Source organism: Elephas maximus, chromosome 10 (genome assembly GCF_024166365.1).
Source record: "Elephas maximus indicus isolate mEleMax1 chromosome 10, mEleMax1 primary haplotype, whole genome shotgun sequence".
Taxonomy (NCBI): domain Eukaryota; kingdom Metazoa; phylum Chordata; class Mammalia; order Proboscidea; family Elephantidae; genus Elephas; species Elephas maximus.
In genome coordinates, this window is record NC_064828.1 from 66866972 (window position 1) to 67155329 (window position 288358).

Below are 288358 nucleotides of genomic sequence, written 5' to 3' on the forward strand. Positions count from 1 at the left end.
CAGGTCAAAAATTGCTTAAATCATGGTCTTTTCCTAAGTCGAAGGCTGCTGTAAGGACATACTCTTCCAGTAGATGGCAGTATTTTCTTTCTCCAGCGTAAGTAGAGTTCTTGAGTATCTGCCCAAGAACGTCTTTTCTTTTTGTTTTACTATTCCTTTAGCAAGTTGCAGGTGACAATAAGTGAGTTAATGAAACTGATGGTCCTTCACTTTCCTGTAAATCACTCTTGGGGGGCTTCCAAAAGCACCAGATGGTGAGGAAGGAACATCTGCTTTGCTTGCAGTTTCTAGCAAGATATATACCGAGGAGTACTGATCCTACTACTCAGTTCCTGATAAAAGTTATAGTAAGGACTAAGGTAGATAGTAGTGATGTCTTGGAGAAAATGGTATGTCATACTTGTCTGCTTCTCTAGTAATAAAACAAAAGAAGAAAACTTAGAACTCTGGTTCTAAACACAGCAAAAATATTTATTAAATATTTTCTGTAGATACCATTCCTGTCTGGATAATAATGTACATTAAAAAAAAAATCCACACACTATTTTAATGGTAACACCAAATTTTTGCAGCTCCACAAAACCTGTCAGTATCCTAACAGATGGTTAGGTGCGGTCGCTGTCTGACACGACCTAAACGCTGCAGAAACTAGACTTGAGGAGGTAGGCAAGAAGGGACTGAAATTCCAGGAACACATGCTGGAGTAGAAAGACGACACTGTTAATTAGTGGAATAATATTTCAGATACCTTATCTTCACAATACTAAATTAGCGAGAGTAGCAGTGATCTCTCAGGAGTATTCCTTTAGAAACAAACCTTTAAGTTGCTGGAGAAAATGTTCGAGGGCTCTGCGTTTTCCCTGAAAACACGGAGATAACCCGGATTTGGTCATCCAGTCCGCCTGTGAATATTCAACTCATTTAAAGGTATAGTAGTTTTTAAGTTTTAGGGTATTTTTAACCAGTCCTCCAAGTGGGACTAGTTAGGCGCCCGTTTCCAGCCCACCTGCTGCCACTCGGACCTCTGAAGCCCCCTGCCGGGCCTCTGCATCGCGCAGGTCCAGGTAAAGGCTACCCAGGCCGGTAACTCAGACGTGCTGACAGGTGGCTTCCTCCAGTTCCGCCTCCGTGTTCCCCACGGCGACGCTCGTTTCGGCTGCAGGCCCAAAGCGGCGGCCCCAGAGCCTGGGCTCGCTCCGGGGTTGGCCCCAGAAGTCGGGGCGGTTCCCCGGGGAAGAGCAAGGCCCCGGACGGCTGCGGAGTCGGAGCAAACAGCAGCCAGGACCCGAGCCGAGCCAAGGGGTGATTGGGCCAGGGCTGGGCTGGGCATTTCTCACGCTCGTCGGACAAGGGCGGCATGGAATCCCGCGCCCAGGCACGTCCAGCCTAGCTCAAGAACCCTAGCCCTTCTCGGCCATAAACGCCCAAGATCCCGGACGCCGTCCCCGCCCCCAGTGGCTGTGACACCGGGTCTCCGCCGTCCGGAGGCCACGCCGCTGTGCTATCCCCGGGCTCCAACAGGGCCGAAGGGTCACTGAGTCAGCGAACCACATTCCCAAGGACGCGCAGCCGGTGGCTGCACCGCCCCCACTCGAACGCCCTAGGTGTCCCCTCCCGCCCGGGCTCCGGCTGCCCCAGCGTCCCGACCCCTCCAGAACGCGCTGGCTGGAGCAAGGAGGAATTCCCCCAGACCCCTCCCCTTCCCCAAACTTCTTCCCTCCGCCCCGCGGTTCCTCCAACCCGACTCCTCTGCGCCATCCGACTCCTCCCTCTCCGCTCCCCTCCCCCCTTCTGGTCCCCACTTAGGAATCCGCCCCCCACCCGCCGGTCCGGGGATCCTCCCCCTGACTCCCCCTCGTGCCGCCGCCGCCTCCCGGGTTCCTCTCCCCCCGCTCGGGCGCTCCCTGCCAAGCCCATGATGTAATGGTGTATGTTAATCAGTAGCATGTGGGGAGCTCCGGCTCGGGCGGCTCAGTTCTCCGCGAGCCGACACTGGAGGCAGCAGCAGCGGCGGCCCCTGCGGCCCCGACCCGAAGCGCCGCACTCCCCCAGCGCCGCCCGCCCCGACGGCATGGCCCGCGGCCCGCGCCCCGGGCACCCCCAACCCCGCTGAGAGCCACCGCGGCCCCGGACCAGCGCGTGGGGCCCCGAGCCGCCGGGATGAGCCGCGCCGAGGTGAGCGCCCCCTTCCTTTCGCTCCCGGAGGGGACCGCTGGGGACTGGGTTCTGTTCCCAGGGGGCTTCTCCTCTGCCAGAGAAGTTCTAGTAGCCACGAAGCGGAAAGCTAGAGCGAGCGGCCCTTCGAGGGCTGAGCCGCTAGGCTCTCCTCCACAGCCGGCGGCCGCGGGGACTGGGGTAGGACTGGGGGAAGCCCCCGAAGCCGAACTTTCTTTTTTGCGGTCTTTTGGGGGGCGTGTGCCGGTTGTGCGGAGCCGGATTCCTGGCGGAGCCGCCCTGCCGGCCGGGGGAGCAGCGCCGCGGTTTCGGGCAGCCCCAGCGCGCTGCGGGCGCCCGGGGGCCGTGCTGCCTTCGGCCTGGGACGAGCCGGCGAGGCGTTGGCCAGGACAGAACAGCCCGTAGGCGGTGGCGGCGGCGGCGGCGGTGGGGGCCGGATACTTCACACACACGCGCGCGTACACACGCACACATCTGACGCTCTAGGCGAAGCAGGCCCGCGGAGACCTCCCTGGTGGGCTGGAACGGCGCGGCGCGGCGCGGCGCAAGGGAGCCGGGGCTCCGGGCTGCGCCGCCGCCCGCTGGGCTTGGAGCTTTGGGTGGGGAGAGTTTATTTTTGTCTCGAGCCGCTGCCACGGCTGCTCACGGCCTAAATCCAGAGGGGCGCCTGGCGGTTGAGATGCTGGCTGTTGCTGTAGATGGAGCTGCAGCCGTTCGGCTGCTTCTCCGAGAGGAGGAGGAGGAGGAGGAGGAAGGAACTCGGGCTGCTGCTGCCTCCGCCTCTGCTTTGCATTAGCGCCCCCCCCCCCCCACTCCCGCACCCCTTCGCAGCCGCATTGCAAGTTTTCTGCGCGGGGAAGATCTGTTGCTGGGCTGGCGTTCGCAGGCACAGCCCAAAAACCACCCCGGGTGGGGCGTGCGGGGAGCACCAGCCGTTCGCAGCGGCAGCAACAGGAAGCTGCGGGGTCCCCTCCAGCACCTGGGAAGAAGGCTTGTCGCCATTCCCGGGACGGGAATGGCCCATCTCCCGCATCCCTGTGCGGTGAGAGAGGCTGGCATTTGGTGAACCGAATCCCTCACGGGGCCACCCCCCACCCCACCCCGGCACCCTCAGATGCCCTCATCCCCCGGGGCGCGCTCCCTCGCTGGCCGAGGTCTCACTGCATCCCTTTCTCTCGTTCCAGTGGTGAACGCCGCTCGGGAATGCGGGTGTGAAGGGTCCGAGCTGCAGCCCAGTGGGGAGGAGACCCCGGGACGCCGGAAATCACCATCCCGAAGCTGCGAGAAGGGGGGAAGAGAGCATCCTGCATTCAGTTGTGTGCCTTGTGGGGATTTTTTAAAAAATCATTATTTTTAAAGAAACATTTCCGTGGTACTGCGTGTCATCGTCTCTGGAGAAATCAGGCAGAACCACCGTAACGTAACAAACCAGACGAGGGAGGCAGGAGCGGAGGCAGTACCTGCAGCGCCCGGGCACCAGAGCCACCTTGGAACAGGAACGCGTCTCCCGCGGCCGCGGGGCTGCGGCTCCGCCAAACTTTGGGGCGGCGGGGCGGGCTGGGGTGACGAAGGGTCTCTTTAGACCGAGGGCGGCCCCCTAACCATGATGTTTCGCGACCAGGTCGGGGTGCTGGCGGGCTGGTTTAAGGGCTGGAACGAGTGCGAGCAGACTGTTGCGCTGCTGTCGCTGCTCAAGCGCGTGAGCCAAACCCAGGCCCGCTTCCTCCAGCTCTGCCTGGAGCACTCGCTGGCCGACTGCGCAGAGCTGCACGTCCTCGAAGGCGAGGCCAACAGTCCCGGTAAGTTCGCGGTCGTCGCCGCCCCGCCCGCCACCCGCTTCCCGACCTCGGGCCCGGGCCCCGCCCCCGGCTGCAGTCCCCAGCTCCGTGGGGACACGGACGGCGCGGGCCCCGGGGGCCCTTGGCATCCCATCCAACCCTCTTCCCCTGTCCCCGCCACCCACTTACCTCCGCTGGTGGCTTTGGTGTTTTGCCCACTGTGAACTCCTTCCGTCCGTTCCGTGTGGTAGCTACGGTAGCATGAATGATTGTTTTTTCCCTCATGCAGTTTCCTGGGAAATAAGTAAGTCAGGTCACGTAGAGTCTGGATTTTCTGGGCTTCCCCCCCGCCCCTTCTTCTTTTGGGCAACGTGGCTCGCTGAATTTCAGCAACACATGAAGAAACCCAGGACTGCCCTTCAGAAGCCAAGCTTTGATAAAGCTGTATTGAGCAATACATGAAAATCCAATTTTGTTATTCATGTGCCCCGTGCATATTCCTGTCTTAGAGCTCTGTCTTCAGAATAATATGTAGATGACGCTACAGACTATTACAGTGACATTTGCAGTATGCATATTACGTGGTTAGACTTACCAGCCATGAGGCTATCCATACTGAATCTAGGGAAAGGGGCTTCTAGAAAGAGTAGGCATTAATCGGGGTGCTTAATGTATTTTGTCCAGAAACTTTACTGAATATAACAGAATTGTTTCATATTGCCATGGTAATATTTACAGACACCTGACCTAGTACGGAAAGTGAATATACTTGAAAGATTCAGACATTTGCTGTTTGCTAACATGGATGGTGACAGACTGAAAGGATATCTTGGGGAGGGAGTGTTGGGGGCGGGGAAGGATCTGTCGGTTCTGATTTTGGATAGGGGAAATTCTTTAGGCTATGCTGCAGCAGGAGGGTGAATAGAGCCCCCAGTGTTTATGCAGAGGAAAGAATGCAGGGTCCTCTTCCAGCTGTTCCATGTTAGAGTCCAGAGCCTGCAAGACTCAAAGGTCTGGGCTGCCATTTGATGACAAGGTCCAGTCCAGGACATTGGGGCCTGGAAGACACTAAAGTGAGTGTGCCTTCAGGGCAGCAGCCTCCTGGTTGGTGTGGTGTTCACGATGCTGAAAACACAAGAATGGGATGTTTCCATATATAGAATCAGAGGTTGGAAGTGACTGCTAGAAATCCTCTCAGTCCTCTTCCTGACCAGACAGGACTGCACCCAGAGGATGCTGTGTTGCCAAGTATGGAGGGCCATGCTGGGGGAGATTCCACTGGCCCCGCTGGGATTCAGCCTGAGCCTCACAGCCCTCCCTGGTACTCACAAGTGCCTCACAAGTGCAGCAATGGCAGGCCCCCTTCAGTTCAGTTCCATATTTATAAATAGCTGAAGGGCCAGCCTCCTTCCTAAGGGTGTGGAAGCATAACTAGGATAACTGATGGTCTACTCTCTTTGCTTCTGTCCGTAATGTCACAGGATAGCTTCTCTGGTGCTCTGGTTCACCTCCTTGGCTTTGCTTTCTGAGACTTGACACACAAGGTTATATACACTTTTGTGAATCCACTCTATGGCAATGGGTTTGGCTTTTTTTTTTTTTGGTTTGTATTTTACGGAGTGCAAAGGATTTAAGTACAGCAACTTATGTTGGACGCCTGACTTCAGTATTAGTAGGGAATGTTTAAAACAATGATAATTAATCTTTAGGTTAGTCAAGTGTTAGAGCAACAGTTTTTTTCTCTTTCAGTAAATAAGAGGACTTTCCGCAGTATAGCAGTAATCAGGTTAGTAAGTAAAGCAATTAAATGCATGTTAAAAAGAAATTACTAAGTTTAAAAATATTGTGATTTAAAAAACCAAAAATTTGAACTTTGAGTTTTTTTTAAATCATTTGGCAAATTTCCCCCTCAAAAAAGTTTTTTGAACTATACTCATTTGTGTAAGATAGGTATCTATTTGTGCTGCTAAATGATGCAGACATGTAAAATATAGAACCAGTACGTAAAGTTAGGAGTCCTGGTGGCACAGTGGTTAAGAGCTTGGCTGCTAACCAAAAGGTTGGCAGTTCAAATTCATCAGCAGCTCCTTGGAAACCCTATGGGGAAGTTCTCTTCTGTCCTGTAGGGTTGCCTATGAGTTGGAATCGACTCGACAGCAACAGGTTTATGTAAAGATAAAGAAGCCCTGGTGGCGTAGTGGTTAAGTGGTAACCGAAAAGTTGGTGGTTGGAACCCACCAGCTGAGATGTAGCAGTCAGCTTCCGTAAAGATTACAGCCTTGGAAACCCAGTTCTGCTTTGGCCTGCAGGGTTGCTGTGAGTCAGAAGCTACTCAATGGCAATGCGTAAATGTAAAGATAGGGACCATTTTCCTGGTTTCTGGGTTAATCTTTCAACATAGACATTTTGTCTGCTTGCAAGTTTTTATACTTGTTTTCTTGGATGGCCAGGACAGAAATTCATTAGTGAACTCATGTGATGGTTTGGTTTACTTTTGGTGTATGGGAATTGTAAAGAGCAACAAGATTTGTCATGGTGTACCTGAGTCTGGATTGCTGCTCTCACGGTATCTGGAAACCAGCCATTAATCAGGGAGGGGGCAAAAAGGCCTACTTAGCAACCAGAAGAGGTGGCATAAAGTCCAGGGGAGTCCTCAGAACCTCTCTGAGTACACTTCTTCTTCTCGTAGATACAGTCCTGACTTTTTTTTTTTTTTTTTTGAAAACTAATCCATTGCATAGTAGGAATATGCAACATTTAGAATGGAGTACGGGGCTGCTGTAACCAGCTTCGAAAAGTGACCTCTGACAGCCTGACAACTAGAAAAGAGACAGAAAAACAGTAACTTTACACACAAGAATTGGGGTGGTAGGGGGAGCTATGAGGACTTGAAAATATTAGGATAGGACCCTCAGTCAACCCTGCAGCCATCGCTTTATAATAATACAAACCAATAACTACTGTTTACAATTAGTGACACTGAACTATTAAAAAAGATAGGTGTGTGTGTGTGTAACCATCATCACTATTTCTAGAACTTTTTCATCACTCACAATAGAAACTCTGTATCTTTTAAACAGTAACTCCCCATTCTCTCCATCCCCCACCCCTCGTAACCCCTAATCTATCTTCTGCTAAAAAAGATGCATTTTAAAATACACTTTTTAAGAAAGCAGGGAAATAGGCAATGTATTTTGGAAATATTTACACCCAAAATAATTAACCCTAAGGCTATTTTGGTGTGTAAAGCTCTTACCCATTCAGAAAACTGACTCTGCAGAATGACTCGTTCACTGGATGGCTGAGGTTTCCTATACTAAAATCCTTGTATGTCACTTTTTTTATATCACCCAACCAAAGACACATATTCTAGTGTTGTAGAGACTTCAACACTTGGTGAATGGGAACCAAATTCATATCTGGGGCTTGATTGCAGTATTTTTTTTTTTTTTAATAAAGAAAAATGATTAGTGGTAGTACAAATTTGGCCCTGTTTTCTCCAGGACAGGCTTTAAATAGATATCCTGCACATTAAACATGGTTTATTTGAGATCTCTGACTTGTATTTTGATACCAATTTTACATTCTTTTGGATTAGGATATATTGAACATCTAGTGATTCATTAGTTCACCCTTTGCCTCAAGTTCATGGTCATCTGGGATCCAAAGAAAATGGTTGAACAGCCTCTGTGGATTCATTCATTCACTCCAGATTTGGCCAGTGGGTGTTGGTTATGATCAACTCTCTAAGTAGAGATTTGCTTTCAGGACCTTCATAACCTTAGAATAATGCCCTTCAGCCAGCAGCCCAAGTTAACATGGAGAGTACTGGCTAGTCTCAGCTGGTAGATGACCGTTTCTGGTGCTAGCAGGTTATTGGGTACCTACAAATGGCAAAAATAGAACCCACTGACTTTACCTGTAGTTCTCAAAAGAAAATTAGTTTATGTGGCATTATTTATAATTTTTGTCATTTGTACTTGAAATATATTTTCCAGCGGAAACAACGTAAAAAATGGAGATTCATTCACAAGTTAATCTACGAAGAGTTTTTAACTCACAAAACAGTGTATTTTGTATGTTTGTGGTAAATAAATGGCAAACAGACTATTGCTATATTTACAGTTAAATACCAGAGAAAGGATTATCTGGAATGGTGGTTTACTTAGTATTTTACTTAATAGTTTAAAAAGAACTTGCAGGTCTGTTTGCTGTGTTTAGAGGGTGAAGGTGTTGGTTCAATGATTTTTATGTTTTTTTGTTTCTATATTTGACCCTGATTTGCTTTTTTAGGTCTCAAATGGAATAAAAAGGAAACAGAGAGGTTGTCCTGATGATACTGGATAAAGTCTTGTTTGTAGTTCTTTCATTCATTTATTAATCAATTCAGTCAAACATTTTCTATTTTCCTGGCCCAGTGCTGTATAATGCAAATACAAACCTAACTTGCTATTATCCAGGCACCCATCTCTGCCTGGTATGTGATAGGCATTCAGTGTTGAAAAATGACTAATACAATATCATAGGTCCAAAGTATAGCTATGGTAATAAAAGTGGGGTGTTGGGGGCTTTCAGGAACACTGCGAACCTCACAGCTAATTGCCTGGGGGAGTCAGGGAAGACTTCACTGAGGAGGAGAGATGTTGGAGTTGATTCTTGAAGGATGAATAGGAGTTGGTTTGATGTATAAAAGGGGGAAGGGCATGGTTGTGTGCAGGAAATGGTGAGTTGAGTAATTAGAAGAGTGTAAAATGCTGAGCTTTAGGAGGCAGAAGTCAAAGCAGGAGAGGTAGGTGTGCAAGACTTTGTCTACTAAGGAATTTGGATTTACTCCTACAGAAATGATAGAGAGCCTTTGCACCAAATAGGATTCTAGGTTGGGGAGTGCCAGGACTGATGAAGAGAGGAATTAAAACATTAAAGATGTCTGTGTGTGTGTACACACACACACACATAGATGTGCGTGTGTGTACCCTTTTGAGGAGTTTATCTGATATATGCATGATCTTCTGAAAGATAAAGAACCCTGTTGGTGCAATGGTTAAGCATTCGGCTGCTAACCAAAAGGTCAGCAGTTCGAATTCAGCAGCCACTCCTTGGAAAGCCTGTGGGGCAATTCTACTCTGTCCTGTACGGTTGCTATGAATCCACTCACTCGATGGCAAAGGTTTTTTGTTGTTGTTGTTTTGTGAGAGGTAGTTTGGGTCAGACAGCTTCTGTTTTGGCCACCTGGTGGCATCACCTGCTTAGTGCAGCTTGGTTGCTGTCAGTGTTGATGTATGGGGGAGAAGGAAGGGTTGAGATAGAGGTAAAGAAAATATTGTCCCAGTTACTGACTGTTTATAGCCATGGAGGGAGGACATATGTTATAGAGGATAAGAATATGGATTTTGGAGGCTGTCAGACTGAGCTAATTTCTGAGCATATGTTCTCATCTGTTAAATAGAGATAATAAAACCTTGTTATTATGCGAAAGTTAATTACTATAATCCAGTGAAGACCAGTTCTATCTCTCAGGTTTAAATTTACCTTTAATTAATAATGGAATTGAAATAAATAATATTTTTCTGAATGATGGGAAATCTTTACTTAAAGGATTGCCAGGAAAAGATTGAGGATGGCTTGAAAGCCTAAAAAGATATGAGTCTGCTAGGTTCCACCTTCTACGTTTTGGCTTTGTTATTCCACTTTCTATCATTTTGGGACCTAAAATAATGCAACACTGACCCAGTTTTCCCAAATAACTTGTCAACACTTCTTTCCTTCAGTTGGTGAACGTGAAAAGAAGAAATCTTTTTGTTGAATGAAATGTATAGGGGCTTTTCACTTTTCACTTAGGGAGTTGTCATTTTCTTTGAGTTAGTCTGAGATGACCATGCAATTTACTGATTGTAAATTGTAGCAGATCACACACTTTTGTATTCTTTCTTGTGAATAACTTGGATTTGGTTGTTTAGCTTGGGTGCTCAAGGGCCTCAGCAACTGAGTATGTGATATAAATAGGCCCCCATGAAAGCAGTTAAAAGGCAGACAAACTTAACAGCAGTCAAATTGGTTTGTTTATGTTTAGGTAAACAATCGAGGGTGAAATGAGCGTCTGAAGGATGGAAAAGTAACTGAAAACTCCCCAGTATATCCTGCAGAAGTGTAATTCTAAAGAGAGTTGAGAATACCAGAGAGGAAGGAAAATAATTGGTCCTTGGCCAGAGGAAAAATTTGGAGGTTTTCATCCGTGGGTGAAGTGCCTCGTGAAACTCATTTGCTGGGAAAGGGGCATTGCTTGTATAAATTTTTAGTTTTCTTAGCATAATTACTACTTTGAGTTTTTAGACTGTTCCTTCCTTTTCATAGCTCCTAATCTTTTCTTATAAGTCCTTACTGTGCTTATTCGAGTCACATTGATTAATATGTAGAGTGAGACATCTCCTCTGAACTCTATTTTGCTTCCTTCCATAGAAGCCACCTGAGAGAGAATTTTCCCAAAGGAAGCAGAATTTTGGAACATGAACTGAGTTTTCCCTCTGGTGTTCAAGGCTTGGGCCTTGTTCTGAAGCCTGCTCCCCAATAGCCAGCTTGGAGTTCAGGGGAACTTATTTTTAGTCTGCTTATGTAGGAGCATGTGTCTCCTTGAGACTGACCAGCTAATTCTAGGGTCTTGTTTCCCCCCTCCACACCTCATATCAACATTTTAATACAGTTTTCCTTGTTTAATAGGGAAAAAAATCAAATGACTCAGTGGTTTCTTTTACACAGTGGATAATACCATTGAATGGTACCTGGCCAAAAGCATCCATTCAGTAAGAAACCACGGCTCCAAGTTCCTCAGCATGTATCAGTTCCCCAGAGAGCTGGGTGCTGGTTCAGGAAGTGAAATAGGTGTAGTGATAACTCTAGTTGTGGAGGTAAGACATATATGTATTTATAATAATTAGATCATGAACAAACGCTAAATGACATGGCTCTAATTAGAGAACAACATGGGAGTTGAGTGAAGGTGAGAGAATAGGGTAGGTTGGGTAGTCTGAGAAGCTGAAAGGAAGAAGTAAACTTGAGTGTGTCATTTGAAACAAGTGCTTTGGGGCCCATGAGACTCCTGGCTTTTTTAGTGCTATTAAGGAAACCATACATATAGTGGAAATTCATGCATGTGCCATGTAAGAGGCAGGCTTCCTGAGCTTTCGAAGGATGGTAGGAGGATGTTAAAAAGGAGGCCTGGTGGCAGAATGGTTAAAGCGCTTGACTACTAACTGAAAGGTTACAGTTTGAACCTACCAGCCGCTCTGCAGGATAAAAAACTTGTGATCTGCTCCCGTAAAGATTACAGCCTAGGAAACCCTATGGGGCAGTGCCACTCTGTCCTATAGGGTGAGTCGAGTCACCGGATGGACGGCATACAACAAGAACAATGGGAGTAGGTTAGAGAGAGGGGAGCATTATGTATGTTGTCCATCAGGAATAGATTTTTTGGTGAATGGAGAAAGGGGCATCTGTGGCTGAATCCAAATACTCATCTGATTTTTAATACTTTTAAGGTAGGAAAACCAAACATCTGGTCACTCAGTATTTTCATTCCTTTTTAAGTGTCCATGAAATTATGAGAAGCAGCAGTAGTTCTCTTGGCTCCTCCCAGTGGGATATTTTCGTAGGATACGCAGATTACAACTAGTGCTAAGTTGTGACATCTAAAACACTTACTGGAAAAGATAAAAGTGCCTTAGACAGATTCTCAAAATTTAATGTTCGTACAAATCTCTTGGGGATCTTGTTAAACTGGAGTGGGGTTCAAGCTCCAGGGAGGGGTTCCAACAAGCTCCCAAGTGATGTCAGTGCTGCTGATCTGTAGACCACACTTTGAGTGGAAAGATCATGGCCTGTTAGAGGTGAGAGGTGTTTCAGAAGTCGTTTGGTGCACTGGCTTTCAAGTTTTACATGTGTGTATCCTCAAATGAAAGCTTATGGGAAGTAGACAAGAACCCCCTGCCCCACAATTGCCCCATCCCTCAACCCTAACTCTCCAAGTATAACAGTTGAAAAATCCCTTGCCAAGCATTGAGATTTTCCCAGCCTAAGACACGTTGATTGACATAGCTATGACCAGCAGATCTGGGGTTAGAATCTTGGGCTTTTGACTCTTCTCAGTCCAATGGTCTTTCCATCATCTCAGTCTGTATTAAATGTCATTAACCTGTTAGAGCCTTCCTTTGGGGCTGTTTTTTCAATTGTAAAAATACATATAACACAATATTTGTCAATTCAACATTTTCAAGTGTGTAATTGACAATTAAGTGATATCAATTGCATAATTCATATTGTGTAGCCGTCACCCATCAGGACCTGGTTTTAAGCTGGCTCAGATGGTTCCAGTGTCAGGATGAGGGTTCATTTCTCTTGTGCCCACCTGATGTTGCTGCTGGGAGAAAGGTCCTTTCCAGAATCTCTCTCTGGAGTTTTACGGTAGCTTCACATGCAGAGCAAATTAAATCTTTCTTAGATCTGGTGGCTGAACCTTTTTGGAAGGCACAGAGGAGAAGGTGAGGACAGGGTGCTTGGGGTAGACACTATATGGTCAGTCCTAGCTAGTAATGCATATCAAGCTATACAGGTACTTTTCCCCTAGAACATCCTCATGGATTTGTTTTACTCAAAGGGCATCCCAATGATAAAAGTGTGTTTCTTATGATGTGATCATTAGTTTAAAAATCTGTTCATGTTTTACTTACCCTATGTAAGCATTGAAACAGGTATGCTTCGTTATTTTTGTGGTATGATTGCTCGTTAAATTATTTGAACATTCTGCATCCTGCTTCCCGCAATAATTCATGCCCTGCCCCTCTGAACTTTCTTTCACAGGCAGAATAGGGTCTGGGCTTGAGGAAGGCAGGGCCAGGCTTTGTGGTAGCATTTCCCTGAGCTTTTTGGACGTGCCCCTGCTGGAATTTCCAGGCATTCTAATGATCAGTGTCTCATGGAAAATGAGGCTCCAGGAAAGAGTCGTTTTTTTGCTGATGCTGTGGACTGTAAAGTTGAGCTGGAAAGAGCAGGACTGACCGGATGGGAGAGATCTCTTCCTCCTTCCCCAGTGCATTCCCATCAAGCACGATCATGGAATTTCTGAAGTGACTTATCCTGATCTGCCAATAGAATTCAAGAGTTTGCAGCGTAAATACACACATTACATTGGCTTTCATTGTATACGTTTCTGTTTGTGTGAGTGTGTGCCCCAGTTATGTGATTTAAACCCAGTTAAAATGTGTGACTAAAATGGCAGTGCTGAACCACTTGTGATTTTTTGGAGAGTCATAAAGGAATAGAGGAAACATCAAAAGCCTCAAAAGCCTCAAGATAAGTAACATCTCAGTTTGGGGGAAAAAATGGGAGAAAGTATATCCTGTACATTGTATAGACCTATGAGGTTAACAGTAATCTTGTTCAAGATACCAGAAGGTTATTTAAGGTTTATGAGGTACCATGATGGTTTTCCTAAAAAATGGGATGAATGGGTCACAGGGAACTAATGCCACTTCCTTTTTGACAGGGGAATGGGAAAGGAAGGGAGCTAGCATTACTGAGCGATTGCTGTGTTCTGGGGCAGATGACAGGAATTTCAGTAGGCATTCCATACCTAAGTTTTAACACAGCCTTTGACAAAGCCCCTTATTTCCTAATGAATAAAATGGAGAATGGGGGGCTGGGTAGTAGTTGTGTGGCTTTAGAGTGGCTTCTGGGACTGACAGGACTCATTCTGGCTGCCGTCAGCCTTAAGAGAGGTCGTTGGTGCTATGCCTTGGGGGTCACATGTTCAACATCATTATTCGTGTTGACAGTGTATGGCTTAGCTTGGGGTCACCAAGAAAGCAGAGCCTTAGGCAAGGACTTGTGTGCAGGTAGTTTATTTTGGGCACTCATCCCAGGAAACAGGAAGAGGGGGCTGAGAAGTGAGAAGGGAGAACAGAGAAGAAGGAAAAGCCAACACAAGGCTATGTTATCAGGCTGGTCACTGCTGTGGGCAGCTGGGGCTCAATCCCATGGGGATCTTCTGAGGAGCCATAGGGAATGTGCCTCGAAAGTGGCTGAGGGATGCAAGAGGCAAGGGTTTATCCATTGGCTCCCTTACCTCCTTGGTCAAGGTTGCTTAGTGTTAAGTCCCTTGAACTTCTAGGTTTGTACATGCGTGAGTGCTGAGTCATTTCTGCAGGTGCCCCACATGTGGTGCCAGAGAAGCCCCAAGGCAGAAAGGGAGAGAGACGTGGTACAGCTGAGGTCGGGTGCTGTCATTGTATATCCATGTGGAGCTGATGGCCCCAGCAAGGGCTGCAGTGTGAGCTGTTCTGAGAAGGTGTATTTATCAAATCTGTGAATGAACCTAGGAGAGATAGCTGAGGGCTTGATGGCCGAATCATGATCCAAAATATTTGAATATAACAAAATGACATAAGAACTAAAAATGAAGCCGCTACATTTGCATCCTCTGAACCAAAGTTAGAGGGGGCATGGTTCATTAATAGCAGGCCTGGAAAGGACTCCTGTGTTTTAATAGACTTAGAACTTAGTATGAATAAAGCCTTGATGTAGTTGCCCCCAAAGTCATTAAACTCCTTAACTGCTGTAGTGCGGTTACTGTATTCAGAGTGAGGAGCAGGGAGATACCTCTCGGCAGGCCAGACTGTACTGCAGTCTCCCTGCAGTTCAGGGTACACACTTCCAGGGAGATCAACACGTTGGGAAAGAGGATGGTGGCTACACTTGAATTGTAGTCTGTGAAAACCAGGAGGAACAGTTAACCTGGAGAAGAAGATAAGAGCAGAGAACATGACAACTGTCATTGGTTACTTGAAAGGTTGACTGAGTTGAGGGGTTAAATTCTGTATCCATGTAGAGGGCAGTGGGAAGCGCAATTCATTTAGTTCAAAGTAAAGAAAAACTTTATCATGATTAGAGCTGCCCAAATGATGGAATAAGCTGCTGCAGGAGGCAGTGGCTGGGTTCTTCAGAGGTAGAGAAGCATTTGACATCATGCAGGACAGAAAATAATACAGTCTTATTTGACTGGCTCCTATTTATTGAGCACCTGCTCTAAATTATTTGCATGCATTATCTCATTTATTCCACCCAACAACCCTATGGAATCAGGCAAGAACTGTCATTATTCCATTTGTCAGTGAGGAAACAAGCAGTCTGACTTCAGAACCACTCCATGTGCCTCTCAACTTTAGGGACTACGTATGTGTTTGTTTAGAAAGGAAAGTGTAACCTCTTAGATGTCCTCTAAACCTATTCTCACTTTGAGATTCTGTGAATTTTGTCAGGAGTAAAGACGAAAAAAAAAAAAAAAACCTAGGTAGAAGAGGAGAGAGAGAGAGGGAGAATATGAGTGAGTGAATGAACGAATAGAGTGGTCTTAAAAGACTTCTTCAAATTATTTCCAGTGTATTCCTCTTGTACTTCTTGGTCTGTTTGAGCCATGGATTTATGGCTTTTTGTGTAAGGACTGCACCTTACAGTTTTTTTTCAGTTCTTCTTTGAAGCAGGCAATGAGGTGATGCTAGGTTACCATACGGAGTAGGGCTGTCACGTTTAAGACAAGATGTAATAAATGGAATTGAATCGTGTTTCTTTTGGCTCACAGAAATCAGTAATAAGCCCTGAGTGTATCAGTCATTTATTAGCAAAGGTGACTTATAATTGCAGTCTAAATCACCAATTCTTTTTTGTTCTCTCCATGGAGTTCTAAAAGTGAGAATGTTTTGTGTGGTAATATCTACTTTTTCATTTTTAGCATTTTCTATGTGTCGGACACTATGTAGATACACATACACAATTCCCAATTACAAAATGGGTAAATGATACCAAGAAGTGGAACTAATGGTTGTGAAAATTAAATGCAGTATATTGCAATAATTAAATCATGTGTTTAGCACAGAGTCTGGCACATAGTAAGTGCTCAGTAACTGGCTTCCAAATTGTATAAATCTGACAAAGTAGATATTATCTCCATTACCAATGAGGAACTGAGGCTCACAGTGGTTGGAAGCGTGCCTAAGGTCAGCCAGGTGTTTCTGATCCGAAAGCCTATGTTGAATCTTTGCCACTGCACGAATGCTGCAGATCTCTTTCAATTCTTAGTTACAGAAAAATGTTGGTTTTTAAAAGAACAGTACTTAAGGATACTTAATGGTAATTTTAATATGTCTCACTCTAACATTTTATAAATCTAGTCTTGGGAGAATTCTTTCCAGCTTGTCCATTTAAATGTCCGTCTTATTTATCACCTTTTAATCCTGTGTAAATTGATATGGCTTGACTTCTTTATACCACCAGCATTTTTTTTAATTCCGTGAAAGGCATTGATTCAAACATTTCCCCTCCTTTAAGGAAGTCTCATGGAATGGAGGTTTCTGCTGCCTCTGCGTGAATGGGCAGGAACTGGGGAGGGGAACAGGCTCTGCAAGCTGCGGAGAGGAAAGAATAAGCAATGTGTTACTTAATAGCTCATGGCATCCTCGACTTTGACAAACTAGGAATTGATGAGCTGGGTCAGGATCTCCTTGCCATCTGGAATTGGGCAAAGCACCAACTTGAGGACTGTAAAGTAAAACAAGCTCTCCCATTGTTTGTGAAAGGTGGAAGATTGCTGAATGTTAATTTAGGAAAATGTATGCTACAGTGGTATAAGAGTGAGTTTTATTTATTTCATTTTCTAGCAATATACAGTTAAGGAGGTAGATGAGACCTTATCTACTCCAGTCCCTCTATTGAAGATTTGAGAAGATTTAATGCGTACTGAGGTCAGCTGAGGGCACCTGTTAGTAGAGGGAGAGCTGATGTTGCTTCCTAGCCATCTATGACCTAGTCTTTGGTGTCTTGCAACCGTCCATGGATGACTTGGCTGCCATGATCATTACATCACCACATTGAATGACTATTGGGCTGGGAATGAGAGATGCTCTACCTACCTGAATTTCAAAGACAGTGTTCATTGGGATGGTCTCCTTGATGTCATTTGCAGACACCCTCTTCATTTCTTTACTCACAATAAAGGGCAGATTTGTTTTTATTAGAAGATGATTAGCACTCATATTTTGAAATCACAGGGAGTTATAGGAAGCTTTGGCTTCATTGCTGCATGTTTTAATCAGTTCCAGTAACATCCTCTTGGCTTATGCAGAGTCTGACTTAGTCACTCTGGAGTTACCCTAAATCTCAGCAGAGAACTTGTGTCATTTATGACTGCTCACTGCCTGTGGGAGGGAATTTTATTCAGTCCTTGGCCAAACAGTTACTTGTTAGCTGTAGTGGAGTTGGCTCCCAACTCATGACGACCCCATGCACAATGGAGCAAAATGTTTCTGGATCCTGTACCATCTCCATAAGCCTTTGCAGATATGACCTTTGTGATCCATAGGGTTTTCATAAGTAGAGTGCCAGGCCTTTCTTCCTAGTCCATCTTGGTCCAGAAACTGCTGAAACCTGTTCAGCATCGTAGCAACATGTAAGCCTCCACTTACAGACAGGTGGTGGCTCTGCATGAGGTGCATTGGTCAGGAATCGAACCTGGGTCTCCCACACGGAAGGCAAGAATTCTACCACTGAACCATCGCTGCCCTCAGTTACTTAACGTGTTTTTTTTTTTTTTTTTTTGGTATGGTGTGTAGTAGGTCAACCAGGAGTCTCCTTGTCCGCCACAGCTCCTCCTGAGCATGTTCCCCAACCCTCACGGCTTGCCAGCACTGTGCGTGTACCTCTGTTACAGCATCAGTCACGGTATTGGCATTGTCCACCTTCCTGACTAGGCTGTGTCTCAGTCCTCCAGCACCTGCCTCATGGGTGGTGCTCAGTATGTTTTTTTTGAAGGAATGGATGAATGAATATGAAGAAACATAACTCACAGCCCTAGTCCACAAAGGGCTTAACCATCTATTGTGAGCAAAATCTAAGTGTATAAAGACTTAATTAAAAATAGGGCAAAGTAAGAATACTAGTGCTGTTACTAGGAGGTATGTGATAAAGGCCAGATGAGAAATGCGTGAGAAAAAATGTTGTTGTTGCTGTTGTTAGCTGCCATCGAGTCAACTCCAATTCATGGCCACCTCATGTACGACAGAAGGAAGCATTGTCCTGTCCTGCGTCATTCTCACAATCGCCGGCACATTCGAGTTCATCATTGTAGCCACTGTGCCTTCCCATGTCGCTGAGAGCCTCTCTCACCCTCATTGGCCCTCTGCTTCACCAAACATGATGTCCTTCTTCAGCACTTGAGCGCTGCCGATGACATGTCCAGAGCAAGCGAGTCAGACAGTGTTCTGTTGTGATCCATAAGATTTCCATTGGCTAATTTTTAGAAGTAGATCTTCAGACCTTTCTTCCTACTCTGTCTGAGTCTGGAAGCCCCACTGAAACCTGCCACCAGGGGTGACACTGCTGGTATTTGAAATACCAGTGTCATACCTTCTAGCATCATAGGAACATGTAAGCCACCACAGTATGACAAACTGACAGGTAGGTGATGAATGAGAAAAATAAATAAAAAAAATAGTAAATAGATGTTGTTAATTCTCAGTCCCTTACAGAAAACCTGGGTCCGGGTCTTGGCATCATCACGTACAAGTTGTGTCACCTTGTAAAACTTGCTTAAACTCTCTGAGCCTCAGTTTCCTTGTCTGTGAAATGGAGTTACCGCTGCAGAAGTGATAGGGCTATTATCAGGATGAAATGGGATTATATTTTGTAAACATTACCATGTTATAGAAATGCAGGATGGTATTGTTCTCAAAAGACCACTTGAAACAATGAGATAATAAACTCAAGGATGTAGGTGTTTAAAGGTCTGTTTTTTTCTTTTTCCAGTGCTTTTACCCATTAGCTAGAGCTGATATAAGCTCATGGTTCTCTTGATGAACAAACACCAACCACCTCTAGGCCTAGACCAACCTGGATTTCCAGCCATGTGGCTCAGAGCCCCCATGGACTGGCCTGTCTACAACTTGTCAAAGTGAAATTTGTGTCCACTTTCAGCCTTTCAGTTGATGAGATGATCGGATGCACTCTTTTCGAGTGTGGGGAATTCAGGTGTTAGCACTAATGAATTTCTTTTGGAGAAAGTTACATAAAATATTGTGTTGTAACGACCATGGAAGCCCTGGTGGTGCAGTGGTTAAGAGCTATGGCTGGTAACCACAAAGTCGACTGTTCAAATCCACCAGGCACTCCTTGGAAATTCTGTGGGGCAGTTCTACTCTGCTCTATAGGGTTGCTATAAGGTCACAATATGTCGGAATCAACCTGACGGCAATGGGTTTGGTTTTTGGGTGTGACCGCCATATGCCTTCCCTACAAATATTCGAATGTAAGTGTTCAAGGGGCCATTCAAAGCATATCATAGAGGTTCTATACATAAATTAGCAGGCCTGGATTCTTTAAAAGTTTTTGACAATTAAGGGTTTTTTTTTTTTTTTTTTTTTTGGTGTTGTTAAAGAGGTAATACTTGAACCATTCAGTGGGAAACCTTTGAGTATTTTTGTATATCTCAGCCAAACAAGAAAGAAATTATGGTTTGCTTTGTATTCTTTAATATTACTTCTACTTTTACCTTTTATTGAACAAGTATTAGTTGGAAAAGGAAAAAGATTTCTTGTCGTTTAAAAAAAAATTTTTTTTAACAAAATCTCCCTATTCTTACATTTTCCTTTTGAATGAGCTGTGTCAGCACATTTTCCAGATTATTGTGGTATTTGCAGATGATCTGAGCATGCTAAAATATTAAAACTGTGAGCTGTACAGTCACACTTGAGTCTCGTGTGATTCTGATATGAAGCTGCTAGTGGGCTATATTGGAAGTTATTGGAAATGCAGATAGGTTTAGTTTGTAACATTTTAGATAGGAATAATTTGGGCAAGAATCACTGCTGTTGACTTTTTTTAAGGCCCTTCCTCCTCACTGAGAGAGGGAAAGACTTCCGGAGTTAATATAAGAAATGCTTGGGTAATTTGCTTAACTCCACACAGTTAAGATGGAGAGTGGTGCTCACCAGCTGTTGTTCAGTCCTCGGATAGAGCAGATCTGTTTGTCTGAAGCCGAAGAAGGAGGTGCCTCTCGTCCCCGTTCCCCCACACCACCTCTGCACATCACCAGCTCCGCACCTAGTGCTCTGGGTTGAATTTACCGTTTTAGCCGAGGCGCTGCTCCAGAGTAAGGGAAGGTAGAGAGATAGGACAACCAAATGCAATGTGGGCTCCTGAATTGGGGGTGGAGGGAGGGGGACCATTGCTGTGAAGGACAGTAGTGGAATAATTCTTTAAACTTAAATGTGGACTATCTAATAGGGGATACTGCTATATCAATTTTAAATTTCCTTAATATTATAATTGTACCTTGGTCACATTGGAAATGTCCTTGGTGTTAACAGATATACGCTGAAGTCTTTAGGGGTGAAGGGACATGATGTCTGCAACTTACTCTCAAATGGTTTCATATAATGTGGCAAAGGTCAAGCATTGGTGAGTGTAGGTGAAAGGTATTAAATTGGGCTATTCAGCTTTTTCATAGTTTAAGATTTTTTTTAATTAAAAAGTTGAAATCTTTTACCTCTTTGTTTATTGGTATACTTCACTGGAATGTTGGGTTCAGGAGGAAAGGCCCTGGTGTTTCATCACCCTTATATACAGCTGCCAGATAAAATATAGAATGTCCAGTTAAATTTGAATTTCAGCTAAACCACAAACAATGGAATATACTTGTACCACTTATACTAAAAAAAATTATTTGTGGCTTATCTGAAATTCAAAATTAACTGGGCGTCCTGTATTTTTAGTTGCTAAATCTGGCGGCCCTACCCTAGACAAGCAGTGCCCCTAGCACCAGCAGAGTGAGGGGTGCATAGGAGGCGTTCTCTGTTATGTGGAATGAATGACGTGCCTTTTCAGAATTCTGTTCTGTAGCTTCCTGTTAGATAAGACCCATCACATCTGAGCAGGGAGCAGGGGCTTTACCTGTACCTGGTTGTGTTACCTCCTTTGTCCTCCTCCCTTTGATTGATCTTTTTTCTTTGAACTGATTTGAGCTGTCTCCATTTCTTTGTAGTTGGAGTCAGCTGGGTTACATTTTTATACTAAGTTACCCACATCTTGACACTCTTTGGCAGTTTTAAGATCTTCTTCTAACATACTTGAGTAGAATGGATACTGGAATCTATTCTGACAGCTGTTGAAAATCTAGGCTGTCGTTATAGCAGGCTAAAGAGGTTATTTGTAACACTAGTATTCTTCAGTGAACATTTTAAAAAGGAGAGCACACTGTTCAGGCAAATAGTATTTTATAGAATTTAAATGATTTTGGTTCTCACAGTTCAATTATCAAATATAATGCTCTTAGAAATTATCCACCTAGTAATATTTTTCATTAATTTTCCCCACCATTGTCGTAATAGTGTGTTACAATGTTCTTAATTACTGGTGCCTTCTAAAATGCAGATGTCCTGTCTTTAAATACAGCTACTCTAATGCCAACTGTCCCGTTGATAACCTTCCCTTTAACAATGACCTGTGAGCAATTTCATGAAGAAAGAACATTTATAGTATTTTGTTGAGCTGCTAAGGGAGGGTTCTGTACAAGCAACATGTGGCTTCAGTTGGCCTGCTTTCACTGAAATTTGATTCAAATAAAGCATTGCATTTATTTTACCATTGGAATTGTGATTATGGGCTAGGCTGGCTTCCTTTTTGGCAAATTGCGTTTCAGTTTTGAGGTTTGGGTTTAGAGTGGGTGTCTTTTGCATATGCAGAAGTAGGAGAGCTTTACAGATAAGACATGGCAGCTGAGGGGTAAGACATCCAGGGTCCTCTTTGTGCAGCAGAGAAATTTTTATCAGAGAAGCTGTTGTTCCACTGAGCTCTTGGCTTTAGGAGCAACTGTTTAGATTAACCCTTTAGACTTGAGATTTCTTTTATCTCATGTCTAAAGCGCTGAAGGGGACTTTGCCGAGTTAATTATTATTAGCACACTGCTTATCCCATAGTAGACACTCAAGGTAGAATTTGTTCAAGGGAATGAACTAGATAAATATACATAGGCTATTATTTAACTTTAAAGATGATTTAATTACTTGAAATAGAAGATCTTTCAGTTATTGCCCTTTAGCCAATTGCTTGGCAACACAATTGTTAACACGTTTTCTGATTAAAATAAATGTTCCAATCTAAGTTGACATGAGATAAGATTATACCATAAAGAATTAGAACAATTAAGTGGATGAGATGAAGTTTGACACGTGAGCTGTTTCTGGAAATTCTGTTTTATTAAGTGTGCTTTCTTCTGTGTCTGAAAAGAATTATGAAATTGAACAAATCAGGTCCTAGCAAATTGAGTAGAACAGTTTTAAGAAAGACAATATTTTTATTTAAAAAGTTATATTTCTACTGTAGAAAAATTGAAAAAGAGAGAAAAATTACGGAAACAATCCCATCGGGTAATATATTGAGAGTCTTCTTTCCTACTATAAATGTACAAATAAAATACTAAATTAGGACCATATGAACATACTGTAAAGTGATAGATATGTGTATATATGCTGTTGGGTGAAAAATATCTTAACTGTCTTTAAAACTTAATATGGCATTAATATTTTAATACAGTATTGTGAATTCTTTTACAACAGTATTTTTAATGACTGTAGTACTCCATGGCATGGCCGTGCCATAATTTATTAAACCACGTCCTTACACTTGGACATTTAGGTTATTTCCAGTGTCTTACAATGCTGCGACAAACATCCTGTAAAGATGGTTATTGCTTCAGGATATGGTCCTGTAGGTACAGTTTCAGGGTCAGTATACATACTTAAAACTTCGGTATGTAACCCGTTAACACACTGTCCTTCTGAAAGATTGTGCCAATGAATGCTCCTGTGAACAGTTAAATATGCTACCTCTTGTACATTCTTTTCAGCAAAACCCAAAACCCCATTGCCAGTAAGACTTCTGACTCCTAGTGACCCTCTAGGATGGAGTAGAACTGCCCCATAGGGTTTCCAAGGCCGTAATCATTACAGAAGCAGACTGCCACATCTTTTTCCTGCAGAGGTGCTGGGTGGGTTTGAACTGCTGGCCTTTTGGTTAGCAGCCGAGTGCTTCAACACTGCACCACCAGAGCTCCTTCTTTTGAACAGTAGATACTTCAAAAAAAAAAAATGCTTGTTGATTTGATAGTTTCTCATTATTTTCAGGTACATTTCTTTGATGAGACTTTGTCATATGTTTATTGGCCAGTTGTAGTTGTAAATCTTTCTGTCGAGATACTTGCATGTTTTTTTTTTAAAATCAGTTTATAAGAATTCTTAGTCATATGTGCAGATGTGATTTAATGTCCAGATTTTTTTTTTTTTTAACACAGTGTACTGGTAGGAAAAGGATTTTGAGAGCTAGTGATGTTTCTATCAAAAGTTTGTCTATCTTCTCCCCTCTGTGTGGTACTATTTAGTTTTCCAGAGGTAACTGCTTGATTTTAGTTTAATTCTCTCCAAAGAGTTTTAAGTTACTAAAACTTATGTATTAAGAATTATAACATTCCTGCAAACAGAAGCCTCTGCTGCCTAAATGGAGGCCATTCTGAGGAGACTTTTGAAGAAAAGGGAAGAAATACCTTTAACATAGTGCACTGGGGACATGGGGGGTTCTTTGTCCCAGTGAAGACTCCCTAATGTGAGTAGATGTACAGTTAGCGGCAGGCACCTTGTGACTGAGTTTGCTTTTATTATAAAGATAGGAAAATGGCTCAGTTGTCCAGTTTAACACTTGGGAACAACAACAGCAAAAATACAGGAAAGAAAGAAGAGAGAAATGCTATTATAAATATTCTCTGTGGTTGGCTATTTCTTTTTGAAATACAGTTTTTAAAAATTAAAGAATTACAACACTTCTGTATTCACGTTGTCTGCTGGAACAGTATGTCAGAGAGCTTGATTAGTACAGCTTTTAGGAAGTTCTCATTTTGGAGTTTGGGACGTACTAGAGGTGGGACAAGAATCAAAATGGATAAATGGTTCATCGTGTGTGGAATTTTTTAAGGATGGTATAATTTCCATACTCATCTATCAGGAATGACTAGAGATGGGGGTAGAAGCAATGACTGCTATAGGTTCTATCAAAACTGGTGGTTCTCCGAATCACAAACACCTACTGGGTCAAAAAGACTTCCGTGGGCCCATGTTTTCATTCCAGGGTGTCCGAATTTTGTAGTTATGTGTGGTATGGATGCTTTGGTGACGTTTTCCATGTTGATATTTTTCTGCTCCATCCTGCGTCAAATTTATATTATCCGTATAAGTAACGGGACTCTACTGGTACGCAAAATTATTTAAGAATCCAAAGAATGTTTACATTATTTAGAGCCAGTGATTCTCAATGTGGGGAGGAGGTATGTCCTTCCAGGATGGACTAAGTTGGCTTATGTCATTCGTTCATTGACTAATTTTTATTTTGTGTCTGTTCAGAATTGAGATCTTCATAAGAAGGAACCCCTACTATGTGAGCTGAGGATCTAGCTGTGTACGAGACACAGTCCCTTCCCTAATTTGAAAGCAAAGCCCATTCATTGATTTGTTTTAATTATGATATCTTAGCTTTAATTTTCAAGTAAGGCAGCATTTCGTCCAATGGGACTGCTCTTTCCCTAGATGTCTGTGTGGCTCCCTTCATCTTGTCTTTCAGGGCCCAGCTCAAATGTCTCCTCAGAGATGCCTTCCCTGACCACCTTCTCTAAACCCTTTACCCTGATTTATCTTCATTCATGGTATCCATCAACATATAACATACGCTATTACATATTTTTTATCATCCAGCCCCTCTGCCCCCCTTGAGAATGGAAGGTCCATGAAAGAAGAGTGTTGTCTGTTTTGGTCACTGTTTTTTCCCCACATCAGGAACAGTTCATGGAATATAGCAGGCATGCAATAAATATTTGTTGAATGAGTGAATTCACTGAAAGCTTGGATGCCTGTGCTGTGGTATGTGCTATGAAGAAAAATAAAGTAGGGTAAATGGACAGAAAGTTCTTAAAAATGTCTATCTGAAAATGGCCTGGGTTATATAAAAGGGTGGAAGACACTGATTAGACGGCTTTCTCTTCCTTTTCTGTCTCCTGAATGTCTTTGATTCCTCCCCTCCCCCTCTTTCCTAGCCCTGTCCTGGCCCTTCTGTCATCTGTACCAAGCCTTTTTAAGGTAGTGACATTACATTCTTTCCATGCCTCACCCGAAGTTGACCTTCCTACTTAAGTGGTATTAAAACCTAGCCGTAGTCTACTTGAGCTTTGTATTTCCCAGCCTCTGGCTTCTTCCAGAAGTAGCCAAAGACCACCTTGGTTTTGAGAAATAGTCAGATATTTGTAAGTGTTTAATGGCCCTTTTATTATAGTTTTTATTTTCTGCTGTAATAATCACATGATTCTAAACTTAAGTTCTTTGAAAGATGCGTTGTAGAGGGGTTAAAAGGTTTTAAAAAGTAGAGTTCCTTGTCCCAGACCTTCTCTTTCCCTCAGTTGCTGCAGTAGCTTGCCATTCAAGCCTTCTGAGATCTCAGTTAGGGTCTCTTAAAGGTGGAGTAATGGCACCCAAACAGAATGCATGAGGGGCTATCACCGTGACTAGTAAGAGGGTGCTACTGGTTTTCAGCACCCAGAGTTAGAGATCGAACATCCTACAATGCATGAGACAGTTGTGTACAAGAATAATTGTCCTGCCCAAAATGCCAGTGTTGCCCTCAACAAGAATGGGCTGTTGCTAGCTTTCTCCCAGTGGTTCTCAGCAAGAGTGGTCCTGGCTTGTAGGGGCTATTTTGGAAACTCGTGGGGGTGTTTTTGGTTTTCACAGCATAGGGAATGGTTTGCTGCTGGCACTTAGTGGACAAAACCAGAAGTCCTGCAATGAGCAGGGCAGTTGCCCACTGTGGAGAATTACCCACACCACACTGGACTTTCAAATGTCTAGGGAATTGAAAAATCTATTAATAATTATCTGAGCCTAGAACCAACCTACAAGCAAAAGGTATTTTGTACACAATTTAAATTGTCTAGGCATGAAAACTGCAGTGTCAATGGAGGAAAGTCTGTATTTTGTTTTGTTTGGAACTTTGCCAAGAGTTCTCCCCATGTCAGCACCATTATTTGTGGTTTTGGAAGTGGTTTATCAGTCTCTGTGCATAGCTATCACATTCACAGTGATTGTTGTATAGGGGCCAGGATCTGACCACTTCGTTATGTCTTCTGAGATTGTGTCTGGACATTTACATATTGTAATGCATGCAATAGTCCCTTGGTGGGACTAGTCATGGGGTTGCCAGGAGTCAGAATCCGCTCCAGGGCAAATGGTTTCTTTTTGGGGGGTGGAGGGAGGAGAGGGTGAAGTAGTGCAAAGGGTTAATTTTGCTACAAACTGAGAGGTGGTGGTTTGAATCCACCCAGAGCACGTCAGAAGAAGGGCCTGGCGATCTACTTCCAAAAGGCCACAGGCATGGAAAACTTTATGGAGCACAATTCTACTCCGAAACATGGTGTCACCATGAGTCAGAATTGACTTGATGGCAACTGGTTAATGCGTATTCTATCATTATATTTTCCTTTATATTACAGCTAAGTCATAACATTGATTTAAAAAAAATTACATGTAGATTAGGTTATATTGGAGCCCAGATGGTGCAGTGGTTAAGAGCTCTGCTGCCAACCAAAAGGTCAGCAGTTTGAATCCACCAGCTGCTCCTTGGAAACCCTGTGGGGCAGTTCTACTCTGTTCTATAGGGTTGCTGTGAGTCAGAATCAACTTACCAGCAATGGGTAGATTATACTGTGATTTTCATTTCAGGATTGTAAAGGGTACGTGAAGACTGAAGGGGTTGAAAACCTTTGTTCTAGCTTAACTTTGAAGCCATATTTCTCCTCAGTCTCCTATACAAATTCTACTTCAGCCAAAGTGATTTGCTCTGCCTCCCAGGTTTTCTTTTCCTCCACGTGTGCCTTAAGCTCAAACTACCCCTGCTCCTCAAACTTGCTCCCATGTCCCCCTCTACACACCCTCCCCATCTGTCAGAGCCCAGGTTCCCAGGCAGCCAGGCACCTGCGGCCTTCTCCCTCAATTACTACAGCTCTGTAAGTATTTCTTTTGAACTACTCTAACATTTGTAGGAACTCCTTATTCAATACTTACCTGCAGCTTGATGGCACTAGGTATCTTCTTAGGTTTTAGTTATCTCTTCACATAGCATGTAAGTGCCTTTCCCATGGTAAACTTGACTTGGTGTTCTTTTTATCCTACACAGTGTCAGCCAATGCTTTGTATATAGCAAGCTCACTCTCATGGGCTATGTTTATGTACCTTTCCATCTTCACCAAATATGTATCTTTTCCTGTCTGTCATTTTACTAACTATAAAAGTAAATTATTAAGACCTTTTTAAATACAGAAAAGAATAAAAATCATCATTTATCCTGCTGCCCAGGATTCCTACCATTTTAGAGCATTTCCTTCCAGTCTGTCTTCTATTTTATGTGTTTTTAATGAAGTTGGAATGGTGTACTTCAGACAGTTTGTATTTTGCTTTTTCCCACATTGTACTTAATATTTTCTAGGAGCATTTTCCTGTGTTACTCAGTGGCCTTAGAAAACATGTTTATATAAAACATGTTTTATGGAAAATTTTAGACAAACAAAAAATTATATCATAAACTCCTAGGTGCCCAACATTCAGCTTCAATGATAATCAGCATCCTGCCATTCTGAATACATGGTTTATAATGGATGCGTGCCATTCTGTTGTATAGTTGTTACGTAATTTATTTAACCATTTCTCTGTTACTGAAAATTTATTATTTCTAGTTTTCTATAATTACAGATTCTTTGGGTTTCATCCTTCTGGTTCATAATTATTGAATCTTGCTTCCTGGGGAATCAAATTAATTTCTTCATGATTAAGTAATTCTTACTAGTTTTGTATTCTGGATTTTTTATTATTATTATATTTCATATCTGGGGCTTGTGTCATTGTCATTTTTCTTTTCTCCATCCAGCCCATCAAGTATTTCTTGTATTACTCAGAGTTAGTCTCAAATGAATTACAATAACAAGTTATAATGCACTTCTATTCATTTTTTAGAGAAAATAAATCAGAAAATACAATGTAAGAAGATGGTGTTTACTTTCTAGATAATTTTAAGGGACAAGCACAAGGAGGAAAGAGAAATGGCTCGGGGGAAACGATGTTAGAAATTATAATCTTTGCCTCATCAAAAATTATTCTACAAATGCTTAATTTTGATAGAAACATGCCCCTGTCTTAATTATCTAGTGCTGCTGTAACGGAAATACCATAAGTGGATGGCTTTAACAAACAGAAATTTATTCTCTCACAGTTTAGGAGGCTGGAAGTCTGAATTCAGGATGCCAGCTGTAGGGGAAGGCTTTCTCTCTCTCTCTGTTAGCTCTAGGGGAAGGTCCTTGCCATCAATCTTCCTCTAGTCTAGGAGCTTCTCAGCACAGGGACCCTGGGTCCAAAGGATGTGCTCTACACCTGGCTCCTCTTTTTTGGTGGTAATGAGGTCCCTCTCCTCTCTCCTCATTTCTCTCTTTTATATTTCAAAAGAAATTGACTCAAGATACAATCTAATCCTATAGATTTAGTCCTGCCTTATTAACATAATTGCCTCTAATCCTGTCTCATTAACATCAGAGAGGTTAGGATTTATAACACATAGGATAATCACATCGGATCTCAAAAATGGTGGAAAACCACATAATACTGGGAATCATGGCCTAGCTAAGCTGATACACATTTTTGGGGAACGCAATTCAATCCATAACAGCCCCCTATATAAACTTAGATACACTTGAATCAATATTTGCAAGTGTTTTTCTCCAGCTGATTTAAATTTATATTTTAACAAGTATATTTGGTGTGTGTATAGATATAGATACATATGTATATGTATGTATATGTACATACATATATGTGTATATGTACATGCTTATATATGTATTTTTAAAATTTTAAAAATAGTTTATTTTACTTGTTGAGAATATACCCAACAAAAACATAGACCAATTCGAGTTTCTATATGTACAATTTGGTGACATTTAATTACATTCTTGGAGCTGTGCAACCATTCTTAACCCTCCTTTTCTGAGTTGTTCCTCCCCCATTGACATAAACTCACTGCCCCCTAAGGCTCCTATCTATTCTTTCAAGTTGCTGTTGTCAATTTGATCCCATACAGGTAGATTTTAAAAGAACGTAACACTAAAGGCAGACATTCTTCACTAGGTAAGCTAATCTATTGTTTGGTTTTAAGAAGACTTCAGAGGATATTTTTGGTTGAAAGTTTAAAGATATCTTAGGACAGTAGTTTCAGGGGTTCATCCAGCCTCCGTGCCTCCTGAAAGTCTGTATTCCATGAGATTTTGAAATCTGTTCTGCATATTCCACCTTTTCATCATGATCCCTCTGTAGAATTTTTTATTAAAATATCCAGTAGTGGTAGCCGGGCACCATCCAGTTCTTCTGGTCTCATGGCAAAGGGTCAGTTGTTCATGGAGGCAATTAGCCACATGTTCCATTTTCTCCTCCTGTTCCTGACTCTCCTTCCTCTGTTGCTCCAGGCAAGTAGAGACCAATTATTGTGCCTTGGATGGCGGCTTGCAAGCTTTTAAGACCCCATGCACTGCACAGTGAACTAGGAGGTAGAACAGAAGCTCTAAATGTGTTATTTAGGCCACTTAACTGGAATGTCCCATGAATCCATGACCCTAAACCTCCAAACCAAGGAACCAAATCCCATGAGGTGTTTGTACATAAGTAGCCCCAGCAGCTACTCTTTTTTTGGGTTGTTGCTGTCAATATATCACACAGCTTTTGCCATTTCAACTTCTTACAGGTGTACAACTTATTGACAGCAATGTCATTAATTGGCTGTGCAACTCTACCGTTAATCAAGGCAATTGTTCCATCACAGTAAACCAAAAAACTCAGTACTCCATAAGCAATAACCCTTTCCCTCTCCCTCCCACCCCTGGTAACCACTAATAAACTTTGGTCTCTATACATTTTCCTGTTCTTGCCTTTTTAGGTATATCTTTAAATGGATAAACCCCACATGCACCAGCCTGTCTTTTAAAGAGAAGTAGAGAGGGATGGTTTCCTTAGATCTAACCTAGTGTGAGCCATGGGTGAATGAGCAAGTGGGGAAGAACCAGTGAGGCAGTGGGATTGTTGGTTCCTTGTGAAAAGGAAGGAAGGATTACTGTGTCCCTAGTTCTTCTGCAATATTTGCCGAAATTTCTAGACCAGATCGTATATGGGAGGATGACTCATGTGCCTACCTGTTCTAAGAAAATCTCTTTGTTTCTTTTATAACAAAAGTAAAATATGGTTGCTGTAAAAAAGATATTTTCAGAGCTTATAATAGAGATGCACGGCATAGAAAGTAAGCCTCTTATAACTCACACTCCTTCCAGTAAATGAGCACTGTTCAGAGTTCTGTGTATGCTCATCTTGATTTTCTCTGTGCTTATATTAGCATACGTTATTTGCATAACGCACAGAACAAAAGTGCTACTTTTTAATAATTTATTTTTTGTTTTTGAGAATTTACGTGGCAAAACATACACCAATTCAACTGTTTCTGCATGTACAATTCAGTGACATTGATTACATTCTTCAAGTTGCACAACCATTCTCACCCTTCTTTTCTGAATTGTTCTTCCCCCGTTAACGTAAAACTCACTGCCCCCTAAGCTTCCTGTCTTATCTTTGGAGTTGCTGTTGTCAGTTTGATCCCATATATAGACAGATCTTAAAAGAGCATAATGCTCAAGGCAGGCACTCTTAGTTTGGTTTTAAGAAGACTTCAGGGGGTATTTTTGGTTTAAGATTTAAAGCTGATCTCAGGGCAGTAGTTTTAGGGGTTCATCCAGCCTATATGGCTCCATAAAGTCTGAATTCTATGAGAATTTGAAGTTCTGTTCTGCAAAAAATGCTGCTTTTAAATGTACTAGTACTAAATAATCAGCAACTGTTCAGCTGTTTGAACTGTAGAGACCATACACAGAGGTAAGCTGATGAGTACAGGTGACAGCACAGAACTTGTTAGGTGTGGAAAGCTGTAGCGGAAAGCAGAGGGAAAACTTAAGTGAGAGCCTAACTTTTTTTTTTTTCAGGGGTTCAATTTTTATCACTGAGTCAGATTTAATTGGTGGTTGTACTTTTTCCTCAGAATGCATTAAAATAGTCACTATGACAAGATGACTAAATCATGAATGAATTTAAAGTACTAAGCCAGTCTCAGTCATATTAACATATCAGCAACTTGTTGGAGCTTAATTTTTGCATTGGAATTTAAGTGACGAGGGTGTGCATTGCTAACATAGGGCTTTTTTCTTTTAATTTTGGGAGCGCTACAACTAATGCATTTCATACATTCTATGTCCTATTTAGGCCCAATACTCCTGGCCTCGACAAAGCAAAGGTTGTGGGGCTAGCAGTTATTTTTAAATATTATATAAGTAATCCATGTAAAACCCACATAAACTGTAGGAAACTTAGAAGGTACACATAAACAGCAACAAAAAAAGCCATTAGTGACCCTGCTACCACAGACGATGATGACTATGATAGCAGATATGTGTACTCACTATATGCCGGGCACTCTGCTGAATAAGTGCTTTACGTGTTCATCCCTCGTAATGATCCTGTGATGCCGGTACAGTTGTTATTTCCATCTTAAATGAGAAAAGTGAGGCACAAAGAAAGTTAACATGCTCAAGATTGTAGAGCTGGAAAGTGGCACAGCCAGGATTCAAACTCTGGCAGTCTGGTTCCAGAATCCAGGCATGACATAACCATGATGTTATTACTGTCCACCGAGGCTAATCCCAATACAACCACAGCCTTCTAAACCTTTTTCCTCTGCAAATATATACATATACCAAAATAAATAAATAAATAAACCTGTTGCCATCGAGTTGATTCTGACTCATAGCGACCCTATAGGATGGAGTAGAACTGCCCCATAGGATTTCCCAGGAGGAGCTGGCGGATTTGAACTGCTGACCTTTTGGTTAGCAGCCAAGCACTTAACCACTGTGCCATCAGGGCTCCATATACATATAGTTACATGCATATATACAATGAGGTAATACTATATACGTACTATTTTATAATTGGCATTTTTTATCTCAGTAATAAAAGCAAGCATCAACATTTTTAATAATGATGAACTTATCATAATTACTAGATACTGTCAGGACAGAAAAACTTAGTTTTTCCTGATTTTTCATCCTTATAAAATGCTGTGATGTATCTCTTTGTACACATATTTTTAAACATTTGTTTGAATCTTTAGGAAAAAGCAGATTTCCTGTGTAAAAGTTCTCTTTACCCCCTTAAAAAAATGGTTTTTCTGATTTTTAGAGAAAACGTAGACTCGTGGCAAAAATAAAAATCAGAAAACAAAGTCAAGGTAGAGAAGAAGGTAGTGTGTAATTTATCAATATAAACACTTTAAGGAATTTCATGTTACTCACATTTTTGTGCCCTTGTCCTTATTTCTTTAGCATGAATTCCTAGAAGAGGAATTGTTGGGGGTAACACACATTTAAATTTTTGATGTTGCTATTGTCTGTCTCACAATGACCTTGTGTGTGGAGAGTAGAACAGCTCCATAGGATTTTCTAAGGAGCAGGTTGCCAGGCTTGTCTTCTGAGGTGCCTCTGGGTGAGTTTGAACTGCTAACCTTCCAGCTAGTAGTCAAGCACTTAAGTGTTTGCACCAGATTTTGATAACGCATTCCCAAATGGTATACCTGTTTATAAGACCTTTAATTCCTGTTGTCAAATTGCTGTCTGTATATGAAGTAATAGCCACTAGTCAAAGAAATGAGGACTCAAATAGGGATACATATAAACCAACATAAAGGCAACCCTTTAAGTATTTATGACAGAAATTCATTTCATTTTTATATACTAGCACCATCCATTATAAATAATCAGAGCAACTTAAGTTTAAAAAAGAAAACAACAATAAAAACCCTAGAAGTAGGATAGTTGAGACAAATGAATTTTTCATGAAATATTTTTTTCTCTGTGCTATGAGAATATATTTAATAGCATACTGCTTGGTAATCATCAAGAGAAATGGATTCTCATCCCTATGACAAAGGATTCGGAATTAAGAGATCTGAGTTCCAATTCTGGCACAGCTGTTTCTCTGGCTGTATGATGTTGGGTGGATCCCTTGGCTTGTCTTAATCTTCTCATCTATTCAATGGGGAAAAATACCATAGTTGTCTCACAGGATTAGTGGAAGAATTAGATGAGATAATACCAGAGGTTAAACTGTAGAGTACTTTGTAGAGTACATGCACAAATATGCATGATAGCATGAGTAACAATAATAATGGTATTCCTGAATTCCTCAGGTATAGTTCCTTCTGGTTACTCCTCAAATTACTGATTAATTAGTTGGATGGGCATCCCTTAAAAGTGTCTTTTCTCCTTAAGGGACTGAGATTCCGCCATCTGAAATAAATATATTGGGAAATTTGTAGACTTGTAGTAGTCTTGGAATCTGTTATTCTTGTGTACACCCCAGATTACTAATCCTACTTTTAATTCTTACTCAAACCTTGTATCACATCCTTGCCTACTGGAGTGAGTAATAATGACCTTTTGGCAGATCAAATTTCAATTTTAAAAGCCGAGAAGCAAGGCCGTGTTCTGGTCTTTCTTCTTTTTAACTTACAGATAAATGTCCATTTTCTGTTTTTAGGCAAGTTAAGTGCCAGAGCAGAAGGAAACCAGGTTTTTCCTCCTACACGTCACTGTCATAAACCCAGGCTGTTTGCTGAGGTGGCTACTCTGTGGTTGGTTAAGAAATAATATTTCAACAGTACCTGCCCCATATCTGAAAATTAGCATCTTTGGAAGAAAGCTAGTCTCCAGGTTTTTGCTGTTGTTACTTGTTTTGCTTTCCTTTTTATCTTTGTTCCTAAAAGATCTTTATTAAGTTCATCTAGTCCTTCAATTGACTGAGCCTCTTGGAATCCAGTGAACTGTCAACAGGATATAACTTCTCGCAGAATTTGTTATTCTACTGGAACCATGCTGCAGTGTTTTTGTGATTGAGTTAGCCACCAGATAACCCCTGCTCTTAATTTTCTAGACTAAAATTGTTCCCTCTGTTATGAAGGACTTTGGGTCTCTCCCAAGTAACAGTTTACCATATAAAGCTTATTAAAAGCTTGCTATTGAAAAATAGTATGGGTTTTGCCTGTCGGAGCCATTGTTGAAGGTGAGGGCACCTTTCCTGGTGAGAATTCAAGGCAAGATCCTTCATGTTCCTAACAGAACATCAGCCAACAGTACCAACCCTCTGTACTTGAAATGCTCACCAGCAACCTCAGCCTTCCTTAAGGAAGACAGTCTGCAAGGCAGGCAAGTCACCAATTCCTCTAGGCTCTCCAAAAGCTATCATTTTCTCAAATTAGCACCACATTTCTAATTTATCAAATTAGAAAACAGTGTGCTTAGACTACATTAACTCAGATATGCCTTCACTGAGCTGCATTTTAATATCTGGGCTTTGGCTCCTACAAACAGTTGAAAGAAGAAATGGCCACCTGGGTTGACTGAAATCATCATTCCTTGTTTCTTAGTGTTTTTTTATTTTACAGGAGGACTATGTGTTCATTCCTTTTCAAGCTCAGCGGTAGAAAGCGGACAGGTCCTCTTGACAAAGCCCTTTGCTTCCACATTATGAAATTGAAAATTTGTAACCTATCATGTTTCCTTTTCAGCTTTGGTTTCCTAAAGCTCAGGGCCAGAATTAGTGCCTCGTTACAGTACCTCTCTCATCTGTTTCCTGGTAGTTATCTCCCCCTTCTTCCATGTGGATTAGCTCCTTCTTTCCTTTATTTCAGCTATCCTGTACATGTGTTTAGTTTAAGCCATTCTTAAATCCTTTATGGAAGTAGGAAGAGTTCAGATTATAAATCAAGTAGCATCACCCATATTACTGTCACAGCCACATTATTGATTCATCTTTGGTGTTAGTCTCTTGCTTCCCTCTGAACCTTCTCCGTTATCCTTTTTGATTCATTATATTTGGGTGGGGATGAGAAACAGGAATATGAGGCTCAACAGAAACCAACCAAGGGTTAGAGTATAGTTAATGGGCTTTGTTGAGGTTAACTGGTGGACTACATGGCCTAGGGTCCATTGAAGGCTCCAGCACTAGAATTTATAAAGTCTTTTTTATTGAACCATGTTTCTGAGTGTTAACAAGTTGCTATTTTAGGCAGAGACCAAGACTAGGAACTTGGAGAGAAGACTCTGACCTCTCAGGCACTCCTGTGTCACTATGCATAAGAACCAGGAGGTTGTAAAGCCACAGTCTGGCTACAGTGACTTCAAGACCTTAGGATAAGATGATGGTGCTAGGTCATGGGAGAAAGAAGAAAACTCCAAAGGCATCTGGCAATAATGGTACAGAGAATATTGAGGAAAATGATACAGAAACAAAGGGGGAAAGCAAGATCCCAGAAGGACCCTGGAATCCAGGTGGTACCAGAGACTTCCTCTCTTCTTCTCACTTGTTATCACTTGAACCCAGGGAGAGTGTGGTTTAGAAGCAGAGATTGGGGGCGGGGGTTACTGGGTGGCCATAAAGATTAGGCAACCATGGAATGGATTTCCCCTTTACTTGGAATATCTTTCCAGATCTGGACCATTCTCTTAATATTAAGTGGGCAATCACTGTTCAAAGGGGAATTATATCAATGTGCTGGTACTTTCTTTTAAGCTCAGAATAATGTTATTTGCCTGTTGCTAGAGGATTGCCTTTTTAAACAAACAGACAAACCAGAATGGCACAGACAGTGCCTTTCAGGGATGAAGATACTCCCTTTGTATCTGTTCTAGTCAGGCCTCTTCTGGTTTCATGGAACAGAAAGCAGCATAGCTACCTTAATAGAATAGGGGTTTGTGGCAGGAATATAAAAAAGGTCTCGTGAATGCATGGACAGGAACCTTCGCTGCCTCAGGGGAGCTAAAATCAGGAAGCTTTTGGGACTTAAGACAGCCGCTTTCTTTCCCTCTCAGTTCATCAAATCTGCCAGGCTAAGCGTCCAGGTCCTTGTTACTCCAAGTGCAGACTAGGGACCAGAAGCATGGGTATCACCTGAGAACTTGCTAGAAATAAAGAATCTCAGGCCTTGCCCCAGACCTACTGAATCTCAATCTGTATTTTAACAAGATCCCCTAGAGATGCGTTTGCATATTAAAGTTTGAGAAGCCCTGGTGTAGGTCGGTCCCCTTACTCAGGTGCTCAGCCCAAACTAATCATCCTGGATGAAGGGGGTGGAGGGAGTCACGTGACACACGCCATGAACCCAGCTGGCGCTGTGAGAAGAGGAGGCCAGGACAGGCATGTCTTATATGGTGGGTTTTTCTTCAACTTGTAGCATCTCTGTCACGTCAATGATGGTCCCCAATTGCTAAGACAAAGTCGATGAGGAAATCTAGTGATTTATTTTTAAGATAAATACAATTCATTGTGTGCCATCACTGTTTTAAGATGTCATTGCTTTATTTCCATCTAACTTTTCACTGGCCCAAAGATAATTAAACCTGTAAACACTGTTGAATATGTATAATTTAGGCAGTTTTATGAAAGTGGATTTTTAATTCGGACATAAATGAGCTCCCTGGTGATTTAGCAATAGCTACCTCTTGCTTCAAGCTAGCCGAAAGTGATCAGTGCTAGTGTTTATCACAAAGCTGATGGTGCCCAGCTGGGTTTGGAGTCCAGTGTGCATAGCTCTGGCTCCCACCATGCCTGTTAGTCTGTGAAATTGATTTTTTTTTATGGGCATACAGGCATTTGGTCTATAGCCAACTGTACGATGAAGCCAGTGAGTCCTGTTTCCAATACGACTCTATGAGGTGGTAGTTAGACCATTCAAGGACTGGTGGTAAGCAGATCAGTCATTCCAACACACTACTCACTTTTTTTTTTTTTTTTACATTTTGGTGCATTCATCATCCTAGCAGGCATTTAAAAAAAAAAAAGACTTTTCTGCTTCTATTATTTTATTTTAGTGCTTCGTTCTCTTAGCTTTCCCTTGCAGATCATTGTTGTTTATGGTATAATTAGCTGTTTTAGTATTTAAAGGTGCTAATTTCTCCCACTTAGTAACTGTTCCAGGAGCCCTGGTGGTGCAAACTGCAAACAGTTAAGCGCTCACCTGCCATCCAAAAGGTTGACAGTTCGAGCTCACCCAGCATCTCCACAGGAGAAAGACCTGGTGATCTGCCTCCATAAAGATTACAACCAAGAAAACTCTATGGGGCAGTTCTGCTCTGTTGCCTGGTGTCGCTATGAGTCAGAATGGACTCGACGGTGCTCAACAGGAACAAGTTACTGTTCCAATAAGAATGGTGGATTTCCACAGTCTTTTAAATAGGATATGTCTTTTTGAATTTATTGAAAAACACAGATCATATCTGTGTCTTTATTAAAGCAATTCAGGTGATGAGGAAGAGGCTCTCAAATCAGAAAGTAAAGGACGTAGCAGGGGTGGTGGCACATACAGAGAGACATAAATGAGCCTCCAGGGCCAAGAAAACCCACAGCTGTAAGTAAGGATGAGGTTCCTGTGCAAGATGGATTTTTTTTTTCTGGGACATTGCTGGAAAAGCCATTAGATTAGATGGCTTTCAATCTTTCCTACTTCTGAAATTTATGAACCCTTATAACATTGTTTGGAAACCCCGGTGGCGTAATTGTTAAGAGCTGCGTCTGCTAACCAAAAGGTCAGCAGTTTGAATCCAGCAGGTGCTCCTTAGAAACTCTATGGGGCAGTTCTACTCTGTCCTGTAGGGCTGCTATGAGTTGGAATCAACTCGATGGCAACGGATTATTTTCTTTTTTAATAACATTGTTTATAAATCCTAAATGAAGAGAAAAGGGGCCCCTGATTTAAATTTATTCTGTCTAATAAACAAAGCAAAACAAAACCTGTTGCCATGGAGTTGATTCTGACTTCTGGTGACCCCATGTGTTGTAGAGTAGAACTGCCCCATAGGATTTTCTTGGCTGCAGTCCTATAGAACCAGATCACAAGGCCTTCTTCCTGGGTGCTGCTGGGTGGATTTGAACTACCAAACTTTATGTTAGTACATAAGCGCGAGCCCTTTGTGCCACTCAGGGACCTTTCTAATAGGCACAATTAGTGTTTGAGTTTCCATTGCACTTCTGATCTTTTTTTAAAAAGTTATGAAACTATGAATGGGAATCAACTCGACAGCAACGGGTTTGGTTTTGTCACATATACACAAGGAGCCCTGGTGGTGCAGTGGTTAAGCACTTGGCTGCTAACCAAAAGGTTGGCGATTTGAACCCACCAGCTGCTCTATGGAAGAAAGATTTGTCAGTCTTCTCCCGTAAAGATTGTATCTTTGGAAACCCTGTGGGGCAGTTCTACCCCGTGCTATAGGTTTACAATGAGTCAGAATTGACTCGACGGCAGCAGGATTTTGGTTTTTATCACAATACGAGGGTATAGAACGTTATGTACAGTTTTAAAGATTAATAAGATGAACACTCCCATACCTTCCACCCAGCCTAAGAAATAGAACATTACTGGCATCTTCGAAGCTGTCTCTGTTAATGTGTATTTTTAGACCACTGCAGTGTTTTGTGAGCATTTGTATCAGTGAATACCAAATGGGTAGGTATTTCAGCCATTTTTACGTCCTGCCCAAACTCTTTTCAGATTTCCAATCTAATACTGGCCTTAAGAACAGCTAAATTTTATCACTTCGAAACAGACCTTGAACAAGCTAATTATCCTGCTTAAAAATCAAAGCGTTGTTCATGATTTTAATTTTTCTGTTTCATTTGACAATTACAGCAGCGGTAGCGTCCCTGAGCACAGGATGAGTATCTGTCAGCTTGAGTTTCTGCTGTAGAGAAGGTGAGCTGCCTGTAAACTGAAAATCTGCCCCGGCCCTGGGGAAAATCAAAGACCAGTAGAGCATAACTAATGGAAACTCTCTTTAAATCAGCAACATTAAGTCCAGATAATGCAGCAGTATTTCCTGGGTGCATGACTGGGACATTGAAGTTTCACCCTTTCCTTTGTGACATGGATTATTTGTTGCTTCCTGTACCTCCAAAGAGCCAAGGAGCCCTGGTGGTACAGTGGTTAAGTGCTTGGCTGCTAACTGAAAGGTCAGCAGTTCAGCTCTGTGGGAGAAAAGACCTGGTGATCTGCTCCCATAAAGATTATAGCCTAGGAAACCCAGTGCAATTTTATCCTGCCCTGTAGGGTCGCTATGAGTTGGAATTGACTCCAAAGCACACAACAACAACTCCAGTGAGACGAGGCGTATATTTAGGAAATACATGCTTTGTTGAAAATCAGTTTTGAAAAGGAGTGAGTGAAGGACATTCAGTGGCCATTAAATCATGTCATTTTACAATGGCAGGGAAACCTTTCAATGATGCAGACACCTAATATGACGATTCCCAGGAGATGCCATGGAATTCTCATCTTTCTGGAGGTTTGGACTCATGGCCAAAGGCAGTTCTTTTCTAGAAATAACCATAAGCAGACATTGAGTGCTTACTGTGCACTGGAGTCCCTGGGTGGTGCAAAAGGTAATGCACTCATCTGCGGACCAATAGGTTGGCAGCTCATGTCCACCCAGAGGTGCCTTGGGAGAAAGGCCTGGTGATCTACTTCTGAAAAATCAGCCATTGAAAACCCTATGAAGCACAGTTGTACTCTGACACGCGTGAGGTCTCCATGAGTGGAAGTTGACTCAATGGGAAATGGAGACCGTGTGCCAGGCATCATTTTGAGCACTTTGTTTACATGTACTGGTTCACAACAGCTCTACTCAGTGGAGTTCCCCATTATGAACAAGGAAACCGAGGCCCAGAGAATCTAAGGCTCCCGCCCAGGGTTACATTGCTTTAATCACTATCTCTGCTAGAGTCTCATAGAGGGAGAGCATTGAGCTCTGAGGTCACACCCTTTGCATTCACATCACACTCAGCCACTTGCAACTCTGTGACTAGCCCCTTAACATGTGCCTCAGTTTCCTCATCTGTAAAACAGGGATGATAACATTGCCTTCCTCTTAGGGTGATGCTTAAGATTAAGAGGGAATGACTGAAGCACTTGATGTAGTGCTTGGCATTTAGTAAATGCTTAGGAAAGACTAGTTAATTTGCAGAAAGAGCATTTCTCTAAGTCAAGAGGTAGGAAGTGGACACTGCCAAACCTTTAAGGCCTAGACCCAGACTATGGCACAGGGTCACTTCTACAATAATTCTATTGTTCCAACCAGTCAAGAGCTCACCCAGATTCAAAGGAAGGGGACATAGTTTTCTGCTAATATTTGATTCTGTTTTCTTTTGTGCTGTTTTTAATATCATTGTGATCATGCTATATAACCATTTTGCATTTTCTTTTTCCACTTTAAATGATAATATAATAAGTATTATCATTACAATCTCTTTATAAATATAACTGTAATGGCTATAATAATTTACTTTATTGCTCCATTTTTTAGTATTTGATTATTATAATTAATGTCATAAATCTTTGGGAAAAAGCTATATTTTTCTTAAAAGAGATTTTGGGCATTAAATACATGTACATACAACTTTAAAAATTGTTTTAGCTATGACATTTCTGATCAGTACCAGATCTCTAAAATCTACATGATACTGCAAAAACTCAACTGCAGAAAGACAAATAACCCAATTAAAAAATGGGCAAAAGATATGAATAGACACTGTACTAAAGAAGACATTCAGGTAGCTAACAGATATATGAGGAAATGTTCACGATCATTAGCCATTAGAGAAATGCAGATCAAAACTACAATGAGATTTCATGTCACTCCAACAAAAGGCTGGCATTAATCCAAAAAACACAAAATAATAAATGTTGGAGAGGCTGTGGAGAGATTGGAACACTCATATACTGCTGGTGGGAATGTCAAATGGTACAGCCACTTTGGAAATCGATTTGGCACTTCCTTTAAAAGCTAGAAATAGAACTACCGTACGATCCAGCAATCCCACTCCTTGGAATATATCCTAGAGAAATAAGAGCCTTTACACGAACAGATATATGCACACCCATGTTTATTGCAGCACTGTTTACAATAGCAAAAAGATGGAAACAACCAAGGTGCCCACCAGTGGATGAATGGATAAATAAATTATGGTATATTCATGCAATGGAATACTACGCATCGATAAAGAACAGTGAGGAATCTGTGAAACATTTCATAACATGGAGGAACCTGGAAGGCATTATGCTGAGTGAAATCAGTCAGTTGTAAAAGGACAAATATTGTATGTATAAGACCACTATTATAAGAACTTGAGAAATAGTTTAAACTGAGAAGAAAACATTCTTTTGTGGTTACAAGAGGGGGGAGGGAGGGAGGGTGGGAGAGGGATATCCACTAATTAGATAGTAGATAACTACTTTAGGTGAAGGGAAAGACAGCACACAATACAGGGGAGGTCAGCACAATTGGACTAAACCAAAAGCAAAGAAGTTTCCTGAATAAAACTGAATGCTTCGAAGGCCAGTGTAGCAGGGGCAGGGGTCTGGGGACCATGGTTTCAGGGGACATCTAAGTCAACTGGCATAATAAAATCTATTAACAAAACATTCTGCATCCGAGTGGCGTCTGGGGTCTTAAATGCTAGCAAGCAGCCATCTAAGATGCATCAATTGGTCTCGACCCACCTAGATCAAAGGAGAATGAAGAACACCAAGGACACAAGGCGATTATGAGCCCAAGAGACAGAAAGGGCCATGTGAACCAGAGACTACCTCATCCTGAGACCAGAAGAACTAGGTGGTGCCCAGCTACAACCGATGACTGCCCTGACAGGGAACACAACAGAGAACCCCTGAGGGAGCAGGAGAGCAGTGGGATGCACACCCCAAATTCTCATAAGACCAGACTTAATGGTCTGACTGAGACTAGAAGGACCCCGGTGGTCATGGTCCCCAGACCTTCTGTTGGCCCAGGACATGAACCATTCCCGAAGCCAACTCTTCAGACATGGGTTGGACTGGACAATGAGTTGGAGAGGGATGCTGGTGAGGAGTGAGCTTCTTGAATCAGATGGACACTTGAGACTATGTTGGCATCTCCTGCCTGGAGGGGAGATGGGAGGGTGGAGGGGGTTAGAAGCTGGTGAAATGGACACAAAAAGAGAGTGGAGGGAGAGAGTAATTGGGAGTGTGTAGCAAGCTGTATATGGGTTTTTGTGTGAGAGACTGACTTGATTTGTTAACTTTCACTTAAAGCACAATAAAAATTATTTAAAAAATTATTTTAAAGAATTATCACTTTCCACTGTAATTGTCTTTACATGTATAGACTTTTTAAAGAACCCGTGTATTTACACTACTCTTGTTAAATAATTGAAAGGGAGTTATTCTCATACATCTGATCACTCTGGAGACACACCAGAACCTAACTTTGAGTAAAACAACAATAACTTCCATATATATTTATTTACAAAAGAATACAAAAAAACCTGTTGCCATTGAGTCAATTCCAACTCACAGTGACCCTAATAGGACAGAGTAGAACTGCCCCATAGGATTTCAGGGAGCGGCTGGTGAATTCGAACTGCTTACCTTTTCATTAGCAGCCAAGCTCTTAACCACTGGACCACCAGGGCTTCAGGTATTTATTAGGTGCCCATTCTTACCCTTAGCCTGTTCCAAGTACTAAGAGAGTGAGGAAGATATAAAAATAATTTTAAGAAACAGCCCCACGTTTAAGGAAACATGAGACATCCTTCCCATGGTGAGGAAACGAACCCACATCTCTATGCTTTAATTCTGGTGTGTGTGTGTGCATGTGTGCTTGCTTTTGCAACACTGCTTCCACGCCTCAGGGTTGCATCATCTGGTTTCTGATAGTGAGAGTTCAAGATTGGAGAGCACCTTCTCACCCTGACTGACCATTACAGATTTGTAGCACATTAATGTTTATAAGCTGTTTGCAGAATGTTGCTTGGTGCTGCTTAATCTGTGGCATTTGCCTGCTTCTCACTCAACCCTTTGTGGGAGGCCAAGCCGAGACTGGGGAGGGCGTCTGTCCCCTGCACAGTAAGCCGGGCATGAGCCTGATAACACTGTGTGATGCTTCTCCAGGGCGGGCGCAGTAACCTCCCTCAGAAAGATGAAGGACAGAGGCCCTGCTTGATCTCCATGTTCTAGAAATCATCTCCAGACTTCAGCATTTATTCAGCATGTTTCTTTGGGGCTTTCCATGAAGTCTCTTTTTATAATGTCTGTTTAAAGATTTAATTTTCAAAGTCCAGAGAGATCTAGTGACTCGGGAAGTTCTTAATTTAGCAAGCTACAGGGTGTCTGACACTCAGAGGTTTTTCATACTGTCTTTATTTGGTAGCTGAAGGGAACCCATGGTTTGGCTTTTTCCTTCATTGTGGGAATGCTAGGAAGGTGTGCTGGTGGTCGATCCATCTTCACTTATTTGCCAGCACTGTGTTTGGTGCTACCCAAGAAGAGGAAGGCCTGAGTGTACTCTAGAGGGAAAGTCCTCACTGGGATGTGTGTGGGCAGGCAGGGTTGGAGGCTGGGGTCAGGGTGTAGGAGGGCCAGTGGAGATTCCACAGGACTCCAAGGAGTGACTTATACCAGACCTGGGTAGTCACTGGATCAGGGGAGCAGGAGGCCTTGACAGAAACAAGATAAAAGGTGAGACAGGAGTTTGGTGATTTCAAGGTTTTCAGGTTGGGAAGTGGTACCAGTGACAGAGACAGGGAAGATATCTGAGGTCCGGGAATGCAACAGAAGAGCATGGGTTGTGTCATCCAAGTGGACATTCCTGATAGGCAGCTGGAGAGAGATGAAGATGGAGCCCAGAGAACGCCATTTCAGAGGAAAATTCGTCCCTGGGATGTGTGATCGTGAGAGGTGGATTTGGTTTCCATTTGGGAAGAAGGGCTGGTTTTATCTGTGAGAAGAGAATGGAGGATTGGAGAATGCTCCAGTGGGCAAAGCTAGAAGTGTATAAAAAGAAAGAGCAGTCACAAAATTAGGAGAAGTGATGTGGCATCCTAAAAGCCGGGAGAGAAGAAGGACCCTCAGTCAGTAGCATCAAAATAACAGAATGACAATAACAACAAAATGACCGAGCAAATAATTTGAATGAAGACCTGAATTTGAGTCCTGGATTTGCCATTTACTGGAGCCCTGGTGGCTTAGTGGTTAAGAGCTCAGGCTGCTAACCAAAAGGTTGGCAGTTCAAATCCACCAGCCAGCTCCTTGGAAACTCTGTGGAGCAGTTCTATTCTGTCATATAGGGTCGCTGTGAGTCAGAATCAACTTGATAGCAATGAGTTGGTTTTTAGTTTGGGTGGCCTTAGCCAAATCACTGAACCTTTCTGGACTTCAGTTTCTCACCTGCAATTTGAGGATGATCATAATGTTTTCCATACCCAACCCAATTGTAGCATTTGTCAAAGGGGATAATGTATCAGAAAGCGCTTAAACTGTGGTGTCCTGTACAAATTTAGAACATCTACTTTGAGTCCCAGTGTCTTAATGTAGGTCTTCACCTATCCTGATAACTATTAGTTTTTGTTATATGCTACCTAATTTAAAGATTCCAGTTGCACATGAATTTTTATCATATGTTCTTAAATATGTACTGAAAGGAACCAAAACACAGACCAAACCTGTTGTCATTGAGTCAGTTCTGACTCATAGTGACCCTATAGGACAGAGTAGAACTGCCGCATAAGGTTTTCTAGGCTATAGTCTTTATGGAAGCAGACTGGTTGGTTTGAACCCCTAACCTTTGGGTTATCAGCCAAGCACTTTAACTACTGCACCAGTATCCTTGTATTGAAAGGAAGTGGGGGCACAAATAATAGAAAGTAGCTTGCCTTTGTATCCCCCCAGAAATATTGGAAGATGATAAGCTAAGCCTGGTAAGGACATGGAGCATGCCTCTTTTCTTCAATATTGGGCACCCTGTGCCTTGCACATAGTAGGTGTTGAGTTAATTTTGTTGAATGAAAGAATAAGGATCTTTCCAGATTCCTGGAGTGATGGATTTTGCACTTAAGCTAGCTGGAGAAAGGGAATTATAATCAGAACAACCTGACTTTGTGTTTTCAGTGGGAGATGAAGGCTGTGATTTTCTTAGGTGAAAACATGGGAAGAATCATTGGTCACAGAATCATAGGTTTAGAGCTCAAAGGGACAGCAGGAGAAGCAAGAGCATGGTCTTATTATTACTCCCATTTTAAAGGTGAGGTGCCTGCACCCAAGGCTGTGGAGTAACCATGGCCAGACAGTAGCAGAAGAGAGGTATGAGTCCAGGCCTTTGGAGATGATGTTAAATTCTTCAAGAGGCAAAATGCTTTTGTGGAAAAATAAAAAACCAATCTCTGTCAAGTTGATTGGAACTCATGGTGACCCTGTGTATCAGAGTAGAACTCTGGTTTATAGGGTTTTCAATGACCAATTTCTCAGTAGATCAGCAGACCTTTCTTCCAAGGCATCACTGGGTGAACTCAAACTGCTAAGCTTTTGGGTAGCAGCCAAGTGTAATAACTGTTTGTACCACCCAGGGACTCCTGTTAAAGAATTAATGAAGGTAAGATGTTTGTTTTATGCTTGGTACCTCTGGTAAGCAGAATAATGGCCCCCCAAAGATACCCACGTCCTAATTCCCAGAACCTGTGAATATGTTATATAACATGGCAAAGGGGAATTAAGGTTGCAGATAGAATTAGGGTTCTTAGTCAGCTGACCTTAAAGTAGGAAGATTATCCTGTGTTATCTGGGGGCACCCAATATAATCACAAGTGTTGTGAATTGAATTGTGTCCCCCCAAAAATATGTGTTGTGAATCCTAACCTCTGTGTCTGTGGTTATAATCCCATTTGGGAATGGTTGTCTTTGTTATGTTAATGAGACAGGATTAGTGTAGAGTGTGTCATAAATCAGTCTCTTTTGAGATATAAAAGGGATTAAACAAGCAAGTGAGAGAAGCAGAGATGGGGAAGATTGATGCCAAGCCACATGGAGATCTCCAAGGAAACAGGAAACAAGAGACAAGGACCTTCCTCCAGAGCCAACAGAGACAGAAAGACTTCCCCTAGAGCCAGTGCCCTGAGTTCGGACTTCTAGCCTCCTGAACTGTGAGAAAAAAATTTCTGTTTGTTAAAGTCACCCACTTGTGATATTTCTGTTATAGCAGCACTAGGTAACTAAGATAACAAGCATCCTTAAAAGTGTAAGTTGGAGGCAGAACAGTCAGTGTGAGAGTGGTGCAGTGTGAGGAAGACTTGACCTGCCATTGCTGGCTTTGAAGATGGAAGGGGGCCACGAGCCAAGGAAAGCAGGTAGACTCTGAAAACTGGAAAATGCAAGGAAATGGATTCTCTCCTAGAACCCCCAGAAAGACCACAGTCCTGCCAACACCTTGATTTTAGCCTAGTGCGACCCAGTGAGGATTTCTGACCTCCTGAGCTGTAAGATAATAAATGCGTGCCCTTTAAGCTAAGTTTGTGGTAATTTGTGACAGCTAATACAGTTACAGTATGGTCACCAGAAGTAGGCTGTGTCTGCTCTTGATGGCTTATCTCTAGAGAATAATGTACTTTTTGGAGGAAGTTCTACTCTATCCTGTAGGGTTGTTATAGGGCCGCTATGAGTTGGAATCGATTTGGTGGCACACAACAACAATTTATAACAGAAGTCCCTGGGTGGTGCAAACGGTTAACTCATTCGGCTGCTAACTGAAAGGTTGGAAGTTTGAGTCCACTCAGAGACACCTTAGAAGAAAAGCTTGGTGACCTATTTCCAAAAATCCTGTAAAGTACAGTTCTACTCTGACACACATGGGGTTGCCAGGAGGTTGGCATCAAAGCGACAGCACCTGGTTAATTTATGACATCTGGAGAGGAAGGTAAATTCAACAGGACACAGCTTTGAAAAAAGTGAGGCGTGATTGAGTAGTAGATAATTAATTACAGGCTCCTTGAGGCCTCTGCTACTTGAGTATACTAAGTAGGCCCTTCTTGACTATCAAGGAAAGTAAAGTTAAATTCTTTTTGATTCAGACTGACAGCAAATTATTCAGAGTATCCTGTTTTGTTTTGTTTTGTTTTTTTTAATCTTGTTGGAATGTTTAAACTTGCTTGCAGGATTTAAGACATTATTTAGTCTTTGAAATAAAAGTACAATCATCATCTCTTTGAGGTTTTCTTTTCACAGTACAGAATCTATTTGCTCTCTGAAAAAATGGGAGCCCACCGTGACCTTTAAAAACTTCTTTATCGGCACTTGTATTAAGGTGGAGTATCTCAGGTGATTAGATTATGCATATGGAGTTTCTAACTTTCAACTAGTTAGTGAATTCCTTCTGTCTTTTGATCTTTCTGCAGCCTGCTTTTTATTTTTAGTTGTAAATATGATCCCTCTCTTCAAAAGCAGATCACTTTCATTCTTGTTTTGAATATTTAATAAAAAATCTCAAAAGGAAACAGAGTTTGGGGAGGATTTTCTGTTCCAAACAAGCTAGAGCTCATTTCTTCCAATTAGAACGAAACTGAAATGTGGCCAATTCAGCGTCTTTCTTTTAAATGTCTGGAATGTATTTCTGCAGAAATATAAACTGAGCTTTACAATGTAAAGAAGGAACAAAGTCATCTGTGGGAAAGCATCTCCAGACCCCAGAGCTCACAGAGCATCCATTATAGTCATTCTAGAAAAGCGTTTTCTTTACCGGAGAACTTACCAGCTAGCTCAGCCTGGCACCACGTCCAGCTGACGCTAGCTCTTACTATTTCCACTCAGGGTCTGAGAAGTATTCATATCTGGGCACATTTCTCTGATCTTTGGTTCTGTGCTTCTACAGCTGGACATTACTTAGAGCTAAATGTTTTCTGTGATAAAGTTAATTTCTGAAGCATTCATTTTTTTTTTTTTGGAGCCAAGTTGCCTATGACACTGAGTCACTGTTGATAAAGTCTTACTACTATAAAAGTCCATTCTGATTTTTTTTTTTTTTAAGGTCAAACAGTTCAGTTCTTTTGTGAAATAGCCGATAGTCAATGATATAATAGTTTGAATCTGGCACGGTCCTCCAATAGCTCAGCTCCACTGCATTTTTTTGGGATGAGTGTAGAGAAAATAAGCTATGAAAAACACTCATAGCCAGCTGGAAAAAGAGAAAGTTTTAGTTCTTTCTTTTTAATCACACAGATATGCCCCTATCTGTAGTAATTAAAATATGAAGCTAATAAAACCCATGACAGGTTTAAATTTTTTTTCTCAAGGTTTCACCTAAGAATAATCATTAAAAACCAGCATGATTATTAGAATTTATAGCACATTAAATTTGTGCAGTAAAAATCATATTAATTGTGATTACTCAAAGCTATATATAATATATAATAATAGCTTAGAAATATGGTGCTTTCATTTATAAAAGGTGGCATTTGAATCTTCACTAGGGATATGGGTCTTAAAGGAAAAAAACTGTAAGAAATTCAGAGGAATTAATCTAAATAATGCCATAGCTCTTGTCCCTTTTAATCTACAAGCCTCATTTATTAATAGTAACAGTGACAACAATAATGAGCCTCTTCCTTCTCTGCCCCACAAGTGGCCTTTGAGGCTTTGCGGAGCTCTCCATGAGTAAGCAACACTCAGAACGCTGGTTGTCTCCCAGAGTGGGCAAAATGCCCAGAGTGGGCAGCCTCAGGTCCCAGCAAACCACTTGATCAACCTTTCTATAAACTCTTTCTTACACTAGCCCTTTTACCTCTGGTTTTGACCTCTGAGTTCCTGTGAAGTTAAGAAGAGAACCTGACATACTTGGTTCTGCTAACATACTGAGTTTGATGGGAAATAAAACGGTAATGGCTATTTTCGTTGCTCAGTGATCAGTGTAGACTGACTTACTCTACCCGTGGATGGAAATCCTCACATAGTGTCTTTCCCTTGATTGACCCCGGGTCTGCAGACCCTTTTGCTAAGGTAAGCTAGGTGGGCAATGATGGGTACCTTGCGCCAGTAGACCAGAGTTTCCATTGGCTTCTGAATTGCGTTTCCAGGTAGCACAAGATTTGAACTATTACTTAAAAAGTTGATTATTTATGTTTGAGAAAAAACAACTAAAATGTACCTGGGGGAAAAAAAAAAAACTTTTTTCCCCTTTTTTCAAAGAAAAGACTTTCTGTTTTGGTTTAGGTTACATATAGTTACCCAGTTTCTTCCTATTTTTCCAATTTTTTAGCCTGTCCCTTCATGTCCGTATTTTTGTAATAGGATACAATCACTTTGAATATATTGTATTTGCTTGAATATGGTGGACTAGTCTGTACTTTTCCAAATCTTTTTTGAGTTATTAGAAGCTCTTTCCTCCTCCATACAGTTTGGGCTGTTATTAATTTTACCTCTTATTTAAAAATCTCATCTCTCTTTGAATGTGAATCTCTTCATTTCCCCTAATGTCTATTCAGTCAACTCTAATTGCTGTTTCTTAAATCTAGGGTCATCTCCATTAGTTTAATTACTGTAGAAGCCTGTTTCCTAAGTGTGCTAATAACATGAAAATGACTAATTTCCATGTTCTCGGTCGTGCTATGGTAAAAAACAGGCAGAAAGAAAAATTTGTACAAGAAGAGTGAAAAACATCAGTTGTCTTGAATGGCCCTTGGTGCCAGGGTGTGGGTGTGAGGGGCTAAACTAGCCCAGAATGTGGACCACCTGAGGCAGTCAGGAGCAGAAAGAGCCACAGTCCTCATCGAGAGTAAAAGCCAAGGAAAGCAAATACACTCACTAATTCTGACAAGAACAAGGATGCACACAGGAGCAGAGGGCCCAGGTCCGGAACTGGGTGGTTGTAGGAGGAGGTGGGAGCAGATCGGGGGTGAAATGAAGCAGGTAGTACGGATTGCCAAGGCCAGAACTAGGTGTCCCTGATTTTCTTCTCTTGGTGAGTAGGCTCATGGCAGATGGCATACCAGGCTGGTTTAAAGGGGATAGGGCTGGTTGGTTGTGAACAGTTATGATGCCATAAAAATGTCTCCACATTGTACTCAGGGATTCTCAGATATTGTTGAAAGAGTCATCCTCTTTGAGATGTTTGGACCACTGGGGTATAACTACTTTTCCCAGGCTCTAACTCCAGCCATTTCTCTGGGCTCCTGCCACGCAGTGCCTGATTTTCAGTTCCCGCTGAAGGCGGACCATGGGATGAACAGGTCTGTTGGCACTTGATTTTTCTTCTACTCCTTCTTAATAAGTTTACTTCAGCTTGCTCCTTAAGTTTCGTATCGTATCTCCCTTATTCCACCAATTACACAACGAAGACAATTTTTATCTTTAAAGCAATGATTCTCCAAATTAGAGAAGGTCCTCAACTTTCCCCAATACCCTTTCAGAGGATATTTTCACAATAGCAAGATGTTTTTTGCCCTTTTTGCTCTGATTATCTCATGATGAGCAGATGAGGCAAGCTCAGTGTACAGAGTATGACAAGTTCATCATTATGGTTTCAGATTGCATGTTGCAACTAACCTTTCAGAAATGACCAGATATAGAGTTTTAGTGTATATCAAAGAACAGCATCCACAGTTATCTGAAAAAGCTATTAAAATACTCCTTCCTTTTCTAGATGCTTCTACCGTAACAGATTGAATGCAGAAGAAGATAGGAGAATCTAGTTACTTCAGTTAAGCCAGACGTTAAAGAGATTTGCAAAAATGTAAAAGATATGAACCTTCTTACTAAAGTTTTAAAAAATATATAGTTATTTTTTCATAAAGATATGTATGTTAACATGTAATGGGTTTATTGTTATTTTAAATAAATAATGATTTTTTTTTTTTTTTTTTTTTACTTTCCCAGCTTTAACTTGTAATATAAATGTGGATAGATATAACCCACATAAACAAAAGCTCTTTGGGGTTCTCAGTCATTTTTCAGAGTATGAATGAGTCCCGTGACTAACAAATTTAAGAACTACTGCTTTAAAGTAAGTATTTTGTTTGGATAATGCAAAAATTTTGTTCATTTAACGAAATGAATGCATACCAAAAAATCGGATATTGATAACAAAAGTGACTTTTAAGAAGTACTGTACTTGGCCTGAGTCTTCCCTTTTCTCCTTTGCCAGCAGTTGATACATTTTCCTTCTCTTTCTTCTACTTACTTACCGAAAAAATCCCCACAAGTGTAATACCTGGTGTAAGTCTTGTATACACATGTAGGAAACATTTAGCTACTATTATTCTCCTTTCATAAAATGTTTCAAATTGCCAGTTGTACTTTAATAAAATCAAGCAGTTTTGCCCTTCTGCCTAGGGAACACAAAGGCTTACAACAAAATTTAATTGATTCTCAGTTATTTATCAATTAATAGTCAAAGTATCAGCCTCCTAAGAGGAAGATCAGAGAAGCTACATTCTTTCTCCCAGTTTAAAGAGAAAGATTCTGAGATGGAAAGTAGGGGTGTGATTGTCAAATAAAGCCCTAGAGTCAGAGGGGAAGCCAGGTTTAGGACCTGGTTCTCTAGAGTTCAGCTCTGTCATCTCAAAATGTTCTGTAATTACTCTGCCACCTTTCTTTAGTACCATGCCCAGTGCATGCTGCCTCGACATTAATTACCAGAAGGGTGTGTTAGATACCACATGTCTAATGTAGAGGGAAATAGATCAGAAATCTTAGAGCCCTGGCTTCTTCTCTTGGCTTCTTACCCACTTGCCTTGTGACCTTGGGCAATCACCTGACCTTCCCAGTGCTTCTGAGTCATCTGTCAAATGAAGATGGGAGAAGTGGGAGATGCCTTTGTTGTTTACAGTGTAAATTTCTTGTACTCTATCTCATTTAATTCTCACAGCAAACCTCTGCAGTAACTAGGCCAGGTGTCATTACTTCCACTTTGCAGCTGAGGAAATACCTGAGATGATGTGGTTAGTAAGTGATGACACTTAACTCTGTTACCCTTTTCCTAACAGTATGAAACCTCTGCCAAGGATCACAGGAACCACACTCTCTTGGTCTTTGAGAAATACATGTTCAGAGCACAGTTGATGTATTTGACTCCTCACGTTGAAACTCTGATTCTTTCATGTAGAAATATTATTACCTGTGGTTCTCCAGGACTGATGGTGCTATAAGTACTGTTTCAGGAACATGGTGGACTAGTGGATATTTGTGTGTAGACCTATGCCCTTTAATCACCTTTTGTAACATTGTCTGGTTATATCTGTGAAAAAAGGTGTTCCAGGTTCCCTTCAACATTATTTATAAATGAACTTTTAGAACTCAAGCATTCGGTATTTGTGTACTGTTTCTACTTAAGGTTATCATTCTAGTTTTGTGATTTGTTTGAAATAGTAGTGTGGTATCACTAATATTTTAAGTAAGAATATTTTATTGGAAAGTGGTAGGTTTAAAATATACCATTTTAAAAAGCTTTACTGTATTATTTTATTACATACCGGGAGCCTTCCTGCCCCCACAGAAGGCAGATTTAACTATATAATAGAATTTTGTTTTACTCCATCATCTTTTCAGTTTACTTGTATTTATAAATGGCTATACAATTTATGGTATATGCCATATGACTGTATAAAATCCACACTGTTTCTAGAGAAGATAGCTACAGGCAAATAACTACTTCTATTTACATTATCCATATACTTCTATTTACATTATCCCATATAGAGAATGAAAATATAAACTTTCGCTTAGGAAAGATTATAATTTGCCTTGCTGCCTGTGCTTATGCACATTTTATATCTGTCTTTATTATCCTCTCTGAAATTATCCAGTGTTGCTCCACACTGTTATATTCTGGAGGAAAATATCTTTCCATAATTCTATTGAACCTCATGACAATGCTTTTTTTTTTTTTTTTTTTTTTTATTCATTAGAATGTCTTAAATCTTTCATGAACAGGCATATCAACAAAAAAGACCACATACTAATATATCACTCTTGTTTGTCTTATTACATTAGAAGCCTATTCTGCCAACTAGAGCTTTGTGTGATTGTGTGAAGCTGTGTATGTCCCGGTGATTGTATCAATATTTGTAACAGCATAGAATCTGACTGTGGAAAGGCTCCCTCCTGGTTGAGGCCCCAAGTTTCTGGCAAGGTGATCATCTAAATCATCCAAAACAAATTGTTCTGCCTTTAGGTTACCAGATACAGTCAATATGATCTTCCTTATTGGCTCACTACAGAACTTAACAATAGGAAAACTTAAGTATTGTGAATTCCTTTGGTTAAACTAAATTTTTACAGAATTAAACTTAGTGCCTTTGACTTACTATTGCTAAATTAATATAATTATTTTGTTTTGATAAATTTCAAGCCTTTTTATGCCTTTTCTATTACCAAACATGTATTTATTTTTACCTCAATTTTCTGAAGTAACAGTATACATTTCAAGAATTTTAGATTTTGAAAAAATGCAGAATTTTATTTTTTGAGCAATGGAGAAATAATGTCCTTTAATTGCAAAAGGAAAAATTTGGATGTCAGCTGTTGAAAGCTGAAGCCAGTTCTTCAGTCTGTTTCTAAGTTATTTACCTTGGAAAGTAAAAATTATTTTTGCTTTACATATGCACGTGCACACACACACACATGCTTATTGCAGACCCTTGAAACATAACAACTATATATGTACAAAGCAAGGACTTTTTTAAAGCTCTGAATTTAAATATTTAATGTGCTGATGTTTGAATAGGATAACAGAATGAAAGAAGGAAAGATAGAAGAGCCATTCATTTTCTTAAGATAATATGTTCCAATAAGATATATATGGTGTTTATTTCTTAACTGTGCTTAAAGGTTTCTGGCTCCCCAAACATGCTGGGCTCTTCCAACAAAAAAGATATGTAACCACTTTGACAGGGATCGCGATAGAAGGCTCTGGACAGAGTGGGAAAATAATGTAGAACAAAATTTAATTTCTCAAAAAAGACCAGACTTATGAGTGTGGCAGAGACTAGAGGAACCCCCAGGGTTGTGACCCCTGGACACCCTGCTAACTTAGAACTGAAGCCACGGCTGAAGTCCACCTTTCAGCCAAAGATTAGATGAGCCTATAAAACAATAACACATGTGAGGAATGTGCTTCTTAGTTCAATCAAGCATTGGAGACCAAATGGGCAATACCTGCCCAAAAGCCAAGGCAGGAAGGGACAGGAAAACTGGACAAATGGACACAGGGAACCCGGGGTGTAAAGGGAAAGGGGGAGAGTGCTGATACATTGTGAGGATTGCAACCAATGTCACAAAACAATTTGTGTATAAATTTTTGAATGAGAAATTAATTTGCACTGTAAACGTTCACCTAAAATGCAATAAAACTTTAAAAAAGAGATGTAAATGTACATTAAAATACATGAATTATTAATGTCATATTACCAGAACATGCAAACATGAATTACTATGCTAGTAATTTCACTGAAAGCATCAAACTATTTTCTTCCTCAAAAACATAAGTTCAGGTTTGGTTTGTTAGAATTATTTGAGGAAGAGCCTGACAACCCAGAGGAAAAGGGTGTAGGAAGGTATTTTAGGTTTAGCCAGTACCCTAGTGGCTTCACATTTTTGTCTTTGAAGTTGAGAAAATGAAAAAATGTCTGGTATTCCATGGACTGATACTGCATGCAGTCATTTTGATGAGTCATGAGAGTTCATGATTAATCTTAAGAAGCCACCCACCTCTTTTTCTATCGGAATTCTGACAACCCCTACTCAGACAACATCTGCAGAATTAACAGTCAGGCCCTGTTGATGACAACTTTAAACTGGACCCAGATCACTGTTCAACAAGTGTTCCCAGGACAAGTCTTTTCTCTGCAGCTCATAACCTGTCCGTTTTAGAAATTTTTTGAAAGTTGGGTACCTGATTTTAGCCATGATATAAACTGTGATTTCACAAGTTCATTGATAACCACATCGTGTGGGAAAGACTCAAAGCCTGCCTGACATCAAGATGGATAAGTTTTAGGTTTAGCCCTGAGTTATTGGAGATTAGTACCATAGGAATTGTTCTTTAAGAAAGCTTTCCATTTATTATCCTGTTTTATTCCCCCCAAGGGGTTTGCAATTGATCGTGCCCAAACATTATCAAACATTTTGGTCACAAAGATTATAAGAATAAAAACCAAATGTTTTCAACATGGGTGAGCTGACTTCTGGTCAACCAAGATTAACGTTGGTATAGAGTTACGTGGCATTGCTGATGTAGATATACTTTATTTCCGGGGGTGTGTTGGAGCGAACTCCCACCAGCTCCCATGAACCGATCATTCATAGCTCTTTCCAACTATACTTTTAGTGAGCTATCTTGGTAGTCTAAAATCAGCCACGGTGCGGGTATTTACGCCAAGGAAATTGGCACATGGTGCAAAAAAAAAAAAAAAAAAATTTTTTTTTTTTTTTTACAAATTACTCCCCTCCCCCCACCCAGCCAGTTGTTGAAACTTTTACCAACACACTAATGCTTATTTCAAAAATTAAATACCTTACAGGTAAGAAACATAATATTTGTCTGAGAAAGATTTAAAAAATGGAGAGATACTACATTTGCAGCTTTGAAATTGTTTACAGTATCTGCTGAGGACCAATCACAAAGGACATATCATCAAGTAAGGCTTTTAACTTGGAGGTAAATCACAGGTTCCACCAAACTGCCTCCACCCAAGCATTCATCAAACTTACTTGCCCCTCACACTGGAATAGAGACAGGCGAATTTAAACCTTGGTTAAGATGGGTAAATAATGTCATTGTGCTTATTTTTAAAACATTTGTTTGACCTGATATATACTTCCCGGGACAAGTCTTTCTTCAGTTCGGAGAGGGCCGGCTACAGTTGCTAAGGTGTATTTCCTTAGGTCATCTTTCTGCCTGGTTTCTTTTCTGGCCAATTACTGGCTTTTCCTTTGTTTTATTTTTAAGCCAACACGTGTCCTTTGGAACATTACTTACTCCAAGATGTCTTGGGCAGAATGGAAAAATGTTTTACTTCTCTATTTATTGGATCTCTAGAAAGCAATGTAATTTCTCCTAGGGCTATATAATAGGCCTCTATAAAAATGTCATGTCTTAAATAAAAAATGCTGAAAAATATATATGTTTCATATAGGAAGATAAAAAAGAGCCCCTTTACTGACCAATATGCCACTTTAAATGTTTCAAGGGTAGATTTATGGAATCATTTTCAATGTGAATACAATTGCCGTCAAACATGTTCTTAAAAATGATTTAAGATAAAATGAATTATAAATGGAAGAATTGCTAAGAATTATAACCTACTTGTTGATATAGTTAACAGGTAGTTATTTTAAGTCAAAATTTTAATCACCCTGAATCTGCTTCTGGTAAAAAAATCCAACCCAGTGCGTCGAGTCGATTCCGACTCATAGCGACCCTATAGGACAGAGTAGAACTGCCTCCTAGAGTTTCCGTCAGCTTCTGGTATTCAGGTATAATCGTTATCAAGACTTTGCTGATGTAGATATACTTTATCTCTTATCCTATCGTAAATTACATTTAAAATTCTTTAATCCTGGTGGATGGAAGTGGGACGGGAGGGTGGTAGTGGTGGTAATCTTGAGCTCCTGCCTACTTATTCACATTTTTCCCTGGATGTGCAGTTCTACTGTGTCCTATAGGGTTGCTATGAGTCAGAATTGATTCCATGGCAATTTTTTTTTTTTTTTTAATGTCTGTGAGAGGTATCCCAGCACTCTGTGCATTTTATATAGCAAATATTCTTTCCCTATGTCACATATAATTGGAAGGAATGACTAGAACAAATATAGTCTAGAGCACAATCAGAAATCACAGAGGGAATCATGTCTGTGGCTAGGGATGACCTTTTTTGTGTCCTAACTGACAGACAAAAGCAAAGGCAGGCAAGTCAATTAATTTTTAAAAGCACTGTTCTCCTTTGGGCTTAGAAGACTTTTTTGTACTTTCATTGATCTCAGGAGAATGTCTCTCCTCTGGACGATCGTAAATTTAGCCCCACTCACCACTGCCGACATCTTCCTAATCCAACCTCAGTTGTAACGTGGTGAACATCCTTTGTGCCAAGCATCCAACTAATAATGACGGCTCCACTGAGGTGGGTGGGTACTCCCTATATGCCAGGCCTGTGCAGAGAGCTTCACATACATCATCTCACGAAGCTGGTGTTACTATAATCCTTACTTTTTTGATGCTGAAATAGAGGGATTGGGACTTTAACTAAATTCCTCTAGATCACACACTGAGTAGCTGTAGGGCCAAAATCATCAGCAAATGTGCCTAATATCAGTACCTACCTCATGGGGTTGTTCTGAGAATGAAAAGAATTAGCAAATGGAAAATGCCTAGAACAGTGCCTGGAAATTAAGTAAGCACTGTGTAAATCTTAGTCATCATTATAATGATTGAAACTAGGTTGGTCCAATCCCCAGAGTAGTGCTGTTAAGCTGTGTATGAAATGCCAGGTGAATAGAATAGTAGAGGCTTCCTTCCCTTTCATGTGGATGTAGTCTACCTAGTTGTTGTTAGGTGCTGTGATGAATTCTGATTCATAGTGACCATATATAACAGAGTAGAACTGTCCCATAGAGTTTTCTTGGCACTAATCTTTATGAAAGAAGATCTCCAGGTCTTTCTCCTTTGGAGCCACTAGGTGGGTTCGAACTGCCAACGTTTCGATTAGCAGCCAAGCACTTAACTGTCTGGGCCACCAGGGCTCCTTAGTCTACCCAGAGGACCTCACAATGAGGCAAACGATAATAAATGGGGCAGATTTATATGGTGCTGGTTCTGCCTTGCCAGCTTAGAAAAAGTTCTCAGCATATAAGGTGAAGTGTTTTTGACTGTTTTTAAGTTTGATCTCTTTCTTTAAACTGGAATTAATGTAGATAGGAAGGAAGCCTTCTTAAGGAGTACTTGCTAAAGCTATGGTGTTTTCTGAGACAACTTTTTTATAATTTTAAATTTGAGCCTAGAAAAAAGGTCATTGTTCCATTTCTTTTTCCTTATGTGCCATTGAAGTTTAATGTCAGATCAGATGACAAAAAGGAGAAAGGAAGGACTGACATCTGAGAGCTGTTTGGAAGGCATGACCTCTAGGCGAAGGTTTAGTGCATTTTAACTCCCAGATTTCCTTTTTGATTTTTTTAAAGTAGTAACTCTCGAGCTCAAGCAGCACAGTCAGAGCAGTCTTCCATCGCTTGCACTCACGACAGAGCCCACGAAGGCTACCATGAAGCCAGACTCACATGGTTAAAAATGCCTGAAGAGTGTTGAGTTTGTGTTTGCTTTTAGAACACCTTTTTGAGTGCATAAGCACTCCTAGGTTCTAGACTAGACGCTTCCTCTCTAGTCTCCTCTGTTGTTGTTGTTAGTTGCTGTCTAAGTCAATCCTGTCTCCTGGCGACCCCATGTGCAGAGAGTAGAACCATTCCATAGGGTTTTCAAGGCTGTGACTTTTTGGAAGCAGATGGCCAGGTCTGTCTTCTGAGGTGCATCTGGGTGGATTTGATCCGCCAACCGTTTGGTTGGTGGTTGAGTGTTTAACCGTTTGTGTCACCCAGGGACTCCTCCCAAAGGGAAGAAATCTACCCTCTAAAATTTACAAGATTTTGAGGCTTGCTAATGTATTGTCAAAAGAAAAAAAAAATTTTTTTTTTTTTTTAATGTATTGTCTGGAAACCCTGGTGGTGTAGTGGTTAAGTGTTACGGCTGCTAACCAAAAGGTCAGCAGTTCAAATCCACCAGGGGCTCCTTGGAAACTCTGTGGGGCAGTTCTCTGACCTATAGGGTCACTATGAGTTATAATCGACTGGACAGCAACAGGTTTGTTTGTTTGTTTTAAATATATTGTCTACAAGAAAAAAAGGGAGAATCTTCTGATTTTGAAAGTGTCCAAGTGCAACTAGAATCATTTTAGATGTGCCAGCAAAGCATGAGGGAACAGTTTTCTGGGGAGAAACAATTCATCTTTTAAAAATAACTTTTTATTCATTGTTCACTTTTTTTGTGTTATACTCCTAGCATGAAACTTAGGAATAGAACAATAACTATTTCTTCCATAAGAATTTTTTTGGGGTGGGGGAGAATGGAAGTATTTTGTTGATTTTTCGTGTGTAAAAAGGTACCAACTATGCTCAATGTCTGTGCTTTTGGCTTAAGAAATGAATTTTCTTGAATGAGAGTAGTTTTGTGGTAATGACACTAGTATAAGGCTTGTGAATGGGGAAAGCATTTTTATTGATATTAATATGTCACTTTTGTTTACAATTAATCATTTAGAATTTGCTATTTTTTTTATCTCAATCTTGATATATGGAGAAAAATCACTAGCCCACCCCACCCCTACTGAATTAGGATCTTCTTTTCAACAAGGGCCCCAGTTGTGCCCATTAAAGCTTGAGAAGCACTCTTTATAGCCCTGAATGTCACCTAAAAATGGAAGTGATTTAATTCTGAGCTGAATAGTTAAGCGATCCAGAAACTTCTGGAATCCACCGAATAACATCTAGGAAAAGTTTTTGTTGTTTTGAAAACAAAACATGACTACCACAGGGATCACTTCTATAAAGGCAGAGTTTGTTGAGTATAGTTAGCATCGTCTGACAACCACGTGAATCTACTGTATATCCCAAATTCCCTGCAAAGCTAGATGAAGGTACTGCCAGAAAGTTGCCATGGATGTTCTGTGTCTGTGAGTTCAGGCCTTCGTCGGATTTTGTCAGTGTACCCAGACCAGGTCCCTTTCTTAGTGTAGACTCAGTATCCAAGCTCATGAGACTGATGTGTGAAAACAAGACATGGAGAATAATTGTCTTAGTCTGGGTTCTCTCTACAGGAGCAAAACCAGTGAGGGGTGTATGTGTGTGTGTGTGTGTGTGTGTGTGTGTGTGTAGCCCTGGTGGTACAGTGCTTAGGAGCTATGGCTGCTAACCAAAAGTTTGCCACTTCGAATCCACCATGTTCCTTGGAAACCCCATGGGGATAGTTCTTCTCTGTCTTGTAGGGTCGCTATGAGTCAGAATCAACTCAATGGCAATGGATTTGTTTTTTTTTTTTTTTTATGTGTGTGTATATATATGTATATTATAGAATACACACACACACATATATATAGATAAAGACTTACTTCAAGGAAATGGCTCATGCAATTGTGGGAGCTGGCAAGCCCCAAGTCCATAGGTGGCAGGCTCATGGGATTGCAGGGACTGGCGAATCCAAAACTTGCAGGTCAAGGAAAAGGCTGGAGACTTCTGCAGGCTTATGTCCCAAAACCAGAGGTCAGGCAATGAGAAGAATGCAGTATCAAGAAAGAGAATGAGCTTTACCAGAACATCCATTTGTATTTCTGTATTGGAGCCAGGCAATACTCCCAAGGAAACTCCCTTTACAACTGATTGGCTGATCACATCAGATCATATCACGGAAGGTGATTACATTGTATTATATTATGGCAGGGCAACCAGTCTAGTATCTGCCAAACCACTGAGAATCACAGCCTAGCCAAGCTGACACATAACCTTAACCATCACAGAATTTACAGGGAGAAATATGACCGCCACCGGGTGGACCTAGATGCAGGCAGACCTAGATGAAAAGGTAAGTCATAACCATGAGGTTTCTTGGTGAGCCTGGAATCAGACGAGGGAAGTTGGGTGAATGAAAAATGTAAGTGTGGTTGAGTTCTGTCTCCCCTGGTAGTCTGTCAGCTCTGTAAGGGTAGGGACTTATTTTGTTCACTGCTCTTCTCCCAAATCCCAGGAGTGTGGTGGCTCTGACAGGGTTTAAGTGGTTTCTGCAAGAGCTGGCCCCGTGACTTTCTCTGTTCTTCGGTCCCATTCGGTGTCTGTCATTCTGCACGCTTATCCCAGGTATTGCTCTTATGTTTTCACTCAGTTTTTGTTGTTGTTGTTTGGTACCATTGAGTCAGTTATGACCTATTGCAACCCCATATGCCATAGTAGAACTGCCCTATTGGGTTTTCTAGACTGCAGTCTTCATGAACGCAGATTACCAGGTCCTTCTCCCAAAGAACTGCTGGATAGGTTTGAGCTGCCAGCCTTTCTTATTTCTCCCATTTCTAGCTTCTTGGCAGTACCTTATTGTAGCTCTCATGTACTTTTAAAATTGTTCTTAGTATCATAAGGCCCATTCCCAGTTTTTAAAGACGCTGAGAAGGTGGGAGATTGTTTATATCTACAAGTAAGTCTCATCCATGTCAGTGAATACTGGGGCACAGGTAAGGGACCCAACTTTGATGATATAACAGATAGCTGTGATAACAACTCTGTTATAAAAAAAAAAAAAGCCGGGACATCGGTGAAAAAGGTGGATATCCTTGGAAACAGAATTGATGGTTGCATTGGTAGACGTAGAGAAACCAAGGTAGGGATCTGTTTGGGGGAGATGAGGGTGAGCCTGATTTAGACATGCTGAATTGGAGGTAAGGATGGGCATCTATGTAGAAGTGTTTGGAAGATATTTGGGGGCAAACAACATGTGAGTTCTTGGTTATTACTAAATAACCTTTAGCGTCACTTGACCTGCAATGTTCTCATTCTTTCCACTCTCCCTGAAACATCAGAATAAATGGACTATGGCTGCCCAGGGCTGCTTCTCCTCTAACTTAACAACCAGGAAGAAAATGGAAAGAATGTTTCTGTTTTCATAAGGACTTAGTGTGAGGAGACAGCCTAAGGGATGGTATCCCAGAGGAAATAGTTTGATTTCATCTACTCCTATTTAATTTCTATTATGTCCTCTCCAATCACATGATAACTTACATGTCAGTGTGTGATGCGGGAAGGAAAAAGACATCAAACATCAGTGAACAACTCTGTGCCACTCTTCTGGAACCACCTCCATAGACCCTTATTACACAAATCCTCACTGAGTCAGGGAACCCATGCGTTACTGATCTAAGACCTTTTGGAGACCACCTGCTTGTGACATCTGTTTCAATGCTAGCAGGAAACTTTGGCAACAACCAGTTTAACTGAGAGCAAATGATATGCTTGTTGAGGTTTGGTAAGAAGCCTACAGTTGAGACCCAGAAAGTAAATGTAGTCTTCCCTGAGTTGCTTGTGCCTTTTTATTTATTTATTACTGTGCTTTAAGTGAACGTTTACAAATCAAGTCAGTTGCTCATGCAAAAACTTATATACACCTTGCTGTGTACTCCTAGCTGCTTTCCCCCAATGAGATAGCACACTCCTCCTCTCCACCCTGTATTACCCATGCCCATTCAACCAGCTCCTGTCCGCCACCGCCTTCTCATTTCGCCTCCAGACAGGAGCTGCCCACATGGTTCCATGTGTCTACTTGAGCCAAGAAGGTCCCTCCTCACCAGTATCATTTTCTATCTTATAGTCCAGTCTAATCCCTGTCTAAAGAGTTGGCTTTGAGAATGGTTCCAGTCTTAGGCTAACAGAAGGTCTGGGAATCATGATCTCCTGGGTCCCTCTAGTCTCAATCTGACCATTGAGTCTGGTCTTTTTACTAGAATTTGAGGTCTCCATCCCATTTTTCTCCTGCTCCATCAGGGATTGTCTGTTGTGTTCCCTGTCAGGGCAGTCATCAGTTGTAGCCGGGCACCATCTAGTTCTTCCGGTCTTCGTTTGTGACTTTTAATAGACTTTGAAAACTGACAGAACTGGCAGGAAAGCAAATAGTTTTACTTGCATGAGTATCCAATTATCCGCAATTACTAAATTCAACTGATGAGCACAACTACTTAATACTACAATAGACAATGTGGGAAAATTTTTTCGTGGGGGAAAGTGACCATAAATGATTAAAACATGAAGAATACAGCAAAGATATGCAGTAATAATAATAACAAAAAGTACCAGGAACAAAAAAACCCCCACCTGTCAGGGTCTTTCCAAAGGTAAGAATTTTGTTGGCTAATCAAAGTCTTTGGAACACTTACCTGGAATTGAAAGCAATAGTCAGCCTGTTTGCTGTTTAGGATGAATTATGAAGTGGAATTTGGTTTCCCATTGTTTTTCTAAATACTATACTACCACAGCAGGAAGCCCGATCATTTGTTTTTTAGCAATTAGCATTTTTTGGTGGATGGCTTCGCTTGTTCCTCTTCCACTCCCATTACCCCCCTCCAAAAAAAGAAACCAAAACACAGGCTTTCAGGAGATTAGGCAACCCAAAGAAACTGCCAGTGATAGTGTTTTTCTAATTCTATAAATATTTCTGTAAACTTGACTCAAGCAAAACATAATTTCAGCAGTTGGAGAAATGGGCTTTCCTGCTGTTGCATACATCCAGATCACAAGCTCTCTGCTGGGCTGAGCAATTACTCCCACATTGCAGCTCAACACTATCATTAGTCTTCCCTGCACTAGGTGTGAGGTTGTAGGCAATGCCATGTAAACATTGCCATTCTGAAATTAGCTGCCCCCAAGTTCAGCAGTGAAAATAGCAAGGATATGTTTCCTTTAAGAACCTAGAAAAGCATTTTGATTTGTTTGTGAACACAGGTGGCATTTGTTTATTGACAAGCTGTTATTCTTCTGATCACCAGAGGATGTTTACGCCATGCGGTGGTAAATTCCTTCACACCTTTTTAAAAATCTACTTCCATATTTCCAAGTCTTCTTGGAGAAAGGGGCCCCACAGTTGAGGTGTGGTTGCCAGTTTGAAATGTAAAGTACACAGGAAGTACCTAAGGAATGGAAAAAAAAAAAACTTTATAATAATTTGAAAAAATTAAATTCTTTAAATTCCTCTGTGCAGCTTTGCTTATTGGAGTATTACGCTCATGATGCATGGTCTTTTTTTTTTTTTTTTTTTGCGTTGCTTTCCCTTCTTTTTCCTTGCTTCATCCCCTCCTAGATTGTACCTCTAAATTATCTCACTCCAGGCTATCTCCTTGACTCCTACTGCTTAAAAACTTCTAGTTGTTTGTGAACCACCCTCAGCATCCTCTGTGTTTAGCACTCATCCAAGTCTTGGTCTCGACTGTATGCCTCAAGCTTATTGGATAGCAGCTCCACTGCTAGGTTTGTTCACAAGTGTGTATGTGTATGTGAGTGTGTGTGCGTGTCTGAGTTACCATGTCCTAACAGACTCTAGGTTCTAGGAGGTCAGGAAATGTGGTAGCTCTACTTTAATTATCCATTTTACCACCTGACACAGGGTCATTAACACACTAAATGTTAGATGTTAGAGCTAATCTCCTTGGCATCAGAATTTTACTTTCCACAGGATACTATATTTCATTCATATTGACCTATATTTTAATGGCCTCTAAATTGTCAGTTGAGATGGTGTGTTAGTGCTGTGAACATAGAGTAAGAAGCTAATTGACATGGCATGCTACCAGCTAGAATTTTATGAACTAAAACGTCTTATCTCTTGCACAACAGTGAATGATCTCATTGTGGAGGTGCCATTTAGGAAGAAGAGGTGCTTTGCCTATGGGGGTTCTGTACCTCCTGAATGCATGGCTGATTGTTCGGTGAGGGCTGACTGATTTTCCAATTTGAACAGCTCTCTCTTAAGCCCATTTTTGGAAAATTGGTCTAAAAACCTACTATGCGCACATTTATTAGCACTTTTTTGGGGGTTTGAATTGCATTTATTTATTTAATTTACTAGATATAAGGAGCTCTTGGAGCCCTAGTGATGCAGTGGTTAAGAGCTCAGTAGCTAACCAGAAGGTTGGCAATCCAAATCCACCAGCCGCTCCTTGGAAACCCTCTGGGGCAGCTCTACTCTGTCCTATAGAGTAGCTATGAGTCAGAGTTAACTGGACGGCACCTAAGAACAACACAACCAGGAGCTCTTATGGAGGCTGATGGAAATACAAAGCAGGAGGACATCCATTTCCTGCATTCAGCAAATTCAGGTTCTTACAGAAATAATATGTTTTACTCAACAGTACTTAGTAGTTTATAGAAGGCTTTCACGTATATAATTTCATTTGATCCTCACAGTAAGAGGGTCAGGCAGGTGTTATTATTACATGCATTTTATAGGTAAAGAAACTGAGATTCAGAGAGTTTAAATAGCTTGTCTTTGATTATGTGGCTGGTTAAGTGGTTGAGCCAAGTCACGGACTTGAATCTTCTGACTCCTGCTCCAGTTTTATCTTCTTCCAGATTATGTCCTACTTCTCTCATATGCTTATCCATGTGACCTTACTTTGTAATCCTAAGCAATTGCTATTCCCGTTACATCCTATCTGATAAGTTGCCTAAGCAATTGCTGTTCCCTGAAAAATCCAGAAAAATAATCTTAGCTCAACTAAGTCATCACCTTTTAACCCTCCTTCTGGTCCCAGGCCCTCGAGTTAACAAATCCTACAACCAGTTGCCATGGAGTCGATTTCAACTCATAGCAACCCATGTGTATCAGAGTAGAGCTGTTTGAAACCACAGAATTTTCAACGGCTGATTTTTGGGAAGTAGATTGCCAGGACTTTCTTCCCAGGTGCCTCTGGTGGACTTGAACCTCCAGTCTATCAGTTAGCAGCCAAGCACATTAACCATTTGTACCACCCAGGGACTTCTAACAAATTCTACTCTAGAGCTTTATCCCAGCTCAAGCTGAGAAAACCTTTCTTGGAAAAAGAGGGAAAAGGGACAGAAAGTAAAGAGAATCAGATTGAGGGATGCTTCTGACTCTTTTTTTCAGAAAGGACATTTCTCTCAAATGCTGTCCTAAGATGCCAGCTCTAAGGCGAAGTTCAGAGATGAAGCCTGTCAATTATACTTGCTGCTCCTGGCTGCTCCTGTTCTGGGCTAGCCTGCCAGAACTTCCTTTGGTTCATTCTCTTGATTATTTAGTGTCTGAATATCTAGTACCCAGATAGTCTTAATCCCTGGTTAGTGTTTGTGTGTTTGCTTGACTGTGATTTACCTTTTACATAGTTACTATTGCTTAGAAGCTCCACCAGAAAGTAGACAGGAAAACCGAGACCTGAGAATCTAGTAAGTAGCTCTGCTTTGTGTCAGCAGCTCTGTTACAGGAGAGGGCAGGGTTGAAGCCATTGCTGAAGATGAGGCCTGGGCTCTCACTCATCTTTGTTCTCCTCCTGCCCCTCAGCTCTCTAAACCACTAGAAGATGAGAGGGCCAGAGTTTTATTTGTGACCTTCCATTCATTTACTTGTAAACTGTAGCTCCAAAAGTAATATTATGTGTAAAATCCAGCCTGGACAATTGCTTGTTTCATGCAGAGAGAGGATTTTAAAGGAAATCAGCTGACTTCCTGACTTGCTGAATGAAGTGTGAGTTTTAGTTTCTGCCCTGTTAGAGAATGACATGTGAATAGAATACTTGTATAAGCAGGCTTTTATTTTAGCCAATGGCTGGAAATTTGTAAAATGGAGAAAAGAGATCTATTTATCTTAGCATAGCAAGATTCGTTATCTGTGAAACAAAGGCGGAAATGGGTATTTGAGTCCTTTGGTGGTGTCAGGTCCTGAAATTCCATTTTCCTCTCTTTTTCTGCCCAGAGTTGTTGGGTTGCCATAGCAACTGACTCCTCCCCCAGAACCCTGTAAGATTAACTAGATACAGATTTAGCAGCAAGTGGGGCCAAGATCAAAATCCAAATTTAAGGGCCTGATCACAGAAAGTGGGAGGCCTGATGCCAAGGACTGCTCTGTGCTCCTCTGTGAGCTGCCCATGAAGTGACAGGGTGTTGTTCCATGATGGTTTAGGAGTTGCTGCTCTGAGACCCCATTAGCCATCCCAGCACTTGGCAGTCACACTGCAGATGGGATTGCACCCAGGAGAGTAGTTGTAGACTATTTAGTGTATAAAACAACCAAACCTGTTGCTGTTGAACCGATTTTGACTCATAGCAACCCTATAGGTGAAGATTATTTAACGCTGCAGAGACATTGGTAGTTTAATGGTAGCATTCCCACCTTCCGCGTGGGAGACCCGGTTCCATTCCCAGCCAATGGACCTCATGCACAGCCACCACCTGTCTGTCATCGGAGGCTTGCGTATTGCTATAATGCTGAACGGGTTTCAGCAGAGTTTCTATACCGAGACAGACTAGGAAGAGAAAGACCTAATGACCTACTTTTGAAAATCAGCCAGTGAAAACCCTATGAATCACAACAGTCCGTTCTGCAACCAGTCATAGGGATGGCACAGGAGTGGGCAGCATTTCCTTCATTTGTTCATGGGGTCACCCTGAGTTGGGGCCAACTTGACAGCAGCTGACAATGACAGCATTTAATGCTGCAATGTAAGTGTGGATCCAATGAAATTGCTGGTGCTCTGAAAGGCAAGGATGCAACTTTTGTGCAACGAACTACAGAGAAAGGCCTTGAGTAGACGTTACAAAAACAAAGGCACTCTCTCACCAAGAATGCTTTCTAGGGGAGCCCTAGGGATGCTGTAGATGATAATCATAGCAACAGTTGCTCAAGTTCATTGAACCGTTACTACATACCAGGCATTGTTCTAAGCATTTTATAATAAATTTAATCCTCAATAGCCTTATGAGTTAAGTGCTATTATTTTACAGATAAGGAAAAGGAGGCACAGAAAACGTAAATGACTTTGCCAAGGTTATGTAGTTTGTAAGCTGGGATTTGAACTTTACAGTCTCTTCTGAATCCAGGCTCTTAACTATGGCAGTACTATCTTTTTTTTTTTTTTTTAATGTTTTTATTGTGCTTTAAGTGAAGGTTTACAAATCAAGTCAGCCTCTCATACAAAAACTTATATACACTTTGGTATATACTCCTAATTGCTTTCCCCTAGTGAGAGCACACTCCTTCTCTCCACCCTGTATTTCCATGTCCATTCAACCTGCTTCTGTCCCCCTCAGGCTTCCCATCTCCCCTGCAGACAGGAGCTGCCCACATAGTCTCATGTCTACTTGAGCCAAGAAGCTCACTCCTCACCAGTATAATTTTCTATCTTATAGTCCAGTCCAACCCATGTCGAAAGAGTTGGCTTCGTGAATGGTTCCTGTCTTGGGCTAACAGAAGGCCTGGGGACCCTGTCCACCAGGGTCCTTCTAGTCTCAGTCAGACCATTAAGTCTGGTCTTTTTATGAGAATTTGAGGTCTGCATCCCACTGCTCTCCTGCTCCTTCAGGGATTCTCTGTTGTGTTCCTTGTCATGGCAGTCATCAGTTGCAGCTGGGCACCATCTAGTTCTTCTGGTCTCAGGCTAATGTAGTCTCTGATTTATGTGGCCCTTTCTGTCTCTTGGGCTCATAATTACCTTGAGTACTATCTTCTTATACCAGTTCAGTCAGCACTGAGACACACAGAATGATTCATGAACATTCCCTTCCTCTTACTGGTAAGGAGCCCTGTAAAGATTGCAGTCTAGGAAACCCTATGGGGCAGTTCTCCCCTGTCCTAGAGGGTTACTATGAGTTGGAAGCAAGTGGAAGGTGCACAGCAACATCTTATTGGTAACCTTTAACACCAATTTGTCTCTTTTCTATTAAATATATACTTTATTTTTTACACAGTGTGTCTATATTATGTGCATTTTTCTGAGAATTTTTTTTAAAGCTTATCAGTATGTCTTGGAGAACTCTATATTTTTTGCTTTTAAATTGTTGATTCTCCTCCCACCAGCTGAGAATGCAGGTGGGGGCATTGCAGTGCCGTCTCAGGCCTCCAGTGATGGGTGGTACCAAGGGGTATTTCACTGCAGCAAGTTTCCTAAGAGAGGAAACAGCACTAATAAGTGAAGCTCTGCCTCTCTGCTTCTGCTAAGTAATTTGAAAATGAAGAACATTCTCAGGGTCACCATTTTCCTGTAGGGTTTGCTCTTTGGGTCTGTTACTGAGCTCATTCTTTAGCATTTGGAGGTTATGACCAGACCAGGCATCTTTGGAGGATCTAGAGGACTCTGCCCCTTTCTAGGGAAGATGTTCTCCTTGCCATTGTGCAGTCTTGAAGAGGGAGTTTTCCCCTTACTGAGTCAGCAATAATTTTTACAATCCAAAATTATGTAATGGCTCAAGCTGTCTAGATGTCCATGTAGGTTTTCTAAATCTCACCTGTTTTTTAATACTTAGGAGCTGTTTTCTTTTTTCCTCATAACTTTACCACTTCCTGCCTGTTATCAGCATTTTCTGACAGCCCAAACAAAATCCCCTGGGACCTGGGACTTACTATGAGTATTGCTTATCCAGAATCTGTACTTTGAGTATTGTTGTTAATAATAACAGCATTCTTTGAACCAAGATCTTAATTTTTCATAGTAAGAAACTTACTCATCTAAAGCATTTTTAAGAGTTATGCCTTTTTTTGGTAAAGAAGGTTCTTACTGTTTTGACTGTCTGATTATCTAAGCCCTAGGCTCTTGAATACTAATTAATTATTCATTCATTCATTGTTATGATATGCCAGTTAGTGTGTTAAGTGTTGAGGCTTTGACATTGAACTATACACACATAGCTCCTGCCCTCATAGAGCTTATATTCTAGTAGGGTCTAGTGAGCTTACCTCCTAATATGATAAATGTAATCCGTTGTTGTTTTGTTGTTAACTGTCCTGGAGTCAGCCCCCAATTCATGGCGACCCCATCACAATGGGATGAAATGCTGCCCAGTCCTGTGCCATCCCCGTAATTGGCTGTGGATCGGACCATTGTAAATCTTACTTTTTTCACTTAACAGCATGTCTTAGATATCAGTCCATATCAGAATGTACACAACTGCCTCTTCCTTTTGATGGCTACATGGTATTCCACCATGGGAATGTATATTGGGAGGCAATATAGATAGAGACCAAGAGCCTGGAGTCTGGAGCTGAATCCTCACTTTAAAAAAAAAAAAAAAAATTTACCATGTGTTAACTATGTATCTTGGATAAGTAAAACTTTCTATGCCTTAGCTTTCTTACCTAAAATAGGACTTATAATAGGTCTTAGCTGATAAGGTTGTTAGGCACACAGAAAATGCCTAATTCATTTTGTATGTTACTATGTACCATAACTTATTTAAGGAGGCCCTATCGATGTATATTTAAGTTGTTGCCAACATTTTGCTATTAGAAACAACACAGAAATGAATAATCATGTATGTGTATATATATGTATGTGATATATATACATATATATATATATACACCAAAAAAAAAAAATCATTGCTGTTGAGTTGATTCTGACTCATAGTGACCCTATAGGACAGACTAGAACTGCCCCATAGGGTTTCCAAGAAGCGGCTGGTAGATTCGAACAATCAACCTTTTGGTTAGCAGCCATAGCTTTTAACCACTGCACCACCAGGGTTCCCCATACATATGTGTTTGTGTGTATATATATATGTATATTATATATATATACACACATATATATATTTTCACCCATATACAAGTTTATACAGTAAAACCTATGAAAACTGGAACTTGTGTAAGGTGGAAACCTATCAGAGAAGGAAAACATATTTTCTACTAATAGAGAATAATAGAAAAGCAGTAAGCTGCACCCTGTCAAAGGCAGAAAACTTATGAGACCCCAAAAAACAAGGCACTCCCATTGAGTTCTGGTTCTCACAGATTTCACTGTGTTTAAAATACATTCTTAAAAGTAGAATTATTGGGTCAAATGGCTAGGTATGTGCATTTAGGTTTTAATGGATATTGTCAACTGGATGTCCAAAGAGGTTGTATTACTCCACAGTCCTAATTACAGTGTATAAGGGTGGGTATGCAGGGTTGAGGCAGAGGCTACTTTAGATTGGGTGGTCCAGGAAGACCACTCTGCAGAGGTGACATTGAGGTTAAATCTAGATGATGAGACAGAGCCAACCATGTAAGGTCTGAGCAGGGGACAGCTTACCAGGCAGAGGGAGCATCTGAGTCTAGGCTTCAAGGCAATGATATACCTCTGGATCCTTTTTGGTACCAGTTATGTTAAATCTGTTCTAAATAGCCTTTTGGGATCCCCAACAAATGGAATTTCTTTTCCTTTTGTTTCATATGCCACACAGCATCTCTCAAATTCTTGTAATTTTTATTAAGAGTTCCTCATACACCAACAACAACGTACAGACTCCATAGCCACTCTGCAAAAGCTTTGCTCTGATATTTAAGGATATTCAAAACGAGTCAGTTGTTGCACACAGTCACAACCATGTTAGCTTTTTGCCAAATGGTCACCATCCTATACATCCTTCCTTCCTGGAAGTGATATAAATCTTCAAGGCTATTTTTGCTACAAGGAGATTATGGTATAACATATGGAGTCTTCACTCTCCAGAAGTAGAAGAAAAGTCTTGTCTTTGCTTAAGCAAGCCACGTGGTGAATGTCACAGGCTTAGGGCAACTGTGAATCTCATGATTCATGGGGACTGTTCCAGGAGCCACAGCATGGAGCAGCTGGTCTTAGGAGAATACTAACCTGATGTTTCCCATAAATGTTGTGTGTGGAATTTCCCCCACTTGTCATACTGAGTTGGCTCTCTTAAACCTACACAAATCCCTATATACATTAATGTTTTACCCTGAACCAAGGCAATAGGATTCTGGAATATTGGCATTCTGAGGGTGAGTGTTTGGAAATGGATATTGTAAACTTTTAGCATTATGAATATTCTCCACTTTAACCAGAATAAAACACCTTGAAAAAGAAAGAGAAGTTCTAGTAAATTATCAGAGAGGCTGTTTGTTAAATTCCCTGGTTTAAAAACATATTAATCTATAAGTCTTTGATTTAAAAACAGATTTAGCTATAAGTAAAATTTTCCTTTATTATTTTTTGCAACAAGAGAGGCTTCTGTAGCAGATTGATCTAGTCACTTATTATACTGTTTCAGGATAGAGTATACTCTGAGTTATAGTGTTGTTTAGGTGTCATTAACTTGGCCCTGACTCATAGCAACCCTGTGTACAGTAGAACAAAACACTGCCCAATCCTGTGCCATCCTCACAATCGTTGCTATGTTTGAGCCCATTGTTGTAGCCACTGTGTCAGTCCATTTCATGGAGGGTCTTCCTCTTTTTTACTGACTCTACTTTACCAAGCAGGATGTGCTTATCCAGTTATAGTAGAATCCTGATATTAATTTCTAGTATTTTGGGAGCTTTACAATACTTTCTAGCCAGGCTGGAAATTGATGTTAGATTTATTATCTGAATCCAGTGTCTACTGATGTTCTAGGAGAGTGGACTTGTGGGAGTTCTATTTTAAATGCTGTTGTTGAAAAGAAGTTCCTCCCTGTATTAAAGAAGGCTGATGTTGCTTTTTGGCATTTATTATATTTTTAAATCTGACTAAGTTTAGGTTTATTAACCTTAGGGTAAAGAATCTGATTCATTTCACTAGATGCCTGAGTAAGGTTGGTACCCTAGAGAAAGAGGAAATGGGTTAACAGATCTGTAGACTGTGCCACTTAGTACTTATTGATCCTATACAATTACTTTCATCTCTGCAGTACAATGGATTGCTTTTATATGGCCTTTCTAGCCAACTTATAACTCCCACTAAATGACTGGGTGGGACTATGCAAATAAGGTGCTTGCGGGCCACCAAAGGGATTGGATAGCTTGCTAATAATGCAAATAAGGTGCGTGGCACCCTTGTGGTGGTGGGACCATGCAAAGAAGAAGTATGAAGCTCTAATCAGTTTTGCCATCCTGCTAGGCTTGAAATGAGTCATCCCAGAGGTGGAAAGGGGGGACCTCAGATGGGAGCAGAGTGCATCCCTTGGACCTGGGGCTCCTGCACTGAGAACCTCCTAGACCCAGGAGACAGAGAGAGAGCTGTTGTAACAGTAGAGACAACACAAGATGGTGAGAAGCGGTGGCAGAGAAATGGTAGTAGCAGAACCAGGAGACTGGCACACGATGGCATAGTGGGCTTCCCAGCCCATGGAGTGAGGTGGCTACAGTGGGTGTGCTGACTCATGGAGAAAGAGAGCTGAGCACCTTGGGGCAGGAGGCTTACTGGTGAAGTGGGGTGCCTCTAGGCAATTGGTGGAGCTAGGCTTGTGGACTCATGGAGTAAGAGAGAGCTGAACACCTTTGGGCCAAGGCTTACTGGTAGAGTAGGGTGCAGCTAAAGAGCTTTGTAATACTTGCCTGAGCAAGGCGGGGGCTGAGGGACCGGGGGCCAGAGAGAGGCCTGCTTGTGGGCACGCCTGAGAAGAAGCTGTCCGGACCAGAGAACTGTATCCTCAGTCGTTCCTGATCCTGAATTGTAACCTGTTACTTCCCTAATAAACCCCACAATCATGAGTATTGCCTGTCAGTTCTGTGTCGCCATTGCAACGAATTATGGAACCCAGCAGAGAAGTACAGAGTGCCATGGGAGGGATGGCTGGTATCAGAATCGGTAAAAAGATTGAAGAGAGGTGGTACGTCTGACCTCCCCCTCATAGGAATCAGCCTTGGGCTGTTGATCTTGACTCTCCTTCCCGCTTGTGAATTTAGAGGTCAGATGACCCCGCAACATTTTTACAATCCCTTTAAGCCTCTGTTTCCTTCTTTATTATAGGGATAATAACTTGCATCACAGAGTTAATGTGAGAATTAAATATTATACGTAAAGTTCTTAGCCCAGCGCCTGATGCATGGGAACACGGAATACATGGTGGCCACTGTTATTGTTGTTGCTGCTGTTGTCATTGTTATTATCTCCTCCAACCTGCAGTCTTGAAGGTGTAAGAAGTAGGGTAGTTAAGCCTTGGTGAAATATCTTAGCATCACGTGTGTGTGCGCTATACCCTTAATGTAAACATCTTGCCCTCCCCTACTCCTACCTTCTCTCTCAACAGAGGCATCAGGGCTGGGCTAGGTTGTGGGGAGGAAGAGGTAGAAGGGTAGCCAGGCTTACAGATGGGGGCCCCTCCCTACAGCCACCACCAATAAGGCCCCATGAAGCAGTGGCAGCCAAGGTGGCCCATTTGGGCAGGGTCACCATTCCCCTTCACCTTCCTTCAGGGGGCCTCCTGTCACCCACAGAATTCCTCAGCACTTCTATGCAGAGCCTCCTCTCCCACGTTCAACGCTAGAGTTTTTAGGTTTTTTTCTGCTTTGCTTTGGGATTTCCAACAGGCCAGCCAGTACCACTCTGCTTCATTTCCTCTTGATTCTAGTGATGCCTACTGTTTACCCACCTCAATTAGATGTTCCGAATGTCAAGTCAGTATTGATTAAAACACACACATGCACACGTACACGTTTATATACTATCACTTACTAGATCTGGCTCATTGACAAAGATATAAAGAAATCTGTTATTGACAAACTGCTCCATTTTAAAATGTCAAATCCTTACAATTCTGCTCATTTTCAATATCTCTGGCCAATAAATCTGCATAAACTGGCTAATTACAGCAAAATGTTTGTATTTGATAAAAAGATAAACTTGGTATCTTATTTGCAGCATGCCTTCAAATCACCGTATGCAACCTGATACCCCAAACAAGTCAAGCGAGAGAATGACTTCTGTTGCCCTTTCCCCAATTAAATAAAAACAAAACTTAAAAAAACTCCCTTTACTCTGTCCTTGGAAATGTTCTCTCTCTCATACTCTCTTTCTGTGGTAACAAATACTGTGCTCCGGGATTTCTTTGTTTTACTATGGTTTTGTAAATTCGTTTCATGATTGTAAAGATCTATAGCAAATCTCTGAAATCTCTTATCTGTGTTTGGGATGTAAGAGTTCCCAAATGACACAAAACCAACTATTTATTGATTTAGAAGAAAAAAACAAATTATGAAAGCACCGTCAGAGCTTCCATCTCTCATTTTAGTTGATTGTCTCTAAGACGAGCCTGTTTTGGAACTCGCCACTGAGAAAACCTGTTCCCAGTGGAAGGGGCTTGTTTTTCTGAATGTGTGCTATTCTGGGCAGTAGTTTAATTGTGGAGAGCAGGCAGTTTGTTTGCAGACTTTCTGGTTTTCATTAGCAGTCTGGTGGTGACAGCTAGCTTTAGCTGTTTCCTCCTGTCATTGCTCACAGGAATGGCGCAGAATACACAGAGGTGGCACGAGGCTTTGGGAATGGCAGCAGATTCGTCGGCATGCCCTCTCCCAGCCCTCATTGTCACAGCAGCAGGTTGTGCCTCCGAAAATGAGAACATTACTGATGAGTGTGCCTGGCACGTTGCTGGCGTGGGGAAAATGCCGTGGTATGTCTCCGTTGATTTCTCAGCAATTGCATTCTCCATGCTTCCTACTGGCCTTCTTCTTACACACAGGCTACATTTTGTCTTCCATTACAAAGAATTTCCTTTTGGTCTTTCACACCAGCATTCTTGCGGGTTTCTTCTCTGTATCTATAACTTCACTCCACCCCTGCTCTTAAGTTTTCACCTCTCTCTGCGTCATCCTTTCAGTCCTGCTGAATAAAGGCTCAGCTCTTACTTCTTGATGCCTTTATGCTCTCATTCAGCTGTCTGTTGATGCCTGAAAGAAAAGTTTGTGTTCAGGGGGAATTCCACTTAGTGCTGAGTTAAACTCTTAGACCTTAGTTGATTTTCTCATCTGTAAAATGGGAATAATGGTATTACCTTCCTCATAGGGTCATTGCCACGTTGAACAAGATAATAAGTACGAAATGCTCCCAATGATGCCAGGTATATATATATGGTTATCACTTAATAAAGACATATTCATCATTACCTTCATCACTATTATCTCCAGGAATACACTGGATCTAAAATCAGGGACCACTTGTACCTTTGATATTATACTTGTATGTCCCATAGGGTACCTATGAGTTGGAATCAACTTGATGGCACTGTTTTTTTTTTTTTTTTTTTTTATGTTAGGCCCTACAGGTAACAACCTAAGTCTCTGAGACTCATGTAATGTGGTGTCAGTTTGCCCTCTATCTTAAAGTTTGGGTTCTTAGAACAGTCTTCTTGTCCCTTCTTTCTGCACTGTTGCATTATACTCATTCATTTCATACTTTAGATTTTACAAAGCAGTATTATGTTATTGCATTTAATCCATATAACAGCCCCATGAGACGGAGGACATTATGTTCTCCCGTTTGTTGTTATTGTTGTTAGATACTATCTAGTTGGTTCTGACTCATAGCAACCCATGTACAATAGAACGAAATGTTGCCTGGTCCTGTGCCATCCTCACAATCATTGCTATGTGTGAGCCCATTGTTGCAGCCACTGTGTCAATCCATCTCGTTGAGGGTCTTCCTCTTTTTCGCGGACCCTCTACCAAGCATGATGTCCTTCTCCAGGGACTGGTCCCTTTATATATGATAAATGTTCAGATCAGAGAGAGTACATGTTTTGCTTAGGATAACTAGTCAGTAAGAGGCAGACCCAAGATTTGAGCTAAGTCTTCTGACTCCAAGTCCAGTATAGTTTTTTCTATGTGGAACAATTTTTTCTGTGGAGAACTGGTGACCTTTAATTTTCTCTCCAGGGCTTTTATCAAGAAGTCAGTAAGTTTTAAGCTCTTTGAAGGTAGATATTAGTTCTAAGTCTCTTTCTAAAATGCATAAACCTAGTCCTCCATCAGCACTGTGGTTTGAACTGACTTACCAGGTCTCTTTCCTGACATCGGCTGAGGGCAGGGGACTAAGGTAATGATAATGTTGATGAATGGAAAAGTAGTCTTCGGGAGTACAGTACCAGGGAGCACCCCTGTGAATTGAAGATGGGTAGAGGATACCCAGGGGTCAATGGTGGTTCAGTGGTAGAATCCTCACCTTCCATGCAGGAGACCTGGGTTCGAAACCTGTGTACCTCATGCACAGCCACCACATGTCTATCAGTGGAAGCTTGTGTATTGTTATGATCCTGAACAAATTTCAGCAGAGCTTCCAGACTAAGATGGACAAGGAAGAAAGGCCTGGCAATCTACTTCTGAAAATCACCCTATGGCTCACAAGGTCCTATCTACAGCTGATCATGGGGATGGTGCTTGACCAGGCGGTGTTTTGTGCCATTGTGAATGGGTTGCCATGAGTCAGGGGCTGACTTGATGGCAGCCAGCACACACAGAGGGCAGCAAAAATGGGAGCTGGTATTGCAAACCTGCCATACACTACTGCCCTGACATTGGTCTAGCACTGGCAATTTTTGAGTCCTCCTGGCTCTGTAACTTCTCGTTCCTAACTCTGGCCCCAAATCTCCAGGCAAATCCTTGGTCTACTACCTTGATGTAGAGTATCAGTGAGCCCTAAGTTTATTCATTCATTCATTCAGCAAGCTTTCATCCTTTATCAGCTGTGTGCCTGATGCTGTTAGTCACTGTCGTAACAGGGGATGATCCAGCTTCCCAGTGCATGGCTGGGGTGTGGGAGCTGGATGGGGGGGCTGGGTGGAGAATCAGATGAAGTAGAAGAACATCCTGAGTCAAGGGAAAGCTACATCTGCTTCAGCCAAACTTACAAGCCCCGTATTTCTGAACGTGTGTCATAAGCCTGTGAACATTAAAAAATATTGAGAAATAAGTCATGCAGTGTCATTGGCCCGCCAGAACTCCTAAATGACAGAGAACTCAGCAGTGAGCCCAACATGGGGAGTAACGGTGCTTGGAAAACCCTGGGTTGTAAAGGGAAATAACTGTCTTCCCTTAAAAATCTCAGGCAATTTACAGATTCAGCTGTGTCTTTAGCTCCTCTAATACCTGGGTGGGTAGACAGAAGTTCAATGAGAATAAAACATTGACTCAGCAAGGAACTTGGTAAAATCATTAAGACAACAGTCAAGAACAGTGGAGTGAGAACCTAGCTCCAAGAACTCCATCTCTTGCTTTACCCGCTGGTTTTTGCTCCTCTTTGGTAGAATCTGATTTTGAAAAAGAACCATAGGAAAAGAAATGGGAATACACTCTCCAGCATTGTTTGCCCTAATAATGGAGCTCTCTGAGAAAGCTCTTTGCTGGTATAACTCTGTGCAAATAAATTGACTGTGAACCTTCTACTCAACCCAGTAGCTGGTAACAGCAAGGGCATGCCTCCCACCTTGAGTGTGTGGTTTTAAAATCCAAAGATATTCTTTTGACTTTGTGACTAAACCAGATGTTGGCAAATGTCAGCCCTTCTATGGAAGCATCAGCCTTGAGGTAGGAAGTTGTGGAGGCCCAGAGATTTATAGCGTGAACTGTCAATAGGCTGTTGTTACCGTTCCCAGTAAGCATTTTTAAATATCCCTGAAATGTCTTGACAATGGGCTTAGATATTCTAATTTCCATTTAAGCCTGTAGGCAGTGGTTGGTATGCTGTTTGAAGTTTTGTGGTGTTATAAGACACTCGAGAAATATGTGTGGCAAAGTATTCCAGGTATGTCTAAATTGTCAGTTATTGCTCATTCTGTTTGTGCCTTAAAAGAATGTTTTTGTTAAGGAAGTCACAGGGATTTGGCTTACTTCTCCTTTACCGAAGAGAGTAGTGGAAAACTACCTTCATCGGATTTGAGAAGAAATTAGTCACAGGGTTTTTTGTTTTTTTTTACTTTTATCCTAGAGAAGAGAGGCCTGCCTTTCTTGGTCCCTTTTTTGCGCACCAGTGGAAAGAAGAAAAGTGAGACTTTTCAGGGTGAGTCAGGTCTGGGGAAGAAGCTTCTCACTGGGCTGGGAAGAAAGGCAGACCCAGGAGCAACCCCTTAGGATAAATACTCATTGCAGGCAGCTGGGGGAAACAGTCAAGGGTCATTTGGATGATCCGGAAATTTGAGAAGAAAGCCCTTGGAAGGCCTCTTGACTCCCAGCCATGATTCAGGGTAAGCGAAAAACAAAGTATATGTTTGGTTTAGGAAGAAGAACTTCGCCATTCCACAGTGTTTTCACATACATTGTTAAGTCTGAGCTTTGTAGCACTTTCTGATGGAGTGAATGATTAAAAACAAAACAAAACCCGTTGCTGTGAAGTGGATTCCAACTCACAGCGACCGTATGATACCAAGAGGCATGTCTTGGCCAGGGTTGCTAACTTACGGTAAATGTAGAGCCCTTCACAGATGAGCACTTCTGGTCAAATTTAGGGGTGGATGCCATGGTTGAAATAGATTAAAAACAGCCAGGGATTATTGAGGAAGGTTGTAAATTGTACTTACTTTATTAATGTAAATGTTGATGAATAATGGCTAACTTTTATTGAGCACTTACTGTATACAAAGCATTTGGCTATGTAAACCAGAAAACCAAACCCATTGCTGTTGAGTCGATACCGAAGCATAGCGACCCTATAGGACAGAGTAGAATTGCCCCGTAGGTTTTCCAAGGCTTTAATCTTTATGGAAGCAGATTGTCACATCTTTCTCCTGTGGAGTGACCGGTGGGTTCAAACAGTCGACCTTTCTGTTAGCAGCCAAGCGCTTAACCACTGTGCCACCTTTGACTGTGTACTTGGCATAAATTATTTTGTTTATTCCTCACAACTCTGTCAAGCAGGTGAATGTTGTTTTAATTGCCATATTTCAGAAGGTATAAGGGTTTATGTAAGCTTCACCAAGTTGCACCATTAGGAAGTGGAGGAGTCAAATTCAGGCGGAAAACTCCTGAGTCCATGATCTTAGCCCCCCCTTCACTCTGCCTCTGTTCACATTCTCTGCGTAGACATTGATATATGCAGGGCTTGATTATAGTGCTGAACTTTAGTTCCAATTGAGTTATGTTTTTGTAAAACTGTAATAGATCGATGACTATGGTTCAGATCTTAAACACATGAAGGCACTGCCGAACGTGTGATGGGTAACAGGATATGATAAAAAAAAAAGAGCCTAAGGCAAGAAGCTGAGGGCAAGCCTTGGCTCTAGCACTAATAAACTTGATGACTCGGGTTTCTTCATTTGCAATCTGACTGAATCGTATGAGATGAGAACCTACTATCATCTTGTGACACCATACTCAAATTTTAGGAAAAGTTCGCCGAAACTACTTCCTGCTGCTATTAAGTGACATTTAGTGTAATGGGTACCAAAAGTTAAAGGGCCAGTAATATGGGTTTATGATTTTTGAGTTAATTTATTTAATTTCTAATAACCAATACCAGTTGCCATCTAGTTGATTCTGACCCATGGCAACCCCAAGTGTATCAGAGTAGAGCTGTGCTCCGTGGGGTTTTCAGTGACTGACTTCTCAGAAGCAGATCACCAGGCCTTTGTTCTGAGGCATCTCTGGGTAGACATGAGCTGCCAACCTTTCAGTTAGCAGCTGAGCGCGTTAACCATTTTTACTACCCAGGGCTGTATTTTTAATTAGTGTAGTTAAAAAACAAAAAATCATACAAAATATGTACCAAAAAAATAGGATTCAAGAATTTTAAGTGGAAAAGTCAAAATGTCTTACTTCTCTACCCTCCAGCCCTTACATCTGACTGCCCAGACATAGCTACTGTTAAGAGTTTTCTTCTTTCTGGAGGTGGCTATGCATATACAACTCTGCGGTATATCTTCTGCATGAATTTGTGAAAGACTCTGATAATTTCTTTAAATTATCTTCATTACAAAATTAATGTGACTATATGCTGCTTGTAAACAGACTTTTCAAAAAACCTGGTTTTTAAAAAGCACAAGACTTTAAATGTATGCATATTGAATTTTATTTCCTTCCACTAAAAAATGAATAAGGCATTCTGCTGGAGAATATATTTGAATTGTGAAAATATAACTGTCAACTTACAGAAGCATCAGAGTATTAAAATGAGTTTTCATTTTGTTTTGGATCTTTTAGAAAATGACGACAAAAGTCATGTAAGGCATTTCTTGTTTATAAGTATTTTTGTGTGATTATTCAAATTCTGTGGTCTAGAATATGTCCCCATTTCACTCTGAGTTTTGACTGTGTTGTGTGTTGAAAAACATCAAAACAGAGTTTTTTTTGTATCTTTTTCTGTTTGTCTTTTTGTTATATACTTCCATGATTCTTTTGTTTTCCAAGATTAATTAAAAAAAAAAAGTGAGCTTGCCTCGATTAACCCCAGTACTTTATCGTTTATATTGTTCCTCTGTCTCTTGTTATAGATCAATAGCTCTTCCTATAAAGGCCAAGAAAATTAAAACATACGATTTTGGCCAAGAGAATTCTTCGGCTCCATTCTACGTGGCTGATGAGATGAGTGGTTCCAGGGTTCGCTTTGCATTCTCCCCATGGTCTAGCTACTTGGTGCCTTAGAGCCACAGGGCTTCTACCTTCTGGGGCTCTACTTAACACTCTATTAATTTTCATATTAGGGAGTTAAGTCTCACTTAGGGAGGCTGCATCCATAGGATGTGGCAATACAGGAGAAAGCCCATTGGAGCTTTTTTCTAATATTAGCTGTATGAGGGGAGGCCTAATGGCTTACCTCCTGGAGCTGATCCAAATAGATCACCTAGGTGCAGTTTGGAGTCCCTGGGTGGTATAAATGGTTAATGTGCTCAGCTGCTAACCAAAAAGTTGGAAGTTTGAGGCCACTCAGAGGTGCCTTTGAAGAAAGGACTGGCAATCTACTGAAAAATCAGCCACTGAAAATCTTATGGAGCACAGTTCTACTGTGACACACATGGGGTCGCCATGAGTCAGAATCAACTCAACAGCAACTAATTTTAGGTGCAGCTCAGGTGTACTTACAGGCAACCTCAAACACAGGCCCGGGCACTGGCACCAGAAACTCCTGGAAGGCTTGTTCAGACACACACTGGTGGGTCCTACCCTCAGAGTTTCTGATGCAGTAGGTCTAGGATGGGGCCCGAGAATTTGTGCTCTGAACGAATTCCCCGTGATGCTGCTCTTGTTTGGCCTAAGACATTCAAAATCCATAGCAAGAGAAGAATGGACAAACGAGTTTGGCAGAATCAGTGTGCTGGCTTTTGAGTATGGAGTACACACAGCCAGCTCTGAATTTCAGCTACTGAAGGCTGAAATGCATGGAATGTGTATACCCATTTTATTTGTCTGCTGGGATCCTGGACCATGAAACATTCAAAACAGTATAACATCTAGATGTGCTTTGAATTATAAGTCTTTTCTTCTCTATCATTGTGTTGTTTTTCAAATTAAAAAAAAAAAAGGCTGGTATATTTAGTTGTATCCTGCCCATTTAACCACTTTCCACATTTCACTTTTAAAATGAAATCATCCTTCTTGATTTAACTAATGGAAACTTGTTCAGCTAGCCAAGTAAGGTTCCACTGTCCCTGAGACAGATTTTCCAAAGGACTGGAAACTCTATGCAGCTTTTATAAGAGAAGCAGATTGAAAATGTGCACATTTATGTCACTCTGGTACATATTTTCCAAGGTTTGTTATTTAAGTGATATCTATTACGTTGTATCTGAAGACCTTAGTTCGACTCTGTAGGAAGAATTGCATTCAGGATTTCTGTTCATCTTGCTTTTTAACCTATGCAAGTATGATTTAAATTTATTTTGCTTATAACTGTTTAGGAAACCCTGGTGGCGTGGTGGTTAAGCGCTACGGCTGCTGACAAAAGGGCCGGCAGTTCGAATCCGCCAGGCACTCCTTGGAAACTCTATGGGGCAGTTCTACCCTGTCCTGTAGGGTCGCTACGAGTCGGAATCGACTTGATGGCACTGGGTTTGGTTTTTTTTTTGGTATAACAGTTTAAAATAAGTGATATCGTCACGATCATACTATCGTCATCATCATTATTAGTTAATATTAATGAGTGATTACCATGTATCAACTATTGGACCAAGTGATTTACAAGTGTGATCTCATTTAATTAATCCTATAGGGAAGGCAGTTATCATTTTCTGTTTTATAGATGCTTAAACCGAGGATGATGAGACATTAAGTAACTTGCCGAAAGTCTGGCTAATAAATGGCAGAAGAGGGACTCAGACCCAGGTCTGAATAATTCATGGTGTATTAGTTAATTAACTAATTTCATCACCCAGGTCTGGATAACTCCAAAGCCCAAGTGCTTCACCACTATGCTATCACCCTGGTTTTTGTTGCTGTTCTTTTATCGCCCTGGTTAAAACACACTTGTTAAAGAACTTTCTATGTATGGCACTATTAATTATTGGCCCTGCATAGCCCTTGAGCTGAACAAGATATAAATTGATATTAATATGTAAGTATTTACTCTGCACAAAAAAGCAGTTTTAGGAAAGAAAGTCATGCTTGTGTAGGATAGGACAAAGAGCATATGATCGCCTTTCTGCTTAAAATTGGGATGGATCTCAGGGAGGAAAGTTTCAGCAGTGCCTTCAAGTGGAAAGGTGTGGCCTTGGTAAAAATTAAGTTGGAAGAGATTGTTGGGTATGGGATTTATACAAAACCACAAGGTTTTTTGTTTGTTTGTTTTTGTTTTCTGGTGGGAGTTGAATAAATTTGCCAGAAGGGATAGATTTCAGCACCGTTCAATAGAACTCTCTGTGATGATGGAAATGTTCTGTAGCTACACCGTTCAACAGGGTAGCCACCAGCCCCATGTGGTCATTGAGCACTTGGAATGTAATGAGTTTGACTAAGAAATCGGATTTTTAATTTTATTTATTTTTAATTAATTTAAATAGCCACATGTGGTTAGTGGCTACCTTATTGGACAGTGTGGGGACAGTAGGAGGCAGCAGGAGAACTAAGTAGTGGGAGGTGGATTGGAGGCTGACAGTCATGGACCTGAAGCTGGGTGTCAGCCCTCTGGAAGGACACTTGTTACAGCAATCTCAGGGAGTTAAGGAGTAACTGGAGGAGGTGTGGGCTTTCAGACACAAGATGACCAGGACAGGGACAAGTCTCCGAATGTAGAGGGAAGAAAAGGAAACGGCAAATTGAGACTTCCGTGTTGGGGAACATGGCACGATTTGGCAGCCGACTGATGGTGGGTTGAAGTAACAGTGGCGGTTGGCAGCTACTTCAAGGCTTCTAGCCTAGTGATGGGGGAGCAGCTCCTTTTCGCTGTGTCTAATTTGTGTGGGCATAAGGACATCTAGCTTGAGATACCTTACAGGCAAAGTGCGTGTCCTGAGGCCGTATCAGAGAAACAGGCTTTAAAATGGGTGGATGGATTTAATATTTGCATAGGGATATTTAATCCATGTGAACAGATAGTGCTGTTCACAATTTTTGTGTGTTTAAAAAATAGTAAGAAAGTCAGTATGACTGGAATGGAGTGAGCAAAAGGAATAACTCCCATAAAACCCATTGCCATGGAGTGGATTCTGACTCGTAGCTACCCTATAGGACAGAGTAGAACTGCCCCCATAGGGTTTCCAAGGCTGTAAACTTTATGGAAGCAGACTGCCACATCTTTCTCCCTCAGAGCAGCTCGTGGGTTTGAACCACTGGCTGACCTTTTGGTTAGCAGCCCAGAGCTTAACTACTGAGCCACCAGGGCTCTTTAACAAGGGGAATAGTGGTAGGAAATGAAGTTGGAGGGCTGTGGTGCTACAAGGAGCCATGCAGGCCATGTAAAATTTAGGATTATATTCCAACTTTTTGGAATGTTTGAGAAGAATAGAATTCATTTACCTTTTTGAACGACCATTCTGAATGCAGTAGAGAGAATAGACTTTAGTGAAAGAGTAGGAGTGGAAGTCAGTTGTACACCAACCAGTGTTTATTGTAGCACTATTCTCAACAGCCAAAAGGTGGAAACAACCCGAGTGTCCATCGACAGATGAATGGATAAATAAAATGTGATATAAACATACAATGAAATATTATTCATCCATAAAGAGAAATGATGTTTGATACATGCTACAACATGGATGAACTTTGAAAACATTATTCTGAGTGAAACAAGTCATACACAAGAGGACAAATATTGTGTGATTCCATTTATATAAAAAATTTAGCATAGACAAATGCATAAAGATCAAAGTTTATAGTGGTTGCCAGGGGCAGGTGGGAGGGGGAAGCAGAATCGATTGTTTAAGGGGCACTGAGTTTCTGTTAAGGGTGATGGAAAAAATTGGAAATGGATAGTGGTGATGGTTGTACAACACGGACAACAATAAATATCATTGAATTATATGCATAAAAATGGTTGAAACGGGAAATGTTATTTATTTTACCACCACAACAAAAAAGAGTACAAGATTAAATATTTCAGAGTACTTGTGGACTCATTTACCTGCTCATTCTGGCGCTAACCTTGGTTCTTAAGACATATTAAATAATTTGCAATGTCAGTAATAATAAAAGTGGAAGTCCAGGAGTTCAGGTAGATGAGGGATGATATGGTTTGGACGGTGACGGCAGTGATGGATGTGGGGACAAGTGATTGGATTCTGGAGCTTATATTTTGAAGGCAGAGTCTACGGGATTTATTGGTGGATGAAATGTATAATTGAGAGAAAGAAAGGAGTGGGGGGATGATTCCAAAGATTGACCCTGAGCAATTGAGTGGTACCACTTATTGAGATGGAGAACACTGAAGGAACTCCAGGTTTACAAGAAGAATGAAGAGCTCAGTTTTGGGCATTCCTATTAGACATCCAAATGGGGTGGGTCAAGTAGGCAATCAAGCATATGATCCTGCAGTTGTCTTATGATTTGGTGAGTTGCGGGTATTAATGTTTTGAGGGGAAGGGAGAAGCCAGAGAGAAAGAGAAGCTAAGTGACAAGAGTTCTCAAGAGTGGAGCAGAGGTTTTGGGAAATGGGAAGTCACAGGATCCCATTTCAGAACTGAGGAGTTGACCCAGGAGAGGAACATGCCATTCTGGTTATGTTATCATTAAAAATGAAAGAGGTGATTTTTGAAGGAACCAGTGTACTGTGGTGGTCATCACAGGGAGAAAGCCCATACCAGAAGGCTTTGGCATAGATCTCAAAGAAACAAGGAGAGGAAGAGTTATTCCAGGAGAGCAAGACTGGGAGATAGAAAACTCAAAGCTTAATCGGGTTGGGTGCCAACCCAGCAACTGGGAAGATGACAGGCTACAGGCTGACTTTATCACAGTGTAAGTTAGTTGGTGCCTGGTTCTTGTGCATGAAGGCGTTTTTTGGTTGGTTTTTTAATCAAAATTGCTTGCTGCAGGGTTGAATAACAGAGTGGGAAGTGTTGACTTAAATAGTTTTTTCAAGCAAGAATAAATGTCAGAATTTAGGAGAATTGGATGCTGAAAAGAGATTATTTTAGAAGGGGGAACTTTTCCACTTTTTCTCATTGCCTATACGTATTTGTCACACAAGGAGTCCTGGTGGCTCAGTGGTTGAAAACTTGGCTGCTAACCAAAAGGTCAGTGGTTTGAGCCCACCAGCAGCTCTGCAGGAGAAAAGACCCGGTGGTCTGCTCCTGTAAAGATCACAGCCCTGGAACCCCTATGGGGCATTTCTGCTCTATCCTATATTGTTGCTATAAGTTGAATCGACTCGACTGCAGTTGGTTTTTTACGTGTTATTTGTCACACATCATGATCTTGACTACTTTTATAAATGTAAAATTTCCATTTCCATATCTTATTTTGTATTTTTTTCAGTGAAAATGAGAAGGGTTGATATATTTGGTATTTGTTCTGAGTCTATTTAGACTTTTTGTCGTTAGAATGTTTACTTAAAAAAAAAAAAAAGATTTTCTATTACTGTTACTGACTTATAATGTACCAGTAGGGCAGTAGAAAGGGTTATTGAAAACTCTTACTTAGGGAGTGATTATTCCGGGGAGAATTATCTTGTCTCCCCCTTGCCTCCTCTTTTGTACTTCGCTGATCCCTCCCTGACAAAGTCCACAGTGGGGAAGTTAATGAAAGTGAATTAAATCCATCAGATACACAACTTGTTAGCAAGTCTAAAATAAGACCTGAGGCAGAGAGTTTAAATACTGATCATAGGTAAACCTTTTCATCATCTGTAGATTCACTAGTCCATCTTGTTACTGAACCTGTTACTGTTGTACATGTGATCAATAGTTGTACAAGGGGTTAAATAGATAAAATTTGAGTCCTATAGTGAGTCCTCTTTATAGGAGGAGAGGGTCTCCATATCATTGGCAGGTGACTTTCCCCTTCTTTGTTTGTCATAATGGTTCCATTGTTGAAGGGCTCGAGGCATTAATTATTAGTAGTTTAATTCTGTCCACTTGCTGTCTCTTTATAGTAGCCCCTGGGACTGGACTATAGTTATGTCTTGTGGGTTGGCAGCAGGGAAGAGGACTTCCTTCCGACACTTGTGCTCAAACAGCTGTTTCTCTTTCTCCAAAAACACCAGTTTCCCCAGCCCCCAGCTAGTTCCTCCCTCCTGAGAAGCCACAATGCCAAAGTCACTGTCAGACCAAGTTCATCCTGTGATAGTGCAAATGACTCCGATCCTTTTCCACCCACCATGCTTTTCTCAACATAAGGTTTTAGCCTGTTTGTCGAGAGCTTATTTTGTCATCTTGCTTCCCTTCCCCTATAAATCTATTTTTTTCTTCTCACCAGACTCACAGAACAGAGGCTTGTCCCATGTCATATGCTTGCGCTGAGCATTCTTTCAGCATTTTTTACTTGCTTGACCTTTTAGTTATTTTCTTTCATCCCTATCAGGATTTCCAAAGTGAGGTCATAGAAGGTCAAAGCTAAAAAAAAAATTGAGCGAATATCTTTAATCAGAAAACCGAGCACCACATTTTCTATGTATCTGCAGAGGTGACCCACTCCGTGGTGACCCTTGCCACACATTTGCCTCATTATTATCACTTCAAGGGTTAGAGGCCCTGGTGATAGGGAGTAACTATAAATAAGAACAAGTTTAAGAGCGTTAGGATGAACTCAGATGATCCTAACTTTTTGGCTTTTCTCTGGATGTCAGATTCCTCAAGACCTATTGTAGTGATTTATAGCAGTTGACTCAGAATACCAAGGGTTTGGAGCTCCTTAAGTCACTTAAAGATTCTTCCTTAAAGAAAGTCCTCTTCCCTACTGAACATTTCATAACATGGAGGAATCTGAAAGGCATTATGCTGAGTGAAACTAGTCAGTTGCAAAAGTACAAATATTGTATGAGACCAGTATTATAAGAACTCGAAAAATAGTTTAAACAGAGAAGAAAAAGTTCTTTGATGGTTACGAGAGTGGGGAGGGAGGGAGGAACGGGGTTTTCACTAATTAGATAGTAGACAAGAACTATTTTAGGTGAAGGGAAAGATAACACACAATACAGTAGAGTTCAGCACAACTGGACTAAACCAAAAGCAGTTTCCTGAATAAACCGAATGCTTCAAAAGCCAGCGTAGGAGGGGCAGGGGTTTGGGGACCATGGTTTCAGGGGACATCTAGGTCAATTGGCATAATAAAATCTTTTAAGAAAACATTCTGCATCCCACTTTGAACAGTGGTGTCTGGGGTCCTAAACGCTAGCAAGCGGCCATCTAAGATGCATCAATTGGTCTCAAGCCACCTGGAGCAAAGGAGAATGAAGAACACCAAAGACACAAGGTAATTATGACCTCAAGAGATGGAAAGGGCCACGTAAATCAGAGACTACATCAGCCTGAGACCAGAAGAACTAGATGGTGCCCAGCTACAACCGATGACTGCCCTGACAAGGAACACAACAGAGAATCCCTGAAGGAGCAGGAGAGCAGTGGGATACAGACCTCAAATTCTCATAAAAAGACCAGACTTAATGGTCTGGCTGAGACTGGAAGGACCCCGGAGGTCATGGTCCTTAGACATTCTGTAAGCCCAAGACAGGAACCATTCCCAAAGCCAACTCTTCAGACAGGGATTGGACAGAACTATAAAATAGAAAATGATACTGGTCAGGACTGAGCTTCTTGGATCAAGTAAACAGATGAGACTAGGTGGGCAGCTCCTATCTGGAGGGGAGATGAGAAGGCAGAGGGGGACAGAAGCTGGCTGAATGGACATGAAAATACAGGGTAGAGAGGAGTGTGCTGTCTCATTAGGGGGAGAGCAAGGAGTATATAGCAAGGTGTATATAAATTTTTGTATAAGAGACTGACTTAATTTGCAAACTTTCACTTAAAGCACAGTAAAAATTACAATTAAAAAAAGGATTCACTAGTCATGGTGTCTGTCAACTTACTGTTTATGAAATTTTTTTTTTATAAAGCTCAGAGTTAGGAGGGGCTGAGGTGGGTACCAAAATACTGAGGACTTATTCAGTAGTCTGAGCAATCACGTTAGCACAGTCCTCCTAGCAGCCTAAAGTGTTTTTGTTTTTGTGAATTAGCAAAAAGTGTCCCCCATGAGACTATGTGGGCAGCTCCTGTCTGGAAGCAAGATGAGAACCCAGAGGGGGACAGGAGCTGGTTGAATGGACACAGGGAATACAGGCTGGAGAGGAGGAGTGTGCTGTCTTATTAGGGGGAAAGCAGCTAGGAGTACATAGCAAGGTGTGTATTAAGTTTTTGAATGAGAGACTGACTTGATTTGTAAATGTTCCCTTAAAGCCGAATTAAAAAAAATTAAAAAGTGTCCCTCATTGCAGTTGCAGCTCCATAAGCAGTCGCCCTTTGACCTCTTGAACAGAGAGCTTTGTTCAGTGCACACACTGCACAACTGTACTCCATGGTAGCCCTGTGTCAGAGGATTGGAGGCAGGTAGATGGGACATAACCAATCCATCAGACCTGTTACTTGAGAGCCATTTGCATGTGCGCCTCGTTACATACAATATAAAAAAAAAAATGGTCCTTAAAATGTATACAGAAGAAAGTTTGATAAAACCTTTTATAGTTTTTAAATTTTTAATTATAATGTGTTTTTATTTTTTACTGAGCTTAAGTTGGCTGTGTCTCTTTTCATTTGCGTGTTTTTCTGCCTATGTCAAATTTAATATTATGCAAATACACTTAACTGCACTTACAGAGTTAAGCATTGCATGTGTATTTTCATGAAATAAGTTCTCTACTCCTCTTCCGTATTACAAGTTCAGTTGTCATTTAGCAGATTTTCTTTGTGGGAGGTAAGGTTATACTTTCTAAGGATGAATGAATGCTTTGCAACTAATGGTTGGTATGTTGGAATTAAGCATATTGAAGAGTTAATTTAAAAAAAAAAAACTTATAAAATGCATTACCCACAAAGATTTCAAAAGTTATCTCTTCTGAATAGTATTTATATGTAGTCATGCAGATGTCTTATTCTGAAATTTCTATCATATAAATATTAACATAATCTTCTTTAATAAATAAATTATATATATACATATATATGTATATGTGTGTGTTTAAAACCAAACTCATTGCTCTCGAGGCTATTTCAACTCATAGTGACCCTATAGGGCAGAGTAGAACTGTACCAAGGAGTGGCTGGTGGATTCAAACTGCTGACCTTTTGGCTAGCAGCCAAGCTGTTAACTACTATGCCACCAGGGCTCCATATGAATACATGAAAAGAAAGATAGAGAGCAAGAGAGAATGAGAATGAGAAAGAGAGAAATCTATTCATCATATAACAATCTCTGATTAATTTTTATTTGACCCCTGAGGGCATCCAAGTTTAGAAAGGCATTGATATTTAGTCATGGACAAATAGACTCCTTGGCCATGATGCTTATACAGACATCTGAGGAAAGGCCAAGCAACCTGTATGTGCTCACGTAGTTGCTGTGTTCACCTTCCAGAACATTATCCCTTTTGTCTAATTCCTCTCTCCTCTGCCTCTCCTTTCCAATTGAGGGTTTCTACAGTAAATTACATTAGAGAGTTAGAGTTTCTCCACAGGGTCACACTGGAAGGAAGGAAGGGAGAGAAGCGGGGGAGAAAGCAAGGAAGGAAGGAAAACATGAGAAAGCTGGACAATGACTAAGGAAGACGGAGAAATGATTGATGCCTTTGAATTGTGGTGTTGGCGAAGAATATTGAATATACCATGGACTGCCAGAAGAATGAACAAATCTGTCTCGGAAGAAGTACAGCCAGAATGTTTCTTAGAAGTGAGGATGGTGAGACTTCATCATGTATTTTGGACATGTTATCAGGAGGGACCAGTCCCTGGAGAAGGACATCATGCTTTGTAAAGTGTACGGTCATCGAAAAAGAAGGAAGACTCTCGACTAGATGGATTGACACAGTGGCTGCAGCAGGGCTCAAGCATAACAACAATTGTGAGGGTGGCGCAGGACCAGCCAGTGTTTCATTCTGTTGTGTGTAGGGTCAATATGAGTCTGAACCGATGGTACCTAATAACAGCAGCAACCCTCTATCTTAATTCCTAGCCTGTGCTAAATGCCTTAGGATTTATATCTACCTGATGTAACTGTGTCCTGAATCCTCCCCAAGCCCCCTGCTTCAGTAGACTGGAGAGCTATAGCAGTCACACCTATGTTTGCCAGTTTCCTGGCAGTAGAGCAAAGTGGTAGAATTGTCAGATCCCTAACCTTTCCATTTCTTCGCTTTGTAAGTGCATAACAGTGATCTACAAGTGAAAGAATGTAGCTAACCAGTGTCATTTGGGATCTTCTAAAGTACTACGGAAACTCCGCATTCTTCAGACCAACTTGTGGCATGCCAGCACATTCCACTCCAATGAGGTGGAGGAATACTGGTGGCCGGGCTGGGATTTGTATGAGTGGGGTGGGGAGCTGCTGTTTAAAAATATGTTTAATTATATTCCTTCGCTGTGGTAGCACTGATACCATTTTTAGCCCATTACAAATACTGTGATTTTCATTTAAATCAGGCCCATTATCTTATTGACCTAGTTTTTATTTTGTAATCAAAGTTCTATTCCGGGATAACTTAACCCAGAATCTTTTTTAAGTGTTATGCACCCTTTGTGGAGTTTTTTCCTTCCATGTCTGTGTACAGATGGGCTGCATCTGTGTTCACACAGTAGAAAACGGTACTATATTGTTCTCTTTACGAGCACTGGTTTTCTGAACTTAATCTCAGACTCTTCGTGGGGACATAGTTTGGCAGGATGCCATGGGACCTCACATCTGGCAACTTTTTTGGTGCATGCACGGTGGGAGGGGTAAGAAATCCTATTTCTATTCAAAATGGGAGGGAGAGGTCCTGATTCTCTCTCTCTTTTCCTTCCTGCTTTGCTCTTTTTCAGAAACGCTGGTGGCATAGTGGTTAAGTGCTATAGCTGCTAACCAAAAAGTTGGCAGTTCACATCCACCAGGCGCTCCTTGGCAACTCTATGGGGCAGTTCTACTCTGTCCTATAGGGTCGCTATGAGTTGGAATCGACTGGATGGCAATGGGTTTGGTTTTTTTTTTTTTTTTTGGTTTTGCTCTTTTTCTGTTTATCTGCCCCTTCCCTCTTCTCAGCCTTCTCTTTTCCTTCCTGCCCCTCCCCCAGACACTGTAAACCTGGTACAGTCTTCTACTCATTCATGCTCTCTCTCTCACATGCTCTTTAACGTTCATTTGTACAATCCCACTTATTTTAGGCCTTTGCCTTTTCTTTGTTTCTTTTCCTTCTAGTTCCTTCCTTCTGTGTCCCCCACCTTTTCTTTCTTGCTCTTTCAGCAATGTAGGCCTGGTTCCTTGCTTCTTTGCCCTGGCTGGCAGTTCACTTTGGGGAGAACCCCACCAGAGGTGTTCCTGGGGCTCCATTCCACCATCTCTTCTTTTACCAGGTCTTGTTGGGGCCTGAAGAGGCCTGAGGAACTTCCCACGTTTCCTTCAAGGTTTTCTTTCTTTTCAATTGTGGTAAAATACATATAACACACAATTTGCCATTGTAACCATTTTTAAGTGTATAATTCAGTGGCATTAATTGTATTCACTATGTTGAGCAACCATCACCGCTATTCATTTTAAAAACTTTCTTGTCACTCCAAACAGAAACTGCATCCATTTAGCTATAGCCCCATTCTCCCCTACCCCCAGCCCCTGGTAACCACTAATCTGCTTTCTGTCTCTAAACATTTGCCTAGTCTAGATATTTCATATAAAAAACAGTCGTCACCAAGTTGGTCCAACTCATGGTAACCCATGTATTGCGCAATAGAACTGTTTTCCATAGGACTTTCAAGACTGTGATTTTTTGGAAGCAGAACACCAGGCCTTTCTTCCAAGGCACCGCTGGCTGAGTTTGAACGACCAGACTTTTGGTTAGTAGTTAGACACTGAACCATTTGCACCACCCAGGGTGCAATTTCATATAAGTGGGATCATATAATATTTGTCCTTTTGTGTCTGGCTGATTTCACTTAGCATGGATTTACTTTTAATAGTATTTCTTACCATCCTTCTTGACACAAACAGGTATCTTATGCTTCTCTCCAAACAATGAATAGAATCAGAAAACTTGAAGATTTAGAATGACCAGCCTTCTTATTTTGCAGGTGAGGATGCAGAAGACCTGAAATGAGTTCCCAAGATTTTCAGGCAACTTAGTGGTAGCATTAAGTCAGCTACCCCATCTCCTAACTCTGAAATTCTCTTCTCACCACCCTGTTTCTTAGCCGGGAAGTCTTACAGATGCTGGGTCTGATTCCTCATAGTGATCTTTTCTGTCAGTCATCATTAGCCCTCTCAAATATTGTTTGATTTAAGTGTATTTTATAGTCACTGAGTCTTAGGTGTGTCACTTTTTTACCAAGAGAAGAGACAAAAGATAAAGTGCTCTGACAAGAGTCTCCCTCTGGGTTGTTGGGGATTTTCTCAGGAATAGTATTTCACTCCAGGTCATTTCTGTTGATGTATTCATTCCTAAGAACCAGGAGATGACTATGTCATATAATATTCAAGCCTGAGTGCCTTCCTGCCTAACTTGAGTCTCCCTGTTAATCAGGAAACCACATGTAAAGCTGTGTCCTGAACTCTGCTCAGCATGTCAGTATGGCCAGGAAGGACAGGGAATTCCTACTGGTAGCAGCCAGCCAGCCAGGAGGGACTTGGGGAGTAACTGGAGGTCAGAAATGAGCTTTTCAAGGAAGACTTCAGCAGCAAAGGGTACGTTTCAGCCCGCTGGAATTGTCTTTGTGTTTTCTAAATTCCCTCCCTGGCTGAGGCCAGGAAAACGTAGGATGTCAGGCCCCTGGGTCATTGACCCCGTACTTTGGGATTTTATGATTTTTATGAACACCAAAAATTATTTTAATTGAGGAGGCTCAACATAGAATTGTTAGCTTTTATCTTGAGAAGTAAGGGTATTAAAAACAGCAATGGTAAAATTATCATATAAAGTTACAATGTTTTCGTAAGAGAAAAGACATTTAAACACTGGAAGTGGGAAGAATATAGTCTCAGTAAAGGATAGTGTTTTACACAACACACATATATTATTGTTATTAGCTGCCGTTGAGTCAGCCCCCAACTCATGGCAACCGCATGTACAATGGAATGAAACATGGAGTTTTCGTTGGCTCATTTTTGGAAGTAGATCGCGAGGCCTTTCTTCATAGTCTGTCTTAGTCTGGAAGCTCTGCTGAAACCTGTTCAACTTCACAACAATACACAAGCCTTCACCTACAGAGGGATGGTGGGTGTGCATGAGGTGCATTGCCCAGGAATTGATCCCAGTCTCCCACATGGAAGGTGAGAATTTTACCACTGAACCACTGCTGCCCCCACCACACACCTATCATGTCAGGAAAAACTCATACTGTGTTGTTCAGATTTTTCTTATTGAGTCACAAGCCAGAAAATTTGATCACAGGAAGCATGTCGATCTGTGACATTTGGGAACTACCTGCTGTCACTCCATGGCTGGTAAGTCCCTGCCATTTTCTCCCTGTCCAGGGAAATACAGGAGGATGCAGGGGCAAGGTGGCATATACAGCGACACACCCGGATCTGGCACATGCGTAGTAAGTGCTTAGTAATTGAAGTTTATTTTTATTCTCTCTTGGTAGTCCACATAGCAAAGAGGTGAATTAGCCTGGATAACTATTTCATGTTGGATATAAAGGGACACTGCTGTTCCTTGCTTTTTTTTTTTCGTCATAGACTAGGGTCTGATTTTCAACTTTGCAGATGCAAAGTTTGATTTTATCGTTTACCTCGTGGGTGGTCAGGAAAGACTTAACACCTATCAAGCTCATGGAATACTAATCCATAAACAAGAATACCAGCTCTTTATCTTGCAGCTAGAAGATACGCTTTTTCAGATACCCCGTGAATGGGAATTGGTTGACTGAGTTTGTTCCATTATGGTTAAGGTAGAGCCCATTTTACTTCACTGGAATTGCTTTCTTTCTTTCTTTTTTGATATTCCTCTTTCTTGAGAGACAGTAAAGTGTAGTAGTTAAGAGTACAGGCTCTGGAGTCAGAATCCCTTGATGCAAATCCAGGCTTTGCCTCTTGCTAGTTGTATAACATTGGGCAGTTTATTTGACCTCTCTGTGCCTTAGTTTGTCCCCTGTAAAATGGAGATAATAATAACATTGGCCACATTGTTTTGATGAGGAAATGAGTTAATACAGGTCAAGTGCTTAAAAGGGTGTTTGGCATGTAATAAATTCCCAATAAGTGTTTAATATTATTCTTAATATTATTGAAGAAGCACTTGGCTGCTAACCAAAAGGTCAGTGGTTCAAACCTACTGGACACTCTGTGGGAGAAAAGACCAGGCAATCTGCTCCCAGAAGGATTTACAGCCTAGGAAACCATATGGGGCAGTTTTACTGTGACCTATAGGGTCTCTGCGAGTCAAAATTGACTCAACAGCGTACAACAACAGTTTTGTGGTAAACATGGAAAAATGAGTAAATCAGGTAGCCAGAATTGGTTAAATTCTTACCTGTTAACTTTCCTTACTATAGAATTCAGCTCTCTAGTGATCTTTGGTTTCTGCTTCTTACCCTTCATCATTTCAGTGGATTTCATATCTTGCCACTCTGTAGTTTTTCATTGATGACACTTTAGGTGGACTGTTCCCTGTTGGCATATGGAGAGGTACTTTAATCTGAAGCTGTCTAAGTTTCCTCTCCAGGTCGCACCTGTATAGAGACTTCTATTCACGGTGTGGTGGGTCACTGTCAGCTCAGCATGTCCTCCTTAGGTCCCTACTTTTGGACCTTTCCCCATGATTTTAGACTTTGATGTGTTTGGTGTTGGTAGGAGAACCCGCATAGCTCTTGATGTGCCAAACATGAACCTGTCTGGTAAGATACTGGGAGATACTGAGATACTTACATAGGTGTTCTTTAAAATAAATAGTAAGAATAATAGTAAAACTGATTCTGCGATTAGTTTTTTATGTGCTTTCTCGTATTTTGCCAAGCCCGCAGGGCAAGGTGACAACTGGCCTGATTTTTTCCTTTCCCTGAAGAAACTTAACTACTTTACAGTAGAAGTGAATAGAAAATTGACTGGTATTCAGAATGTCTTTTTTAGGAAGGCATGCATTCTCTCTAAGCTATAGATGTGTCTAACATCTGTAGTGTGATTACTTTTCAATCTCCTTGCTAAATGTATAGTGACAAAGTAGAGTTAATATTGGCCATTAAAAATATTTTACCACAAAATATTGACCACTGATGGAGGTTAACCTACCCACCTATTTGTGGTATAATGGGAAACTTAAATTGATAATCAGCTAAAACTTTTCCTTCTGTAAGAAACACTATTTATTCCTATATAAAAGGCCTTTCTTCACTGTACTATTGTCTTCCTATCCCTTTAAGCACAGGTGTCCTCCCTGGCTCCTTTCTCAATTTCCAGGGCAGCTAGAGTCAACAGTGTGATGAGCTCTTTACTTGTCTTGTTTGTTCATTGCCAGGAGAGGAGCCAGCAGAGATGTTAGACTTCTGGAGGGATCAGGAGAGATCGCCTGGAAGCACTGTCTATTTCTAGCCTTGTAGTCAAACATTTCTGCTGAGCAATGTTGCAGTCTGCAATCAAGGTTGTGCTGGGTTCTCTGCTAGGCCATGGGCACTTGCCTGGCCCTCTACAGTGATGCATTCCATGTCAAATGACCGCCAGGCTCCTTCCTAGGACCCAACTGCACTGGCACAACACATCAGCTGTGCCAAATTAAGTGACGGTTTCAGCAAACTTCATATGACGTCTGTTCAAGTCAGACAGTGAAGAGTCAGTCACCTTTCCAGCCATCCCCTGGAGATTGAGAATGTCATTTTTAGATTCTACTTTGCAGCCGTGTCTATCTGGATAGTCTGAAGATTCTGTGGTGTTGAAAGCTCATTCATCCCAGGAATCGAGGCTCCATGAGTATGAAGATACCTTTAACAGCAATAGAGCAGCTCAATTTTAAAGTGTAGAACCTTGAAGTCAGGAATATGCTTGTAATTGAATAGCACAAAGGAGATGTGAGGGGAGCTTAAAGAGAGTGTGTAACTATTTGGCTTTCTAGTTTATTATAAATGTTACCCTAGGGCCACAGAGCTTCCAGACCTTCTCATAGAGGCTCAGCGACCCCCTCATGTGCTATATAGTCTCCCTCAGGGCCCACCAGCCTCAAAGATTCAGCATTCTTTAGGCAGATAAGTGCCAAGTTTCATCTCTAGCTAGGCCTCCATCCTGAGCCCCAGGCCCACATTTCCAAAAGCTTGTTTGATATCTTGTTCTGAATAGTCATCTGGCCCCATCAAAGTCAACCTGTCCAACAACAACAGCATCTTCCTCGCCCAGCCATCACCTGTGGGCAGGCTTCTCTGTGCTATTTGTAATATTCCCGCAGAACCTTTCCTATTGCTATTTTCAGCTCAGTCTCTAAATGAGGTTTATTCCGTCTTCACAGTGTTCTCCAAGCCACTGTACTCTTTTGCCATCATAATATCCTTACTTTCCAGTTTTGATTCTCACTCTTACATTTTCTAACAAATGACGACATTACTGATATCATTTGTTAGAAGAGGAATCAGACCGGAGAATTCGGTGTGTCCACTGGCCAAGTACCTTCTACACACCCTGCAAGAGGTAGAGAAAGAGAAATGGAATCGGGGCCAGTCTGGGACTTAGAACAGGATTACCCTGGGCAAGTCACTTGGCTTCTTTGAGGCTCAGTTTTCATAACTGTAAATTGGAGATCTTGCTCACTGTGTGCTTGTGAGAGCTTGACGTTTTAAGTACGAAATCAGGCAAGGAAATAAGTGAGACTTGGAAACCAGGAATGCATTTCATCTCTGTCTTTCTGTAGAAAGTAAACATTTAGGATTGCAGTTCCGCATTGCTATGTTTTCTCAATTCCTTGTTGTTTTTGTGTGCCATTGAGTCAATTCCAGCTCATAGCAACCCTATAGGACAACTCTGTTGAACTGCCCCGTAGGGTTTCCTAGACTATAATCTTTCTGGGAGCAGATTACCAGGTCCTTTCTCCCATGGAGCCACTCGTGGGTTTGAACCACCAGCTTAAATGGTTAGCGGCCAAGCGCTTAACCATTGTGCCACCAGGGTTCCTTTCTCAGTCCCTTACAGGGGCGTTTCCCAGCCTTTTTCATGTCCTGGCACACGGAGAAGTATTTCTTCACTACACTGGGGTAACCCAGGTACACCAGGCTGTGCTTAGCTGCTCGAAGGCTTGTGGATCAATATCTCCACAGGACTGTAACCCATTTGAAATGACCTGTAGTTGGACACTTGGTCTCACAGTTGGTGAAAGACCTGCCATCTTTCCTAATGGTATCTATTTTTATTAGGGCTATCGTTTTTTAAATTTGTCTTTGTTTGGGGGTCTTATTGCCCTCCTATAGCCCTTCTTTTACCTGGACCATGAATAATCAGTTGATGTGTCCTTATCCCTTTTCTCGTTCTTTGGCAAACATTTACTGGGGATGTTCTACTTGGTGCTTGGGGATACAAAGGTGGTGTGGTAGTTAGGTTGTGTGTCACCTTGGCTGGGCCACGAGTCTCAGTGGTTTGGCAGTTATGTAATGATGTAATTAGGGAGTTATGAAATGATGTAATTTGGCAGTTATGTAATGATGTAGTCATCCTCCATGATGTGATCTGATGTGATCAGCCAGTCAGTTGTGAGGGGAGTTTCCTTGGAGGTGTGGCCTGCATCGTATATATATATGTATACTTGACAAAGCTGGCTTTCTTTCTCTGGATCCTGCAACCAGCACATCATCATCTGACCTCTGCTTCTTGGGGCTTGAGTCAGCGGCCTGCCACATTGCCTGCCAATCTTGGGTTCATCAACCCCTGCAGCTACATGAGCCAGGAGAAGCCTGACACCTGACCCACAAACTTGGGACTTGCCAGCTTCTACAATCATGTGAGCCATTTCCTTGAGATAAATCCCTTTCTCTCTCTGTACATAAAATAGATGTATATATTATTATAAAAAAAATAATATGTAACCATATATATATACTTATTGTTAGGTACTGTTGAATTGGTTCCAACTCATAGAAGCCCTGGTGGCACAGCGGTTAAGAGCTAGGCTGCTAACCAAAAGGTTGGCAGTTCAAATCCGCCAGCTGCTCCTTGAAAACCCTATAGGGTAGTTCTACTCTGTCCTACAGGGTTGCTATGAGTCGGATTCAACTTGACAGCAACAGATTATATATAGAGAGAACCCGGCCTAAGACAGACGGATAGACAACCCCACCACCCCAGCCTCAGGAGCTGGTAGTCATGAGGTAGACCATGACACCTCAAAACGAAACACAACAAAAAAGTCCAGAGTTCAGCTGTTTGAGTGCTGGGTGACTCTGGACTCTGAAAGAGTTTTGTTTGGAAACTACCTGTGCTGCATCATTGCCTAGGACTGCACTTTGGATCACCTCAGAGCCCTGTATAACCGGACTCTTCTGAGACAGAGTGTAGGTGTCTTGGTGTCATCACCGGCGTGGTGGGAGGAGGGAGGCTAGGGGAATGGGAAGATTTCCAGAACCAAGCCAGCCCCCAAGCTTCACTGATACCTAAACTCTTCTGTGGTGCTCTGTCGTTCAGGAATCACCTTATTTCGGTTTATTTTCTTAGGAAGCATGGACAGTAGACATTATTTTTGTTCTCCCCATATTTTCATTGAGGAAGCCAAGACTTCTCTGAGAAGCTGGGTAGCTTGTTGCAGGAAGTGATGATCTGGGGACATAAACACAGGCAGTTGCCACTGCACCATCTGCATCTCTCTAGGCATGCTTGCCCCAGCACAGTTTTGTCACTGTGTCTTCTGTTTGCAAAGATCAAGAGAAAGTTCTTTCTAATGCTGAGAAATGAACTCTTCTCAGTGTTCCTGGGGAGCAGGAGCCCAGGAAGTGTTAAGCACTGCCCAGACGGGTGGCAGCTGTCAGGAAGGTAGGAGACAGAACACCTTGATGCTGCCAGTGGTGGATAACAGCCTAGTCATCACAACTCATTTTCCAAGTTACTAATTAGGTTATAGCCACCTGGCTAACCAATCACAGACTTATAAAACTGAAAGACTCTCCAGGAGCAGAGCTTTGAAGGAGTATCTAAAACTTAGACGTTCCGTGTGCAGTGGATGGAAAGACTGGATCAAACATCAACTTAAAAGTTTAAAAAAAAGTAGCGCTCAATATGTTTTATCACAGCAGCCCCCTTGAACCACATTTATATATAGCCATCTCATAAAGTGAGATTCATGCACAATTCTTCACCAGTGACTTGAAAACCAAGTATACACCTCCAGTCCTTTGGGCCACAGAACTGTTTCCTTTTAACATATGAATTTCTGTGGACAGACTTGTTGGCTCAGATAAGCTTGTCCATTGCACACTGGTCACAAGTCTTTTGAGTTCTCTAGGGGGTCTTTTTCCCTATGGACTTGATCAATGGACTCCTGTCTCATGGGTGGTGAGAGCATGGTAGAGCAAGAGGCAAAATGGATGTGGAGTCAAAATGCCCTATTTCTAGACCTCAGGCAAATTGTTTTTTCTTTCAGAGCCTTGGTTTCCTCACCTGACAAGGTTGTGATAATAATACTACATAGGCCTACCAGTATTATTTGGAAGTACTTTATAAATAGAAAAGTGATTCAAATCTTATATTTGGGTCTTTATGCAATTTTATATCTAGGGCAGGGATATAAACTTACTTTGCTTGACATATTAGACTAAAATAATATAGAGTAAAAGTTCTTTTTCATACCTATAACTCACATACATAATGTGGATTCTATAGATTTCATTAATGTCATTTTATTTTTGAAGACTTCAAAGCTCTGCCCTTGCTAAGTCTGCCAGATTTAAAAGTCTGTGATGGGTTAGCCAGATGTTTTGAACCTAATTAGCAGATATAAGCAGGCCGTTGAAGTAGACCCTTGAGTAATCTAGTCCAGAGCTCCCTAGTCTGTGAAGATAGCCACCTCCCCAGTCAAGGCCAGCATTTGGATTTTCTGTCTATGCATTGACCTCAGTCCTTATTGAACCTATTTGAGCATGTCTTTGTGTGTGCAAGTGTTATGAACTGAATTGTGTTCCACAGAAATATGTATTAGCTTGGCTAGGCAATGATTCCCAGTATTGTATGGTTGTCCTCCACTTTTTGACCTGATGTAATTTTCTTATGTATTGTAAATCCTAACCTCTATGATGTTAATGAGGCAGGATTAGGGGCAGTTATGTTAATGATGCAGGACACAATCTACAGGATTGGGTTGTATCTTGAGCCAATCTATTTTAAAATATAAAAGAGAGAAGTGAACAGAGAGGAGAGGGACCTCATACCACCAAAAAAGAAGAGCCAGGAGCAGAGTGCGTCCTCTGGACCTAGGGCCCCTGGGCTGAGAAAATCCCAGACCCAAAGGAATATTGATGACAAGAACCTTACCCTGGAGCTAAAAAAGAGAGAAAGCTTTCCCTTGGAGCTGGCTCCCTGAATTCAAACTTTTAGCCTCGTAGATTGTGAGAGAATAAATTTGTTTGTTAAAGCCATCCACTTGTGGTGTTTCTCTTATAGCAGCACTAGATAACCAAGACAGCAAGTTAGCTTCATAGACTGTTCCGTGGTCCTAGATTGCACCCAGAGGCTCAGCCACCTATTTCCAGGTGTCTGCTATTGTTTGCAAGAAGGTTGGTGAGGGAATGTAGGTGGCTCACTGCAAATCTCTTTCCACTAATGAAACAACATCTCCAGATGGTCTGAGGCATCTCTGTTCTGTGTGAGGACAGTCCCTTACATTAACAACTGTTAACCAGGTGCTGGATGCTGTTTGTTCTCTCTGACAGCAGAATCCACAGGAGCGCAAGCTGTGTTACAGGAGTACATAACTGAACACAGTGCTTTATCTACAATCTAAGAAAAGACATGTTGCATAGGCATTGAGATTGGTAGTCACCATTCATATGAGAATGTGCCAGTGGCTGAGACCAAGGGGTTAGGAGCCAGAGAAGGTGGTCAGACTTGGCAGATAGGAGCAACTCTTAGGAAGATTTAACGTCTTTTTGCTGCAGTCACATGTGACAGCCCTCACCCTGAAGTGCTTCAAACATGTCTCTGACAGGTGTATTCATCACTTAGTTATAGATGGAAAAACCAAGCATGGCACAGTTAAGTGACCTTCTGCCAGAGAACTCAATGGCAGATGAAATAATTCATCTGGATATTTAATCAGAGACTTGGCAGGAGCAGATGCCCAGAAGGAACTGAGGCAGAGGCTTTGCTCTTTCTCTCATTTCACACAAAAGGGTGTACGATTATTGAACATACTGGTGAAGACCCCTGCTGGATGGGACAATTATTGATGCCCTACATCCCTCACAAGGATCCCTGGTGGTGCAAACAGTTAATGTATTCTGCTGCCAACCGAAAGATTGGAGGTTCAAGTCCACCCTAGTGATCTACTTCCAACATATCAGGCACTGAGAACCCTGTGGAACACAATTCTACTCTGACATACACAGGGTCACCATGAACTGAAATTAACTTGACGGCAACTGGTTTTTGGTTTACTTCCCTCACAAAGGAGGGTCCTCATGAGCACTGTTCAGCTCCCTTGGCGTAGGGTGCGGAGCTGCTAATGATTCATGGGCGGTTGGTCTTCATACCCTACCCCATCCCTGAGTGAACTCTTGGACTCCAAAGGGGATGCCCTGGGAAGTTCTGCCAGGATTTCCTGTGCTGCTGGGGCTGCTCCCTGCACCTGGCAGCAAACCAAAGGTCACAGACTCTGCAAATGCACAGCCTTTGTTGCCCAGTGGAAGGCCCAGTCCTCAGGGGTCCGAGTTAATTGATCACCCTGGGCAAACTACTCACTGAAGTTGGATGTAGCAGGATGAGGGAAAAGTGACTGAACTGATTAAGAATGGGCTAACTGAAGAGCTAAGCTGCCTCAGATCCTTCTTGGAAGTAGGCAGGATGTAAATAATAAATCATAAATAAACAAAACTCAAGAGCTAAATAAAGGCCCTTTAAATATATCATCCTTCACAGCTGCAAGTATTTCAAAGTGGAATTAGCTGGTACGTACGGTTATGAGTTTAACTCCTTGACATTGAGACTAGATTCAGCCTCAGGTACTTTTCATCCAGATATTTTTGTCTAAAGCCTATATGGTAGCAACGATGAGGAAAATGATGGACCAAGGTCTGAAGTACTGAACCAAGGCCACTAAGCTGATTTTTCTATCCAGCTGAAATTTTAGGGATTAAAGTTTTTACTCAAAGGATCATAAGATACCATGTGAACCTCCACACCTGGTGAAGCAGTAGGACTATCAGATAAGTATCTACTCTGCCTTTTAGTTTTTCTTTCTCTGTAGACAAAAGCAGCGCTGCTTTTTCTTTTCTGCTGTGTTTACAGCAGTGTTACTGCATCTTATGAGAGGGTTTCTCCAACAGTCTGTAAGATAAAAATTGAGCAGACAAAATTGTTTTTGTTGTTAGTTGCCATCGTGTCGATTCTAACTCATGGCAACCCCATGTATGCAGAGTAGAACTGCTCCACTGGGTTTTCCAGGCTGTGACCTTTTGGAAGCAGATCACTAGGCTTGTCTCTGAGGCAGACAAAGGTACCCTTCAAAAAAATTTTTAGAAAGGCATCGTATTCGAGACCAACTGGCAGCTTCTCTTTAGGTCCAGCATGGTCATTTTTTTTTCCCCCTAATATAATTTTATTTCATTATTGTACTTTAGATGAAGGTTTACAGAACAAACTAGCTTCTCATTAAACAATTAGAACACATGTTGTCTTGTAACATTGGTTTTCAACCCCACGACATGTCAACACTCTCCCTTCTCGACCTTAGGTTCCCTATTATGAGCTTTCTTGTTCCTTCCTGCCTTCTAGTCCTTGCCCCGGGCTGGTGTGCCCCTTTAGTCTCGTTTTGTTTTATGCGCCTATCTAATCCTTGGCTGAAGGGTGAACCTCAGGAGTGACTTCATTACTGAGCTAAAAGGATGTCCAGGGGCCATACTCTTGAGGTTTCTCCTGTCTCTGTCAGGCCAGTAAGTCTGGCATTTTTTGCCAACACAGTCATTCTTGTCATCCAGTGTTGGAATAGATCGTTAGCTATTTTTTTGGTTGAACCTCAAATGGAGTACAGTGGAAGCTCATTTAATCAATTTATCAATTAACCTATGTTTTCTCTTGCCTCTGATGAACTTACCAACTGATGTCAATGGTCCACAGAGTCATCTGCTCCTTAGTGAGCTCTTTACTCCTCCCATCAGTTCAGTCGGAGGCCTGTTGAGCATTGTTTGTTCCCACATCTGTTTATGCCAGTCGTACTTGTTTTAAGACGTGTAACTAAATATTATGTAAATAGATGAAATGTGAGTGTGAAAATGAGAGTTGTTTCTTTGAAAACTACCCTGTCGCCCTGGAAAGGTTTGTTAATGATGAGTTTGCTAAAAACAATTGAGGCCAAATTAAGTATAAAAAAAAGATAATTCTAAAAGATTGTGGGAGAAGTAGTCATAAAAATCTAGACAGGTTCTTCTGTCAGCTTGCTTTTCAGCTGTCTTTGGATTTTTTCTCTTCTTTAAAGAAACTGAATCTGAAAATCCTAGCACATTTCCCAGTTTATAGAGGAAAAACAATTGGGAATTCCAAACAGTGGGCCCATTTTTAAAGAAAAGGCATGCATGGCCCTTGCACCAAGTTTGGTGAATGAATGTGCACCCATATTTTTAAAATAAAAATATAATTTTTAAGGTATGGAAGTATCATTGTTAGGATTCCATGCTTTAGATTTTTAGATTAACTGACTGTCAGCCCATCTGGATTGTGTTGGATCAGAGGGTTTCTTTTGCAGGGGCTATGTTGTATAAAATATCTATGTCAATTGAGTATATCTAGATGCCTACACTATGCAAGGTAAAAAAGAGCTGAGCCAGACTGAGGAAGGAGCACACATGCCTCTCCCTTATCATGCTCATCCAGGACACATGTTAGTTGAGGGAAACCACTGGCAGAACCAGCTGCATGAGCTCGCCTGAGCTCCATGGCTCTCTCCCTCTCTCCTCACATTTTTCTCACTTTCCCTGTCTCTCTCTCCCTAAGAGATGTAGTTGAGTTCAAAGAACTTAAATGCTTCTATGATCTGACCCTGAAATAAATAAGGAGAAACTAGTTGGAGTTGATAGGAGCCCTAGTGGTGCAGTAGTTAAGTGCTCGGCTGCTAACTGCGATGTCGGCAGTTCAAACCCATCAGCAACTCCATGGAAGAAAGATGTTTCTGCTTCTGTAAAGATTACAGCCTTGGAAATCCTATGGGGCAGTTTTACTCTGTCCTATAGGGTCACTCACTATGAGTCGGAATTGACTTGACAGTAATGGGTTTTTTTTTTTTTTTTTTTTTTGGAGTTGACCAACAGTATATCGCAAAGTACTTGTTCCATGGAAGATATGATTTCTGGGTTAAAAGGGTTTTAAATATATGTTTATTTATGTAAGCTTAAAATATACACATACACAGTGAGATAGCAGTTTATGGTTTTTAATTGATTTTTTTTACAGGATGATTTTTCTTTTGCAAAGGCATTCATAGTAGAAGACCTTTAAATAATAAGCTTTGTCTTACTAAAATGTGACTTACATGGTTTAGGAATATATATATGCCTCATGAAGTAAGATCAGGATATGGTAAAAAAAAATGTATTTGAAGTGTCCTAAAATCCAACGTGACTTAGCATGTTTTCTCTTCTCTCTGATTTGAAAACATTTTGGAAAGACCTTCCTCTCTATTCCTGTGCCACGTCTAGACTCTGTATCGGAGCACAAACAACTGCAGGAAAAAATGTGCAAATGCCTGTAGATACTGGAACATGTTAGGAGAGGTATTTGAGAACCCTCAGGAAGAATAATATTTTACAGTGAGGTGGTTGTTATCTTTAACAATAACAGTCATATGAATGTGCTTCAATTTATGCTAATGTGGAATGTTTAAAATCATAAAACAGGTATGATTTTTGGATTCCTGTACACCTAGGGAATGCAGATACCAAAAATTAGTATGCCAGAACATGAACTTGGTGGGAAAGCATGAGTCCACCCACCTGCAACAAGCAAAAGACCTTCTTTCATTTCATTAGTGGCTCTTTAGGGTTTAATTTTGATAGATTGCAAGGGATTTTATTTTAGGGCATGAACCAGATGCTTCTCTCAAGTTAATGAGGAACAAGTGATGGCTGTCAGATTAACTAGAACAGAAATGTTTCTCTCTGTAGTTCCGGACAATACCACCATTTAAGGGCATTTCACCTGAGTGGGCTTTCAAGATCGATGGATTTGTCTTTTGCTTCTCAAGGCATAGGTCCAAATTTGGAGCAGATGGCTGGAAAGATGGATGGCCACAGAGATCTCCAGGTGTAATTGGTTGGATTTTCTGAGTCCTCATCAATTCCTGGATGATCTTCATCCATCTCCGTCTTCTCTGACCCTACCTAATGTACCCTGATCTCGGAGGATTTTCTGGGTCTAGAATAACCAAAATGTGCTGACTGGAGTCAGAACAGATTGAAAAAACTACTCATCGGGTATTTAAGGCTTTTGAAAGAAAATAGGCTGTCTCAACCTGAGCTCTTGTTTTTCTTACTTTTCGTAATGGCAGATGCCTTTACCGGTAATAAGGAGACTCAGCTGGGCAGAGTGGACTCCAAAGCCCAGGGAATGAGTTTAAGAGACAAATTTAGGTCCCTGGCTAGTGAAAACGATTTGTGCTCAACTACTAACTTAAAGATTGGTGGTTCAAACCCAGCCAGTGGTACTGCAGATGAAAGTCCTGGTAATCTACTTCCATAAAGATTATAATCAAGAGAATCCTACTGAGTACAGTTCTACTGTGTAACACATGGGGTTGCCATAAATTGGAATCTACTCAATGGCAATGACTTTTTTTTTAATTTGTATGGATTCAGATAAAGACTTTTGGTTCTCAGATTAAGTCTGGTAAAAGACTCTAAACCACCCATGACTAAGCAAGACAGGAGTCACCCCAGCTGTGGAGTAAGGCATAAGAAGCAGCAGATGGTTGTAGGAAAACCTCAGAAGTGCTGTTCTGGGCCTCTTAGATGAAGAAGGGACCCCAAGATCAGTGGGAGGAGGGACCCATCAGGAGTACTAGGGACAACAATGCTACATGGATTTAATTTAAAAAATGTTTATGTGAGCTTCTTGATCAATGGCCTCATATTCTCATTTACTTCCACATTAAGGCAGGCTTATTGACATAATCATCTTTTGCTCATATTGAAGGATCTCTTCTGCTAACCAGTTTGTATTATAATTATTTTTATTGCAATCGTATTAGCCCCCATTCTGAGCCAAATGCCTTTAGTTTGTAAATAGCATATATTGTCAGACACTTAACTAAGAAGACAAATAATTCCCACTTTGGATGAGTATTTATTTGTGCTTGACAGTGAGCATTAACTCTTCGGTTGCCATAGTCTTACAGGCCCAAAGGTGCCACTGTGTGTTGGTGGAATGGAACATGCCACCGAACTAAAAACTGGCAAATCGCAGGCACTTGAGACCCTGTAAGAAAGATCCCAGGAGGTATACACATAGATTTACGAAGAGCTAAATAAATGTGACATTTTCGACGGTCCTTTTCTTCACTCGAGCAGAATGACAATATTTTACTAGTCAACCAAAAGATAAATCAAGATTTAAACCAACTTCTCACCCTTCATGCAAGGCCTACCCTCAGTAGTTATTAAAAATAAATGGGATTTAAACAGATGTGGAAGCACCTATTTTATTTCCAATTTCACGCTCTTGTACTCTGCAGTGCAGTTTTAGATTAGTTTATGAAGGCTGATTGGGGTAAAAACAGCCCCAAGAGACAGCTGGGAGTTGAACAGGTTTTCAAGCCAGAGGCAAAGTCCTGGGCTCTGGGTTAAGCTGTTACCAACTCACCAAGTGATCTCAGCCCAATCTCCTCATCTTGACAAAGGAAATGATAATGCTTTACTGTCTTGTTCATAGATACGATGCATTGGTGTCTATGATCTACATCATTGGAGGCTTTGGGCTGCAAGCCTGAGGGTATAACCTTCCCTCTCTTTCTCAGTGGACTCCATATTTGTAGATCAAGATTCCAGGTCCAGGAAGGACATTTCTTTTCCCTGGTCTACTGTTACAGATTGAATTATATCCCCCCAAAATGTGTGTCAGCTTGGTTAGGCCATGATTCCCAATATTGTGTGATTGTCCACCATTTTATTATTTGATGTGATTTTCCTATGTGTTGTAAATCCTACTTCTATGATGTTAATGGACAGAACTAGAGGCAGTTATGTTAATGAGACAGAACTCAGTCTACAAGATTAGGTTGTGTCTTAAGTCAGCCTCTTTTGAAATATAAAAGAGAGAAGCAAGCAGACAGACATGGGGACTTCATATCACCAAGAAATAAGCGCCAGGAGAATAGTGTATCCTTTGGACCCAGGATCCCTGTGCTGAGAAGCTCCTCAACTGGGGAAGATTGATGACAAGGACCTTCCCCCAGAGCCGACAGAGAGAGAAAGCCTTCTCCTGGAGCTGGCACTCTGATTTTGGAGTTCTAGCCTCCTAGACTGTGAGAGAATAAATTTTTATTTGTTAAAGCCATTTACTTGTGGTATTTCTGTTACAGCAGCACTAGATGACCAAGACATCTACGCTTGTGTCAGACACAGCAACCAGGACAGGCAGCTGTGGTGTCCTGTTACCCTGGATCATTTTGAATCACCGTCACCCATCTGTCAGTGGAGGCTTGCATGTTGCTATGATGCAGGAAACTATACCACTGGTATTTCAAATAGCAGTGGGGTGGACAGTTTTGAGCGTGCTTCCAGGCTAAGAGTAGGAAGAAAGGCCTAGCGATCTACTTACTAAATTTAGTCAATGAAAACTCTATTGGTCACAACAGAATATTGTTTGATTTAGTGCTGCAAGATGTGCCCCCCTGTACTGGAAGGCACTCAAAATACGCAGTAGCTATTACAATGGACTCAAGCGTACCAATGATTGTGAAGATGGTGTAGGACTGGGCAGTGTTTCGTTCTGTTGTACATGAGGTCAGCGTGAGTCAGAACCAACCCAATGGCAGCTAACAACAGCATTCTGATTCAAGAGTCAAAGAGAGGTGAAGTCATTCCTCTAAACCCAGACATTCTCCTGTGATCACCAATCTCCCTTTGATGCCTTCTCCCTACCTCCCAGCGCTCGGAACTTGGGTGGTAACATCTCTAAGCCCTCCCTTATCTCTTGCTGTTATCTGCTATTTCGCTATTTCACCCATAATTGGCTTCTGCTGTTGTTATTAGGTGCCGGGGAGTCAAGTCCAACTTATAGCAACTCCACGTGACAGAGTGAAACAGCCCCATAGGGTTTTCTAGACTGTAATTTTTATGGAAGCAGGTCTTTCTCCCTTGGAGCCGCTGAGTGGGTTCAAGCTGCCCACCTTTTGGTTAGCAGCTGAGTGCTTAGCCATTTGTGCCACCAGGATGCCTTAACTGACTTCTGGGTGAACAGTAATTCTTCCTTTAAAACTTTTCGCACATCTATTACTTTATTTTCAGGGTAATATTTATTGAGTCCTTACCAAGGGTCAAGCACTGTGCTTCATACCGCTTTCACCTTTTTGAACAGGGAGAACTGTGGCTAAGAGAGGTTAAGTGAGTGCCCCGGGTCAGACAGCTGCTGCAGGCGTCTGCCTCCTCCAGAGCCTATGGACTCTGCCCTCAGGAGCTGCTCCCTCGTGCCTTCCGCCTGCAGTTGTCCTCCAGCCGCCCTCCACCACCCAGCCCCTCCGTGGGCCGCCGCCGGGTTATCTCCCCATTCCGCCATTATGCACTATTTCCACCTCAAAAGCGGCCAGTTGCTTTAGCGCACACCAGCTGAGTCTGGACAACCTGCTCGGCCACTTGGCTCCGTGAAAAGCTGACCTGGTCTTTTTTTCCTCTCCCACCCTCCCCAAATCAAGACATAGCCAAAATGTTCTGTTTAATATTTTCTAAATACATTCTGTGCCTTTGCACATTATCTTTTCTCCACTTGAATTAGCCTCCCCTCATCTCCAGCCCTCAATCTCTGACCCATCCTTCAAGGCTGAGCACAAATGCTTTGCCTGTGATGTCTTCCATGACTGGCCTGCTAGAAGCCATTTCTTTTCTCTCTGAATTTTTATGATGCTTATTGTCTAACCACTCAGATGGCATGGTATGTGGAGCCTGGCAATATATTTATTTTCTAATGTCAAGATCTCTGGAAGGATCTTAGGGTTTATAGGTAAGAATGCCACAAAGAATCTATAGGTTCAACACAATCCCAATCAAAATTCCAACAGCGTTCTTTACAGAAATAGAAAAACCACAGTCCTCAACTTTATATGGGATGACAAGAGGCCCTGAGTAGCTAAAACAATGCTGAAGGAGATGAACAAAGTAGGAGAACTCACCCTTCCTGATTTTAAAACATACTACGCAGCCACAGAAACCCTGGTGGTGTATAGTAGTTAAGAGCTATGGCTGCTAACCAAAAGGTCGGCAGTTCAAATCTACCAGGCGCTCCTTGGAAACCATAAGGGGCAGCTTTATTGCGTTCTATAGAAGTGGGTATGGGGTCACTATGAGTCAGAATCAACTTGATGGCAATGGGTTTGGTTTTTTTTTTTTTTTTGGTTTTATGCAGCCACAGTAATCAAAAACATTTTGGTACTGGTATAACAATAGACACGCAGACTAATGGAATAGAATTAAGAGTCCAGAAATAAACCCACACATCTGTGGTCAACTGATTTTTTACAAGGGTGCTAAGTCCATTTGATGGAGAAAGAAGAGTCTCTTCAATAAATAGTGCTGGGAAAATTGGATTTCCACATGCAGAAAGATGAAACAGGGTCCAGGCCTCACACCATACACAAAAACGAATTCAAAATGGATTAAGGACTTAACTGTGCAAATTAAAACCATGAAATTCTTAGAAGAAAAAGCAGGGTCAATGCTGTCGGGCATGGCTTTTAACGGTTGCACAAACAGCAAAAGATAAATGGAACCTCATAAAAATTAAAACCTTATGTTCATCAATAGACTTTACTGAAAAAGTAAAAAAAGACAAGCTACCAATTGGGAAAATGTCTTCAGAAACCATATATCCAACAAGAATCTAATAACCAAGATATAAATAAAACTTTGACAACTTAACAACAAAAAGATAAATAACCCAATCCTAAAATGGGCAAAGGACTTTAATAGATATTTTACAAGAGGACATTCAAATGGGCACCAAACACATGAAAAGATCCTCCGTGTCAGCCATCAGAGAGATGCAAATCAAAACCACAATGAGATACCATTTCACTCCCACTTTTTTTTTTTTTTTTTTAGGAGGGCTAAGATTAAAAAATAATAATAATAACAAATTTTGGTGAGGATGTGGGGAAATTGGAACACTCACCCATTGCTGATGAGCGTGCAAAATGGTATAATCATTGTGCAGAACAATGGGGCGGTTCCACAAAAAACTAAAAATAGAACTACCCTATGACCCAGCAATTCCACTCCTAGGTATATACTGAAAACTCTTGAAAGCAGAGGCTCAGATATTTATATACCAATGTTTGCTGCAGCACTGTTCACAATAACCAAAAGGTGGAAACAACCTAAATGTCCATCAACAGATGAATGGATAAACAAAACGTGGCTTAGCCGGTAGGAGAAATGAAGTCTTGAAACATGCTACAATATGGATGGAGCTTGAAGACATTGCGCTGAGTGAAATAAGTCAATTGCAAAAGGACAAATATTGTGTGACCTCACTTATATATAAAGACAAGAATAGGCGAGTGTATAGAGACGAAAGTTTATTAGTGGTTACCAGGGGCAGGAGGGAGAGAAAAAGGGTTATTGCTTATGGAGTACAGAGTTTCCATTTACTGTGATTGAAGAATTGCATTGATTAGGGGTAGGGTTGCATAGCCAGTTAATGTAATTGCTGTCAATAAGTTGTACATCTGTAAAAAGATGAATTGGCAAAAGTTGTGTCATAGATATATTTACAACAACAACAAAAAAAAGGAGTAGCTGCTGAGGCTGCTTATGTACAACTGAACACCTCATGGGATTTGGTTTCTTGGTGTGGAGGTTTAGGGTCATGGTTTCATGGGACATCCCAGTTAAGTGGCCTAATATGTCCAGTGCTTCTGTTCTACCTGCTAATTCATTGTATAGTGCATGGGGTCTTAAAAGCTTGCAAGCAACCATCCAAGGCAGAAAAATTGCTCTGCATTCGCCTGGAGCAACAGAGGAAGAAGGAAAGTCAGGAAGAGGAGGAGAAAAGAATGTGTGACAAATTGCCTCCATGAACAGCTGCCTCCTTTGCCATGAGAACAGAAGAACTGGATGATACCTAGCTACTAGTTCTGAACATTTTGATCAAAGATTCCACAGAAAAATCCTGATCAAAGAGGGGAAAATGTAGAACAAAATTTCAAATTTCTCATGGACTCCAGACTTCCTGGAGCTGTGAAGGTTGAATGAACGCCTGAAATAATTGCCCTGAGATGATCTTTAAACCTTAAACCAAAAATAGCCCCTGAAGTCTTCTTAAAACCAAATAATAATTTAGCTTAACTAGTAAAAAATGTCTGCCTTGAGCATTATGCTTTTTTAAGAGCTATCTATGTGGTATCAAATTGACTATAACAACTCGAAGGATCAGATAGGAACCTTATGGAGCAGTGAATTTATATTAGTGGGGGAGGAACAACTCAGAACAGGAGGGTGAAAATGGTTACACAACTCAAAAACTATAATAGATGTCTCTAAACGGTATATGTAGCGACTGTTGGATTTGGCGTACGTTTTGCTGTATATATTCTTAACAACAACAAAAGAAATAAAACTATAGAGAAAAAAAGAATGCCACAAAGCAAGTTAGTGAAAGTGCTGTTAGCCAGAGTCTAAAAAAATCTCAACCAGTTGTCATTGTGTCATTTCTAAATCACGGTGACCCCAAATGCGTCAGAGTAGAATTGTGCTCTGTAGGGTTTTCAGTGGTTGATTTTTTGGAATTAGATCACCAAGCTTTCCTTCTGAGGCACTTCAGGGTGGACTCGAACTGCCAATCTTTTAGCTAACAGCCCAGTTCACTAACTGTACCACCTAACGACTCATTCCTAGATTTAAAACCAAACCCCTTGCCGTCGAGTCAATTCCGACTCATAGCGACCCTATAGGACAGAGAAGAACTGCCCCATAGGGTTTCCAAGGAGCACCTGGTGGATTCAAACTGCCTACCTTTTGGTTAGCAGCCTGAGCTCTTAACCACTATACCACCAGGCTCCATTCTTGTATTTAGTCCATTTAATGTTTTAAACTAGGCCCCTTCTAGTTGTTGGTATTTCTGCTTATAATGGTACCGCTTTTCTCTCACACACAGAAAAACCTACATTAAACATATTTTGAGCTTTAGAGCATGTTAAAGGAAGTGGTCCAAGACCTCTATCATTTAGTAGCACAGAAGGCGAATCAGGGAATACAACGCCAAGGATCCACGTGTGAGTACAAAAATATTCCAGATTTAGTGAATCAGAACTGAATCATGTTTTCCTGCATTTTGATGGAGTCCCTTCTGCCCTGCCCCCAGGGTAATCACTGCTTTTCCTGTGTAAAGAAAAAACATTGTTTATACCCAGGCCACTAGAATGTTTTCATGGTAATGCTTTGAACACACTGCTTGTTGTGGCCCAACTAAGACAACTTTATAGATTAATAAAGTGATTCATTTTTAGCTCTAAACAGAACATTTCGTTCTCCCTCTGACTCCAAGCATGTCCATGTGTCCCCATCCCTTGCCCTCCACCCCCATCTGCACCACCCTCTCATAAATCGCTTGGTACATTTTTGTGATCGTCAGTAATTAAGGGCTCTCTGAGCTATGTGAAAGTAGGTCACTGTTCATGTGGCTTTTGGTAAGAAATGTGCATGTGTAGGGTAGCTTTTCACCTAAAAGACCAAGCCACAGAGAATCCAGAAAGCAGAGAATGAATGGGCCAAGGGTATTGGCTTTCTTAGCTGCTACAGGGGAGGTAGGCATTGCCGTCCTTCCTCAGGAATTACATGGAAAGCACGTGTGCTACTCTGACACACCTGAGATCACCATGAGTCGGAGTTGACTGATGGCAACTGGTTTGGTTTTTAGGGTTTTTTTTTTTTTTGTAGTAGATGGAGCTGAGACCAACTCTGGGCTAGATAGAGTTGGTGCTATGTTTTACTGACTTAACCGTGCTTAATCTCAGATTCCACCTGTAAAATAAGGATGAAAAGGTCTAGTTTGCAGAGTTTTTGAAAGGATTGTAAGTACTAGAGAGAAAGTGGCTAGCACTTGCCATAAAATAATTGATAATAGTTTTTGTTGTTGTTGCTGCTGCTGCTACTATTACTGTCATTGCTATCATTACCGCTAGCTACCTCTATAAGTTGCTCTTTATATGCGAAGAACAAAGGGAAACTTGACTGCTATTGCCATGCTCATAGGACCCAGCTTTAATCTTCAAGACTACCTGCCTTCATTATTTTACCTATAGCAGCTAAAATTGCTCCTAAAACAAACAAAAAATCAACATAAAAATTGCGGCCACATAGGGATGAAAACAAAGACTGAAGTGGTCTCTCTCCCTAACAGAGGATTCCTTAGCTGGGTGGATCCCTACCTTGTTTCCTTCCTTCTACCCACAAATACTGACAAGACATCTGCCAGGCATGTGCAGGGCTCAGGGATAAGTCATAAGGGATCAAAGTTGAGTCAGACATGGAGTCTGTCCTCAAGGGGCTATCATCTACCAAGAAAGATGAAATGCTCATGAATAACTCAAAAGCTAGGTAGAAAATTGTTAGACCAGAAGAGAGATACCACTGAGAGGCTATGGAACTTAGGGAGAGGGGGGAATTGATTTCAGCTGGAGGTGGGACAGCATGGGGGTTCATGCAGATTTTAGGGAAGAGGAAGCCTAATATAGTTACTGAGAACATAGATTCTAGTGCTGGACCACCGGGTTTAACCTTGGCTCTGGTACTTACTTGTTGTGGTTCCTTGAGCAGGCTAGGTAACATCTCTGTGCCTCTGCTTCTTCATCTTTTAAATATGGTTAAGGAGCACTACTGGTGCAGTGGTTAAGCACTCAGCTGCTAACTGAAAGGTTGGTGATTTGAACCCACTCAGCAGTTCCACTGAAGAAAGACCTGGCAATCTGCTTCCATAAGGATTACAGCCTAAGAAACCCTGTGAGGCAGTTCTACTCTGTCACAGGGGGTTGCTATGAATCAAAAATCGCCGACCTTTTGGTTAGCAGACAAGCACTTAACCATTGTGCCACCAGAGGTCCTTATAAATAAAAAGCATAGGAGACTTTATTTTCAGTCATCTGTAGACTTTGCACTTGGTCATAATGTGAACCTGGCACTCTCTGCCTCCCTCTGGAGGTGTCTGATGCTAGGATTCTGTAGGACTTGTGAAAGGGCCAGACAAAGTGCATAGGTCCCCTGAGAAGACGACGCCCTGTGTCATGGATTGAATTATGCCCCCCCTCCCCCCGCCAAAATGTATGTATCAATTTGGCTTGGCCGTGATTTCCCAGTAGTGTGTGATTTTCCTATATGTTGTAAATCCTGTCTCTGTGATGTTAATGAGGGTGGATGGGTGGCTGTTGTGTTAGTGAGGCAGGACTCAATCTGCAAGACTGGATTGTGTCTTGAGGCAATCTCTTGAGATATAAAAGAGAGAAGCAAGCAGAGAAACAGGGGAACCTCATACCACCAAGAAGGCAGTGCGGGGAGCAGAGCATACCCTTTGGCCTTTGGTCCCTGCGCTCCTAGTCTGGGGGAAGATTGATGAGAAGGCTGACAGAGAAAGCCTTCCCCTGGAGTGGATGCCCTGAATTTGGACTTTTAGCCTACTTTACTGTGAAGAAATAAATTTCTCTTTGTGAAAGCTATCCACTTGTGGTATTTCTGTTATAGCAGCACTAGATGACTAAGACACCCTGTTATCGTGGAATTTGTTTTAAAATTAAAAAATTGGAGGGTAACAGTTGGAACATCTTAGGTTTGATCTGCTTTCAAACTCCTCCAAATCATTATGAGAGAGTAATATTGTTTTTAAATATTAATGGCATTGTGGGGCAGTTCCTATGACCACATATAAGTCCTTTTAAATTATTTTTGGAACTAGGTAGTACATAAATCTAGACATGTACCAAATCAAGACCAATTACCATAAAATATCTTTCTGTAACATGGGAACAATGAAATGATAAAGTGCAACCATAAAGTAATTTGTTGCTCTGAAGCCAACTATGCATCTTCCCACAAAGTGGCTGAGAGTGAAATATCACTGTATTAACAGTTGGAAGAGCGATCTTCTGGCCCAGGCTGCATTTCACCTGCATTAGAAGGCTTGCGGGAAGAGATTTGGAATGATCTCCAGAAAGGTGCCTGGGGCCCTTTCTCAAAGGTTACTTTGCAGGCTTGAAAGGTAGACAAGCACACTCATAAATGATTTAGAGTATTAGCTGATGTGGACTTTAAAGACATCTTTTCCACTCTTGTCCAGTGGCCTTTTATCAGAGAACCGTCTTTCAGATTTGGAAGCCATTCCTCATTCATCACACCCTTGCAGAAGAATGAAGTTTGCCCCCAGCTGTCCAAGAGCCAAGTTATCCCAACCTCAATGGGAGCAACACATGTTTGTCCAGAGGTAGAATTTGGCCCTTTTAAGCTCAGGCTTAAAGGGCCTGTTTAATATATTATGTAAGAAAGAGTGAGGTCATATAAACAGTCACGGCTCCTACCTTAAACCAAAAGTCCTCCTTATTTGGTGCTTCCAATGTTAGAAAACAATACAGGCAATAAAAGCTCTCTCAGGGTCAGTGCAGAAATCATGGCTGCCTTGTACTGGACCAGGGGTTTTGTGAAGGTGTTAGCAAAGCAGACTGCCTGCTGCTTTTAGCACTTGAAGTCTGGATTGGTTTCATTTATCCTCTCAGCCCATACAGGAAGAACATTCTGGAAGTCCACTAAGCCCTCACCTGCAGTCAGAATGCCCAGGCTTCACTGGGGTGAAGCTCTCCAGCGGGGGTCCTGGGCGTTGGATGAGGGTAGGGGGCTCTGCAGCCCAAGGAGAGAGCAGTGCCCCAGCCCAGGCAGCCCTGCCTCTGCAGCTCAACAGGGCCTTTCAGCAGCTGAGTCCAAGAAGAAATAGCAAACACTTCTCCCTGCTCATCATATTGGCTGAGCTAAAGGCAGATCAAATTTTACCCTTAAATAACTTCCTTCTGTCTCTGTAAACAGTAATGGCCATTAGTCCTCAAGTTAAAATCTCCACCCCTGGGCCTGGATTGGTTTCATCTTCAGATCTGAACTCTGGAGACAGCTCTCTCTGGCTTTCTGAAGTATCCGATGCCTCTATCTGAGCATACAGCCTCCTTTCCAAGTCATAAAAAGCCGTGCTTTGGGGCACATACAGTTTAGGCAAGGGGGGAGTGAAAATTCATTCACTTCTCCCTCCTGAGGCCTACATCCATTTTAGCATATCTCTCAAAACAAGAAAAGGCAAAATATGCACGTGTAGGGTTCTCATTCTTTTCAATGGAAGAAGAGGGTATGCACAGGAGGCCTGTGGCCCTGCAGAGTCGACTAGAAGCCTGCAAGAGGTTTGTCTCATTTAAGAAGCAAATATGTTCAGTGACAGTGGAGATGCTGCCAAGTACATTTATTCCATTTTTAGGCAGATGAGGCCAGGACTTCTGTTGTTCCTTTAAGTTCCTTTTTGGATATAAATGTCTGCAATGAGGTTCTCTAAAAAGTAATAATGCAGGAGCAACGTGTTTAAAATTTGATCTCTTCAGCATGCCCAAGTATCTGAGAAGCAAACCTGAAAGGCGATGGATAATTGATTCTGTTCTCTAAAGGTCCTCGCTGAAACTGAGTGAGTCCTTGCTTTGTTTCTAACATACAGGTATTTAGGCTCTGCCAGAACAGGACACTGATGAAGTCTACCTTTCTATCCATTCCATTGCCATCGAAGTCAATTCTGACTCATAGCAACCCCATAGGTTAGAGTAGAGCTGCCACATAGAGTTTCCAAGGATCTCCTGGTGGATTCAAGCTGCCGACTTTTTAGGTAGCAGCTGTAGAACTTAACCACTCTACCACCAGGCTTTCCTTTCTACAGGCATCTTTAAAGTCAAAACCATGAGAAAAAAATCAAAATCCATCTGCCCTCTTGTCGTTGTGACAATGCAGTAGGTCCTGTATTGTAGGTGTGACCATGCCACAAATGACCCTCAAATAAATGGGATGGGACAGATTTTAAAGGAAGGCGGGGAATCCCCTACCATGGAGAACAGTAGCTTTTACAATCAAAAAAGTCTTCGGAACCTTTCTGAAATTTTTGCTTGAGGGCTAAACTTTAAACTTAAGTCTTAGCCACACGTTTAGGTCTGACTAAGCTACAGTGTAAGAAGATGAGAATACATGTTTCACAGTGGAGACCTTCAACGTCTTTAGTTTTCTACAAAATGTGAGATTTAGAAACTCCATGATTTAATCAAAATGATTGCTTCTCGTAGCAATTCAATAGAGTTGTCATATCAGATTAAGTTTTATCAAGTTTCATCTGATAGGCATATTGGCCAGCCCAGATCCCAACCCAGTGCATGCTCACTGCCTTGACGAAAGCAAGACTAGAGTCACCCTCTAATATAAATGAGGTCACTTTAATTGGCCTGTTTTAATGCTCTGTGGCAATGGGGACATCCGAGCCCCAGTGAACAAATGAGAAGCCTGTTAGGAAGGAACTGTCATGGCAGAGATTCGTTGCTTGAAGGTTTAGAGAACTCATTTCTTCAGTAAGTGTCTTACACAGGCACAAACCTTAACCTAAATATAGAAGTCTAAAAAAGAACCCTTCCATGGTAGGGCTCCCTTAAATTAGCTCAGTTAATCTATTCATCTGTGTGTGCTGACTCGTGCCTAAACATTGTAGGCCAAATCCCAAAAAAGAAAAAGCAATCCTGTGGCTCAGTACTAGGAAAGATGTAGAACAACTGACTGTAACCCTGGACAAAGGAGCCACTGAGTACTGCACCAGGTCCATATTAGAAAAGAGATGAGCTGACTCCTGGGAATTCACCCTGGGAATTAACTTCACATTTTAGCTTTAAAAAGTGCCTTTGGCATATTCAGATTTTTCTGTTTATGGCGATTCTTCTTACTTTTCAAATCTTCTTATGGTCCAGGTTTCAAACTTCAGATAACATCAGAAGCTTTGAGGAGAAGCTAGCTGTTTGATGCTTTTAGTATTTTCACTATTTCCGCCTTGCCAGAAAATTCCTGTTGTTGTTGTTGGCTGTGCAGGAGTCAGCCCCCAAGTCATGGCAACGCGTGCCCAACAGAATAAAACATTGCCTCGTCCTGCATCCTCCACGTGATTGGTTGTATATCAGACTGTTGTGATCCACAGAGTTTTTGTTGGCTGACTTTGGGAAGGAGATCACCAGGCCTTTCTTCCTAGTCCATCTTAGCCTGAAAGGCCTGCTGAAACTTGTTTAGCATCATAGCAACACACAAACCTAAGCTTCCAAAAATATGCTAGCTCCGTTATTTTTTTAATAGGTGATCACAATGCCCATGCTGTAGGCCTTCATCCCTTAAACACAGGAAGCAATTCTCAAGGAAGAGTGGGACCAAAGAGATTTGACTCCAGCATCTGTAGCCAGAATGGCAAGAGGGGACATGACAAGGTGCAAAAGAAGTCCCCAGGGTTTAGCACCTTGGGGTGTGCATTTTGCTTCCCACTGAAGCCAGAAAGCTTTGTACAGTCAGACCGTTGCACCTGCCCAAAGAAACCCTACACAGGCTCTGCCTAAGACCTGGCCTTACGTTTCTCTCATTTTGTTATGTCTTGTTATCTGCTAGTGGAATACACCTGAAGAAGAAAATTAAGACGGGAGAATGTGTTTGGAAGCAGTCCAAGGGTAGTGTTCTGTGTGTTAAGGGGGCTGTGGAATTGTCCTTGAAAAGGTATTATTGATCCTAGCAGCTCTACCACACCACATAGTGTTCACGTAACTGTTTTGGTCATGGCGTTAGATTCATTATAATTAGTTGGATCTATGTTTTTTACTATCTTGGGAGGAATGTATTTTATGAATGTTTCTATTTAAAGAGGACAAAACAACAAGAAACCAACCCGTTACCCTACCTCCTCTACGCACATAGTATTCTACTATGGTTTATTCCTGAAACTGACTCATTCAGCTTTTCTCCTGGAAGTTGTCAGTACATACGCCTGGTTAATGGAGAAAATCAGCACACTGCCCAGGCTGCACAATGCCATGACTCATTCCTGGCATTTCAGAGGCTTTGTAATGGAAATTGTAGTTCTAAGCTATAGTTCTTACCAAGTGGATATGTGAATATTAATGAAACAAAGCTCCTGCATAACTCTCGCCATAGATCCAGTGTCTGCTTTATGAAATGAAGATTTGCGTGGGGCAGATTGTTCCTCTCCATAACCCACACATGCTAGAATACCACAGTATTGTTTTAATTAGTCTTTTAAAGCACAGTAGAATATTTGGCTTTAGTGAAAGGAGAAAAATTTCTCATATGTTGGAACTGTTTGGTTAAAAGGGCATTTTTGTCTACTGAATTAGGCTCCTGAGGTTTACACTAGTATATGAATGCATTTAAATACACTCTAATGACCTAAAGCCTATTCTCATTCATTCATTCTCTGTGTGTACGTTATATATATAATATAAAAATGTCTATCTATAGAGTCTGTTGGGAGACACGGAAAATTGAAACCCTGGATAATCCCACCCTTTTATTTTACCTTCTTCTTGACTCAATCTTGTCCTCAAACTCCTTTTAAGTGTCGTTCATCTCTGTTTGTACTATATAAGATTTAAAAGCAGTGAAATTGCTAAGAGATAGAGGAAGAAGTGAGGGAAACAGGGAACACAGTTCAAACATTTACTGTTTTATTGTCTTGCGTGTATGATAGACTAGTAGGACTTTGGGGAGACTCATAGTAAACCGGTTTCCTGTTGTTCTTAGAGGCTGGGGCAGAGAGTTAAGTATTTAACCATAGTTTTTGGGAATTCTCATATGCCTACAGCCCACTGAACCAAGAATATTTCAGTTGCTAACTGGAAAGATATTTAGAAGGTATTTTCAGCAAAAGAAGAGAATGAGCAATATCCCTTATAACTCAGCCACTTTATTCTGATCCTGCCTTCTCTAACAATAGCTCTCTGCTACGTGCTCTTAAAACACAAGTGCTAATATTATGAGAAATGAATTACATGGAAAAGAACCTAATCTTCTCTAAAAGAGCTAAAAATACCAATCGGCAACCAAGAACATTTAAGCTCTTAGCTCCCTTTTCAGATGACTGTTAGGCAAAGACCGGGTTTCAGTAGACACCTGAGGCCTGATGATAGTGGAGGTTTAGTTTATACGTTCAAAGGTTTCTAGAAAAGGACATTCAAAGTGTGTGCCTGTCATTACTCTACTATCTCTTTTTAGATGCCGAAACCATTATTTTTCATGGCATTCTTTGGAAGTGTCTGGCGATGGAAGCATGTTAAGTTTATTTTTTTCATATGAGGAAACTAAGGCACAAGAGATTACACCCCTAGATTTAGAACCTAGCACTATGTTGCTGAGGTCCAGTCTGCGTTGGGAGACGCCTCTGAACCAAACCGGTTTACCTTTCTGGTTTCTGTGCGTCACCCCTCCGTCTGCTCATCTGTATCAGGTCAGTCTTTCAGAATGTGCAGAGAGTAGCACTTCTGTGTGATGTTCTTCAAGATTGAACGAGCAGGTTCCATCTGGGGCCCAAGATAGGACAGAAAGGGATAGTGACATAGAACATTCAGAAGCAGAGTGCCCGGTGGAGCAGGTGTGTGTGTGTCTAGAAATACGAAGTATATATGTTCAAAGACCCACTGGGTCCACACTCCTTATCTTCTGATCAGAGGTGTCTTAGGCCCAATCCCCACCATCATTCATCTGTGTGTTGGGTCAGCTGGGAAATCTTACCAGCATGTCTGAGGTCACCGCATGTTTCTTTATATAGAAATCTTACATAGAGGTAGATCAGTAGCTGCCGTCACTCCAACTCATGGTGACCTCTGTACAAAAGAATGAAACATTGCCTAGTCCCGCATCATCATCATGATTGCTGGCATGTTTGAGTCTATCATTGTGGCTATGATGCCAATGCATCTCGCCGAGGGTTTTCCTTGTCCTCTACTTCACCAAACGCGATGTTCTCCTTCAGTGATTGATCCTTCCCGATGAGATGTCCAAAGCAAGTAAATGATCTGTGAGGTTTTCATTGGCTAAATTTCGCCAGGCTTTTCTTCCTATTCTCTCTTAGTCTGGAAGCTGAAACCTGTCCACCTTGGTTGACTCTGGGGTATTTGAAATACCGGTGGCATAGCTTCCAGCATCATAGCCACGTGCAGGTCACCACAGTAAGGCAAACTGACAGACAAATAGTAGAATCTTTCCATAGGCATCATGTAGTTATAGAATAAGAGCTGGGCACGTAAAACGTAACAGTACTGGTCTTAATTCAACTGCCAGATTTTCTCTTTAAAAAAGAAGGCTACTTCTCAGAAAATAAAAATGAATAAGACAATGCAAAGTGAATTGGACCTTAATCGTCACTCATTTTTTTATGTATCTGCTGTGGAGTTACTCCTGGCCAATGAGGCATCATTTTCAGGTCTGTGACTGACAACTATTGAATTGTGAATGGTTCCGGACCTTGAAGAGAAATCTTGTTAGGATTTCTCTTTGTAATATAGGTATTGGGGCCTTTTTAGTCTATGACTTGTTTTTGATATGATTATTTTAATGGACAGTTAAAGTTATATAAGTTTAGCCGCAGTCATTAAATGTCCTAATTGAAAAGTAATTATTAGTTGATACAAGATTTAGAAACCTCAGTTTTAGCACATTCTTCACTTTATAATGTTAAGAGTTGAAGAAAACTCACAGTAACTAGCATCACTGATAGCTTATGAAGAACTTTATAATTTAACTTTATTTTCTTGACCTTCAAAAGCTGTTGCTGTAAAGAGTGAAAGAAGCCTTGTGCTTTTAATCTTTTCAGTTGACATTGCCAGTAAGAGTTTTGCTATTGTTAGCTAATCAAAGTGGTATGTTCTGGAGTCTCTTCTCCCCTCACCGGACACACCCAAGCCGCTCACACCCTGCCAGCAGAGAGGCGAAGAAAGAAGTGTCTCATTTGCTTTCAGAATTTGATTCTGTACTGCTTTGGAGACATGCTGGGATTTGCTCTTAAGCCACTACTGAATTTCTAATGCCCATCAAGGTTAGATTCATTTGTAAAAAGAACCAAGAAAACGTGAGGGGAAAGGTAAGGCCATGCCTCACAGACCTTTCTTCCAGTAAACGTTAGCTCAACCTCAGCCGTGAGAGGACAAGTGCCAGGCTGAGAATCAGAGGTCAAGGTTCACTGAAGGCCCTTGGACATGTCACTTTACCTCCAAGAACTTCGGTTTCCATACCTGTAAATTAAAGACAATATACCTTCCTAGTCATGCTTGTTTTGAAAATTGTTATGATAATGTTTGGAAAGAGTTTTTGTAACTTTTTAAAGTACACCGCATGCAGGTGTTAGATATTAATAAGTTAGAAAATAAACCAAAGGTTGAATAAACCAGCTGCCATCCAGTCCATTCCGACTCCTGGCGACCGCATGTGTTGGAGAGTAGAACTGTGCTCCATAGGATTTTCATGGCTGTAATCTTTATATAACAAACTGCCGGGACTTTCTTCACAAGGCACCTCTAAGTGGGTTTGAACCACCAACCTTTCAGTTAGCAGCCACACATTTAACCATTTGTGCCACCATCCAGGGTAATTTTGTTTGGGGCACACTGGTAATTTTAGTCACTTCTTGATGGGGCCCAAACCAAAAATTATACAGGGAGAGTAATCCAGCAGAATTTTTTAAAGTTTAAACAAAGTAAGAATTGGAAATCTTCCAGAAGACAATAGGTAGAAGTAATCTGTGACAGACCATTGCTCCAGATGATAGATTGATGACTGATGCAAAACCCTGCTTTAAGAGGAAAAGCAGAGCTATTTCAAGAGAGTGAAATAATTATGCTAACATAACATACAATATGTGGCTACAGGACTGACCTTAGAGGGACTATGGGGGTAAATATCATGAACATATGCCTGAGGTGGGTATTCCCTTAAAGGGTGTGTGGTTCAGGAATCCTCAGATGAAGAAGGAGCCCTGTTCTTGTCCCACAATATGGTCTTTAATGTTCCGGGGTCATGAGGAGGTCCGCTGCACACATGGAAAAATCTTGAGGTATGAATTTTTAGGGAAAAGGTCCACAAATTGCCCTCATTCCCATGATTCAAAAAGCAGCAGAAGTAGCCGGGGCTTGTTCTGTTCAATTTCTGCCTCCTGTCTCTACTATTCCATTTCATTTTCTCCCCTCTGTGGCCTGTCTCCCCAGTCTATGCATGTACAGGAAGGAGTCACAGAAAAATAAGATGTTTCCCTGAGCACTGGCACTGAGGTAGCCAAGTGACAAAACATGCCACCATAACCGGGTTCCAAACATTCCACCACCGTTCCTCCTTGCACATATTCTGTTCAAGATTCATTTTGTGAATCTATCTGACATTCCCCAATTCCTGGTAACCCTGTTGGTAGTAATGCTTGCTGGTCATCAGATATATTTTAAACATTTATTATAATTCCAACATACTGCAGACTGTACCTAAGGTGGAACTTCTCAGCCAGTAATCAACTATCCAAGATGTTCAGCTCTGGATTTGCATGATGACTGTGGCTACATTCTTGAAGAGAAGAAAAAAGATAATGTAATGGAGAATAACCATGTGCCAAATTAAAGCTTAAAAAAAAAAAGAAATTTACACCAAATTCCCACTCTACTGAGATTATAGGCCTGCCCCGTTTTTCAGGCATTCAATGAGTTATGTATAAGCAATGTTGCTTCATATGGAGTAGGCCTGCTGGAAAGGAAGGAAATGAACGAACAAGGAGAAGCACTGGTTTCAGCGTTGTTGGCTGTCTGGATAACCAACCCTGTGTTCTCTGCAGCCAAATTAACTGACATTCCTAGAAAAGCTCCGTGGCTTGCATGCCAGTAAATATTTACCAAGTGAGTGACACTTCAAACGGTACCCCAAAATCGCTGGCCCACTTCCAAAGGGTGAGCAGTTTACTTTCAGGAAATGGATTACTCACTTGTGGAATCAGACCAACACCCAGGCTACTTAGTTTCAGCATACTTTTAAAATGCAAAAAGGAACTTTCCTGCCTCAGACTTTCAAACCTTTTCCAGATGGACTGAGGTAGTGAGTGCATCAAATGCAACAGGGCTCATTTAGCCTGGGTGGCTGCACACATTAAGCTGCTCCTGCCTTCTGGTGCAAATGGTCAGAGGGCTTCAGCTACAAACAGAGAGGTTGGGAGTTCAGGTTCACCCAGAGATGCCTCAGAAAAATCAACCATTGAAAGCCCTATGGAGCACAGTTCTACTCTGACACATGGGTGTTCCATGAGTCGGAGTCAATTCGATGGCAACTCAGTGGCCACAGGCTGTGATGGGTCACCAATAAGAGGTATCCGTGAGTACCTGGAGAGAGAGGCCTCCTGTGCCAGCCGCAGCGGGCCCTTTGTCATCCATTTCCATTTGCCAAATACCATGGAAAAGAAGAAAATCTATGGAAAGGCCAGAGCGTTCCAGCTGAGGTGCTGCCCACCCCGCATTGCCTTTGTTGGTTATACTTCTTAGCTGCAGCTGCCCACAGGGAATGGGGCTGGGGCTGGGCCTGGGGAAGCAGCCGAAGGGGGTGTGTGTGTGTGTGTGTAGCTTTTTTCTTTTTCTGAGCCTGGACCTTTACCCTGGTAACCAAAGCAGGCAGTCAGTAGGTCCATTTTGTATGGCTTCTGCTTGGTGGCCAAGCTAGATGCCTCACAGTGGGATACCAGGGAGGAGGCAGCTAAGCACGGTCCACTCTCTTCTGTCATGGGTACCAGGTTTTCAAAGAGTCATTGAGTATTAACCGAGGAGGGTGGCAAGGTGGCTGAGAGGATCTAGAAATCATGGCAGAGTAGGCCATGTGCTAAAGGGTATGTATCTGTTCTTCACTTTCACCCTCATTTCTTATTCCAAGAATCTTGGTTCCTTTTTTCTGTAAAACCACCCCCCAAAAAACCCCAAACCTATTGTTGTCAAGTTGATTCTGACTCATAGCGACCCTTTAAGGGCTTTACCTATTTTAGATCCCAAGGTCAAGACATCCTGATAACTTAAAAATACAGAGAGATATAGATATAACCTAAAGATTATTAGAAGGAATAGGGGAATTTCTAGTCTGAAAAGAGAAGATTTGGAGGATGGCTATCTTTGAGGTTTCAGAAAAACTGGTTGTCTTGGTTATAATTTGGTTATAACTGCTAAAAAAAAAAAAAAAACCAGAAATACCACAATGTGGTGGCTTTAATGAACAGAAATTTGTTCTCTCAAAGTTTAGAAGGCTGGAAGTCCAAATTCAGGGAGCTGACTCTAGAGGAAGGCTTTCCCTCTCTGTGGGCTCTAGGGGAAGGTCCTTATCTCTTTTCAGCTCCTATTCCTTGGTACCTTGAGGACCTCCGTGTGGTGTGTGTCTTCCCCACCGAGCTCTGCTTCCTTCTCTGTGCCTAATCTTTTCTCTCAAAGATGATTGGTTTACAACACACCCTGCCCTGACATGGTCTCATTAACATAGCAGAGAAAGTCCTATTCCTAAATGGGATTACATCCACAGGTATAGGGGTTTAGGATTTGCAACACATATTTTGGGGGAACATAGTGCAGTCCATAAAATTGACCTTCGTTGAATGGGTGGAAGTTGCAGAGAGGCAAATTATGGCTTCAATAATTCAGCTCTCTTTGATGTTGGAAGGGGGCTTCCATGGCCGGGAGTAGCTCAGCGTGGGTGACTGTCAGCAAGGAATCAATTGGTGGGGACCCCTGCAACAAGTACAGGGAGGGTCAGAGAGCCTCTGAGGGCCCTCCCATCTCCAGAAATCTGTGTGCATGCTAAAGGCACCATCTGGAGAAAAAAGAAGGTGGTGTCAGATCAAGTTAGTTTCCTGAAGGAGAAATGGAGAATTGGGGTGGTAAATGATCTATCTACCAGTCTGGAGAGGTGACTTGCTACTGTATGTCTGGTCTGATGATGCTGGGGAAGGTTGTCTGTCAAGCTCATAGAAGGGTTCTGTGCAGTCTTTGAGGAGATCTTTGCCAAGCTCCATAGAAACCTTTCTTGCACATTAGCATCCTGGGGGAGGGGAAGTCCAGGGTCCTCGGCACAATTCTCTTATGTCTGCATGGGAAGGAGAGCTGTCCCCTAGGAGATCATGTCTGTGCCTGTCACCTCAAGCTGCGTCCAGGTCAGAGGGCATGTGGGGAACAGCTGAGTTGGGGAGTAAATGTCAGCTGAGATGGGGATGCCTTGGGCTGCAACACCATTAACTGCATTCTGTTACAGTTGGGGGTTTGCTTATCATTAGTTAGGAAGGCCTAGCCAGAAAATTCTCGTATTCCAGAGTGAGTTTAATTATGGGTGATTTCATTCTGTCCTTTTTATGTCGAAGCCAAGGGCTTGCGTCATATAACAGTGAATTCAGGGAGATTTTTATTTGCATATGAATCATAGCTTTTCCAGCTGAATGTCACTTACTTGGAATTTTTGTCTGATTTTGTTTTTGTTTTTGTCTCTTGGTGTTTTTCCATGAGGCTCTTTGGCTAACCAGAAGGGGGAAAAAAAAAAATAGAGGAAAGGCTCAATCTGACTGGAGCAGGGTTTGAATTGGCAACTGAAAAAGGAGAGTATTATGAATGTGAAAAAAAGAAAACGGATGCTTTATTTTGCTTTGAGGGAGGGACCGAGGCCAAGTCAAATTGAGAGCTCTAATTTGGGAATGGTGTTATTACAGGTCATTGAGAGCTGGTTACACGCTAAATCGGGAGGCCAGTCACATGAGGAGACAGCAAAGGCGGAACCCATGGGGGAGGTCGGGGTGCTTTTACAATGAAGTTTTATTTTATTTACTACATGGTTCAAATGTACTTATGTCATGTTGAGAAACCAAATCACCTTATTGGTTGGTGATTGCTCCCTGTCCTGGCCTATCAGTTGGTTTATAAATGAGCCAGATCTTCCAATATGTGTACTTTCAGTGGCTTTATTTAGGTACTGGAATCTGTTCCATGATTAGTAGAGCAGGCCATGTGCTAAAGGTTATATATCTGTTCTTCACCTTCATATCTTATTCCAAAGGACTTGCTTCCTTTTCCTCCAAAGCTCTGCCCATTTTAGATCCTAAGGTCCAGACATTCAGATAACTTTTTAAATACACACACACATATACATATATATATATATGGAAGTGATAAACTTTATTAAATCATCTTCTGTTTCCTCTGCACTATTACTGTAAACTTGACCTAGCAAAATAAAAACCCAAAAAAGATGGATACTGCCACACCACGGGCAGTTATGAACAAAGTGTTCTTCCTACCCTAACACTGCAGACTTCTGACATTCTTGGCATCTTGAGAGTGACCACGAAGGGTTGTGGTCAGCTGCTGATTTTTCCTGCAGAATCAAAGTTGACTTTCTTGATGTATGAAACCCTGATTCATTAGCTGTATTTGAAATAAAAACAAAAAACCAGCCCACAAGGACTATCTAGAATTTAGTTAATTCACGTCCGGTGCAAGCAAGTTGTGCTCATGATCCTAAAAGGGGCGCAATTACTAAGTCTATGACATAGACAGTCTACTGGTGCTGCTGAGGCACGCAGGCCAGCGATGCTTGTGATCAAGGTTAGGAATAGAAGGTGCGTGGAAACTTTCTATAAAAGGCAGCTGGGTCCCCTGATCTCATGTAGACAAGTGGTCAGGAAACTCTGACACCCTGTCTGGCTGTGCTAGGGTATTGCTGGGAGACCTTGGGCAAGTCTCTCTGTGCCTCAGTTTCCCTGAAGCACCATAGAGGATTCGGGAGGAAAGGATAAGGGCTCCAGAAGATGTTTGAGATATAAGCTGTTATCAGGTAAGCGGAAGGAGAGTGGTATCATAGGGGCTCGAATCAGGGCCATGTGTCCCTGAATCAGGGCTGGGCTGCCGGTCCCTTCCCCCAGGCTTCATCCACTGTGGGCAAGGCCTCTGACATCACAATACCCAGCTAGACACTCAATAATCGTGAGCTGTGCCCAGTGGACACCAGAGGAGGGAAGAAAAGGAAGAGGCCAAAGTGGAGAGGGAGGAGATGGAGCAATCCCTTATGTGATAATTCCATCCACTCACAATATTTTACCTAACATCTGGTTCTACTGTAATGTGTTCAGCTCCATATAACTTTTACAGCTTCTGTGCCCTCCCCCACAAACTCAGCAAAATATTATGGTCCTCTAATAGAGAATTTTGCGCCTGTTGCTGCATGTCCCGTGGTTCATCTTCAGACCAGTGAGTTGATACTTCTTCACCAAACGGCTCTCCGGAGCAGCCGTTTAGAGGTAATGTTCTGTTTCGTGGTCCAGGTTCTTCTGGGTTTCCTGCAGACCCCATCTCAGCCCTCCTTTTTGGAGCAGCACAGAACTCCAGGGACTATGTCAGGGTGGGTTATCAGTGCCTGATCCTATGGTAAAGATGCTTGAAGACTGATGTTCTCACTGTCATCATTCATGAGCTTGTTCAAATTTTTATTGTTTTTATGTCATTCTTAAAACCCAGATGGGCCAAATTGTGGCTTCCCAGTCTGTCCTTTGAAGTGAGATCAACTCTTTCCTAGAAATGTTACGGCATTTTGCTTTTTTATTTGTTGTTGGTTTTTGCTTATCTTTTTAACCAATAGCAATTTCCTCTTAAAAATGGGTCTCTGACACTCTTTGAATTGATGCCTTCTGAGTATCATGTGCTTAGAGCCCTTCTTCTGGTAGGAATTTATTTTTCCCATCTGTTTTCACATCAGCCTTACCTGCTTCTCATCCAAAAGCTGGAAATCAGAGGCCTTAATTTCCTCTTAGTTCCTTAGACCAGTGGTTCTCAAATTTAGGTGTGCATCCAAATCACTTGGAGAGCTTGTCAAAACCCAGATTGCTGGGCCCCAGCCAAGAGTTTCTGATTCAGTAGATCTGGGGTGAGATCCCAGAATTTGAATTTCTAATAAGTTCTCTGGTTTTACGGTAGTCCACACTTTGAGAACCAGTGTCTTAGACCTTTTCAAGCTCTCCTACCCCCACCCCAGAGCCTATAGGAACGAGTCCTCATGGAGCATCATCCTGTAACCTTACATGGTGGTGATAGTAACTAACAATTGTTTTTAGCTGCTGTTGCTCCTACTCATGGCAACCCCATGCACAACATGGAAATACTGCCCTGTTTTGCACCATTCCCATGATTGGTTGCAGATCAGACCATTGTGCTAACAATTATATAGCACTTACTATGGGCCAGCCAGGAGCCGTGGTGGCTGCAGTGGTTAAGCGCTTGGCTGCTAACTAGTGGTTTGAACCCAGTAGCCTCTCCGAGGGAGAAAGATGTGGTAGTCTGCTCCTATAAAGATTGTTGTTGTTGTTAGGTGCTGTCAAGTCAATTCCAACTTGTAGCAACTGTACACACAACAGAGGGAAACACTTCCCTATCCTGTGCCATCCTCACAATTGTTGCTATGTTTGAGCGCATTGTTGCAGCCACTGTGTTAATTCATCTCATTGAGGGTCTTCCTCTTTTTTTTGCTGACCTTCTACTTTACCAAGTATGATGTCTGTAAGATTACAGCCTTGGAAACCCTGTGGGGCAGTTCTGCTCTGTCCTGTGTGGGCGCTATGAGTAGAATTGACTCAAAGGCAATGGGTTGGATTTTTAATAGGTTTATGGACCAGCCAGAAACCCTGGTGGTGTAGTGGTTAAGTGCTACAGCTGGTAACCAAAAGCTCGGCAGTTCAAATCCACCAAGCGCTTCTCAGAAACTCTATGGGGCAGCTCTACTCTGTCCTATAGGGTTGCTGTGAGTCAGAATCGACATGATGGCAATGGGTTTGGGTTTGGTTTGGTTTGGTTTTTGGATTATGGGCCAGACAGTGGTACCAATGTTTTACATAGTTCAAAGAATTCAAACATCACAACAACCCTAGGAGGTATCCCATTTTCCAGGTGAGGAAGCTGAAGTACAGTGTGGTTGAGTGAATTGCACAGGGTCATACAGCTAACTAACTGAAGATTGGGATTCACACCAGGCAATCTGGCTATATAGGCTATGCTCTGAATCACTGTGCTTTGTTTTATAACCTTTTCCTTTCCCCAAGTCACTTAGAGCACATGATACTTCTACAGTTCTTAGAAGTGAATACTTTAGAAAGTAACTGAGCTCATGTGAGGTGTTTATAACCATCTTGGGGTCCAAGTACCCAGGTGGGTTGGCTTCCCCACCTGTGTGTGTCTGTGTGAGTGGAGGGGAGAAGAGAGGAGAGGAGCAGGCCCTTAACGAGCCAGACCGATCCATGGCATGGGAAGGTATTTGGCCCCTGGCTTCCTGAGAGCGAAGGGAGTAGGGCTGATGTGAAGATGCTGGGCGTATCCATCTGTGAAGGAAGGCCAGTGTTCCCCTTTTGGTGGGGCCTCAGTACTCTTGTACCTTTTAGCCCCAGTCCGAAAATTTCTACTGATGACACTTATCACCCAAACCAGAGAGACAGAGGAAGCTGAGAAGGAATAGGCCCTGTGTCGTCAGTCTTAACAGAAAATGCATGTATCTTTTTGACTAATCTGGTCTAGCAAGGCTTTGTGACCAGCACTGACCTAGGTAAGGGGGCAGGAGACACGTAAGAAGTAGGAGGCACTGTCGCTGTCCTCAAGAATCCAGCAGTCTAATTGAAAAGGAATAGCATCATTTATGCCTGTATGTCAGAGCTAAACTGTGTGGAAAAAGCAGTGAGGGGAGAGAAACAGGATTTGGGGGTTGGAGGTAGGTTCTGAAACTATGTTATATAGATGATGATGATGACAATGGGAAGAGGTTGGGTGTCTACAGGATATATATAAAACAGAAGGTATTTAATGATAAATAATAACACGGTCTCTTTGAAGATTTAAACAGCCAAAGGTTAAGTCTCCGCTAGTATAGTGAAAAAGATAATCGGTTAAAATATTGAGTTTCTCTGGCAATAATGTGTTGAATGCTGGCTATAGGTCTGCCGTGGTTCCTGGGGGTACTTTAGAAAATGGATTCTACTCCTTACAGTGTTGCCTATTGGCTCTGTAAATGGAGGCCATCTCAACGTATTTCCTTACCACTCTGTTCTGATTCTCCCCCAAACTATTTGAATCACAGCCATTGCCGTGGCTATCTCTGACCCTGTACCCCCGTTGAAAAGGCAGATTGTAGCACCAGGCTATACAAATTGATTGGGACCAAAGATAGATATCTGATGGATTAATAAACGTATCCAGGCAAATGTACCTTGTAAAATAAAAGCCAGATTAAAATAAAGAATAGGCCATGGCTGTCACTTCCAGTGTTGCTGGAGGTTGGTTTTGCCTTTCCCCTCATTGGGCCATGTCCCCTCAGACCCCAGACTGAAAAGGAGGGAGGAAGGGTAAGTGGTCAGTTTCCAAACTCCCTAGACCCAGGAGAATCTCACCACCTCCTATGATCCTCCATAAAGTTTAGAAGGTTTGCTTCCAGGAAAGAGCTTCTTCTAGCAGGTTTGTCCTCTCTCCAGCTTTTGAGCAGCTTGGTGGTGCGCCTCACAGTGTGTGGGCCCTCCTGCTGCCCTGGGCTGTGTGGGTCTCTCATCAAAGCTTGAATCTGTTCTTCTCAACTCTGCTGGCTGTGTATGCTTCTCTCCACCATCTCCTTTCTATTTCCCCTGGCCTACGTCCTCTCACTGTTTTCATGTCTTCCTTTTTTTTAGAGTTCTAGAACAGAGTGAGACTCAGGAAGGATGAACAACAGGCCCTTGTTCACAGACATTATTACTGTGAGCTCTGAGCTCTCGTTACCCTCCTGCAACATGCCCACAAAGCGTGCTAAAGCAAAGGGTCCTCAACTGGTCAGTCCTCCTGGTTCTGGTCCATACACTGACCTCTGGGTCTGTTGATTTCCTGATGGAATGCCCAGAAGGATGGAAATGGCCTGAGCACTCTCATTGCTGATTAGAGGGCTTCAGTCTTCACCATCATCCTTCCCTGCCTTTTCTCCTTTTCACCCACTGCTCTGGAAGACTTCACAAAGTTAAAAAGTAGCATCTCTTCTAAAAAAAACCTGAAAATTCTTATTCTGATTTGCATTGACAAACCTACTAACTTGATAATAGGTTTGGTGCAAAGTAGAAGATGAAAATTAGCTGTCTTACTTTTCTATAAATCCCTGGAGTTGGCCAACACCTCAAGAGAAGAATCAGAAAGGGAGGTGTACTTCTAACTCTATCTACAGGGTGGTATCTGGTGTGTTCCAGAGTCACCCAATTCCTTCCCTGTAGAGTTGTCCAGGCCCTTCTTGTCAAATACAGTACCAGTTAATTTATGGCCGTAGATTCAAATACTCTACATCTGCAAAATTGTTCATTCTTACATTCCCACTTATGTTTTGGATTCTCGTCTCTCAAGATGGGAAATTTTGTCTATAAGTTGTTGAACAATTTCCACCTTAATTTAGAAAGTGTGAGACCCAGTGCTTAAGGGTCAAGAGAGTCATGTAAGCCCATAGAGTGGTTCCCTGGTGTTGGGGTGGAACCTGTTCCACTCTGGCCCTTCAGGCCCTTCCTGAAGCTTATAAACTTATCCTGTGAAGTGGCTCTTGTTCAGACTGGTTCATTGAATCAGGCATCACATTATTTCTTTACTTTTTACTTTTTTCAAAAAATAATTTATATATATATAATTCAGTGATGATTATATTCTTCATGTTGTGCCATTATCACTATCCTTTTCCAAATTATTCTGCCACCATTAACATAAACTCAGTGTCCCCTAAGCAGTAAAAAGCAGTAACTCCCCCCTATTCCCTCCCTCCCACCCCTGGTAACCACTAGTAAGCTTTGGTTTCTATATACTTGCCTATTTCATATAAGTGAGATCATACAGTATTTGTCCCTTTGTGACTGACGTATTTCACTCAGCATAATGTTTTCAAGGTTCATCCATGTTGTTGTATGTATCACGACTTTATTTCCCTTTATGGCTGAGTAATTGAACTGTTCTTTTATGATTTGATCTGTTTACATTTCTCCCAAGATACTTCTCTGCTGACTTTCTGGACATTGCCAAGGATTTTGGTCTTGGAGTTCTTAGTTATAAATATTGCAATTAGACAACCTGCACCATGGTACGCTTTTATTGGGGCTCTCATTTCCAGTGCTTCTCATGGAACAAAGCCCAAACGTAAGCATCATAGTACTAAGTATGTTTTTCTCCTTTGAAGAGTTGGCATGAGGATTGCTAATTCATTATTTTAAAGTACTATCGGAAAGTCATTTTGTGGTGTGCGGGGGTTTTGGTGTGGTAGTCTGGGAGTGTGATGGTGGCACCAAAGATTAGTAAGTGGGAAAGCTTCCTGCTTTGGGAACATTTACTTCCTCTTCTCAGAGGGGTTTTAGTGTAAAAAATGGGTAAGCGTGATCTGCAAGGATTTGTCTCGCATTTAAGAGTAAGGTAACATTTTTTTTCACCTCCAGTTTGTATGATTCATAGGACAACCATTCCTATGAGATTTTATTCAAACATAATCACTTATGGCCAAAAGGATTTGAACATAAACAGTCTTAACACATCACTATCTGCAGTAGGTTTCTTTCTTTAACAGATGTTTGTGAAAGAGTCATATTAAACACATTTCATTCTGCTGTCTCAGCCTCTCAGATCTTTATCATGAAGATTACTTTAATTGGTGTCAGTAACAATGAGGAAAAGCACTCATTACACTTTTGTTTTCTAGCACGTAGGAAATTTTCCACCTTAAATAGACTATTGAGAAGGGGGATGTAGTAAGGATTTTAGAAATTGAGCTGATCTTTTATTTTCCTTTTTTTACGTGTTCCTGTTTTTATTTTACTTTAAAGCTAAAAATAATCAGAATACTGCCAAGTCAAACAAGAAGGAGGTGACTGAACAGTTTTTGTGTGACAACTGTACCTATACTACTGTTGGGAGGTCTGTGGTTTGTCGGTCATACAATCTGTCAGGCTTCATTTAAAGGAAATTTCTAGGAAGTGCCTATCAGTTTTTTGTTTTGTTTGTACTTTAGGTGAAGGTTTACAGAACAGACTAGCTTCTCATTAAACAATTAGCACACATATTGTTTTGTGACACTGGTTACCACCCCTACAACATGTCAACACTCTCCCCTTCTCAACCTTGGGTTTCCTATTCCCAGCTTTTCTGTCTCCTCCTGCCTTCTAGTCCTTGCCCCTGGGTTGGTGTGCCCCTTTAGTCTCATTTTGATTTATGAGCCTAATTTTTGGCTGAAGATTGAACCTCAGGAGTGACTTCATTACTGAGCTAAAAGGCTATCCAGGGGCCATAGTCTCAGTGTTTTTCTAGTCTCTGTCAAGCCAGTAAGTCGGGTCTTTTTTTGTGAGTTAGAATTTTGTTCTACATTTTTTCTCCAGCTCTGTCTGGAATCCTCTATTGTGATCCCTGTCAGAGCAGTCAGTGGTGGTAGCCGGGCACCATCTAGTGTGCTAGACTCAGTCTGGTGGAGGGTGTGGTAGTTATGATCCATTAGGCCTTTGGACTAATCTTTCCCTTGTGTCTTTGGTTTTCTTCATTCTCCCTTGCTCCAGATGGGGTAAGACCAGTGGAGAATCTTAGATGGCCACTCACAAGTTTTTAAGTCCCTAGATGCTACTCACCAGAGTAGAATATAGAACATTTTCTTTATAAACTATGTTATGCCAGTTGAGCTAGATGTTCCCGGAGACTATGTTCCCCATAGCCCTCAGCCCAGTAATTTGTTTCCTCAGTGAATTTGGATGTGTCTCTAACATTTTGAGTAAGAAATCCTGAAGTCCAATATAATAAGACACTATCAAACAAAATGCCTGGGGACAATTTTATGTAACCATTTTAAAATGTGATTAGTAAAGAAAGGTTAATGCATGGGAAAATGGAGACAACATCACTACCCCCATGGAGCTTGCATTCTAGTGGAGAGAGAAAATAAGTGTAATATACAGCAAGTCATGGTATAAGTGCTATGAAAAAAAATAAAGCACAGCAGGATGATAAGGGAGTGCAGAGTGAGGGTCAAATAATGTGGTCAGAGAAGTCCTCATTGAGAAGATGACATTTGAGCAAAGAAGGAACTGAGAGAGGCTAGATATAAGGTCTAGGGGAGAAGTGCTGCAGGCAGAGGAAACAAGAACTGAGGCAGGCACATGGCCGGCCTGCTAAAGGAACAGCAAGGAAGCCAGAATGAACTGAAACAAATGAGGGAACAGTAGCAGGGGCAGGGGACTAGATCACATAGGGACTAATAGGCTGTTGTAAGGACTTTGGCTTTTACTCAGAGTGAGATAGGAAGCCACTGGAATATTTGAGCTGGGTAGTGACATGACCTGTCTTCCAGTTTTCACATGTATAACTCTGATTGTCATGTTGATAATAGACTGTTAGGGGGTACGTGAAATGCAGAATCATGACGAGAAGTAGTCAGATTCTGGATATATGTTGAAGGCACAGGATTTGCTGATTCTATCACATAGGATGTAAGAGAAAGGAATCAAGGATGACTCTGGAAGGATGGGGAAGCCATTAGCAGAGATAGGGAAGAAGACCAAAGGAGCAGATCCAGTGAGAGTAAGAGCAAGTCTACCCTCTGGAAGTGGATAGACTCAGACCTATAAGAGTCAGTCATAGTGAGGAGGAGGTCAGAAGCCTGAAGGTAGATCCCACTGCTAACTGAGCCCTTGACTAAGACCTCAGGACCAACTGGCCTGGGTCTGTCAGGAGCAAAGGAGCCCTCCTGGAGCACCCAGCCATGCCAGTACCTGGGGGTAAAGTGACCACAGATGGAAAGTCCCTATTGAAGAGATAACCAGGTCACTCTAAAGTGCTAAAAGGGTCTTCGTAGGGATCTTTTGAAGCCAGAAGTACCTGGTTCTTGTCCTGTGACGATGGCCAGGTGCTGGTGAATGACCTTTCTGCTCCCGGAGAAAGTAGTACAGGTTGTAAAGAGCTATGAAATCCACTACATGGCTCCTTGCCTTTTCTAGAGAGTTCAAAGGGCAGTAGCATTTTAAAGTGATTTTTACCCGGTAATATTAGTTAACTATTGAAAAAAAAATTTTTTTTTATTGCTATGTAACAAATTACCTCAAAACTTAATGACTTCAAGTAACATTTATCTTGTTGGGTCAGAAATTTAGAATACTTTTTATCTGGAGAGTTATAGCTCAAGGTGTCTCTCACAAGGATTCCGTCAAGATGTTGACTAGAGCTGGAGAATCTACTTCCAAGATGGCTTACTCACATGGCTGGCAAATTGGTGCTGGCTCTTACCAGGAGGCCTCAGTTCCTCTCCACTAGGGCCCCTCCCAGGGTTGCCTGAGTGTCCTCATGATGTGGTACACCTGGCTTCCCCCAGAGCTAGTGATCCAAGAGAGCAAAGTGGAAGTTGCAATGCCTTTTATGACCTAATCTTAGAACATCTCCATCACACTCTATTGGTCACACAAATTCACTCTGATTCGGTATTTGAGGAGACTACATAAAGATGGTGAATACCTAGAGGCGAGAATCAATGGACAACATATAGGAAGCTGACAATCACCCTCCTTGCACATAGGGAGAAGGTTTAGATCTTCTCAATCCTTTGAATCCACTCAAAGTACCATATGCAGCTGCAGGGGCTCATTAACTCCAGATTTTCTGGGTCTCTCATCATAACTGATTCTGTGGACTAATCTAAGCCATATCACTACAGGCCTCCGCTGAGTTATGGGAATTCTTCTCCAATCACCTCTAGCTCAAGAGGGTATCTCAGGAGACAATAGAAAGGTATAGGTGCCAAATCAAGAATCCCACAGTTTTCCACGTTGGTATTTCAGGTACCCTATGTTTTTTTATGTTAGCTGAGGAAACCCTGGTGGCATAGTGGTTAAAAACTACGGCTGCTAACCAAAAAGGTAGGCAGTTCGAATCTATGAGGTGCTCCTTGGAAACCATATGGGCAGTTCTACTCTGTCCTATGGCTCATGTCGACTTGACAGCAACAGGCTTGGGTTTGGTATGTTAGCTGAAAGGAGCCCTAGTGGCACAATGCTTAAATGCTCAGCTGCTAACCAAAAGGTCGGCTGTTTGAACCTACCAGTGGTTCCTCGGGAGAAAAAATTTAGCAATCTGCTCCTGTAAAGATTACAGCCTAGGAAATCCTATGGGACAGTTCTACTCTGGGCTATAGGGTTGCTATGAGTCGGAATCGATTTGATAGCACTCAACAACAACATGTTAGCTGACATCTCTACCAGATTGATTTCCTGTTACCAAATTTGTGGTATGTGGTGTTCCCACTAGCTGGCTGTCACTGAGTTGTGCAGAGTTGTACTAAATTTAGAAGTCTTTATTACATGATTTGTCTAGGATCTAGTTTATAATATAAATTATTCTAAGCAGCATTTGACTATTTAAGACCCACTGGTATTCCTGCCTTTTAGCACATTTATTTAACCGGTACCTCTTGTATGTGTACACTTAATTCCCAGCCATTTCTCGCATGAGCAAATTGCCTAAATGCACTTGTGAGAAACCCTTTTATGGTAAATGTTATTAAACTGAAAACAAGGGTATAATAAAATAGCAATTTAAGGGTAATTTACTAACAACTGGAGCCCTTAAACACTGACATACCATTGTGTAGTAATAATACCAGACTTGGTATTTAAACACACTCTTTGTCACTCCAAGAATCACTGGGACAGTTTCCTAATCCTCTTGGTTTTCGATTATAGCTCTTTAAACTTTTTTTAACTACTTTTATGCCAGTGGTTTATAAGTTATGAATCATTAACTTTTAGCCAAACTCTGTTCATTCAGAGAAATTAGACAAAGAATTAGAGGTTAGTTGGCATCATTCAACCTTGCTGTCCTTGGACTTTACTTCAGTTTTCCAGACCATCTCCTAAACTGGTTGATACCATGGTGAGTAATGGTAGAAACTGTGTCATAGAAGTGATCCATTAATTGAAAATTATGAGAATCCTGTGTCTTCCCCAGTTGCATGTTGCATGTACTTGTCAGCAAAGATTCCCTGCTGTCTGGAAGATAGTATGGACTCCACAAAGAAGGCCAGTGGGCAGCTGGGCAGGACCTAGCCAGGGTGTACCAAGTCCCTGCATTTAGGATCTAGCTTCTGTTTGAAGGTAGAGACTCTCACTCTCATCAGTGCCCTGGGGCTGCTAACCCTGCGAGATTGACTTGCACTAACTAGAGAGCAGGAAAGTAGACCCCACAATGCTGGCTTATTAATTTACAATAAGAAGCCATCATCAGATGGACCAGACATACTCAAAGTTCATATAATCAACATTCATTCTCCCTATAGGCAGGCCTCCACAGGTAGCCAAATCATAATCAGAAATCAATTATTAGGTTGCCCTGAAAACCTGTTGTCACAGAGTCTGGAAGTACCTCAAGTCTGTATGATCAGTACATTCTCTGCCTGAAGGCATCTGTGGAGCCAAATCATAGTCTAAGGTGGTTTGGTGAATGAATAATCAGGGCAAGGGAGGCTAAGTGAGGTGCGTTTAATGGCAGCAGGATAGTTTCATGCCTCCACCTCAGAATGGGAACGGCTTTGCCAGAAGGACTGAATTTCTCAAAGCCAAATTGCTAAAATTTCCGTTTTCCCAGAGAGGCACTTGGATAGGTATATTAGTTATTATTGGCTGCATAATAAATAACCTTAAAACAATAATAAACACGTATTATACACCTTCTGTGGATCAGGAATATGAGTGGTTCTGGCCCAGGGTCCTTTGAGATGCCATTTGGGTCTGCAGGAATCTGAAGGCTTAACCAAGGCTGAGAGATCTGCTTCCAAGATGGTTTACTCACATGGCTAGCAAGTGGGTGCTGGCTTTTGGCCGAAGGCCTCAGTTCTTCCCCACAAGGACCTCTCCACAGGACTGCTTGAGGGTCTTCAGAACACAGCAGCTGGCTTACCCCAGAGCCAGCTATCCAAGAAATAGGTGGAAGTGGTAATGCCTTTTATAACGTATTCCCTGAAGTCATACACTGTCACTTCTGCTACGTTCTGTTTACTCGAAGTGACTCACTAAGTCCAACCTACACTCAGGGAAGGAAATTAGGTTCCATCTTGTGAAGAGCGGAGTGTCAGAGAAATTGTGGACATATAAAAACCACAGTAGGCATTGCCTACCTTGTCTCTGTAACTCCTTTTTTGTCTGCTTCCATGGCTGACCAACCTGTCTGCTGATCCATAAAAAAAAAAAAAAAATACACTCTAGTAATTTAATTTATGGACAAGCTCTTCTGTGTATCTTTGTCATTGTGTATCTTTAAGCTAATTTGCATAGCCTCTTTCCACCACCTTACCAGCAAGGAGACCTTGGCCAAGTTACTTGACCTTTCTGTGCCTCTGTGTCCTCATCTGTAAAATAAGGTTAGTAATAGGATCTACCTCATAAGCTTCTTGTGAAGATTAAATGAGTAATTAAAAACACAGAGCTTAGAAGAGTACCTGGCACATAGAAAGCATTTAATAACTAACTGTTAGCTGTCAGCAGTGGCAGCTACAGCAAGAGCAGAGATAGTTTGATCCAGCAGGTGTATTTAGCCATGGAAGGCAATCTTATTTCCATGTTCCCAGTGGTCTGAAACGAAAGCCACAGTTGTCTTCTTGACCACGTCACAGCCATCTAAACCTGTCTGAAGGACAGAGAAGGAACTACTTCAGCATTGGAAGGGACCAGGGCCGGTGGCCTCTGGTTTTCTTTTTCTCTTTGCTGTGCTTGTGCTTTCTCTGAATCCCAGGTGAACCCCTGGCAGAGAGCGTTTATAGGAAGATAGCACGTTTAGCTCGCACTCTGAGTCCTATTTACAATTCATTTTTATTTTTATTTTTTGGTGGGGGGACTGACCTTTTGTGGGGAAGTGTAGAATATCCAGATGGGCAAATGACCAGGCAGAAAACCAGGGAGTTCCTCAGCCTTGTAAAGTTTTTATGAAAGATTGTTCTTAGATTTTATTTTTATGTACATTTTCAAAGGTGGAAGCTGCCTACATCTCGTCAGTGTTGGCTTATGACACAAGTTTTTCTTCTCAGCTCCTTTTGCTTCTTTCCAGTGCCTCTTTAGATCCTTGGGGGTAATGAATAGATCTTATCTTCATCTAAACAGACTAATAATCTAAAACATGCCTTGTGTTTGCTGAAAATGTATTGAAGAGAAAGTTAGAATTCAGTGCTTTATTCATCTCCCAGAGCTACTTTACAAGGGAGGTGATACTGAGTAGAAGGCACGAAGGTAGCCCTGTGTCAGGTGGCATTAGTTAAATACAGAATCAGGGAGCTGGGAGGGACCTGCGAGGCCATCTGTGCCCTCCCACTTGCTTGCCCCAATCTGAATGCCTCTAGCCCTGTGCTATCCGGTTCAGTAGCCATCAGCCACATGTCGCTTCTGAGAACTTCAACTGTGGCAGATCCAAGTTGAGATGTGCTGCAGGTGGTAAAATACACCCTGTATTTTAAAGACTTGATATGAAAAAAGGAATGTGAAATATCTCATTGATAATTTTATGTGACTTACATGTTGAAATGGTAATATTTTCGATCTATTGGGTCAAATAAACCATGTTAAAATTAATTTTACCTGTTTCTTTTTACGTTAATGTGGCTATGAGACTATTTATAATTTCGTATATGTTGTTGTTAGGTGCTGTCGAGTCGGTTCCGATTCCCAGTGATCCTGTGTACCACAGAAAGAAACACTGCCTGGTCCTGTGCCATCCTCATGGTTGTTGTTATGCTTGAGCCCATTGTTGAAGCCACTGTGTCAGTCCATCCCATTGAGGGTCTGCCTCCTTTTTACTGACCCTCTACTTTACCAAGCAATTTCATATAGCTCACATTATATTTCTGTTGGACAGTGATGTTCTAAACCATCTAGCTCTATTATTCAGACCTCTAGGACAGAGATTCTAGAGCCTTCCCTGGTGACTCCTCTGAGTATTTTCTCATTCTGGAAGCTCAGTTCTTCTCCACATCTAATTTTTATCTCTCCTGTTTAATTTGAAGACTTAGTCTTCAAATAGTTGATGGTTCAGCATCTCGTCATGAAATACCCAGTTAAAGAGAATCAAGCATCTTCTATATTACTTTCTATGTAAGCTCAATAACCCTATTTTTTTTTCCATATTTTGACCTTATTACTCTTTTCTAACCCTTTAATCATTTTTAGTGACCTCCCCTGGATTGTCTCCAGTTTCTCTACATTATTATTATTTTTTAATAATATTTTATTGTGTTTTTGGTAAAAGTTTACACAGCAAATTAGGTTCCCACTTAACAATTACTACACAAATTGTTCAGTGACATTTACTACATTTTTCACATTTGTCAACATTCTCATTAATTTCATCCTGGATGACTCATTACCAGTAATCTGGTTTTCTTGTCCCCTTACCCTTTCATCTTTGCTTTAGAGTAACTGTTGACCATTTGGTTCTCTATATTGTTTTTAAAACTTAGTACCTGAAACCACCCATATCACGCTAATGAGTGCCTGACTAATGCAAAAAAAGTTAGAAAGAATTACTTCCACTACCCAGTACTTGACTGGTCCTTTAGATTCATTACCTCATTTAATCCTACAGCACAGTGAGGGGCAGATGCTATCTGTGCCAGTCTTGGCTGATGGGGGCCCTGATGGCGCAGTGGTTAAGAGCTACAGATGCTAACCAAAAGGTCAGCGTTTGAATCCACCAGCCGCCGTAGCTATGAGTCAGAATAGACTCAGTGGCCACGAGGCTTGACTGATGAAGACCCCCTGGTGGCACAGTGGTTAAGCACTTAGCTGCTAACCAAAAGGTCAGCAGTTCAAACCCACCAGCCATCCACAGGAGAAAGATGTGGCAGTCTGCTTCCATAAAGATTTACAGCCTTGGAAACCCTATGGGGCAATTCTCCTCTGCTCTGTAGGGTCGCTATGAGTTGGAATCAAGTGGATGGCAACAGATTTGGTTGATGAGGTGGTAGAGGCTCAGAGAGGTTAAATGACTTGCCAAAGTTCCGCCACAAATTAAGTGGCAGATCTGGGATGTGTACCCAGATTTGCCTGACTCCAAAGTTCACATTCTTTCATTTTATTCCATGCCTTCCTTGTTTGATACTTTTCTTTGAATACGCCCTTGTGGTCTTGAGATGCCTTGTAGTACGTGGCTGATGCGTTTGTAGCTCATGGTCAGTAATGACCATTGGGCTTTTTCTAATATGTTTGTGCCTAGCTAGAATTGTGAAGCCTTTCAGCTAAATCCCAGAAACCCTCTTTTCAACCCGGTAGATTCTGCATAAAAGCCTGCAGAGCTGTGCAGTGCTAGCTCTGGTAGGGTCATCAGTGGGCCAGAATTGAGGTCTCCCGGTTTCAAGAATGGCTTTTCTGGAAGGGAGCTTTCTTTCCTGTGGCTTAAGTTCCTGTGGCTAACTGTCAGCTTCCAGAACCAGCTACTCCTCAAAGGCCAATAAATGCATAGTGCATTGTTTACCCATGTTTACTTAAGGCAACAAGCTTGTGCTTTGAGTGGGAGGAAGCAGGAAGGGATCCTTGTGAGTGTGTTAAAAACAGATCTTCACATAAAAATAGCCTGTTTGGCATATGTGCTCAGAGGAGTCCCTGGAGCCAAGTCTTAGATCTATGGCTCATTCTAGCTTTGAGCCCATGTCCTTCCTTCGAGTCAGGTGAAAGGTGCAGACTTACTATGATGAGATAAGTACTTTTTTTCTGGCAGATTTCTCCATCTGTGAAATTTAACGAGCTACACATACGCTTTTGCCAGGGTTTAAACCACTGTCCACAAATGTCTGGGGGTAGAGAAGCAGCCTTACCCGAAGGACTTGGGTATGTGGACCCTTGATTATACTTGCTTTTCTATGGAGATTTCCTTATTCCTTTAGCCCCCTGTCTATCTGAGGGAGTGGCTAGACTTTTCTAAGAAAGAAAATAGGGCTGTAAATTCTCTTTGGTTGTACCAAAGTAGTCGTCACCTCTTTGGAGACACAAATGAGAATTAGATTGAGCACGCAAACATGTCAGAACATTTGTTTGTTCTGTGTTTCGTTGAAGTCAGTGTCCCCTGGCAACCTGAGGTCAGTGATTTAACCAATGTCTTGGTTATTTTGAGAAAATTTAGCCAGGTACATAGATTGAGACTCCAATCCACAGGAATTCTCTTTACAGTTGGTATTTAGTGTCTGAGTGGGTGTATTTGCTTATTTGCCCTGTATATTTTCCTTTTCAGGAATCATTAACCAATGGCAACAGGAATCCAAGGATAAAGTGATTTCCCTCCTGTTAACTCACCTGCCTTTGCTGAAGCCAGGAAACCTCGACGCAAAAGTAGAGTATATGAAACTGCTGCCCAAAATCCTGGCCCACTCTATTGAACACAACCAGCACATCGAGGAAAGCAGACAGCTGCTGTCCTATGCATTGATACATCCGGCCACTTCGTTGGAAGACCGCAGTGCTTTAGCCATGTGGCTGAACCACTTGGAAGACCGTACATCGACCAGCTTCAGTGGCCAGAACCGAGGCCACTCGGACTCTGTGGATTATGGGCAGACACACTACTATCACCAAAGACAGAACTCCGACGACAAGCTCAACGGGTGGCAGAACTCTCGGGATTCTGGGATTTGCATCAACACCTCCAACTGGCAGGACAAGAGCCTGGGATGTGAGAATGGCCATGTGCCCCTCTACTCCTCTTCCTCCGTCCCCACCACAATCAATACAATTGGAACCAGCACAAGTACAAGTAAGTGCCCTGAAACCCTTTCACACAGTCTGGTTTTGGCGACTTGCTGTGTGTGGCATGTCCCACTGCAAATGTCTGCTCTGATCACTCTGTAACCCTGGGAATGAAGGGCTAATTGGAATTGTCTATGAGAAAAGGTTCTTTGAACCCCATCTTTGTGGCTCCTTTGACTCTGGAAAGATGAAAATGCTGGGCAGGTAAAAATGATTGATGGTTCAAATTTGAGTTACAAACAGATCAAAAAAAAAAAAAAAAAAGAGAGAGAGCGAGAGAGAGAAAGACTAAATGGTGAAAGAAGTAAACTTCATGTTTCCAAAAATAGGAATGCCTTTCACTGCCACGTCTTTCACCCTGGGGTTTTGGGATTTGCTGAGATACTCGGTTACCGTGTGATACCCTAAACCTGATTCTAACCCATGGTTAACCAGCCAGCCACATGGGCTTTGTGCATTTTTTTTTTTCTTTTTTTTTCTGTCTTTTTTTCCCTTGTTTTTGATTTCACCCTGGAATGTTCCTTCCCTTGCATTTCCTGGTTTGAGTCCCCAGTTGTCTGGGAGCACTTCTCCTGACAGGGGGAGCGGGTTTGCTAACTGAGAATGCTGCTCTGCTGTGCCCTGGTGTGAATGCTGTGGACTCCCCTCGCTCAGTCTAACCCCTTAGGAGAGGCAGGTTGGGAACTGCTTTGCAGGAGAAGAGAGCAGAGGACAGCTCTCTGCTCTTTGGACCGCTAAAGCAAAGTACCCTGCCCACAGCTGGGATTAAGGCGGGGGTCCTCCCTATGCTCCCCAATGAGGCTGAGCAAAATGACAAACATACCTTCCATGCTTATATAAAGGTGCAGCATGGCTGAGTAGCCGTATGACACCGAACTCCTTGATGCTAGTTCTCATGTGTCCTTGAATACAGTAGAGTGCTGAGATAACTTTCTTGGGGGGAAGATTTGTGGTAAGACCATATCATTTAAATGGAACCCCTAATTAAATGATATGAGAGTATTAAGAAGTGGCACCGATGGCTTCTTGGCCTTTACCTCCTCTGGGATCTTTTCCCTAATGGGCCTTTTTAAATGGCTTTCTCAAATATGAAACAGTGTTGAACTACATTAATTGAAGCAGTATTTTAGTGGCATAACCCAGGAAATACTTAAGATACTTCATTGATATTACTGCAGCATGAGGTTTTTGATTCTTTTTCCTACATTTATATTCCAATACTGGTAATTTCCACATTTGGGGAATGAAGTGATTATGGCATTATTAATTTATTATGTAAGAGGTTCTTGTGGCAGTCAGTCTTTTTCACAGACTAGTGATCCAGCTGGGAACTCTGTCACTAGCCGCCATGTAATTGTGAGTGATGGCTGAGATGATTAGAGCAGACGCATGCAGACTGGGAAGACAGAGCCTCTTGGCCTGAGTTTCCCGGGTCAGCCACAGAGTCTAATAATTGTTACTTAACTCTGATAGCTGGAAGAGATGCAGATGATGAGCTGCCTGCCCTCCTAAAAAGTGATCTTTTGTATTTTAAGGGGCTGAGTTTTATGTCATTTGTTTTGAAATTAGTCTTGGGTCATCACATTTCCATCTCCGTAGATTTAAACATTCAGGGTCAGATCTTGACAACATTACGACATTTAAGACAATTACCAGACTGTGGTCAACAGGCACTTTTAATTTTCACTGTGGCTGCCCAGCCCCTTGGAGGATAGGAAGTAGATGACTGTCATCGCCTCCCCGACCTTCGAGCCCTGGTGTAGTGCTTGAGCTGAAAAGGACTTGGAGGTATAACACGATGACTAGATTACGTATCTGTGGAAGAAGAAAGGGGTGGGAGCCCTGTTTCAGAGCATCACAAAGAAGGTAAAAGAGCTCAGCTCTCTCCTCCAGAGAGTTTCATTCAAACACTTGGCCATGTCAACACTAGTATTTCAGTAGTATCTCCTTAGCAAAAGGTTAATGTCATTGCTTTACTCCTCTGCCTGGCCTACTGTAGTTAAATTGTGTTTGTAAAAACTACAAATGTTTGGGTCATTCATTCACATGCCTCTATCGTGTATATACTGAGCCCCCGGGAGGCAGCCTGACAAAGTACAAGAACAAGAACTTTGGCATGAACGCCATCCTCTCTGAGCAAGGTCCTATTTGTAAAATAGGAACATTCATTATAACTACCTTTGAGGGCTGTGCTGAGGGCAAATGAGATTATGTATGTAAATGCCCTGCCCAGGACAGGGCTGGCGACAGTAAGCACTCAGTAAGTGTCTGCTAGATGAATAAATGAGAAAAACCAGGGAAAACACTGAAGAACAAAGTGCTCATGCTGACATCCAGATTTTGTGTCCCAATTTCAGTTCTTCTGATGGTCAGCGTTGACATAAGGCAATGATATAGGCATCTTTCCCTGAGCTCGTGGTGTCCAAAGGGGGAGGGGCTTGAATATGCTGTGACTTTGGGCCCTGGGGCCCTAGTGATGCAGTGCTTAAGAGCTTGGCTGCTAATCAAAAGGTCGGCAGTTCAAATCCACCAGCTGCTCCTTGGAAAACCGTATGGGGCAGCTCTGCTCTGTCCTGTAGGGCACTAGGAGTCAGAATGGACTCGATAGCAACGGGTTTTGGGCCATTTCACTGCAATAGAAAATGGGCGGACTTAAAAGCTTCAGGACCTCGTCTACTGTACTGAAGAGTTACATTTCTTACCTCTTTCCAGGTGGAAAAAAATATCAGGGTTATGCACAAAACAGTATGATTATAAGACTGAAATTAACTAATGCAATGCATTCTCATATTATTGTTCAAATTAATGACAGTTTAATAAAAAGTAACTAGAAAGTCATCCCTTTCATGGTTTTTGTTTTTAACCTTGGTTTATTCCACTAATATTTTATTACTTTGGTTGTTGTACTTCAGCAACGTGCTTTAGCATTTGTGGCCTACTCCCTGTGTGGATTCTGAATCATTTAATGGCCCTGCAAACACTTAACTTCACACCTACTGTGTGCTTAGCACTACATGGTCCATGGAAAATATAACAGAGCTTAAGACACTTTTTCAACTCTTCCCCACCCCGCCCAAAAAAACCCCAAACCCACTGCCGTCGAGTGGATTCCAACTCATAGCTACCCTATAGGACAGAGTAGAACTGCCACATAGTTTCCAGGGAGCGCCTGGTGGATTTGAACTGCCAACATTTTGGTTAGCAGCCATAGCTCTTAACCACTATGCCACCAGGGTTTCCTCAGCTCCTTCAGGGAGACTAATATAGGGAGCCTAATTAAAAAAAAAAAAAAAAAAAAATTTTAATATAATTGGGGAGAGAAGACCTATGAAGCAGTCTCACAATTAAAAATTAAATCTTTCTTTTTGTCAGACTTCTCCAGAGAAATTTGACAGAACAATTCATGAGTTATATAAAAAGTACAGTAAAATAATACTCTAAGAACACAAGGCAATACAGGATTAAGCGTCAATTGAATGGAGGGGTCCGTGCTCTTAAGTGCTATGAATGTGTGGAGAGATCCTTGGGAACTGGAGGGTCAGGAAAGACTTTGCAGAGGAAATGGGAAGTGAGCTAGAATTTAAAGTGGGAAGACGATATTTGGAAGGGGAGAAGAGGGTAGCAAAAGGGTGGAGGTTCTAGTGTGCAGGGAGGAGAAAATAAAGGTTCAGTAAGGGAAGGGTAGTGAGAGGAAGGCAGTAAAAGCAGGCAGAAGGAAGGGATCAGAGAACCAGGAGGAGTCCTGGTGGCACAGCGATTAAGCGCTTCGTTGCTAACTGAAAGGTTGGTGGTTTGAGCCCACCAGCCACTCCACAGGAGAAAAATGTGGCAGTCTATTTCTGCAAAGATGTCGCAGTCTGTAGTCCGTAAAGATCACAGCCTTGGAAGCCCTATGGGACAGTTCTGCTCTGTCCTGTAGGGTCGCTGTGAGTCAGAATCAACTTGATGGCAATGGGTTTTTGTTGTTGTTTAAAGACACCCATCATGGAGATGGTGCAGGACTAGGAAGCATTTGGCTCTGTTGTGCATGAGGTCACCATGAGACAGGGACTGGCTCAATGGCAGCTGTTAACAACATCAACAACAAAGAGGCTGAACATTACATCATGGGCATGGAAGTGACATGAGTAGTGCTGTAAAGGGGACTGGTCTACAATTAGCAAATGGTGAGCAAGTGGTGAGTACAGGGTCAATGAGCCAACTTAAGAAATCCCTTCAGAAACTCAGTTGTGAGATAATAAAAGTATCATTAGAATAGGAGTAGGTATGGAGCAGAAGGAACAGATACTAGAAGTGTTCCTTAGGAAAATTATTGGGATTAGAATTTGGTATTGACTTGGATATACATTATTGATACATTTTTTGTTCATGCATTCACTTAGAAAATGTTTACTGAGCACCTACTATATGTGTAGTCTGCGCAAGGCATTTGGGACATGTCAGTGAACAAGACAAAGTTGCCTTCCTTTGTAGAACTTCCAGTCTAGTGCATATAAATGACAGTATGTAAGTAAATTACATAGTGTTAGAAGCTCATGAGCTTTATGGAATTAAGAAAAAGAGCAGAATGTCACGTAAAGATCTGGCCTAGGAGGTAAAGGTGGGGGAAGGTTGCGGTATTAAATAGGGTGGTCAGGGTAGACCTCACTGAGATGATGATGTGTGAGCAAAGACTTGAAGGAGGTGAGGGAGCCAAATGGGTGTCTAGGGGAAGTGCATTCCAGGTAGAGAAAAAGCTGAAGCAAAGATCCCAAGATAGAAGAGTACCGGGCTTGTATGGGCAAAAGCAAGGAGGCCTTTGGCTAAAGGAGAGTGAGAGAGGGAGACAGTGGGAGAAGAGTAGATTAGAGAAGTGATGGGGAGGGATAGATCCTACTGGGCATTATAGACAGTGCAAGGACTTTGACCTTTATTCTCAGTAAATCAGGAAGCCATTGGAGGATTTTCAGCAGAGGAATGATGTGGACTGAACTGACTTATATTTTAAAAGGACACTCTGGCTGCTGTGTTAAGAATAGTTTGTACCAGGGCAAGGATAGAAACAGGAAGACCAGTTAAGAACCTAGTGCAGTGATCCAGGCAAGAGACCATGAAGAGTTGGACTAGGATGGCAGGAAGGGTGAGAGCTGGTTAGACACTGGGTATATTTTAAAAGTAGAGCCAACAGGATTTTCTGAAAGAATGAATGAGGGGTGTGAGAGAGAGGATTCAAGAATGACTCCAGGGTATTTTCGCCTGAGCAACTGGAAGGATGGGTTGCCGTGGGGAAACCTTTTGGTGAAAGCTTTTATTATCAAATAGATTAGGTTGGGGGGTGGGGGACAGACTCAGAAATGTCAAATAAGCAGTTGGATATATGAGTGTCCAGTACGGCCAGCATAAGGGTGGTTTTTAAAGCTTTGAGATGAACTGAGATTACCAAGGCAGAGACGTAGATGGAATAGGATAAAGACCAAGCCTGGGGCGCTTCAACATGGAGGCTGGGGAAAAAAGGGGGAAGCAACCAAGGAAACTAAGGAGAAATTATTGAGGTTGGAGAAAAATCAAGAATTTGTACCTTGCAAGACAAATGAAGAAAACTGAGTCAAATGTTACTGATAGGTCTAATAAAGTAAGGACTGAGAACTGACCATTGGAATTATTAAAGGAAATAAAAGAGAGTGCTTAGCTATAGGATCGTTATGAGCTGGAATTGACTCGATGGCAACAGGTTTGATTTTTTTTTTTTTTTTTTTTTGGTTTAGCCCATAATAGGCACTTAGGGGGAAAAAAGTTGAGTTAATGATTCTAAAGAGATTGGTGGTGAGATAGGGTGAGGAACAAGCTACAAGTTTGATTTTGGATTTATGCGGAGTTTGAAAATGTGCTGGAACATTGAGATGGAGAAAAATCATGTTTGTAAGGCATTAAAAAAACTGCCTCCTTTGCCATGAGACCAGAAAAACTGGATGGTGCCTGGCTACCATTACTGAGTGTTTTAATCCAAGATTCTGTAAAAGAATACTGATCAAAAGGAGGAAACTACAGAATAGAATTATAAATTCTCATGTACTCAAGGCTTTCTGGAGTAGTAGAGGCTGGATGAATCCCTGAAACTGTTGCCCTGAAATAATCTTTCAACCTTAAACCAAAAATATTCCCTGTAAGTCTTCTTAAAACCAAATAATAATTTGGCTTAACTGGTAAAAAAAAGGGCTGCCTTGTGCATTATACTCTTTTAAGAACTGTCTGTATGGGATCACATTGACAATAGCAACTTGAAAGATTAGATAGGAAACTTAGGGGGTAGTGAGTTTATGTTAATGAGGGAGGAACAACTGAGAAAAGGCGGGTGAGAATGGTTGTACAACTTGAAAAATGTAATCAATGGCATTGAATTGTACATGTAGAAACTGTTGATGTATGTTTTGCTGTATATAGTCTCAACAATAACAAAAAAATAAATTTTAAAAACAATATAGAAAAAAAAAAAAGGTGCTGGAGCCAGGTAGAATTTTTGAAGGAAGAGAGAAGAATGAGGATAAGAGTTGGGGGCAAAAGCTAAACCCTAATCTAATAAGAATTAACCCATTTGCATCCATCCAGACAGATATAACAGTGTCTTTTGTTGACTACGGAAATCAAATCAAGTGAGTTCTCTCACAGGACCTGTGAGCTGGATCTCTGCTTCTGTGAATGAGATCAGAGAAGAATGAATTAGGGTAGATCGAGATGTCTACTAAGCAACTTTTTGCATAGGATCTAACAGTACACACCTACATAGTGTTTACTCTGTGCTGGGTATTGTTGAAAACCCTTTACATAAATATTAACTCACTTAATCCATGAGGTAGGTAGTGTTATCGCCATTGGACAGATGAGGAAACTGAGGCATAGACAGGTTAAATAACTTTACCAATTAAGTGGATGAGCTAGGGTTTAAACATGGGAAGTCAGGCTCCAGCATCTGGCTCTTGACTACAGGTTATGCATCTGTCTCTCCCTTCTAATCCTATCCTCAGAGATCATCTCAAACCCAATTCTGACTCATAGCTACCCTATGGGACAGAATAGAACTGCACCATAGAGTTTTCAAGGAGCACCTGGTAGATTGGAACCACCGACCTTTTGGTTAGCAGCCGTAGCTCTTAACTACTACGTCACCAGGGTTTCCTTACCTCAGTTAATACCTAGTAAACCAAACCAAAGCAGTTGCCATGAAGTTGATGCCAACTTGTGGCCACTCCCTGTGTGTCAGAGTAGAACCATGCACCATAGGGTTTTCAATGGCTGATTTTTCAGAAGTAGATCATCAGATTATCAGGCCTTTCATCTGAGGTGCCTTTCAATGGACTCAAACTGCCAGCCTTTGGTTAGTAGCGTAGCACGTTAACCATTTCCACTACCCAGGGACTCCTCATAGCTAGTAGCTCCTGGTTGGTCTCTGACCCTGAATTTTCCCCTCTGTAGACCAGCCACTCTCTGGAATCAGTGGTCTCCCTGGCACACAGACCTGAGACCTCGCCCAAATTGCTGCTTTTCTGTGACTCACTGACACAGAGGAGCTGCTGGTGTGCTCGCCACGAACTGACCCATGTACCTTGATTTCAGTAGTTAGCATCAAAGTCTTGGTTTACATGCTTCCCTCCCCTTTCAGATCATGAACTCCTTGGGGACAGGGGCTATGTCTTCTTTATCCCTCTTTTCCAGAACCCAGAATGTTGTGTGGGTCAAATCCATTGCCAACGAATTGATTCTGACTCATAGAAACCCTACAGGACAGCATAGAACTGCCCCATAAGATTTCCAAGGAATGGCCAGTGGATTCGAACTGCTGACCTTTTGGTTAGCAGTCTACCTCATAACCACAGCCTTACCAAGGCTCCATGTGGGTCAAAAGTCACAGAGATTTTTGAGACTGCAAATTCCTGGCATGCATTCAACTGCCACTCTCCCAGGGTGGAGAGTCTCTGTTGGACACTGGCTGTCTCTTGCTAAGCCCAGATGTGGCCTCCAATACTCCTCTAGGCAGCCACTATAATTCAGTAAGTGATGGCATGTGATCTGAAGCCTGCCTGCCTGCCTTGCCATAAATGTTTGCTGGGCAGTAGGGACTTAATAAATTCCTGGGCTCACTAGGCAGATGTTCATGAAAATAATGAATTTTCAAAATAAACAAGAAAATGTCCCTAGGAATTCATTAAGTATTTAGTGATAATATTGATCATTTAGCCTTCTGTTACAGTCATCATAGTGACAGTTGTTGTTACTCTTGCTTCTTTCATGGCTTATTTTACCAACCTGGTGTCAAAACTAAAACTTTTTAAAAAGTACTGTGATATTGATTGTGGAGGTGGTTATATGAATTTATACATGTGATAAAATGCCATAGAGCTATACGCTATATACACAGTGCATATCATATATGTAGTACATACCAAAAGAAAACAGTGCATACAAAAACTGGTGAGATCTGAGTAAGGTCAGTAGTCTAGTTAATTGTATATGGTCAATGTCAATTTCCTGGTTTCAATAATGCACTGTAGTTATGTAAGATGTCACCATTGGGGGAAGCTGGGTGATGGGTACATGGGACCTCTCTGTACTATTTTTGCAATTGCTTATAAATCTATAATCATTTCAAAATCTAAAGTTAAAAACAAACAAACATACTGGAGCATCCAATACCTGGATTTTTCTTGGACTTTGGCCGTAGTTCTTGGCCTTCCTACGCAATGAGGGAATCTTCCTATTTATGGAAAGGATGGCTGCTAGTCACATAGAGCCAATCTGAAACGAAACTACCTCAGCAGGCAAGGTGAGGAGTAGGAGCAACGTGAATCTCAGGGAAAGTGAATCTTTTGGGAGCCCTAGTCTGCTACTGAGGGGAGTGGTGATTCAGTGGTAGAATTCTCGCCTTCCATGCAAGAGACCTGGGTTCGATTCCTGGCCAGTGCACCTCAAAAGCAGCCATTACTCATCTGTCAGTGGAGGCTTGCATGTTGCTATGATGCTTAACAGGTCTCAGTGGAGCTTCCAGACAAAGACAGGAAGAAAGGCTGGTGATCTACTTCCAAAAATCAGCCAATGAAAACCCTATGGATCACAGTCAATGAAAACCCATTGTGTATCGAGTCCCCAGGAGTAAGAGGCCGACTTGATGGCAGCTAACAGCAACAACAATCCACAATTGGAAAAAATCCTCCCATTTTCTTTAGCCCCTTAGGCAGCCAGTGTCAGCTTTTTCAGAGATACCTGTTTTGCTCAACACTTTCCTGGTTTTCTTCCTTTCCCTCTGCCCTTCCTTCAAGCTTTCTAACAAGGCCACCAGCCACCTCAGGTTCATTCCCATCAGCCTGTGAGAAACGATTAGAACCCACATATTTAAGAAAAGCAGAGACCAGGCAGCTTTAGGCAGGTCTGACTAGAAAAGAGAGCTTTGCGAGTGGCCTCTTGGAAACTGAAAAGGAATGGCAAGGCCTGGAACTCCTGGTTCTGCCTTGCAGGCTGCAGGCCACTTCTAAGATTTCGGAGCCACTGGTTTAACTTGCAGTTGCTTTTAAATTCTCATGAAATTATTTTGTCTTTCATTAACAGACTCTCTTGGTGGAAAATTTCTCCCTCCCAAAATCTAGCCAACCTGGGAAACCTGGGAGGTAACTAAAAAATTCCTTTATTTCCTCAACCCCTCATTTGCTCTTCAAAGAGGTGACTAATGAAATAGTTGCCTTGCTTCGTTTGAGAGGCATGTTTTAACAGCTGCCATGATATATTTTTAGCCTCAGCTTCCTTCCCACTTTGGGCAAACTTTTTTCAAGTATGGCACCGGCCTTCCTGATATTACATTGTGAAGATGGCTCAGTGACATCTCAGAGCACCTGATGTTGCCAGTGAGTAATCCTTCTCCCCTTTCCAAGAGTCCAAAGGTTTTACAGGACAGTGTTTTTCCTCATCATCCCTAATGTTTGTTTTCTGGAGCTTGGGGAAGAACAATTAGAAAAACACTGTAGTAAGCAAGAAGCCTGCTAGTTTGTTCTGAGTCGGAGATCCCGCTGTTTGGTAAGAACTAAAGACCATGGACTGCATGTGCCTGTAGCCATGTGTCATGAGACTGTGCCATCGGGAGGACTCTTTTAGACTTTAATGACAGCGAGGGTTATTAAGCATGAGATGAGCTACAGAGGAAAGCAGTTGTGTTCTCATTCTCCACCATACTTAAAAATAGGATGGATTCTGGCTGGAATAAATGGCTCAAGTTGGTCCAGCTGAAAGAGGGAAGGGGGAAGGGAGAGATAGACAAAGGGCTTCTTTAAGACTCTTTGAGCCTTATAGTCTTAAGATTTTTATTATTTCACAAAATTTAGAGTCATACACTAACAATGGCTGTTCATAAGCATTTGGACAAGAAAACTATTAATCTTGCATTTACATACCTTAATTTTTTTTCTTTGCATTTTAAGATTTCCAAGGGAAAGCTCGGGTTACAATGAAGAAAGATGTATCATGAATGTAACTTATAAGGATCTTAAATGTGTAGAATATCTAAATTGATAAAATTAGCCAAATATATATATACACATATATATTTATACATATATAATACATGCATGTATGTTTATATAAATATTTCTTTAATAACAGCAACTTAAACTCCTGAATTTCATGGTTTCAGTTGAGGGTAAATCTTAGTGGCAGCAACGACTAGCAATTTAGGATACACCCTGTAACTCTTAAACACTGCAAATATCATTCCTGCCTTCCCTCTACCCTCACCCCTGACCTTTAATATTCTATTAGGTAAATATGGTATCAGGAAATCTCAGCTATAGGTCAACTAAGGGAAAGGTACGGAGATGGGGAAGCGAGATAGGCAGGGGATCCCTGGAATCTGGAAAATATAAGAGATTTTTGTGGGTTGGAGAAAGGCTAAAGCTCCCAGCATGCTCAGGGGTAGTCATTCTTTGCCAAAAGTTTTTAGCTCCCTTTACCAGTGGACCATTTACATAGACCAATTTCATGGCTAGAATTATAGAGTGGAGCCAATGAGAGCACAGGCTTTGCTTTAGAGATTTGTTTCACAGCCAGACTTGCTGAGATGCATCCCTTCTGAAAGCCCAGCAAAACCCATATGGAGCTAAAAGATTTAAATAGACTGTTTTATGCTTGGAGCCCTGGTGGCAGTGGTTAAAAACTACGGCAAGCTTCAGCTGCTAACTAAAAGATCGGTAGTTAGAATCCACCAGCAGCTCCTTGGAAACTCTATGGGGCAGTTCTACTCTGTCCTATAGGGTCACTATGAGTTGGAAATGACTCAATAGCAACAGGTTTTTTTGGTTTTATTTTATGCTGTAGCCTCCTGTCACTTGAAAATATTATTATGCAAAGGGAATTATGAGGCTATGAGTGGTGCTTTAGATGTTCGAGTTTGGGGTATAGATTATGAGATTATCTTGATCAAGATTAAAAACATAGCTTTGATGTTAGATGACTTGGTTTTAAATTCCAGCTCCACTGATAACTAGGTGTGCATCCATGGAAAGCTCCTTGACCTCTAAGCATCATTTCCTCATCTCTCAAAAGGCAATAAGATTCAGGAGTTGTTATTAGGTGCCATCAAGTCAATTTTGACTCATAGTGACCCCATGTGACAGAGTAGAACTGCCCCCTTAGGATTTTCTAGGCTGTTTTTTTTTTTTTTTTTTAATCTTTACAGGAGCAGATCGACAGGTCTTTCTCCAACAGAAATGCTGGGTGGGCTCGAACCACCAAACTTTCAGTTAACAGCTGAGCGCTTAACCATTGTGCCACCAGGGCTCCTTTAATATTCAGGAGGAGACCTCTTAATTTATTTGATCAGGATGGGTAGTTGGTGCATTCATTGAAAAGGCTATTTGAAGCAGGGAATCATAAAAAGGGATAATACCTTAAACATATTGCAAATTAAAACATAAATGCATTCCCTTGCCCTCTTTTCGTATAGAGCGACAGCCCTTTCTTTGAGGATAGGGTTACTCTTTATCTTTCCTGCATAAATCACACCCTTGATGCATTATTGTCTGTGATTTTATTAAAATGGAGCAGGAATTTGAAGGCATTTGCAAAGCAATCCGAACATAGAATTTTTCTAGAGTTTTATGATTTTTATGTTTAAAATTTAGTTAACAGTTTCCTCACCCACACTGAATTCAATGGTACGTTTTTAAGTAAAATCACTTATTGAATATTTCTAAACCATTTAATTACATTTTCTTGCAATTAACTTTCAAAGCTCGCATTTCATCCATTTCTGTAATACTTTTTAAAGTTACACATTTACAATAATAAGTACAGCTGGCACAAACAGGTTTGGGAATGCATTCGGCTGCCTCTTGGTCAGCCTACAAGTCAGCTGGGGGAGAAGCACAGAAGTGAATTGCCACCCTTGAGGAGTCGGTGAGCCATGGGCATCAGCATGTAATTAAAGGGAATGGAGAGTTCTGGCTGGTACAGCGGGCTAGTTAAGATGAGTGAAAAGAGCCTGTTAGGATTGTTTTGAGGATTAAACAAGTAATGTGTGTAAAGCACTTGCCAGTGGGAGGTGCTTAATAAATAATTGTTGTTGCCAGCTGCTATCAAGTTGGCTCTGACTCATAGCAAACCTATGTATAACAGAACAAAACATTGCCCAGTTCTACACCATCTTCATGTTCATTGGCATGTTTGAGTTCAGTTAGACAATATTTTGTTCTATCCATAGGGTTTTCTTTGGCTAATTTTTAGAAGTAGACCAGGCCTTTCTTCCTAGTCTCTCTTAGTATGGAAGTTTGTCTGAAACCTGTCTACCATGGGTGACCCTGCTGGTATTTGAAATACCAGTGGCATTGCTTCCAACATCATAGCAACACACAAGCCACCACAGTTTGACAAACTGACAGGTGGTAGTAATGACTGATGCTGTTTAGGTGACATCAAGCCAGTTCTGACTCATTGCAACCTTATGTGCAACAGTATGAAAAACTGCCCAGTTCCACACCATCCTCACAATCAATGACTGATAGCCCTTATTATTATTATCATTGTTGTTATGACTGCAGTTGTTAATGTTGATAACAATAAAGGGTGCTTCTTCCATGAGCCCAGACTCTGCAGTAATCCGTGATGGAATAGTCTTTGGGGCAGCTCTATGATAAAGCTATTCCAGTGTGCTAAATTGAAATCAAGATACTTTAACTCAACTCTACAAAGAGTCAGGCTTTCACAAATACCAGTATTCCCTTAAGGATTGTTCCAGTGGTATAGCATACTAAATAATTTAAAATAGACCAGAAACACACACAGACACACACACACACAAAGAATAAAGAGTAAGGTAAAAAATTGTCAATGTTGCTTCTTTGGAATTCACTGCTAACGGGAATCATTTTTTAAATTACTGATAAGTGTAGGGATATTGTTCAAATTTATAAATGTGATCTTTAAGTAGCAGAATAGGATTGAATAGGGATAAATGAGGCTATACACAGAGATACAGGCCAGGGAAATGTTGCCAGTTTCAAGAGTGCAGAGTGTTTGGAAGAAAAATAACGTGTCTTAGTGAAAAGAGCAATGGATTAGGAAATTCACCCTATCTCTGACTCAGTATGTGATCTTAAACTCTAGAGGATTTCTCCTTCTTTATGAAGGCATGGGGCTGGATGACCCCTAAGCATCCTTCTTAGCCCAATCATTCTGTGCCTCCAAGGTAGAAAAATCTCTAAGTCATGGAGCGCTGACCGTGAGTACATAGTGCTGTTATATTGGGGTGAGATTAGGGGAGGAGAGTGAAATGCCAGCTAACATGCTGGACTAGTCTAAGAGAAGTCAGATATCAAAGCCAGGAAGAAACCCTCCTGCTTTCTTCAGCATTAACTGTACACTCAGTGAACCATCTGATAGGATTTTGGTCCCCCTCATTTTTAAAAGAATGTGAAAAGCAGTAACTGGTACCTAGAGTGTGGAATTGGGATGTCTGGCAGACAGGGGTTAGGTAGGAGACTTACATTTCATTCTGTCTTTTGAAGTTAGTACAATTGCATTATTACCTATTAAAATACAAAATTAAAAAGATATAAAATAAGAAAATACGAAGATGTTAGTAAGAAAATGGGGAGAAGAGGTGTTCTAAAATACATTAAGGTGATTTAGCTTGGCATACCAAAACCAAAAACTCATTGCTGTCAAGTCAATAATGCAAAATAAGGATGATTTGATAACTTAGAGACATTGAAGTTCATTAATAGGAAGAACATTATCATGAGCTCCTTAGCCTCTGCCATATAGAAAGAAAAGGAAATGGGCAAAAATTATACAGGTAGAGCTCCTGGTGTGATGAAACGCCAGAGCAGGCTACAACTACAAATGTGATTTCTCTATCCTCACTGACCTTATAGAAAAGAGGGGAAAAAAAAAAAAAAACCTGGGATTACCACATGAAGTTGCCCAAAGCCTGTGTCACAGGTTGCTTGAAGGCCATTCTTGCTTAGTAATTGTGACTTCGTCAGATGGGATCCTTTTGGAAGATTTTGTTTTAAAAGACCTGATCAATGTTCCACATGTTACTGGTCTTACTCATGTGCCACTAAGTCATTTCCACATTGGCATGCAGCTCTTGGACTCTGTTTCGAAAGCTGCTACCCATTCTGGACTGAAAAACTTTCCAAATAAAATGAAACCTGTATCCCACATTTTCAGTTTTCTGAGGGCAGTCTCTGATTATCATTAGTGGATAGATAGGGTACCCAATGCTGTCTTACAGAGCCTGGAAATTAAATTTCGTCAGATAAAAAAAGATGACTGGTGGCACATATTAAGGAAATGAGGAGCATGCTCTCCTAATCTATCATTAGTACCAAGGTGAAGCAAGGAAAGAGAACTCATACTATAGCAATGTCTCATTTACACAGTTGGTATATATTCTTTAAAAGTTGCTTGAAGTGACTTTTTTTAAATAATTTTTATTGTGCTTTAAGCAAAAGTTTACAAATCAAGTCAGCCTCTCATATATAAACTTATATACACCTTGCTACATACTCCCACTTACTCTCCCCCTAATCAGTCAGCCCGCTCCCTCCTTCCAGTCTCTCCTTTTGTGACCGTTTTGCCAGTTTCTAACCCCCTCTACCCTCCCATCTGCCCTCCAGAAAGGAGATGCCAGCATAGTCTCAAGTGTCCACCTGATACAAGTAGCTCACTCTTCATCAGCATCTCTCTCCAACCCATTGTCCAGTCCAATCCATGTCTGCTGAGTTGGCTTCGGAAATGGTTCCTGTCCTGGGCCAACAGAAGGTTTGGGGACCATGACCGCCGGGATTCTTCTAGTCTTAGTCAGACCATTAAGTCCAGTCTTTTTATGGGAATTTGGGGTCTGCATCCCACTGTTCTCCTGCTCCCTCAGGGATTCTCTGTTGTGTTCCCTGTCAGGGCAGTCATCGGTTGTGGCCAGGCACCATCTAGTTCTTCTGGTCTCAGGATGATGTAGTCTCTAGTTCATGTGGCGCTTTCTGTCTCTTGGGCTCATAATTACCTTGTGACCTTGGTGTTCTTCATTCTCCTTTGATCCAGGTGGGTTGAGACCAATTGATGCATCTTAGATGGCCGCTTGTTAGCGTTTAAGACCCCAGACACCACACTTCAAAGTGGGTTGCAGAATGTTTTCTTAATAGAATTTATTTTGCCAATTGACTTAGATGTCCCCTGAAGCCATAGTCCCCAAATCCTCGCCCTTGCTCCACTGACCTTCGAAGTATTCAGTTTATTCAGGAAAGTTCTTTGCTTTTGTGAAGTGACCTTTTTCGAATAGAATATTATATTCCCACTGACTAAAAATATGATTTTGAATATGGACTTAGTCTCTAATTATCTTCATTAGCAGGAATTCATAATATCTGGGGTTAAGGTCCTCAATTCTTTATCAAAGTTAATCATCTATAAAGTATTTAAAATAAAAATGGAAAGGATTTCCTCAGGTGATTTTTTTTTTTTTGCAATGTGTATAGCAGTCCTCTTCTGTATTAAAACAAAACAAAACCCATTGCCATCGAGTCAATTCCGACTCATAGTGATCCCATAGGTATAGAGTAGAACTGCCCCATAGGGTTTCCAAGAAGCAGCTGGTGGGTAGCTCTTAACCACTGTGTGACCAGGGCTCTGTGATTGGAATTATTTAGGTAGCTTTTTTGTTTTGTCACAAGTCATATTTATATGAAGTTGGATGGTGTCTTAGTTTCTTAGTGCTGCTGTAACAGAAATACCACAACTGGGTGGCTTTAAAAAACACAAACTTATTTTCTTACAGTTTAGGAAGTTAGAAGTCCAAATTCAGGGTACCGGCTATAGGGGAAGTCTCCCTCTGTTGGCTCTGGGGGAAGATCCTTGACTCAGCTTCTGTAACCCCAGGATTCCTTGATTCCTTGGTGATCTCCCAGTAGCATCCATCTCCAGCCTTTAGTGCTTGCTTGTCTCTGTGTCTAGGCTGGTCTTTAGATCACTCAGAAGTAAGTAGGTTTAGGACACACCCTACACACTGATATGGCATCGTTAACATAACAAAGAAAGCCCTATTCCCAAACAGGGATTACTTCAACAGATATGGGAGTTAGGATTCCAACACACAATTCAATCCATAACACATGGGCAGGGAAGGTGCTGATTTTACCCTCTCCCCCTTGGGCTTCTTTTCCTAAACACAGAATCCTCCCAAATTTGCTCAGGAGCTAGAGAGAGCACTTGCTGGGGAGAGATGCTGACATGAGGGCTTGGCTAGACTACTGCTGGGGCCTGCATCAACTAAATGTATCAGGAGAATGCTCAAGACCACAGCATACTTGGGAAGTTGGAAGAATTTGGAAGCAGTCAACTAGACTTCGACTTTAGGGAGACAAGGGAATTGTTCACGTATGTTCATCATCATTCAAGAAATTATTTTGTGCCTGTGATATTGTCGTAACTCTGCTAGGTTTAGCAGCATAATCTTAATACCCCAACTGAATGTTATATGTTAATATTAATCTAAAATCCAGAGCTCAATACAAGTACAATAATTGCTTCCTCAGATAAAAATGACCACATTTGTACATTTGTTTACTTTTGGCATTGTAGCTCCAAATTAACCTGGAATCTCCAAGCATTGTGTATAAAACTCAAAGGTTTCTGAGAGTTTTTGATTCCCAAAAATGTCTCTACTTTCGGAATGAGGCAGGTAATGCGATTGAGGCCAGCCAGTTCCTAGAAGTGAATCTCAGCTGCAGATCCTACATTCAAGGTGAGGCATCATTGATTGCAGAGCTTCATGTCAGTTCAAGAATGAGTATTGCCAGTATTCGGAGAAAGTGGATGTCTTTGGAGCAAATGAAGTGTCAATTGAAGGCTTTCTTTTCAGTCTGTGAGATTTGTAAAAAAAGAATTTAAGCCTTTGTGTGGTCATAGTTCTTTTCCTAATATTCTGTTGGCGATCGTCTCTCTGTAGCAGGCGACAGCTGCATAATTTTTATTTGCTCCTAGATTTATTCTCTTCTCCGTGTTCCCCTAGCCACCTGATCTGTATACAGTTCAGAGAGCAGGCTAATTATGGGGTAGTGGAGAAGCCGTTGCCTGGAGAAAAGCTCTTTAAGCACTCGATTGGAATGGCTCAGTGCGAGGTCAGGCTCATGATCACCTCCTCATTCACATCCACATGTCTGTGTGTGAGCTGCCTTCCATCTTTTTGCAGTTGCGGGAACAAACTTTTTAAAAAGGTCAACATGGGAGAGTTTTTCTTGAAGAACAGAGCAAGTAAAGGATTTTGTGTTTACTTCTTGGGTCTTTACTACTGGAAAAAACAGCCACAAAGTGGCAAAAAAAAAAAAAAAAGAAAAGGTTATATTCTTATTTTTAACCAGTGGTTTGCATTTTGGGCTGCCCCAGCAATGGCTTAGGAGAAGCAGCAAGAAGCTTTATACACTCAAGGTCTGTACTCTCGAATTGGTGTGATTGCATGCAGAAGAGTTGCTGAAATTCCTTTACCTAGGAGATTGCTTTTGCCTGCAAATAAGTTCTCCAACTCTACTTCAGCACATTGGGTAAATGGTTTATTCTGGAAATCTTAACCCCTAGGAGACCACCTCAGTTGTGTGGACTACTATTTGCTGGGGTAGGACACTTAAGAATCCTGATCTGGGGAAAGAAGAGTGCAGAGGGACCTTTCTCCTGTGCCCCTCCCTATAGCAGATCAGTCAGCTTAGACTCAGCCTCTTAGAACGATCCAGATTGCCGTTCTGCTCTTGTTTCATGGATGCAAAATCTTTTCTAACATCTCTGAAGATACCAGGGTTGATTTTGGGAGTTTTCTTCTGCTTCTAACATTGCCTTCCCTTGAAGTCAGTCTTCCTGTTTGTTTTGGACCCTATCTCTCAAGTGAGAGGCAGTCCTCAATTATCTGTCGATTCGTGGCCTTCCTTTCATTTAAAAGGACGGTACTGTGTGTGGGTTTCACCAGTGGGGCCTGGTCTGGCCATTTCTTGGGGGTTCACACATATCACCATCTAGAATTCTTTTCTCTTGGAGTATTCCATTTCCCCCAAAGAGGAATCCTCCAGCCTTCTGTTAAGACACTAGCCTGGATGCCAGTCTGGTCAGGAGAAAGTTGCTAGGGTGGCAGTTGCCTCGTTGTGTGGGATGGGGAGAGAATCTAAAGGTCTCCCTGGACGTTATTTTCTACTAGACGTCCTGTTTCCAGCCCCTCCCTGTACCATGCCTTCAGAGGTAACTGGTCTCCTAGTCCTAAGCTTCTTGGGAGCTCTGCAGCATAAGCTGCTTTGGACATAGGTGAAACTTCTTTGGTCTCCTGAGTCAGTTATCACATGTCCTTCTGCTTTCCACATTCCAAAATTTTGTTTACTTCAGTAGTCTGCTGATATCCGCTATCATCTCCTCACCTGTATTCTTTGTCCTTATGGGTTTATGCCTTTGCTGCTATTTCAGTGAGTTTCCATAACGAATCGTGTAACATCTGCATAGAATGAAAGTCTATTTTGTTTACTTGTTTATTATCTATCTCCCCCACTAGAATATAAATTTCAAAGGGTAAGGAACCCGGTCTTGTTCATCACGTATTCCCATTGTTGAAAACACTGAGTGGTATATTGTAGATGTTAAATAAATATTTGTTGAATGAATAAATTAGTGGATGTTATGTGTGAATGAATTACTTGTATGTAGATCTCTTTGCACAATGCCTACAGCTCGATAAATAATAACTGTCTTATTCATAATTATATCAATCTTTGAGGATTAGGTAGTGAGACCAACTTTTATGCTACTCAGAGCCATTGATTTTAAATGGGGATAATTTTGTCTCTCTTAAATTAAAATCTTGAAGAAGGAGCATCTGAAATAGCTTTACCTCCTCTAGAGCTCCCTCTTCAATCTCCTACTTTTCCTGATAGCAATCTTCCCACCATAGCTCTTGTTACAACAAGATGTTGCCTGTTTGTAACTGTTAAAGTAAGGTTTGTACTTGGAAGGTAAGAGATTGCCTGAAGATCACATTGCCAAGTAGAAGCTGACCTAGAACTAGAGCTCAGTTCTTATCATCTACCTTCCCTTGGTAGGTGGGGTGGGAAGAACAGAAAGATTAAGTAATCCCTGAAGTTTTTTCAGGCTCTAAAATTACAGATTTTGTGGCTCTGTTTAGTTATATGCCAGTTGCCATACAGTTGATTCTATTCCTGGTGACCCATGTATGTCAGAGTAGAACTGTGTTCCATAAGGTTTTCAACGGTTGATTTTTTCGGAAATAGATCTCCAGGCCTTCCAAGGTACCTTTGGGTGGACTGGAACCTCCAACGTTTCAGTTAGCAGCTGAACACATTAACTGTTTGCACCATCCAGCGACTCCACTTAGTTTTAAAGTGTCTGTAAATAATAAATAACCGTTTCTATGGCCCAGTCTTTTTAAAAGACAAATTGATCTATTCATTAGATATAGAATTAAGTAGATAAATGACACTTTCTAGGTCTACATATAGACACTCCAGTTGTAAACCTCTGCATAAATGTACTGTCATAATTAAAACTATAGAATTAAATAAACAACCCAAACTGATTAACAGTATTAACAGTAACAGAGAAATAAGTCTTCCATAGGTGAGGACTTTGGCTGAAGAGGGTGTTGTTTTTTCGATCCACAAATAACACTTGACTTCACCGTCAATAGTAACAGTCTCTCCAACCTGTTGGGCAGAAATGAAAGGATTTCAAGGCAGATCTTGAGTGGTGGATGGCTAAACAGGCTTGACTCTAATTTGAGATGGACAAGTGCCCAGAATGCCCAGACCTGGAAAATCCCAGCCCAGGATGAATTTGCAGCAGCTCTGGTTCTTGAAAAGCCCCGATGACATACAATCATTTGTTTGGAGGTCTTAGTTCCTGCTGTGCTTGGGTTACACTATTTAGGCTATTGAACAAATCTGTGAGCCTGAACATTTGGGTCCTGCAATGTATGACTCTGCTCTTCTAGAGACCTATTCTTCTACCCTGCTCTATTGATAACAGTGTATTAATACAATTAGGTGTATGATGCTCTACAACCATAAAGACAAAGAAAACCAGGGCTCTAGTCTTTTTTTTAGTCTTAGCTTCGGTCCCTGGGTGGTACAAACTGTTAACACACTCGACTGCTGATGGAAAGGTTGGAGGTTCAAGTCCACTCAGAGGCACCTCAGGAGAAAGGCCTTGTGATCTACTTCAGAAAAAAATCAACCATTGAAAACCCCGTGGAGCCCATTTCTACTCTGACACACATGAGGTTGCCATGAGTTGGGGTTGACTTGACGACAACTGGTTTTTTGGTTAGTCTTAACTTCGACAGCAACTTTGTTGAATGACTTTGGGCAATTACTTTATCTATCGAGGCCTCTTATTCTTTAAATGATAAAGTGATGAAAGGAGTAGATTAAATGCTTTCTAAATCATATTTGTAAAGTCCTTTTCTGCTTTAAAGTTCTGGGCTTCTGAGATAGTTAGGAAGTAAATAAATGAGGGGAACAAATTTCAGCACTTTCCAGACTTCTGAAGATAATGTTCTTAGAGGTAGGACCCAAGAAGTGTAGCACTATCATTAAAATCCCATCAGGACCAACTCCACTGGGCACGTAAACAACGGACACAGCATCTATTTTTCAATAAAATGTTGGCTTTGCTCTCTACCAGTTCTCTTGAGGGCCTGATGTGGAAACGAAAAGCTCCATACCCACTCCATCTGGTACATGTGAGTCAGAGTGTCCATTTCAGGAGGAACCATCCCTGAAGCCCAGCTCAGCTTTTCATTTGGGGAAATATAGTGGTTATCTTACTTTTTTTTTTTTGGCTATTTTACTTTTGTGTGTGTGTGTCGTAAAATAAACATTTTCATTGTGGTAAAACAAAACATTTGCCATTTCAACATTCTTTATATATATATATGAATCTATAACTCAGTGACGTTAATTTATGTTCATCCTGTTGTTCAACCATCACCTTTTTAGTTCCCAAATTTTTCTTTCACTTGTGCTTTAGAAGAAAGTTTACAGCTGAAGTTAATTTCTCACTCAAGTTAATTTCTCATACAAAAATTTATACACATGTTGTTATGTGGCACTAGTTGCCGTCCCTGTAATGTGACAGCACACTCCCCCTTTCCACCCCCTACCAGCTCCTGTCCCTTTCTGCCTTCTCAACCTGCCTCCAGCCGGGAGCCGCCCATTTGGTCTCCTGTATCCACTTGAACCAAGAAGCATGCTCTTCACGAGTATTATTTTATGTTTTGTAGTCCAGTCTAATCTTTTTCTGAAGAGTGGACTTCAGGAATAGTTTTAGTTCTGGGTTAACAGAGCACCCGCGGTATCTTATATTTTTAAAGAAAAAAAAAAACTAGAGTTTTCTGCTCTTCCAACATTCAATTTAAAATGAGAAGATCCTGCTTTGGCTTTTTTATGCAGATACTTGCATGGCTCTGCGCTCAGAACACCCACACAAAACCGAAACCATAAGCTTTGTGAGCCATTTGGGGAAAGCCCAAATGGAAGAGAGATGCTTTCCATGTGGTTGAGCAGGTGATTTCTAATTCGGTTATAGGAAATCTTTATGCTGCTCGGAGCCATGGGTTTTAAATGATGGCATGGAATAGACAAGTTGCAGCCAGGAAACAATATGCACATTTACCACAGAAGCAAGGAAGAATAGCTTTTTTGACTTTCTATGTTTCCCCTGATACTATCACTCTAAAATGGAGGGCTGGGATTCAGACAGGCATCTTGGTCTGGTACATCACTGCCTCCTCAAAAAATCTCATTAATCCTTGAGATACTGTGGCAAATGAATTGATATTGAAATCACCTAAAATTTTATCTCCTTCAGCAATTCTTTACCTGTATGCGAAGTGTTACTTACAATATTAACACTGCTTTGCGGCTTCTAGCTGCTGTGTGCTGACTTCATAAATGATGCGAAGATACTCTTTGCATCTACGCAGCCCTGTCTGTTATGTATACTCTTTTTGGCATCTGTAGTCCTAGTGATTAGTACAGAGCCCTATGCAGATTGACACTCACTGAGTATGTGTTGAATAAGTGAGTAAATAAAAAAAATAGCTTAAACCTCTTATTCTAAGGAACAATGAATGTTTTTCCTTTCAAAAAGCATCTTCCCATCCATTATCTCAATGGGTTTTCATCAGCTTTCCTAGTGCCCAGAATATGCCCACCAAATATTGGGTGGGGGGATGGATGGGTGGGTGGAAGGGTGGGTGGATGGGTGGACGGATGGACGGACAGATGGATGGCTGGTTGGAAGAAAGGAGGGAAGGATGATGCAGGCAGCATCCATCTCATGTGATCCTCACAGCAACCCTGTGAGGAAGGTAGAAAAGGTATTACCATTGTCATAACTGTTTTCCAGGTGTACACTGAAGCCCTGAGGAGCTAATGGACTTGCTCAAGATTGTGGATTTTGAGTGTTCAGTGTCAGGTCCTAGAGTATAAGCCCAGAGTTCTTTCTGCCATGAGAAGCAGTGTTAAGAACACAAGCTTGCAAGTGAGAAAGCCTTGAGTTTGAATCCTGAGTCTTGCCACTTCCTACCTATCTGAACTTTGACAAGTCCCTTACCTTCTTTGTACCTGAGCTTCCTACTGTGAGTGGGGGATAATGATATTTTTAATACCAAATATAATATGCCAAGAAGTCTGTATGAATGTCATCAGATTAGCTAGTACTACCAGTTTGTTTGTTCATAAGTCATGAAAGGAGGATTAAATGGCGTAATGTGCATACACATTGGCCAGAGTACCTGACACATAGTTAGCACAGGTAAATGGTAGCTGCTCCTGCTGTTGTGTTCACGCTTACGTGGCCTCTTCTTCTTTTTTTTTTAAGTGCACTTTAAAATATATTTTTATTGTAGTAAAAATATATATAACAACACATTTGCCAATTCAACAATTTTTACATGTACAGTTCAATGGCATTGATTATGGTCATCATGTTGTATATTACCTCCCACTTGGCCTCTTCTTCAGAGAAGGAAAGATCCAGGTGGGTGGCCTCCAAGGGTAGAACTTTTGGGGCTGCATGTGGGAAATGACAGTACAGCATCCCCAGCCCAGGGCAAGTAAGAGGGAAACGGAGAACTCATCCATTCACTCACCCTTTCATGACAGCCTAAAGTGTGCTGGGAGAAATAAGAGCTTTAGGATGAGCCAGGAATGGGAGCAGTGAAATAAATGAGTACCTTCCCTTCTCCAGAATCCAGTCCCCAGTGAACAGCTGGCAGCTCCTGTGACACCACGACTGGCTGTTCTATTGGTATTGCAGGAAGACTTTTTTTTTTTTTTTTTAATATGAAGAAATACATAATGTGGGGAAAATAATTTCTTGTCCAAAAGAGCTGGAGTGTAAGAGAGAACCACACTGCATAAATATGCTAAAAGCATCATAGGCAATTGACTCAAAGAGTGACTGAGAGATCATCTCCTGGGCCGTAATGGCTTCTCAGCGTTGTGCCCTCTGCTCCTAGAGCTTGGCACATGGTGGGTGCCCAACAAATATCTGCTGAATGGATGAATTCATCTGGTCCAACCTCCTCATTTTATATATGAGCAACCCGAGGCCTGGGAAGATTTATCCAATGTCACACAACCACATAATAGCTTTTCAGCCTGAATTTCTTAATGTACTGAAGGTACTTAGAATCATCCATAAGGACTTTGGTTTCTCAGTATTGCTTACAAATATCAGAACAAAGAGAAGTTCTCATGAGGCATTCTGGGTACTGAACTTTAGTGGAAAAGGACCCACATGCCCTCCCACGTGCACATCCGCAGGTATCCAGGTAATGTGAACACCTGAAGTGTGTGGGAGGAGAGGAAAGGCCAAGTTGAGTCTGAATCAAAGAAGACTCTGATTGGGGTCGGGAAGAGTTTGTCAATGTAAGTGAAGATTCTGAAAAAGCAAAGTGGACACTCTTTGGTATGACAGGCCATAGTGGAAAATCCATCTCTTGTAAACCTGCGAAACACTATCAAGTAATCAGAGATATTTTTAATACCAAATATAATATGCCAAAAAGTCTACATGAATGTCATCAGATTAGCTAGTACTACCAGTTTGTTTTTTCCACCATTTTTAGTCTGAAACGAGTAACATAGTTCTGTAGCACTTTATGGCTTGGCTTGTAAAAACACTTTTGTGTAAGTTAAAAGATTTGATTTTTTCCCAATAATCTCATGAGGTAGTGTTTGACATCTACTAGTGGGGAAACTGAGACACAGAAACGTCACATGACTTCCAACCCAAATCCCAAGTTCTTCTTGCTTCATCAAGCTGCTTTTGTTTTGTTAACCCCTTTCCCAACATCAATAGAACAAGATCAAGTCAGCAAGTCAGAGCTGAGTATACAGCCTGTGCCTCATACCCTTGGATGTACACACACACATTGCCTGGAATCTTGTTAAAATACAGATCATGACTCAGTATGTCTGGAATGAGGCCCAATATTCAACCATTCTAACAAGCTCCCAAATGATGCTGATGCTGCTGGTCCATGGACCTAGAACACAATTTTTTGCTCTTTGTGAATTGGTAATGCTCTCACCAGCTGAATTTCTAGGCTAGGGGAAAATGTGCTTGGAGTTTTCTGCAGCTGATCGGCCTTCAGAGAAGGCCTGAAGCTGACCTCTGACTGGCTTCCTTTCTGCCTAGACAAGAGTGAAAATGGTGACAAAAGATAGGGGCTATTGCCCAAGGAGTCAAAATATTTGTCTAGAGAATCTCCAGAAACTTCTGCCCAGGTATCATTAGGGTTGGAACTCTGGTGTGAAAATATCATAGATTTTACCTGAAGAGCAGCAGGGCAAGAGATAAAATCTTGAGTGGATGAGCTTGAACAGAACTTTGCATGTGAACCCAAAGCAAACAAGACACTAGTTGGGTGGGAGAAGCGATGATTTGTATTTTATTTTTAAAAAACCACTATAAAAGCAACAAGATGCCAGTTCTTCTAGGGCATCTCATTAAGGCCAGGCAGAAGCAACAGTCAGCTCCTAAAACCTGGGAAGGTTTGGAGTGTCCAGGATGTGGGACAGAATTTTGGGAGGAGCACTGAGGCCGGAGATTAGCCCAAGACACTGATTCTCAGCCCTGGCTGTCCACTGAAAGCACCCACGAGCATCTTAAAGTACAAATACTGTTGGGATTCTAAAATAATTGATCTGGTGGCTGGGTGTCAGGATTTATCTTTAAAGACTCCAGGGTGTGAGCGGCCATCTAAGATACTCCACTGGCCTCACCCCCTCTAGAGCAAGGGAGGGTGAAGAAAGCCAAAGCCATAAGGCGAAGATTAGTGCAAATGACTGATGGATCACAAGTACTACAACCTCCACCAGACTGAGTCCAGCACAACCAGCTACCACCAACAACTGCTCTGACAGGGATCACAAGAGAGGGTCCTGGGCAGAGCTGGAGAAAAATGTAGAACAAAATTCTCACTCACAAAAAAAGACCAGACTTACTGGTCTGACAGAGACTGGAGAAACCCTGAGAGTATGGCCCCTGGACACTCTTTTCGCTCAGTAATGAAGTTACTCCTGAGGTTCGCCCTTCAGCCAAAGATTAGACAGGCCCATAAAACAAAATGAGACTAAAGCCCAGGGGCAAGACTAGAAGGGAGGAGGGAACAGGAAAGCTGGTAGTAGGGAATCCAAGGTCAAGAAGGGGAGAGTACTGACATGTTGTGGCGTTGGTAACCAATGTCACAAAACAATATGTGTACTAATTGTTAAATGAGAAGCTAGTTTGCTCTGTAAATCTTCATCTAAAGTACAATTAAAAAAAAAAAAGACTCTAGGGTGTCCTAATACACATCAAGGTTGAGAACTGCTGGTCTACAAGAAGAGTATGATAAGTCTTAGGATGGGAAGTGGAATGAAGAGTTTGCATCAATATATAACAGATGGCCACATACACACATGACACAACTGGTATGATAGGCGAAGGGAGGACCCAAAAGTAGATGAGGAGCAGCACCAAGGGAACCTCACCTCTGACTGTGCTGGCTGTCTGGAACTAGTGTCTGCCCTTACAGCCTGTTCTTTCTGCTGACTGGGCCCAATGGCTTCAGACAGCCCTCTCCACTTCATATTCAGTGAGAAATGAATGTTCTTCAATTCCAGTCCTTAAACTGGAACAGTCCTGGGGGCTGAATTATGCCAGGAATATCACAATTGCAGTGTCTCTGGAAGTCGTTTATTGCAGGGCTGATTTATAATACCCAAGTAGATGAGTTGAGAGCAATTACGTAAACATTGCTTCTCTGTGGTAGAGAAGAACTGTATGGTTTAAATGAAAAATGCAGTGCCAAGTCAAAAGCGCAAATCATTATGTGTGATTACAGACCACAGTAAATCAGTTTTACAAACATAGTACCAAGCTCACCGTGCTCCAACACCCACAGGGTCAGGTTGTGATGGCTTAGAGTTTGGGAAGAGGCTGAAGGTGAATTGAAAGTGAGAATTGGGATGTGTAAAGCCTCAATAGCTTGTCCTGAATCACACGGTAATTCAATCAAATGTAATTAAGAAGCCAGGAGAGCTTAAACCATCCAATTTCTCTTAATTAACAACAACAACAAAAAATCATCTAATTAGCAGAGTAAGCTCAAATTGTAGTTTTTTTTTTTTTTTGAATGGTCATTTTATGTGTATTGTTACATTTGACACTTAGATTGAGTGCTTTAATGAAAACAAGAACCAATTCCCTAATCGGTAAATTGCCCTACTGGTTGTGATGCTGAGAATCTGCAGTTCTCATTCTTTCATCAAGGAGCTATGTTAAGAATTAGTCAGGACTACATAATACAATTCTAATTATTTATAACCCTTCTTCTAACATAAGAAAGAAAAGAAGGGGGTGAAAAAACATGGTTGTTTGATTAAGGCAAAGTTCAGTGTTTCACTCTCAGAAATCTTGGCACCAGTCGTGCATTTTGCTGGTGCTGAGTTGAGGCCCTAATGGCAGTAGAATTTAAAATCATCAGTTGGTGTCAGGTCGACTCTGGCTTATAGTGACCCCATGTGTGTAAGAGTAGAACTGTGCTCCATAGGGTTTTCAGTGATATTTTAGAGGTAGATCTCCAAGTCTTTTTTCCTAGTGCCTCTGGGTAGACTCGAACCTCCAACCTTTTGGTTAGCAGCCAAGTGTGCTAACTCTCGCATCATTCAGTGGACCTAGGCATTCTGTAATGATGCCTGCCCTCACCTAATCAGTGATGTTGCATTTCAGAGCGTTTAGGCTCCATTGGCAATGAAGACAGGTTCAGCTCAAGACAGAATTTAGTAAACAAGGTTTTAAAATATCCTTTGTTAGCCCCTTTCAAGTGATTTACCTGCTTCTCCTCCTGACAAGTGTTGCTGATGGCGTCAAGGTATAAAAGGATACCCTGATGATTTGCTCAGCGACTCTGGCCATGGCTTCAGAACCAATGCTCTGAGTGGGCCTTGGTTGCTCAATCATGAAGTCCTGACTCTTCCCAGCTCCAAATTTTGATGGCCTTGCTGGTACCCATGCTCAGTAGCAAGATGTCGCATTGCATAACATAGGGAGCGCTTCCTGGGTAGGTATGTGAGCTAATATAACAGCAGTTATAATTTGAGCTTATCTTTGGAGCAGGGAGTAGGAGGAAAGTTTTGTCATCAAACACCTATCTTTCTGAGTTTCTCTACTATTTCTCTTCCCTAAACACAGTGACTGGAACATTTTTATGGATACATTTGTTGTTATTAAGGTGCCATCAAGTCAGTTCTGACTCATAGCAACCCTGTGTACAGCAGAATGAAACAATGCCTGGTCCTGTGCCATCCTCATCGTCCTCACAGTCACTGATACGTTTGAGCCCGTTGCTGCAACCACTGTGTCTGTCCATCTCCTTGAGGGTCTTCCTCTTTTTCACTGACCCTCTATTTTACCAAGGATGATGTCCTTCTCCAGGGACTTGTCCCTCCTGATAACATGTCCAAAGTACATGAGATGAAGTCTCGCCACTCTCACTTCTAAGAAGCATTCTGGCTGTACTTCTTCCAAGACAAATTTGTTCGTTTTTTGGCAGTCCACGGTATATTCAATATTCTTTGCCAACACCATAATTCAAAGGCATCAGTTCTTCTTTGGTCTTCTTATTCATTGTCCAGCTTTTGCACGCATATGAGGTGATTAAAAATACCATGGCTTGGGTCAGGCATACCTTAGTCCTCAAAGAGCTATCTTTGCTTTTTAACACTTTAAAGAGGTATTTTGCAGCACATGTGCCCAATGCAATACGTCATTTGATTTCTTGACTGCGGCTTTCGTGGGTGTTGATTGTGGGTCCAAGTAAAATGATATCCTTGACAACTTCAGTCTTTTCTCCACTTATTAGGATGCTGCTTATTGGTCCAGTTGTGAGGTGTTCTTTATGTTGAGGGGCAATCCATACTGAAGGGCGTAGTCTTTGATCTTCATCAATAAGTGCTTCAAGTTCTCTTCGCTTTCAGTGAGCAAGGTTGTGTCATTTGCATATTGCAGGTTGTTAATGAGTCTTCCTCCAATCCTGATGCCACGTTCTTTTTCATATAGTCCAATCTTTTTCAGAAATAAACCTCCAGGTCCTTCTTCCTAGTCTGTCTTAGCCTAGAAGTTCCACTAAAACCTGTCTACCATGGATGACCCTGCTGGTATTTGAAATACCAGTGGCATAGCTTCCAGCATCACAGCAACACACAAGTCACCACAGCACAACAAACTGGCAGAGGAGTGGTGGGTGGATACATTGGAAAACTAAAAAGGGAATAGCCACTGAAATCATTCTAGGCCACTTGCTTGTTTTCTTTACTCGATGTTATAAACAAAATGAAATTTTGCAGTTCTGGCAAAACTTGTCTGTGGATATCTCTTCACTCTGTATGTGCATAGAATTTCCATGGACAATCCTAAGAACATATAGATATGAAAAAATACATAATACAGGAAAGTAGAACTCAACCCAATACGCAGGAGCTTTAGAAATGGCTGGGTGATCCCACAGTCCCTTGAATTGGCCTACACATCTGCTTCAAACCAAAAAGCCAAACCCGTTGCCATTGAGTCGATTCTGACTCATCAAGACCCTGTAGAACAGGGTAGAACTGCCTCATAGGAGGTTTCCAAGGAGTGGCTGGTGGATTCAAACTGCCAACCTTTTGGTTGGCAGCCAAGCTGTTAACCACTGCACCACCAGGGCTCCAAACATCTGCTTCAGTGGTGTGAAATTACTGCACTAGTTGATGTCATTCGTTTAGATAGAATGAAATGAGAGGATTTGGGCAGTTCCCTGTGAAAATGACTTGCAGTTAGAGTTGAGTAAGAGTCTACTGATTTCTATAGAAAGTATAGATTGGCTTCTTGTCTAACTTATTTCATAAATAATGACAATATAAAGTCAAACAGCAGTTATCTAAAATAGATTTTCTACTGGATGACACCCAGTTTTGCCAATATAGAAACTGACAAAAGAGGACAAATGAAATGTACCGAAGATTAATGCAGCAATAAAAGTCTGCCAGAAGCATTCTAATCTGTTTCTTAAAGGCCTAAATGTTTAGGTGATAATGTGAAGGCAGAAACATACGTTTTTGCTCTGCCCAAAGGCTGGGCCGTCACAGGAACTCACGGTATTAGCAAAGCTTCTCCAGGTGTTTTCTCCTGTGTCCGAATGCTTTCTTTTCAATCCTATGTGAAAATGAGACTTAATGGGGAAAAAGAGAGGTAGCTGTGTCTATTTGTCAGCCTTGTTGTGGTGTTCTTTGTGGCTCTCTCTTCTTCCACAGTCCCTGTTCTGGTTTTTTTTTTTTTTTTTGCATAGGCAAGTGTACACTTCCTCTTCACAGAAGTATGTGGCTTCCTCCTTGGGCTTGTCAGGAACATCCCGTCCACCAGCCACATCTTTGTAGCATGTTCTGTCTTCTTCACCCGGAATGAGGTGCAGCCTGAAGCCTGTTTCGGGTAATCATCTCTGGTGTCCAGATGTTGTCAGTGCTGGTTTTCCAAACCTTTAGACAAGAGGCAAAGATCAAGCACGCAGAGTTGAGGCTTTTAACCTTCCAGATTTGCTTTTAATCTATTCCCCAAAGCAATGATGGCAAAGCATGTTGATTTTAACCTTAGCAATTATGTAATACTCCCCACCCCCCACCCCCACTTACACAGATCTGTACTTGGCCATAAATGTGACTGGTTTTATTTATTTTTTTTTGCATGATATCACTGATCAAATACTCTGGTTTTGTTTTGTTTTTATATATTGTTGCAGTACTATTAATCTTTTCTTCCCCAAAGATTCCCACCACAGGGCATCAGATTACTGGTTGTGGTACCACAAAACCAAAGAAGAGGAATTCCGGGGTTTAATGTCACTTCACTGTTGAGCCTTGCTAAAATGAGCTTTTTTTTTTTTTTTTTTTAAGCATATGCTTGAAATTTTTCATACAAGTAATGCTAGCAGCAGCCCCCCTCCCCTGAACATTGAAAACCTTCAATAGTAATTCTTTAGTTGCTCTGAAGAAATTCTTGGGATAGGACCTGAAACATGCATGGTAAGCCGGCGAAGCCTAAGAGAATGGACAGAAACATTCCCCCAATTCCTTTGAAGCTATTGTTTGAACAGTGGTTGATTCCATAGTGAATAGCTACTTTTTTTTTGAAAGGTAGTAGTTTCAGCTTTTTCTTCTTTAAATTTGACAAATATCAAACCATCTTCTGCAGCAAAACTTAAAAATTATATGTTGCGAACCCTCAAATTAGTGTGTTATGCAAAGATTCTACTGATACTTCTGAATTTCCTTTGGGAATGGATCTAGAAAATATTGTTGAAGTACACCATTCGTAACATACAAGTAGAATAGTCCCCAGGCTTTGGCATAAGTATGTTGACATTAACATGCCTTACACTAAAATCATCACCACATATGTCACTTGGGTCATAGGAAATTAGCCAGGATCTTTTAACTGAAGAAAAAAGTTCTAAGTTAACATTTTAAATTAATGCATAAATGCTTGGCCTCCTGATTTTACCTGTACAAACCCCTGTCTTGGAATGATTTGTTTTTGTGAAGTTTAGTTGTATTAGAAATTAGATTGAATTATAGCATGTGAGCATCTAGAATTTTGAAAAAATAATGAAGCACAACTTTTTCTATGAAAAAGACAGACTCTTGAATTAGAAATGAAGAGACTAGCTTAGGAAGAAAAAAAATTAAAGTTATTAATCATATCTATGTAGTTGGACTAATAAGGGCAAGAATGAGGGTATAACACCCAACCTTGGTTTGAGAAGACAAGTTATTTGGTTTGGTGAAAGAGAAAGGCATTAGGAATATAAAAATAATTTTTTTATTTTAGTGCCCTTATTCAAAAGGAAGTCAAATTTCTGACAGCTTCAGCAGTCTAGATTCCAGACTCTAGAACAAAACGCCAAGCCTGGAAATAGGTGGAAACGAGCAGTGGTAGTAATGAGAAGTAATGCTTGACTGAATTTGAGCAGACAGTGTAACTATGAAAAGCCTGCAGAAGAACTTTAAGCACACAAGTTCCTGAGGCCACTTATCTTGCCCATGGAAGACAGCAGAAATCATCTATATCAAATGAGAATACACTAGACTAATAGTACATACATGATTTTGAGTTAAGGACCTGGTTTTTAGCGTATTAAAAAATTGGGATCCCGTAAGACAATAACAGTACTTCTAATCTGCTGATTCAAAAAATGACAAAAAGATCTATAAGTTCAGCAACATTTAATTTATATTTTATTAATTCAGAGCTCTCTACTTACATGAAAAATCATTCATAACACAGTGTTCCATCTGCTAACAAGGCTTAGTGTACATTCTCAGATCCTTCCATCATCCAGGGGTCTGCAGGCACAACTTAGGAATTATATTGTCCTTCATGAGGCTTCCACCCCTGAAATGTTATGAATCTGTGGTCATAACAATAATTTTTTAAACGGAAGTTATATTAAGTGTATAAGTTTAAAGAGAATAGAGAAATATGCAATGTATGTTTGAAAGTGCTCCGTTCAAGTTTGTGAGGGTAGAGTTTTAGTGTCAGAGTTGACTTCCAATATCTGGACTACTCACTTATGTGGATCACGTCTCTCCTTGACAGTGAGGTACATCACTCATCCTGACAGTGAAACCAAGAGCTGGGTGGACCAGCATCCCAAACCTTCCTCTCTTTCCAAACTCTGTTATTTCTCATATTAAAAGGCAGAAAATGTAATATTTAATTTTCTTAAGAGAGCACTAAATATCCTGAAAGGTCTTTTCCTGTATCTTATTTCAGTAATTAAAAATTGAAACAAAGTCAAGGTTGGTCAAAGGAAATGAGAAAGAAATCTGATTTCCAGGCTTTCAGGAAAATAGTTAAAGAACAGAACTCAGAGCCAGGCATCATATTTCCCCCCAAAAAGGTGTTGAAAAGGGCATCATTAAAGATGCTTGGAGGTGAAAAAGAAATGATAAGGTTAGAGGAGCTCAGAAACGTTGGTTGGCCCTCAATGGCATGACATCATTTATTGCCAGATCAAGACCCTGTCTCCTCACATCACACTGCTCAACTACTGTAACAAGATTATTTTTTAACTGCCTTTTCCGTATTTCAGTAGACTTAGCCAATACTTGGAAACCCTGGTGGCATAATGGTTAAGCACTACGGCCGCTAACCAAAAAGGTCAGCAGTTCGAATCTATCAGGTGCTCCTTGGAAACTCTATGGGGCAGTTCTACTCTGTCCTATAGGGTTGCTATGAGTCAGAATCAACTTGATGGCAATGGGTAATGGGTAGCCAATACTTATTATTTACTTTTGGTTCACTTGAATTTATAAATGTTTCAAAAATTACAGTGTCTTAATATCTTATGTGCACACACGCACATACACATATATACATACCTGACATTTCTTATAGAGATATCTAAAAATATGAGCAATGTCAAATCTATGATACAAAATATTAAGTTCTAGTTTCAGTTTTTCTATAGCAAAAGGGGCACAATTTTGCTCATCTGGGTAACTTGTAGTATAATTTTCATATAATGAATCCATCCTGACCCATGCAGCCCTTCTACCCCCTACAATTATAAAGTCACAAATGCAATAGAAATTTAGGACTTCAGTTCTACCATGGGAGTCGGCCAATTTCTAATCTATGATGAGATTTTTTTAAAGGTGTCCTTAATTCTGCAGCATTTGAGCATTACCTTTGGGCAGCTTGAGTCTGAACGAAGCCTTTGCCGTTGTCTGCTCCATGGCCCTCAGCAAGCAGAGCATCCAGAAGGTCTGCCTCTAGGTAGAGGCGTTTGGGGGCAAATTAACACAGCTGAAAAGCTTCTCAGAAGTTGGTTTTCACTGCTTTCTCTTCCCTACTTGTAGGAAAAGGATAACAATTTTTTTTTTTTCCTGAATGTCCATTTCTCCTCTATTTATCACCACTTCACATGAGTCCTTCTGGCAAAAAAAAAGAGGAAAAAAAAATGGGGGCAATGGGGCAACCATTGGTGCCACTGGCCACCTCATTAATTCCGCAACTGCGTGGCCTGTTTTCTAGCAGACTCTTTATGCCCATGGCATGTATTGTTTCCTCGACCACTTTATCCTAAACAAAGTGCTCCAGGACAGCAAGGAACAACAAAATAAGCTCTGTTGGTTCCAGTGCCTAAACTGGAAGATCAGTCTCACCCCAGAGTAGTCTTGCTGGCAGGACCACTGTCACCTGTTATGGTCTTCTTCCCATAGGAAGACTAGCCCATGCTGCCCATGGTCCTCCTCTGTGGGTTTTCTTGGGGGCAAAAGGCATTTGCGTAGCATGACTTTGATTTAGGTGTGATATTCAGCCAGGGCCTTCTCTGCAGACCAGAAGCTTAGTGTGAGGCTCTGGGCTTGGGGGCCACAGCAGGTTGCCTCCTAGGAGACATTTCTGAGTTTAATGCCAGCTGCAGAAGTCAAAGGGCTCCCTTCATGATACAGAGGGGGCATTTAGTAGAAAGTCATTGGGAAAAGGCCCCAGGACCTTTTTTTTTTTTTTAATAGCACTGAGGCAGAGGCCAAGTGCATTCCATATCCCCTGTGACTTCAATCAAGTGCAGAAAAATATGAAGAAATGGGTGTAGATTTCTCTGAGCAAATCCCTATAATCCCTGTTAAGTTAGGTAAACATTGAGTTAGTTCCATTCTCAATAGCCAGTGGAGCCCTCAGATACTGACAGCTTCCCTCAGCATGCCCATCAATGGTGAGGCAGAGAGGATTTTAAGAATACCTTAGGTGAAAAGAAGCAAATTGGCTCCATTCACACTAATGGAATTCAGATGTGACATATGTGCTGTGCGGTTCTCAGCATTCAAAGTTGGGGACTTTCCTAGCACCGTTACCACCCATAAGTATTGATTCCATTTTCATCTCTAAGCAGCCTTGGGTGCCAAGGGCTTGGTCAGCTCTGAGCTGTGTGTGCCTCTTTGCCTAAGCTTGCTTCTACGGTTTCAGGCTGACTCTAATTCCAACTCCCATTTCCATGTGAGGCACATCTGGCTGGCACCATTCGAAGTATTCACCAAATATTTTGAGATGATCGTAGAGGTACCAGAAAGCAAAGAAGTCTAAGCTGGAGCCTCCTAGCACTTGGGGCAGCCCTGAATAAGTTTGCCCAATTTTATGTAAATACTTAGACAGGCATGAAATGGATTTTCTGGATGTCTGGCTTTCTTCCTATTGGCTTATTAGCTTCTCTCTTCATTTTTGCTGCTGCTTCCTTTTTTTTTTCTTTTTCTTCTTCCTCTGTTTTTCATTTTATTTTTTTTCTTTTGCTAATTCTGATCCAACTAGGTAGCGATGCATTTTCCAGGAAGCCCATCTTAATAGCTTTTCCCCCCTAGTCTATTTTAGTGGAAATGCAGGCCATTTCAGCAATGTAGGGTTAGTTAAAAACAAACACACACACACACAAAGTCCCCTTTGTAAATTTTTAAGTTAAATAATAATTTCTTGCCTTTGATAGAATCCACCCAAATTAGAAATGTCTCAGGTTACAAATTCTAAACTTGGGCAGTTCCCTTTTTTATTCCCTCTCCGTTTTTGTTAGTAAGTTTCTAGCCCTTCTGATTGGCCCCCTTCATGAACAAGGCTGCCCTTTGGCCATATCTGGCCAAATGGAAACACTGCCACCAGAAGTATGAGCCACCATTGCTCCAGGGCCTAGCTACTGCCCGCTGACCGTCCACAGCCTACACACCCCACTGCTGCCACAAACACATTTTTTGGAATTACCCAGCCTTCCAGCTCTGGTCTTTATCGTTTGAAGTGAAAGCCCAGTAGGCATCTGCTGCTCAGCTTTTGTGCGTGTGCTACCCCACCAGTAAAGCAGTTTTACAAAGAGCAAGGCCCCTCACCATTGGGCTGTCTGGTCTGTTTACTGAGAAACTCAGAAAAATTAACGCCAGCAAAGAAGGACTAGTCCAGACTTGGGAGAGCAAATACCACACTGGAGGGGATACAGCCTGAGACGGAACTTAATGGCTTCCCTGAAAAATGTTTAAAAATGCATGTGGTTCAATTCCATGTTAGTACAGCAGCAGTCAAAATAAACTGGACCTGTCAGGAACCGGTGCCGAGAGAATGTTATGAATAGACTTATTTTGTAAAGTTGTCACTTTACACACCGAGAAAAACCAACCAAGGGTAACATCGGCTCCCTCGGCACTGATTTTGGTTAAATCCCTCCCTTGATGACCTCAATTTAATTTGGCTAGATATGTGAGTTTCTGTTGCTTTTTCCTAGTTTTCTGGAAAATAAATTAAAAATGGGGGCTACACAGATGTGGCTTACTGTGCAGAAGGCTGAACATGCTGGTAAAAACCACTCCAAGCTGAGAGCACCCCACTGCCTTCTGAATGAAAGCCTTGTTACCTGGAAGTGTTTTTTATTTAAAGTTTGGCATTAACCTGTGGGGCCAAGAGAAAGAATCGGCTCTTTCACACATAGCTGCCAGTGTCCCATACCCTGAGGTCCATGTTAGTATTGGGACCCCTCACTGATCCTGTACCCCCCTTTAGAGGTGACAGTCCCCTTATCCCCGGTTGGAAGGACTAGTCCCCCTTCTTTAGTTCAGCCCAGAAAAGATCCCAAACAGTGCCCAGCCTGCCTACCCTCCCTAAATGGCATGGGTAATGTCAGTTTTGGGGGGTGTTTTTGTTTTGTTTTGTTTCCATAACATTCTTTTTACTCTGGGCATATGGCTACTTTGCCAAGCTGTCAGACCTCAGCTGATTTGTGGGCCTACTGCCACAAGTCCTGACTTCTAGAGTTAGAACTAAAACCAAATCTAGACCCACAAAGGCTAAAGCCAGATGCATATAGCTGCTACAGATTTAGCCACCTTGGAGAAACCCAACCCACCAAGAAAGACAATCTTTTTAACTGCCCCAAAGGAAAGGACCACACCACGCCTGTACCCAACAGGCTGTGACCACGGAGGGCGTTTTAAGATAGTTAGCGGTATTGGTTAAAAGGTATTGTGGGTTCTTCTGCATCCCAGGCTAAAGGGGGGGGAATAACCTATTTCATTTTATTTTTTTTTTTTTCCAGTTCTCTCAGGCCAGGCACATCACAGCCCTTTGAAACGATCTGTGTCCCTTACCCCACCCATGAATGTGCCAAACCAGCCTCTAGGACATGGATGGATGTCTCATGAGGACTTACGAGCTAGAGGACCCCAGTGCCTCCCTTCCGATCATGCCCCCCTGTCTCCACAAAGCAGTGTAGCCTCTTCAGGAAGTGGTGGGAGTGAACACTTAGAAGATCAGACTACTGCTCGTAACACATTCCAAGAAGAAGGTAGTGGTATGAAAGGTGAGTGACCAAACGAGAAACGACTGGGAACAGAGTCCCTCCCTTTATTTGGGGTCAGAGGGTAAAAAAGAGAGGCAGGTCAGCAAGAGAGGAGGAAGACCCCCAACCCCCAAACTTATGCGGTTGATCCGTCCTTGTCACAACTCCAGTGTTCGCCATGGGGAAAAGGACTAGGATTTCCCTTCCGGCACTTCTTGCCAAAACCTGGGAAGCAGGAACCAGACCAAGATAGCTCAACACCCTGTTTTTTTTCCAGACCAAGATAGCTCAGCACCCTGTTTTTTTTTTTTTTTTGTAACGCACTGACTTTCAGACAATTAAATGAGCTGTGGCTCCCAGTGAGAGGATCTACTGTTGCACGCCCATTCTTCAGTCCTCCCTGTTTGCAAAGAGGCTGAGCTGCTCCAGCCTTCTCCCTCATTGCTATGGCCAGGGAACTGTCAATAATTTAGAAAAACAAACCAAAGGATCTTTTTTTTTAATCTCTCCTAATGCAGAATTACAGTGGTGCTTCCTTTCTCTCTCCCTTTCTCCTTGAAATCCAAATAAACCTTCAAACTCTTCTCTGCCTCTGTTTAAGGGACATGAAAATCCCACTGAGACTCTCTGACAGTGTTTTAAGCCTGATAACAGATTTGCATACAGGGGTAATGTGCCCACTGTGGCCAGTAAATCCACATCCCTTTGAAAGATACTCATCAGTAAATAAAAATTTCCAAATTACCCATAAGTTCAAAGAGGATACGTGCATTCTGTATTTTTAGACTGGAACTGTTCAAGGGCTGAGAGGTTCCTAGGGAAAGATGCTCATCGGAGACCCACTGTTGACAGTGTTAGATGGTGAAACAATAACTAGTTAGGCTGCAGGGGCTAAGGTGTTGCAGGGAGGCTCAAAGGGCACCATCTTTGCTGGCATCAGCAGTCCAGAGATTTCCCTTGAAAATGATCAGTGTTGATACAGGAAGCTCTGTACCAAGCCCCCTGCTGCTCAGAAGTCTGGCACAGAAAGCATGCCCCAGACCACCCAGGTGCCAGGTGTAAGAGGGCACCAGGCTGAAAAATAGAGTCTGTCAACTTGGAAAAAGAGGCTGAGATGAAGCCTCTTCCCTGGCATATTCCTTGAATCTTCTCCTGAGCTGCTAGGCCCGCACCCCATGCCCCTCACCCCCATGATGGTTCCTGTGCTGAGTGCCCAGTGCACATGGGATGTGTTTTGATAGCTTCCTCTGATGGTACAAGTGGGTTTTTCAAGGTCTTTAACAGGCAGCAAAAAATAATGGGTGATTTTGGGGCTTATGTGTCCTCTTTCTCTTTGAGAATGTGTTGTAATTTTGGAGAACTAGCAAAACCTGTTTCTGAGTGTATGCTATTGACTTGATCCTCACATGTTTATCTGCCCAGGCAGCTGAGTAGCAGGTGACAGGTAGCAGGTGAGGCTAAGACATGCTGTAAGTAAACCTGGCTGGGCCTCTGTGCTACTGGAGCATCAAAATACCTGAGGGACCAAGGGAGGTTGAAACAGCTGTGGCTCTGGACTAGCTTCTTTCCAGGCAAAGTTTCTGTGTGTGTGTGTGGATGTTGCCAAGAAAGCAGGTTATGCAGTTCTAATTGGTGATGCTGTGGGGAGGAGGCGTTGGCCTTTGTGTTGAAGGGCAAGGAGCATCCTGTGGAAAGGCCATTCACCAAGATACAGCCTCTGCTAGATAGGAATACTGATTCACTGTCTGCCTTTTGGAGGTTTGTCTCTTTCTTCCTTTTATTTCCTTTGCTCTTTATTTATTTATTGAGGCTTTATGCACACCTGAAGTATCCTTCTAAAGTAGGCAAAGGTGTGCTTATCATGTGCTAGCATGTTGAGGTGGAAAATGAATAAAGATAGCAGGTTTTTTTGAGAGAAAAAAAATGCATACATGTCCTATTCCTGTTTTAGGATAAAAGCCAAAATATCCCAAACTCAATGAATAGCCCATCTATAAAGTTACTCAGTTCCTTTCTTTAGAGCTGGTGAGGATTGTTTCCTCAGACAAGCTCTCACATCCCAGAATTTCTTCATAGGTCCAAGGAGTGTGGTCAGAAAAATAGGCTATTTGATGACTGAAGGAGACAGAGAACCCTTTTCTATATATTTCCCCCTTCTGCTGACCTGTGAGGAGCCATGGTGGTGCAGTAGTTAAAGCCCTTGCTGCTAACCAAAAGGTTGGCAGTGTGAACCCACCAGCCACTCTGTAGGGGAAGGATGTAGCAGTCTGCTTCCATAAAGATTTATAGTCTTGGAAAACCTGTGGGACAGTTCTACTCTGTCCTACACAGTCGGTATGAGTTGGAATCGACTCGACGGCAGTGGGTTTTAGTTTTTTGCTGGCCTGCCAAACTTTCCTGCTCTCAAAGTTTTGGATTGAGATTCACAATATAAAGTCCTCATTAGCAAATTAAATGGCAAAAACCTTTGGAGGAAGAAACATTATGAAGGACGAAAGATTCTATTTGCGGGAAAAGTTTACTGTATTTGCAGTCCAGCTGACCGGTCAGATATAACCTCCAGACCCAAAACAGCAACATTCTAAAGTGTCAGGGGCCAGGGTTTGTTACACACGAATGCCTCACCTTTCAACCCTGCCATAAAGAGGGCCACCACTAATGACTGTTCCACCATCAAAGATTACTCAGGATGGCCTCCCAGGAGAACACTGAAGAAGGTGCCCATCCCAAGAGTTCACCATATGATTCCCATGCCCAAGATGAGACGCCAGCTTAAATTTTCATCTTAATTCATACTTTCCGAGAAATAAAATATGAAATCAAGTGAAGTACTTCCCAAAAGGGCCAGCTCTTCCGCTCAGGTCTGCAGTCTGTCTTTCTTGTGGCCCAGGTGCTTCACAGGAACAGTAGCCCTTCTAAGCTACTTGCTCACTCACTCAGGATAAAAAAAAATATACCATCATCTAATTGCTGTTTTTCTAATTTCTAAATGCCGAGTTCACAAGAACAAGGAAATCTGTAGTAGAACTTGAAGGCATTCCCAGATCTACAGGGAGTGCATGTTAGCTCCCCTCCCCACCACCGTGCACCTTGGGAAAAGAATAAAAAGTCACCGTAATCGAACTTAATTTAGTATGACTTCATCTTCCTTGCCGACAGTCTGTGCATACCTGGCTGAAACACTGTGTTCATTCGTCGCTTCCTTTTCATCTAGATTGGCTGGCCAAGTTCAGCTACAAATTGTCCCTTAAGAATGTACCTTTGGGGTCAAGAGTGTGGAATAAACTACACTACTCAGCATTCTTCCCCTTTTTATTTTCCACTTACATCGATCTGGCCCTCTTTTTGTCGCGGTGTCAGTATACCCTGCCAAGGATCATCACTAAGTTCTCTCCCAAATAGACCAACTCCTGCTCTCAGAGGATTACCATCATCTGCCCATTGGCTTTGTTTTTCCTTTTATAGTAAATCCCCATCCTGACAGTGTAAGTCTACTCTGAAGCACAGATTGATATCCCTTGGGGTTGGGATCTCAGGCTAAAAAAGAATGGGGTTGGTGCCTCGACTTGGAATAAACCCAGAAGATTGAAGTGGAACTGGAATATGAGATTTTCCTCCTTCAACTTTCCCCATGGAGGCTTCTGGTTATGCATGTTTGGGCTAAATATGCTGATGTGGTTTCTAAATTCAGTTGTCCTTGTTCTTTTCAAAAACTTCACTGTGACTTATCCCAGGAGAAAGATTCTTTATTCTATCTGGGTCAGTATTCAATTATAATATCCTCTTTCCCTGGGCAACAGATGAGTAGAATGTGTTTTCTTACCTCTTCTCTCGTATAAAATCTTCACCTGGCAAAGAGGCAAAAAATAGACATTTCTGTAATTTCCTAGAAGGAAGAGAAAATATAGAAGTCACTTGGTACAGGAGGCACGCTTGCCCCTGATATTAGCATCATGTCCTCAGAAATGATGGATGGATAAACTCCACACCTAAAGACTTACCAAAATGCCAGGGCTGTTTTGAATGATGTGGCAGTGTTACAGGGAGCAAAGAGAAGGAAAGAGTGATTAGCGGGTTTCACTTTTGTCCTCATTCAATTCAGTTGACTTTTTCAAGCACCTGCTAAGACGGGCTTTGGTCTAGCTGCTAGGGAGACAAAGGGGAAAGATATGGTTCCTGCCTCAAGGGACTCACTATCACGATGGGAAGCAAACAGGTACTTGTCGCAGGTGCACTGCTGTGGAAATAATATCTTAGAGACCTGCCTTGGGGCGGTGCAAGCAGTAACCCAAACCCACTGCCGAGGAGTCAGTTCCAACTTTTAGAGACCCAGTAGGGGTTCCAAGGCTATAAATCTCTACAGAAGCAAACTGCCACATCTTTCTCCCATGGAGCTGCTGATGGTTTCAAACTGCTTAGTAGTTGATCATTTTAAGCACTGCACTACCGGGGGTCCTGCGAGAAGTCAGAAGGGCCCTAATTCAAAGCAGAAGGTAGTCAGGGAAAACCCCTGCAAGGGGAGAGACCTGAAGCTGAGTCTCAGAGGATGATTACAGGTCAGCCAAGTATGTAAGGTGAGGCAAGGGCATTCTACACCGAAGGAACAGCATGTGTGAAGGCATGGTGATGAGAGACTTTGGCCAAATAGATCCTATGGTTTGAGTGTTCAGGGCAGTTGGGAAGGGGGTCTGGAGAGGGAAAAAACAGATGCTAGGCTTTGGGGAGGCTTTTGGTTTTCTCTTGAAGTTAGTGGAAGTTGTTGAAGATGTTTCTGCAGCAGAATGACCTGCTTCCATTTGAACATTAGAAATAGGACCCTAGCAGCAGTGTGGAGGGTATCTCAAAGTGAGGAAGGGGCAGGGAATCCTGGATTTGAAGGCCAGTTGAGAGTTGGGGGATGTTTCAGTAACTGAGGGGGAAAATGAAGCTGGACCAAGGCAAGTGACAGTGAGAATGGAAGCAAAGGAATGAGTTTGTGGGATCTTCATGAGACAGAATTGAAAGAGCTTGGTAACTACCTGAGTATAGATATTGATGGGGAGGAAGGAATGTAGGAAGATGCCCAGGTTTCTGCCTTGGACATATAGATAACCCCTGTTGTCATCTATAATAGGTGAAGCAGATTAGGGGGAGGGGATGAGTTTGGGGCACGTTGAGGTTGGAAACTTATAGAACATTCCAGTGGAAGTGTGCAAGCCAGGACCAAAGTATACCATGGTGTTCCTCTGCCTAGCCTCCCAAAAAGCCCTGGCTTCCTCTCATCACTTGCACAGTTTTAAGCATGGTGCTTATCTGTAGCAAAGTTCATTGTGGGGACTCCGTTCCAGATTTCTGGGTAGACAAACCCATAGATGTTGCCTCCTAAAAAGTGAGGAACTCCATGACTTTCTCTTTGTAGTTGCCAACATGAGAGAGGTAGTGATGAAGGGTGTTGCTTTCTATATGAATGTCAGCCTCACCATTATGAGTTAATATTAACTGGGTATACTTATGATGTGTGCTATTATGATAGTATGAAAATATAGAGGTAATTGATATACTTCTTATAAAAATGATAAAGGTTAAAAAGAAACCTTTGGCCTCAGTAACTTTGATCGAATTATAGCTTAGCATGTAAGAGTGCAGAGGACAAGCGATTGTGAAAATATGCTCAGTTTGCCTTTTCGGAGGAGTCCTCATTAGATGAAAGTTATGTGAACTTTTTCTCTCCATAGCAAAGGAAATATATTGCTCATTCTAAAATAGCTGGTTTGGGATTTTGAGTTGTTTTTTTAAATAGAGACCTTTGAACCTCTGCTTTGCTCAGAATGAGATTAGAAAAAATTATTGAAAGGCATGATGTTTTTTACGAAAAAGAAACCTGTCAGAAACCTTTATAAGAAAGTTTGTGAATACAGCATTTCTGAGGTCATAAAGGTTGGCATGACTGGATGGGAGTGACTACTCACGATAACACAGTCATCATTTTCTGAATGTTGACTTTCTAAGTACTGTCTTTAATTTAAAGACAAGGATTTAGTAAGCTTGCCTCATTTTCTTTGTTCCCACATACCTACATGTGACCTGCAAGGATACATTCTAATGAGCTGAGTTGTAGTAACTCTCCTCAGATAGGCTGAGAGCCCTGGAGCCTTTGAAAAGCAAGGACCCATGATTCCCCCAAATTCTAAAGGCCTTGAGAGTTTTAACCTCCATCCCTTATCAAGCATGTATCTTCAGCTAAAGTGCTTTAAGGGCTGTGCAGGGTACACATGGGCTTCTTGTAGAGCACCACCTGTGTACATCATGGCTGTGTGAAACTGTGAGGAGAAATGTAGTCCCTATATTTGCATCTGACCCTTGTCAGTGGGTATTTAACCCTAAACTAGACCATCTGTCTGCCTTCTGAGAGTCATATATAGCTCCCCACTAACATGGAACCTCCTGGAGGCCACCAGGGACACTTCCCAGGATCAAGGAGTGAGCTTGGGAGGATCCAGCTTCACAGAGACTACAGACCAAGGCCCCTTCTCCCTTTTGCTCAGAGGCTAGAATAGAATTAGGCTGCTCATTCTTCTCTGGCCAGAAGTAGAGACTTAAGTAATCTTCATGGTGTTGATAAGCTTCTGTTCTTCATTTTTGAAAGGAATGTTTTCCATATTGCTTCAACAATGAAGAGTTGGTACCTTCTTATTCCTCAGTTGACTTTCCTGTTTTCTTCCTCAAAGACCAAGGAAACGTTTACATCTTGGAAGGAGAGAACTGTTTGAGACTAGCCTGGCTCTCTGTGGTGAATGGGCATTAATCTCCCATCTATAGGGACTAGCCCCACCACAGGTAATCCCTCTTGTGGGAAACAAGGCTGTTCATACTTCTCTCTTCCAAGAATGCCTTACTCCCTGCCCTTCATGTTTCTTCCCATGTTGGTTTTCAGCCATCTTCCTTCCTTTCTTTCTCGTGGGGCCTCTTCATTTGTGGGTAGGGTGCTACATAGCCTGTTGACCTGACTGCTATTTCCAGCCATTCCCACAGCAGGCATTAGAGACAAGTAGTCCAAGTTCTAAGTGGGGCTTACCTTCTGCATAGGTCATTGTACACATCACAAAGCCCCTCTGTGGCTGATTTACCCAGACTCTAAAATGGAAATAGAAATCAGCATAATTGGAAACTTGCCCATTGGTAGACCAGCAGGTAAATATACAGCATATGCAAAATGGGTTTAGCATTATTATCAGAAATGGCTATCTTGAGCGGCAGGCAGCAAGTTCTTGAAGGAGTTTGATGGAGGATGGAGAAGCTGACTGTGGTGTGGGGCCACTATTGTGCATGTGGGAATAGTGGTGTTTTCTCCCAGATACCTCCAACTCCTTGGGCCTTCTCTTCTCTGTTTTCCTTCTCTTCCCAAAAGCTTAGCATTCTCCAGGGCTCCATCTTGGCACTCTCCTATTCTCACTCCATGCTTTTTCCCTGAGTTATCTGATTTACTTCCATGGCTGAAAGAACTGTCCATGTACTACTGACAAAGAAACTTGTCTCTCTAGCCCAGACTCCTCTCTTAAGGTCTTGACCCAACAGTAATGACACTCAGCTGATCTAAAATGGAGTTCACCATATCTTTCTTCTCACCCCAAACCTGCTCCTCCCCTGTATTTTCTGTCTCACCAAACCCAAAACAAAGGAACTATTCTAGGTTCCTTTACACTCTCTCTTTCCCTTTTCAGTAATCATCAAGTACTATCAGCTTCCATCCTTTTCTTCTTCACTGCCACTGCCCTCCCAAACCAACTTCATCTCCTGGCCTCTACTCTCACTGTCTTCCAGTCTAGCTTTGACATTGACAGCCATCTTCTTTCTTATACATTAAAATGACTGTATCTCTCTGCTTCTCAGAATTCAACAGTTTCTCATCATCCATAAGATAAAGTCTAATCTCCTTGTTTCAGTATTAAATATCTCAGTCATCTGATCCCCTGCCTATTTGCCCCACCTTGTCTCTAGCCATTCTCTGCCATTCACCCAAGTGTTTGCTCTACCCTGAATGCTTTCTTAGCTCTCTACTTTGTTTATATGCTGTTCCCACATCTTGGGATGGCTTCCTCGATATGATCTGCCCAGCAGACTCAAGGATTGCTGCTACTCTGAAGCTATCCCTCACTCCCCAAGGCAACTTTGAAGTATACTTTGATTATACTTAGCACTTGTTCTGCAACTATTATAATTTTTTGTGTGATTAGCCATTCTTTCTGGATTAAAAGTTCCTTGGTGGCAGGGACATCTCTTTGCAGGGCCTGGCTCATAGCAGGCACTTGGCAAGGAAGTCAACCTAACACATAGCAAAAGCATCTTTATCTTTCTCATACTGTGAAAGGCGGAAAGACTTTTCAGTCTGGGCCTCTCCATTAGCATGTCCATCAGGAGCAGCTCAGTTGAAGCTAAACAGCTCTGTACCAGCCAGAGGTCAGAGCCCAGGAAACATGTGTGCCTTCAGTCACGGATCAGCTCTTCCAGGAAACACTGTTGTATCTTCTCTGCTTCTCTGTGTCTCCCAGCCACACTATAGCTTCACAGAATGAAAAAAGGTCTGAGATTATGTTAGGTGGTTCTCAGCATTGCATCCAACAATGTGGCATCTGGACCATGGGAAAGACCTGAGATTTTTAGTTAGTGTTCATCCCTGGTCAGCATCTTACAGAATCCAGCATCCAGCAAATGGTCAAGGCTCTCAGTTCTTTGGTTGGTTTTCCTTTTGGTGAAGCTTTGTTTTAATTCCTGGCAAGGGAAGGTGCCTCGCAACCAGCCAGGAGGTGAAAAGTTAGTAGGCTACTTTCTTGAAAACTGGGATTTCCTCTTCTTTGTTCATCAATTAACACTGCAGAAAGGAAAGCTCTTTAAGCACTTGGAACTGAACTAGGCACCAAGATGTTTGCTCTAAAGGCAGAGTCAACACCCACCTGCCCCAAGAAACAGCTGGCCACAAGGAGCTTACATTCCCCAGGCACACATCCAGAAATAAATTCAGGAAGGCCTAAGCCATCAAGTTCTGAAGTTGTGTGGGAGCGTTTTCTAGGAAAACCATTCTCAGTGACCTGCATTTTGACTAAATGAATGAGGCAGGGTCTCCATTCCTTCTAGCCAGGGGAATTCTAGTTGTCAAAATAGTTATATAGAAAGGAGCTAGCATTGATTGAACTGAGACTTGCCAAGCTGAGATTTTCACCCCACTCTTCTTGACTCTTAAAACACCATATTGTCAACTTAGCTTATAGAGCACCCAGTTTGCAACACAGTTCAGTAGCTCAGGATCCTGTTCGTTTTATAACCAGTGGATTTTTCATGATTAATCTTTAGGGCACCTGGTGAAAGTTGGCCCATAAGGTTGCTCCATAGTCTTTTGTGATGAATTATGCTCAGCTGTGGCATTGGGTTACTCAAACTTCGCTGAATCATGATCATTGATTCATGTGTGGCTGTTCAAAGATGTAAAAAACAAATATGAAACTCAGTGGCAAAGTGGGAACATGTGGTTGACTTGAAAGCCAAAGCTGTAATTAAGTTCATTGCTGATCATTTTATAAAAGCACTAGCATTGTTTCAAGAGCACCAAAACCACGATGGAGAATAAAGTCTGATAAAATAGCTCCAGGATGTCACAGGAGGGAATATACCAGATTCCTGATCTGGCATGTCCTGGACTCATGTTCTAACCACAGTTTGAGTTGAAGGGGATGCAAGGGTTTGGTACTATGTGTTTCTTTGTGGTTAATGATGGTCCCATAGGGACTCTCTACTTGTCACAGTGGATAAAGGCTGACAAGCACAGAATCAAGTGATTTCTTTCCTGAGATGAGTTTGTTCTTAAAATGCCATTGAATATCTAAATTTTATTTCTCCAAAAATTTTCTATCTTTGGCCTTCATGTTACTGCAAATCAAGAAGTAACTTCACAATATCCACTCTCCTCTCCTGCATCTTTGAATTTCAGGAAATCATCCCATGCCCACATTCCCGAAACCTAGGTTTTGGCTCACCCAGGAGGCAAGGCCTGATTTAAGAGTGGGCCAAGCCTCTGTAATCAATCTAATGATCTACTCTAAACATTGAAAAATTGGAAAGTTCCCACTTATTTTGGAGTGTTTGTGGTCCCTGCCATTACCTCATAATAAAGCACTTAGCACTGGACAATACTTTGCAATCAACATGGTTAATAATGGATAATACCTCATGAATAACATTTACCCAATGCTTTAGCTCTTTAAAGTACTTTACAGTCACTGTTTATCTATGCCTTACCACCAGTGGGTTGTTTGGTCCTCATTTCACAGAAGCTGATACAGCCTAGGAAAACGTTGAGGGTCAGGAGACCCAAGTTTTAGTCCCATTTCATCACATACTTGCTCTGGGATGCAAACTTAGTGTCACTTAGTTTTTCCATTATAAAATGGGCCAAAGGTGAGGAGAGATGATTCTAGAGACTTCTCAAAGACCTTACCAGCTTGAAAATGTCTGACATAAAAGAATATGGGCAAGTCCTTTGTTTTGGTTGTACTTAATAAGGTAATAATTCTCCTGTGAACTTTTATAAAGTTACTATTTGATTGTTTTAACTCTAGAATCCCAAACTTGGGTCTTATTTCAGATGTACTTTAGAATTTTATGGTCTAGCCAATCTTTGAACTCCCAAGTCCGAATAGTCTTTGGATATTGGTGGTTGACTTTGAAGGAAAAGACCAAAGACACATTTTATAACGTGAAGAGGTGATCACCGGACACACTCCGCTAGATTGATAGTTTTGGGGTTGATGATACCCAGTGGAGTACAGGAAGGCAGGAGAAAGATTAGGCCAGGAATTACAGTGACTCTACCCATTGGCTGCTACTGTTGCCTGATTTTTCTGTTACTGTGGAAGTTGAAGAAACAGCATGTGGAGATCTGCACTGAACCTAGAAAGAAATTATCTTGAGGATGTAGACTCATCATGTGTACTTTTAATATTCTAAGTCATTTCTTTCCAAATCAACAATGAAGTGGTCTAGCTAAAGCAGAGATTCCTTGCTTTTTTTTTTTTTGGTGAAGAACATCTCTTTGATAATTTTATGGAAGCTATGACTAGCCCCCTACTCAGAAAACTGCCCATACATTCACAAATTGGAATATAATTTTAGAGGATTCCTATATGCCCTGAACCCCATGGACCCCAAATTAGCAGCCACTTTTAGTCTAAAACAGCACAGGTAGAATAAAGGAGCCTGATAGTAGAATATCAGGGTAGACCCAGACTTCTAAATCCATAATTTGCTGCCAAAATTAAACAAGCAGTAACATAAAGGTTTTGTTTTTCTTTTTTTCTCTGACCATCACCCTTTCTCTATTCCCACATCTTTTTTCATCTCTTCTCGTTCCCTCTCAATTTCTCTCCCCATCTCTTGCGCATCTTGCACCACAGATGTTCCAGCCTGGTTGAAAAGCCTCCGCCTGCACAAGTATGCTGCGCTTTTCTCCCAGATGACCTATGAGGAAATGATGGCCCTCACTGAATGCCAGCTGGAGGCTCAGGTATGTGTATCAGGTGACTGCTCCCTGAGAGGGTTCCCCAGGTGAACATGAAGTTAAAGTCCTGGACGTACCTTGATGGGCCCTACTCAGTAGCTTGCCATGTTCTAGGAACTGCCAGGTGCTGGCCAGCTTCACGTGGTGAGTAAGGCTGGGTTCTTCCCTTCAGAGTCTAGTAGGAGAAGGAAGATGAGCCAGTAGGCATAGAATGAATGAGGGTGTGGCAAAGTGTTATGAAAAAGGTATAAACTAGGTGCACTCTATAAGCTCAAGGGTACTAGGGAGGAATCAGCAGAGTCTCCTAGAAGTAACATTTGACCAACCCCTTGAAAGTGTCTATATACCCGCTTTTGCTCGCTTGTTGCCTCTCACCTACTGCCCAACCACAGGAAGACAGATTGACTGTTGTCCAGTCTGGTTACAAGTCAGCTAACTTCTAATGAGATTGTTGATTAGAACCAGGCTGTGCCTCAGATCAGCCCCAACATGTTTCCAAAAGCATATTCAGACTGGTCTTCGTTGAGATTAGAGTAAATTGCACCAAGTATTTTTTCTTCTAATCTTCTTAAATAACATGGGACAATCATCAAGAATGGGATTTTCCCAAGTCTTAGATTTCATTTCCTTTCTGCATGGCATAAAAGGACAGAGTTCCTCTTTCGTTCTAAGGCATCTCTTCCCAAGTGTGGGTGCCAAAGGCCAGTCAACAGAACCCCTAAACTAAGTATGTTTCATACCATGCTGTGCTCAAGAAAGTAGAGCTGACTGATGTCTTTGTTTCCCTTGCTTAAAATGCTATTTGCATGTTTCAAATTGACTTCAGTTTCCTTTGAGCAATGATTTAAAAGAATTAATGGTCTGAATGGGCTAATAATATTTCCCTTACAGGAAGAGGAGATTGTCCCATTTGGGGCATAGTTGGTCTGGAAGCATACCTCCTGGGAGATTGCTGGTTTCCCGTTGCCTATCCAGTACCCTCAGTTAACCTCTGCAAGCCTGGCTGAATACTAGTATTGAGATGCGAGACAAAGCTCAAAGTCACTGCACATTCTCAGATAATGAAAGGCACTAATTTCAACTTCCTAACACTTCTCCCACTGCTTTCTGGATCTCGACTGCTCCTTGAGATCCCAGGGATTGATGAGAACTGTTTCTAAGAGCATTTTTGTGTTTGGGTCAAAGTTGAGGAAAAAGTCTAAGTCATCAGTTGTTCAACTTGAGAAAAAACAAGAAAAAATTGACACAGAGGGCAAAGCCAGAGACCAGCACAAACTTTTCAGAGTACTTTAATTCACTTGAATCCAAAGTCAAAGCTAAACAGAAATTTCTCCACCAGTGCTTCATCTTAGAGAAGTGGGTTTGTTTGTCACTTGAGTCTTAATCTTTCTAAGTAAATGAGATGTCACTGGTATACCCATCCATTCCTATTTTAGGAGGAACTCTTTTTTTTTCTATAGGATAGTTGCAAGAAGTCACCAGAAGTTTGTATTGGAGATCTGGTTTGAGAAAAGACCTTCTATTTGGAAATTTGTAGCATCTTTAATCAACGAGTATTTAATTAATTCTTAGGCCCACTATTGTTATGCAGTTAAGAAGACAAAATCCACAGCTCTAACTGAATCCTAATCATTTGCCTGAAGTAATGACTGAATTATGGGCTTTGGTTATCTTCTAGTCTGGTTTTCCTTATGGAGATGGAAGATGGGTTGTGAACTGATAAAACTTGCCCTGTGTTGTGTGACACTAGGTGAGGACTATACTGGGTTTCACAACTTCTCAAGATGGACTAACATAGGAAAGGTTTGAGAAAGCAGTGAACATCTGCATGAGGCTGGAACCATCAGGGACATTGAGAGGGACTGAAGTGATAAAACCTGGAGATGAGGAGGATTGTATGACTTAAAATTTATCTTTTAAGACTGTGAAGAAATTTCATGCCTGGTGGGTTAATTGACTGTTCCTTATCACTCCCTCTCCCTAAAGGTCACAGCCAAAAGATATGGGTAAATATGTAGCCAAAGGGAGTTAGACTATTAGAAGAGATTTATGACAATGGGTACTAAAAAAAAAAACCAAACTCATTGCAGTCAATTCTGACTTACAGCGACCCTATAGGACAGATTGGAACTGCCCCATAGGGTTTCCAAGGAGCATCTGGTGTATTTGAACCACCAATCTTTTGGTTAGCAGCCATAGCTCTTAACCACTACGCCACCAGGGTTTCCATGGGTACTAAAGGACAAGATAAATGCATATTCACTAGTCTGTGAACACGTGGAAACAAGGAAGACAGTGAACGAATAAAAGACCTCCGAGAGTCTCTAAGCTGATTCTTAAAAATGTGATTCTGATACTTTTATTTAATTACAGAATGTTACCAAAGGTGCAAGACACAAAATTGTCATCAGTATTCAGAAGCTCAAAGAAAGACAAAATCTACTGAAGTCTCTGGAAAGGGTAAGTTATCGCCAAGCAAGGGAACATTTCCACCTTCAACAGGGAAAAATGGACCAAAGAAAATTCTCAGTTGAGAGTGTCATTGGCATACCTTATAGGGGTGTATCATGCTGTTTCCTTATCCAGCTCAGAAAAATGAAATGATTTTGAGTGACGTTTCCTGGTTATAAATGTGTCTATGTAATCTGACAGCTGAAATGTATTTATTCATTGGGTCCAGTCTGCCTGTGATTGGCCATGCAGCACTCTGATGAAGTGCTGTCAAGCACATGCTTCTTATATACATTTGCCTCTGCTTTTTATACATTTGTAGAGGTTTGTGTGATAGTCAACCCACAACCAAAGGCTGAAATCGTAGCAAAACCGTGTAGGGAATATGCAAATGTGATTCATTTCTGCTGTCCACCCAGGAAAACATCTGATTTTAAGAAAAGCCTACCCTAGAGGGGCAAATTCCAACATGTATACTCCAGGTTTCAATAAAACCAAAAACCAAACCCGTTGCTATCGAGTTGATTGTGACTCATAGTGACCTATGGAACAGTAGAATTGCCCCCACAGGGTTTCCAAGGCTGTAAATCTTTACAGAAGCAGACTGATACATCTTTCTCCTGCCAACTGGCTGATGGGTTCCAACTGTCAACTTTCTGGTTAACAGCTGAGTGCTTAACCACTGTGTCACCAGGGTTCAATACCAGGGATCAAAATCGTTTGGTAGATGGATGTTGTTGGCTCTCCAGAGGATAATTCCAGACTATAACTTAACAACAGAATGGGTCCCCACGACTCGGATAAGAATCTTCTCAAAAATACTAAATGCTGAGAAGGAGTTTATTCCAGTATGTAACTGTCAGGAAATTGATTGTAGTTTCCTGTGAGCAATAATTTCAAAGAATTAATGGTCCGCTTAAACAGGTTCTCTTCCTATCTTTGTATCTGGATGTCACTTGCTAATGATGGTCACACTTTAGGGCTATAAGATTTGTGACTATTCTTGTGGCTTCATGATTTCACATAAGGTCCAGAGGAGAGCAGGACCTTGTTGACTGTGCCCTGAGTTGGGATTCTTATGGACTGGTATTAGGGGACAACTGGGAGATGTGGATGGGAAGTTTTGTGTTTGCTGCCTGCAAATCTTGAGGGGTAGCCTTTTCTAGAAATCCCAGGGAGCCTTTGGAAGGGGATAAAACACCAACGTAGGTAGGTAGCAAGTTTTGTGAGCACCTGAACATTTTAAAGGAATGGGAGGTTTTCTGGGCTGTTTTTTTTGGGGGGGGGAGGCGCAGAGCTCTGGTGGTACAGTGGTTAATCATTTGGCTGCTAACTGAAAGGTCGATGGTTTGAAACCACCAGCCACTCCATGAGAGAAAGATATGGCAGTCTGCTTTTGTAAAGATTTATACAGCCTTGGAAACCCTATGGGACAGTTCTGCCCTGTCCTATAGGGTCACTATGAGTTGGAATCGACGGCAGTGGGTCTTGGGGGGAGTTTTTTTAGCTTATTCACAAAGGTATGTGTTACATGTATGTGTGTATGTATATTATATATATGTATACCAAAGCCCAAACCCATTACTGATGATTTGATCCCAACTCATAGTGATCCTATAGGACAGGGTAGAACTGCCCCATAGGGTTTCCAAGGCTGTAATCTTTAGGGGCACAAACTGCTACATCTTTCTCTGCAGAGTAGCTGGTGGATTCAAACCACCAACCTTTCAGATATCAACCGACCATTACACCACCAGGGCTCTTTATATATATGTATAATATGTGTATATTCACATATATATATAATATATATAATATATATTATATATCTTTATGTATTATATATAAAATTATATATATTTTTCTTTATGTATGTATGGAGCCCTGGTGGCACAGTGGTTAAGAACTACAGTTGCTAACCAAAAGGTTGGCAGTTCAAATCCATCAGCCACTCCTTAGAAACCCTAGGGGGCAGTTCTACTCTGTCCTATAGGGTGGCTATGAGTCAGAATTGACTTGACGGCAACAGGTTTGCTTTTTTTTTTTTTTTCTTCTTCTGTGATGAAAAGAGCTTTCTTAATTAAAGTGAATTGTAAATTACAAGTGACCTATCCAACTCAACCTAAAATTATTGTTGTTAATTTTATGCTAATTCCTTTACCAAGCAGCTTGTCTAACAGTGATTATTACCGTTTTTAACATAAGAAACTCTTCTCTTTGGGGAGCATTCAAAAGGCCAATTTTCTCCTTAGCAGTTAGAAAGTATAGAAGGTATTTTACATGAGGATTCGATTGCTAAGCATTACGGTAAAGTGATTTTTCCCCCTATTTCTGGAGCATCCATCAGGACTTCATTCATACTCATCTACCTGGTGGACAAAGAGGTTGAACTGCTCTTGCCCTTCCTTATTCCCTAGAGCCTTGGACCGAAATCAGTGTGTGAAACCACCAGGGCTGCCAGGTGGCACGGGTGGCCGTGACGTGCCTTTGACTTTTCTGTATAGCCTTTGATAAGTCGGTGACATTTTCTGTGCCCCAGATTTCACACCTAGAATAATATCAACTCAACAAAAATACTTTCTCCCTGGCTTACTGAAATGGGAATGTTAAAAAGATGCCAAATATAATACAAAGTACGATAGCAGCGAAAGGCCAAGAGGAAAGCAGTAATGAGTTTATTCAGTTTGACTTTGGGGAAGGTAAACTCAAGTCTCTGTCAGACAACCAGGTAGAGCTTGCTTCAGAATGCCCGCATATTCAGACACCCTGCATACTCCTCTTGTCAGGGGTTGGGGTGAATCTCTTCTCAGCATCCACTGAGGACAAAGCCCCTGACTTTGCTTCTGTCTTCTCAGGGACCCCCCCCCCACCTCTCTTGTTCTTTAGAGGAGGGAGCTGGTCATAGCCTGTTACCACTTACACCACCCTTCCCTAGTAACAGACTCAAGTCAGCCATTTCTCTGGCATTCCCAGACAACCCTCAGCTGATTATGCTGTTGGAAATGCTGTCATCATGCCCTTGCCTGCCTCCAGCATTCTTACCTCACATAGAACCCAAAGATTTCTAAGGAGATGGCTGGGACCCCGCCCAGAGTTAGTTCATAATCAGTAGCAGCTGCAGATAACCTCTAGGTCCAGAGCTCTTCCATTCAGTCAGTTACTGAACACTTACTGAGCAGCTGCCTCAGACTAGATTTGCCCCATCCACTGGAGGCTAACCGTGAGTATTATGTGGTTCCTGACCTCCAGGAGCTGGTGACATGTATTGCAATGGATAGTTATATTCGCAGATGATCTCACAATTGAGTGTGATCAGTGTCACCACTTTGAGGCAGGTGGAGGAATCTCCATGGGATGAAATAAACCCTCTGGAAAGGAAGAAAACATTTATGGGAGCCGAGTATTGGCTGGGAGACTCATTAGTAGCTTCTAGCAAGTCTTGATGGGATCTTGAACAAAGGCAGAGGCAGTAAGGATGGAGAAAGACAAGAGAGATCATTTAGGGAGAGTCCAGTGATATTCAGGGGGTTTGGACTTGGGTGTTGTGCGACATGGACATGAAAAATATAGGAGTTACTGGGGCAGGAAAAATGGAGTTCAGTTTGATGCGTTGAGTCTGAGGTGCCTGTGTGTCCCCAAGCTGAAATGGCAAGTCAGTGGCCAGAAGAACAGGTCTAGAGTTCAGGAAAGCCATTAGGGTTTGAAAGACTCAGTTGTGGGTTATCTGGGTGTGAGTGGTAGTTGATACCCCCTGGAAATGTGCATCAGGTGATAAGAGCTGAAGAGAGGCCACAAGATATGGAAGGCCACTCTTGAGGAGCACCACAAATATGAAGAGGGACTGAATGATAACAAAGGCTGAGCTCCACCCAGAGGGGTGGAGAGACTGTTTAAAGGAGAGAATCCCATCAGGTACCATGGATGGGCCACATGTGATAAGGACTGAGAACTTGAGAACTCTCCCCTGGAATTGACCATCAGCAGGTCACTGGTAGCCAAGATGAGAAGGCTTTCAGGGGAATGGAAGAAGACAGCAGGGGTAACCTATGAACTGGGGAATATGAAGGTTGATGTGAAGGGGATGAGGCCATGGAGTGAAGAAGTATAGGCTTCTCAAGATATCTGGTAGGAAAAGAAAAAGGAAGATAAGAATGGTCCCTGGAGCTGACTTTTCAATATTTATCTTTAATAACAGAAATGCTTCCATGTGCTTTTTTACTCACCATCCTTTCTTTTCAACTGACTCCCAAACTATGAAGCTGAACCATTCTCTCTCTGCTTAAAGGTAGACTGCTGCTTCTCTAGGCCTGTGCCTTTTCTTCAAATTACATCCAGGACTCATCCTCTGGAATTTACATCTGAGGGCTTGATTTTATCAGCTGCTGCAGAGACACAGCAGTTAAAAAATTTGTAATATTAAATACTAGATATTTCCAGAGTAATAATGCCTTATACTCATAAGAGGAGCCCTGGTGGGACAGTGATTAAGCACTCAACTGCTAACTAAAAGGCAGTTTGAACCCACCAGCTGCTCTGCAGGAGAAAGATTTGGCGGTCTGCTTCTGTAAAGATTTACAGCCTTGGAAACCCTATGGGGCAGTTCTACTCTGTCCTATAGGGTCGCTATGAGTTGGAATCAACTCAACAGCAATGGGTAATGGGATACTAATAAGGTGTATTTAATACTGTCTTAAAACCATTTTCATATATGTCAGTACATTTGACCCTAATAGCAAATTTCATAAGGTAATCAGGACAGCTGCTAGTATCCTTGTTTTAAAAGAAGGAAACTCAGGTAAGTCCAAACTGTTCAGCAAGATACTTCGTTGTCTGCCCTGGGAAACCTCTTCAGCTTCATCTCTGGCCACAGCTTCCCCTCCCAATTTAACCCCCATCCTCTTCAACTACAGATAGCTTCCTCTCTCCCCTTCATGCTGCTTTTTTTCTGGAACAGCCTCCCACACACACAGCATCAGTTAGGTGTCCTTTTTTGTGTTCCCACAGCTCCTTTCCTCACCCCAGTCACACTACATCACTACATTGGTCCCACTTGACTGCTAGCATCTTAGGCCAAGGAAATGCTCCATTTGTTTGTATATCCCTAAGGCCAACAGTGCCTGGCTTATGGTAAGGCTCAGGTAATGTTTGGTGAATGGAAGGAGAAGAGAGGGAAAATGGATGAGTAGATGTAGAAGACCTGTCTATTATGTGAGAAGTCCAAATTCTTACATGAAGGGAAGAATGGCACCACAGACACATTCCATAAGTGCTGGGGACACTTAGGGGACGAAGCTCTCTTTTACAGATGATTTGTACTTTGTTGTTATTAACATGCCCAGAGAAAGGCATTGAGCCAGTCTTCATCTAAGATCTAAGAAAGCCAGGCCAGGAAGTCTGGGATACTTGGAAAGTCATTTCCTTCCTGTTTGTCCGTTCTGAGCCTGTGCCTGCCAGAGATGAGCGATTGCTGGGTAGCAGTGGACCAGCCTTCCCGTTTTCTGCTTTTAAATGAGAACCTCAGTTCAGCCACTTTGTATTGGTACATTAGTCAACGGACAATTTCATGTTGCCTCTCTATGTTTGTAATGTAGGATTATATTTATGGTAGGAAGGATCAGTAAAGACTTGGGTTGATTCCTTATTTTCATTAACATGAAGAATGAACTCCCATGGCTAGTGGAAGGCACTGGATTGAGTTCAATTCCTGCCGTTTCCTAGTTTCCTTCTCAACTTGTGTGCTCATTCTTGAGTTCTGGAATTCATTTTTAAGAGTCATAAATGTAGCCTGTGTCTGATGGGTCATAGTGCCACCCCGCTGATGCTGCTGGCATAAACTGGAGTTTGCTGATTGAAAGCCAAGTTCTATCTTCCTGAGACAGTGGCTTCAAATCTGCAGGGGGAAGGAGGAGCCTACATGATTTCTGGGAAGTTATATCTTCCAGAAAGTGTCTAACATTATTCATTATGTTTATAGTTTCTTTTTTGGTGTGGTTGTCCCCAATAAGAGAATAAGATTTCAACTTGGAGCACATACATATTTCATGTTTGAAGGAGTTCAACTCTTACCATACTCAAATCCCCTTCCCCCACCACTGAATAACTACAGAAACCTTCTTCCCACAGGACAAGAGCAGGTGTGGGTTTTGCAGCGATAGATGGAGCATCACACACACTCATTTGCTCACCTCGGTGGTAGCTTCCACGTTGATGGCACGTCAGGGATACACGTGATCATCTCACTTGCCCACTTGCCCAGTCTGCCTTCATCAGAAAGCCTCCTCCCTTTTCTCTCATTTCCCTTCCCCTCCTAATCATAGAGTAGACAAGAAGGTCAGTACCCCCCAACAACCTGGGTGGGGCCAGGGCCCCCAGTTGGCACATAGTTGGTCAGAAAAGGTGGTAGGTACTCTCCTGGTGCGGGGCCTCTAGCTCACCTCCATATGCCCTGTCTTGATCAGATCACTGGGTCTAAAGGTAAGGCAGCAATCACATGATGGTGTTCAGACTCTAGAGAAGGGCCGGTCCAGTCCAGACAGTAGGAAAACAGAATGATCAGGAGCATACTTGCCTCATGCATTGGACTTGCCAGCACAGCTGCAGGCTGGTCTCACCATGGCCATATTCACCGTGTTTGGAAGGAAGGTGATTGATAGGCTTTCTGGACCTCTCCTCTTCCAAATAAAGGCCTCTCTCCCCTAAGATAGGCCAGAAAGTGGCCCCATGATCAAATTCGAGATGATTTGTGGGGGGCTACTTAGAATTTCTCTTCCTTCATAAACCCTGGGTGCCAACAAAGCAAAGGCACAGTTAGGCTTTGCTTCCACAAAGCTGGTTCCCATCCACAATGGGCCTGGTTATTGGTGTCCTCGGCTGTCCAGAATTGAAATTCATGTGTACAAGGCTCCCATCGTCAGATTTCCTTTTCTGATCTATTGCTTGGAAAGGTTTGGGTGCGGGAATGATTGCATTCTATATGCATGTGTCCCCTGACATCATCACACAATTCTTCTTGGTAAGAGAGGATCCCTGGAACAGATTGGGCAGTCGTGCTTCGGGCTTTTAAAATTGTGTCCTTGCTATTCTGAGCTCTCAGAAGATTAAATACTTCATTAGTAATCAAGGGCCTCGTTGTCAGTGTCTTTCCTGGGCCCCAAGGAGAGCTTTGCTTGCGGAAGCACTGGGGGTTGGCCCCGGGGCAGAGAGCCAGGCCCACCCACCATGCCAGGGAAGACCCCCAGGCTCCTGACCCAGTCACATTCCTAGCCACAAGTGTCTGGACATGTCCTGAACCTCTGTGAGCACTGGGCACATAGAAGAGGGTCCAATTTTCATTTCTGTTTCTAATAAGTAGTATCCAGTCTATCAAGCCATATGCAAAATTATTCCATTTTATTATACAGTATATAAAGATGTGTATATATTATAGACTTTTCTCTACACAGCAGCCAGAATAATCCTTTTGAAACTTAGAATATGTCACTCCACTGCTGAAACCTTCCCTGGGTTTCCCACCTTATTTAGAATAAATTCCAGCATCCTGGCCTGGCCTGCAGGTCTCCGCAGCTGACCACAGTGGGTCCTTGGGCTGCATGTCTTGCCTGTCTCCCATAACCCACTCTCGCTTGCCTCAGACCTCTTCACCATTCCTCATGGCTCCAGGCACACTCCCACCTGAGAGCCTGTATTAGTTTCTTAGGGCTGCCATAACAAAGTACCCCAAACCAGGTGGCTTATAAAAACAAAGTTACTGTCTCATAGTTCTGAAGGCTGGAAGCCCAACATCAGGGAGTGGGCAGCGTGATTCCCTTCTGAGGACTCTGAGGGAGAATCTGTTCCATATCTCTCTCCTAGCTTCTGGTAACACCAGGTGATCCTTGGCTTGTAGACGCATCTTCACATGGCGTCCTTCCTCCATCTCCTCGTCTCTGTGTCTCCTCCACTCTTCTGTAAGACAGCACTCAGGTGGATTAGGGCTCACCCTACTCCAGTATGGGAGTCCCCAGGTGACACAGATGGTTAAGATGATTTCAGATGATTCTAGGCACTCGACTGCTGACTAAAATGTTGGTGGATCAAGCGCATCCAGAAGAGTGATCTGACCAATCTGCTTCCGAAAAGTCACAGCCTTAAAAACGCTGTGGAAAGTATTCTATTCTACACACATAGAGTCCTCGGGATAGCTTAACTGATAACATCTTCAAAAACCCTATTTCCAAACAAGGTAAAGGGGGACACAATTCAATGCATAACACAGTCTCTGCCTTTCCCATGCCCTCTGCCTGAAGAGCCCTTCCCCGGGCATCCTCATGCCCATGCTCATTTGCTCATTTGGGTTCCTGCTCACGTCACCCCTTCAGAGGGGCCTCCCCTCGCAGCAGCCCGCTCCACACTGGTCAGTCTCTGACATGATATACACATCTCATGGTTGGGAGGTAAACTCCCTGAGGGAACCTGAAAGGCTGTTCCCACCATATAATACTCAGCACAGAGCCCAGCTTGTAGAAGTACTCACCCATACCTAATAATTTAACAAAGAAGCTCATAACACGGTGACAGACACTGACTTGGGCCTATACAAACATTAACATCACAGACACCCAGTGAGGCAGGTACTATTGTTCTCCCCATTTTATAGACAGGGAAACTCAAGTACACAGAGGTTAAGTAGTTTGCCTAAGTTCACACAGCTAATAGACAGCACAGCCAGAATTCAAACCCAGGCATCTGACCTAGATCTCTGCTTTCAGTCACTGTACAGTGCTGCTGCTTTGTTGTGGACCAAGTGAAGGTGTGAATGAGTGGGTTCCTTCATCCACAGCACACAAGACAGCATGGATCCTAACTGTCATACAACATCAAAAGAGTATATGAATGTAAAATGAAGATGCATTTTTATAGAGATGCTCTGAGGAACCCAGGAAAGGAAAAATATTTAAATCATTTTAGTGGTCATCTCTAGATGTGAAGTTTTCATTATTATATATTTGTATTTTCCAAGTTTTCTACCATCAAAACAAAACCCAAACCCACTCCAACTCATATCAACCCAGTGAGACAGAGTAGAACTGCCCCCATAGGGTTTCCAAGGCTGTAAATCCTTCCAGAAGCAGACTGCTACGTCTGTCTCCAGCAGAGTTGCTCCTGGGTTCCAACTGCTTACCTTTCAGTAAGCAGCTGAGCACTTGACCACTGCACCACCAGCACTCCTTTCTCGTAGACCTGGGTTAATATTACCTGTACCATACCCATTGCCGTCCAGTCGATTCCACTCATAGTGACCTTATAGGACAGAGCAGAACTATTCCATAGGGTTTCCAAGGAGTGGCTGGTGGATTCGAACTGCCGACCTTTTGGTTAGCAGCCAAGCTCTTAGCCACTGTGCCACCAGGGCTAATATTAGAACAATTAAATGGTTGCCTTCCCAAAGAATGTTCTGCTGACTTCCAGCAGCCCTGAATCCTGTCCAGGGAACAGGTCAGGGGAGGGGAAAGGAAGCATGGAGGTAGCAGTTCCTGACCCTAACAGTTGTCTTCCTCCTTTAACTGAGCAGGACATCATCGAAGGGGGCAACCTGCGCACCCCACTCCAGGAACTGCACCAGATGATCCTGACACCCATCAAGGCCTACAGCTCCCCGAGCACCACCCCGGAGGCCCGCCGCCGCGAGCCCCAAGGCCCGCACCAGCCTTCGCTGATGGGCCCTGAGAGCCAGAGTCCTGACTGCAAAGACAGTGCTGTGGCCCCTGGCGCCACGGCCACCACCTCGGCCGGGGCCAGTGGCGGGCTCCAGCCTCACCAGCTGAGCAGCTGTGATGGAGAACTGGCTGTCGCCCCCCTGCCGGAGGGGGATCTCCCCGGGCAGTTCACACGTGTCATGGGCAAAGGTAGAGCCTGATTCTCACTTTCCCCCCTTATTCTTTCCAATACTGTTCACCAGAGCTGCACACTCCTGCGGGGTTAGATAAAGTACCTGTCGGGAGGTGCCGTTGGCTCCACTTTACAGATACGGAAACCAAGGCTCAAAGAGCTTAAGTCATTTGGATTTAAACTCCCATCTCTCGGACCTCCAAAAGCCTGTTCCTTAATTCCATCTCTTTTTGCTCTGACTCCTATTAGAGTGCTCCTGTGGTCATTGGGACCTCAAGGGAGGAAGGTGGGATAGACGCTGAAAAGATGATTTTAGGACAAACCACTTCACTCAGTGGCTGGTTCCCTCCCCAAAGCAAAAGTGGCAGAAAATGAGTGAAAAGCGGAAAGAGCATTGATACCTTTAGTCCGTAGCCAAAGATCCCACTGTCCCTCAGATGCCAGGCCCCTTGCAGCAGCCTCTGTCCCCGGCCACTTGCCAGTATTTTCAGATGTGGACATGACTTAGAGCATTGCCAGCATGTCTGCTGGCGTCACCTGGCCTCTGCATTTGTATTCGCTCGTCGGGGTTGACCCACCACACAGAATGCTCTAGTCATAACACCTTGTGTTTATTTAGTGATTACTGTGTTCCAGGCACAGTTCTTTGTACTTTACCTATGTGGCTTGCTTAATGCTCAAATTAACCCCATTGTGTGCATAGAAGGAAGCCGAGGCACACAGGCTAAGTAGCCTGCTGCACTTACACAGCTAAGGGCAGGGCTGAGATTTCAACCTTGCAGTCTCCACCATCCACTTGGTGACAACTGTGCCTTCCTATACGTTCAAGACAGAGCAAAGTTAAGGGCCATGTCATGGCTCCCATTTACTCACAGCTGATAAAACCCAAACCTAAAGGGCTGGCTGTCATTCAGCCCCTCCCTACCCTCCACTGCTCGCTCCTACCACCTAATTCTGCACTCCAGCCAGACTTTCTATCTCTGAGTTCCCCAAAGCTTGCATGTTCTCTTGCCTCCGAGCTTTTGTACATTTGTTCCCTTTGCCTAGAATTGGAGCCCTACCAGTCCATATAAATCCTTACTGTGAATTACAAAATGGCAACCCCTTTGAGTGGATACAGCGCTGCAGGCACTGGCCTTGGTGTGCCACTGTACAGTGTATACTTGAACTTCCATATGTAGCAGCCTTGCCTAGAACACTCTTCACCAAAAGGCATAAGCCCCTGAGCTTTGTCATTGCAGTGAGAAACACCCTTGATATGTGTCTGAAAAGGACATAAATTCATAGAAATACTGTTTATGAGATGACTCATAGCTCTCCTTAGAGTTAGATGAGGGTAGCTTGGTGGCTTAGTGGGTTCTTCTCCCCCTACTCACCTCCTCATTCTCCCCACCTGCCCTTGCTCACCTTCACCCCAGGTGGGCTCTTAGCTGTGTTGGATTAGGACAGATCCCCCCACGTGTGAGGACACAGTCCTGCCAAGCCCACATGGGGGTGGTTACCCGAATGTACATCACATCCTCCCTGTGAGGAATCCCATGAAGGGCTCAGCCGTCAGGATATCAAGACTCCCTCAGCACTGCTTCTTTTACTATTTTAACTACCTTAAAAGAAATTGCAAAACTAATTCATGTTCAACATAAAAAATTCAAACTAAACAAAATAGTGGGAAGTGAAAAGCAATGCCCCGCTCCGAGCCCAAGTTGGCTGCTATTAACAGTTTGTGGATATCTCTTCAGAAATTTTATAATCATATACAAGCACATGCATATTCTTCTTTATACACAAACAGGCCATACTTACATTCTTTTCTGCTGTTGGGGTTTCTTTTCATTATATATCTTCACTGTTTCTGTTAATACAAGTAGCACCACCTCATTCCTTTTTAAAGGTTGCATACTATTCGCTGTATTCATAAACCATAAATTATGTAATAGGGCCCCAATTAATGGATACTGAAGTGGTTTCTAAGTTCTTGCTATAACAAACAATGCTACAGTGAAAATCTGTAAGCAAAGACATCTGTGAATATGATACCAAGGAGGTGGGAGAAATGGGATTCCATGACAGATTGGTTATGTGGGTTTAGGGAGAAAGAATCGAATATGATGCCCAGGTTTCGAGGTTGGTCTACTTGAATGCAAGGCATTTCATTCTCTGATTAACTTTTGTCCCACCCTCCCCCCCATGGCCTTCTAACCACTACCTCCAAAGTAAGAGCATTGCAGCCTCTATGATTAGAGTGAGGAGCCCTGGTGGCACAGTGGTTAAAGAACTCAGCTGCTAACTGAAAGGTTGGCGGTTCAAACCTACCAGCTGCTCTGAGGGAGAGAGATGTAGTAGTCTGCTCCATAAAGATGACAGCCTTGGAAACTCTATGAGGCAGTTCTACTGTGTCGTATACGGTCACTATGAGTCAGAATCAACTCGACAGCAATGGGTATGATAAGAGCATAACGTGAGAAATCATTTGTGTGTGCTCTAGCCACAGACTGACTGCTTCGTCTATATTAGCGTTTGCTTGAGTGTGTTGGTGAACCCGTGTATATGTAAGTGTGCACATCACATTGAGAAAATAACCCTCCAATGGCTCAGGTGATTGAATCGCAGGCTTGCTTCCTGCTCATGTCTACACCCACACACCTCACATTCTGAAAGACATGCCAGCCACGTTCCTACAAACACAAACTTGACTGCCTTTCCACCTGGCTAGAGGTGAGGCATGCGGTTCATTCATAAAATCACAGAGACTGCTCTCTGACAGGGCCGATGTTCTGTGATGCCTTTGAACCCCCTTCTCCAAAGGAGCCTCTTTCAAAGACAGAGCTAGGGACACTGCTGCCAACTGCCATGTTCTCCCTCTCACAGAGTGTCTGTCTCAGGCTCGATTGCAGAAGGCTTAATATAGAATGGTATGACTGGAATTAACTGAAGGGGCTTCTGAAGGCAAGGGCTTTTGTGGTAATCAAGCCTTTGACTTCAGCAGAATGAGGAGCCTCCTGGCCTTTTTTGTGAACCTTACGTAAACCCACAGGCACACACACCTTTCAAAATATTGGTCCTGAAAGGAAATCAGAGGCAGATTTCAGAGGTTAGGGTGGGCGTACATTTTTCTAATTCATCTATTTTTTTTTCAATCCACAGTGTGTACACAGCTCTTGGTCTCCAGACCTGATGAGGAAAATATAAGTTCCTATTTACAGCTCATAGACAAGTGTCTCATTCATGAGGTGAGTGGTGACAGGTTTTCCAAGACTGGTTTTCTCATTGCTTAGACATGATTCTCAGAGTTTCTGTGATGTGATCATTTTGGTGTCCAACAACTTGTTTCTGAGGGGCGGATAGTCGTGAATAATAGCTCGGGCAGAGCTAAGCTATGGCAGCCTCAAACCTAAACACATCTCGTGTATGCTTCAGTGTCCAAAGATTTGCCTAGATGAGAGTTCTGATGTGAGGGTAAATGCCCAAGAAAACTTCTGACACTGGAAGAGTCCCTGAGTGGCCAAGCCTGGAGGGTTAGCACAGAGCCCTGCCACCCGGACCTTGGCTTTTTCAAGGCTTCTTAAGTTTTGTGCTAAAACATTGCCTTTTGACCCAGGAAAACTTGAGAGAAGGAGCAAAAGAAATACTGTGTGTTTGTGTGTCTATGTGCATGTGGTTTGATGGCTGTTAACGCTGGTTCTGTTTTTATCATGGTAGAAAATATATAAAACAAAACATTTGCCATTTCAACATTTCTTACATGTACAATTTAGTGACATTAATCACATTCATCATGTTGTGCGGCCATCACCACTGTTGCCAGTTTTCCACGTCACCCTTAAGAGAAGCAGCAGCTCAGTGTACCCTAACAGTGACTCCTGGTTTATCCCTTCCCTCCTGGCCCTGGTAACCACTAATGAACTTTGGTCTCTATATATTTGCCTATTCTAGATATCCCGTATCAGTGGGATCACACAATATTTGTTCTTTTGTCTGACTGATTTCACTCAGCATCATGTTTTCAAGTTCATCTATGTTGTAGCACGCATGTATCAGAACTTCATTTCTCTTTATAGCTGAGTAATATGCCATTGCATGTATATACCACATTTTGTTTATCCATTTATCTGGTAAGGGACATTTAGGTTGTTTCTACATTTGGGGTATTGTGAATAGTGCCACAGTGAACATTGGTGTAAAGATATTTAAGTTCCTGCTTTAAATTAGGGGTGGAATGCTGTGTTTCTGTTTTGACTTGTGATTTTTTATAGGCATTGTATTAGCCATCTGTCCTTTCGAAGGACTGAGGCAGGCTGGAGCTGTGCCTACCAGACACAGCGCACAGTCTTGACATGTGGAGCAAAACAGGTCCTGGGCAAGACTGGGCTGGGGCAGCTGCCTCTGGGGGACAGGTGGGGAAAAGGGGTTGTGCCTCAGATCCAGGACTCCAGTGGCTGGACACCCCCCTCCCCCAATGAGTTATAGAGACAAGGACTAGGCTTTAGCAAACTTGGAGCTGGATAAACTTGAGGTGGTGAGGTCTTTTTGTAGGATTTTGATACAACAATAAGACGGTAAAGGCCCCAAGCCTCCTCACCTTTGCCATGTCTGTGAAAGTTGTTGATACCAGAACCTGAGAGTCCAGTGGGCCCAGTACAGGGAGATGCCCAGTGCAGAGGCCTGGCCCTTACCCACCTTCCCACTTCTGCTTCCCCTCAGCCTCCCGACCGCCACACAGGTACTCCTGCTGTAGAAGGTTCTTTCAGTTCACTGAGCCCTCTGCCATTTTTATGATCTGGCACTACCCACCTCTCACACAGAGGGGTACAGTCTCCCTCTGGGTTTCATCCCAGCCTGGCCTTCCTCCCCCACCCTCTGAAACCCTCGTTTTTGCAGTTTCCCTTCTAGACAGCGTGAATTCTAATGCCCTGACCATACCCGTCAAAGCTTCCTGTCAGCTGCTCTGCTGGCTCAATTGGGAGCTTAGACATGCCATCCTCAGAAATATTCGTCTGTTCTAAGACATTGGATTTTTCACTGAAAAAATTATATGTAATTTTTCTCCCTTTACTGATTTTAAAGGCCTATTTATGTACTTATTTTAGGAAGGGACAAGGCACCTAGAATGGGTTACTTTTCACCGTTTAACTACACCCCTTTCCCCAAGGGCCAACTGACTAACCCTTTCCTATTTCCAATCCTGACATTATACTTTTTTTGGTCCAATTAAAAAAAAAAAAAAAACTAAAGAAAGAAGGCAAGAGCACAGTTAAGGATTTTAGAACTCACTCATTCAATAGATAGTTACTAAGCATGTAGTCCCTGCCCCCACGTAGCTTACAATGTAGGGGTGGTGGGTGACGCAAGAAAGAAAACAGGGCATCACCTAATGATGATGAAGGCTCTGGAAAGGTGATCCCAACAGCCACTAAGCACAAAGGAGGTGCACTGGGCGCCTCACCCAGAGCCAGAAACAAGGAATCTCCTCAGAGGAATGTCTCCATAAGAGACCAGCTCACAGAGACCAAACTAAAATCAACCAAACCTGTTGCTGTTAAGTCGATTCCTAATCACAGCGACACTATAGGACAGAGTAGAACTGCCCTATAGGGTTTTCAGGGAGCAGCTAGTGGATTCGAACTATTGACCTTTTGGTTAGCAGCCAAGTTCTTAACCACTGCGCCTCCAGAGCTCATAGAGACCAGAAAACCAAAACCAAACCCTTTGCCATCGAGTTGATTCCAACTCATAGAGACCCTATAGGACAAAGTAGAACTGTCTCATAGGGTTTCCAAGGAGCAGCTGGTGGATTCGAACTGCTGACCTTTTGGTTAATAGCCGTAGCTCTTAACCACTGTGCCACCAGAGTTTCCTCATAGAGACCACCAGGTGGTAAATACTAGAAAAGAGGCAGAAGAGTATTCCAGGCAGGACGAGCAACGTTTGGAGGGCTTTGTGTTTTGTTGAAAAGGAAGAAATTTGAGGGTGGCTTGGAGGGGACTGATCAGGGAACTGAATTAAGCTTCTGAATGAGCAAACTAGAATTCTGCTTCCTCCCCCACACCCACTCGGCACTGAGCCTTCAAGATGTTGGAGGACGAGTTACCTTCCACCTCACCTCAAGTTGGCTAAGCTGATGGGACAAAATAATGACTCCTCCAGCTGCCTCTTTTGAACAATGTACAAGCTTTCTGATTGGTCCACACTAGCCGCGGATCTTTGGCCTGACACTTCCTGCCATCTTGCTTGCCCTTCCTAGGTGTCACGGCTGTTGTTTTTGTTTATTTCCCCTTTACTTACCTGGCAGCCCCAAAAGATTCAATTCAAAGATGGCACTGTGTGGTTTCATCTCCCTCCTGGCGAATGCTCCTGCTGGCAAGAGGCCCCTGGTAGCAGTAGAGGGGCCTCTGGCTGATAGGAGTTGGGGGCAGGAAGGAAATCCTTCCATGTTTGCCATGTTTGCCTGACTGAATTAATGTCAGGATGGAGGGGCTTGCCCTCTGCTTTTGGAAGGAAAAATGTTGTTCAACACTTTTTGTTATGATTTTAGTTTGAGAAAGAGGAAAGTGTCTGAATAATTTTCCACAGCCTCAGGTTATTCTATGTGGGCAGCACACTCCCTCCCTGTGAGGCCCCGTTGAAGCACGCAGTCTCCATCCTGGCTGAAGGTTGGCCTGGACTCTGAGACAGGACTCCCTTTCACAGCCTGAACATGCTGTTCTTTAGCTGACTGGAAGGGAGCGTGTTGACTAAGCTGAGACACCTCCCTTCCTCCCAGAGGACCAAGGGACCAGCTCCCTAGAGTGGTTAAAGGAAGGACAGGAAAGTTCTGACTTTTATTTCTGAGACCACATCACTCAGTCTCCTGAATTTTAATCCCAGACAGCTTGCCTCCTCACTGTCCTGAAGGGGCTCTGGGAATATGAGCTCTTACCCCCTTTATAAGCAACGCAAGCCACCAGAGTACGGCAAACTGGCAAAGGGGTTGTGAGCCTTGTATTTAATAAGTACTAAATAAATGTCTGCTGAACAAATGAACACAGGCACACCAGCATAATTCCCCTTGTTTAGACTGAAGGCAGAGACTTTTGCTCCCCTTTTATCATGGAATACAAGTAGCCTCTGGAGTGGGATAGTGCTGGAGTCTAATCTCAGATCCTTCATTTAGTTATTTATGTTTCTGACCTATAAAACAGAGGAAAAATACCTGCATCTGATTGTTGTAAGGGTTAAATGGAAAATACATGAAGTTACTCACCTTTCCTCTCTCATGCCAGCTTTTGTGCTGTTGATTTTTTTTTTTTTTAAAGCTAACGTGTATTGAGCCATTTCCAAGAGCCAGGCGTGCTCTAAGTATTCTAAGTGCTTTTCCTGTGTTATCTCATTTAATCCTTACACCATCCCTCTGAGCAGAGGCAGAGTAACCAGGAAGCAAGGTACACATGGGCGTAATTACTTACTAATTTGTAGTGCACAATTTCAGGTGAAATTATGCACTACAGATTAGTAAACCCATGAGTGCCTTGCTTATTTGGTAATCTGTCCCTGCTTGAGGGAGGTATGATTATCCTCGTTTTTAGGAGAAACTGAGATTTAGTTAGGGAACTTGCATACAGGTATACAGGGATTTGAGCTGGACTTTCCACTCTATGTGATCTTGACCAGCACCTGCATCTTGTCCTCACTCAATATTTGGCCGAATAAACCTGTCAAAAGTAGAATTTATCCCCTCACTGTCTTTATTGGAGGCCTGGTGGTGCAGTGGTTAAGAGCTTGGCTGCTAATCAAAAAGTTAACAGTTCGTAGCAAGCGGCCACCTAAGATGCATCAATTGGTCTCAACCCACCTGGAGCAAAGCAGAATGAAGAACACTAAAGACACAAGGTAGTTATGAGCCCAAGAGACAGAAAGGGCCACATAAGTCAGAGACTACATCAACCTGAGACCAAAAGAACTAGATGGTGGTGCCCAGCTACAACCGATGGCTGCCCTGACAGGGAACACAGCAGAGAATCCCTGAGGGAGCAGGAGAGCGGTGGGATGCAGACCTCAAATTCTCTTAGAAAGACCAGACGTAATGGTCTGACTGAGACTAGAAGGACCCCAGTCATGGTCCCCAGACCTTCTGTAAGCCCAAAACAGGAACCATTCCCAAAGCCAACTCTTCAGGCAGGGATTGGACTGGACTATAAGATAGAAAATGATATTGCTGAGTAGTGAGCTTCTTAAATCAAGTAGACACATGAGACTATGTGGGCAGCTCCTGTCTGGAGGGAAGATGAGAAGGCAGAGGGGGACAGAAGCTGGCTGAATGGACATGGAAATAGAGGGTGGAGAGAAGGAGTGTGCTGTCTCATTAGGGGAAGAGCAACTAGAAGTATATAGCAAGGTGTATACAAATTTTGTATGAGAGACTGACTTGATTTGTAAACTTTCACTTAGAGCATAATAAAAATTAAAAAAAAAAAAGTCAGCAGTTCAAATCCACCAGCTGCTCCTTGGAAATCCTATGGGGCAGTTCTTCTCTGTCCTATAGGGTCACTATGAGTCAGAATCGACAGCAGCGGATTTGGTTTTGGTTTTTCTTTATTAGTCCAATAGAAATGTTTCCTTTTCTCACAAGTTTTCAGAGGTACTCATGGCATTAGGGTTGGACACTCACTGAGCATCAAAAACATATTAGAGCAACCACAGAGGCGACCAGGTACTCACCATTTAGCCATGCACCCATCCCACCATATACTATAAGGGAATCTACATCTCTTTTTCTGGTGGGGCCTGGAGTCCTTTAGTTGGGCAGCCCTCCTTGATGAATATTCTTAATGGTATCTGACTAAGGCCACCCAAGAAGAAATGGTTTGCAAGTGGTCAACAATTTTTCCAAAATATGATTAGCATCTTTTTGTTTTTGTTCACTTAGCTCTCCTGTTTTGAGGTCCTTCAACAGTCATCAGGAGAAAATTAAGCTGTCATTGTTTTTCTGTTTTTAAGGAATTTGTTTTCTTTACGGGAAGTTGTAATCTAATCTGTTGCTCTTACTGATACTTTATCACTACTTACAGGATTTTATGCCTCATTGACAAAACTACTTGAATATGTTATTCCGTCATTGTTACTGCTAACCAGGCAATTTTTTTTTTCTTTTTTATTGTAGTAAAAATATATGTCACAAGACATTTGCCAGCTCAGTTTTTACATGTATAATTCCGGGTAATTGGTCAAATTTGACAGATTTCTCTTAATGCGTGGACCACAGTTCTAGGCAGTTGACAGAGGGTTCATACATCGTGTGTGCAGTCCTCACCATTTAGAACACCCTATGGTCCATGTTCTTCTACCTGCATCAAAATCACAAGACACTTGCTTAAAAACCCAGTTCCCCTAGACTTCACTCTGGATCCATTAAATCAAGCTCTAGGCATTAGGGGAGGGGAGGTGGGGATGAGGTTCAGGAATCTGCATTTTTAACAGTCTCCTTGGGTAAGTCTGGAGTTCCTTGGTGGTGCAAATGGTTAATGCACTCCACTGCTAACTGAAAGGTTGGTGGTTCAAGTCTACCCAGAGGCACCTCCGAAGAATGGCCTGGCAATCTACTTCCAAAAAAATCAGCCATAGAAAACTGTGTAGAGCAGTTCTACTCTGATACACGTGGGGTCACCATGAGTTGGAAATGACTCAACAGCAACTGGTTTGGTTTGGGTAAGTCTAGTGTGTCATGAATTGGAGAGTCCCTGCCTTGGAGGCTCATAAGCCATGTAAAGCCCTTCCCTGGGCTGTGGTGAGCACAAAGGCCATATATAAAGCACGCTCAATACAGATGAGAATGTATTATGGGGCAGTAGGCAAAACAGTAAGGAGCCCTGGTGGCATAGGGGTTAAGCACTCGGCTACCAACTGAAGGGTCAGCGGTTTGAACCCACCAACCGCTCCGCAGGAAAAAGATGGAGCAGTCTGCTTCCATAAAGACTACAGCCTTGGAAACCCTATGGGGCAGTTCTACTCTGTCATATAGGGTCACTATGGGTAGGGATCGTCTCAACGGCAATGCTTTTGAGATTTAGGCAAAACATCCCTACACACGCATTTTGACTAGGAAAGCCTTGAAGGCATCAAATCTACCCATTTTCCTACACTCCAAACAAGATTTAGGCCAGAATTGGTACACTGGCGTCTTCACAGGGCATGGGGCCCCTTAACTAGAGATTTCTGAACCAAGCCCTGAAACTCAGAGAATAGACTTCATTCACTGAAGCCCTGCACACCACTCCTGAGTGACCACACACCATCAAGCAGATTGATTTTTGGAGTGGTTTAGCATTCTCATTGATTATGAAAATGCAGGGGACCTGCAAAGGCAGAATGTTCAACAATCAATTTGGCGATTCATTCTTCTTTAATAAATAGAGTCCAGAGTGGCATCGGGAGGAGGGGGAAGGTAGGATCTGCCAAAAATACACCCCCAAGTGCAGCTTGTCAGAAGCTTAATGCCTGTACCTTACCAGGTACCTACAATGTCAAATAACTTGAATTTTCAGCCCAGCCAGCTCTGAAATTAAACTGTTGTTTGGACCAGGTTGGAGACAGGTGAAGAAATGGCAACTTGCAGAGACTCCAATATTTTCCCCTATTAGTTGCATGTTTCTCCCCCTCATGCCAGGCTGCGTCACCCATTAAAAAGTCCTGTTTGTTTTTGCAGGCATTTACAGAGACACAGAAAAAAAGATTGTTGTCATGGAAACAGCAGGTGCAGAAGCTCTTTCGGTCTTTCCCTCGGAAAACCCTTCTAGACATATCAGGATATCGACAGCAGAGAAAGTATGTTGGGATTTCGTTCTCTGTAATGCACAGTGGTTCCCCAGTGTCTCCTTTGCCAGCCTTAGCTCCTGGGGCAGGACTAAGGCAGGGCGTCATTCCTTGTTCCCCAGGACGCCTGGTGGCCAGGTCCAAATTGCATTCCTTAAGCAGGTGGGGCTGGGAAAGGGCTGGAGAGAGTGCTTTCCCAGAGGAAGAGCTGAATGTGATCTTTTGTAACTCACTTTACCTTGTCAAAATCCCGATGGCTGTGTATTTAGGGGGTGGGGGATGTGGTTTAAGGAATTCCAGCAAAACCTTTGGCATTTTACCTATAACACGAGGCTCTGAAAGGACAAAAACGGGCTGTTGTATCAGCACCTGTAGTGGTAGTATAATTTTTTTCTCCCTTCTAGCTGCAGACAAGCTAATTATAGCTGGTGGCAGGGTGAAGAGCCCAATGCTAGTCTATTTTGGTCTGAGCTGCAGTCTGATAGTGGAGCAGTACCATTCTTGATTTTTCATAGTATTTCAGCTTCTCGGCTGCAGTTAAAAATAAGCCGAGTTGTACTTTAGAACCCATTACCCTTAATATGGTTTTTAACTGAGGAATCGAATTGCAGATTACAGGTGAATTGCAGTGAAAACCTGGGGGAGGGCTGAAGGAGAGGGGATGAGTTAAAGCCTTGAAGGATGGCAGGGAGCTGCTGAGAGGTAAGGGGATGATAATGCAAACATTGCAGACATCCCGAAGAATCAACATTCTATTTTGCAATTTTAAACATGAGCAGATAAATAAGATTTTTTCACTTCCACCTAAAAAGTTCTGAATTAATTTCCCAGTGCATGTACAGAAGCTCTGCCTGTGTTGTTCCAGTTTTGGCATTTATTTGCATAAGTGTGCCTTAAAACACCACTGTTTTATATTCTTTAAGGGAGATAAGGCCAGTTTGAGCTTATAAAAAGTCTTCATTAATTTTAAAAATTGAAGTGTTATTATATTCCAGCATTTAATATACTATTTTTTATTAAATAAACATTTAACACTTCCTATGTGCAAAGTGGGAGCCAAGCACTTTAAGAACATTAACTCATTTAATCCTTGCAACAACCATGTGAGGTACAAGTGCTATTGTTATGCCCATTTTGCAGATAAGGATAGTCGGTAGCCAGTGGCAGGTCCAGAATTTGGACCCAGCAGGCCAGTGCCAGCTCCAGAGGCTATGCTCTTAACCACTGCAGACACCATCCAGCTCTTCAGGGGTCTTGTCATGATCTAGAACTACAAAATCTTTCCCTCTCAGGATCTCAGGCTGTTGTATAGAAAGGACAGTTCAGAGCAACACTCTTTATTGCCAGCCCCCTGGCCCAAGCCCTTTGTGATTGCCCACACCAGTAGGTTGGGCTGGACCATATGTTCAACCTGACGATTCCCGGTGGCCCAGACAAAAGACAAGGTCTGTTCCTCAGCTTCCAACCCCTGGGCCTTCTTCCATCTGAGCCTCTCAGTCTTCTAAGAGTAGCAACACTTCTCCCAAGTAAGGAAGGAGGCTCCAGAACCCTCTTGTAACACCACCCTTGGGAGACAAGTTCCAAGAAGAAGAAGAGATTCAGAGATTGAAGATGAAGGTGGGGCTTTGAAGCTCTTTTGCTGTTCCTCCCCCAAAGTCCCATCCCCTGCCTCTGCCGGCCCCACTTTGTCCTTGGTCCACATCAGAGAGCCCTGTTTAGGGCCAAGCTGGAGCAGTAAACTTGAGCTCCCTAGAGTGTCATGAACTAACGTAATGGTTTCAGTTGAGCTAACCCAAGGTTTGCCAAGTTGGAGTCCTAACGGACCTCTTTTTATTGATTAGATAAGAATGAATTCAGTCATTGATTGTGGATATTCAATTTGATGTTGCTAAAGCTCTAGAAAAAAAATTTTTTTAAGTAAGTATTACCTCTGGGATCTTTTTATGCTATTAATTTGCTTTGAATTTCTCTTTCTCTGATAATACAAAGGTAACAGCAGCCAGTCCCTGCTTGAATTATCACAAATTCCAAATTAATTGGCTCTTATTAATGTTATTTTATCAAAGTCTTGCCATGCATTTAAATGTAATTAAATCAGTTGGTTATATTTAGGAAGGCCAAGAAGGTGAGACACAGATGGGCAGAGCAAAAGAATGAGAAATGAAAACTTACTTTTGCACTCTGTTCCTCTCCCCAGGAAATATGATTGTTTCATTAAGCTTAGCAGTCTTAAGTAAGTGTTCACTCTGGTTCCCAGCAGTGGTGACTTGCAACAAATCTGGCTTGGTAATAACCAACTAAAGATACTGCAGAAGAGCCCCCACTTGCAGTAGAAAGATGGCCTAGCCAAATTCTCCCTACTGATCCTGCTCTACCCCCAAAATGTTCTGGGTGCCATCCCTTGCATTCAGCCTAGTTCCACAAGTCCTGACTTTTGGAGTCCCAAGATCTCGCATTTCTCCAGTGACTAAGTGTCCCATAACAGAATCCTCTGTCCATGTTACACTGTTTACAAATATAGTCTTGCCTTTCTGGAAGCACAAATCATTTTAGCGTCACTCATTGTCAGCTATATTTTGCATATGAAATAATTTTGTAAAAATCCAGCCAAAAAGGAAAGTGAGTAAAAAAGCTACCGGCACTAAATAAGGAAAAGTTTTAGTACAATACTGAATTGTGTACAAGGTGGCCAGAATTCCAATTCCAAACACCAAGGGACGAGATTTCATAGTGTTTAAAAAAAAAAAAAAAACAGCAACACTTGATCCTTGTTTCTGCTTCTCATATATCTCTGATCGTCCTTCCTCCAAAGTTGTAATCCCATGAAGTTACTTCTACCCTTCCTGTCCCTAATGTCTTCTTTCAAAGATTTTAGACCTTAGCAAAAAGAAGGAAGGAAAAGGAGAACAAAGGGAGAAAAGGATGAGATCAGCAGAGACCAGGAACCTGTGAACATTGCCCCTTCTCACACGTTTAGATGCGCCTCTGGCGGAAGCCTGGAACCGTTTCATTGGCCATCAGAGCCTGGAAGTGGAAACACACAAGCCTGGCAATCAGTTGCAACCAGCTCATCACTGTGGAATTCTCTTCCCTGCCCCCTTTCTCATTAGGAATTTAGAAATTCCAGGGAGAAGAGAAACATTTTCTGAGATCTACTCTGCTGATGGCTTGGATGCCCCTTTCTCCTACACACACACAACACTCTTTCTCAGGAAATTATGGTTTTATATAATAAAATACATAGGCCCCTTATTATCCTCAATAAGCTACGTCAGTCCAGCCTCTGGAGTGTCCTCCCCTGTGTGGCCAGGGAAAGCAAGTCTGTTCCATCTTGTGGCTGTTGGAGGTAACGCATTTTGACTTCAACATCACTGAATGACTAAAGCTGACTCTTCTTGGAAAGAATGTGCTGGTTCCTAAAACACTGCTGGCTGCTGTGTAACCTCCCAGAACCTGAGGCATGTTCTGGGGAGGATGAGTTCTTCAATGCTGAGGTCACTGGACCAAACGGGAGCACCGGCGTCAGCATGTGGATGCCAGCGTCCCAGAGGGCCTCCCGCGTGGACCCGGGAGGATCACTGTAACCCCTCTGGGCCTTTGCATGGCCAGTCTTGCAGGGAGGGCCTATGGTGTGGGGAGCAGTTGGGGCCCAGAGTGCTTGCAAACATCATCATCTCCATTCTCAAGCCCCTAGTCTCAACCCAGGAGTCAGAGACCCAGAGATGGGGCTACCCTTTCCATTTGGAGATACATGATGATGGCAGAGACTGTTTCATTTATTCACTCATTTATTCATCCACTCAACATGGATTTATGGTGCCAGGAGCTGATTTAGGCATGGGACATACAAGATTAACGAAGATAGCCACTGTCCTTTTTCTCATGGAGCTTACAGCCTAGTGGAGCTCACGAGCCACTCTCTCCAAGTCAGCTGCACAGACATCGAAACAGAGTATCGTGTGACGGAAGGAGTATGGGGACAGGAATCAGATCCAGTTTTGATCCTGGCTCTGCTGCTTTCTTGCTGTGTGGCCTCTTGGAAGGCTTGTGAGTGCTCAAGGCCTGTGTCCTGGCTGCAACATGATGGGTGGACAAGATGCAGCTTGGAAAATGCAGAACGTTTAAGAACCTTCTAGGCCCACATTCCAGTGCTGCCCCCTGCTGGCTGCGTGACCTTGGCTAAGTTATTAAGCTCTCTGTTTTATGTCTCCAGATGTAGGAGGGAATAGAGTGCATGCTTCATAGGGTTGTCGTGAGGATTAAAGAATCAGTGTAAAAGCCCGAGGACAATACCTGCACATAATACACATTCACAGACGATAGCTGTTGTTTTAATCATGGTCTCTTCCTGACACAGAGCCCCCCCATAGCCTCATAACTGGCAGAATGGGAGCAGACTCCAAGGAGGCATTCCCGCAACAACCTAGGATTTAGGAAGGGTTGGAAACCCTGGTGGCGTAGTGGTTAAATGCTACAACTGCTAACCAAGAGGTCGGTAGTTCAAATCCACCAGGCGCTCCTTGGAAACTCTATCGGGCAGTTCTACTCTGTCCTTATAGGGTCGCTATGAGTCAGAATCGACTCGATGGCAGTGGGTTTAAGAAATGGTTGATAGCCTCTTGGTTCTTTCTCTGTCCCTATCACAGTCGTGGCTTTGGGCAGTCCAATTCCCTCCCAACAGCCAGCTCTGTGGGCAGCAGCATGGGCAGACGGAACCCACGCCAGTACCAGATCCCGTCTCGGAATATCCCTTCTGCCCGGCTTGGCCTCTTGGGCACCAGTGGATTCGTCACTTCCAACCAGCGTAACCCCGCAGCCAACCCTACCATCATGAAACAAGGAAGACAGGTTTGTTGTGCCCAAGGAAGAAGGGAGGGCTAGCCAAGCTCAGAGCCTGAGGCTGCAGGACTTCCCCTACCCCAGATGACTGCAAGGTGGGTAGGGGGGATCGTCAAAGGGCATAAACTGAGCGAAAGTTGTCCACATGCCACCAGGGTTGTCTGCATTGTTCCTCTGGGAGGCAGAGCAGCCCCACAACTGCGTGTGGCCTCATGGAGATTTGCTTAGGATGCCCTGGGAACCCCATGCATGAGGGCTGTTAGGAAGAAATGCAAGACCTGTTTCTTATTTACCTTGATCCTTGACCTGCCCACCAGGGTTTCCCAGCAGACCTCACCACCTCTCAAATCTGAGTTCCAGAGGAGCTTGAAGCAGTATGGAGCAGGTTACCTATCTTTGCCTTCTTAGCTGTGGCAAAAATAACTCCTCCCTCACAGTTCCAGCTATGGTAGAAAATGGGCGAAGGTGCCTGAGAGAGGCTGTGGGAAGGACCGGTGAAACCTCCTCAGCGGGTTAAGTTGTCCGGTGCTCCTCACCCTTCTAACCTGCCCTACCCCAGTGAGGGGCACAAATGGGGCGGAGGTTCTGGGTTCTCATTAAAAAAACTAAGGATGAAGGATTAGTTTAAAAACAGGAAAATGGCGCCAGGCAAGCCCAGCGGAGGGGAAGCAGAACATATAATGGAAAGCCCCACTTTGCTGACCACTGTCCCGACCCTCGCAGGTCACTTCAAGAGGAAGTCGCTGCTACAACACCAGTGTCATAACACACCAGCTGAGTTGTGCTAGCTCGTCACCACCTGAGAGCTGAGAGATTCCTTTATCCCTTTCCCTTTAGAGTAAATTGGTAGAATCTCAACAAGAAAAATCAAATGAGAGCCCTGAAATAGTTTGTGCTCTTTGCTGCAAACATTTATAGAACTCCCCCATTTCCTAGGAAAGTGACAGGAAAAGCAAAGACAAGGAAGGGGATAAAGACAATTTTGAAGACAGTGAAGGAGAGAGGCATCCAGAATAAAGCTGAGGCTTAGAGAGAGGCCTTGGGGCGGGGAGGAGGGCAAAGAGGAAATGAATGGAACCCAAACTCTCTCTTTATAAATATGCAGATGGATAGTACTTGCCTATGAGCCCTTTTTCCAGAAGTTAGCAGAGAGATTTCTGGAGGTATTTGTCTCCTGCCTGAATTCTGGCTGGAGGCCCTCCCAGGGTATCTGGACTAATTGGCCCCCTCTTGCATTTCTTACTAGAACCTCTGGTTTGCCAACCCTGGGGGCAGCAACAGTATGCCAAGCCGAACCCACAGCTCCGTCCAGAGGACCCGCTCGCTGCCTGTGCACACTTCTCCGCAGAACATGCTGATGTTCCAGCAGCCAGGTAGGGCCGGCGCTTGATCTCTCACTCACTTCTCCCCTTAACACAAGGGGAGCCCAGCCAGAAGGTGCTCAGCCTCGACTGTCACCATGCATTCCTTTGAGCTTATAGAAGCCTCTCCTTTCTGAAACTGTGTCTTGCCAGCATGAATAGCGGCTAGTTGGCTGGGAGCCAGCACATGGAGCCCCAGAGCCGGTTGCAATCTGACGGAGGATATTTTTGATACTAGTCCTATTTCTAGATTGATTAAAGCAGAGACTTTTTTTTTCACTGGAGGGTTTTTTGGCAGGGAAGGGAAGGGGTTCTCTGTGTGTGTGTATGGTTTGTATGTGTAGAGAGAGTGAGAGTGAGACAGAGAAAACATCTGTGTTGATGGTAAGAGACCTTCCCTCTGATTTGGGACTGCCTTTTTTTTGGGAATGGGATGACTATTGGACCAGCCATCTTCCCTTTACTTGATTACAGAGCAGCTTGGCACACTTCAGGAGTCCCTGAGTAGTGCAAATAGTTAATGTGGTTGGCTGCTAACCAAAAGGTTGGAGGTTTGAGTCCACCCAGAGGTGCCTCGGAAGAAAGGCCTGGTGATCCACTTAGAAAAATCAGCCACTGAAAACCCTATGAAGCACAGTCCTGCTCTGACATTCACAGGGTCCCCATGAGTTGGATCCATTCTACGGCAACTGTTTGTTTTTTCTTTGTTTGGCACAACTTCAAGCTGATTTCACTTTCCACCATGCCTCTTAAAACAGAGTAACTAGAATTGTCTATGGCCAACAAATATTTGAACCCTTTCTGCATGCAGGCAGTAAACTAGGCTCCAAGAGTAATACAAAGCCGTGTAAGCAGTTACTGCACCTATCTAAAGGACCCTCTAGGTGTGTTGTACATACAGGAAAATAACCACCCTGGGCAGAGGAAACCCTCTACACAGTGAGTCTGGGAGTGCAAGGAAGGGAAATATCCCTGTAGCCTGAAGTGGACAAGGAATCTGCTTGGGATCGGAGCTGAGTGTCAGAGGACAGAAGAGTGAAGAGGTGGAAAGAGGGAGGGTGGGAGTTACAGGCAGAAGGGACCACGGGAGCAAGACTGGAAAGGTAGGGCATCCTTGGTATGTCTGGGAAGCTGGGCTGGGCTGAAGGGTCAGGCTGAAGTAGCAGAGTGTAGACCCGGGTTGCTGTCTAGATTGTAGCCCACCATGGAGAACTTTGAATGCAGGGCCGAGGAGCTGGGATTCTTGGTCACTCTCAGTGAGGAATCTATGGAAGATTTCGAACAGGGTCAGGTGGGAGTGTGCATGGAGGAATGAAGGGGAGGCCGGCTGCAGGCAGGGAGGCCGGCGCGGAGGAAGCTGCCGACAGGGCTGTAAAGAAGCTGCCCCGGGAAAAGGTGGGCCAGAGAAAAGGATGGAACATCCACATGGTCTTGATGCCTGTTAAAAGTGCTCTTGGCTTCTAGAATGCGTCTCATTTACTCACTTTTGTCTTACAGCTGCTTTTCTCCATTTTTACTCTTATAGCTATTTTTCTTCTTGGGAAGAAATGCTTCATGAAATTTGGGGGTTGTGAAGACCTTCTTCCTGGATCACTTAGTCCCATTCTGTGTTTTTACGTAGAATTATGTATAATTCATTCCCAATAAAAGAGAACCTGGATAAGACTTGAAGATGTCCTAGGACAAGGAGATCTTTCACCTCCTCCAATGAATATTATAGCCAGGCCTCAATCCCTGACTGCAGCCCACTGTCTTGCTGGCTGAGGGGAGGCCTGGCATAGTTGATTGCTCTGTTTCTGTAAAGATTACAGCCTTGGAAACCCTGTGGGGCAGTTCTACACTGTCCTATAGGGTCGCTATGAGTTGGGATTGACTCAATGACAACGGGTTTGGTTTTTTTGATTGGCTGAGGGTAGGACTAGACTAAATGGATCATTATCACAAAGGCAGAAAATGGCTTCATCTTTACATGAGCACGAGTGATGGTGAATGCACAGTGGAATAGAGATGTGTGACCAACCCAACGTTAGATACTCAGAAGACTGTGACAGTGCAGCATGGGGTTTTCCTCCTGGCCCTTTGAGTTCTTCAAAGTACTTGTGTTAAACCATGTGGGTAAATCTTGAAGACTACAATGTAGTTTCATGATAAGGAAACTTTGATTCTATAAACTTAATTTCGTTAAAATGATGGAAGATTTTATATGTCTCCCAAATAATATAGAAAAGATGGGGCTAGACCCAGCCTCCAAGTGGTGTATTAATTATTTTTTTTTTTTATTGTGCTTTAGATGAAGCTTTACAGAACAAATAGCTTCTCATTGAACAGTTAGTACACATACTGTTTAAGACGTTGGTTAACAACCCCCAGGAGATGTCAACACTCTCCCTTCTCAACTTTGGGTTACCTATTACCAGCTTTCCTGTTCACTCCTGCCTTCTAGTCCTTGCCCCTGGGCTCTTGTGTCCCTTTAGTCTTGTTTTGTTTTATGGGTCCGTCCAATCCCTGGCCAAAGGGTTAACCTTGGGAGTGACTTCATTACTGAGCTAAAATATTGTCTGGGGGCCATACTCTTGGGGTTTCTCCAGTCTCTGTCAGGCCAGCAAGTCTGGTCTTGTTTTGTGAGTTAGAATTTTGTTCTACATTTTTCTCCAGCTCGATCTGGGACCCTGTATTGTGATCCTTGTCAGAGCAGTCGGTGGTAGTAGCTGGGCACCATCTAGTTGTACTGGACTCAGTCTGGTGGAGGCCACGGTAGTTGTGGTCCATTAGTCCTTTGGACTAATATTTCCCTTGTATCTTTTTCTTCATTCTCCCTTGCTCCCAAAAGAGACCGGTGGAGTATCTTAGATGGCTGCTCACAGACTTTTAAGACCCCAGTTGCTACTCACCAAGCTAGAATCTAGAACATTTTCTTTATAAACTATGTTATGCCAATTGAGCTAGATGTTCCCCGAGACCATGGTCCCCACAGCCTCCATCCCATCAATTTGGTCTCTCAAGGAGTTTGTGTCTCTGGAGCTTCCATGACCTTGGCTTGTGCAAGTTGTGCTGGCTTCCCCAGTATTGTGTATTGTCTTACCCTTCATCAAACTTACCACTTATCTATTATCTATTTAGTGTTTTTCCATCCCCACCCCTCCCTTCCTTCTTAATGGTCACAGATTTTTCCTTTTTTTTTCTTTTTAGATTCTTTCTTTTCGTGGGTAAACCTTTTCATGAGTTTTTACAGTAGTGGTCTCATACGATACTTGTCCTTTTGTGATTGACTTATTTCACTCAGCATAATGCCCTCCAGATTCATCCACGTTATGTGATGCTTCACAGATTCGTCGTTGTTCTTTATCGATGCATAGTATTCCATTGTGTGTATGTACCATAGTTTGTTTATCCATTCATCTGTTGATGGGCATCTAGGTTGTTTCCATCTTTTGCTATTGTGGACAATGCTGCAGTGAACATGGGTGTGTATGTGTCTACTTGTTTGATGGCTCTTATTTCTCTAGGATATACTCCTAGGAGTGGAATTGCTGGATCATATGGTATTTCTATTTCTAGCTTTCTAAGGAAGTGCCATATCATTTTCCAAAATGGTTGTATCATTTTGCATTCCCACCACCAGTGCATAAGAGTTCTGATCTCCCTGCAGCTTCTCCAACATTTGTTATTTCCTCTTTTTTGATTCGTGCCAGTAATGTGGGGTGATATGGTATCTCATTGTGGTTTTGATTTGAATTTCTCTAATGGCTAGTGATCATGAGCATTTCCTCATGTGTCTGTTGGCCACTTGAATGTCTTCTTTGGTGAAGTGTCTGTTCATTTCCTTTCCCGTTTTTTACTTGGATTATTTGCCTTTTTGTGTTGGATTTTCAAGTGGTGTATTAATTGATCAGCCAACTTGCTCAGATTTGCAAGAAGCTTGATACTCTTTCCTGTTGTTGTGAGGTGTTGTTGAGTCGGTTCTGACTCATATTAACCCTGTGTAGAACAGAATGAAACACTGCACAGTCCTGTGCCATCCTCACAATCGTTGTTATGCTTGAGCCCACTGTTGCAGCCACTGTGTCAATCCATCTTGTTGAGGGTCCTCCTCTTTTTTACTGGCCCTCTACTTTTCCAAGCATGATGTCTTTCTCCAGGGACTAATCCCTCCTGACAACATGTCCAAAGTATGTAAGACACAGTCTCACCATTCTTGCTTCTAAGGAGCATTCTGGTTGTACTTCTTCTAAGACAGATTTGTTCGTTCTTTTGGCAGTCCATGGTATATTCAATATTCTTCTCCAACACCACACATCAAAGGCGTCAATTCTTCAGTCTTCCTTATTCATTGTGCAGCTTTCAAATGCATATGAGGCGATCTGCATAAACTCATGGGCCCCTTGGAGGCCATTGCAGGGGTTGTTTTGAGCTTTATTTCCACATGGACTGGCTTTAGACATTTCCCAGAACCAGCCAGGAGAGCTGTTGGGTGGTTTTTGCCTCTCACTGGTCTCTGGAATGAGAAGGAAACACTAACCTTGTCCTTCCAGAGCCAGGAACAAGGTCTCATACACTCACCAGGGTGGTGACTTGAGCTCAAAATAAGTGTGGTCTGGGCGAGAGCAGTCATGTTCATAGCAAAGGCAGGGTGTGTTTTCCCAACTGGAAAATTAGTTTGGAAACTGCTTGGACAATGATAATTTATTTTGGAAGCAGTTCTGTTCCTGCCAACCAGGGCTCAGCCACCCTCAGGTCCAAGTCCAAGAGGATCTTGGAGCAGCTCTGGTGCCACACTGGGAGGTATTGGAGGTTTCTCACCACCTGCGGGCCTGATGAGAAGGGGCAGAAGGGTCGGGAGCTGGCTTCAAAGGAAAAGCACAGAGAGAGGGAGGCTGGACAGCCTCACAGAGCTGCATCCTGGGGATCTTGTCCTTCCCTTGCACAAAACCAGGCAAAAATTGTGCTTGGTACTGGACTGCCTGGATGTGGGATGGATCAGGTGGCTCCTGACACAGCAGTATTTCATGCTGCGACATGAAATCTATTCACAAACCTTCCTTATGTGCCAGCCCATGATTGGAATTATTCTACCTCAGGACCATTAGAATGCTGCGTACCTGGGAGCACAGTGCTCATAGTCTAACCATGGCGGAAAGAAGAATTCCTAGTACTCAGAGATATCATCTGAACAGAAGAAATAGGCCTACTTTGGGCAAGAGCAGAGAAGGCTCAGTGAGAGAGGGTCCTTTCCATGCTGTCTTACTGAGGACTGTCAGTGACATTCTTCCTGGGCGGTTACAGAAGGCACCCAGGATAAATGAGACCAGCTCTTAGCTTTGTTGTGTTGTTGTCAGGTGCCATCGAGTTGGCTCCAACTCATAGTGACCTTATGGGTAACAGAATGAAACCGTTGCCCAGTTCTGTGCCATATTCACGATCGTTGCTGTGTTTCAATCCTTTGTTTTGGTTATTATGTCAATCCATCTCGTTGAGGATAGTCCTCATTTTCGCTGACCCTCTACTTTTAACAACCATGATGTCCTTTTCTGGCAATTAGGCTTTCTTGATGACGTGTCCAAAGTTAGTAAGCTGAAGTCTTGCCATCCCTACTTATAAGGAGCATTCATATTTCTTCTGTGACTGATTTGTTTGTTCTTCTGATGGCCACCCATCCGACAGTTTGTCATACCATGGTGGCTTGTGTGTTGCGATGCTGCTGGAACCTATGCCACCTTAGATTTAGAAGGAGCCATAACAAGAACTGGCCTCGATGGTTAAAGTGGGACAGTGGGACAAGAGCTGCACAACTGCCCCCCTGGGACTTTGGTGAGACCTCTGCCCACCTGGTGACACATGGCTGAGGGTTTCTTGTCTGAGATGGAAGCTGTTATCCACCCAACCAGTCTCCCGTCTGCCTTGTGTGTGTGGTGAGATGCCGTAGATCTGTTTTTATCAGATACACAATTAAAAAGTCACACTATTAGGAAACTCTGCAGTTTGAACATATGGGCTTCTACCAAGACTTGGAATTTTTCAGAGTGGCTCTCAGAGTGGCAGGGGGTTGTGCAACTACCTTCACGGCTCTCCAGCGCATCAGAGTAAGGAACTGGGGGAGAAAAACCAGTCAGCCAACTTGCAACCTAAAAGAGCAGCCACTAGGTTTGGAGATCTGGAGCGGAGAGCCCTGCATTTCTCAGCCCCCTTCTTGGAACACGCGATCCCAGGCTTGGAAAACGGCATTTTGCTGTGTGTTGGCAAGAAATCCTGCAGCTGAGACACTTCTCTCCAAATGTCGAGCATCTTTATTTATCCAATCTCTCCACAGTGTTTGTTTAAAGGGGAGCGCTAGAGAGTAAACTAAATTTTACAATGAGCATATGGATGGCTATAATTGCTGAGGGTTTTTTTTTTTCTTATTTGCTAACTGGCTATATATAAAATTGTGTTTCTATTTTATAGATTCACACCCTGAAGGCTGCTAATTCTTACATGCATATGATTTTCACATGAATGGACGAAAATACTAAAATACTCTTCCCTCTGGGATTATCTAATTGCCCCGACCAAACTCTGATAGCAACTAATGGGAGGAAGATAAGAGAAAAACCAATCTGCCCTGCCATCTTCTTGGGCTTCTGGCTTCCCTGGAAGCTTGTTCAGCCTCCATCTACTCATGAGTTGCCACAGTTGTCTTCCAAAGCCATCGGTGGTAGAGCTTGTGTCAGAAAGCACCCTTTCTGCTCCCTGGTGTTTTTAATATTGATCCATTTTGCCAGCCTTCTTTTTGAGAATTTTAAATAACAGAAACAACATCTGCCTCTGAATTAGCTGGTAATAGGGAATACAGATTTTAGAGAAGTCTAAGGGTATCAAGGAAAACAAATTCTTTGGTTTAGCCATTGGTTTCAATTTCCTATCCCACCAAACCACCAACCTCACTCTTTTTTATTAAAAATAGACCTCTCCCCCCTCCCACCCTGCCATCCTTTCTCTTTATCTTCTCATTTGCCCCCTGGTGGAGATGCAAAGGAACAAGGAAATGGCCTGAAGTTTGGACCACAAACTATTTCCCCACTTTACTGGTAGAAGAGTTAAGTCCCAAAGAAGTGAGGAGTCACCTCTGAAGGCAGTGATAATGCTGGAGCTTCCCAGGCACTGGGAACATATCCCATTACTGACACTGATGCTAGGGCACGTAGGGGAGCAGGGGCTTTGGAGTCAGACCCATGTGGGGTTTTGTCCCTGGTCCCTAACCTTGATGAGTTATTTGTGTCTCTGAGCCTCACCTGGGAAATGAGCTTGTTGGGCAGATTAGGAGCCAACATGCCTGAAGCACCCAGCACAGCCTGGCACTCAGAAGAGATGCTCACCATGCTGTGGTTTCCCTCCCACTGCTCCTCATGAGGAAGCTAAAATGGGCCCCTCCAGTCCTGCTATAATGAAGTGCATATTCAATTGGGGGGAGGCAGAAATGTGTGTATTCCGTCAGATGCTGGTGAAGGTTACGAAGGAATATAAAGCAGGGGAAAGGGGAAGTGTAGGGAGGTATTGTTCTTATACTGAGGAGACAGTTCAGACAGAGACTTGAAGACAGGAAGAGAGTCAGCCAGGAACCAGCATTCTAAGCAGAGGGAAACCAGTGCAAAGGCCCTGAGGCAAGAGAGGGCCTGGGATGGAGCAAAGGAAGGGGAGAGCTGTAAGAGGACAGAGAGGTAATGGGGGCCTAGATCATGTGGGGCCTCAAAGGCCATGGCTTGGGTTTGGCTTTTATTCTGGTGCGAGGCCACCAGAAGGTTGTGAGCAAAGGAGCGACAAACTATGACTGTGGCCACCTATTTTTAGTTACCAGTTTCCTGCCAGCTGCCCATGTTCACAGTGGACTCTGTGTCCAACAGCCCTTAGAGGGTGATTGAACCTGTGCATCACTTGACCTCGGTGCTGGCCCTGACAGTCCCTCTGAGTCCCTTCCAGGGAGGCACACCAGACCTTCATCCTGAAAGCTCCCACATAAGGAAGCCAAGTGACACCGTGCATACGTTCTCCTTGTCCTTAGAATCGCTGTCACCAACATACCCCTTTGTCCCCTGCAGAATTCCAGCTTCCCGTGACTGAACCTGACATCAACAACAGGCTGGAGTCCTTGTGCCTCAGTATGACCGAACACGCCCTGGGAGGTGAGTGCGTCCTCTCCGCATGCCTCCGTTACTATACCCCGGGAGACCTCGTGGCCATCTGCTGGCTATACTCTGGCAGTAGCTTGGGGGAATGGAAAGGGGGTGAAGAGGAGTAGGCAGGGGACAGGGAAAGAGTGTGGCCTCGGGGTGCCCTCATCAAGCTGCACCGGCAGCAGCCCAGGCAGCTGGCTCCTCCTCCCTCTCTGGAAGGTGAGTCAGGGACCTAGAGACCCAGGTTGTCCCTCTTCCCTCAAGCCCCGCCCCCACAGTGCACATTGGAGTCACACCACAGCAATCGTCCCAGCCAAATGCCAGGCACCAGAGGGGTCAGGAACACGTGACGTGACTTTTAGCGGGAACATCGCCCCAGCACCGGAGCCTTTCCTTGTTGGCACTAGATCCCCCAGTCTGGTCCAAGCGTATCCCAACTTCCACTAAAAATAGAATTTTTGAAACAAAAAACCCTGCTTGTTTTTACATCACCCTGTTCCAAACAGCTTCCATAACACCTGGACCCCAAGCAGTCTGAGGTGTCCCTCACAGCGTCACAAACCCACGGCCCACTGCCTGGCTCCCCCACAGCTATAATGCGGCTGGGCTGTGCAGAGCCGAGGCTGCACAAGGAGCTCACAGAAGACACTTGTCTTCCCACCTCCACTTGGTCCGATCTGAAGCCCTGCTGCATACACAGCCTGGGAGACCTTCCTGTCCCTCCTGGTACTAACCAGGCAGCTTTCTCGGGGCCTGGACTCAACTTCTGCCCCTGGGAATGTCTGGCAGGCAGGAGAGACGTCCGCCGCTTTCTGCCAGCTTCCTGGGAAACTCTGAGTCACGGATATCCAGAGAGGCCTCCTCTGAACCTTCCCAACACCTTCTCTGGTCTTTGGATGCCTTCCCCACCCCGGAGATGGGCTGCCAGCGCACCTAGAGCAAAAAAGTGTGCTATCTGGCAGTAGCGGGGAGAAAGGCTGCCATCAGCTCCCACTCCAGAGAGCTTTATCCTGCCCACAGGTGGGTTTTGGGCTTTCAGTCTCTGCAGACACAAATCTTATCCTGAAACCAACTATGAGACAAGTAAAAGCTCTGCACAGAGCAGAGTGGAGGGTGGTGGCCACAGCCACCTGACCCCCCCCCCCCCCCCCCCCCCCCGCAGACCAAGGCTCTCCATAACTGTCAGAGAGCCTCCATTTAGACCAGGAGGGAGCAGAAGGACTCCCTGGGCTGCTGTGATGCCCAGGGCTTCAGATCTGACCAAACCCTCAGTAGGAAGACAAAGCTCTTTCTGTGAGCTCCCCCAGGTTCCAGGGAGCACTGTTTACAAACCACGGCTCTCTCCCTTAGCCATTCAAATCTTAGAAGCTCAGCATTACTGTTCCTTCCCTGATACCTCTGGTGGGGAGGTGCCACCAGCTCCTGTTCTCCACCTGGCTGAGGAGACTGGGTCAGCCACATCAATAGCACCCTAAGAAGTAACGGAAAACAACCCAAATGCCCATCAGCTGTTGAATGGATAAGCAAAGTGTGGTATATCCATACAATGGGATATTATTCAGTCATAAAAAGAAAGGAAGGGGTGATCTATGCTACAAATGGATGAACCCTGAAAACATGTAAGTGAAAGACCCCAGACACAGAAGACCACATATCGTATGACTCCATTTCTATGAAATACCCAGAGTTGGCAAATCCTCAGAGACAGAAAGCAGATTACTGGTTACTGGGGCAGGAGGGGAAGGGGGCTGGGTGGGGTGGGGAAGCAGGAGTGGGGAGTGAGTGACCACTAAGACTTACTAGGTTTCTTTTTGAGGTGATGAAGATGTTCTGGAATTAGATAATGGTGATGGTTGCACCAGGTATTGCAAACAGTTAATACACTTGCTGCTAACCAAAAGGTTGGTGATTCGAGTCCAGCCAGAGGCACCTTGGAAGAAAGTCCTGACAATCTACTTCTAAAAAATTGGCCATTGAAAACTCTATGGAGCACACTTCTACTCTGACACACGTGGGGTTACCATGAATTGAGTCTACTCCATGGCAAATTTTTTTTCGGGGGGGAGGTGGTGGTTGCACAACTCTGTGAATATACTAAAAACCAAGGAAACGTACACTTTAGAAGGGTAAAATTTATGGTATGCAAATTATATCTCAGTTTAAAATTAAAAAATTAAAGGAAGTAATGAGGGCCTATGTGGGGCCAAATTAGGACTGCAGATGGGAAGAGCATCCCCAAAGCTGGTGCCTACAATGCTCGGATGCTGGGAGTAACATCTTAGGGCTGGAGCCCCCAGACCCTGAGTCGTTGGGCCCAGCACAGCCCACTAGCTGGCTGATGTGTGGGGAACTCTGGCGTTTGCCTGCCTTTGAGAATCAGCAAGGAGAGCTGACCTTTTCCCCAAGGGCTTGATTGATCTCAGAGAATTGGCATGTTGAAATTTCTTATCAAACTGCTAAGTACTAATGTTACCATTATTAGTAGCAAGAATCCCAAATGCTCTTTATTAAAGGGAAGTTTTCACTGAAAAGACTTCATTTTTTTAGCCTATTCTTCTATTTTTACAGAAAACCTTTCTGAACTGATGTTTTTTGCTAATGTTTTCATCTTGTTAATCTCCTAAGCCTTTTTACTGCCGTGTTTTTCCCTCAGTAATCCCCTCTGGTGGAAAGCCTTGTAAGCAGTTCCCTGAGCAGAGAATGCAAATGGAGTTCAGGGTGGCCTGGTTGCTCACAGTGGTGGTGTGCCTTCCCACTGTGACAGCACCGCTCTACTGTTTGGCCCTTCCAGGGGCCAAGGAAGATGACCTTGCTGGGGACACATGCCAATGGATTAGTCATTTTACAGGAGGGCGAATGAGTGGGGAGAAGAAAGCAAAGCAAAGGGCTTCCTCTGCTTCCATCTCAGGAAAGGAGAAGGAGGGCGTACAGGTTCCTGGGACACCGTATCCCAGGAAGACCATTCTAAAGCAGCTGGTCCCTGGGCCCCCAGGTGTCCATCCTTCTGTACTGACATTTCTGCCCTCAGCCTCCTCCAGTAACTGCTGTCCTCCTGGTGCCAGCTTCAGCCGCTTTTCTTGTTGCCTTCCCTTCCATCTCTTCTTTTCCTGTCCCAGGCCCCTTCAACAGAACCAGTGAGAAGTCCAGGTGGGTGGGCTACCTTTGTCATCTTGTTTGCAATTATTTAAGACTTTCATCAGTCTCTGTTGGGCTTGCTCCAGGTTGGTGGTCCCCAATTGGTAATGGCCCCAATACCAAGTCTAGCTGTTATCTTCCTCCCCCGGGGGCGGGCTACGTGGGCAGGGATACTCAAGGTGACAGAAGGAGGCTCTTCCCAGCAGAGTGGAGTCTGTAGTGAATTATACCGCCGGGAGGAACACACAGCCACTCTCGAATGTTCTGGGGCTAACGCTTCAGCTGATTTCCTTGCTGTTCCTTTTCACCTTCCCCTCACCCCTTCTTGTGGCTTACCAGGCCCACTTCTAGCCCATATGGAGACTTTGTGCAAATGAGAAAAAGGCCCCACTTTCTCAAGATGCTGTGCTGCCATCTCTCAGAAATGTTTGTCATAATAATCATACAAACCTACGATGGTTACATATGAACAGCGCCCCTTGGAGCTGTGCAGTACACAACTTGCATAGCTGTAAATGATGAGTCTGGACTTCCCTATCGGTCATTTCTCTGCACATGAGCACCGCCACCCTGGAGGATGAGGTGTGAGGTTGGAATTCAGTGAAAATGCGGCTTAGAGTTGGGTTAGTTGAGATTTGTGTATTTCCAGCTCCCCATTTCTACTGCTGATGAAAGGTTGGCATTAATGAGTGGTCCATGAGCCCCAGTGAGGGTGTGCACTGCCTTTCTACAGAGACGGTAACCAAAGAACCCACCTCTCTGTGCACACACTTGCGTGTGCACCTAAATACACACCCCCTGTGCCCCCATGACCAGTCACCGCAGCAGAACCACCACTCCAGAAGACTCAGGCTAACACCCAGAGAAGACGGGGAGGAGGCTGCTGGTGAAAGTGCACATCTGAGGGCCTCTAGGATTGATGATCAGATACCACAGAAGCTCTCAGGAGCCTTTTGCTTTCTTTTTTAAAATTTCTCATCCAAAACTTGTATAGAATTTAACACACACACATGCACAGGCACACATGTACACACATGAGTACAAGTACAATTGGGGAAATCTGAGTAAGATTTGGTGTATTCTATCAATGTCAGTATCTTGATTGTGACATACTACAGTTTTATAAAATGTTACTATTGGGGGAAACAGGGCAAAGCATACAAGGAATTTCTGTGTATTACTGCCTACAACTGCATGTGAACCTATAGTTATCTCAATAGAAATCTCAATTTAAAAAAATTCTCCAAGTCCCTGCTGGCAGAGACAGCAGCCTGGCACCACCCATGAGGAGGCCAGAAGCCTCTGCAGTGGACTCAGTGCTCGTCCATGTCCCTGAGGTCCGCCAGCTTTCCCTACGACACTCTGTTTTCTGCTCTCACACCTGAGTTCTGCCTAGTGAATCCAGATGCTCCATCTGGTAGACCAGGCTTGTGACATCAGGGACTGGGACACATTTGCTGACATTTAGGATGTCAGCAAAACCAGGGAGACCTTTATTTAGCAGTCACCCTTATTTGGTGAGCTCATGGAACGCAGCCATTTCTGTCTCTTGAGATGGCTAATCCTTGCCCCTCTCTGCTCACCGGGTAAGGCCCTAGTCAGCTCAGACATGGACCACTGGATCAGCCTCCTAAAGTGCCCTCCTGCCACCAGCCTTCCCATCTTTAGGCCATCTGACACAGATTCCAGAGAAACCATTCTAAAATCAGATCTGGTGACTCTACTATTTATAATTCCCTATCACCTACTTCCAGGCTCCTGTTCATAATACACAGGGCTTCTGCTTCTGACTTTGGGAACTTTCCTGGAACGCATGTGTAAGCAGACAACCAAAAAGGGGCAGGCAGTTGTCAGCTCCCTCTACTATCTGTCTCACTCATGGCCTCTCATCTCTGACTGTGCGTTCTCCCTTTCTCTTCAGCCTGGCTTCTCCAATTCCTCACAAAGTAGACTTGGCATATCTCAGGGAGCCATCAGCACTCTCCACTTCCACATGACCTTTCAGCTCCAAGTGCCCACAGCATCTAACCGTGGCATCTCTACCTCTAATCAGATTATTGAGATAAAGAATCTGGATCAATTTGGGCCAGATGCATCCCTCTGGTCTGATCAGCTGTCACAGACTTTAATCAAGGACTCAGGGTGAGAGGAAGGTGCTCCCAAGAAGGGGATGTGAGCTAGACAGGCCCACCCCTATGTCTATTGCAATTACCCTGCCTGGCTTTTCAGCTGCCTCTCCTACCACTCCTCCATCCCCCCTTCCTTCACTCTAAACCTCAGCCTGCCCCAGGCCCACCATAGATGACCTATCTCCACGCCTTTACTCAAGCTGTGTACTCTCCCCACCTTCATCCATTCCTGCCTCCTCTTTGCTTGGCAGACTCTTTCCTCCCCTACCAACATCGCCTAAAAAAAGTCATGTGTATCTATCTGGAACCGTCCTTGACTTCCAAGGCTGACATATATTTCTTCCTCCGTATTCCTGCTGTGCCTGGCACACCCACATTAGAGCAATTGTTCATAGTATCATTGTTTACATGTCTGTGCCCTGCCTGAACTGTGAGTACCTGGAGGGTGAGGATTAGGTCTTTTTAGCTTGGTCCCAGGCTCAATTTTGACTCCTGGAAAAAGTAGCTATTCCACAGACGCTGAGTGGGTGCGTATGTGAATGAATGAATGAATTTAGCCTTTATCTGTCCTCAGAGACTGGGAGACCCAATGTGTATCAGTGTAAGTGGGCATGACAGGATTGTCTTGCTCACCTGCACCCACTGTGTGCTTCTTTCTCTCCCAGATGGAGTTGACCGGACCTCCACAATCTAGAAGCTGAAGGTGAGAGTGACAGCGCTGGCCGTGAAATCGACTGCTGCGGGTCCAGTGTCAGCCATCTTCAGGGTTGCACAGAATCCTTCAAGATCCTCTGCAGCCTTTTTTTTCCTGGTCCTTCTCCCATTTTGATTTTGTGAGAGTGTAGGTCGTCCTTGTAAACATATCAGTAGACCTGGGATTGGTTGTTTTGTCATTTCTTTCTGTCATGGGATGGTTTGGTGTGTGGGGTGGGAAGGGGTCTCTAGGGAAACATGAGATGGGGAGGAGGGCCAAGAGATGGGGTACAAGCAACTCCCTGGATGGAATATAAAGAGAGAGAGAAAGAATACCACTATGAAAGTACAAGAGAGAGGAAGGAGGCAGAAGCCCCAGGCCCTGGGACCCTTCTCAGAAAGCCTGGTTTCCCAGTCAGGCCACAGAAGGATATCGTGGATACGTATGACCAAAAGCAAGATGGAGGCTCACCTCTTTCTGTCTCCCACTGATTGAATCTCCTTGAGCCCCCTGCTTGAAACAGAACTGCAGGAGAGGGCCACATGGCAATGGGGCAAGAAGGAAAAAATTCCCTCCAACAAAATTTCAGATAAACTTTGATTTGTGTATTGTTTACATAACAATTTTAAAGGGTACATAATGTGTACAGAGTTTGGGTAGAACTTCTCTTCATACTATTGCTTTTGTAAAGATTTCTCATTGATATGGATTCATTTGTTTCCTCTATTTTTATAATAGCAGCAGGGTTGTCTGTTAGAATGGCTGCCAAGCTCTGCTTCTTGGGAAGATGGATGCAGTCACGTAGGCCCGAGTTGTCTGTCTGGAACCTTTAGCTGGGAGGAGGGTGTAGGCGGGTTTGAAGGACAAGGATGTGGTCAGAGTGGACAGCATTGCGCAAGGGTACAAAGAGATGGCATCATGTGGTCAGTTATGGGTTTGCTGTCAGGTCGCCCAGAGATTCTACAAGAATCTTGCTGCCCCTGTCTGTGCTGGATTTGCTTCTCACCTGGAGATTTCACTTCCTGTCCCCTTCCCCCCAACTCCCAGCCTTGTTCCACATACACACAGGCTGGTACAAGTTCCACTGGAGGAGAAAAGGGGAGAACAGACATTTTTCCTTTATGAGAGGCCAGATACCCAGAGAATGAGCTCAAAATACTTCTCACAGTGGGGGTGCTCTCGGGCACCTGAGCCTGGAGGCTGCATCCCCTTCACTGGTCACTGCTGAGGAAGAGGAGGAGAGAAAGGCCTAGTGAGAGTGCATGATGGTCAGTCAGCAAGTGTCAGAGTGAGTGTGCAAGTGCAGGGGGATGATTGGCCCAGGTGGCCCAGCCCTACCCTCCCAGGTGGGCAGCAAAAGGAGATGCAGGAAAGGTGAACACGGGGAAAGGTGAACTTGGTGATGGAAACTACAGGTCCACCCACACAGAATAAGTCAGGGATTTCCCGTGGTCTTGTCTGGTCTCCCTGTTCACACAGAAGGGAGGAAAAAAACAGTCGTTACCCTGGTGAGAGATTAACAAACTATGGTACCACCAAGTAATAGCCTCATTTCTTAAGGGCAAGAAAGACTGCGTTTCAGGATTTGATATAGGGAGGGTATTAGAGGAAATCAAACGGGAGCTGTGCTCTGCCCTGGAAAACTAAACTAGGTTGTGTAAATGATGGTGGGGATGCTTAGCCAGAGGCAACATCAGGCAGACGGTGTAAGGCCTGCTTATTAAATGGGCCAGTCTGATGCCGTGTGTGTGTGTGTGTGTGCGTGTGCGTGTGCGTGTGCGTGTGCGTGTGCGTGTGTGTGTGTGTGTGAAGCTAGAGTCAAAGTGAAGAGATCAGACCATGCACATCACTGTGCTTGCTTATGGTCATTAAAAAAAAAAAAAATTAATGAAGCAAGTATGGATTTAAAAGGCTTTATGAAATCCAAACAGCTTTCTTTTACCTTCAAGAGTAAAAATATACACCCAACCCTGGCCTTGGATGTTTTAACAGGCTTTTGAAATTCTCTTGCAACCTGAAGAGGTGGGAACCTTCACCATAGTCTTTAGCTGGCAAAGAAGGTTTCTTTGAGTCCACAGTTTCATGCATTGCATCGCTAAGGGGACAGGTCGCTCCCTGGGTGACTAAAATTCTAAAAAAGCAAATCCATGCGCAGAAAGAGGCAGTGTTTTTTAGTTGACTTTTTTTTTTTTCCTAACAAAGTGCCATTACCAGTCTTCCTTCCCACCCCTTTTCTAAGCAAACTCAGTGTTACTTACTTGGGGGATGTGTTGGGATGGACGATCACATGCAAGGCAGAGAGAACAGATCAAAGATGTTGAAGGCCAAAGGTAAGACCAGAAGGTTTGGGAATGTGATTTTTGGATGCTAAGGAAGTGAAAGCAGAAGAGAAAAGACAATGATATTGCATGGCTCGCTGAGAAATGAGAAAGCGTTGAGCCCTGCTGCACCTTGAACACATATATCCATAGACTCGTGTTGTTCAGAGAACAGATTGTGAACACAATCACATTAGCATGAATCCTTTAAAAGGAAGAAGACCTTAAAGTATTTGCAGATCTGAATTTCTATTTATTCCTTCACTGAATATAGAAACAATGGCTATCTGATTATTAGAGATATTATTTTGGATATGTTACTTATTAACTTGCTATGGCTGGTAACCATGATAAAGTCTGTTATTAATGACAACATAATTCTTTTTTTAAAAAAAGAAAAAGAAAAGCTTATTTTTTATCAACCGTGTATAGATTTATCTACTTAGTTGTGTTTTGCTATTAGTGTTTTTTTTTTGTTTGTTTGTTTTTGAGTGTTCTGATAAATTTTAGGAGCCTGTCCCCACGCTGTTTTGCGTCCTGTGTTGACTGCAGGTATATAGCTCAACTTAAAAACCCTAAGGCAGAAGAAGTCTATTTATAAAAGAATCAAACTGTTGCATGCGAAAGGCTGTGAGGTTGGATATTTAGTACTAAAGCGGCAGTGCCTTTTTTTTGTATTTACACATCGACCCCCAAATGCAACTGTTTTATATTCAGTAAATAGTAACGACTTAAAAATCTCAGAGTAAAAACTATTTCACTACACTTTTTTTTCCCTTGTTCTGATTTAAGCCGTGTATTCTTGGCACCTCCACACTGTCTGGAGACAGTGTTCTACAATGTTATTATCAAGTATGATGTTTTATTGGTGCTTTTTATTCATAGTGGTTTCTTACCAGAAACAGTAGGAAGAAACACACAAACTGTGTACAAGAAATGAAACATTGCTGCTGATATGTTTTTTTCCACATGCTTTTGAGTTTTGCTTTTTTAAATGAGGGCCAGCAAGCAAAATAGACGACGCTGGACCTGCCTGCTGAGGGTGGCTGTTTGCACCACGCTCTCAAATCCTGTGTATGGATGGTCCCCTTTGGGTACCCAGGATTGGAGCTACAGCTGATCCCCCTCTCTCCTTTGTTTGAAGAGACACTGAGGGAAACAAGGTTTTCTTTTGAGGTGTCCTTGGCTGCCTTTTTTTTTGGAGTGGGAGCCTCCTCCAAGTCCTTTGTTCTTCTGTACCTCTTGTAGCTTCTGTCGGTGCAAAGTTTGTAGATCGGCATTCTCCAGTAAAATCGGGAGCCCACCAAGAGTGGGGCTGGGGGGCTGCATGGGGCAGCAACGGTAAAAAAAGGCGGGCCCCAGTCTCGTTGGCCTTCTAGAGATGTCTGCAGCAGGCAGCCCCAGTTTGGGTGCGGGGAAGCAGCCTAACCCAGACGCTCAGGTGTGCCTGTTACAAGAAGGACCTGAGGAAGGATCATTTGCACATGGGGCTGTGATAACACTATTGTTGATTTTTTTTTTTTTACAAGTCATCAGAGATGTTTGCAAAGTGAGTTTGTTTGTTTGTATTCCTTTATCTTGACTTAAAGGTGAATGTGTATTCCTCTGGGAGGAATAGGAAGAAACAGGAATGTTAATAATGTCCCACAGAAGACTTCCTCCCTCATTAATATCTAACCCTCCTGTATTTATGCCTAATGTAAGCCGACTTTTAAAAAGCTTCCTTTTGTTGCATGCCCCGTGCAGGCATCCCTATTGTACATGCATGCCTTTCGTCCTGTTTTCCTGTATAAAGTTAGTGAACAAAGAAATATTTTTGCCTAGTTCATGTTGCTAAGCGATGCATATTTTTTAAATTTGTCATATATGGAAATAGCATGTTTGTTACATGTAAGAGCTTTACTGATATACAGATATACTAATGTTTGAAGATGCTGTTCTTTGCAAGTGTACAGTTTTCAAATGTTATTACCAGTGAAACACCCTTGTGGTTTAAACTTGCTACAATGTATTTATTACTCATTTCCTCCCATGTAACTAAGAATCATGGCTATATTTCATATCGACGTTATATTGGAAGTGAAGGGAAATGATTAATACAAGGTTTTGTAACACTGGTGTGTGTGTCTCTTTTCTTTTTCTTCTTGTCAACATGATCGGTTAGAAAACAACTGAATCTCAGAAATAAACCAAGAAAGAAGAGCCAGCATAAAATCCCTGTTTACTTCTGTCTGACTATTCTACACAAAAATACATCTTCAACTATAAGCTGTACTTCTTAACAGAAAGATGGGGAGAAAGTATGAAATTTGATCTGTGGCCAGAAGAGTCAATAAATATGTCACCTGACTTAGGGGCATGTTTCTAACTACAAACTCTTACCTTGCAGATACTATTGTTTATAGCTTGCTCTCTACCCTCAATGCCTTTGAAATCATATTTCACACCTTACCCATGGCATAAAGAAAAATCAGGCTCCTCGGAGCCTTGGGGTTTTACCTACATATGGCTAGAATTTCATTCTAGTACTTCTAATTCCAATATATATATTATTCTAAATTCTGAATAATGAGGCAGTTACACATATGGCTGGAGAGATGAACCTGGGTTTGAATTCTGGTTCTGTAATCTTAGACAAGTTACTTAACCTCTCTGAGCCTTGGATTTGTTTTGTTGCTTGTTTTTCAGCTTACGAGATACAAGGTTATATAATCAAACCTTTAATCAAGAAAAAGATAAAACATAGGATATAGAGATTATTGCCACCATAATATAGTAACCCAAGAGTTCGCTGAGGTAACGACAACTTGACTTTGTGACAGTGACCATGTGGTGACTCCTCGTTTGCCAGACTCATTTGCCCGAGAGGCATGCAAAATCCAGGTTGGTCCCCGGAAACATAAGAAATGCCTCGTGAGCTGAGAAGAACTGAAATTCCTCATAAAGTTGAATTCTTATAACCCAATTGAGCTATATGTCAGAGTATGACTGTGGTGGTTTTATAGAGGAGGGATAAATGTAAAAAGAAAGTTGAGCCTCACCTTTGAAATGTGTAGAATGAGGGTATAAATGAGAGTTGGGGGGTTAAAAGAACAAACTAGTTGCCACTGAGTCCATCCCAACTAATGGTGACTTCATGTGTGTCAGACTAGAACTGTGCTCCATAAGGTTTTCAATGGCAGATTTTTCAGAAGTAGATTGCCAGGCCTTTTTTCTAAGGTGCCTCTGGGTTGTCTTGAACTGCCAACCTTTCCTTTTGGTTAGCAGCCAAGCACGTGAACTGTTTTCATCACCCGAGGACTCTGGGATTAAAGAAGAGGGAACATAGAGGGCTCAGCACACTGCTGGAAATGAGGTGGGTGCTACACACGGGGTAGGGATTTGTATCAGCAAAGCTGCAGCTCTTTGCCAGCGACCTTTGTAATGGAATATTCAGTCCTGGAGAGAAGGTTACTCATATAGTGAACTTTTAGGCTCTGTCCCCCTCCTTTTAACCCCTCCCGAGAAGAGATTTAATTCCATTTATTGAAGAGGAATTGTTAACACCTACCTAACAGAGAAAAGATTGAAGTCATCAACGATTTTATTTTACTTGGATCCACAATCAACAGCCAGGGAAGCAGCAGTCAAGAAATGAAAAGAGGCATTGCATTGGGTAAATCTGCTGCAAAGGACCTCTTTAAAGTTTTGAAGAGCAAAGGTGTCACCTTGAAGACTAAGGTGCGCCTGACCCAAGCCATGGTATTTTCAATCGCATCATATGCATGTGAAAGCTGGACAATGAATAAGGAAGACCGAGGAAGAATTGACACCTTCGAATTGTGGTGTTGGTGAGGAATATTGAATATACCATGGACTGCCAAAAGAATGAACAAATCTGTCTTGGAAGAAGCACAGCCAGAATGCTCCTTAGAGGCAAGGATAGCGAGACTGCGTCTTACATACTTTGGACATGTCATCAGAAGGGATCAGTCCCTGGAGAAGGACATCATGCTTGGCAGAGTACAGGGTCAGCAGCAAGAGGAAGACCCTCAAGGAGGTGGATTGACACAGTGGCTGCAACAATGAGCTCAAGCATAACAACGATTGTAAGGATGGCTCAGGACCAGGCAGCGTTTCGTTCTGTTGTGCAGAGGGTTGCTATGAGTCGGAACCGACTCAACCGCACCTAACGACGACAACAACAACCCAACAAAGTGTTGGTAGAGGCTTCAGGAGGCTTGAGCCATGAGTCAAGGGGCATTGGGGGGGGCATCATCAGCTCACACTGTCCATGCTCATAGAAAAGGAGCCAAGGGGGCAATACAAAAAGGAGAATCCAGACTCTTCTGAAGTACCTTGATTAGCTCCCTTGGATGCTCACTACATCTATTGGGGCTCTACTCCCTGTAAGCCCAAGACCTATTGTCCTCAGAGGCTGAGGGGAGGGTTTGCAGGCAGGACTTGTATCAGCAAAAACTTCATCCATAAACAACCCGATCCTTCTGTAGGAAACTGTGGAGCCTTCAGGATGGATCTGGCTCACCCAGAAGCATAGCCCTGGCAGCCCCTACTCTGTCCATTTTACCTCTCCCAGCAGGCGTGCTAGCTAGCACTTGCTTTGCAGTGCTGATCTCAGATACTGTTCCACAGGCTCGTACAGGCACTGCCATCGTCTCTTTTCCATGCACACATCCCAATACTTGAAAAGTACTCCTTTCCTGGGCTTTTCAGCCCTGGATCCTCATCAATAGCTCTGGAATTCCCCAGCTCAGTGCCTCTCAAACCATTGGTCAATGCCAGTTGTTGTTCATTGCAACCCATTAGATCCAGATCTTTTGTAAAATATAATAAAAATAAAATTTAAAAAAGGCAAGCCCCTGATTTTTTTATGGTTGTGCTGAAGAGATACAAAATTATTCTAGTTACTGTAAAAGAACCCTGGTGGTACGACAACTAAGCGCTCGGCTGCTAACTAAAAGGTTGGCAGTTCAAATCTACCCGGCCACCCCATAGGAGAAAGACCTGGTGATCTGCTCCCGTAAAGATTCTAGCCAAGATAACCCCACGGGGCAGCTCTACTTTTGTCACATGGAGCCACTATGATTCAGAATCAACAGCACCCAACACCAAAGCCCTGCCCTGGGGCTCCCTAAGCTCTGGGGTCACTGTGCTACATCAGCCAAGGAAATTGTTCTCAAGATATGAAGATGGAAATCCTGAAGCCAACATCTACCATAACCCAGCCTAGCAATGTCCTCAATACCGTAAAGAAAGAACCAGCAGATCTGAGCTGGCTCAAGAGTGGCAAATCCTTTGTTTGCTAGTCACATCTAAGAGCCGATAAATAAATGGAGAAGAGAGTGCAGGGGGAAGAAGAGGAGGGCCCAAGGGATAATGGGACTAGTTGTGCCGGAGGTTAGGGACTGAACCTAAAGTCTTCTGAAATGGGTCAGGCAATAAAGCACTGTTTCCAAAGCCACCCTGAAAATGGAGCCTTCATATGCCCTGCTCTCAGTTTCTGGCCCAGATGTAATGAGAGGTGAAGGTGGCTCCTCTTTGTGAGAGTGCCTGTCTATACACATGGGACAGGGGTGTGGAGTCTGTGACTGGAAAATGTGGGAGCCTGAGAAATCAGGAAATCTGCCAAAACTTAAGCACAGCACCTCCCTTGTTATTTAGTAGCTCTGTTAGAATAAATGGTTTTTCACTGTGTCCTCCCCCTCCACCACCACCCCCGCCCACCCGCCTGCTTCAGCTTGGCCCAGACATTGATTTCTCTGTGATGTAAACCTGGGAATTCAACATCTGAGAATTTCCTCCATGGAATATTTTTTCACCTTAAGTGGTTTCTACTTCAATTTTTAAAACCAACAGAGAACGACTTTGGCAATCTTATAAAGCTTGTACTTGATAAAAAAGACAGCCTTGTGTTTACGTTTGACTCAGAGTGCATATTTTCAAATAGTATGTTGCACAGCTTTTTGAGGTTTTGTTTTTAAATCTAATCCAGGAGAAACAAACACAGAGCTTTGGTGAGTTCAAAGATCCTACCAGGGCTGCTGGAACCCGAGAGGTCCAAGAGACTTCAGCTAAACCCCCTGTGGGAAACAGTCAGGACTGGGTCTCCCTCTGTTTGCTCCAACGTCTTTGAGAGAGATTTCCAGTTTTCCATGCCATAAAACTCTAACAGGATCAGAAATGAAGTCAGATGAACCTACAAAACCCCAAAACCAAATCTGTCCATTCTGACCTCACCACTTCGCTGTCTGTTATGCTTATGCCAGATCTGTTCACTGGGAAGAGGCTGAACGTTGACTTTCTGTACAACTGATTGCTCACCTGAGTCCCTCTTAGCATTGGCCTGTGACCCCGATACTCATTCAAGTTGGAATCCATACAAAGACAGCAAATTGTAGATGAGAGAAACAAAATGGATTTATGACAGACAAATCATCTCCCTCGATCCATCACTAATTGCACCAATCCAGCCCAAGGGTACGGAGCACAGACCCTATGTACTTTCTCCTGTTTCTCTGCTCTGGGATCCAAATTTCCTCATCTCTTCAACCTACTCTGTGTTGCTGTCCCAAGACACGGAATCCAAGCCCAGAATCATCTGCAACTCACTGCATTTACCCAACCGTGCCTCTAATATGTTGGTATCCTGACCCATCCCTCAAAAGACAAAGATTTAAAGGGGCAGAGTCCACAAAACTAAAATTGTTCCCAAAGCCAACTCTTCAGACAAAGATTAGACTGGACTACAAGCCATAAAATGATACTGGTGAGGAGTGTGCTTCTTGGCTCAAGTAAACACATGAGACTATGTGGGCAGCTTCTGTCTGGAGGCAAGATGAGAAGGCAGAGAGGGACAGGAGCTGGTTGAATGGACACAGGAAATACAGGGTAGAGAGGAGGAGCGTGCTGTCACATTGTAGGGAGAGCAAATAGGGCCACATAACAATGTGTGTATAAGTTTTTGTATGAGAAACTGACTTGAACTGTAAACTTTCACTTAAAGCACAATTAAAAAATAAATAAATAAAAATAAAGGGGCAGGCTCAGGTTTGCTGTCTTCCCCATATAACAGGACTTCCTGAAGATCAGATGTTGACCAGCTGAAGATACCTTACAGGACACCAGCACCACATTCCTTCCAAAGACAGTAGTTGAAGTTCAGAGTTACAGTGAGGCCTGTTCCCACTGTCCACCTGAGAAAGCATGAGGTGCTTCAGCAAGCCCCCTGGAGTCCTCCCAGTCTCTTAGCTGCCTAGGTGGCTTCTGACGAGGACCAGGAGTCAGACTGTCCATAAGAGGGCAGGAGGAAGAACTAGGACTGCTGCACTGCTCCCAGGGCACGGCAGCGAATCCCTATCCATCCTTCCCAGAAGGCCAGGGGGAGCCAGTGGGAGAGCTCTGCCTGGTCCTTGCACTCCCTGGGGAAGCCTGGCTCATGACAGAGGGAAGGCAAACACCAACCAGGCCACCTAGCTCCCTCAGAAGAAAGGGAGCAGCAACACTGGAAGACAGAAGGCAGGAACGCTTGGGGAGAGCCTCGGGGGCATTCCAGATTCCGGGGCAAGAGAAATCAGGTGAGTTTGAGGAATGAAGTAAGTAAATGTGCAACTGAAATTTAGAATACAGAGAATGGGAAGTGGTGAGGATGGGGTTGGGGACTGAGGAAGAAGGTAGGGGCCAGTTCCTTAAGGGCCTCGTAAAACACAGTAAAAAATTTAGGCATATGGACAATAGCTTCAGGACACTAGCTGCCGTTGATAATGAGCAAAATGATCAGATGTCATGATTTGTTTTGCTTCTGGTTGTTGGTTTGTTTTGTGTTTGTTTTTTTAAGGAATAATACATTCACTTGATTCAAAATTCCAAAGAAACAAACAAACATATGAAAAGCCTCCTTCCTGTCTCATGCCCTGATCACCTAGTTCTCCTCACTCTGGGCATCCAGGACTCGTTTTCTGTGCACACACCAAGAAATATTTTACACAAATACTGATATGTATTCTTTTTTCCCCTGTTCACACACGGAAGAGTTTACCATGCGCACCCTTCAGCACTGCTTGGTGTTCTTCATTTTTCATTTAATCAGTTTTGCAGACCATTCTGTATCAGTGCCTGATGTTTTTGGAGGCTACACAGAGCTCCACCTGGGTACTGACATAGCTTCTTTAATCAGCCTGTGATTGGTGAACACTCAGGTTGCCTTCACTCTTTTTCTATTGCCAATAATGCTGCAATGAATAAATTATACACAGGCCATTTCACATGTGTGCAAGGGCGGCTGTGGGAAAAATTTCCCCGAGTGGGATTTTGCTGGCTCTTGCCAAGTTGCCCTCCATAGATCCATACTTCCGTCAGTAATGGATGACAATGCTTTATTTCCTACATGCTCGGCAATCTGCGTATCACCCAACTTTGCGATACCGGCAAATAAGTGAAAAAATAGTATCAGTGTTCTTTTTTCATTTCTCTTATTTAAGTGAGATTGAGCATCTTCTTATATATTGAATAGTTATTTGTATTTGCCTGTAAACTGTATTGGTTTGTTGGCTTTTTTCTTATTAATTTACAGAAGCTCTTTGTATATTATGGAAATTAACCTTTGGTTTGTGACATGAGTTATAGATATTCTTCTCAATTTGTTATCTTTTGACTTTGACTCAGATGGTATTTTGCCATATCCACTGCCGTCGAGTTGATTCCGACTCATAGCGACCCTATAGGACAGAGGAGAACTGCCCCATAGAGTTTCCAAGGAGCGCCTGGCAGATTTGAACTGCTGACCTCTTGGTTAGCAGCCGTAGCACTTAACCACTATGCTATAGAGGTTTTAAAAAAATTTTTTCAGTAGTTGAATTTCTTTTATGGCTTAATTTTCTTTTACAGCTTCTGGAGTTTGAATCATATTTTAAAAGGTCCTCCTACTTTGAGATATACTATGCTTCTGGCACTTTCACAGATTCATTTTTTTACACCTATATCTTTGAACCATTTGAAATTTATCCAGTGTAAAGTATGACGTAGAGATCCAACTTTATTTTTATGCAAAAATGAGTACCCAGTTGTTCCTATGTTATTTATTAGGTAATCTCTTTCCTCCACTGATTTGAAATGCTACCTTTGTAACACACCAACTTCCTCTACGCATTTAGGTCTATTTCCATGACTTCCTATTTTTCTTTCCATTGATATGTTTGTCTACTCATGTACCAGCACCCCGATTATTTTAATTACTATAATTTTATAATTTGCTTTAATATCTAGTAGGGAGATTTATATTTTTCTAAGATTATTCTGGTTACATTTTGGGAAATGGATTAACAAACAACAAAAAAAAACAAACTCATTGCCATCCAGTCAATTCTGACTCATAGCAACTCTATAGGACAGAGTAGAACTGCCCCATAGGGTTTCCAAGGCTGTAATCTCTAGGGAAGCTGACTGCCACATCGTTCTCCCAAGAAGCAACTAGTAGGTTCAAACCACCGACGTTTCAGTTAGCAGCCGAGTGCTTAACCACCATGCCATCAGGTTCCATGGGAAATGGATTAGAGGAAAGCAAAAGTGGTGGTGGGGTGATCTACCAGGGGTTGCTGCGTTAGTTCAGACAATCCGCAAGTCGAGGGAGGAGTAGTAGAGATAGGGAGGACTGGACAGATCTGTGATACTCTTAGGAGATAGAGTCATCGTAACTGATGACTGGCCACACATGGGGATTAAGAGAGCCTGAGAAATCCAGAACGCCTCCCAGCTGGGGAATTGGGGTCCCATTCACTAGGGAAGGAGTAGGCTGGGGGTAAAGGCAGCAGATGAAATTTGTTGTATATTACTTGACCCACCTCATCATTCAAGACAAGTCACTTGGGAGAAATGAGTGGCTAGCAGTCATGCAGACACCATTGTGCTAAACTGGTAAGATTGGTATTAGATTATCTCCACTTTACAGATGAAAGAAACAGACTCAGCGATGTTAAGCAATTTGTCCTATGTCACAGAAACCTTAAAGGCCAGGACAAACCTCAAATCCATGTCTGCCTCCACATCCTGCTAGGAGGGACCGTGGCTGGCTGTCTTTGGGTCCAGGGGCCCCCTATGAGCACTACACTGAGGAGGCTGCAATGACTCTCCAAGCCTTTCCAACATCTCCAACATCTGTTGGAGTTGAAATGCAAGGTTACTTGTAGGCAGTGGGAATCTACAAAATGACCATCTCAAGACGTTTGTTAAAATACAGTTCCTAGGAAGAGGAGGCTTCGTGGGTTTGGTTCTCATCTGGGCTGCACACTGGAATCATCTGGGGAGCTTTACTAAATACTGATGTCTGCTCCACCCCCCACCCAAGAGATTCTGATTTAGTTGACCTGGGGCGTGGACTGGGCATGGGGATTTTTTAAGGCCTCAGGTGACTCTATTGTGCAGCCAAGGAGAACTGCTTCTCCTCTTGTACTTAAGTGGTTTATGACGTCAAGTGCTTCTACAGCTTTGACAGAAGAGGATAAAGATAGCTGTTTCCATTGACTTAATAGAAATTTAAGAACAAGCACATGAACCATTGCATCCCTTGGGTTCCCTACCTACCAGGATCCTCTAAGCCAGGCAAAATAAGCAGTAGGGTCTCAGTGGGCTCAGAGACACTTCTAAATTTCTCCCTCCACTGGCTTGCAACAGTGTTTACAATGCATACCAAAAACCAAAACCAAACCTATTGCCGATGAGTTGATTCTGACTCATAGCAACCCCGTAAGACAGAGGAGAACTACACCATACGGTTTCCAAGGATCAGCTGGTGGATTTGAACTGCTGACCTTTTGGTTAGCAGCCAGGCTCTTAACCGTCACTGTGCCACCAGGGCTCTTAATGCCTACCACTAAGACTAATAAATTTTGTATTTTAATTAGGTTAATGAATTGTTCCTTGGGATACATAACACGTAAGCTGAGTGATCACTTAGCCAGCATTCATCGACCTAATCACCCATGTATTGTCGAGATAGTTTGCATTATGCTGCATTAACAAACACCCTCAAAATGTCAGTGGCTTCAAACCCCAAAGACTTATTTCTCATTGGGCTACACGTCCATCACCAGTCAGCTGGGACCTCTGCTCCATATGGCTCACTGTGGAGCCCAGGCAGACACGACAGCCACCAACTGGAGCATTGATGCTTGCCACAGCAGAAGAATAGAGGGAAGTGTCTTCCACCTGGAAGAGAAACGTGTCACTTCTACCCACGTTTCATTGGCCAAAGCAAGTAACATGGCCACAACTAACTTCAGGAGCTGGAAAGAGCAATCCTACCACATACGACAGGAGAATCTGTTACTGGACGCTTCCTCCCAGCCGAAAGCAAATGAATGACTTAAGATGCGGGTCTTAGTTTCGTAGTGCTGCTATAACAGAAATACACAAGTGGGTGGCTCTAACAAACAAAAATTTATTTTCTTGTAATGTAGGAGGCTACAAGTCCTAATTCAGGGAGCTGGCTCTAGGGGAAGGTGTTCTCTCTCTGTGGGCTCTGGGGAAGGTCCTTGTCTTGTCTCAGCATCTGTTCCTCAGTCCCTTGGTGACCTCCCTGCGGCGGCGTGCTTCTTCCCCGTTTGTGCTTCCTTCTCTTAGCCTAATCCACTCTTTTTATATCTCAGAGGTGATTGGTTTAAGATGCACCCTACAATAATATTGTTCACTAACATAATAAAGTCCTATTCCCAAATGGGATTATATCCACAGGTATATATGAGTTTAGGATTTACAACACATATTTTGGAGGGACACACTTCAATCCATAACCATCCGTAAGGTCCAAGAGTCCCTGCCTGGCCAGTGTCAGACAGGAACCTGGGCCCATTATTAAGACAAATTCTGGGCACTTGGCCTGGGTTCTCTGCTTCTCTTCAGGCCCTCAATGCCCAGAGGAGCTCAAGGTGGTGTCATTGGACAAGGTCACGTCCTAGATGGCTGGGTGACCTCCTGCCTCAGCCCATGGGCATGCTGTGGAATCTCCAGGGTCTCCCAGCCAGGCCCCAGCCTGGCCTTTATCAAACTCTTCCCTCCTGTTAGCTCTGACCAGACTCGGAGCAGGCCGATTTCTTTCATCGTTCATCTCCAGCTGGCCTGCAACCTGTGGATCACTCCAGATTCAAAGACTCAGAAGCAGGAGAACTTAATGCTATGAAAGATGCTTTTATGAGCAGCAGCTCTCACCTTCAGGGGATGTTTGAGGCTGTTCTGACTCAGCCTCCCATTCAAAGGCTAGATTCAGTGGAGAGCCAGCAGGAAGCTGGCAACCCTGACCATTTGAGGGCTGACTTAAAAAATAAAAACACAAGAACAGTGGTAGAGTGGCAGAAGCGCCTGCAGCAGCTCCACACCCACTTCCACTGGATGTGCCTGAGCAAAGAAGCTCCAGGTCAGCCCCTCCCCACAGCCAGCGGAGCCCGGGGGCCTGTGGATGAGCTACTGTCCAACTCCTGGCACTGCTGACAGAGGTGCTGAAGGCCCCGCTGCGTCCCACGGTCCCAGGTGCATCTTTAGAGCATAGCTCACTGGGTCCTGGCTCCTCAGCAGGAAAGGCCTGGCCTCTCCCCAGCTATGCTCCCCCCAGTCAGGCACATTTTCAAGGTGCTTTGCTTTTAATATTTATTCTGAGTGGTGTATTCCTTGCCCAGGACTCTGGAGAAGAGCCTAGAAAACCAGAAGCATGTGCTCATTTTGGAATCTAGATTTTTACTCCTTTAAAATGGAGATTTCTCCCCTTCTCAGTACCTGGAAGAAGCACTGTGAGCCTGAATGGACTGGCTTCAAATCCCGGGAGGGCCTTCAGGAACTGGCAGAACTGTCTTTAAGAGCACAGGCTTTAAATGAGTGGGCTTCAGAGCCAAATTTCCTGCGTTCCATTCCTGGGTCTGCCGTTTACCAACTATGTGTCCTCAACTGAATTATTTCACCTCTCGGTGCTTCAGTTTCCCCATCTGTGAAATGGGGGTAATACCCAGTGGGGTGGTGGGAAGGATTAAATGAGTTGATACATGCAAGGCACCTAGAACAGTGGATGTGCTCTTGAGTATTCACAGCTATTATTACTGTTTATAATATCTAAAAATCCAGTGCCGTCGATACAAACCCCAAATGCTGTCCAGTCCATACTTCATTAGTCAATGGCAAGAGTCTTAATATACAATGTCAGAACTCGGGGCCATTCGCAACACCCCCCACCGCCCTGCATAGAAGTTGGAAGCACCTGCAAAAGTCAGGCATCCTATAAGGGGAATGTTGACACAATGTGGAAAATGTAACCAATGTCACTGAGCAATATGTATAGAAATTGTTAAATGGAAACCTAATTTTCTGTGCAAACTTTCATGAAAAACACAATAATTTTTTTTTTTTTTTTTAAGTGAAGGAGAAATAAAATCACTCTTTGAACAGAAAAAAAAAGTCAGGCATCCTGTGGACAAACTTTTTCTCCATTCCGCTTGGGCCCCCACCCTGGGTCTCCTGTGAGTGAGGACGTGGAGGCGGAGGGCTCTAACAAAGCCCTCTTAGGTGCCCTGGCCAGCAGGGGGTGGAAAATGGCATCCAGCAGGGAAGGGCATTTGGAGGGTGATGAACCTGGGACATGGGGATTCCTTCCCTCTCCTATCTGGGGAGAGATTGTTAATAAAGCCACAAAAAAAAAAAAAGCCACAGGGAGGTGATAAATGAGGGAGGAACAGTGAGGGCCAGTGGTCCAGGGCAGACACAGGGATTGAGGAATGTAAAGCATTCTGTCAATGTGAGGTACAGGCCCTGTAGGCCTGACTGCTCTAGAAGCCTGTGGTAGCTCAGTCCATTTCAGGGCAGTCACCCTCCAGGCAGAGGTTAATCACATGTGCACGTGTGTACACACACATAACCCGCCAGTGCCCAGGGTTGTTATGCAACACATTTGGTAACTATGAATCCCTCCAGGCTGAAAGGCAACCGATTAAATAATGTATTCAGTGGCCCTGGCAAGGAGGGAAAAGGTCACCTTAAACATTTTCCCTAGTAAATCTTCCTGTCACATTCTGGCAGCCCAAGAAGAGATTCCAGAAATGAGAGCAGAGCGAGGCGGCAACTGGCGCCCTCTGGTGGGCAGTGTCGACTCAAAGCCAAAAAAAAAAAACTTCACTATTTTAAGTCTATTTCAACTCATAGCGACACTGAGCCTGGGTTTAGCGACCCCACAGGACTGAGCAGAACTTCCCCATAGGGTTTCTGAGGCTGTAAATCTTTACAGAAGCAGACTGCCACATCTTTCTTCTGCAGAATGGCCAGTGGGTTCGAAATGCTGACCTTTTGGTTGTCAGCCCAGTGCTTTAACCCCTGTGCCACCAGAGCCCTGGTGTCAACTCAGTGGATCATATATTTGCTCTGAGGAGGACAGCTCCAGAACAGCACACCACAAATCAGCACAAGTTTGCTGTGCCCCCACGTGAGGTGCTGAGGACAGGACAAAGACGAGAAAGGTGCCATTCTTCTTGCCCTCAAGGAGCTCACAGTCTCCCAAATAAACCCTCTTGTAGCCCCAGCATCAGGATGGTAACAATTTAAACATAATAAACAATAATGACATTCTTTGTTGGATCCCTGCTATGTCCACATCCCAAAGAAGGCCCTTCTGACTGATTACTTCTCATCCTTATAGCAGCGCTGTGACTTAAGTCTTATGATCCAATTTTACAGACCCTTGGAGACGCACTACACTCCTGTGTGCATCGATGTCTCTCACCAACTAGGAAGTCCATGGAGCGTCCATGTCCAGAGCCTTTTTAGGGGCCTCATTACACTCATGATTGATTAAATCTACCCATCATCTACGCTGAGGTCAGCTGATATCACAAGGTGGTCTCTGTTCTGGCCAGTCCTTGCCTGAGTCACCTCATTAGCATAAACCCTCAGGTGTGGCTTGGAGGCCCCATCAAAGACACATCAATCACGGGGGAAATTCTAAGGTTTTAGAGGTTGTCTTTCAGGAACCAAAGGCAAAAACCAAATTCTGTGGGTAAAGTTAAAGTAAACCCCACAGGTTATATCAGGGAAGCCCAGAGTGGTGTCATCCTGGTAGTCCCCAGGGATGATTCCCTAGGAAACTGAACAGTGACTTTCCACTGCCCCTAGGGTTAAAATACAAAATTAGCTTTAAAAATAGTTTTCTGCTATCAGATGCCACATCTGGCCCCTGTATGAGATCCAGAAACCCTTTGCAACACAACTCATAAGCCCTACTTAGAGCTCTGTTTTCTTGTGAGTGTGGATTTCCAAAGGTAGAGCTCCAGCAACTTTCTTTTAAAATGCACACCCTCCTTAACACGTGTCAGGCGTGGCTCCTGCTATAGGAGGAAACGACCCCCCATTTGGCCAAGAGATCTTTGTTCTGTGGTCCTTACTTGTTGTGCATAAGAATCACCCAGAAATTACTGTTCTTTTTTTAGGTAGGATAATGATATTGTGGTTATGTCTAAAAGAAAAAAAAGTCCTTATCTCTTAGAAAGGAGCCCTGGTGGCCCAGTGGTTAAGAGCTCAGGCTGCTAACCAATTCCAGTCCACCAGTTGCTCCTTGGAAACCCTATGGGGCAGTTCTACTCTGTCCTACAGTGTCACTGTGAGTCAGAATCAACTCGATGGCAAGGGGTTTTTATCTCTTAGAGACATATACTGATGTGTCTAGAAATGAAACATCCCAAATATGATGTCTGGAATTTGATTCAAAATATTATGGGGGAAGGGCGCTTGGGGGTAGACAGGAAAAAAATTGTCCATGTACTGATAGCTGTTGAAGCTGGGGGATGGTTGTTGTAGTTAGTTGCCACTGAGTCAATTCTGACTCATGGCCACCCCGTGTGTGTGAGTAAAATCACTCCATAGGGTTTTCAAGGCTGTGATCTTTCAGAAGCAGATCACCAGGCCTGTCTTCTGAGGGACCTCTGGGTGAGTTCAAACTGCCAACCTTTCGGCTAGTAGTCAAGTGCCTAACCATTTGTGCAGGGGTGGATTATCCAATAAGCAAGGTAAGCACAGGTTTACTTGTGCTTACTTACTAATCTGTAGTGAACAATTTCACATGGGTTTCACCATGCCACATCAAAGTGAAACCCGTGTGGAATTGCTCACTACAGTTAGCAAGCACAAGTATATCCATGCTTACCTTGCTTCCTGGGTTATCTGCCCCGTCAGGGACTGTAAATTTGAAAACAAGGTTTGATTCTCCAGGAAGGAGCTATGGGGTTGGGAGAGAGACAGATGCCAGCCATACCTAGACACAGAATCTTTGATATGGTGAAAAAAAAGTGAAATTGTTCACTACAGATTAGTAAGTAAAAACAAGTAAGGCCATGCCTACCTTTGTGCCATCCAGGAACTCCAGGTGATGGGTATACAGAGGTTTATTATACTATTCTATCTGCTTTGTATATGTTTCAAAATTTTTCATAATAAAAAGCAGAAAGAGGAGGGAGAAGAGGAGGAGGGAGCACACAGAGATCTTGGTAAAAGTGCAGTTCCTCAGGTCCCTGCCCCAGTGAATCTGCTTTCATCTAGCTCCCACAGGCAGACTGAGGAACCACAGCCTCTGAGGCCCTGAGCCAGATGGGGCTGAGAGCATGAGGCCAGAGCTGGGAGACACAGTTTAGGCCGGAAGGTCCCCCTGAAGCACCCCATGTAAAGAGACATCTACCTACTGTCAGCTGCCATTTAGGCTACACTCTGGTCCCTCAACGCCAGGAATATGAATCACCGCAGACTCAGTCTATTCATTCTAGCCCTGCATCACTGTCAAGATCTCAATAAGAAGAGTGGCCGAATCTACGCATGGAGCCAGTCCAATCTTTATTAAAATCTTTTTTGTGCACGATGTTCCCAATTTGTTTCTTTGTTCCTGGTATCTGGAGTTGCACAGCTTCTGATATTTGTCTTGGAGACCAAGTAAAGTTTGACTGACACGCCATGATGGAGGAAAGGTCGTCTCCATATCTTGAGAAACCTTTTCCATCCAGTGAGAAATATCATCCCTGTGGCCCAGGCCACTGCATTTGGACACATCAAGGGGCTCAGCCCTATTCTGCCAGCTTGGATGTCCTGGCAGAATGCTTTCAGCATGGCTAGTGGACACAGCCGCCACTGCAGAGATGCTGCCACTCCTTTCCTAGACAGTATGGCTACTACTTTGGCAGGCAGGGGCAGATTATCCAATAGGCAAGGCAAGCATGGTGCTTACCTTGCTTACCAGATTATCTATAATGAACAATTTCACAATTTTTCACCGTATCAAAGATTCTGCTTCTTGGTATGACTGGCATCTGTCCACTACAGATTAGTAAATAAGCACAAGTAAGCCTGTGCTTACCTTGTTTATTGGATAACCCACCCCTGGTGGTAGGCACAGAACTTGGCTGAAAATTAAATCTGACTAAAGCTGACTCTTGCTTATAACCTACAGCAGGATCTTCACCTGGTGTTCCCCTGGGCCCCAGAGCTCAGCAAGGGAGCCTTGGGGGATTCAGGCTCCACGCACCTTCCCCGACCCTTCAGCCAAAGCATCTCCTTCTCTGCTTTACTTATTGGGGTGGGGGGTCTAGGTATGACTTTTTTTTAAGGTTTCTGCTTCTTAAAAAAAAAAAAGCTTTAAGTGTGAAAACCACTGACATTGATAGATGAGGAGGAAGAGAAAATGTGGCTGGGGAGGATGTAGAGCAACTGGAGCTGATGGGAATGTAAAATGGTATGGCCACTGTCTTAGTCACCTAGTGCTGCTATAACAGAAATACCACAAGTGGATGGCTTTAACAAAGAGAAATTTATTCTCTCACAGTCTAGTAGGTTACAAGTCCAAATTCAGGGCGTCAGTTCAGGGAAGGCTTTCTCTTTCTGCCGGCTCTAGAGGAAGGTCTTTCTTGTCATCATTATTTCCCTGGTCGAGGAGCTTCTCAGGCAGAGGGACCCCAGGTCCAAAGGATGCACTCTGCTCCTGATGCTGCTTTCTTGGTGGTATGAGGTCCCCAACTCTCTGCTTGCTTCCCTTTCCTTTTATCTCTTGAGAGATAAAAGGTGGTACAGGCCACATCCCAGGGAAACTCCCTTTACCTTGGATCAGGGCGGTGACCTGAGTAAGGGTGGTGTTAAAATCCCACCCTAATCCTCTCAGCATAAAATTACAGTCACAAAATGGAGGACAGCCACACAATACTGGGAATCATGGCCTAACCAAGTTAATACACACATTTGGAGGGGGACATAATTCAATCCATGACAGCCACATTGAAAAACAGTTTGGTAGTATCTAAAAAGTTAACTATACACTTATCATATGATCCAGCCATTCTGCTCCTAGGTATTTACCCAAGAGAAATGAAAGCACAGCTCCACACAAAGATTGGTACACGAATGTTCACAGAAGCTTTATTTGCAATAGCCCCGAACTACTTACAAGCCAAATGTCTATCAACACGTGAATTGATAAGTGAATTCTGGTAGAATCAGGTAATGGAACACTATCCAGCAATAAAAAGGATCAAATTATTGATACAACAACATTGAAGAATCTCAAAATAAATATTCTGAGTGAAAGAAGTCAGACAAAAAAAAAGAGTATAGTCATGTACCACATAACGTCCTTTCAGGCAACATCTGACCACGTACATGTCCGTGGTCCCGTAAGGTTATGATGGATTTCAGGAATCCCAATCGGAGAATGGGAAGTAGCAGATTTAGGCATATCGCACTCAACAATCACAACGATCCTCAAAAATAAAGAAAAAATTCTTCAAGCTGTTACAAGATCGGCTCTACCAAAAGCTACAAGGCTAATGAAAATTTGAGAGGGACCTATATCAGATACAGGGAAATTGCTAATGACGTGGATTGAGGACCAAACAAAAAAGCGAATCCTTCTCGGCACGTTGACGATCACTGCTAAGGTATGAAGCTTGTTTGAAATGATTAAAGAAAAAGCAGAACCAGACTATGACACTGAGTTTGTGCTAGCTCTTGGTGGTTCAAGTACTTCAAACAATGGTTTTTCACTGCATAATGTGAAAGTGAGTGGTGAGTCTGAGTGTTGATGGGAAGGCCGCAGAAGAATTTGTTGAAACCTTAGATAAACTAATTGTAGAGGGAGGTTATTTGCCCCAGTAATGTTTAATATGGATGAAACCTTATTCTGGAAGCGAATGCCTGGAAGGATCTTCACCCATAATATGGTGTCCGCACAACCAAATCACATAATCTCCTTTCACAGAACATATCATGGACATTAAGTAATGCATGACTGTACATGCTGTGTGATTCCATTTATATAAAATTTTGGAGAATGCAAACTAAATTATAGTGACAGAAAGCAGATCAGGGGTTGCCTGGGGGGTTGGAGAAAAGGGAGCGATTACAAAGGGGCAGAAGGACACTTTTAGGGGTGATGCCTGTGTTCACCCTCTCGATTGCGGTGATGGCTCCACAGGCCTACACATATGTCAAAATTCACCAAATTGTACATCTCACGTATATGAGCAGATTACATCAATTATACCTCAACAAATTTGTAAAAAAAAGCATTTAATAGTTTTAAAAAATATGTTGCATGGAAAAATACAGGAGCCCCAAACTAGAAAGGGAACTTATCAGCTCACATAAATGAATGTTCAGGGGAGGCTTCAGGTACTGCTGCATCCAGAGACTTGGAGAGGCCTGTAGCCAGCTGCCAAATACCAACCTTAGCAGTGGAAGGAAAACCTCCGTGGAGTGGAAAGGAAATTCATTACAGGCTGCAGGTCTTTTCAATTTTCTGTATCTCCTGAGCCCCACTACATGAAAGACATCCTGCTAAGTGCTATATGAGATGAAAAGCTAATGATTTAATTGGGAAGATAAAGTCCAACATGACAAGAGTTTGATTAATACTATCAAGAGCTGCACGAGTTATGACTTGAGGTGATCAAAGAAGGCTCTATGGAAGAAGAGCTACTTGCTGAATATGTAGGAGTTTCAAAGGTGAAGATGGGTAGGGGGAAGGGGTATTCTAGGTAGAGGGAATGGCATGAAAAAATGTACAGGTAGAAAATGGCCACTTGTTAAAGAAATGGCGAACCAACTTGGCAGCAGTGGTTTCTTCAGGGGGAATATTTGGAGAAGACAGAATCATGGAGGCCAGATTATGAAAGTCCTTGAGTGCTAGACAATGGGGCCTGGACTGTATGTGGTAGGCAATGGGGACCAGAGGAAAAATGTGGCTCAACCATTAATCGAGCCTTTACTGAGAACCTACCATGTGCCACATCCAGTGCTGGACAAAGATGGCCAAGGTGTATCTCCTGCCAACATAGCATCAGTTTGGTAAGGGATTCTGAAATGTTATGTAAACACATAAGCACAATCAAGTGGTACTGCCACTTTGGGTGATGCTCCAAGGAGGTATATTGTCCAGTGCTCTTTTGGTCAAAGTGATAGAAACTCAACTCCAATTGGCTTACATAAAAAAGAGAACTCATCAGCTCACATAAATGAATGTTTAGGGGAGGCTTCAGGCACTGCTGGATCCAGGGATTTCATCCATGTCATTCTGTCTTCAAACCTGCTTTCCTCTGGGTTAGAGCCATTCTCAGAGAGAACTTTAACATGTTTTGGCCAATTTAGATATAAACAGAAGCATTCAGGGGACTTCTGGGCAAAATTTGGTTTTTCTGATAAAAAGGGCAAATACAAATCATACTTCCTTCCTCCCTTCATCCTGCCTTGAGTACAGATGTGATGCCTGAAGCTGTGATCATGAGGAGAGAAGCAAGCAACCACTTTTTTCAGACTTGTTGATATGGGAGTGAAATAAACCCCCATGTGTCTCAGCCACACTAAGTTAGTTATCTTATTATTTGCAACCAAATGCATCCCTAACTTATGCATTCCCAAAGGAAAATCTGGGTGCTGTCATCACAGGAAGGGGGACCAGAGGCTAGATAAGCAAGGACAACTGCAGGAAGTGTGCAAAATAGAGTAAAGCCAAAGGAGGCTGGAAGCAAGTGATAAGAAGCAATTTAAGCAGCTGAAGCAATGGAATAGAAAGGGCAGATTCAAGAGATGTTGAGAAAGAAGAATCAATATATTCTTGAAGGTAGAGGGAAAAACAAGAAAGAGTCTGTGATGAGGAGGGTTTGAGTCTAGGAATTTCAAAAATCCTCAAAGTCCTGATTATTCAATAGGAGCCATGAACCATTCCCTAATCCTGGAGCTACAGGCACACACACACACAAACAGGAAGACGTGGACCTAGCCCTTGTACAATCTGTAGGGCATTACCTTCTCCCCATCTGCACATGGGCAACCACCAGGCTCAGAAGATCAGATCCAGTCGAGGCAAAGGAATTTCTACAAATGTTGTTGACATCTTTCAAAGCCAAGGAGAAGACAGTCACATGACAAGCCCTGTGGTGAAAGTAACCTGAGTTGTATGTTGTAAGCTGTTAGGTAGCTTGTAACAATAACAGCATTTATAATAAACATAATAATAGGCGTAATAGTATTATTGAGCCCTCACCAGGTACCAAGAACTTGCTAAGCACTTTTGGGGTATCATCTGATTTAGTGATCCCAACAACCCTATAAAGTATTATTCCTGATTTATAAATGGGGAAACCAGAGCTCAGAGAGATTAAGAACTGGCCAAGGACACACAGCTACTAAGTGGCAGGGCCAAGAGTTAAAGGACAGCACTTACTTCTTTCAATTCTTGGGGTTCCGTTGGAGAAGTCATTTCTCTACCACCCCCAATGTTGAAGAATTAATGAAATTCTCAAGGTCAAGTTTTCCATTTTGACCTGTTATTTCATAAACTCACAGGCCTAGTTGGCCTTCCATCAACCCCAGTAATTCTCTAAAGTAGATAAAACAATAATAGTCCTTCCCCCTTATGCTTGTCACCATGTCCCTGGCAAGGCCATGACTGTGTAGAATAGGAATTTGTAAAAACCTTGCTGGGTGACAGGGAAACTGTCTAGCCATCCTGTGGAGGCCTCCATCTGTGAAATCCAACATTCATGGTCATTACTACTACCGTATCATCATTGTCATAATAGTTAAAATGCTTTGAGTACTAACTCCATGCTCTAAGTGCTCTTCATGAATTAACTCAGTTAATCCTCAAACAATTCCTTGAAGTGGATACTATCATCTCGTTTTACAGATGAGAACTAAGGCATAGAGATCTTAAATAACTTGCCAAAGATCACCCAGCAAAGACAACAGCTCCCAGGTAGAAGGGTCTCCCACTTTCATTACACACAGAACCTGGGTCACAAAACACAGCCTTGACACCTCCAAGGAGGGGTGGGAGCTAAGCTACCACTGAGTCTACTGTGGTTTGATTGCTCTTCAGTACCATCACTCACTGCCATGTGCAGCCTACCACTGTCCCACAGTGCCCCCATCAGGACTCGGGGTTCATGCCCAACTCCTCGAACATGGCCTACCATGGCTTGTAAAATACACTTAGCTTCCTCTACACACCTGTTGGAAAATTACCCCTCCCATGAGGCTGGGCCGTTGTTCAAATACTGACTGACGGAAATTAAAATTCAATAAACCTGTGGGAAATATTTTATATTATGAAGATCAAGTCAGATCTACAAGAAAGCACTTTTAAAAACATAAAGCAGTTTCCCTGTGATCAATAATAAATGCTAGCATACTGCTGAGTTCAACCAAATGCCTCCAGATTCTTCCACTAGGCAGGTCTCCTCTCCGTGGCAGACAACTTGTTTCCCCCCCTTCCCCTGGCAATGCTTCCATCTGACTCCACCATCCACTCAACACCCATAGACTCCAAGTCCCTGTGCAGCAAGGAGGGCTGAGGTAGATTCCCCTCACAAGGCTCTGATATTCTTAGCTTCTAACACTCAAAGAGCTCCAAAGTTTAGAGATTGCCTATGCCAAACCTGCTTTTTCCATTATGAAAAACTCCCTCTCCATGGCATTATGTCACCTTCCAGGGCCCATCTTGTCAACTGGCTATAGTTAGCTTTGGTCAAGTTATTTTAGAGTCAAAACCCAAAATAAAGGATGCAGTTTGAATTCCTCTCAGTTTCCAGAGTCTTGTATCAATCATCATTCATGTTTAATTCTCCTGCTCATTGCCTCTCTGGGCTTATTTATGTTGATATCGGATTCTTAGGGCAAAAATTATACATAAAACCTCCTCTCTCTTTCCCACTTTCCAAGGTAATGGTACAGTTTCTCTCACACATCGGCAGCTCTTCTGGGAGAGAGAGAGCTCCCACAGCCATTGCTGTTCTCCTCATAAACTCTGTTATCAAAACTGGCAAAACACCCCATGATGTTGTGTTCCTGGAATCAGATCCGTCTCTGGCCCTTCTAACTAGAACGACTTGTGCTAAAGTCATTTTCATATCATGAGAAGAGCCCAGAATACCAACTTTTCCTCATTGCCCAATCACTGCAACCCAGGATTGCTGGACCTCCCAACACATCACGTACCTACAAATCTGATTCAGAGCTTGTCCCATGCCTATAGTGACCAGTCCCCAAATTTGACTTCCCCGCTGTGACTGCTCTCCTCTCCTAGACCTGCTGGCCTGCCATACCTAGGAACAATAAAAACCTGGCAGTATTTACACTTCTAAACCACCTGCATGACAGATTGCCATCAACCTCAATCTCAAAATGTCAACCCTGGCTGTTTACATTGGGATTGAACTTCTAGTTACCCCATCATTTAAGGGAACAGACAACCCAAAATATAATGACAGAGACTGGAAGAACCAGATGGTGCCCAGCCAGCTACCACCAATGACTGCCCTAACGGGGAACACAACAGAGAACCCCTGATGGAGCAGAAGAAAAGTGAGATGCAGAACTCAAATTCTAGTAAAAAGACCAGTCTTAATGGACTGAAGGGAGCCCAGAGGACATGGCCCCCGGACTCTGTTAGCCCAGAACTAAAACCATTCCTGAAGCCAATTCTTCAGAAAAAATTAGACTGGACTATGAGACATAAGATATACTGATAAGGAGTGTTCTTCTTAGCTCAAGTAGACACACGACACTATGTGGCAAGCTGAGATGGCAGAGGGGGACGGGAGCTGGTTGAATGGATATGGGAAATACACGGTGGAGAGGAGGAGCGTGCTGCCACATTGTAGGGAGAGCAACTAGGGTCACATAATAAGGTGTGTATAAGTTTTTGTATGAGATGCTGATTTGAATTGTAAACTTTCACTTAGAGCAAAACAAAGAAAAATATATACGATGAAAGATATTCAATATACAATTATGTGCATGAATGAGGGGGAGGAAAAGGGGAAAGACTGGAGTGTAAATAATCCATCCATTAGTTAGCCAGGTACCCTGTCTGCATCCTAAAGGCTCCCACGTTAGCCTCTGTCCAGTTCCGCCCTGCAGGAGCCGAGCTACCCTCAGGTTTGAAGGCCCACTCAGGGATGATTGAGAATCAACACTTAGGAAGATTGGTTTTAGGCTTGAAGGCTAATAACGAGACTACTTGAACTGCCCTCAGCTCCCTGGCAACAGGCCCCAATTTCATCTTCCTAAGTGATCACTAACGACACTTAAACTCCAGTCTCTGGAAGCAGGGGAGCACAAGAGGTCCCTGCCAGCCAATTAACTGCACAGAGGATGTTTAACTTCGTGTAATCCAAGATATTAAAATTAACAACAAGATGCCCATTTTTCACTGATCAAACTGACAAATATATTTTAGGTTATAATAAAAGGCATCCATATGCAGCTGGTCAAAAATATGTACAATCTGTCGGGAAGGTAATTTGGCATCATCAGCCAAAGGCTTTTAAAAATGTGCTAAACTTCTACACAAAGAGGAAATTCCAGGATATCCATTACAACAATAATTATAATGCATATATAATGGCTATATATATGAATCAACCTGAATGTCATAATAGGGGATTGGCTAAATAAACTATAATATGTCCACACAATGAATAATAGGCAATCAAAATGATGATGAAGAATAATGACATGAGAAAATGTTTATAATAAAATGTTAAGTGAGAAAGACAAGCTACAAAACAGTATAGTCTTTTTTTAAAGTTACGCATATAAACATACATAAACATGAGTGTATAAATCCTGACATAGATGTTTCAAAAGGTTAGCAGTGGTTATCCATGGGTTAACGGTGGGCTATGGGTGATTTCTATTTTCTTTATGGTGCTTTTCTATATTTTTAACATTTTCTACCATGAATATGCAACAGTTTATGATCAGAATTTTAAACCTTGATTTTCTGAAGGCTATAACTGTAAAGGAGTCCTTGGGAGGTGCAAACAGGTAACACACTCGGCTGCTAACTGAAAGTTTGAATCCACCAGAGGTGCTTCAGAAGAAAGGGCTGGCAAGCTACTTCTGAAAAATCAGCCACTGAACACCCTATGGAGAATAGTTCTACTCTGACACACATGCGGTGGCCATGAGTTGGAGCCAACTCAACAGCAACGGTTTCTTTTTTTTAAATCACTGTTAAAGGCCCATCACCATTTCTAGGGCTCTTGCCCGTCTTCCTTTGGAAGGAAAGGAAGAAAGGGTGGTGTCCTAGACTCAGCCAGGCCATTTCAATACAGGTAGAGAAGAAAACAATTCTGAAAGAGGTGGGAGTGTCTCAAGAACACGAGGCTGCTCCAACCAACGTGCCACCATCCTGAGGTGAGAGTGGTACCTTCCAAGGCCCTCAGTGAATCAGAATGCCCTGAGGCTGTCCTCATCCTCTCCTAGGACTCCACCAATGGCCTTCCTTCACCTTGGATATGCCTAATCCCAGATGTCTCTGCACCAGCCCAACAAATTCAGCTGGAGCTGACCAATCTTGGAAATGGGCAAGGGCATAAATGTACAGCTATATGTGCTTAAACACTCACCAATCATCCAAAAGAAGGTCAAGGGAGCCATGGAGACACCCAGCTTGGGATCACTGCACCCTTTGGAAGTCTCCCCATCAGCATGACCAACATGAGTCATCAAGAAAATATCTGAGGGGAAGCACATATTCACACAAGTAAGATAGCCCTCCAGAGAAATGTTACAGGTACTGCTTAAATATGGCCAGCATTTCCTTGAAACATGGATGTAGTGATAGATTGGTTTCCATGATGGAGACCAGGGTTTGAATCCCAGTCACTGCACCTCTTGTGCAACCATCACCCATCAGTCAGTGAAGGCTTGCATGTTGCTATGACGACAGGTTTCAGCAGCACTTCCAGACTAAGAAAAGCCTAGCAATCTACTTCCAAAAATCAGCCAATGAAAACTCTATGGCTCACAATAGTCTGATCCACAGCTGATCATGGGGATGGCATAGGAGTGGACAGCATTTTGTTCCTTTGTGCAAGGAGTTGCCATGAGTTGGGGGTCAACTGAATCGCAGCTAATAACGACATAGTCATAGAAAGGACAGAAATTGTGCAGGTAGGTCCTGATTCAGTTTATTAAGCAGCTAATTTGGAGTGAAAGCACTTGGCAAAAACAGAGATATATGAAAACTAACCACTAGGACTCAGACAAGGAGCCCTGGTGGCACAACAGTTAAGCACTTGACTGTTGGCAGTTCGAACTTACCCAGTGGCTCCATAGGAGAAAGGCCTGGCGATCTGCTTCCCTAAAGTTCCAGCCAAAAAAACCCTATGGGGCAGATCTACTCTGTCATATGGGGTTGCTGTTAGTTGGAATCGACTTGATGGCACCCAAGAAAGACAGGACTCAAACACCACGGCAGACACGTGCAACAAATCATAGCTCACAGTTACACATGGTTTGCAAAGTACTACAAAAGGGGATGTTGGTAATTTCACAACTGAATGTCAATATTGAAACTCAACTCTTGGTCAAAATGATTGAAATATCACCCCTGCTTGGCCAAGTGTTTCATGGCAGGGTACTTGTCATTCCCCTGAGAGGTTAGTACAAGGTGTTTCAGATATACAGTCAGACCAGTGGCCACATAGCCCCCACAGGTCAGTCTGGTGATAGTAGAACACAGCTCTTCCCCATGGGGCGATAGGTCTAAGCCTGTGGCAGGGCTGCAGAGGGGAAGAACACACTTGATTATGGAAAGTTTGATTTGAGGACGTCCCCAGTCTGAAGTCCTTGTCTTCTCCAGGAACAGCCATTCCTCATACCACACAGTAAATCCCAGAGGGCAGTAGTGTAACTCTTTCCCACATTCCTCTGTCTGGTGAAGACCTGTAGTTGGCTGGGCCAGATTACCAAGAGCTCCCAGGGAATGGGGATCGGGTCTGACCTCAGAGCTGGGGAAGCCACATCCAGGACAAATGCACCCAATGTGCACAGACATTTCCTGCAAGACCTATAGGCCCCACACTCTTCTTACCAAGCAGAAGTGACCATGAGGTGCCACCTACCTGAGTGGTCCTGAAATCTCCCTCATTATAGAGAAGATGTAAGCTAAATAATAATTAAAAAGGAGGGAGTCACCCCTTGCCCCACCCCAGGGAGCCCAGATCAGAGAATATTGAGGGAGTCCTTTCAGAGAAGGGAGCTGGGAAGGATCCATGGACCCAGGACCACACAGCCCAAACACGATGGACGCATTGAACCACCCAGCATAGCTACAGGGTTACAGAACAGCTACACTGGGGTGATGGCACACATGCTAAGGCTCCACCTGTATGAACTAAGAGGTCGAACTGCTACTGCCTCATTCTCTGGAGCTCTAAAGGCTCTAGGCTTTGTGGGTCAATGACAATCCATGCCCTGAAGTGGACAGAGATGGTCTGGCTGGGGAGAAATGGGAAAGGAGGCCCATTTCCAGGCTCAGCTCAGCTGCCCAAGCATCCACAAGCCAGGAGTTTCCTCCCTCCCCCTACCTTGTGTCCTCCTAAAGAAAAAACTGCCCCAAGGCAGAAACTACCAGGGATGCCCCCATCCCTTGGTGCCTCGAATTCCTAAGCAGTACTTCCCTGCAGAGTGAGGCCAGCAGTCATTCAGCAAACACCTCCTGAGTGCTAGGTGTGGGATACAGAAGTGGTGGCGTGGTCCAGGGAGGGCAAGATGGCTGTCTCTGAAGAGAATCATCCTCTAGCTTCTATTAACCATGAGTCTGTGGATTTCTAATATACACACATACACATACCCCTAGCATCTGGGAAGGGAAATTCTGTCCCTTGCATATAACCAACCCACCCCATTTTCTGACCTTAAAAAAGAACAGCAGGTTTCCTTTGAAGGTTTCAAACCTTATTAGTCACAGTAGGAAATGATGCTTTAATAGGACTGCGATGGTTTCAGCCTCGGGTGTCTGTGTACACAGCCATATTACTTAGCAACACCACCGCCGTTTAGGCTTAATTTCCTAGTTTGCCTGATAAGGAGGCTGCAAATGTAATTTGTGATGCTGCAAGCTGGGCAAGCTCACAGGGCTATTAGATGAGTCACTGGGTGATCCGGGCCACTATGCCCAGCTCTGCGGAAGAGGAGAAATGAACTCTGATTTGTGGGGCTGATACCGCTCGGGTGAACACGATCTTCTACGTGTCTGGGAGCTGTGCTTCCTTCCCTCCTGCTTTCTGGTTTGGAGCCATCATTCATCAAGAGAAGCTTCACTCACCTCTCAACCCCTGTTAGAATCATCCTGGAGGATTCTGAAATCCTCATTGCAAGGGTTGCAAACTCAAATCCCTGCAAGACCAGACAGGTGATAATAGCAGCAGCAACAATGATAATAATAACAACAGCTAACATTTTCAAACACTTGGTAGACACTGTTCTCATGATTTACACGGATAATCTCTTTTAAGTTTCCTAACAACCCTAAGAGGTAGGTATTGCTATTATTCCTATTTTCAAAGGACGACACAGGTGCAGAGAGGTTAGTAGCCAGCTGTAAGGCCAATAGGGAGTAGTAGGCATGACTGCCCACTGGAGGGGGCACACCTTGCCATAGGGGCTAGCTGCCATTCAGTGCTAACCAGTCATTAATAATGAATTCTGGATGGCCAGACCTTCCACTTTTCTAAGCAAGAAATCTTACAAAAAATCCCATGAGTTTTAAACATCAGAAACTAATTCAATTGTTTAGTAACTACTGTGAGAGATAAACCAAACATGTCTGCCAACCAGACTCAGCCCGTGGCCACCAGTTTGCAACTTCTTCCTCATTGGAACAAGTAAACATCGATAAATGCACTCCAGTTTGCTTCTGTGAGCCACTGGCATCCCAGCCCTTTGTCCTGCCCTTAAGCTATATCCCACCTAAAGCCACAGTCATTCTCCCAGTTGCTCTGGCTAAAAATCCTAGTATCCTCCTTGCCTCCTCTCTCTCTCCACCCCACATACAATCCGTCAACAGATCTTGTCAGCTCTTCTGTCAAGATATATCTGCAACCCCACCACTTCTCAACACTTGCACCAATGCCACCCTGCTCCAAGTCACCATCATCTCTCCCCTGGATATCATGAGCCCCTGACTATCCTCCTCTCCCACCCTGACCTATTCTCACTAGAATAGCATGAGTACAAGCCCCTTCTCTGCTGGGCACCTGCTAATGGCTCCCATCTCCCTCGGTGAAAATCAATGTTCTAACTGAATCACAAGACCCTCCATGACCCAGCCCCACTGCCCTGTCCAACCTCACCATGCATCTTTGTCCCCCAACGCCCTGCTCTGCAGACACACCGCTTCTTCCTTGCTGTTTCTCAAACAAACCAAACGCTCCTCGCTTAGGCCCTGGGCATTCACTGCCCCCTTGGAAACTCTCCCCCGAGGTATCCTCTTAGCTCGGGCCTTCTCCTTGCTTTGTTCAGTCGCCGCTTTACTAGAAAGAGCCCCCTGGATATATCTAAAAAGCAATCTCCTCTTCACTCTCCCGCCCCTTGCTCAGTTTTATTCTTCGTCTCACCACTTAACACTACTTTTACCAGTTGTCATCAAGGTGACTCTGACTCATGGCAGCACCATGTGTGTCAGAGTAGAACTGTGCTCCACAGTGTTTTCAACGGCTGGTTTTTCACAAGTAGATCATCAGGGCTTTCTTCCCAGGAACCTCTGGGTGGACCCAAACTTCCAACCTTTCAGTGTGCAACTGAGTGCATTAACCATTTGCACTCCCCAGGACTCCTCATGACTATTAAAACCAAAAAGACAAACTAGTTGCCATTTAGTCAACTCCGTCTCATGGTGACCTCATGTGTGCAGAGTAGAACTGGGCTCCTTAGAGTTTTCAAGGCTGTGATCTTTTGGAAGCAGATTACCAGGCCTTTCTTCCAAGGCACATCTAGGTACGTTTGATCTGCCAACCTTTCAGTTAGTAGCTGAGTGCTTAACTGTTTGAGCCACTCACAGAGGCACCATTATCACTACTGCTGTTGTTAGGTGTTATTGAGTCAGCTCTAACCTTATGTATAACAGAACGAAATGTTGCCTGGTACTGCACCATCCTCACAACAGTGGGTATGTTTGAGCCCATTGTTGCAGCCACTGTGTCAATCCATCTTGTTGAGAGTCTTCCTCTTTTTCACTGACCCTCTGCTTTACCAAGGATGATGTCCTTCTCCAGGGATTGGTCCCTCCCGATAGCATAAGTGAGATGAACTCTCTATATTACACATCATAGATTTATGTTTGTGGTCTTTTTCCTCCCACTAGCATGCATGCTCCGTGACAGTAGGGCACTTGTCTATTTTCTTCTCTGTGCTAGCCCTGGTGTCTAGAACCGTGCCTAGTAGGTAGCAGAAATTCATTCAATATTTGTTAAATAAATGGAGAAATGACAGTCCACACAACTGGCTCCTTATAATAGGTGGCTCCCTTCTCGCACACGCCTTGGCCTCATCTTCCCTTCTTTATTCTGTTAACACCTGAGAAGTAGGAAGTCTCTGCACTAGCTCTTATCACCTCTACCACCTCCACCATGGCTGCTGCTGACAACCCCAGCTTAGTCAGAAGCCTGACTGGATTACTGACTGAAAACGACCAAGAGCAAGTCCTCGATCTCCCCCACCTGCTAAGTCAAATAGCGGCTTGTGATTTGTGAGCGCTGTGCCCTGGATGTACGGAGCAGCAGCTCCGTCGTGGCACTGGTGAACTGGATAATGAGTCTTGATGAGGTATGGCAGGTTTTGTGTGAGGCCAAGAGTGAGACATTTTAATCCTTAAGTACGAGACTGGACAGAAGCGCTTTACTCATTTATCTATGGAATTTCTGTATTTATTTGTTGGCCTTATTTTTATTTCTGTATTTATTTGAAAGCTCATATATCTCCTAGGATGGCAGATATGGCTCAGCTCTTAATATTTCTTTCACATAGACAGGAACAGAGAAATACAGGCTGAATGATCCAAACTCCATTCAGGGCCTGCAGAAAGTCTGCAGTGGTCTGGACCGCCATGACTCTCCTGCACACAGCACACACTGTCACCATCAGCAGGTCCCTTCCACTCCCCCCTGGGGGGCAGGGATTAGTTCCAGGTGATGTCCTGGATGCTCCTCCTTCCTTGGCCACCAAAAGCCAGCACTCAACCAAGACAGTGAGCCAGAATGCCAGGATGGCACTCCCCAAACTCAGGAAGGAAGCATAGTCAAGAAGCTTAGGAAACATACACACCGTGGGAAGGAGAGACTTCTACCCAGAGGCTCTGATGACAGAAGAGGATCTATGTTTTAATATGGGGAGTGCAGAGGAATGGGGGGAGGGGCACAACTAGGCCATTTGTCATTTACTAAAAAAAAAAAAATCCCGATGCCCCATTCTTCTTCATATAGTCCAGCTTCTCGTATTATTTGTTCAGCATACAGATTAAATAGGTATGGTGAAAGAATACAACCCTGACGCACACCTTTCCTGACTTTAAACCAATCAATATCCCCTTGTTCTGTCCCAACAACTGCCTCTTGATCTATGTAAAGGTTCCTCATAAGCACATTTAAGTGTTCTGAAGTTCCCATTCTTTGCAGTGTTATCCAGTTTGTTATGATCCACACAGTCGAATGCCTTTGCATAGTCAATAAAACACAGGTAAACATCCTTCTGGTATTCTCTGCGTTCAGCCAGGATCCATCTGACATCAGCAATGATATCCCTGGTTCCACATCCTCTTCTGAATCCAGCCTGAATTTCTGGCAGTTCCTTGTCGATATACTGCTGCAGCTGTTTTTGAACGATCTTCAGCAGAATTTTGCTTGCATGTGATATTGATGATATTGTTCTGTCATTTCCACATTCAGTTGGATCACCTTTCTTGGGAATAGGCATGAATATGGATCTCTTCCAGTCAGTTGGCCAGGAAGCTGTCTTCCATATTTCTTGGCATAGAAGAATGAGCACCTCCAGCACTGCATCTGTTTGTTGAAACATCTCAATTGAAATTCCATCAATTCCTGGAGCCCTGTTTTTCACCAATGCCTTCAGAGCAGCTTGGACTTCTTCCTTCAGTACCATTGGTTCCTGATCATATGCCACCTCTTGAAATGATTGAATATCGACTAATTCTTTTTGGAATAATGACTCTGTGTATTTCTTCCATCTTCTTTTGATGCTTCCTGCGTTGTTCAATATTTTCCCCATGGAATCCTTCACTATTGCAACTTGAGGCTTGAATTTTTTCTTTTCTTCTTTCAGCTTGAGAAATGCCAAACGTGTTCTTCCCTTTTGGTTTTCCATTTCCAGCTCTTTGCACATGTCATTATGATACTTTGTCTTCTCAAGAGGCCCTTTGAAATCTTCTGTTCAGTTCTTTTACTTCATCATCTCTTCCTTTTGCTTTAGCTGCTCGACGCTCAAGAGCAAGTTTCAGAGTCTCCTCTGACATCCATCTTGTCCTTTTCTCTCTTTCCTGTCTTTTCAGTGACCTCTTGCTTTCTTCATGTATGATGTCCTTTACGTCATTCCACAACTCGTCCAGTCTTCAGTCACTAGTGTTCAATGCATCAAATCTATTCTTGAGATGGCCTCTAAATTCAGGTGGGATATACTCATGGTCATATTTTGGCTCTCATGGACTTGCTCTGATTTTCTTCAGTTTCAGCTTGAACTTGCATATGAGCAATTGATGGTCTGTTCCACAGTCGGCCCCTGGCCTTGTTCTGATTGATGATATTAAGCTTTTCCATCGTCTCTTTCCATAGATGTAGTCAATTTGATTTCTGTGTGTTCCATCTGGTGAGGTCCATGTGTATAGTCGCCGTTTGTGTTGGTGAAAGAAGGTATTTGCAATGAAGAAGTCGTTAGTCTTGCAAAATTCTATCATTCGATCTCCAGAATTTTTTCTATCACCAAGGCCATATTTTCCAACTACTGGTCCTTCTTCTTTGTTTCCAACTTTTGCATTCCAATTGCCAGTAATTATCAATGCATCTTGATTGCATGTTCAATCAATTTCAGACTGCAGCAGCTGATAAAAATCTTCTATTTCTTCATCTTTGGCCCTAGTGGTTGGTACGTAAATTTGAATAATAGTCATATTAATTGGTCTTCCTTGTAAAAAGCTGATAAAAATCTTCTATTTCTTCATCTTTGGCCCTAGTGGTTGGTACGTAAATTTGAATAATAGTCATATTAATTGGTCTTCCTTGTAGGCGTATGGATATTATCCTATCACTGACAGCATTGTACTTCAGGATAGATCTTGAAATGTTCTTTTTGACGATGAATGCAACACCATTCCTCTTCGAGTGGTCATTCCCAGCATAGCAGACTATATGATTATCTGATTCAAAATGGCCAATACCAGTCCATTTCAGCTCACTAATGCCTAGGATATTGATGTTTATGTGTTCCATTTCATTTTACAATTTCCAATTTTCCTAGATTCATACTTCGTACATTCTAGGTTCCAATTTTTAATGGATGTTTGCAGCTGTTTCTTCTCATTTTGAATTTTGCCACATCAGCAAATGAAGGTCCCGAGAGCTTTACTCCATCCATGTCATTAAGGTCGACTCTGCTTTGAGGAGGCAGCTCTTCCCCAGTCATCTTCTGAGTGCCTTCCAACCTGGGGGGCTCATCTTCCAGCACTATATCAGACAATGTTCCGCTGCTATTCATAAGGTTTTCACTGGCTAATGCTTTTCAGAAGTAGACTGCCGGCTCCTTCTTCCTAGTCTGTCTTAGTCTGGAAGCTCAGCTGAAACCTGTCCTCCATGGGTGACCCTGCTGGTATCTGAATACCAGTGGCATAGCTTCCAGCATCACAGCAACCCACAAGCCCCCGCAGTACGACAAACTGACAGACATTTTGGGGGACATTATTATTGGGGGGACATTATTAAACTGATTACAAATACCTTTTCTGTATCCCTCAGAGTCTTGCACTCTCAACCTCTTTTCATTATGTGTCTCGTAACTCTCCAGTCAATACTTCATTTGAAATGTTTCTTTAAAAAGCACCACTTTGGCATACATGCTCTGCTGTCATCACCGCCTTCTCGCCCCACGCTACGATTCCAAGAATGTGACAGGAAGTAATCAGGGAAGTGTCCATAGCCTTGCTTCCTCTGCCAGCCTGCCAAAGAGAACCCCATAATTGCCAGTCTAATTCCCCCCTGCTGCAAACAACCTCTGTAAAGTGTTGAAAAGCAAAGATGTCACCTTGAAGACTAAGGTGCACCTGACCCAAGCCATGGTATTTTCAATCGCCTCAGATGCATGTGAAAGCTGGACAATGAACAAGAAGACCAAAGAAGAATTGACACCTTTGAAGTGTGGTGTTGGCGAAGAATATTGAATATACCATGGACTGCCAGAAGAACGAGCAAATATGTCCTGGAAGAAGTACAACCAGAATGCTCCTTAGAAGCAAGGATGGCGAGACTGCATCTTACATACTTTGGACATGTTGTCAGGAGGGATCAGTCTCTAGAAAAGGACATCATGCTTGGCAGGGTACAGGGTCAGAGAAAAAGAGGAAGACCCTCAACAAGATAGACTGACACAGTGACTGCAACAATAAGCTCAAGCATAACAACGATTGTGAGCATGGCACAGTGTTCCGTTCTGTGGTACATAGGGCTGCTATGAGTCGGAGCCAACTCGACAGCACCTAACAACAACAATTCCCCGCTGCCTCCCCCTCCCAAAGAGGGAGGATTCTTCCTTCTGGATCAGACAAGTCAAACTACAAAATAGAGGAACAGCTGCGGGGAGGTAAAGAGGCAGCTGAAGGTAGGTATTGAGGGAGGGTCTGGAGAGAATTTGGAGAAGGATGTTCTGGGGCAGATGGAGGTAGGATGGAAGTAGCAGAAAAGGCAGGAGGTTTTATAAGTATTTCTATAATTTATATAACTGGATTCTCTTCACAGAAACCTACGTAATGGACTTGAGCTGCTTTTCAATTACTTTCGGATGCTGGACAGTGGTTTCTCTTATCATGTGACCCCTCCACTTGGGCCCAGGCTTTACAAGGATTATGAGCAGACTCAGATTCTCACTCTGGGAAGTTCAAGGGGAAAGACTTGTCACCCGTCCTGCCGCTGTGTGACCTTGGACAAGTCACTTGAGTGCCCTCAGTTTCCCCACCTATAAAATGAGTGCGCTGGAGGGAATGAGTTCTGAGGTCATGTAAGCCCTAAAGTTCTGCTCAAGGCAGTCCAGGAATGATGAGGGTCCCTCCCCTAGCATTTACTGAACATTCATTATGTCCTAAAGCCTTTATGAGCACCGTCTCAAAAAAACTCATTTTTATTCTAAATAGAGTAATCACATGAAAAGATAAGTTTCTAAGAGGGATGCTCAGCTCCTGGAGCTGGGAATCAAACATCTGAGCAAAGTAAAAATATGATGATTCTTTCCTAAATTACTGTTCCCTGGTAAGGACAAGCCCAGGAACCCTCAGCCCAGCAAAAGCTCTGGCCAATGCAATATGAAGCAAGGGCTCAGGGTGGCGCCACAGGCCCGCTAATGTTTTTATCGCATGTTTTGATGTTATTGGACCAAGGTTTTGGGGGGGTTCTGCGTTCAAGATTCTGTTCTTTTCCTGGGTGACTGGTCCGGCCACCGAGCCCTTGCTGCAGAAAATGCCATTCATTCCTAGGCAGTGACTTGCCCTGGGCCCTTTCCCCAGAGGGGCTTCCACAAGGCTAAGGCAACTGTGAGGCTAAAGGGTCTACTGTTTGGGATTCCAGGTAGGGAAATCAAAGCAGCTGGGTTAACAGCTACAAGTAGAAAGGCGCAGCTCAAACTCACCTGGTGACCTCAAGTAATCCTCAAGCCAGAACAGAGCCTTTTTTTTTTTTTTTTTAAATCTTGGAAATTTTCAGAAGTTCACAAAAGTGTTCAGAATTATAGTGAACTTCCATCACCTGGCTTCAACAATTATCAACAATTTGCCTATTTTGTTTATCTATCCAAATGACTCCAAATGGCAGACATGAAGTCATCTCACCTGAAAATGCTTTAGCATCAGGCTGACTCTTAAGTGGTTGTACCAACAGACTCCCTCCTCAATCCTTGGCTGCCTCCCCCTACACACACATCATTGGATTTCTCTGCATTTTTTCCATCCTCTTTCCCACATTCTACCCATATCCTGCCCTCTCTCTTCCTTACCCTTGGGGCTCTGCCTCACCAATAATCCCCTTTTACCTGTAATCCTCTACTTCTCCCTAGAGATAGGTCCTTTTCTTTATCATATAACTTGGTTAGACCCTCCCACTTGAGAAAACAATATCTTCAACTCTTCATCCGCTCTAGATATGACCTTCTTTATCTCACTTTCCCATTTTAGCCTTTTCCTGTCTTCCCACTGACTCCTCAGTTAGCTTCAGCGCTATCAGGTTAATGATTTCCACATTACTAAATCCAATGGTTACATCTCTGATATTATTCTGCCTACTTAGATCGGTTTGCTTACCAATGCAATACGCGTTCATTGTGTAGAATTTGGAAAAGAGGCAAATAAATAAAATAAACTCAAACAGGTTGATGTATGTGCTGCCAGTGTTTTTTCAATGTGAGTTTATGCACATTAAAAAATAAAATTATCTTGTAACCAGCAACTAACATGGTCCTTTACAAAAAGTAGTAGCTTAATATGTATTTTCTAAATAATGAGTGTTTTCACTTAACAAATCATGAACTTTTTTTCGTTTTTTAACAGCTGTATGGTATTCCATCATACGGGCATGCCGTGATTTACTTCCTGTTGTTAGATATTTAAGTTATTTCAGCCTACCCACCACGTGTTTTTGTATGGCCCACAAGCTATAAATGGTTTTTACCTTTTTTTAATGACTAAAAAAAATCACAAGAATATCTCGTGATATATAAAAATCACAGTCATGCGTTGCTTAATGTCCATGATACGTTATGTGAAATAGTACATTATGTGATTTGGATGTTGTGCGAATACCATATTATGGATGAGGGTCCTTTCAGGCCTTTGCTTCCAGAATAAGGAGGTTTCATCAGTATTAAAAATTTGCTGGGGAAAACAACCTTCCTCTACAATTAGTTTACCTAAAACCAAAAAAAAAAAAAAACCTGTTTCCGTCTAGTGACCATACAGGACAGAGTAGGACTGCCCCCATAGAGTTTCCAAGGAATACCTGGTTGATTCGAACTATCAACCTTTTGGTTAGTAGCTGTACCTCTTAACTACTACACCACCAGACTTTGCAGTTTACCTAAGGTTTCAACAAATTCTTCTACTGCCTTTGCACCAGGATTCGCAGGCTCGCCACTCACTTTCACATTATTCTGCAAAAAAATGTTTGAAGCATAAGCAGTAATCTCCATTATCAATATTGTTGTCTGGTCCTACTTTTTCTTTAATATCTCAAACAAGCTTCGTGTCTTAGCAGTGATCATCAATGTGCTAAGAGGGATTCACTTGTGTGTATGGTCCTCAATTCACCACGTCATTAGCAATTTCTCCATATCTGATGTAGGTCCCTCTCACATTTTCGTTAGCCTTGTAGCTTTCAGTGGGGCCAATCCTTTAACAGCTTAGAGAATTTTTTCTTTCTTTTTGAGAATCACCGTGATTGTCGAGTGCAACATGCCTCAATCAGCTACATCTCATTCTCCAATCAGAATTTCTGAACTCTATGATAATCTTATAGGACCACGAACATATATGCAGTCAAACATTGCCCAAATGGACATTATGACTGTATATGAAATTCAAATTGCAGAACCCGTAAATAAAGTGTTACTGGAACAAAGCCAGGGCCCAAGTGGTGCGGTAGTTAAAAGCTCAACTGCTATTCGAAAGGTCGGCAGTTTGAATTCACCAGCCACTCCCTGGAAACTCTATGGGGCAGTTCTACTCTGTCCTATAGGGTCACTATGAGTCAAAATCAACTCAATGGCAAAGGGTTGGAACAAAGCCATGCTCATTAGTTTATGTATTGCCTGTGGTAGCTTTCACTTTACAATGGCAGAGCTGAGTAGTTGCAACCACAAAGCCCAAAATAGTTACTATCCGGCCCTTTGCAGAAGAAGTTTGCCAATCCCAATCTCAGGCATCACAAAGCCTGAGAATTACAGAGAAATAAAGATGCAAAAATTCAGGCCAAATAAGGTTAAACAACAGCAATGATTCCTTTATTTCATCCAAGAATTCACATACTTTACATTCCCCAAAACATTAGTTGTAACATTCAATGATATTTCAGTTTAATGATTACACACACTACAAAAAACCAAAACTCATTGCCATCAAGTCAATTCCAACTCATAGTGGCGCTATAGGACGAGTAGAACTGCTCCATAGGGTTTCCAAGGCTGTGATCTTTATGGAAGCAGACTGCTACATCTTCCTCCTAGGGAGCAGGTGGTAGGTTTGAACCTCTGATCTTCCAGTTGGCAGCTGAGTGCTTAACCACTGTACCACCAGGGCTCCTTACAGATACTACAAAACCAAAAACCAAAGCAAAAAGCAACTCATGACAACAGATACTATACTCACCCTTATTAGTGCGCTCTCTCTCCATTTAACTTTTTAACAAAGTAAATATAGGCAAATTTTAAGTGAAATGACAGATGGTTTATAATATAAAACAAGAAGAGATCCTTATCTTAGCACTCCTCACTTCCCCACTGAAAAAGACAGCTACTTAGAAATCTTTCAGCTGTTTTTTCCAGTAGTTACTTCACTAAAACACGTGCTTAAATTGCTCTTTCTTGATTGGTCAATTCGGATGCCATCTATTGACTTCTTGTGTTATGACAGATAAAGATTTAACTCATATTCCTCCTTCCTCCCAAGACAGAAGTTCTATCACAATTTTTAGTTAACTCAGTAATCACCATTTACCATGACTATGTAAATATTTCTCACTACAGAGACAAGTAGCATTCTGTTGTATTTCTAACTTCTTTTTGTTTTGCTCTATGTATTTAAAAGCTTAAGAAAGTGAACTCTGTGTCTCAATATTATCAGAAGTTCTAGGTCTCCAATAATGATCTTCCCCTAACTCATTACATTATGAATTATCAAAGAAATTACATTTCTATAAAACAGATTTATGAAGCATAGATGTTGCTTTAAAAATAGCATGTTCATAATTACAGGAAGTCAGGTCTGAAATTCTCTTCCCAGTTGTAATACCTAAGCATGGCTTTTATATAACGTAGACACTGAGCCTTTTGTTTCCAGTCCAAAGTGAAAGAGTAAGAAGGAAAGGCTGGGGTCAGATCTGCATCCCTCGCTTCCTCTGCTTACAGAACACTCTCAAAGACAAATTCCCCAAATCTCCCTGCTCTAGTCTCTAAAAGTAAAAGAAAATCAAGAACACCATTACTCCTAATCCACATACTAACCTTACACAATGTGCTAACGTTTTGAAGGATTCCCAACAAAAACCAACCACGTGTCCTGTCCAACCTTAGAACCCAGGAGATAAAAGCAGACACTAGATCAGCCCAAGAGATAAAAACAGACACTAGATCAGAATCTTATCTACCTATAGGTGGAAGTATCCTAAAAATCAAAACCAAAACCTCCTCATGTGATCATCTCTCATACTTTGGGTTTAGAACTACTTTATAAGCAATGGCTTTCTTATTACAAACAATGCCACAGTGAATAACCTTTACCAAATGTCATTTTCACACATGTACAAACACATCGTAAAATTGTTGGGGTAAAGGATATAGGCATTTATTGTTGTTTTAAATGGCAAATGTATATGGGGTCTTTCAGAATCTGATCTTACTTGCTTCTGCTCCATACATGATTCCTAGATTTAAGTACCTTTGTTTTTTAAAATGTGCACCATTAGAAGGCACCATACAAGTGCACCTTCTATGCATCATGTGTTAATTTTTCCAGGCTAATTAGGGATTGATTTATCACAAATTGTATTTCTGATAGAAATCTCTCCCAATGCTATATGTGACAAGGGACAGTCCTTCTAATTCCACCTATTACCTACCACTCTACTCCCCCATCGTTGTTTAAATCCCCTCCATTCCAAGTTCATCGCCTATACTGTTGTTTATAATCCCCTCAATTCCAAGTTCAGCAATTCTCTGGCTTTGGCAGAAATAATGCCTTATAACAAAAGGCAGATCCACACTGACTTTACTCCATAGACTAGAAGAACTGTAGAGAATTCTGACCCCACAAAAGGAGCCAGACAGGCTACGTGCCATGATACCTTGAGCTACCCTGACCGGTGACAAGCAGAAAGAATGTGTTCATTTCTCAGAGACAGACAGAGAGAGAGAGAGAGGGCCCTCCTACCAGAGATTACCTCCACTCAAAGAAGAAAATAAAATTTTTCATTAAACTGTACCTAGAAAGGAAACCCTGGTGGCACTGGTTAAGTGCTACAGCTACTAACTAAAAGGCTGGCAGTTGGAATCTACCAGGCGCTCCTTGGAAGCTCTATTGGACAGTTCTACTCTGTGCTATAGGGTTGCTATGAGTCAGAATCAACTCGACGGCAATGGGTTTTTTTGTGGGTACTTAGGAAAGGTAAGTCTCCTTCGGTATAGATCAAATACCTTCTAGAAAAAAATTCTGAAAAGTCTTTCAGTTTTGCTCTCAGCCAGAAAAACCCCAGTAAGCAAAATACCATTGCCTCAACCCCAAGAGAAGTATTTCAATATAATACCGGCTTTGTTAAAGATAGAACTCTGTATGTTTGTTGCATTTGGCAGCTTCGGTGATTTGATTTTTGCTGAAAATTATGTTCTGAAGCACTGGAAAACCAGAGAAATGAAAAAAAAAAGTCCGTTCCTACTCCTGTAAGAGAATATTTTGAGACCCTATTAGATAATAAATGTATTAGAAGACTTTAACATAAAGTTAGGAGAGAGAAATCATTGTTCACCTAGACATTTTAAAAATGATACTCAATTCTGGTAGGGTAGTATGAATTGGTAAAACCTTGTCAGGAAGCAATTTGAAGTATCTACCGAGAGTCTTTTCAAATTTGTGAAAGGGGTGGGGAATGGGGTGTGGTTACAATAAGGCCACAGGACGATGCTTGTGGTGGTGAACCTGTTCAATATTTTGAATGTAGCAGTGGATACGTGAACCTACACAAGTGATAAAATCATATAAAACTTAATATACACACACACACACAAATGACTACAAGTAAAATCAGGGAAACTTGAGTAAGATTGGTGTATTAAATCAATGTCAATACCTTGATTGTGATATAACGCTGTAATTTGCAAAGTGTTACCATTGCGGGGAAACCCAGGAAAGTGTATAAGGGACCTCTGTGTTATTTTGTACAACTGAGTGTGAACTGGCAATTATCTCAATATAATTTACAGTTAAAAAAAAAGTGAACCCAATAAATGAGGAGAAAAGATACCCCTAGGTAAAATAAATTAATTTGTGTGCTGTAAAACTTTTAACTATAAACCAGTTAAATATAAGAAGGCATCTATACGTGGGGGGAGGGGTGTTTAAATAGCTCATCTGAGGCCATTATTGTTATTTAGGGAAAGGGAAGAAAGAAAAGGGGGTGACATTTTTGTCTCGGCAAATTCTTACCCAAAACTCTATCCTTGAGACATAGAGATGTTCCCTGTAGCATTATTTATAATAATAAAAAATTCTAGAAATAACATAAAAGCTCACCAGGATGAGGAGGATCAATACATCATATCATGTCATGGAATGTCATGTAAAATCCTTTAAAACACAATTTCAAAGTCCTTTAAAACAAAATCCTTTATACATAATGTCATGTAAAACCCTTTAAAAGAACATTTTTGGGATACCCAAAGCTATAAGATATTCCATTATAAGATAAGAGGATAAAGGCTATATAAAGGGGACAAAACATCAAAATGTTAATAACGTTAAAACAAATTTATAGACAAGCTGGTGAAAGGCCAATACAGAATGAGTATGATATGATATGATATTAAGTAATCACTGTGAATTTTATTGGGTGTGATGATGGTATTGTGTTTTGTTTTGTTTTTAAAAGTCCTTATCCCTTATCCATTAGTGATAAAGACTGAAGTAATTATGCATGAAATGATATGATGCCTAGATTTGCTTTAAATATTCCAGAAGTATCCATGAATTATTTTCACAATTAAAAAAGTAAGTACTAAAATAAAAAACAAATGTTAACTTATAGTGGTTTATCTCTGGGCTATGTAATTATGGGTAGTCTTTATACCTTGCTATATTTTCTAAGATGAACACCTATATAAATCAAGAAAAAAGTAGAATATGTTTAGAAAAGTCAGACCAGAGGACTAAGTTATTTATACACAGGTAATTGCAGCACTGATTATATTAATCTAGAGACAGTCCCTCTTAGGGGGCATTTACCTTTATTTAGCCTTATCAGCTGAGTGGTTGCAGATGCCTGCATGGGAGTGGTGGAACTGATGGAGCACAGACTCATCCACACAGCTACTCTCCAGCCCACATCATGCAGCCCTGAAATCAGTGGCTTTCTGATGGGTTCCACAGGTCTGAAGAGTTGTACCTTAGCTAGTGGTTCTCAATGGGAGGAGCCCATCACAATAAGTGCAATTTTTCTCAAAATAATTACAAATACTGAATAGGCTGCAGGCATATGAATTTTCTAACAGTTTCCCAGGTGTTTCTGATGGGCACAGATGGTCAAGAATCACTGCCACTCTGATCAGGGCCACAATAGATGGACCCTGATAGAACAGGAGAAAAACATGGAAAATAACTCAAATTCTTTAAAAAATCCAGACTTACTAGACCAGTTGAGACTAGAGAACTCCCTAAGATTATCATCATGAGGTACTCTTTAAACCTTGAACTGAAACTATCCCCTGAAGTCATGAAATAATAGATTGGCACACAAAATAAAGGATTTTGTCTATGAGTACAGTGCTCCATTAAAAAACCATCTATATGAAACCAAAAAGCCAACAATTACTCTAAAGCAAAGATGAGAAGATAATGGGGCAGGGAGACTAGGGTACTGGAAATAGAACAACCAGAACCCAATTAAAGAGAATGCTGACACATTGTAGAAAATGTAACTAATGTCACTGAACAGCTTGTGTTCAGCTTGTCTTAGAAATTGTCAAATGGGAAACTAATTTGCTATGTAAACTTTCACCGAAAACATAACAAAATATTATTTAAAAAAAAGAATCCTTGATTTAAATAAACAATAAAATGTATTTACATATAATGTAATACAGTAAAACCTATGAAACCTGGAACCTGTGTCTCTTAGGCTGAGTTCTCTAGAGAAGCAAAACCGGTAAAGTGTATAAATATAGAAAGAGATTTATATCAAGGAAATGGCTCACATGACTGTAGAGGCTGGAACGTCCCAAGTCCATAGATCAGGATAGAGGCTTCTCTCAATTCATGTGGCCGCAAGGGCTGGCGAACCCAAGATTGGCAGGGTGGGAGAGCAGTGCTCCCACTCTCAGGCTGTGAAGAGCCAGTAATCCCAAGATCCGCAGATAAGCTGATTGTTCAAGTCCCAAAAGCTGGAGGTCAGATGAACAAGGGGCAGCCGCAGGATCCAGAGTGAACAAAAAGCCAGAAAAAAAAAAAAAAAAAAAAAACCCAGTGCTGTGGAGTCAATTCAGACTCCTTGCGATGGGCTGCTTATATTCAGATGCAGGCCACGCCCCCAAGGAAACTCCCTTTCAACTGATTGGCTACTCGCTGCAGAGTCTATCATGGCAGTGATCACATACAACACTGAGAATCATGTGGCCCAGCCAAGTTGACACACAATCTTAACCATCACACTGTGTGAGGCAGAAACTTGTCAGAGAAGGAATAGTCAAATATATTCCACTAATAGAAAAAACAAACAAACCAAACCCACTGCCCTTCAGTCGATTCCGACAAATAGAGAGTGATAGAAAAGCGCTGTAAGACCCTGTCAAAGCGGAAAATTGCAAGACCTGGAAAAACAAGGCAGTTCCGACGAGTTCGGGTTCTCACAGTTTCACTGTGTATAGAGTATAGTGTGTGTGTGTGTGTGTGAATTTGCTTGTATATGCCTTAAATATTTTTGGAAGGATTCATAAGAAGGTAGAAAAATGGTACTTCTGGGTAAGAGAACTGGGTGACTCAGGACAGGGTTAGTGAGAGGCTTTCACTGTATATCCTGCTTTTTAAATTTTTTCAAGTGCATGTATTACCTATCCAGAAAAGCAAAAAGTGAAAGAAAGCCAGATTTTACAACAGTCTCTGCTTGAGAAACTCAGCTCACAGAATCCACTTTTCTTTTGCTAAGTTGGTGAGAATCCTCTAAAGTGGACACAATTTTTTTTGCAGGACACCTTTTGAAATGTTTTTGCTAAAAAATTTCAGGGAAAGCATCTAACGTTGACTTACAAAAAGAACACTGGAAATAAATGTAATGGACCTTACATTCTGATAGCTATGGAAACCACTCAGCACTTCAGAATCAATCAGACAGCCTACCATTAGGAGACACACAGAGGCAGCCTTGAGGGAGAAGAGAAGGATCTTTGTTTTGCAATGAAAGTAAGGCATTTCATAAAATATTTCAAATGATAGTAGTTAGTTGCCTGGTTCACTCTGGGGCAGAGGTGGGAGATAAACATTTTCTTAAAATCCTTTTGTACTTTTTGAGTTTTGTACTGAGTACATGTATTACTAGTTTAAAAATATACATATATATGTTTTGATTTCAGCATTTAAGACTATGTGACCAGAGGGCACTACAAGGCGACTGGAATAACTCACAGTCCTATCTTAAAGTTACTCCCAGCAGCACTTTGAGATCAAAGGGCAAAGCTGATTATACACATCTTCAAAATCTGATTCCAGTTAAAAACACTGAGAGCCAGGAGTTACAGGCCTCAACTGGAAAAGATTAACCAGCTGCAATGACAAGCTGGGCCCACTGGTTAATCAAACATCAATACAAGTAGAAACAAGAGAGCAGCCTGGGCTTGTTAAATCAGGGGCGGTGAGGTTGGGTCAGTGGCGTTGCTAGGGCGTGCAGACTGCACCGGCTGACACTGTCAGAGGGGTGACACCAAAATGACTGTCTATAAAATTTGTGCGCAGTGTTTCAGCAGAAATGTGTTATTTTAAATAAAAATATCCCTTGGCGGCCAGGAAGCAAAGGTCTCACAAAGTTCAGTGGCTGCCACCGGCGCCGTAGATCTGAACAAGCTAGAGCCTGCAGGGTCGCCCCGCGGGTCACCAAGGCCTGACTGGCTACAGTCGTTGGGCTCCCGCCGTCTGCAAGTGCGCGGCCCGCCAAGAGAGTGCCTGAGGGTCACCCCCAGCCTGGCCCGGCCCTGGGCCCACTGACTGAGCGTGACAGAAGAGGAGGAAATAAAGAACCCGGTGTCCTCCTGAGGAATGTTGGCGCTTCATTCCACAGCCCAGAGGGTCGGCTCCTCCCGGCCACGGCGTGGCTGCTGCTGGGGCTGCTCCGCGGGGCGCACCCCTCCCTTCGCGCCTCCTCTTACCCATCTGGGGCTCAGGGGTGCCAGGGAGTCTAGGTTAGAAGCACAGAGCTCAGCTCCCCAGGATGAAATTTCCGGCTCCTATTCTCAGTCTCTGTAATTTAAAATACTATTTTTTTTAATAATTTTTATTGAGCTTTAAGTGAACGTTTACAAATCAAGTCAGTCTGTCACATATAGGCTTACATACACTTTACTCCATACTCCCACTTACTCTCCCCCTAATGAGTCAGTCCGCTCCCTCCTTCCAGTCTCTCCTTTCGTGACAATTTTGCCGGTTTCTAACCCTCTCTACCCTCCTGTCTCCCCTCCAGACAGGAGATGCCAACACAGTCTCAAGTGTCCACCTGATACAAGTAGCTCACTCTTCGTCAGCATCTCTCTCCAACCCATTGTCCAGTCCCTTCCATGTCTGATGAGTTGTCTTCAGGAATGGTTCCTATCCTGGGCCAACAGAAGGTTTGGGGACCGGGATTCCTCTAGTCTCAGTCAGACCATTAAGTCTGGTCTTTTTATGAGAACTTGGGGTCTGCATCCCACTGATCTCCTGCTCCCTCAGGGGTTCTCTGTTGTGCTCCCTGTCAGGGCAGTCATCGGTTGTGGCCAGGCACCATCTAGTTCTTCTGGTCTCAGGATGATGTAAGTCTCTAGTTCATGCAGCCCTTTCTGTCTCGGGCTCATAGTTATCGTGTGACCTTGGTGTTCTTCATTCTCCTTTGCTCCAGGTGGGTTGAGACCAATTGATGCATCTTAGATGGCCGCTTGTTAGCATTTAAGACCCCAGACACCACATTTCTAAGTGGGATGCAGAATGTTCAAAATAGAATTATTTTGCCAATTGACTTAGAAGTCCCCTTAAGCCATAGTCCCCAAACCCCCGCCCTTGCTCCGCTGATCTTTGAAGCATTCAGTTTATCCCAGAAACTGCTTTTGGTCCACTCCAGTTGAGCTGACCTTTCGTGTATTGAGTATTGTCCTTCCCTTTGCCTAAAGTAGTTCTTATCTACTAACTAATTAGTAAATAACCCTCTCCCACCATCCCTCCCTCCCCCTCTAGTAACCACAAAAGTATGTGTTCTTCTCAGTTTATACTATTTCTCAAGATCTTATAATAGTGGTCTTATACAATATTTGTCCTTTTGCCTCTGACTAATTTCGCTCAGCATAATGCCTTCCAGGTTCCTCCATGTTATGAAATGTTTCACAGATTCGTCACTGTTCTTTATCGATGCGTAGTATTCCATTGTGTGAATATACCACAATTTATTTAACCATTCATCTGTTGATGGACACCTGGGTTGCTTCCAGCTTTTTGCTATTGTAAACAGAGTTGCAATAAACATGGGTGTGCATATATCTGTTCGTGTGAAGGCTCTTATTTCTCTAGGGTATATTCCGAGGAGTGGGATTTCTGGGTTGTATGGTAGTTCTATTTCTAACTTTTTAAGAAAACGCCAGATAGATTTCCAAAGTGGTTGTACCATTTTACATTCCCACCAGCAGTGTAGAAGAGTTCCAGTCTCTCCGCAGCCTCTCCAACATTTATTATTTTGTGTTTTTTGGATTAATGCCAGCCTTGTTGGGGTGAGGTGGAATCTCATCGTGGTTTTAATTTGCATTTCTCTAATGGCTAATGATCGAGAGCATTTTCTCATGTATCTGTTAAGCTGCCTGAATATCTTCTTTAGTGAAGTGCGTGTTCATATCCTTTGCCCACTTCTTGATTGGGTTGTTTGTCTTTTTGTGGTTGAGTTTTAACAGAATTATATAGATTTTAGAGATCAGGCGCTGGTCGGAGATGTCATAGATGAAAATTCTTTCCGAATCTGTAGGTGGTCTTTTTACTCTTTTGGTGAAGTCTTTAGATGAGTATAGGTGTTTGATTTTTAGGAGCTCCCAGTTATCTGGTTTCTCTTTGTCACTTTTGGTAATGTTTTGTATTCTGTTTATGCCTTGTATTAGAGCTCCTAACATCCCTATTTTTTCTTCCATGTACTATTGATTTTTTTGTTTTTGCAACTGAGATTTACATGCTCTTGGATAACCCAGTACTCTGGGTGCGCCCAGCTACTGGGGCTGTGTCTATGCTACTGTAATTTAAAGGTGTCATTTTAATTTTGCTAGTTGTTCATGTCACTACTGTTGCCATTGCATTCAGTGATATATAGAAATTACCCTTTTTGAGTAATGGTACAAAAAGCATTACTAAGGATTCTGTACGGTCTGGTATTAGAGGGGGTCCATCGGGGGTGATGCCTTGAGTTACCGTACTGGGTGACACTGACCCTAGCGACGCCACTGCGTTGGGTAAATCATTTAATCCACCCTAAGCCCTAAGCCCTAATTTATAAAATGGAAATAGCCTTTACTTCAGGATGCTATTAAAGAAAATAATACTTGTGGAAAGCACTATTAAAAATGTGAATATATCCCAGGGGAAAAAAATATAGAAGCTTATACCAACTCTTCCACATTTAATACAGATTTAACAACAGACACATACCAAAAAATAAAATATAGGGAATCTATAGATGATCAGTTCTCTGCACTCAGAGTTGTCACCTTGATTTGAATCTCCTCTCTTACAGTGTTGCACAAGAAACTTTTTGTTTATAATTATTTTTAAA

The 288358-nt window shown here is 42.7% G+C and overlaps 1 protein-coding gene across 3 annotated transcripts; it reads left to right on the plus strand.

Annotated features, from left to right (window-relative positions):
• The first annotated feature begins 2083 nt into the window (after positions 1 to 2083).
• On the plus strand, positions 2084 to 241972 carry SAMD4A (sterile alpha motif domain containing 4A). 3 transcript variants are annotated; one of them, XM_049899471.1, is made up of 13 exons: positions 2084 to 2175; positions 3360 to 3974; positions 144701 to 145219; positions 182363 to 182626; positions 194029 to 194138; positions 196506 to 196592; positions 206134 to 206467; positions 209595 to 209680; positions 217129 to 217247; positions 221882 to 222083; positions 223321 to 223447; positions 231508 to 231591; positions 237512 to 241972. In XM_049899471.1, the coding sequence occupies exons 2-13, from the start codon at positions 3779 to 3781 to the stop codon at positions 237538 to 237540; spliced, it is 2157 nt and encodes a 718-aa protein (XP_049755428.1). In that variant the 5' UTR covers positions 2084 to 2175; positions 3360 to 3778; the 3' UTR covers positions 237541 to 241972. The 3 variants fall into 3 exon arrangements, with proteins under 3 accessions (XP_049755428.1, XP_049755430.1, XP_049755429.1); XM_049899472.1 differs by lacking the exon at positions 2084 to 2175 and adding an exon at positions 2627 to 3217; XM_049899473.1 differs by lacking the exon at positions 182363 to 182626.
• Positions 241973 to 288358: the final 46386 nt, after the last annotated feature.

What these genes read in the sequence shown, in the direction of transcription:
- SAMD4A (XM_049899471.1), top strand. Translation starts at nt 3,779, where the DNA reads ATGATGTTTCGCGACCAGGTCGGGGTGCTGGCGGGCTGGTTTAAGGGC. An exon ending in TCATGAAACAAGGAAGACAG is followed by an intron (nt 222,084 to 223,320) that starts GTTTGTTGTGCC and finishes ATTTCTTACTAG; the next exon opens with AACCTCTGGTTTGCCAACCC. An exon ending in GACCGAACACGCCCTGGGAG is followed by an intron (nt 231,592 to 237,511) that starts GTGAGTGCGTCC and finishes TTTCTCTCCCAG; the next exon opens with ATGGAGTTGACCGGACCTCC.